This window comes from Delphinapterus leucas, chromosome 14 (assembly GCF_059928025.1).
Source record: "Delphinapterus leucas isolate spDelLeu-1000000601 "Yukka" chromosome 14, BTC_Dleu_Yukka2, whole genome shotgun sequence".
Taxonomy (NCBI): domain Eukaryota; kingdom Metazoa; phylum Chordata; class Mammalia; order Artiodactyla; family Monodontidae; genus Delphinapterus; species Delphinapterus leucas.
Window position 1 is genome coordinate 1998335 of NC_143142.1, and position 288358 is coordinate 2286692.

Sequence of the window (288358 nt, forward strand, 5' to 3'; positions counted from 1 at the left end):
GGGAGGCCCTGGGCTCCTTTACTGCCTCTGCTTGGCGGCGGTTCGTGTCAGCCCGCGAGGAAGGGGAGCGCCTGAGTCGCCGCAGGTGCTGTGGACAGTTCACCTGCTCTCGATGCAGCAGGACATCTCTGCAGCGGAATTTTGGGGTTCTCACCACTTGCTCTCATGCCCCTCCCACCCCAGTCCCACCACGAGCTCCTGCCGTACTTCCGATTGAACTTCTAGGTTGTCAGACAAAGCCCCTCCGGCTGCTTACCGAGCCCGGTAATGACTGTGGTCCAGTTCTATTTCCGATGGCATTTTTCTCTCGGTCTCTGCTGCCTATTCAACTCTGAGCTCCAGGAGGGCAGGCGCTTTGCCTAGTTTCCCCCCATTTTTGTGTTCCCAACACCTACAGCAATGCCAGTAATAAGTATGTGCTAAATAAATTAGTAATTTTTCCACCTACTGAAAAAAACCAGACCCTGACTACTGTTAACCATTACTCTTCCCATTTAATTGCTGCTGCCATTTTTATTGTGGGACCTTTGTTGATCTTTCCTGTACTAAATCATCACCATGATGAAAGTGTGACGAGTGCTCAGATCGGGCCAGACGCGTCTCATTGAATTATTAGAACTGTATGTGGCGTAGGAACCAGCACAGGGAGAGGTGAGCATGTGAACGGGTTAGATACCTTTCTGACGCTCCCTCACAGAGCGCCTGTAGGAGCTCGCACTTCCGTTCAAGCCTCTCTCGAATTCCAGGGTCCCACCGCTTAATTATCCCATGATATCGTTCCTTGTTTGATGTTTCTGCAGGTGTTGACATATAAACGTTTTTCTCCTTCCTGATGTTTATTCCAATAAGAGGTCTACAAGTTCAGGTTTTCATGAGTCACATAGAGGGCAAAGAATAAGGTGTCCAGCAAACCTGTGCATCCTCTTCCTTAGCGTCTGAGTTTTAGAAACGACTGAGATATGTCATTTTGAGGCCAACGTGGTGGCGTTCTCTCCCTGTAAAGTTGTGTGTAAAACGAATTCGTGTGTGGCAAAGTTGGTTTTTAACAAGGTCATTGTTTCCATAAACCCTTCAGTAGATGCCTTCTGATCCAGGCATCAGCCCGGTCATCTCCAGTTTCCAGAGACTGGATTTGTGTCCACGTTGGGATCCCCTGCTGCAGGGTCTGTGGCTTAGCCCTGACTTGTGCAAGAGCATCAGTGGGGTGCAGTGAGTCTTTGGGGGCTGCACAAGGACCAAGGAGAGGGAGCCCTGGAATTCTGTAGTTAGGTGGTTGGAGGAGATGCTTTGTTCTCTAAGCCAGTGGAGGTTTACTCCGCTCCTGAAGGCTCCCTCAGTCGTCTCTTTAGGTATGAGGTGCCTGCCCTTTAGGTAATGATCAAGGTCATTGTGCCTCACGAATGACATGAGAAGAGCCACATGAGACTGTGGCAGGTGTCCGCAGGGTCGGCGTACCCTAGGCTAGCAGAGCGCTGACCGCCTCTGCGGTGTTCCCAGTGCATCATTTCATCTGATATGAGCAATATTTTATACGTGGAACTGAGACAACTATAAAATACAGGGACGCCTGCCCAAGCTGCTATGTAGGGTTTGCAAAGGAAGTAGATGGCCAATAGATGCTCCCATCATCAACAACTGGCTTGGATGTTTGGGCTGGCTGTGTAAGGACGGTCGACGGCATTTTAGAAATCAACCCCAGGACCGTCTCTGTTTTTCCCCATTGGATAACACCCTGCTGTCCAGAAATAGTTTTATACCTGTGCAGACGCCTGCTTGGCACGCAGGTAACTCTGCCCGCAGAAGAGGATCCGGCTGGAAGAGAGAGCGTACAAGGTAGTTCGTGTTAAGTCATTTCCATAAGACATGTGTCTATGGGGTCAGGGAACTGGAAGGGTTTTCGACAGATGTTTCAAAGCAGAGCGTTTAGCTTTAAGCACCTGGGAAGAAACGTGCATATCAAGTTAGCAAGAGGGTCTCTTAGTGTGACAGCTGCTCCGACTGTGATGGGGTCTCGGGAGCCCGTCTCTCTGTTCTTCTGAGTTTCCCACAAGGCAGCCTGTCACCTTCACCTGGTATGAAAAGTTAGGATCAGAGGGTGCAGAGTTGAGCTTACAGCAGTTCCCCGCGCTCAGGGACTGGCCCTGAGTCGGTGTAGGGACCACGAGACCCGTCCACTTGCTGGAGCAGATCTGATCAGAAATACCACGGATCCGTGCCTGGCCGTCAGATTTGGGCTCCTGGGAATTTACTGTTCAGAGCGGAAGGTCTCGGGGTGCTGAAGCAAGGAGCAGCAGCCCTCCGGGGAGAAGGTTCTTGGGCTCCTCTTGCTGGGTCCCCTGAGATATCCTGGGTTTGTCGTCTGGCAAGGTTGGCTGCTGAACTTGGCTTTGGGTGTTTCGAGACCCCACCATCCCAGCTGACGGTAGCCCGAGGCTATTTCTGTTGCTTGCAAAGGAAGAACCTTGACTAACGTGCAAGGGAGGGAGATGTTAGATTTCAAATGATTAGGAATTCTTTTGGCTGATACATGTCATAGGACGACAGTTCTGTGACAGCAGTTCTTCTTTTCCTTCCTTGACATATGGCAGGTGATCTTGACAAGATGGCTCCAAGGCACGGATAAGAGGGACTGAGGCTTATTTGTATCACTAGGGGTCGAGTCAGGAGATGGAGACCACACCAGTTATTTCAACACAGAGAATTATATATGTATATACACATACGCAGGCAGAACTGTTAATCAGGTATTAGAGAATGACAAAGGCAGAAAGGGGGATGCTGAGTGGCTAATATTATGAACATTCAGAGGCAGGTGGATGGGACCCAGAGCCTCAAGTGAGGGCTGCTGATGGTTGGTTGTTGGTCCCCCAGGGGACACAATGATGGGAGAACTCCAAGTAGGCACCAACTGCTGCTCTTGGAACAACCTGCCCGTGTCCAGTTAAGTGCCGGGGCAGGGACAACAGTGACGGAAAGCCTAAGAGATGATGCCCTTCTCCTTCCTCCATCCTTCCTGTCTCCCTAGCACCCCCTACTGGCGGAGTCAGACAGGGAGCAGAGGAGAGAGGGTGGGCTTGAGTGCCAGACAGCACCCCTTCCCGCAAGGATACCAGAATGCACAGGACTGTCAATCGTAATATAGTGGCATCATAAACCCTAATTTATAAGAAAAGAAACAAACTAATAAATGTCCACATACTTTATTAGTAGTGACAGATTGATTGTAGGACAGTTGACCTTGCCTTATAATCATACACCTGCGTGCCAGACCCCCTGCCTGAAAGCCTCAGGTCTAGAAACATGTTTTTGTGTCTTTAAATCACTGTTGTGTCTTATGAATCTACAGGATGTAAGTATATTGATGTGAATACATTCTCATTATAACATTTTCAACAGTTTAGATATTTCAAAAGATCCCTTTGTTGTAAAGAATTTTTGTTCTCCTGGACTGTATTTTGTGTTTCAGACTTTTCCAAAGTGAACCACTGTTTACATAAGCAAGTTAAATCTGGTCGCAACTCTTTTATTTTTTAATTTTTAAAATTCAAGTATAGTTGATTTACAATGTTGTGTTAGTTTCAGGTGTACAGCAGGGTGCTTCTGAAAAAGGATGTGTGTATTTCAGATCCTTTTCATTTGTAGGTTATTACAAGGTATTGAGGATAGTTCTCCGTGCTCTACAGTAGCAGGTCCTTGTTGTTTATCTCTTTTATACACGGTAGTGTACATCTGTTAATCCCAAATTCCTCATTTATCCCCCCCACCCCCTTTTCCATTTGGTAACCGTAAGATTGTTTTCTATGTCTGTGGTCACAAATCTTTATACCAACTTGCCTCACTCCTTTTAGTCTCTTTATACTCCCCCTCCCAACTCCTTCTGCCCTAAAAGTATCTTCTGTCCTCTCCTGTTCTGTACACCTAACCCCACCCTCACTGCCCGAGTTGTAGGTGTAGCTGTAGGTGTAGGTAGTTCACAGACTTAACTCTTCATTGATGACAGATTCCACTGCATGGTGCTGAGCAGGAGCCTGTATTTGACAAACTGCTGGATACAAAGTGCATTGTCTCCAGTACAAGTTTTCAGCTGTTTCCCACTCCTCGTTGAGAGTCAAAGCAATATTACTTAAAAGCCCGTCCAATATGGCCGTGGATCGGTTCCTTCTCCCCATCTGTCCAGCACAGTTGGGGCGTTGTGTGGTTACAACCTGGAGATACACGGTTTCTATTTATTTCATTAACTATTCTTCTTCTTTTTTTCAGTAATTAATTAATTAATTATTTTTGGCTGCGTTGGGTCTTCGCTGCTGCACGCGGGCTTTCTCTAGTTGCGGCGAGCGGGGGCTACTCTTCGTTGCGGTGCATGGGCTTCTCGTTGCGGTGGCTTCTCTTGTTGTGGAGCACGGGCTCTGGGTGCGTGGGCTTCAGTAGTTGTGGCTCGCAGGCTCTAGAGCGCAGGCTCAGTAGTTGCGGCGCACGGACTTAGCCGCTCCGTGGCATGTGGGATCTTCCCGGGCCAGGGCTCAAACCCGTGCCCCCTGCATTGGCAGGTGGATTCTTAACCACTGTGCCACCACAGAAGTCCCTGACTATTCTTCTTGTGTTAACTTCTGTGCTGCTGTGTGAACAAGTGTGGCTCCAATAAATAAAAAGATCTACAGAGTGAGGCCCCGTACATGTTTTGGAGCCAAAAAAATTCAGAGAGAGGAGGAAATGGGTCTGCTTTGTAGCTGAGATATCAGCAGAAACACTGAGTTATCTTACAGATATCAAGAAAGTGGGGAATGGCTTGGTGCTTTTCTAAGATGAGAAAGGCCGGTCATCTCCATGTTTATCTATTTAATTTACAACAATTTATTGAGCTGCTGTTCTTTTCCAGGCCCTGCTGTAGGTGCTGGGATCCTTTGAAAACAAAGCAGAACTCTCCCACAGAACTCCCATTCTACTGGGGACAGACAGAAAACAATAGTACGTAATCAAAAAGCGAGAGAGTGGACTTGCTGGCTCATACGATAATTCTGTGTTTATGAACCTCCAGACTTCTTCCACAGTAGCTGTACTGCTTCCCAGGCCTGCTAGCAATTTCTGCACATTCTCACTGACACTTGTAATTTTCCTTTTTTTTTTTTTTTATTATAACCATCTCAGTGGGTGTGAAGTGGTGTCTCCTTGTGGTTTTGATTTGCATTTCTCTAATGACTAAGTATGTCGAGCATCTTCTCAGATGCTTGTGGGTCATTTATTGGACTATATGCCACCAGGTTGTTTATGTTACAAGGGTTAATTTTATTTTTTGTGAATCTCACCTCAGTTTTTAAAAAAAAAACTTTAAAAGAGGTCAAAGATGTTGCATACTTGAATGGGAAATGTTTTGGAAAAAAATATAGTGTTTAGGGGACCAGGGACACGAGATGGGGAGGAGCTGGCTGGAAGGAAGTTGGAGATTTTTTTTTTTTGCGATACGCGGGCCTCTCACCGCTGTGGCCTCTCCCGTTGCGGAGCACAGGCTCCGGACGCGCAGGCTCAGTGGCTATGGCTCACGGGCGCAGCCGCTCCACGGCATGTGGGATCTTCCCGGACTGGGGCACGAACCCGCGTCCCCTGCATCGGCAGGCAGACTCTCAACCACTGTGCCAGCAGGGAAGCCCAGAAGTTGGAGATTTTTGAAAAGGTGGCAGGGTGGCCTCGGCAAAGAGATAAAATATGAGCCAAGACTGGAGGGGTAGAGGAGTTATAGCCAAATAGATTTCTGGGAGAACAGCTTCCCAGGTAGGAAGGACAGCCAGTGCAAAGGCCCTGAGGCCAGGAGTGCCTGGCGTGTTTTAGGAACAGCAGGCACAGCTAAAGCAGAATGAGTGGGGAGGAGGGGGGGATGTAGCAGGAAATGAGGTCCAAGAACTCAGATCATACAGACATTTGTAGGCCTTGGAGGAGTTTGGCTTTTTTTGTAGAATTAAATGGAAAACCTCACTACAAATAACTCAATTTCATTTCTTTTTATGGCTAAGTAATATTCCAGTGTATATATGTGGTGGATGGACCTAGAGACTGTCATACAGAGTGAAGTAAGTCGGAAAGAGAAAGACAAATACCGTATGCTAACATATATATATGGAATCTAAAAGAAAATGGTTCTGAAGAACCTAGGGGCAGGACAGGAATAAAGATGCAGACGTAGAGAATGGACTTGAAGAAACAGGGGTGGAGAAGGGTAAGTTGGGACGAAGTGAGAGAGTGGCCTGGAGATACATCTACTACCAAATGTAAAATAGATAGCTAGTGGGAAGCAGCCACATAGCACAGGGAGATCAGCTCGGTGCTTTGTGACCACCTAGAGGGGTGGGATAGGGAGGGTGGGAGGGAGACGCAACAGGGAAGAGATATGGGGATATATGTATACGTATAGCTGACTCACTTTGTTATAAAGCAGAAACTATAAACACGACATTGTAAAGCAATGATGTAAAAAAAAAAGAAAGAAAGAAATGGAAAACTACTGCAGGGTTTTGAATGGAAAAATGATGTAAGCTGACTTACAGTTTCAAAGGAGCCCTAGCAGCTGTGTAGGTGGAGGGAGATATGGTATTACGATAAGGCAGGAGGGATGCTGGTTGTATATACACCCCAATTACTACTCAGTTTGCATAGGGGATGATTGAACCATGGGTTTAAAGCAGCTGACCTGGTTTAACTAACATCATGGAAAAAATAATTGCTCTCATATAGAGCCCTGGCTGCAATAAGGTATACTTGTTTACCCTTTCAAAGGATATTAGCATTTACTATAAAAGCTCGCAACGCAGACTCAATTATGTTACCATTTTTATATTTTATTCCCTGTGTACCTCCTCTGTTCATTCCTTTGAATGACATCATTAGTAACTGGCGATGAATCCCAAACCTTCTCCTATTAACTTTCTTTTTTCTTTGCTGTACGCGGGCCTCTCACTGCTGTGGCCTCTCCCGTTGCGGAGCACAGGCTCCGGACACGCAGGCTCAGCGGCCATGGCTCACGGGCCCAGCCACTCCACGGCATGTGGGATCTTCCCGGACGGGGGCACGAACCCGCGTCCCCTGCATCGGCAGGCAGACTCTCAACCACTGTGCCACCAGGGAAGCCCTCCTATTAACTTTTGATCTGGAAATTCAACCCCATTGGCATTCAGACACGCATTTGATCTTTCCTTGCATTTTGCTTTTGAACCGATTCAGCTTCCTCATGTTCAAGCTAATTATTGGACTTGGAGCCTGAGATGTCACCTAGATATCTTGTTGAGAAAAAGCCTCAGTGGGAGCCTAGGAACATGTTCCAAGCGTCTGGCAGTTCACTTCTTTGTGGAGGAAAAACGTACCGTGGTTTAAAGGGCACCGGAAATATTACAAAATCCACTGGGTGGGTCCTTTCGTGTCACCTGCACTTAAGACTTTTAAGTGGTGTTTGAAAAGCCCTCTTAGATTTAGAACGGAATACAAGGTAACAGTTTTTCCGCGCATGCCTTTTGTGCCGCGTGAGTGGGTTTACAGCTTCTAGTTTAGTCCTGGGTTAGACAGAAAGATCAGATCAGCCGAGTCCAGAGCGGACTCCACCAGCTCTCAGTCACAGCAGGTCACACGGTCAGAGATTTCTGTTTAGATTTTATTAAGTGCACAGCGAGTTACTCCTGGCCCAGCGATTTTCCTCTGCCTTTCAAATTCCCTGCACTCTGGCAGGTGCCCAGTGGAATTCTGACAAGCTGTCAGACCCAGGCGATTCCTACGGAACTGACACGACACCTGGTTGCTTATTAACATCCGTTTCCACCTCCCCCCACCCACTTATTCCTGCCAAACCGCTTTCCAGGTGGCTCCCATGCTGTCAGTCTGTGCGCCCACCCTGCAGCCAGGGTCCATCTCCCCTGGTTTTAGAGCCGCCCAAGTCCTCTTGGGCGGGGGTGGTCCTGATGGGGGATGTGGTACAACTGCGGCCCTTAAGGGTGAGGGGACACTTGCAGGTAGCTTCTAGAAAAGGTTTTCCTCTCTCCTGAGCAAGCTTCAAGAGGTACCCCTCCTCTTGCTTCTCCTGGACGCTGTTACACAAAGGTGTCTTGCTGAACCCATCTTGATTGCGTCTGAGGGTGGATTGGATACCTGGGAGCGAGGAGAAGCAGGCTGTCATAGGGTGGGACCCTGGATCAAGTCAGCCCTGAAGACTGCTCCATCTTCGACTTGCGGTTACAAGAGCTCATGATCCTCCTTTTAGATTAAGCTCGTTTAAACTGGTTTTCTGTTTCTTGTAGATGAAACCCCATGCTCCCAAGGATTTTGTAGAATTATTGTTCCTTGTGGATAAAGCACTCTTTTTCTTGGAGGGTAGCTTTGAAGTAATTTGATAAAATTCAATGTTTGATAGACACAGATGTTTCATTTGTTGAGTATTAAGGACATACTGGGCTAAAGGAGGAGAAGTAAAATGTAACAAGGTTTACAGACTCAGGATGTGTGCGCTCTACCTGTGTCTTCTTTCATGCTTCATTTCACAGATAAAGGTCCCACCCCTTTCGTAGGGTTTGATAGTTTTCAGTTGTCTTCTTTTGTACTTTTTTGTATGTAACTTTAAAATTTTCCAACAGTGAGCATATATTACTATAAAATCATAAAAAGTTATTAGTAAAAGATAAATTGAAGACACTTTCCAAACTCTGGAGAATGGAAAATCATATTTTCCAAGAGGTCGCGAGGGGAAGTCTTAGGTTTAAAATGAATACAGGAGCAACACCTTCCTAGTATTGCTTCCACTGTTTTCTGAAACTTTTTATTACATTTGGTGAATGTTCATCCCTTAACTGAAAAGTGAGCTGTGAGATGTATAGTTTGGAGGTACCCAATGTCCACTTGTATTTAGTGGTCAGCGGGGAATTATAAAAGTCTGTTTTCTGCATTTGGTTTGCTGGAAAAATCACAACTGATGACACAGGAAGGACCCGCCCCAGGGACCTCTGTGTCAAGGAAGTAAAGGCTTCAAAATGCCTGCGTTAAAGAGGAAAATGATTATGAGGTTTGGGGTTATTAGGGTTATAATTACCTATTATATTACCTAGTCATATTACCTATTATTAGGTTTATTCCTGTTGGTCAGGAACTATTGATTCCATACTTTTGACCACGTTGACCTAGTTCTGGCCTCCCTAAATATGTTCAGTTGTAGCCCCTGGATTGAGAGCTCAGAGAAATTAACGAAGACCTAAACTATATCAGACGATGGGAAAATAAGTGCCTTTGTATATTCATTTGCCAGGGCTGCCGTAACACAGAGCACTCTAAACTGGGGGCTCTAATAACAGCAACTTTCCCTCTCGCGGTTCTGGAGGCTAGAAGTCCAAGATCAAGGCGTTGGCAGCTTTGGTTCCTTTGGGGACCAAGAGGGAGGATGTGGTCCACCCTCTCTCCTGGCTTCCGGAGCTCTGCAGTCCATACAGCGTCCTCATTCTCTGTCTCCATCTTCACGTGATGCTCTCCCTGTGTCCGTGTCTGTGTCCAAATTTCCCCCTTTTATAAGGACACCAGTCATGCCGGAAGAGGGAGAACCCTACCGCAGAATGACCCCATCATAACACAGCTAATTATATCCGCAATGGCCCTATTTCCAAATTAAGTCACATTCTGAGGTTCTGAAGATGAGGAAGGATTTCAACCTATGAATGTTAGGGGGGGCACAATTCAATCCATAAGAAGAAAGCGTCAGTGTGGGCTTTTAGACCCAGAGCAGGAAAAGTGATGAGATATTTCTGGCAGAGTCTAAAAGGTTGATTTATACCAGCTGAACACTTCTTTTGGAAGCAGGTTTACGTTTCGTGTAGGGCAATGTAGTTTATGAGTTGCTTTCATGAGTCATTGAGATGGATCCAGGAGGGGACAAGTTTGGCGATGAAGAGAACGACTGTTGCTGTAGATTCCTCGTTCTCAGAGTGGGGCAGGGACAGCCGGTTCTGCCCCCAGGGGACATTTGGCCTGCTGAGTGGTGGTGGGGTCCTACTGGCGTCTAGTGGATAAAAGCCAGGGATGCTGGTGAAGCCCTGCACCTGCACGGCACCCAGGAGACCCTCCCAACAAAGAATTATCCAGCCCCAAATGTCAGTCACGCTGAGGTTGAGAAACCCTGGCTTAGATGCCCCCTCCCTCAAAATAAATGTGCAATGAAGTTAAAAAGGGAGATGAAGGTAAGGGAGAGAGTTGCTCAGAATGAGAGACTGGATCTGGAACATATGAGTGCTTTTACACATTCACTAAACATAACAGGGAGCGTAGAAATTCCACCTCAGCCTCAATCATGTTCTCCTTTTAGGACAACTTTCTAGCCCATCTCTGAGAGGTATAATTCCCACGTCCTGTATTAACAAAGCCTCAGACATTGCACTGTGTTTTGTCTGAGTTCCCGTGCTGCCGTGTATACCAGCTGTTTGCCCCAAAGCAAATTACCCCCCTCTCCAAGCCTCAGTTTCCCTCTCCATAAAGTGGGCGCAATGATCGTGTTAAGAGCTAACGTTCCGTGTGTGTTTACCATGGTGTAAGTGCCCTGCATAGATTTCCATACATGGATGATTAGCACCACGTATGGAACAACTCCACGTGCACAACTCCCCGAGGCAAGTATCCTTTTTCATTTTACAGTTGAAGCATCTGAGGGGTAGAGCAGGTAGGTAGCTCGCTCAAGGTCCTCTAGTTGGAAAGTGGTGGAGTTGGTGAGTGTCTATAGACAGGTAAATGGATAGAGAAGGCGTATGTATACTGTGGAATAGTATTCAGCCACGAGAAAGGAGGAAATCCTGCCATCTGCAACATAACGGACCTTGAGGACGTCACGCTAAGAGAAAGAACCAGAGAAAGACAAATACCGTATGATACCACTTACACGTGGAACGTGAAAAAGCCAGATTCATAGAAACAGGGAGAAGAAAGGCAGTTGTCAGGGGACTGGAGGGGTGGGGATGGGTGAAAGTGGTCCAAGGAACAACTTCCATCTGCAGGGCGAGTCAGTTCTGAGAATCTAATGTGCAGCGTGGTGATCAGAGTTAACAGCACTGCATTACGTAGACTTGGAAGTTGCTAAGAGAGCAGATCTTAAATGTTCTTATCACACACACAGATGGTAACTATGTGAGGTGATGGAGGTGTGAACTAACCTTATTTAGTAATCATTTCACTTTGTCTATACATGTATCAGATCATCAGTGTACACCTTAAACTTACACAGTGTTACATGTCAATTCCATCTCAATAAACCTGGGGCCAGGGAAAGAAAGCAGTGGAGTTGAAATTTAAGCCCTCGCTAGTTTCAGGGTAGTGAGACTTCCAAGCCGGAATCCTTGGTCACTGCCCCCCGCAGCCTCAGAGCCGTGAAGACTGAAGGTCTCGTGTAAGTCAGGATCCCACAGCCGTGCTGAGTGCGCGGTCTGCCCCTGGCTGATGGGAACTGTGGTTGTTAAGAGAAGTCTGGGTTTACTTGACAGTTTCAGTATCATGACCAAGTAGATAAATTATTTGAAAAGATATAGTGTGGATGGTAAAATATAGCAACATTTCAGCAAGGGAAAGTATTGACCCAGAAGGTGGCTAGAAACGCAGAATCGCAGGCTCCTTCCTACCGCCAGTAGATCAGAATCTTCTTTTTCACAAAGCGACTCAGTGGCCCTTTGGGACTTGGGAAGGGCTCCTGTCAGGCCACCTGCCCCTTGCACTTGAACCCAGAGCAGTGAGATAAGGTAGGGCTGACTTCACCGCTGCCCTGTCCCTCCTCTCTCAGACTCTCCATCCTTAGGTTGACAGGACATACTTCTACTTGGGTCCCCGGAGCCGGCTCTGACTCTTTTGCTACAAACCTGCTTGATGAGTACTGGACCTCCATAGGCTGCAGGTGGCCAGTGGCGGCTCTCCCTCCGTCACCATCGCTGGGAGGAAGGGAATTCATGCCTTTAATCTCAGGAAGTGGGAAAGCACAGCTCCACCCCAGCAGCTGTGTTTGTTTGCAGAGAGAGGTGTGTTTGTCGGTGATCACAAAACATTATATGATACCATACGTCCAAACTGATCGTAACCGTGGAGGTGTTTATTTTCAGACTTATCTGGGGTGCTAATGGCTCCCATGTCATTAGTGAGCTGTTCTCCGTGAGACAATGAGAGAGAATGATTCGGGTGGGTTTGGTCAGCTGAAAAAACGCTCAGGAATGGCCCCAGGAAAATGGACTGTGCTGTAAATTTGTTTGTTTCATTCCTGGGTGAACAGAATCAAGTCATCGGCAACCTAATGATGGTAGCAATAGGCTAGTAGCCAGTGAGCGTGTGCTCTGTCCAGGCCCGTTCTGAGCTCTGTCTTTGGTACATACTTATACCTGTCTGCTTAGTTATCTATCACAGCGACCCCATGACATAGGTGACATTGTCACCCGCACTTTTCAGAGGGGGAAATGGAGTCACGGGGGCTAAAGAGATTGCTCAAAGCTGCTACCACATGGGCAGGGAGAGGGCAGCTGTGGAGCAATGTCATGGTACTGACCGCACACAGCTCCAGGGACAAAACATAATTAAAAATGTAGCTTTTTATCAGTCTCTCAAGGTAGCCGTATTAGTCACCTACTGCTCTGTAATGAATCATCCCAAAGTCAGTGGCTTGGGACCACACACACTGTCTCACAGTTTCTGAGGGTCAGGAATCCAGGCTCAGCTTAGCTGGGTCTCTGGCTCAGGGTCTATCATGAGTTTGCAGTCAAGCTGTCCGCTGGGGCAGCAGGCATCTCACTGGGGTGAGATCCTCTGCCCAGCTCACTCACCTGGCCGGGGGCAGGTCAGGAGATCACCCCCAGCTCACTCACCTGGCGTGGGCAGGTCAGGAGATCACCCCCAGCTCACTCACCTGGCTGGGGGCAGGTCAGGAGATCACTTCTAGCTCACTCACCTGGCCGGGGGCAGGTCAGGAGATCACTTCTAGCTTATTACTCACCTGGCCGTGGGCAGGTCAGATCACCCCCAGCTCACTCACCTGGCGTGGGCAGGTCGGGAGATCACCCCCAGCTCACTCTCCCAGCTGCTTCAGGCTTAGCTCCTTGCTGGCTCTTGGTCGCAGACATCTACATGGGCCTCCCCACAAAGGCCTTTCGCCACATGACAGCTGCTTCTCTCCAGAGTGAGGGATGCAAGGCGAGAGAGAGAACCAGAGACGCCCTACAGTCTTTTAATGACCTAATCTTGGAAGTGGCATGCCATCAACAGTGCGAGTGGTGAATAAGCGGGGGATATTGATACAGTTTTGGACAAAAAACCCAGAGAGAGTTACTGAGCTACGTCCTCCCACTTTAAAGACCCCAGCAGACGGGGTGATGGGAGCAGCCGCGAAGGAAGAGGTCCGGTGACCAAGGCGCCACAGTGTTGGGGATTCAGTGCGGACTGCTGCACCGTGTCTGAGGCAAGATGTATATGAGTGTGGGACTGGGGGATGGAATCATAGACACCGCAGGGGCCACAGCTTTCTGACCTTTGAACTTTAAGCCCAAATTTTAAGTTGTGCACCCAGACCTGGCCTCACTGCACACGTTCTCAGGACCTGCCTCTTTCCGAGGCACTTTTATAAAGGATCTTCAATCTGCAGTGGAATGGCTTGGGTGGAGGACACCATTTGTTCCACCAGCTCTGGCTGGAAAAGAGTGGGTCTTCCAGCACTGATCAGCTGGTCCTCTTGGGGCCTGGGTGCGTGACACCCTCCACCCAGGGAACTCTCGCGCCCCGGCAGCACTGACCCCACCCCAGACCACGCTGGAGGACCGGCTGCTGACGAGGATGGAAAGGTTTCTGTTAAAAGAGCAATCATGAAAACAAACATTTTTGCTGTCTGAGTGGCCCAGGCTCAGGGCTGAGAGGAATCCTGCCTTTCTGGCGACCAAGTCTGTCCTCATTTGACCAGTTAAAAATGTACCTGGCTGTAACACGGAAAGCCAGGGACGGAGCCTGGGAGGTCATTTCTTCCTGTGTCCTCATGATCGGCTTATCCAAACTCCTTGGCCGTAGAAGATGCTTTCCGCCACCAGCAGTCTTGAGTCTTTGCTGGGCAGGCAGCTGTGTGGAGGCAGCTAGGAGGGCAGGCTGGGCATCAGGCTGCCCCGTTTATACCCGACTTCACCTGCTGCTCGCGTGTGACATCGGGTGAGGGACCCTCTCCCTGTGCCCTGGTTTTCCCACTCATAAAATAGGGGTAGGGCTTCCCTGGTGGCGCAGTGGTTGAGAGTCCGCCTGCCGATACAGGGGACACGGGTTCGTGCCCCCGGTCCGGGAAGATCCCACATGCCGCGGAGCGGCTGGGCCCGTGAGCCATGGCCACTGAGCCTGCGCGTCCGGAGCCTGTGCTCCACAACGGGAGAGGCCACAGCAGTGAGAGGCCCATGTATCAAAAAAAAAAAAAAAAAAAAATAGGGGTAACAGTAGTGCCCGCCTTATGGTGTTTGGTAAGTTAAAATAGATACAGATAAAAGGCTTAGAATGGCACCTACTTAGGGGTTCAGTGCTTGTGAGTTATTGTTTCTGCTTCTCCAGTTGGACAGAGGGTAGACAGGAGAGCTGATGTCTCTTACACAGTCAGAGAGAAAGAATCCATTGAAAATATTCTATCATCTGTCTATCTATGTATCTGTCTCTCTTGTGGGAGGGTTAGATAATAAAGTAGGCATTTTATTGTTTTAAGGAGAAATACATTCCGTCCCATATTCTCTGACCCAGACATTCTTCTATTCCGATCTGGCGTCGCCCACACTCACCAATGCAGTTTACTGTCCCTGGTGCTTTTCTCCTGTCTTTACCCAGATCCACAAACTTTCCCTGCCTGCATGTTCATAGCCAGGCTGGTGGTGCGTGTGTCGGTGTGCTAGGGCTGCCATAACAAAGGGCCACGAAGAGGGTGAACTAAACAGAAATTTACTTTCACACAGTCCGGAGAGCAGGAGTCTGAGACCACGGTGTCTGTCAGTGGGGCAGGCTCCTTCCGGAGGAGGTTGAGAAGGGGCTTCTCCGGGCTTCTGGGGGTAGCTGGCAATCCTTGGCTCACAGAGGCATCACCCCGCTGTCTGCTTTCATGTTCCCATGGCGCTCTCCCTGGGTGTGTGTCGATGTTCAGGTTTTCCGTTTCGTAAGGACGGCAGGCGTATTGCATCTGGCCCACCCTTCTCCAGTATGATCTCATCTTAACTAATTACATCTGCAAGGACACCATTTAAAAATAGGGTCACATTCTCAGTTTCTGGGTGCTAGGACTTCAGCATATGAATTTTGGGGATACACAATTCAAACAATAACAGGGTAAAGCCATTTCCTCTGGGTCAGCACACTGAGACTCAAAGAGGTGATACGTCTTTTAAGCCTTGGCCCTTGAGATCCAGTAATGCCCGGTCACACCCGATGGTCTTGTGCTCTGCGTTCTCCCCTCCTGACCTCCTGACCCACTTTCAATCCTCTCCATCCCATCCCGTGACCCCAGGAACTGATCCTGTGCACTGCCCCACCTGGGCTCCCGGCCCTGGACCTTCCAGGTGGGTTCGTCCAAAGAGATGAACCACCCTGAGGTTGAAGGGTGGTGGGAGAGAGGTCAGGGGTTTCTTTCCCTCCCCTTCCCTCCCCGGGTGCGGTATTTCTGGCCGGGCTGCACCCTACCCTTATGGCTCCAGCTTGTCCCCTTGTCCCTTCAGGCACAGGGCTGGTAGTGGCCTCCCACGGTGCCTGAGCACGGGGTCCCTGACCCTCCCTTGTGGGACATCCACCCTACCCACACCCTTCTAAACAGTTCCTTCCTTAACTCTTTAAAAGCCCAGCTGGAGGAGCCATCTGTTTCCAGATAGCACCCTGATTGATACCACTTCCTAAGTTCCCATCATTTGTGTTAGACACATGGTAAAAGAAAAATGATGCAAAGAGCTAGAATGGATTACAAGTCTCCAGGGCTGCTTGGAAACCCCTTGATCTATTGGCTGTGAATTTATCCTGTGCAAGCAGTGAAAGGAGCAGGTCATGGCTGCATTGCTTCTTATTCTTAATGAAGATCTGGCCAAACGGAGTGCATGTATATGCCACCAGGGCAGTCCTGCTGCGATGTGATGACAACACGCACACACGCACACACGCCAAAGAACCCTACTTTTTAAAAATAGAATCTCTTGAAGCCAGGAACCAAAGTACATCAGGCCTTGAACCCTAGTCAGAATCGAATACACTGCGGTTAATTCTGTTCATTTTCTCTCCTCCTTTCCAAAGTACAAGGGGGCCCAGAAACTCACCTGCGGTGCCTTGCGGTTGCCATGACAACCACTGATGTGCCTGTGGGTGCTGCTTCCTCTGTGTGCGTGGCAGTGCGCCGGGCTTGTTGAAATGCATTTCTGGGAGCTGGCCTGCACAGTGGCCTTTTATGATTATCGCTCACAATGGAACCAGATGATTGTTAAGTTGCGCCGGACATGGAGCATTATTTTCAAGATCTCAACCAATCTCCCTTCTCTGGTTTATGTGGCTTGGCTTTGCATGGGCAGCTTTGTGTCTTTGCCGTTTTATATAGAAATCCTTCCAAGGTCAGAGTCATAATAACATCATAAAACGCCTCCCGTAAATCAGTGGGGAGGCTGTTGATTGAATATTGGTCCTCCCTCCACCCCCACCCCCCTAAGACAGGTCCCCCGTTAAATCATAAGCCATTTAAATTGTTCTCTGGGGAAATAGATACATTTACACTTTTGTTGGTTGCCACATCGTGTATTTCTCTGTAATATGATCGTGTCTTTGCCATCAAATGAAATGCAGTGGTGTGTGCTCAGAGCTGTATTTATGATCCTTGAGTTCATTACATGGAATAAACTTCAGAGGCTCAAATATAAATAGTAAAGGTCATTTGTGTCCAAGACAGTGAGGGATGTATAACGCGAAGCCCTTGCTGTTCCTGATTTTGTCTAACGGCTGCCATAACCAGAGGCTGAAATGGGCTTGTGGAATTTTTTTTTTCCTGCTAGTCCTTTATGCCGAATCTTTCCTGATGTATCTTAACAGAGGGAGGAGCTCGCCAAGAGGACCCAGGGCAGGGTAGTGGTGAAGCGCCGAGCCCTGGAGCAAGATTACCTACTTGGGTTCAGGTCCCGGCTTTGCCTCTCTGTGACATTAGGCAAAAGCCATCTTACCTGCTGCGCCTCAGTCTTTGCTCTACGAAATGGGCATGGTGATGGCACCTACCCCATAGAGTCATTATGAGCCTTGAATAAATCAGTGTTTCTAGAATGGTCAGAACAGCACACGATAAATGAATCTGAATGTCCAATGAATAAAATAAATATTTAAGAATGCTGTTCACACCGGGGATGCTGTACACAGAGAGGAAAGACCAGTGAAGACACAAGGGAGAAGGGGGCCATCTGCAAGCCAAGGAGAGTGGACTCAGAAGATACCTAACCTATGGACACCTTGATCTTGAACTTCCAGCCTCCGGAACTATGAGAAAATACATTCTGTTGTTTAAGCCACCCAGTCTGTAGTACTTTTGTTATGGCAGTCCTAGCAAACTAATATTGTTGCTGTATAAGAACACTGTAGAAATGAAATTTTAAAAAAGAATGCTATTCAGTAGTGCCTTCACTAATAACTTCTCTCATCCAGTTTTATTCTTCAGCCTAGGAACTGTCATTGAGTCATGAGAGTGATGTTAATATGGTCACGTTAAGAGGACTGTGTATTATATCCATTGTCCATAACCACAAACATGAGATTTCATATCTAGTTTATATCCTTTCTCTACCAGGTTGGTTTTTTTTTTTTAATCTCAGGAGAGTCACTAAAGACACTTGAATGATGGAACAGGATGATAGTAACTTCTAGTGTTTTCTCTGACCACTTGCTATGTCCTAGGCATTGTAACAAGTGTTTAATCGGAATTATGAATTTTTTAGGGCCCAGAAAAGGCCTAGGAGTTGGGTAAGAATTGAGGAAACTACAGCTGACAGCAGCTGTGACTGATCCAACATTGTGCAGCGAAGTAGGAGGTGGAGTGGGGATGTGAAATCGGGATCGCTGTATCTGCTGTCCTTTGTCATTACATGTGTCTTCTCTTTTTTGGTCTGTGTGCAGCTCTCTGCCCCCCAAGATCAGTGGGTTAACAGACTGTCACCTGTTCATACACTAAACTCGGAACGCGGCTGGTCCACGATAACCATTTGCTGGACGTATGAACGATTACTGATCCCTTTCCACCTTGGAACTTTTACTGTGATGTCATAAATCTGGAGTCCTTAAATTCCGTATATTTTCAGTATTCTTAGATCCCACCACCAATCAAGTGAATTTAAGTATAGTTTCCTCCCAGCTTCTCCATCTTGGTGTAGAGTTTGGGGGAGAGACAGGTTTTAGTTCAGGTCCCAGAACTACCACTTGGTAACTTTATGACCTTGGTCAAATTATTTAACCCCTAACATTCAAATTCCACATACTAAAATTGGGGTAATAATACCTGTCTTATAAGATTGTCATTAGTGTTAAAGAGCAAACATTGGGAAAATATTCAGCACAGAAGCTGACACACAGAGGCATTCAGTAAGTGTTAATCAGTATCATATTAACGCTAGTTAGATTTTATCAAATGCCTCTTTGGTGTGGATCTAGCCAGACATATGTTGTCCTTTCTCTCTGCGCTTTCCTCAAATCTACCCAGAAATAACTACTGTTACAGAATGGAATGGCCTTGGCCATCTTCTAATCAGCACCTTGGACAGTGCACAAGGGTCCGTCAAGTTTGGGGGGCAATTTTCAGTTGCAATGATCAGTGCAGACCAAAGACAAACTTCATGCTTTTTAATCACTGAGTTGTCTACTGACTTTTTTATGAAACAGGCAGAATCAACAAGTTGATTGGTTATGAAAATATGACCTTGCTGTATTAATTCCTAGTGTCAGGATTAATGATGACCTTTTCCTTATCAACTCACCAACAGCTTTTAAAATGTCATATTTTAGTAAGTATTATTTTGGAAAAGAATACTCTAGTTATCTTTATTGCCATTATTATTTCCCCTTACATTTTAGACACAAATCTTGTCCTCATTTACTGCAGTTGTGTAATTGTCTCAGAAAATATATTAATATGCTAATTTTATTTCATGAATTTATTTACTTATCAAGCCCCTTTGGAAAGAAGAGATACTTTGTGTCAAACGTAGCTCTGCGTATGCGATCGTCACATTAAATAATCTTTTTCAACTGAGACTTTGCACACTGCCCCCTCCCCCCATCCCCACTAACCAAAACGATTTCAGAGAATGTGGACTTCATGGGTTCTCCACTAAAACACGTGAATCAGTTCTTATGTCTGCATTTATTAGAGGCTGTGTTACTGATTTTTATGTCACTTCCATGACTTAGCATCATACCAGTGAACACATCTTACAGGTGTTGAAGCAGTTATTAGCACAAGCAGCCCATTACCCAGTTCAACCCATGCCTTGGAAACTCCTTTAACAAGGGTTTAATGATTCATGTAATTAATGTAGGATCTGAAATTACTGGATGTGCTTCTGTCATTTGAAACTTTTTCTTTTAAGCTTGTATTTCATAATTTACTGCTAACATTAAATGAAACTACTAGACCATTTGGTATCTGGTGGGGGGTTTAACGTATGAATAAAATCCTGTAGGATAACTGGAAGGTCCCTTTGTGGAAAAGGATTACCGTTAACTGGAAATCTTACTTGAAGCATCCTCTAGGTCTTTGCAACACTGGAGGGACCCACTGGAATGCTTACATATTGGAGTTCTTGCTCCGTTTTCTCTGGTCCCTTTCTTCCCTGACTATATTCATGATTTTTTCTTCTGGTCAAGAATACATACTTCAGTGAATTGGACATACACAACTATAGTCACTAGGCCTGACATCACTCCTACAATTCACCATTAGACTAGCAGACTTTGCCAAAGCAATAAAAGAAGAAAAATAATTAATAAATAGAAGAATTGGCAAGTAAGAACAAAATTATCATTTTTTTGCATTTTATTATTTTAAAAATAAGTAAGCAAAACTCATTTATTTTTTAAATTAACAGTTCTTATTCATACAAAATCTGAGTGCCTATGGACATGTACACATGAACGCAGATGGGAGAGATGAAGTGAGAAATATTGTGTATTAATTAAATCATGCGAAATATTTTGTGGGGTCCTGGGGAAATGACACAATCATATAAATTCTCTTTCTGGCATTGAAGCTCCTCTCTGGTTTGATTCCAGCCTATTCCCAGCTATCTCTACAAATGTGACTTGCCAGGCCAACTGGCAGAGACTCTATTTCCTCCACACCTGGAGGTCCCACTCAGGTCATCCTCTTTTTGTAATTCCTGATCCATTCAATTCCATGTAAACCCTTAGCATCTTCATTCATTCATATCCAATCCCTCATGCAATAAAAATTGACTCAGTGATTATTGTGTGTCAGGTGATGTGGGAATCAGAAGTGAAAGGCACGTTGTAAACACCACCATCTGGGAGGTCACAATACAGCAAGCCATCGTTTTAACATGTGCACACATGCTTTTTCCCATTGAACATATTACACCCACTTTTCATCTCAGTAATTCTGTAATAAGTCATGTGCAACCTTGTAATGTCAGTTATGTTCCATTAACATCAGTTTTAAACATTTCCTGTATTTCTGGACTCTGTTTTTCCAAGTATACTATAAAGTTCTTCTGGACAGAGGCTACTTCTTGTACATCTTTTAGAATCTCCTACCGAACTTAATACCTTGCCTTAGGTGTTTATTTGTTAAATCATAGACTAATTGGCAGAGAACAACCCATGTTCTGTCTAGCATTTTATGGTTTAATTTTTAAAACCTTTTAATTTCGGAACAAGTTGAAACTCATATAGACATTGCAAAATTAGTACAGAGAGTTCCTGTGTCCTTTTTTAAAAATTTCGTTTTATTGAAGTATAGTTGATTTACAATGTTGTGTTCATTTCTGCTGCATCCTGTGTACTCTTCACCCATCTAACTCCAATGATTACATCATTCATAACCACCGAACACTTATCAAAACCAGGAAATTGACATCTCAATACGATGTTCCCAGAGCCCTGTTTCGGGGTTCTTTTTGGGGGGGGAAGGAAGGTTTCTGAACATCTTAACTTTTCTCTCTGCATGTCTTTTACATTGAAACTTTCAGGGGATTGAGGTGGAAGTCCCTAGGAATCTGAGATAGAGAAGCAGAACACATGTGGGCATGATATCAAGTGGAGATAGAGAAGCAGAACACATGTGGGCATGATATCAAGTGGAGATTAATTGAGGCAGAAGACATTCCCTCCCTGGCACAAGATAAACGTGCATACTTATCCCCTTTCTCTTACTTTAGCCCATGTGTAAATTATAGCTACGCTTGGTTTTGCGGAGTGTTTGAATTACTTTGCCAGTGCATGCTGTTTCATCTCTTCATTGTAGCAATAGATAAGTAAGGCCAAGTTCTCACATGGTTCCCCCAGAATGGCCGTCAGGTGTCTGCTTAGTCCGTCTATCAGAGGGAATTTTTATTTAGATTTGAGGATGCTGACTGTTGGTTCAGCTTTACAGAAAATGACAAAATACTTATGAGCCTAGGGTGACATGTTTGAATTGGCCAGTCCTCCCCCAAATGGAGAGCACATTGAATAAAATGTACTCTGTCAGCACTTCTTACCAGTTTCCTAGGATAGTTTAATTAATTAATTAAAGGGGAAATGAAATTATTAGCACAGATGTAGAAGTTTTCTCAGAGATACTTTTGCAGAATCATTGGTACCAAGTCAGTTTTGCAAAAGTCCTTTGAGAGATGTCTCACCACACAGCTGCCACCCAAGAGTGGGTATCCCAAGAGGGGTCTTACCTGATTCAAAGTCCTACAGGTAAGATGGACGTGAACAGCATCCTTCGCAAGAAACATCAGAGATGGAATCTTACGGGACGTTTCATGGAAGTGGTAAAAAGAGCATTTGAAAACATTCTGTTATCTAATTGACGGGAGATCAAAATCTTAGCTTCAGCTCTGGAGTGAAAGTAGGAGTTCATACCAGGAAGAGGTGGCAAAAAAGGAAACCAGAAATTACGGAGGTCAGGAAGGGATCTCAGCTGTCTGCCTCAGCTCTTTGCCCCTCCTTTGCTCTTTGTACCCTTCATGTTTCAGAATCACGTCTATGACTCACGTTCAAATTCTTCATTTCATGACACAGTGAAACCAGTCATGGATTTCTCTTCTTCTGTTACTTCCGTTCAATCTTTGAAGGAGAGTGGTTTTTAGTGTTGGGTGGTTTTTGGATAATGGCCAATTATTGGAGGGTGGCCCGGGCAAGTTATTCTGCTCCATAGTGGCCACTACTCACGAGATGATTATCCTGAGCCCCAGGCAGGAAGGTCTGGGCACCGTCAACAGCAGAATAAACAGTTATCTAGGAGAAGGAAGGAGATCTAAGAGAGGCATTGGGTCTTTCTCAGTGGAAACCTCCTGCTTAGCAACTGAAATGGGTATTTCTGAAATAGAGTGAGTTTCTTCTGTCTGTCTTCACTGGGAAGAAAATCAGGAGAATCCTTGGGAAGCAGGAAGCGGCTTGGGCAGTTTTCTGTGATCGGGTTTTCCCAAAGATCCCCCTGGCATCGGGAGAGTTAGTGAGAGCCGGTTGAGAACAGCTAATGATGCGGCCACATCCTGAATCCTCCCCGTTTCGGGCTCGACGTGAGAAAGTAAACCAGGCTTTTCATTTCCCTCCTGCAGCAGGGAGCGATGTAATCTCACACACCTCGTTGCCAGGCCACAATCGCTTCTGTTGGGTTTCATTATGTCCCAAGGCCTCCCCATGGAAAACTGTTGGAAAGCAATTTCTGCAGCCAGCGTTAGCGTGGAATGTAGACCTTTGATTAACATCATACTGAGTCCGCTAACAGGATGATAAATAAAATATGATGGTGCGGAAACCATCTGCCTTTGGTCTCTGTGTTACAACTGAAGTTCATACTAATAAATCAGGGGCGGGTGTTTCTAAACAGTCTACACAACCGTGGTCGAGCGTTTTTTTCCCCCATTATTTGGCTGGAAAACCAACTATAGTAAGTAATAAGAAAGAAACTCAAGGCTTGGAGAAGTGTTTACATAGGAATGTACACATGCTAAAAGCGATTTTAATTGTCTTCAGTATAAAGAGCCTTGGCCATCCCGAGTTTTGCTCTGTCAGAGGAAAACAGAAACATCATCATTCAAAGAATGTAATAGAAAATTACGCAGACACAGGAACTAATTTCCCAGTCTGCATTTCATTTTCATAATCTCTGTGGAAGTAGGGGTACAGGGAGATGTTTTCATAATGTGAGAAAGATAATCGCACAAGTGTGATAATAAGTAACCACGGGTCCTCTCATCACCCTCAGGGTCGGGGGGACAGTAGAGCGTAGTGGGAATCGGGGCCAATCAAAGGGTGGGCATCCCATCTCGCAGGGTTGGCCTCCTTACGCCTTCAATCCACCGCGGGTGCCAGCGCTTCTGATTTTTCAGGAGAAGACAGAAATTCAGATTTTTTTATGTGAATTGTTTTGATTTGTGAAGGATTGGCAAATAACAAGGGGTGGGGAGGGATTAACTGGGAGATTGGGATTGACATATACACACTACTATACATAAAATAGATAACTAATAAGGACCTACTGTATAGCACAGGGAACTCTACTCAAACTCTGTAATGACCTGTATGGGGGAAGAATCTAAAAAAGAGTGGATATATGTATATGTATAACTGATTCACTTTGCTGTACAGCAGAAACTAACACAACATTGTAAATCAACTAGACCCAATAAATTTTTTTAAAAGATAAACAAAACAAAACAAACAAACAAACAAAAGGTGCTGTGTGGACTAAGTGATCCGCAGGCCTTATTCAGCCACTGGGCTGCCAGTTTCCCAGCGTTTTCATAGACGTAGTCAACTTAGTTTTGCCCTCAGAGGAGGTTGCCTTTGAGGCAAAATAAAAAAGAGGCTCATGGTTTCTTAATCTTCGGCTGAAGAAAGAAAGTCGATGGAAAGAAACAAGGAGTGATCTCTACAAGCGCTCAGGGATGTCCTGGGAGGGAAGTAGACTCTCTTGCAGGAGAAGGTGTCATAGCAAAGCCTTCCTGCTTCTGTGATGCTTGTTCATTTCCTTACACAAGCTTGGTGAAATTTTCTTCTTCCAACCAAGACGCTGTGCTGAGAAGTCCTTTTTGATGAATCCCCAATTCTGTGGCTTTTTGCTTTTTCACAGTATCATAAACTAGAGAAGAAGGATGATGGCACAGAACATAACATTTTAACACCTGTATAAAGGAATTAAAACGTCGATGTTCTCACATGCCTGCCCTGGTGATGAGGTGACATTCATTGCTGATACAGAGACGGGGGCTCGTTAGCTTAAAAGAAGGCTTTTCCGGAGGGGTTTTGGTATGATAACGTCCCTTTTCTGCCACTGATGCGATATTTGATGGTTATTCTGAATCGGGCTTCTTCCCCTGACACTCTCCTATCCTGTGTGTCTAATAGGAATACAACAGGAGCCTTGAATGTGAGGCACAAATATAATTTTACGTTTTCTAGTAGCCACATTATGGAAAGTAAAAAGAAACAGGTGAAATGAATTGGAATAATATATTTTTATTTCACCCAGCATATTTCAGTAGCTTCACTTCCATATGAAATCAATATAGAACAGTTAATACTTTATTTTACATTTTGTTCAGTATTAAGTCTTGAAAATCCGGATGTACTTTAAGCTCAGAGCACATCTCAGATGGGACCAGTCTCATTCCAATGCTCAACAGCCATGGGCCCCTAGAGGCCACCGCCCCAGACAGCAAAGATCTGATGTGATTCGGATACATACTGGCGTCTCGTGTGCCCACCATTCTTTTAGGTCCCAGAGTCTTTAAGAGAAGTTTTGCCTTTAAGGACCTTGCAGCCTTGTCTTTCTTTAAAACTTACAAATGAAACAGTTGGAAGATAACGTTTAATAGATAAAATTTAGTCCCAAGAATCCTATCCTGCCAAACACACTTCCCCCAAAATATGTCCCCAAGACACACACACATTCAGGAGGTAGAACGTGACGCACTAGGTCGCAGCTGGGTCACTGCCAATGTCATGACTCTGAGATCCAGGGGCCCTTTTTGGCCAGACCATTGTTCTGTCTCTGCTGTCATCCTTCCAGACCATGGAGCCAGCAGGCAGAGCCAGCCTTATGTAGGCTGCAGATATGACAAATTATGTTTTAGGAGAATATTTTATGACCTGTGGAAATACTTGTACCATTTGAAGTTTTGAAACAACGCATGCAATATGGTCTGAACTTGGTAAAAAAAAAAAAAAAAAAAAGATATGACTATTTAGATATGAGACAAAATGCTGACAGTAGGCACAACCTAATGTGAAGGGTGGCACCTCCAGTACCACTGAAAATACAGCTGATTTTTCCCTGTAGTTTCTAGATTTCATAAATCCTTTGTCATGAAGTTATTTTCAAAAGAAAAATTGTATATAATATACAAAAACATATTAATATATTATATATTTATACATGTTAAAATGTATATTCAGTGCCTCTGCGCTCTAGCTTAATATCTACAGGTCTTCAAAGAAAATAATTTCTTCATTTGGAAACACGTGGAACTTACCTAAATCAAATAGTGACATCCCTGTGTGTGCATGTCATACTTTGTCATGGTCAGAATGCTTTCACATACCTTGTATCGTTCAGGGCCGGAAACCACTCTGAGGGTTTCAGACACAGGAAGGTGATGGAGCGGACATCACTTTCTCTACAGGTTTAGCACGTGGGTCCTGGCCTGCTTCCGCTGGCTGGTTCCCAGCACAAGTTGCTTGGTTGGAGCCTTTTCTATTTTGGTGTGTGTGATTCGTCTGGTGCCTGTGGGGCAGTGCTTTGATGCACGTGCTGGCAGCAAGGACCTTCCCTGGCCAGGCTGCCTGACGTCTTTTGGCCAAGTATACTGGTTTGAATGGTGTCCTCAAAAATTCACGTCCACCAGAACCTGTGAATAGGACCTTACGTATTTGGAACTAGGGTCTTTGCCGATGTAATTAGTTACGATGAGGGTGGGCCCTAATCCAATCACTGTGTCCTTATTAAACGGACACAGAGATACACAGGAGAAAACACGACATGACAATCGAGGCGGAGAGGGAACCAGCTCTAAGCCAAGTATTGCCACTGGGGGCTGGAAGACGCAGGGAGGATTCTTCCCTGGAGCCTTCAGGGGGCGCGTGGTCCTGCCCACACCTTGCTTTTGGACTTGCAGGCGTCCAGAGCTGTGAGAGAATACATTTCTGTTGTTTTAAGCCACCAGTCCACGGTGCTTTGTTAGGGATGCTGTGCTAATATTCCAGAGGAGCGGCTGTGCCTCCTGGGCCAGACCAAAGGTTTCCCCTGCTGCTGCTGCCAGGCCAGCAGGTGCCTCTAAGTGTCAATACAGGAGTTTTCATGTAGGATATTTATGATACAATGTTGCAAAGCTAGAAGAACCGAAAAGGAGAGCTGAGTTAACCCACAGATTAGTGGCTGCAGGAAGCAGCCAGCACTCCTGAGCCTGGGGGACAGAAGGAAGGCGGTGGGGTCACCAGGAGCGTGGAGGAGGGGCTGTCTCAGCATCAGGCCCCCTAGAACATGGGCTGCTACTGTGCTGGGACCACCAGGGTGGTGCCGTGGAGCCAGTGCTCAGATTTTCTAGGGAGTGTTGCCCAACTGGGAATGTTAAGGATGCTGGAATTGCCGCTGCTGTTGCTGGAAGGAGCGTGGAGATAGGAAGCAGAAAGAGCCCCCTCCCCTCCCCTTTCCCCGACCCTACCCTACTCCCACCTGCCACTTCCTGCCAGTTCCAGCCGGGGAGTCTGGGAAACGTGGTTTCCGCCTTCCAGCCTGAGCCTTATAGTGTTACACAGGGCAGAGTACTGAAGACTAAGCATGGGGTCCGGAGACTGTGTAGGAAGACAGCCAGACATATTCTCATTTCATCGTCAAAACCCCAAGAGATGGGATCAGCTCCATTTTACGTGTGAAGAAATGATGCGTCCACGCCCTCCCCCAGATATGTGATGGCTCAAGGTCCAAACACCAAGTCCCCAGCTCCACAGGGATGTTGCTTTAATGGATCAGTGAAGAATAATGGCCAGGCAGACCATGGTTTTCCATTCTTCTAAAGCATCGTTTTAAATCGGTTTTGCTCCTGCTTATGAGAGCAAGGCTGTTTTCCCCTTTTACAATTAAAAAGTCCCGTGGGTAACCTGGGGCCCCAGTGGAGGAAACTCATTGTTTCTGAGACCAGATAGCATTAGTCGAGTGAGATTATGCCCTGTAGTCACAAGGAAGCTCCGGAGAGCAGGTGTCTAGCTGGGACTGGTGCCTGGTGTTCACCTACCTCTGACTGCGGGTTTTAGAATATCATTGTCATACAGAGTGAATCCTTTCTGACAACAGGATTATTTCTTTAGTAATTCTTTGAGACCATGGAGTTCAGAAACTCTTCTTCATCCAACACCCTCTTTTCTCAAAATCTATTTGCTGTTTTCTTTTTCTGCAACATCATTATGTGTGTTTTCAAAAGCAAGGGATTAAGCCGATACCCTGTGATAAAAATTGATGTCAGGTTCAGGTAGAGAATTGATGGAGTTGGTTTGAAGTTTAGAGACTTTGCTTCATGGCAAATGTGCGTATGCTGAGGTCCCCACCCATCCTCCAGCCCCTGGTCACTTCCTCTCTCATCATCCCTAACCCAGCCCAGCCTCTTCTCTCTGGCCAGCTGCACCAGCCTCCAGCAGGTCTGCCTGGTCCCTCCCTTATCCCTCCACAACCCATTTTTCCCTGTTCATCCTCTTCTAGGCGATCCTTCCAAGACCTGTGCTATATCTTGCAGCTCCCCAGCTCTCACCCCTTCAGGGCTTTCCATCAACCTTTGAATAAAACCCCAGCTCCTGCCATAGTCTACACCTGGCTGCCTGGCCATCTACACGTTCTCTACTCTCTGTCCCGGTGCTGCGCTCGGGGACTCTGCACTTGCTGTCACTGATGCCGAAAACTCGGCCTTTCTGTGCAGGTGTGGAATCAAATCTCGGAGACAGAGTTTTGGGTGAAGTAGAAAAGAATAGCTTTATAGCTTTGCCAGGCAAACGGGGGCCACAGCAGGCTTGTGACCCTCAAAAACTGTGTGTCCCAACCCAGGAGAATTTGGTGAGGAGTTTTATAGCAATGGTTCAAGGGCGGGGTCGCTGATGAGAATCAGGGGGTGTGCAGGGCCTGCTCCTTTCATCTGGGCTCAGGGGGTTTCTTGATGAGCTTCTCAAGGTTATCAAACTGTGATCTTCTCTGGAACGAAGAATGCTAACATCTTCCATTTGTTGGGGGTTTTAGTTCTTTAAAAGAGCTCAAAGCTATTGTTCTGTGTATCCCTTGAGGCGGAACCAGGACCTGCCCCAAGGCTGCACTATTGTGTCCTGACTGCTCCCCCCTTGTCTCTGCATCCCCTCCCTTCCCTGATTAGCAACGGTTTGAAAGGCTTCTTTGAAAGGCTTCGGAGCCCAGGAGCCCCACAGGGTCCTGCTCTGTTTCATCACCTCTGCCCTGGACGTCCTTCCCGGAGATGTCCACCTCGCTCCCTCATTGCTTTTCGGTCTCTGCTTAGATGCCCCCTTCTCAGAGCCACTTGCCCTGATTGCATTTTTCTAGAGATCTCTTTATTTGTTTCCTTCTTTATCTCCCTATGTAGTGTTCATAGCATAAGTGAATGCTGTACAATTCGTTGACCCTTGAACAACATGAGTTTGAACCGTGTGGATATGGAGGGACCACGCGTGAGGAGGAGCAACTACAAGTTACATGTGGATTTTCCATGGCACGGAGGGTCGGCGTCCCTCCCCCCGGTGTTGTTTAAGGGTCAACAGCCTAGAGAAATAAGAAGGAAGTGAGCAAGCAACAAATAAGTGTGTATATATTTACAAAAGTCTCTATCATTATAGAGCTGTGACGATAATATATATATATATATATATATATATATCTTCTGCTCACTGTTTATGAGCCTCTGGTGTCCTGGGCCTCTCTCCCCAGACATGGCAGTATCTCTGAGCCACAGATCACCATGTCCTGCACTGCATGATTGAATCGCTTCTGAAAAAAATTCACTTTGTAAATGAATTAGCATGACTGTGTTCCAGTAAAACTTTATTCACAAAAACAGGAGGCGAGTTGGATTTGGCTTGTGGGCCATGGTTTGCTGATGCCTGGTCTAGGAAGGCACCGAAAGTAACTGACGACCAGCCCCAGAGGGTCTGCAGAGCCATAGGCACGTCCTGCCCTTTTATCACCCTCGGGCTCACCCTGCCCAGCCCCCTCCCTCCTTACTTGGTACTACATCGTGGTCCCCCCACCCCAAAACATGATCGCCTGGCAATGGGATAGAAGAAGAATGGGAGGGAGAAGCCAAGTTCATCACTCCCTTGACTTAAGAGCACGTGAAGTCGGTTGAGTTGTTGGCTGGCCCGGCAGTGGACCTGTGATGCTCGTGACTCACTCTACTGATGCAGATCCTGTAAACTCTATCTTAGGAAACGTGCTCAGACGTTGCAGAGCTCAAGTGTGTAGACTCTGGCCGCAGGGCGGCACGGAGGGGATGCTCTCACAGCAGCGTGTGCTAATGTGAGCGCGGGCTCAGTCTTCGGCGAGGGTGGGGTGGGAGGCAGGTGTGGAGGAGGGGTGCTGAAGGCATGGATGCAGCTTCAGCCTCTGGCACAGATCAGCTGTGTGAGCTTCCTTACGTCGTCTGACCTCTCTGAGCTGCAGCTCCCTGAGGAGCTCAGGGATGAGTAAGGACACTTAGGACCAAAGATGAAAAAGCATCGAGGTTTATGGCTAATTGTGACCATGTGGAAATGCAGACCCAAGTTTGCCAAATTTTCTGATTTTTCACCGGAAAGTGTAAATCTTCCTTTTTTAGTAATAATAAATTTTCTATTTTAAAATGTTGATGACTCTTTAGATAACTTGGGCCACATAAACCATGGTGGGGCGAATCCAGTCATATGTTGCCATTTTGAATAATCTCCCTTGTAAAACACTGAGAAATTTTTAGCCCTTTTCCCTCCACATTGAAGGACTCTGCAGGCATACATTTTGCTTCTGTCAGCTCTTGGAGTCAAGTGATCCTGCGTGAATGAAAATGGAGATGGCAGATCTGTTGACAGTCCCATCCAGAGAGAGACAGAGTAAGAGCAAACGTGCTTGAAACTAGCAAGGCTCTCACCGTGGGTCCAGCCTCAGCAAAAGGGGAAATTTTTAAAAGTGATCTGGATTTAGCTCTAAGCACTGACGTGGACCCTCTAATGACATCTCCATGCCAGAAAGAGAGGCAGTCTCATTTCCTCCATCAAAAGAGATCAGGACGCTTCCTGTTCCCCGAGGCCAAGGAATTTGTGATAGGAGAAGATTTTCCTTTGCAATTTGAGATGCGCTGTATATGCTGTACAGCCTGGGTTGAGAATTCTGCACGGGGACACTAGAAACTTACATTTGCTTTCTTTCTAGTGTGTAGCAGGATCTTTCTCATGGACTGTTTATTTCAGTCTTCCCAATGACCTTGCGAGGGTATGGGTTGTGATGCCCATTTCTATAGGTGAAGGGAGGGAGAAGTAGAGAAGTTAAGTAATTTGCTGACAGCAACACAGCTGGCCACTGCGTGAGCTGGGGGTCCTCCAAGGTCGAGTCTCAATCTGCTTTTTCTGAATCTCCACTAACCTCATACTTGGGACCTGATACCTTCTTCCCAGCCCAGCACCCTCCATCCTGCATCGCCAGTGGCAAAATGGGATTCATGGAAGATAAGTCTACTCATAGAAATGTCAGCTACAGAGGCAGAGGCAAACTTTGGGGGCAAAGTCAGGTGGTTCTCCTGTCTGCCCAGGAGTATTCCATGGACCAGTTCCAGCGTTTGCAAATATGCAGCTACAGCTGACATCGTGTCTAGGTACAAGGGGCACAGGTCGCCTTGGTGATGTCCCAGTGCTCTGTTCCAGGATTCCACTCAGGACCTGACATGGCCTTTAGTCATCCTGCCTCCGTAGTCTATGCAGATTTCCGAGAGTTTCTCAGAATCTTAGAATATCCCCAATTTGGGGGTTTCTCATGACTAGACTGGGGTTATAGGTTTTTGGAGAAAGTACCACAGAGGTGAAGTGCCCTTCTCATCTCCTCCCATCATATGATGTCAATGTGATGATGACGTTCTCACTGGTGGTGTTGACCTTGATCTCCTGGTTAAGCTGGTGTCGGCCAGGTTTCTCCACTGCGAAGCTGCTGTTCTTCTCTAAACATATCCTGGTCTCTGGAAGCAAGTTGCTAAGTCCAGTCCATACTCAAGAGGAGGGTAATTAAGCTCTATACTGGAATTTTACTTGATTTTAGTGAACTTTAAAATTAAACAACCAGATGTGTCTGGTGGCTACCATATAGGACTCCAGTAGTGGAGGTGGGCTGGGGGATAGATCATTGCCAAAGTCATCCATAAATGCCCCAAATAAATGAAAGTCCGGATGCAATCATGTAATTGGAGTGTTGATTTTGAATGTTTAAAAAATTTTGTTGAAGCATAGTTGATTTACAATGTTGTGTTAATTTATTCTGTACAGCAAAGTGAATCAGTTTTATATATATATATTCTTTTTCATATTCTTTTCCATTATGGTTTGTCACAGGATTTCAAATATAGTTCCCTGTGCTCTACAATAGGAACTTGTTTTATATCCATCCTATATATAATAGTTTGCCTCTGCTAATCCCAAACTCCCAATCCTTCCCTCCCCTCCCCACTGCCTTGGCAACCGCAAGTCTGTTCTCTATGTCTGTAAGTCTGTTTTTGTTCTGTAGGTATGTTGAATTGTGTTGTATTTTAGATTCCACATATAAGTGATATCATATGGTATTTGTCTTTCTCTTTACTCCACTTAGTATGATAATCTGTAGGTCCATCCACGTTGCTGCAAACGGCATTATTTTGTCCTTTTTATGGCTGAGTAATATTCCATTGTGTATATGCACCACATCTTTATCCATTCACCTGTCGATGGACATTCATGTTGCTTCCATGTCTTGGCTGTTGTGAATAGTACTGCAGTGAACACAGGGGTGCATGGATCTTTTTGGATTATAGTTTTGTCTGGATATATGCCCAGGAGTGGGGCGGCTGGATCATATGGCAACTCTATTTTAAGTTTTTTGAGGAACATCCATACCATTTTCCACAGTGACTGTACCAATTTACATTCTTATCAACAGTGTAGGAAGGTTCCCTTGGTTGTGAATTTTTTGATGCCTAAAAAGGATTCTCAAGCCCTTTCGGGAACCGCTCCCAGAGGAGGATTCATAAAATCAACAAAGAGTTTGGTTTTCCTTTTTGAGCTTCTATTTGGGGATAAATTGAGTCAGTCATTATTAAGTATAGGGACTAAAAGTGTCAACCTATTCTAGGATCACCTGCATTTCAGAAGGCAGTAACCACGGGATGATATTTATTTGACCAAAAATAATGTCTGTGGGTGAGAACCTCCCTCCAGCTCCACAAGCCAGTCCCGCTCCCTCCCCTCTCCTCCCCTCCCCACTTCTCCCTCTCTCTCTGGCTCACATACACCCCTACCTCTGTCAATTATTTTTATTCTATTTACATAGAGTTAGAAAGGAGGCAAAACAATTAGTGGTTACCTTTTGGGAGAATCTTGACTGGGAAGGAGACAGGAGAGAAATTTGGGGGCTACTGAAAAGTTCTATGTTGTGACCTGGGCTATGATTGTGTTGATGTGTGCACTTTCTAACAATTAACAGAGCTGTATGCCTATGATTTGTGCACTTTTGTGTATGTGTTTTTTACTTCAATCTAAAAAGTTAATGAGGGACCTCCCTGGTGATCCAGTGGTGAAGAATCTGCCTTCGAATGCAGGGGACACGGGTTAGACCCCTGGTTGGGGAACTAAGATCCCACATGCCGCGGGGCAGCTAGGCCCTCGCACCACAACTACTGAGCCCGCGCACCTCAGTGAGAGAGCCCACACGCCGCAAACTACAGAGCCCACCTGCCCTGGAGCCTGTGGGCCACAACTAGAGGGAGAAAGTCTGCGCGCCACAAAGAGAGAGAAGCTCGCACACCCCAACGAAGAGCCCATGCCACAGTGAAAGATCCCGCATGCCTCAACAAATATCCGGCATACTGCAGCTAAGATCCAATGCAGCCAAAAAAATAAATAAAGAAACAAAGAAAAAAACTTCTAAATAAAGAAAAACATTAAAAAAAAAAGTTAATGAAGTGCCCATCAATAGATGGATGGATAAAGAAGATGTGGTATGTGTACAATGGAATATTACTCAGCTGTAAAAAGAATGAAACCTTCCCATCTGTGGCAACATGGACGGACCTGGAGGGTATTATGCTAAGTGAAATAAGTCAGACAGGGAAAGACAAGTACCATACGGTATCACTTATATGTAGAATCTAAAAAACAAAACAAATGAAACAAACAAAACAGAAACAGACTCATAGATACAGAGAACAAACAGGTGGATGCCAGAAGGGAGGTGGTTTGGGGGGTCAGATGAAGTAGGTGAGGGAGATTAAGAGGTACAAACATCCGGTATAAGAGAAAGATGTCACAAGGATGTAATGTACACATAGGGAATAGAGTCAGTAATACTGTGAGAACTTTGTATGGTGACGATGGTAACTCGTCCTATTGCAGTGATTATTTCATTATGTATAAAAATATCAAATCACTGTGCTGTACGTCTGAAACTAATATAATATTGCATGTTAATTATAACTCAATCAAAACAAAACAAAACAAAAAGTTATGTTAAAAATACCTGAAACATCCAGGGACTTCCCCTGGCAGTCCCGTGGTTAAGACTCCACGCTTCCACTGCAGGGGACACGGGTTCAATCCCTGGTCGGGGAACTAAGATTCTGCATCTTGCATGCCGCTCAGCACAGCCAAAAAAATATATATATCTGAAACGTCCAGGTAGGAAAGGAATTTGGTCTGTTTTCTATGACGTTTGATGTACCACGATGTGGACAGAAGACAGATTTGGACCTAAACTCAAATATGTCTTTTCTAACACCTGGAGGTCTCTGAGTCATAAGGCAAATCCGGTCACTAATCAATCGGAGTGATGGGTCTTTGGGGGAGACACTTGGTATTACTGAGTGAGTGGCTGCTCAGTTTGCCCAAGGTTACAGCCTGACTCTGCCTGGTTGGGCCAGTTTGCAGCATGACTGTTTCCATTTGCTTGTATAACTCCAAGTTTCCATGATCAAGAATTTGGAATGTGGTGAAGGAAAGAAAGCCCCTAGGTTGGCAGGAGTATAAGACGCTGAAGCTGTTAAAGGAGTGGTGCCATTTTGTAACAACATTGTAACAATATGGTTACTGATAAACTATCTCTTGAAAAAGCAAACACTTTTTTAAAAGGCACTTAAATATTTTTTTATCGCCATGTTATTTGTGGAAGGATCCTAGGAGGCTCATTCTTTCCATGAACAAATTTCTATCTGATCACTTGTCCTTCCAATTCATAGCTGGCAAGCTCAGTGCTCAAATGTGATGTTCAGTCAATGGGTAAAATCCTCTGTGTGATTCCCTGGTTATACATTTTTCTATATATTGTACTCTTTTTTTTTTTTTATTCTTAACCACCCTGTTGCATAAATATTTTATTACAGGCATCTTTAAATCCTTTTTGGAGAGTAGGTGGAAGATGGTTTTAAAATTCTTACGCATTGTGTATGACAAACAAGCCCATGGAAGAGTTGCATTTTATGCCAGCATTCAGCTCCAAAGCCAGCAGGTTATGCCGAAGTCATATATAGAAAAAGGGATCCTGAAGGTCCCTTTGGCAGGAGCCATATTGGAGATGAACCTAACAGGTCTCAGCTTTTCCCTCTAGCGCTGGGGGGGGGGGGGGGGACTGCTGCTTATTGGTTGAGGACCAGATGCAGTGTTGTTTGCATCTAGGAGACCAGTTGTCCCAAGTGGGTCTCAATGCGGGAGATACTTCCAACAGGAAGAGCTTATGGAGAAATAGTTGGGGAATAACCTTTCTTGTCTCACAGCACTTCAGGCTCTGTTGCTGGAGGAATTGATGACAATTTTCAAAAATTGAGGTTAAATTCATACAACATAGAATTAACAGTTTTATAGTAAACAATTCAGTGGCATTTAAGCACGTTCACAGTGTCGTACAATCACCACCTCTATCCGGTTCTAAAACATTTTCATCACCTCAAAGGGAAACCCCGTATCCATTGAGCAATCACTCCCGCTTCCCCGCTCCCCCCAGTCGCTGGCAACCAGAAGCGTGCTTTCTGTCTTTATGGATTTACCTATTTTTTGTATTTCATACCAAACATACACAGTATGTAACATTTCGTGTCTGACTTCTTTCACTTAGCTTGATGTTTTCAACGTACACCTTGTAGTGTGTGTCAGTGCTTCATTCCTTTTTATGGCTGAATGACATGCCGTTGTATGGAGAGACCACGTTTTGTTTATATGTCCCTCAGCTGATGGACACCTATCTGAGTTTTTTCCACATTTTGGCCATTGTGAATAGTGCTGCTGTGAACATTTACATACAAGGATTTGTTTGGACCCCTTTTTTCCAGTTCTTTTGGGTATATATCTAAGAGTGGAATCACGGGGTCATAAGGTAATTCTGTTAAACCCTTTCGAGGAAACAGCCAATTCTCTTCCACAGCGGCTGCACCGTTTTATGTCCCCGCCAGCAATGTAGGAGAGTTCCAACTCTTCTACGTTTTAACTGTCCTCTCTTCCTCTCCCCGTGCTCCCCTACCCTTGTTAATCCCGTGTCGAATAACTCTCCTAGGTCCAGTCCCACCGTTTTTGGTAGAGAAGAGCTGTCTTTGGGGCCAGCCTGTGTACTGACGATAGTGACCAATGGGAACCAAGCATAAATTTCACTGTGCTTATATTTAACCATTAGAAGGACCAAGCACACATAGTAAGTACATGTAAACTGATGAAATACAATCACTGAGAGACGCTTTCTTTAAAATACAAGTGTTTGTCTTAGCAAAGTGTTGAGCTTAGCATTACAACCTGCTTGGTGTGTTACATTTTTCCATTTCAGCTCGTCTTTAACCTATATTAGAAAAATAGCTTTTAAATAGCACAGTGTGCTTTTCCGTAATTGCATTATTGGCATATGTACGATGCCTGAATATCAAACAGGTCAAGGAATAGCGTGTATTCCAAGTGCACATTTATGGGGTCTTCTGAATACAGACGGGGACTTAGAGATTTGGATTTCTCTCTCCCTGCCCTGACCCCCAGAGCATTACAGGAAAACAGAGGCAGTCCCTTTATTTACATAACGGTCTTTCACATTCAAGTTGCCCTTTACAGATTGCAAAGTGTGCTTATGTGTATTATCTCATTTAAATTGCCAGGAATACTCAGAGGGTTAAAGAATTTACCCAGAATCACACTTGGTAAATGTTAGAATTAGGTCTCAAACCCAGGTCTTCTGAGTCCCAGTATTTCTCCAAAGCATGTGAATGACTTAGATGCTGTCCTGGGCCTTGACCACAAGAGGCAGGAGTGGGGCTCAGCTTGGTCAGGACCCTGGACAGGAACAAAGCAAGCTCCTCCCCCTTCCTTCTGGCTCTCTCACCCCAGGCACTCCACGCCATCCTGTTATTCCCCCTTCCTTTCTCTTCTGCGCTACTCCATCCTCCCTGCCCATGCCTTTAGGCTAGAGCCACTCAGGAAGACTTTTCAGAAAGGAAAATATTATATCAAGCACATCCCAGTGTTGACTTCCATAATTTTTACTATATATTATTATCATTGGTAATTATATCACTCTTGCACAATATGATCCTACTGGACTTGCATGTTATAACAACATAGTCTTTATTATATTTAAACATAGTATGATTATATATTTATAATTCATAATGTAATTACATGTGCACAGTGATAAAACTGGTTTATAAAATTTTTACAGCTTTTCTAAACCATACAGCCGACACAGATGAACAGGTTAGAAAGAAACAAACGAGAGAAACCAATAAAGTTCAAAATTCAAACTTACTGTAATTTAATGTGCCGGATGATATTACTTTATTTAAACTGAATTTTCCTCTGTAAGTAAAGATGGTGCCCTGTACGCAACTTTACTTAGGCACATGGTGACAGCTGCCTGAAAGCTGTTTCAACATTCCTACCGTTGATCTCTTTCAAACTCCTGCAAAATCTTTGATTCTTAAGCACATATGAAGGCATGTGGCTTTGCACTTGGTGTGAAAGCACCATTTACGTTAGCCTTTGTTATCTTTTCATTACCTTGGGGCAGTCAAGATGGTAATTCTTCAAGCCGGTGCAGACACACACACAGACACACACACACACACACACACACACACACACACACACACACAGGCATTGAAATTCAGTAGAGTGGTAAGGAGGCAAGGGATATGCTTATATTTATTCCTTTTAGATTTCATGGAAATAAAAAAATACCAAAATTTTCTTTTCATAGACCACCCCTCAAGACTGTATCTTCAGCCCCCAGCCTGAGGAACGCTGTCCCAGGTCTCCCAGGACACCCACTCCTCCCAGCTGGAGGCATTTCTGAGCCCATTGGCAGCTTCCGGGACCAGGAAAGCTGCAGGACATTGCTCTTCAGAAAGAGAGTTGGGGGCGACAAGGGTGCAGGGAGCAGCGTGGTCCAATGCTCCGGAGCTGCCCCACCTGCTACGTGGAGGTTACCTGTTCAGGTTACTTAACCCTTGGTGCCTTAGTTTCTTTGTATACCAAGTGGGGATAGTAGTGTCCACCTCACAGAGATGTGAGAATTGGATGAGCTTTTAAAAGAAAAACAAGGAAGCAACGAGCTTAGATCAGCTCCTGGCTCGGAGTAGGAGCTCCGTGCATTGCAGCCGCGATGTAATTGAATGTGCATTCATCTCCCCTCACGTGGTCTCATCCCCGAAGTGCTTTGTGCTTCTCTCTTGCCCTCGCTCCTTCCCAGTGTGGCCTGCCGCTCGCATGAGCGTCACCACCTGCGGCCTTAACTGGATTTCCCGCGAGTGTCCCTGTTTCCATCACCCACCAACAGCCACTTACCTGCAGGAGGAGGGTGGAGCCACTGGGTTTTGTTACCTACCTCTGCTGCTGCCCGAGCCTGCACCTCCTCCGCCTTCCCGCGGCCACGCACATCCCTCGGAGGCTCATCTTGGGCTCTCTTCTCCTGTTCAACTCAGTATTCTTCCAAGAACTACCGACTCTCAGTTTCTGGACCTCTCCTGTCTGTCACGCGGTGACCTCTGCTATTCCATCCTCAGCACCTGTCTTTGTATTTTTATTTTATTTTTGAAAACTTTTTAAAACTTTCTATTTTTTTGTTGAAGTAGAGTTGATTTACAGTGTTTCAGGTGTACAGCAAAGTGATTCAGTTATGCATATATATTTATATATTCTTTTTCAGATTCTTTTCCATTATAGGTTATTATAAGATACTGAGTATGTTTCCCTGTGCCACACAGTAGATCCTTGTTATTTATCTGTTTTACCTATATAGTAGTGTGTATCTGCTAATCCCAAATTCCTAATTTATCACTCCCCCGCTTCCCCTTTGGTAACCATAAGTCTGTCCTCTATGTCTGTAAGTCTATTTCTGTTTTGTAAATAAGTTCATTCGTATCACTTTTTTTTATAGATTCCACACATAAGTGACATCAGATGGTATTTGTCTTTCTCTGTCTGACTCACTTCACTTAGTATGATCATCTCTAGGTCCATCCATGTAGCTGCAAATGGCATCATTTCATTCTTTTCATGGCTGACTAATATTCCATTGTATATACGTGCCGCATCTTCTTTATCCATTCATCTGTCGGTGGACATTTAGGTTGTTTCCATGTCGTGGCTATTGTGCATAGTGCTGCTATGAACGCTGGGATGCGTGTGTCTTTTTGAATTAGAGTTTTCTCCAGATATATGTCCAGGAGTGGGATTGCTGGACCATATGGTAGTTTTAGTTTTTTGAGGAACCTCCATACTGTTCTCCATAGCGGCTGCACCAACTTACATTCCCACCAACAGTGTGGGAGGGTTCTCTCTCAGCACCTCTCTTGAAGGTCACGGGGGGCGTCTTCAATGCTGCACCCACTAAGACCACGTCCATCCTGTGGTCCTTGCCTGGCTTGGGTAGCATTTGATGCTGTGGACCCTCATCCTCAAGTTTGTGCTTCCTTAGCTTATAGGACGTCACACTCCTTGTTTCCCATCACTCCTGCCCAGCCCTTTGCAGGAGCCTCTTCTTCTGCCCATTGTAATATCTGTGTCTCTCTCACTCTGTCCTGGGTCCTCCCTTTAGTCGCACTGGCAGATGGCACTCACTCCCGTGACTCAGGCTTCAGGGGTAACTGGTCCCAGGGGTCCTCAACTCAGTACCAGAGCTCTCTGATCAGCCTTCTGGGAGCTGGTCCTAACCTCCAAATGTTCATCTACAAAGTGGAAAAAAGGACTGTGCCCTTTTCTATCTGTGGTTGCAGACAACTAGATTCGACAAACTGTGTGTTTTGATTCCTACAGGGTAGACCCTGTCTCATGCATCCACTGTTTGGTGAACCCTAAACCCTCTTACTCGGATGGTTTTAAATGTAAAGTATCCAAGACTCAATCTGCTCCCATCACGATGTTGAGAATCTCCCAAGGACAGGAAAGCTGTACCATTTCCGAAGAAGTGAACAGATACACAGAGGCTGGTTTTTCTCTCTTAACAATCGTTATTTCAGGTCGGGAAGACTGAGCTAAAGGGTGATTTCATACAGCTGGTGTTCGGAAAGTTCTTTGTTATCACAGTCCTAGTGATGCATGAGTCACTGGCTTTGCATCTCCAGGCGGTGGGCGTGGGCTGTCAGATTCAATTCCTGGGCCCTCAGGATGTGGTCAGTAGTCAACCGTGTCAAACCCCCAGCACAGGGGAAGCCAGTGTGGCGCAGATCACACTGTAGCGGGGGGAGGTGTGTGTGCACACCTGTGATCTGGGCGCTGGTGTGGCCGGCCGCCTTACCCCAGGCTGTGAAAAACCTCGTCACTCAGCAGGAGTGTCAGATTATATTAAGTCCTCACCGTCCCCCTCCTCCTGTGAATTGTCATAGCTTGTGCACCCGCGCCTGTTGGCGAGTCTCATTTTGTCGTGTTGCAACTAAAAGCCCACATCTTTGGGGGGCCTTCTGGTCTCAAGCATGCGACCGGTACGTGAGGTGTTCCGGCTCTTGCTTGGCAGCCCTGCTTTGGTGGCACTGGTTAATCCAGAAGGGCTAGGTTTAATTGGAGCGGTGACAGCTTCCCCGGGTGGGCAGCTCTGGTCCTGCACGGTGTCAATGATGAAAGCTTCCAGGGTAAGTCTTGCTGCTTCTCAGCATCTTAATAGGACTGGAAGCGTGAGCAGTAGGCTTTTTCTGAATTTTCCCCTGAGCAACGCAAGATGCATGCATGTCTGAGGAGCATCCGTGCTCTGTTACTCCAAAGGGCGGGAGGACCGATGTCTGCTGTCACCGCAACACGGAGGGCGAGACCACATGTGTCCCCTGCCCCATGCTCGCCTCTCGGCTTTTTCAGGGGTGATCGGCAAGTCTGGATAAATGAGATGCTATAATCTGGCAAAGAAATCGCATAGTCTGTGTGGCTTACGTGGCATCTTCACCCTTCTTTGGGCTTTTACCTGGATGTGTTGATTGCTGAATGGGTTCTTTCAGCATCACTGTTTGAGGGGCTTTGCCTTCTACTGAGGAGTTTTCTGTGGGGTGCAGGATTGTTCGTCTGGGGATGAGTTTGCTTTTCAGCAGCTCTTTCTGTTCCCAGCTCCTCTCGGCTGGGGAGCCAGTACAGTAAGCTGTACCCCAATTGCCGATTCATGCTGGGACTGATTTGGGGAAGCGATGGGCACGTGTCCCCCCTTTTGCCTGGTGACACTGTGGATCGGTGCTTCCCGGACTGGATTTAGATCCTGGGCTTTTTTTCTTGTGAAGATTGATTTTATCAGGTTAAGCAGCTGACCTTGATCACTGAGATGGAATATAGGTAAAATAGATGAATGTAACTTTTCCACAACCACCGTAAAACCGGATGAAAGAGTCAGCGCTGCTTCTCTTCCCGACGTTCCCTTCTTGCAAAATCCACTTTTCTAGGGCAGTTGCAGAGGGAGGTGATGGTGGATATGGCAGAAAGCGGAAGGTGTGGACAGTGACAGTGGTGCCTCCAGTGGGGAAGGGGACCTCTGCTTGAGCTGCCGTCGCGCGCGGGGAAGTGCTTGGTGCTCTACGAGAACCATCTCCTTTAATCCTCCCAAAGGCTGCTTGGGTAGACACTTCTACATCCTTCCGTCTTAGAGAGTGTAGAGATATCGGACAACCTGCCCGAGGTCACAGGACAACACACGGAGGAGCTAGAGTTTGTATTTAGCCAGTTTGACCTCCGAACTGACATTCTAACCCTGTTTAAATTTGCTCCTGTAACTCCCTGAGACACGGCCACCGTAGTTCACCTTGGGGCATCCAAGCCCTCCAAGTCCAGGAGTCAGGTGTCTGGATCAGTGCACCCATCCCTGTGATTGCTGGTGACTCTCACACGTGGCACATCTCAGAATGTCTCCAGGTTCTTCAGGGAGCTGGCAGGGGACTCCACTGTAACTGCTGGACTTAAGAAAGACAACCATGAACTTATGCCGCTGGGGACATCTCAGAGGAGGGAGGCACTTTCCCACAGGTTGGGGATCATTCTTTTCCAGAACCAGACCCCGCGGGTGAGGCGCGTAGAGATTGCTTCCATGTGCTTCATCACCATGGAAACCTGGGAGATGCCATGGAGAGGAGGAGATCTTAATGACGGTGGCCGAGGGGAAGGGGGCTTGACTGAAATACGGGACCTGAAAACAGCCAGGAGGAGCCTTTCTTCCTGTGGGAGGCGTTCAAAACCGTGTGATTCCTGCCCCTTTCCTGTCGTGAGTGTGAACGAGCTCAAATTCAGAACTCTCAGAGTATTGCAGAGGAGATTCCCAGGCCAGTTCAGACGCGGGTGCTCCCCAGATAGTAACTCACCGAGGAGGTGAGCAGAGAACACACTTGTTTTCAAGCAAACAAGAAAACTGCAGACCTGACTACTGGTGGCCGTTGCCGTCACCTTCCACAGTGGGCCACTAATCGTCCCTGTTGCTGCTTCCTTATGCTTTCTGAATGGACGTCATCCCTTCCTTTATCTTTGCAAGGACCCTCAACTTTGCTCACTGATGTCATTGTCAGGTTGCTTTGTCATTTTTATTTCTTCTGGAGTCAATTCACCCTGGTTACCAATTTTGTTAAATCTCTTTAGTAGTGTGAGTTTTCTTTCTGTGTTTTGGAATTTCTATTTTCAGACTCACCTTCATGGGACATTTTTACCCCCGATCTATCTCTTTCTGTGCTCATCTTACTTCTTTGTAGTCCTATCCCACCCTGTGGACGCTCCCAGTTTTACTACTGGTAGCTCAGATTTCCTGCACAGGTGATATCACTGAGCCAGGGGGGTCTGGTCCCTCTGCCTCTCCAGGGAATTCCCTTATGTGAGCTAGAGCTCTGGGGTTGGGGACTTGACCTCAGTCTCGGGTCAGGTGGTGACCTTTGCTCAGGTCTCTAGCCTCAAGTGGGATGCTTCCAGTCCTGCGTAGCAAGAAAAATTGGGGTCCTCATTCTCTCTGCCCATTTCTGGACTCAGAGTCTGGCGGGTCCTGGGAGTTCCACCACCACACGTGTTCCAGCCATCCACAGTCCTCGTAGATTTTTATCTTCTTTTGGAGCAAGGCAGTTATCTACCGTTTATTATGGCAATGTGTTTGGAGCAGTGTTTGTGAGGAGAGGGGGCGGGTCAAAGCTTGAGATAAACTCCAGTTGGAGAGCAGTTCTGTTGCCGCTTTAGGACACAAACGTGTAATGCAGGTCAGCACACCGTGTATCGGATGTGAATTATCTTCTCACACTTCACTACAGGCTTTATAGATATTATTTTATCGTCTGCTAGTAACGTCATCGTAAAGTATCATTCCTCCCGTTTTATAGAGTAGGAAACTCATGGCTCGGAAAGAAGAGAAGAAACCGGTCCAATACCACAAGCCTTGTGAATCGCAGAACCACACCCAACCCACATCTAATTTCAAATCAGAACCTTTCACCACTGTGTTCCACGTGTCTCTGGAGGTTGGGGCTTCATCTCACCATGCCCTTTCCTTTTGTTCTAGGAAAATGCACTGAAGGATGCTGCCCAGGGAGACCATCGCCTGAGACCCCATCATGCAGGCCTTCCCGCAAGGGCCCGGCAGCTGGACAAGGTAACCAACAGCCACTATTGACGGGCCACCGGGAGGGGGGCTGTCAGGCAGGGACCTGGGGAAGGCGAAGAGGGAGACTCACTGCAGGCCACCCAAAGGAGGGTGGCCGGGACCCTGGGTCCCGCCTCTTATATTTCATCATGTGGCCACTGCACGAAGCACTTGGGAAATGTCTCGTTTGCTGTCTGCTAGGTATCCCTACTTAGACGTCTATTCGGTCACATCGGGGCCAGAGCAAAACTTCCCATGTCCAATCCCCAAACCATTGCCTCTCCTAGTTTTCTCATCCCAGTGCCTGGCCATCGCCCAGCTGCTCAGGCCAAGATGCTGGGAGCCGGCCAGGATTCTTCCTTTCCTCACCCCTGCACCTCACTCTGAACAGCCCATGCCCACTGTGTCCCACCAATGCAGGCCGCCATTTCTCTGGCCCAGATGCTGAAACGGCCTGCTTACCACCCTTCCTGACATCCGACAGTCATTTTCCGGCAGGATCAAGAGTGATCTGGTGATTCAAGCCAGGCGGTGTTGCTCCTCTGAGTACACTTCCTCCCCAAATAGGAATGCAGCTCATCCCCATGGCCACCACCTTGCTCAGCCTTGTCACCTGCCTCTCGACCTTTGATTCCTGAAGTTCTGTCCACCCTGAACTTCTTTTTGCTCCTCTGACCACCAAGCCTGCCTGGGCAGGCCACGACTTTCCCTGCTTAGAGCTCTACTCCCTTCTTTTCCGATGGCCATCAGCTTCTCGCTCTTCATATGTCAGCCTAAGAGTCACGTCCTCAGCTAGACCTTCCCTGCTTCCCACCTGCGTCCCTCCCTCCTCCTCCTTTTAACCATGTGGCTTCACCTGGCTTTTGTCTTCTTGTGTCTCTTATTACTTGGTCGATCATGTGTCTTCGCTAATGTGTGTGTCTGTCCCCCACCCCGTAAGAATGTCACCTCCCAGGTAGCAGAGGTCTTTGCCTTCATATCCATCGCCGTATCCCCAGCACCTGATCTAACAGGACACAGTGGTGCTCAGAGTAAATATTAGTTAACGATTGGTTGGTGGTTTGGAGTCGCTAATTTCACAGATGTACTAAAGCGTATTTCAGTTACTATAAAAATAAGAGCTTTCTTGATTACACACTTATTTTCCTGCCTTCCTGTTTGGCCTTTTTTTTTTTTTCTTCTCCCCCCCCGCCCCCCGCAAAAGTTGTGCTTTTCAGAAAATAGCAAGTGTTGGTGGGAATGTAAAATGGTGCAGGGACTACTGAGAACAGGATAGCAGATCCTTAGCAAATTAAAAATGGAGTCACACCATGAACCAGCAACTCCACTTCTGGAGATACACCCAAAAGAATTAAAAGCAGGATTGAGAAGCAGTGTTTGTCCACCCCTGTTCATAGCAGCATTATTCATAATAGCCAAAATGTGGAAGCCACCGTGTCCCTCTACAAATGAATGGATAACAAAAGGTGGTCTATACATACAATGGACTGTTGCTCAGCCTTTAAAGGAAGGAAGCTCTGACAGCGGTGCTGCAACACGGGTGAACCTTGAGGACATTATGCTCAGTGAAAAAAGCCAGTCACAGAAGGACAAACACTGTAGGATTCCACTTACATAAAGTCCCTAGAGCAGTCAGATTCCTAGAGACAGAAAGCAGGATGATGGGTGCCGGGGCTGGAGCGGGGGATGGGGAGTTAGTGTCCAATGGGGACGGAGTTTCAGTTTGGGAAGATGAGAAAGTTCTGGTGGTGATGATTGCACGACTATGTGACCGTACTTCATGTCACTGAGCTGTACACTTAAAAATGGTTAAGACGTTAAATTTTATGTCATGAGTATTTTACCACGATTAAAAAAAAAGATGTGTTTTTTCTACACCCCCAACTCTCCCTTTAGTTCCCCTTGCCCCCTATTCCTGCCAGGCCCTGTGTCCTCTGTCCTTTTTCCTTCCAGACAGGAAAGTCTCTGATAAACTCACTCACGCTGAAGTGTGAATCCATAATGAGGCTTAGTGACCTTCTCAGCCCAAGAGTCTTTTTATCTAAACAGGAACAAAGATGAAAAAAAATGGTGGTGGTTTTGGCATCAGAGGCGGGCTGATGACAGGGCTGGGCAAGCTGGCCAGGGGAAGGGTTGATCCTGGGATGGCTTTCTCTCTTTCCTTCTCTTTTTCCTTTTTTTTTCGCTTTCTCTCTTTCGCTCAGATCACTCCATGTGCGCGTCTGTCTGCTCCTAAGCTGGGTTCCTACACCCGGAGTGTGGTCCCTGCTTGGTGATGGCAGACCCAGGTGGTGGGTACCACCACCGTCTCGTTCCCGGACCTGTCTCTCTAGCTACCCTGAGGGGCACCCCTGCTCCCATAGAACTCTCACCAAATCCGACATTATTTTTTCACTTTAAGATTTGAAACTTGTTCCCCTGCTGCCTCCACACTATGGCCTTTTATAAATTTATTTATTTATTTTTGGCTACGTTGGTCTTCGTTGCTGCGCACGGGCTTTCTCTAGTTGCGGCGAGTGGGGGCAACTCTTCGTTGCGGTGCGCAGGCTTCTCATTGTGGTGGCTTCTCTTGTTGCGGAGCTCGGGCTCTAGGAGCGCGGACTTCAGTAGTTGTGGCTCATGGACTTAGTTGCTCTGCGGCATGTGGGATCTTCCTGGACTAGGGCTCAAACCCGCGTCCCCTGCATTGGCAGGTGGATTCCTAAGCACTGCGCCACCAGGGAAGCCCCACCATGGCCTTTTAAACAAAGCTTCAAGGCCCAGAAAATGAGCTCCCTTCAGCATTAAAAGACTCCCAAGAGGGAGGAGATATGGGGATATATGTATATGTATAGCTGATTCACTTTGTTATAAAGCAGAAACTAACACACCATTGTAAAGCAATTATACTCCAATAAAGATGTTAAAAAAAAAAAGACTGCCCTCAGGGACCAGGGTAACTTGGGGATGTGCAAGGGGCAGGTTGGTTTGTGCTGCTGCCGAAAACATACAACCATAGCACCAGATCCACTGGGGGGCCACCCCTGTGACCTGTAGAAACACAAGGAACCTTCCTGGTTCTCTGGAAGACGTCTGGGAATTCCTAGTTCCCCCCGCTGATTCGGGCTTGGATTTGCAGTCTGCTTTTTAGTCGCCTTGATTAAATAAGCAAATTTAATGCTCAGAGCTCTTAATTATTGAGGCAAAGGGATGCAGTCAGTGTGTTCCCTGAAGCCTGCCCAGAAGGGATTGCCTCTTAGGTGCAAAATTGGATATTGGACTATCTGGAATATTGCACTGAATTCCCCTGGGCAGGCAGCCCTGCGGAAGGAAACAAATGAGCTGGGAATGCAGGACACAGTGCAAAGGATGGGGTCAATGCCCTCGAAGCCTGCAAACCAAACTTTTTTTTTTTAAACTGATTTCAAATTTCTTACTTGCCTGGGTTCAAAGGAGCCCATTAAGCTCCCCACCCCCCAAACTGGGCAGCTGTTCTGGTAGCTAACTGGAGGTTCAGGCTACTTTCTCACTGAGTAACTGTTGCCAAATGTTTTAAGCTACTTTCCCACCTGGTGCTACTGCGGCTGCCACCGAAATCTGTATTTTGATATAGAGACGAGTCGAGTGGCGGGATCTGGTGCCTGAGTCAGGAATGCGCCGCTGTGCCTGTGTGTGGTGGGAGGTCCCGGGCAGCAAGCAGGACACGGTGGTACCCATGTTCTGAAGCCAGGTAGTGTGTGGGGTGTTAAGTTCATGACCTGTGAACCTATGACCTGTGAACTCTTTTTACCTGCTGGCCAGAAATCTGAGGTTGGCTGGAATTCCGGGTTCGGTTACAAATGACTGGTATGAACAGTGGTCATGCCACTCCCTAGCTGGTGGTCTCTCTTCTTCATCGTATTACTGAGAAAACTGGGCATCTGTCGGATGCCAGTTTGGGATTCGTGGAGCCACATACCTTTGGCTGGAAAAGACCAGCAGGCACACCTGAGTATCATTATCTATTTTTCCTTTATTAAAAACCAAAATCTTGTAAGGGTCCACTGTTCTTAGCTTTCCACCTTAGGAGGAATTGTCTGGGCTTTTAAGCTTGAACATCTGAGAACTTTTTTTTCTTTTTTGTGGAGGAGGGGAGTTTATAGGTCTTAGTGAAAATCTCTTCCCATCCTTTCTGCTAGTCCGAGACTTCCTTCTCCTTCAGTAGGTAACCTGGCTGAGTTCCCAGGAGAATGTTCTAGTCCAGGTGCCAGGACATAGGTTTGGCTCTATGGGGTTCTCTGGTCATGAAAGTGACCGGCTTTGAGCTCCGGACACTGGGCAGCCGGGGACCAGGGACTTGTGAGCCGATGGGCCTCTCTTCCAAGGCTCCTGGGACGGGCAGGGCTGGAAAGGCCGGCTGGGCAGTGGCGTGAGGTCCTGAGACTCCAGCGCTGCAAGCAGCCCGTTGAGCCGACATTTAGAGTGTTTTTTGTTTGGAGCCTCGGTCCTGTTTCCAGACAGGGTCGGCTGCTACCAGATGAGAGAGAGCCCCCTTCTCTGTGAGAGTCAGCTGCGGTTCTTTCAGCTGCAGGTAGCAGGGACCCAGGCTGGGTGACGTAAACACCCAGGGGGCATTCTTGTTCTCATGCGACCAGCAGTTCCAGAGCCCAGGGCAGAGGCACCTGCTGGAGACGGACGGGGACACAGGCTCCTGCGCCCCTGCAGCGCCGTCCCGCGGGGACCGCGGCTCTTGTGGTCACCGCAGCATTGATGAGGGTCCCATCCTCGCTGCAGCTGGAGCAGCCCAGCCTTTCTTATAAAGCATCGTGTTCACGTGGCGTCATTGCCCCCCAGAGATCCCCGCTGGCCTGTCACGGAGAATGGGGTCACACGGCATCTCAGTCTGGGTCCCTGCCGGAAAGAGATGACACACCTCGAAAAGCAATGGGGAGCGTTACCAAGGGCCATTTAGGTGGGTGTGGGCGAGTTAAGGGAGCTAAGCTGGAGGGTGGCGTGACCAGTGACAGTGGAGGATTTTCATTTCTTGGGAAAGAGCAGAGATTTTCACAAACAGGTATTTTTTTCATGTGAGAGATCAGTCTTTGAGACTTCCAAGACCAATTTAACCTCATGTTTCCAACACTTTCTTTTTCTTTTCCTTTCTTAATTGTGGAGTCACTGGAACCAGACTGGTCGGTGTCAGAAGTCCTAGAATCAAGGTGTCGGCAGGGCTCATTCCTTCTGGAGGCTCCAGGAGAGAATTGCGTTCTCACCTTTTCCAGCTCCTAGAGGCACCCGCATTCCTGGACTCATGGCCCCTTCCTCCCTGTCCAAACCCGGCAGTACAGCATCTTTAAAATCTCTCTTTTCTGACCCGATTCTCCGCCTTCCCTCATCAGGACCCTTGCCATTGCTACACTGGACCCACCAGGATAATCCAGGACAATCTCCCCATCTCAAGATCCTTATCTTAATCACCCCTTCCAAGTCATTTTTGCCATGTAAGGTAACATTCACAGGCTCCAGGGTTAGGATGTGCACATCCTTGTGGGGTCTTTATTCAGCCTGCCTCAGTCTCTCCCCAAATCTATCCTTTTGTCTCCTTACCAGCAGACTTTCTTTCCATTGTTGCAAACCAGGGGAGTGACCTTAATCATTCCGATAAACATAAAGGGGACACAATGGAAAATTTTAAGTCAAAGAAATGCAAAACCACACTCTTGGCATGAGATGATGTGTATTAGATGTATTAAAGTGCAAATGCCAACGACTTCCGGGGCCTTTTAGCTGCCCAGAAGTCCTCTGGTAGATTCTTCCTTGTCCACAGCTGCTATCCTTTAAAGCGGCATCTTCAAGACAAATAAAGCTTGTTTCTTTCCCCCAACAGTATTGCTTTCTGTTAAGTTACTATATACAACGAACACAGTATTTCCCACAACAGAAGCACAGCATTTTAGCTCCATGTGGGGTAAGCGGGATTTATGGGTGGGCCTGACCCTCTAACGTCTGTCCTAACCACCGTTGGCAGCATCCCTGCTGGAGAGCAGGTCTGGTGCCTGCCAGTCAGTTACCAGATTCACATCTGGGTTGTGGTCTGTCTGCAGGCTGGGGATTGGCTATTCTTGGCCAAAGGCCTGGTCAGTGCCCTCGGGAGGGTGATTCCTGACTGCCCCGTGCTCTTATAAGGGACTGGATAAAAACTAAATGTACGGGAATAAATGAGGTCAGCAAACAGAGCCTGAAACCCAAGTCGGAGGATTCCCTACAACGCGTGAATCTGAGTTTCTTGGAAACACCTGACTTATGTGGACTTTGGCTGTTCACTCTGCTTCTCCTCTCTGATGACAGGGAATCGGATCACAAAAGAAAACTCCTTTCCCATCGGAGCTTACATTCTAATGAGGAGAAACCCCAAGAAAAGCATAAACAGCTCACAGGATAATTTCACATAGTGATAAACGCCCGTGGAAAATAAAGCAGGGCAAAGCAGTGAGGGGAAAGGAGGCAGACAGGTGGGGAGGATTTTGGTACCCGAGGGCTTGTCTGAGTAGTGACGTAATTGATGAGAAGGAGCCAGACTGGCAGAGACGGGGGGTGGAGTGGGAGCTGGGTAGGGATGTGCCACAATGGGAAGAGCACGTGCAAAGGCCCTGGGGCGGGAATAAGCTTGGCTTGTTCAGGGGACAAAAAGAGGCCAGGGTGGCTGAGCATGGTGAATGGTTGCGGGTCAGATCAGAGAGGTGGGTGGGCAAGATGCTACAGGACTTTGGGGCCACATCAGGAGTTTGGATTTTATTCTGATTTTCATGGCAGCCCCGGGAGGTTTCAATCAGGAAGCAGCAAGATCTGATTTTTATTCCGGAGAGCTAATGCTGGCCACTGTATGAGACTGGACTTGGGGTATTCGAACACTAGTCCCAAGTCTAGTTTCCTTGATTAGCCAGAACATGAGAAGTGATGGCTTTTCAGCAAAGCCAGTGTTGAGGTTCAAGTGCGGGTACTGCTTAATTCCTATAGGTCATGACATTTTCACAAGGGAGCATTTGAATTTTTCCCCACGTTCATTGCCTGATGCATCATGCTGTAGCAAAATGGTGTGAAAATACCTCTGTGAATCAGATCCCTCTACGACCTCTTAATAACAGCTTCCACGTAACCCTGTTCCATTTAGGAATTCCAAGTGGGCGCCTTCCTTTCTTTCTATGCCACAGAAATTGTAAGGTTAAACGAACACTCTGTACCTAAAGCGTTTGAAGCAGGACTTTTGTAGCTAAAAGAAAAACAAACATGACTTTGTGACAGTCTGTTATTGAAAACATAATTCATGTTGTAATGTTTGGGGAGGAGGGAAAGAAATTAAAATCCTGTGGCTGGGTTAAAGTATGCTGCACAATGAAAAATAAAGGAAAATAAATCAGATAACTTCTCTCGTCAATGGCTGCCCTTATCTGTTTCAAAGAAGCTGGAGGAGAGATTGAGAATCAGTGGAGCCTCCCAGATAAGTTCTAAACGTGGTCCTGGGGGTTGTGGGCTTAGGGTGGACATGATTTCTGAGGTTATTGGAACACCCACCATTCTAATCCATGTGGAGCCTTGTTGCCCCTTTTGTCCACTTTTAAGACAGGGGTGAAAATTTTAGACAACAGAAATTAGTATGGCTCGACAATTTGGGTAACATTTTGTCTGTTAGGACTTTCAGTTCAGACGGACAGAAGACAATTCAAATTGGTACAAGCAAACCAAGGGAATCTGTTGGCCCAAGTAACAGGAAAGGAGAACATTAGCTTCAGGTACAGCTTGATCTAGGTGCTCAAGTGATGTCATCAGGACCCTACTTCTCCCTCGGCATCTCTTGGCTCTATTCTCAGCTGAGTTCTTCCCTCATGATGGCACATGGCACTGTAGCTCCTGCCTTTGTCCTCAACTTTCCAAGTCCAGAGGGCAAAAGAGAGAGTCTCTTCCCAGATTCTTACACAAGGCCAATATCTCATTCTCCGCGGACGCACCTGGGTCCTGTGCCCTGCCCCAACCAATCACCATATCCAGGGCATGGGATTACACTGATTGGCCAGACCTGGGTCACATTCCCAGTCCCGAGCCAATCACTGTGGCCATGGCGAGGATGGGCGGGATGAAGAGGGAGGCTGTGTGCTGACTGGCCAGCCTTTGGTCACACGTATTCACCCCAGCAGGAGTGGGCCCACCATGAAGTCCATGACTGAGGATGACAGAGGGGAAGAGTCTCCAAAAAGGGGAGGTGACAAATGACAGCTGGGGACAAATACCCACCGCAGCTCCTATGCATGTTGTAAACAGCCCCTTCTCTCCATCCTTGCTACTTGTAGGTGAAAGCAGAGTATGCTCGACTTAAACACACGCTCACCATAGTGACCAGAGAACGCGATTTGGCCGTGAAGGAGAAACACCAACTCCAAGCCAAGCTGGAGAACCTAGAACAGGTCCTAAAGGTAGGATGGGCTTCACTTCCGCTTTCCTGAGCGTGAGCGTGAAGAAGGAGGGGCTGCGGAATTCCAAAGCAGAATGTGGTTGAAACTCCTTCTGAGTTTCAAAATCATCAAAATTCAGGGCTCTTGGCGCTCCTTTTACCCTCTCTGTGGCATACAAAGCAATAAATAAGAAAATTTGAATGTTTCTGGAAGCGATCCTGTAAAACCTATTATGCGTTTCCATTTCTTAGGAATGTTAAACACTGCTGAACAAGAGATGGTAGGCAGCGCTCCAGAATGGAAATTGGGCTTATGTTGAAGACCAGAGGTGTCTACCTTTGGTTTTTCAAACTTCATGAATTTTAAACTTTTCTTCAGTTGGTTAACGACCTTTGTCATAAAGAGAATAGCTAAGTCAGAAAATTGCTTTATCAGGGTACAGGTAATTGGATAGCTTCATGCATTCTTGATGAGCTGGGATCTCCTTCAATATTTAATGGGTGGGTTGATTTGCTATTGATGTTACTGAGTTAACCTGTATGAATTCTTTGGCTTTTTTTTTTTTTTTGAGTGTTAACACTTTATTGGATTCTCATAGTGGGAAAAAATATTTAAACATAAAAGACTAAAATAACCATCCCCTGCAGTCCTACAATCTAGTACCTGGATTAAGCCTTTGTATTTCACACGCATGGAACAGAGCTATGCGGCACCCGCCCACCCTCCTGCATACCTAGATTAAGGCTTTGTATTTCACAGGCATGGAACAGAGCTGTGCGGCACCCGCCCACCCTCCTGCATACCTAGATTAAGCCTTTGTATTTCACACGCGTGAACAGAGCTGTGCGGCACCCGCCCACCCTCCTGCATACCTAGATTAAGGCTTTGTGTTTCACACGCGTGAACAGAGCTGTGCGGCACCCGCCCACCCTCCTGCATCAGGAAGTGAGTTTAGCCGCATCCGTAGCCTATTTGGGGGAAACTTCTAGAACTCTGAGGGGCCGCAGCTCAGTGGTTGGCTGGGGCTCTTCGGTGGGGGGAGCGGGTCCGGGGCTGCTTCCGGGGGTGATGAAAATGTTCTGGAATTAGTGTGATGGGTGCAGAACCTTGTGAGTGCGCCAACACCTCTGAAATGTACACCTTCAAAGGGCGAATGTTAGGGTATGTGAATTACATCTCACATGTAATAGGGAAGTTGCCCCATTCTCTCGTTGCTGGCCCTGAAGAGGAACCACGCCCCTCGTGTGGCTCTCAGGAGGTGGCAGATCTGTACCCAGTGCTGGTGGCATGTAAGATGCCCCCGTGTGTCCACCTGACACTCTCTGGAGGAAAGGCCAAGGCTAACCCTGACCATGCTGCTTTTTGCCATTTGTTCTGAGTTTAGAACGTAGCCGTAAAGGAGTGAGATGCCACCATGTAATTATTCATTTCAGCAGGCTGCCTCGACCGCTGACTGCAAGTTCTCTGAGGCACAAACCGTGCTTCATTCAACTCTCTACCTGTAAGGCTTGGGTTTAATGAAAGTCAGGGTTTGGTGAATTCAGTGGCGGATGGGCTGGGAATCCAGGTGCCCCCGGGGGCTTTGCTGAGGGTCTATTGGAGTAAATTCAGCATGAAGGACAGTGTACGTGACTACGGCCCCAGGAGATATTTGACCATCTGGAGACATTTTTGATGGCTGGGACCGGGGAGCGGGCTATTAGCATCACGTGTGCAGAGGCCGGGGATGTTGTTAAGTCTCCTACGATGCACAGGACCGCCTCCACGGCAAAGAAATAAGTGGCCCAAATTGTCATTGGCACCGAGGGTGAGAAGCTCTGTGAATTAGTTTGTTACTGTTGCTGTAACAAATTGTCCCAACGTGAAATAAAACAAATGTGTTCTCTTACAGTTCAGGAGGTCAGATCCAAAATGAGTCACACGGGCTAAAATCAGGGTGTCAGCAGAGCTGCCTGCCTTTCGGAAGGCTTTGGGGAGACCCTTCCCTGCCTTCCCCACCTTCTGGTGGCTGCTCCCAGCCCCTCCCTGTTATTAGAAGTTGCTAATTGCAGAGCCAGCGATTAGCATCTTCTCTCCTCTCTGACCTGCTGCCTCCCTCTTATGAGGACCCTGCGATTACACTGCATCCACTTGGATGATTCCCACATCTCAACGTCCTTAACTTAATCACATATGCAGGGTCCCTTTGTCGGGTAAGGTGACATAGTCACAGGCCCCAGGGACTGGGAGGTGGACATCTTTGGGGAACATTATTCAGCCTGCCCTACCCCTAGAGTATTTCAAGGAGGTGACCAATAGCACTGATGCTACCTGTGGGTAGAGGAGGCCCCCTTTATAATTTCAGGGTGTGAAATTCCCGTCTTTGTCTCCTGCCTGCCAGGCTTCAGGCCAGTCTCTCCTGCTACCTGGAGTGGGTGAAAGGCTGTGCATTGTCACTGGCCTCGTGGGGCCCGCCGTCCTTCCTTCTGACCTGGGGTTTGAGCCTCATCACCAGGGCCTTGCACACGTGGAGACACCCCGAGTTCACGTCCAGGTTCTGCCCATGGCGCCCTGCAAACAGCCCTCTCCTCGGCTGCCCACCCTGTCCAGGGGGTACACCCCAGGGGTGTCACCTGCCCTTCTGGGGGGCAGACTAGGGAGGGGGCCTGTGCAGGAGCTGGCGGGGGAGCTTGGGGGCTTTGAGGCGGGGGCATTCCAGGGTCTGGGGAGCTGGACTGTGGTCCAGAGGGGAGCGGGTGGGCTCTGGATGGGCGTGTCCCTCTGGCCCCCTTTCTAAGGGTGGAATTGGGTAGCTGATGGGCAGGCTGTGAGCAGCCATCAGGGGACACGGTCATGTTTGTCACCAGGAAAGCAGCAAGAGGGGGAGAGTTTGGAGGCTGTGAGGGGCCCAAAGGGACAAGTGACAGCGTCACAGGGCCGGGGTTCTGACCCTCGCCTTCTCTTGGTCACCACCCCACACGGTGCTGTTTTAGTCTGTTCTTCACGGGGTGGCCAGAGCAGTACGGTCCAAATCGAAGTCAGGTCCCAGCACCATCCGCAAACCATCCGCAGGACCCGCCAGCCCAGCTCACTTACCCAAAGCCTGGCGCCTCCCTGGTCACAGCCCTGCAGCGTGCAGCTGCCCTCGCCTCTCGGGACCCCTGTCCTCCCCTCCCGCCCTGACTCCATCCTCCCCCATCGCCCTGCCCCTTTCCTGGCTCTGATCCCGGAGCAAAGCCAGGCCCTGAGCGCCTTCTCCATAGAGTTCTTCTCAGTACCACTTCAGTGAGTGACTGATGCTGGGGCCAGGCTGGCCTGGGGCAGGGGCCTTGTTGGGAGCAAATGGAGCTCTTTCTCAAAAGAGTTTTGCTCTGTGCAAAAAGGGAGAGAAAGAAGACCCGGAGATGAGGAGAGGCATGTCCTTTGCAAGGGGTTGATTCCATGGCAGGCGAAGGAAAGCGCATGCCTTGAAAATTTGCAAAACCCTGTGTGATCTGCCCTTTCCCACACCCAGCACTGAGAGCCTGTGGGGCTGAGAGCAAGGAGGGAAAGGTCGGGGAGGTGATGATTCCACTACAGTGGCTGAACTCCCTGGGCTCCGGGACAGAACCTGCCGAACTTTGCTGCTTTCAGAGAACGCCCCCAAGCGGGGTAGCTGCATGTTGTATCAGCATCGCCTCAGTTTGGACCGATTGAAAGCACAGCGATTTCCATGTTCTCCTTCTGATACTTTGCTCATGATAATAAAAGGGCTCTTCAAGATCGACCTTCTTTCTGTTTTGCAATTTGGTGGTTGTATTTTATTTTAAATTTATTTCATTGAGGTAGAGTTGATTTACAATGCTGTGTTAATTTCTACTATACAGCAAAGTGATTCAGTGATACAGGTAGATATTCTTTTTCATCTTCTTTTCCACGATGGTTCATCCCAGGATATTGAACATAGCTCCCTGTGCTCTACAGCAGGACCTCGTTGTTTATCCATTCTAAGTGTAATCGTTTGCATCTGCTAACCCCAAACTCCCAATCCATCCCTCCCCACTCCACCTTAGCCTTTCTTTTTTTCTTTTTTTTTTTTTGCGATACATGGGCCTCTCACTGTTGTGGCCTCTCCCGTTGCGGAGCACAGGCTCCGGACGCGCAGGCTCAGCGGCCATGGCTCACAAGCCCAGCCGCTCCGCGGCATGTGGGATCCTCCCGGACCGGGGCACGAACCCACGTCCCCTGCATCGGCAGGCGGACTCTCAACCACTGCGCCACCAGGGAAGCCCCTTTCTTTTTTTCTTGAGCGGCAAAGCCCATCAGTGGGCGATGGGGAAGGGAGGAGGTGATTGCCATGCTGGGCGGAGATGCAGCTGACTTGGCTTAGAAATTCCTGTCGTTGCTGTAAACTTGGGCAAAATGATGACCTTCCATTTCCAGAAGTTGCCTGGACATCCCCAGAACTCCCGGAGTGTGATGTATGGTCTCTAGTTGTCATTGATTTGAACGGAATTTGATCCCCAAACCAGGGTCGATCAGCATGATTCGCTGAGAACCAAAGAGAACTTGCCCAGGCTCGGGGGCCACGTGAGGGGGAGGTTGGGTGGTGCAGGATTCCAATCTCAACCTGTCTGCCGCCGAGCCTGGACCGGCTGGCTAACCCCTGACCCTCATCTGGGAGAAGCAAAAATGCTGAGCTGCTAGTTTGGGGTAGGGACTGGTGAGCGGCCCGCAGAATCACACTGTCACTGGTTTTTACCTGATTGTGAATGGAATGTCTGTTTTCCTTCAAAATACAAAAACTATTCCTAAAACAGAGAAGACAGGATTTGGGGCTGTTTTCTAAACAATCCAATGAGAATAATACCCCCTGCACGAACCAAACCAAAAATAGTTAACCTGATGTGAATTCGTCCTGATTTTTATACTTTTAAAAATAATAATTGATGAGCTCATTATCTATGTATATGTTTTTATCATGCTTCTTTCCAAGAATATCGTCAAATCACCAAAACCGTCACATGTAATAGAACATGCTCAAATGGTATGAATGGAAGTGAAAAATTCAGATAAAGAGAAAGGAGAATTCAAGCATGCCAGCCTGGAGGTTAGACACAGTTACTCTAAGATTCTAATTTGGCCTGTGTTTCCATGCAGCCTGGATATAAAAGGACATATAGGCAATTACATAATTCTCACTCCCTAAGAGAGGGGAACCTACTATTTCCCCAGGGAAACGAAGCATGGAGGGCTAAACGTGATTTTCTCACTTGTATGTGTCTTTCTTCGGGGGTTTCTTTGGGGAAACAGACCTAAAGACCGTTTTCCTGAGCTATTAGCAAGGAAGATTGGGAGGAATCATTAAAGCCAGATTCCCCACACCTAGGAAGAACCCAGGGAGAGTTCTTCGTGGTGGGAATTGAAGAATAGGAAAAGTAATGTTCCTGGACCCATTCCTGTTCTACGGAATTAAAAATAGCAAGAGATGGAAAACATCAGAGTTTGAGCAAAGATGGGATGAGAAGGCTCCCCTTCGCCTGTCCACCTTATCTGGTTGGGAATCACCCCACACCCAGCGACCTTACCAAGAGAAAGGGATGTACCTGTGCATCTCAACAGGGGTCTGCATAGTCAGGACAAACAGTGGTGTCCCTGGCCCACAGTGATTATTACATGACCATTCATTCATTCATTCACTCACTCATTCATTCATACATGTTGATTGAGCACTGCCTGTGTACCAGGCCCGGTTCCCGGCAGCAGGAACATTGTAATTAGCAAAACAGAGTCAACGAGAAGAATCCATGCAGAAAAAGACACGCATTTGTAACATGATGTCAGGCAGTGATAAGTGCTTTGAAGGACAATAAATTCGGGCGAGGCAGTAGGAAGTGATGTAGTGACCCTTTTAAAAAGTAGCTGGAGGGCTTCCCTGGTGGCGCAGTGGTTGGGAGTCCGCCTGCCGATGCAGGGGACGCGGGTTCGTGCCCCGGTCCGGGAAGATCCCACATGCCGCGGAGCGGCTGGGCCCGTGAGCCATGGCGTCCGGAGCCTGTGCTCCGCAACGGGAGAGGCCACAACAGTGAGAGGCCCGCGTACCGCAAAAAAAAAAAAATAATAATAATAATAAATTAATTTATTTATTAAAAGTAGCTGGAAACGACAAGGTCCTACTCTACACACAGGAAACGATATTTAACATCTTACGATAAACCATAATGGGAAAGAATAAGAAAAAGAAGGTCTGTACCTGTGTAACTGAGTCACTGTGCTGCACGGCAGAAATGAACACAGCCTGTACATCAAGTACACTTTAATAAAATAAAGAATGGTTGGGAGGGGGCTTCTCCCAGACACATCAACTGAGCAGAGTGAGTGCCTCTCAGCGAAGGGGGTGCAGGGGGCTTGTCCACTTTCAGGGGAGGAACACCAGGCAGGTGGAAAGTGCAAGGAGCTGAGATGGACAGAGTTTTGACGTGTCCGAGTATCAGCCAGGTGGCTGGTGAACAGGGAACGAGGGGCGGGGCGTGGAAATGAAGCTGAGATTGGGGTGAGGTCTGGCAGTCTTACGAGCCCAAGTAGAAATCCAGGGGTTTTGGAATTTGCTGTAAGTGTCGTCAGACACCTTTGTCACAAACCTGCTGCATAAGAAACCAGCCAGAAGCCCGTGGCTCAAAACAAGAACGATTCGTACCGTTCCCGAGGCTGTGGCTTGGCTGCACGGTGCTGTCGTCTTGGCTGCACTTGGCTGAACACGCAGTTGGCCGGCTATTGGTTGACGCCGGACGGTTTGGGTCAGGGTGACTGGCTTTGTTCCCTGCTGTTCCAGCCCCCAGCAGGCTAACTAAGGCTTCTAAGAGCGGCATAATGGGCCACGAAGGAGAGGGGTGCGCGGGAGGGCGTGGGAGGACCAGGCCGGAAGAGTGCAAGTCCCTCCCTCCCTCCCCCCCGCATCGGCCAAAGCAACTTTCAGGCCGGCCTGGTTTCAAGAGATGCAGGAACAGATGTGACGTCCCCTTACCAAGCCAGTGGATACACACGGCGAGGGGATCGATGCTCCCGGGGCGGGGTGCTGGAGAGCTGATGGACCACACCTGCTTTTCATTTGTCGAGGGTCACTGCAGCGGCCGCACCGAGAGAAGAAGCTGGGGAACGGGTGGGAGCCAGGGGGTGGATTAGGAGGGATTCTCTAGACACGGGATGTGGGTGCTTCGCCCAAGACAGGAGCAGAGGGGAGAGAGAAGCGGTCAAGTTTGTGTATATTTTCAAGGTGAAATCAACAGGATTTGCTGGTGGATTGGCCGTGGGGTATGATAGGGAAGGGCCAAGGGTGATGCCAAGGGCTCAGAAGTGTATTTGGGTGAGGGATGGAGCCGTTGGCTGTGATGCGGATCATTAGGGGTTTGGACTAGGGGTCAGGGAACCCCCTCGTGTTGGAGACGGGGTGCACCGTGAGCAGGGGATCCTTGGTGCGGGAGAACCTCCGTCCTCACGCTGGGGACCACCCTGCTAATCCTCAGGAAGCGGCTTCATTCAGTTATCAGGTGACGTGAAAGGCAGGAACAATTCATTGGGGTTAAAGTGTGAAGCTCTGAAGGCGACCACGGCGTCCTGTCCTTTGAACGTCTGGTGGTCACAGTCGTCATCTAAATTGTGCTGCCTTGTACCTGACACCATCTTCTTCCAAGTTCTCAGAGTGACGGGGGCAGAGGGGACATGCCATTCGGTAAATGAAGAGCGCGCATTTTATGTTGATGTGGTGTCACACAGCTCTGGAGTTGGGCCAACATGCGTTACGCGTCTGTCTGAGCTGATAATTACTCCATTGATCACGTCCATATGTTGGCTTTTTTGTTTCCAAATATCACTGATGGGCCACGTGTCTTCATACTGATAATTCAATTTAGCAAAAGACAACGTGCGCCTTAAGGTCTGTAATGGGTTATGTAAAGCAGGAGTGCACCAGCACATCGATATGTTAATATTTTTTTTCAGCGTCCTTTTTTGCTCTATCAGGGGGGCCGCCAAGTAGCTTTGCACTTGAACAGCCAGAAAAGTAGGACCAGATATGGTGATATTCAGAGGAAAGGGGTCCCAGATGCCTCAGACACTGGTTTCCTGCAGACCTTCCAGTGTAATAGCCCTGATGAAAACCCACACATAAAGACGTACTCAGGACTTCCCTGATGGTCCAGTGGTTAAGACTCTGTGCTCCCAATGCAGGGGGCCCGGGTTTGATCCCTGGTCGGGGAACTGGATCCCAACATGCATGCTGAAACTAAGAGTTTACGTGCCACAACTAAGGAGCCCCCATGCCACAACTAAGACCCAGCGCAACCACATAAACATTAAAAAAAAAAAAAGACACATTCATGCAACAGGTATTTATTGAGCACCTAATACGTGGCAAACACTTCCTAGGTGCTGTCCTTGCTTCTGGCAGAGAGTTGACAGATTGACGTACGTATCAGGGGGTGACAAACACAAGGGGGTAGAGGGTGATGAAGATGAAAGCGCTACTTTATATTCAGTGGTTGGGAAGGTCTCACTGATTATGTGACATGTGGACGGAGACCTGGGTGAAGGGAAGAAGACAGTTGTGAGAAGTCTGGGGAAAGGATGTTCCTGCAGAGGGAACAGCAGATACAGAGGGTTGAGACAGAGGGCCTGCCATGTCTGAGGAACAGAGCAGAGGCCAGAGTTGCAGAAATAGAGTGAAAAGGGGGATAGAAGGTTAAAAGAGGAGGCCAGGGAGACAAATAACTTGAGGTGTGGAAGGCCAAGCCCCCTCCTCAGTCTCAGACACACTACCTCCTTTCCGGTCTCTTCCTGGGGTGCTCCAGCCACCGCAGGGCCTTTGCACTTGCTGTGTCTGCTGTCTGGCTTGCTTTTGTCCTGGTTACCCTCCAGGAGAAGCACAATATGGGCAAGTTCCATATCTTTTTTGCTTATCATTGTATCCTCAGTGCCCAGCCTGGCGTAGAGAAACCGTACAATAAATGTTTGTGGGCTGAACGAATGAGAGAGGGAGGTAGGATAGTCTCAAGTCTGCCTTGCTTACAATAGCCAAGAGGTGAGCCCTCCGCTTTGCAAAGCCTTCAGGCATATATGCCCTCCCTAAGATGGACTGTCCCCTGGTGTCGAGCCACAGCCACCTTGATAAAACAGAAATTGTGTCATGTCCCCGCTGCTTACCGCCCCACCAATTGCTTCTTACTGCACAGCGATGAACATCTAGACTCTTTCCCGCAGGACCCTGTGCTCTCTGGCCCGCACGTAATCCTTCAACCCTCATCCTACCATGACCCCTTACAGCCTGGAGCCGGCTACAGTGGCCATCCCTGTCTTTCTGGAACTTACTGCACTCATGTCCACCCCAGGGCCTTTGCACTTACTGCTTCTTCCACCTGGAAGGCTGTTTCCCTCAGCACTTTGTGTTTCTGACTCTGGGTCAATTAATTAGGTCTTGGTTTCATGTCACTTACTTAGCAATGACTTTCTCGGCCACCTTATCCGTGATAGGAAGTTGCTATCACATCCTCCAATTCATTTTCTTCCAAGAAAACTTATCTTGCTTGTTTTAATTATTTGTATATTGTTTGTTTTCTCCTACCAAAATGTAGCCTCTTTGAGAGAGACTTTGTTTCAGTGCGTAGGACAAAATCTGACATCTAGAAGGCACTTGGTAAATATTGATTGATTGATTAAATTAGTAAATGAATGAATGAGTGAACGTGTGAGCGAGAGACCACATGATACTGACATGGCCTGTTACTGCAGACACCTTCTGCCATCGTGGAGAATAATGGAGCAGGTGAAGTCTTGTGGTCGAGGAAGCTTGTCTAGAAGGATCACTTCTTTGGGGCTTACAAGTGCTTCTGTAAAAATGCAGCCACAAATCAAGTGCAGCCTCTTTCTGGCAGAGACTGAGATTCTCCAAGAGGACAAACCACAGGAGAGTTGGTGATGTCCAGCCTCTGCTCGGCCCAGGTGACTGTCTGGCAAGGGTGTCCCCCCACGGAGCTCCCCACCTTCAGGCCCAGCAACCCCTGGGTTAGGTCTTGGCACAAGTGTCTAACCTTGTGATAAACGGAGTAAACCAAGCGATTTTTCCCTCCGGCTTCTCGGACTCAAGGATTCTGCCAAAAAAAAAAAAAGCCTGGTGTTTTTCATGTGAATTTCCTGTTGCCAGGTATTTAGGATAGTCTAGATCCTCAGCATCTCACCAGCTCCACTGAAATGGAAGAGGAACGTGCAAAGCTCTGGGTTTTGTGTATGATCGGAGCGCATCCTGCCTCTCTTCCCTGTGTCTTCTTACTCAGGACCCGAAAGATGGCTGCATTTGTCAGATGCAACAGAGACGTGTGTCTCTATTTTAGGACAGCATTAGCATCCCGGCAGGGAACGATGCCACACTCCAAGCGCTTAACTTAAGAGAGCTCAACACAGAGACCATTTCGAGAGGCGTGGGCCGGGGGAACCGACAGGGGTGGGAAGGCAGAGAGAGACCAGCAGAGCGGGCAGCTGTTCCCCCCCTTCCCTGGGCCTGCGGGCAGTTCCTGGAGCTCAGTGGGAACCGCAGTCGTGGAGAAGCTACTGGATGGCTCTGTGTGGGGATGAAGAGCGTCCCCCAAATTCACATCCACCCAGAAGCTGTGAGTGTCACCTTTTTTGGAAAAAAGTTCCTGGAGAGAGAGAGAGACTGTGTTTTTCCCTCCCATCCCTACTGATCCACTGGGAAGCCCCAAATCATTTAAGTTTTTGGACATCTTCAGTAAGACCGTGGAGTGAGGTATTTCAACACGGACTTTCACTTAATTTTAAAAAACCATGAGTTAATCAGGACCATCCTTTTCCTTGACTTCAAGGACCCCTGAGCACTTTGTCGACCGGCCGTGCTGGCAGCAGGTTTACAAGGGAACCTTTGCAGCCCCCTTTCCGGCTATCTGACCAGCACGCAGTGCAAATTCTAGAAATCTGACCAGGGGCTATAAAAACATGTTTGATTAATTAAACTTAACCCATTATAGTTTATGATTCAAAGACAAGGGACAAAGTATTCTGGACCAGATTTTGTTCTCACGGTCAACAGATTCGTCAGTCTCAGCGACGATAATCTCATGCTTATTTTGTGTTAATGAACAGCTGATTATCTGGGATGAATAAGTAACTCTGGAGGTGACAATCTTCCCTTATCTCCAGCTCCTTCCCTCTTCCCCTCCCATTACTTTGCATCTGTGCACGGAGATTCATCCTTATACCTACGAACACAAACCTGCCTGCCGTCATTGTCAGGTTTAATTAAGGTTTTGGAGTTCATTTTCTGTGTGCTGATACTCAAATGCCAATAAAACCCTCCAGGGTTCCCTGAACATGAGAATAATGTTTAGGGCTCCATCTCCAGCAAAACCCTTGATCCGAATAGATGATAGTTTTATCTAGATGTTCAGAGACGGGCAAGAAACAGGAAATGTATTGCCTCTGGATCTTCATTCTCCGCTCCTGTCTCCATGGGGAGAGATTTAGGTAAGAGGCACCGCCAGTTCATCGGCTGGTGCCGTGGGACACACACGTGCCTTCTTTGCATCCAGCAAAAGGATGGGACCAGATCTCCTTCTGAGGCTCGGACCCCCCCCCCCACCGGACCCCACCACGGAGTTGACGATTTTCTCCGTGCAGCAGGCAGCCCAGTTCTTTGTCCTCTGCTGGGATCCCCACCCAGCCCTTCAAAATTCTGAGCTACTAAGCATATAAAGTGTTCAACTTCACTGATCATCAGGAAAATGCAAATTAAAAAGACAGCGAGATGCTGATCTCTTCATCAGATGAAGAAACTCTTAGGAGTGACAGTGCCCAGGGCCAGCGAGGAGTGGGGCGCAGGCATGCTTACACGATGCCGGCCGAAGGTGAAGTCTTTCTGGCTTCTGGAACTGTCCATATTCAGCTTCAGCATACTCTTCTCCCTCAGTCTCCCTTCTGGGAGCGTACAGAGACATAAAGCTCCCACTGTGTGCCCCAGATCTTTATTGTAGCATTAGCCATACAACCGTGATGTTCACCAAAAGCAGACCGTTCGTGCAATAATTTAAAAGTGAGTCACGTCCGTATCTAGTGACCAAGACATGTAGTCAAGTGAGGGCTTCAACACGTCCATTTGGACCCACAGCAGTTGGACCCCTGCTGTCCAGAACTGTCCAGAACTGAACCCACAGCAGGGCGATCACCTCATCTGTTCCCAGATCTGCCCCTCTGCCTCACCTCTCACCACCCCCAGCCCCTCGCAACCCTGCGGCCAGTGGACACACGCCAAGCTGGTTCTTGCCTCCAGAGCTTTCCTCAAAACGTTGCTTGTCATCATGTAGGTCTCGGCTAAAATGTCACCTCCCTGACCGGCTAGAGTAGAATCGGTACACCTGCCTCTCTCCCCTGCACATCACCTCGCTTTCTCTCCTCTATCAATCTCTGAAATTCTTATTACTTGCCAGCTTCCTTGTTTAGTTTCTGCATACCCCTCCCCAGCAGAATGTAAACTTCGTAAGAACAGAGGTGACCTTTGACTTACTCGTTATTCTATCCCAGACATTCAAGTATCTGGCACAAAGTTAAGTGTTCAGTTAGGGTTAGAGTTAGATTGTTATTTTTACTAATGTAATAATTATTAAAAGAATAATTTCACAATTATTAAATAATTAATAATTTAATAATTGTTAATTATTTTTGCATGAACGAAAGCACGTGTCCAGGAGGTAAACTCCATTTCAGCACAAACCCACAGGCCCTGAAATGAGAAGCCCGATCGGATTCTGTTTCCCTGTCTCACCATCTACCCAGCTGCTCCATCCAGAGGTGTGCAATTCCCTGTCCCTCGTCCTGGCCGTGCAGTTCATGGAAAGTCCTATAGATTTAAAGCAAGCCATCCAAAAACCTCCTGAGCCAACCTAACTGTCCTCAATTTCTACTCCTGCTGCCTGAGACCACACAGCTCCTCTCTTGCTCAGGTTATATTAAATGTTTCCTAACATCCTGCCTCTTCCTCTCCTCTGCTCTGGCTCCCCTCTGATCTTTTCTCCATACCACAGTCTTTGCAAACACAAATCCCCTCATGTTATACCCTGATCCACATCCTTGCTTCCTTGCCTGGCTGCCCATCGCTCTGAGAATGAGGATGACATTCCTTCAAGGCCCTGATGGTCTGGTCCCTGTCGGCCCCCTTGGCTTCCCCTCCAACATTCTGCATCTCTCCCCCCATGCCAGTCACACCAGCCTTCCTTCACCCTTGACCTCACTTTGATCCCTTCTGCCACAGGGCCTTTGCACATACTGCTCCCTCTGCAGAGAACGCTTTGCTCTTCCCTCTTCTAACCAACTCCTATGCATCCTCAAAAATCTACTCGTCTGTCACCTCCCCAGGGAAGCTGACGTCCCCAGGGCTCATCTTTTAGTGATGGAAGACTCTCAGCATTCAGCACTTCTCTTTCATGACACTTGTCACAAGTTTGCATTTTTATATCCTTATTTGATTAACCCTTATCCTTACCACTAGAAGGTGAATTCCACACAAGCCAGGACCACTTCCGTTTTTGTCTTTACGGTGTTGCTAGCACTTGTCACATACTTGGCGCTCAATAAGTCCTGGGTGGATGAGAGAAACAGAAATGGTAAGTAGCTGGGGAGATGTAATAGGCTATTTTTCTCCTCTTAGGTCCTTTAAAATATGTATGACAGTTCAAAGAAAAATTATAACACTGAGGGTTTTCAGTGTGTGTGGATGTAATAATCCATGGGAAGACCGTGACATATAGAGAAAGTAAAGATGGTAGTGTTTCTACATTCCACTTGGAGTGGCAAAATTTAATTCTGAATAGATTATTTTAATTTAAACACGTATACTGAGACCCCTGGAACAACCACTAAAAGGTATATAAAAATATATAGTCAAACACCCAATAAATACCTGAAATGGGATATACTACAAAGCATTCAGATCATTGGAAAGAAAGCAGGAAAGGCGAAACAGAGCGATGAAAGGAGAGGGAACAAACAGAAAACAAAAAAAAATGGCAAAACCAGAATCAACACTGACCCATAATTGCATTAAAGGTCATTACTGTGCAGGTCACTTTGAAGCTCATATTTCATCTGGTCCTTGCAATGACCTTGGGAAGGTTGGATTCTTCTCCTTCACTCGATAAGTGAAGAAACTGAGGCTCAAAGAGGTACACACCTCACCTCAGAACACACAGCTTATAAGTGGTCGAAACGACATTTGAATGCAGGTCTGGCTGACTGTATGCCCTGCACCTGGCTGGCCTCAATCCCCAGGCCTGGCAGGCAGGGACCACTGGCACATGACGAAAACCGTGCTTCGGAAAGATGATCTTAATAACTCTGAGTGCCACTGTCCCCATGTCTCCAGAATCCGTCAGGGTCAGATGCGCAAGACAGAGGCTTGTCTGGAGGCTTAAGGACAAATCAGGAATCAGGAGAGCTCCAGTGTTTGATAAGGGGGCTCCTGACTTCCTAATTTTTTCCAGTTTGAGAAACTAAGATACTTCGGCTAAAATATATTTCGGCTTCCATGGCTCTTTTCCACACTGATCCTCATTATGAATGAGTCTGACTTCCACAGACGGGACAGGGAGTCATAAGGCATAGAAAACACACAGCTTTAAATGCCTTCTTCCTTGGTTTTGAAGACATGAACTCAGTAAGAGCTGTGTTCTTTTCACCGGGTGTCTCGTAAAAGGGAATCATGGGCACGGAAATGCTTCATTACTTCCACCAGGAGTACCAGATCCCATGAATGTGACATTAGGAGCATCGCTGTTAACTCCTGTTGAAGGGAAGTGACTCTTTCCTGAATTTCGTGACCAGGCAGGGCAGGAGCCAAAGCAGAAAACAAACCCCCCTTTGCTCTAACGTGGCTGAGATGACTCCGTTTGCTCCACACTCGTTCCCACCGTGTCACATCTGAGCTTTCCCGGGGAAGCAGCATCTTGACATTTGGAGGCTACTTAAGCACTCGTGTTAATGCTGACATCCGGCTATAAATATCACCGCTTTAAAAATACATCCTGCCACAGGCAAAGCATATCAAACGGGCACTTCTCGCTGGGGCGACGATCTTCAGGACTTTTCAGATGTGAAATGTTCCCGTGGAACGTGGCCTGTGCCCTTGGAATTGGGAAGAGGTTTGTAAAAGGAAGCAGAAGCCAAACCTTAGGAATTTGGTGGGAGTTTGTCTTGGAATGAAAGCCGGGGGTTTCCAGACTCTCTGCAAGGACCCATGGGCCCCTCGTGCTCCCAGGGACAGCCTGGATCATGACGGCTTGTGGAATTGATACCAGTGATGATGATGTAAATTTCCTCCCTGGAGAAACGCCGAGTGCTCTGCGCACTGGTCACGTGGCCAAGGGCAGCGTGTCTTCAGTGGCCTGAGAACCCCAGAGGGACCTGAAGTAACTCCAGGAAATGTTCTTGCATTGACTTTCTTGCAAAGTCTGCTGGATGTCAGCACATCCCACAAATAAGGGTGGGGTCCTGCCGGAAATCTCCCGTAGAGCAGACAGATGAGTAGAGAGAATGTGAGCACAGATCTGTGTTCAAATGTGGCCTCATCATTTACTAGCTGGGCAACCTTGGGCAAGTTACTTAACCTCTCTGGGCCTCGGTTTCCTTCGCTGTAAATGGGAATAAAATATTTCCTGCTTCAAGTGTTGTTGTGAAGATTCAATATGTTATACGTGTTAAACGCTTAGCACAACGGTACTCGAGAACTTAGTAAAGGTTACACGCTTAGATGAGAAGGAAGATGGTGATGCCTGGGGCTAGGACCTCGGGCAGGGCACTCTGGGAAAGCCATGCCAGCAGTCTGCTTATAGAAACAAGAAGGACGTCGATGTCCACCAGTTGTACCACCTGCAATAAACACCAAGGAGGCTTTGACCGCGGGGGCCACACACACAGTATCAGGAGCTCCCGTGAAGGCTCACGGCTGCCCACGTCTCTCCCTCCTTCCACCCGAACCCTTTCCCAGGGTGGCAGAGCTCCGGTGCGGGTTTAATTGTGGTCTCTGTTTCAATCCTCCAGCCTGGCCACCATCCAGCCCAGAGTTTCACTGAAACCCCCTTGGGTGGTTCAGATGCTGGACTCATGGGTTTCAACCTATACACACCACAGGTACCCCGTGGGTAAGAGTGATTTCCTTGAATAGCGAAACCTGCTGCCAGTGACTTTGATCTTAGGACTTTGTTTCCTGGCCCCAGGAGAGAGGGCACCCAGCACCTGCCCCAGCCCCACCTCATTGCACCCCACTCCACCCCCGTGCCCTTGCACCCCAGTTTATCCTCTTTCTGCTGCTGAGAAGTTGTCATTCTACTTCTGGAAAGCTCCTTTGGGTCTCTGGCTGTTTCTTCCCCAAAACAGGGAATTGAAAGGACTCCAAAACTGTCACGATCCACCAGCTGTCTCTTTATTTTGAGAAACAAGACTAAAAAGTTATGAAGGTTCAGTGCATAATAATGAGACGTTATAGAATTAAGTAAGTTTTGTGGCAGTCATAAATGCTGTTGAAAAATATTTTAGTGAGGACCATTTGGGATCAAGTTCATGCAAACCTATGTCAAATGGTTTTAAGAGACAGAAATAATTGGTTTATAAAGTGGGAAATATGAGCGAGGTTAGGCTTCAGGCAAGGTTGAATCAAGGTACTCAGGTGATGTCACCAAGAATAGTCTCTCTTCATCTTTTATCTCTGCTTTTTTTCTGTCAGTCCAGTTCACAGGCAGGCTCTCACCAAGTCATGTCAAAGATGGTACCCAACATCTCCTGGCTTGCATCCTACCAATTTAGTCACCACGGAAGAGAATGTCTCTTTCTCTTCTAATATTTCCAGTAAATGTCTCATGAAACCAAAATTTGTCCCTTTGGTCTAGCTTTGGGCTCGTGTACCTAGAAGAGTGTAGATCACATGCAAACCCTGGAGCCAAGGGTTGGGGTTACTCCCTGCAAAACGTGAGGCTGAGCGTAGGGAAAGGCTGATGTCCTTGGGATAATTCAGGATACTGCTCTCATTTGAACAGGAAATACATGCTGGGCAGAGAAGATTAGCAGCTGTCCATTGCAGAACAGGAAGTCAATAGGATGAGCGTAATTGGGACAAATTAGAGAAAGTGAAGTTTGAGTTAGGCTTGGGGCACAGGGGGATTCGTGAATATTTAGGAGGAAATCAGACCATTAAGGGAAGAGGGAACCTCCTAACTGAAGTCAGGGAGGCAGAAATGACCTTGAAACGTTACTGGGACATGAAAGCTGGCCCAACATTGGGGTACTTGGTGGCCTGCTAAGGGGCAAGCTTGGACAGTGAGGGAAGTGGGGACAGCTACAGCTGTCAAAGTCACCCATCCGTCCGTCCATGGATCCATCCGTCCATCCGTCCATCCTTCCATCGATCCGTCCATCCATCCATCCATCCATCCATCTACTGGACATCTTCACAGTAACTGTGAAGGGAAGGTGAAAAATGGGACAGAAGGATGTATTTGTTTCCATTTTTCATCATTTCTAAAGTTTCCAGTATTCAGCAGATGGGTGTATGTCAGAAATAAAATGGAAAGGTGTTTGTGTCTTGTCCCATTTCTAGTAAGCTCTCAGCCCGCTGGACTTTCAGCCTTTGGTGTTTGGGCGAGAAGACTTCCTAGACAGAAGGCTGGGGCCTGGACCCAGGGAGTGTCATCCTTGAACTTTTTCCACCACTCTGCATAAGCCACAGGCTTCAGGGCTCACTGAGATTGCATGTCTGTGCCCTACCTTCCAGGGGAGGAGATAATACAGACTCATTAAAGCAGCTCTCAGTCCAAGATCAGCTACACTGAGAATGAAAGGAACAACTTTTCCTAGTTGGGAAGAAGCATCAAAACCATCTTTTTTTTTTTTTTTTTTTGGGTAGGAAAAGTTTCAAGCAACGTAACGAAGGAATATTAAGACAAACCAGTGAAATTGTGGGTAAGGTAAATGAAGCCATTCTCAGGCTGTAAATGTTCCTGGACTGATTAATCTTTACTTTGCAGGGTGTCAGCAGAGTTCAGATTTCAATGGGTTTTCATTTTTTTCTTCCAGTTGTCACAGTAAATCTATAAAGCAGATTTCTAACTGTAAAAACTCAAGTGAAAGAAATATAACATTTTCCCCCGAAGTTACTTAATTCCCTTAAGACGCTTATTTTGAAAGACTGCTAGAAATGTAATGTCAATTTGGAGTTGGCTTCATCCTTTTCCTTCAGTCTCTCAGCCAGATTTCAGTTGAAAGGCAGACAGCAATCTAGGTGTCTTCAGGTGGAGGGACTTTAATGCAGGGGATTAGTTACACAGGCAGTAGAGGAGCTGAGAAGTCAAATATGCACTTGGAGATATATCACCTCTAAGGCTGCGGAGATGGGGGCGGGGTGATGGTCTTCCCAAGGGCCGGAGGCTGAAGCCATGGGTCAGGGCTGCCCAGCAGGAGCTAGAGCCCCAGGGGAGGAAGAGCCACCTCTGGAGACAACACGGGAAGCAGAGAGAGGGTGAAATACCTGGCTTCTCTCTTCTTCCCACCTTCTGGTGCCTCCAATTGGCCAGTCCCCAAGAAGCAGGGGCAGGGCCGTCTGGGAAATGTAGTTCTCTGTGAGCAAAGCAGGGAAGGGGGAGAAATGGATCTGAGAGCATTAGGACAGTTTACCGGCACACACCAGGGTTATACCTAAGTTGGGGTTGGGGCCACATGATAACAAAAGGTGGAGGATTTCATCTCCCACCCACCCATGCATGCATATGCTGAGATTTCCACCATTCTGTCCAATTCTTATTATTTACATCTAGGCTTTAAAAATCCACAAGCCACAGTCTAACAGTTTTTTCCCATCATTTTGGAGACAAGGCTTAAAGTTACATGACATCATTGTAAAATACAAGACCAAAGGATTGTATCAGTTTCAGGTGTAACATTATGATCTGATATTTGTCTATGTTGCAAAACGATCACCGCCGTAAGTCTAGTTAACATCCATCACTGTACCTATAGTTACAGAATTTTTTTTCTTGTGATGAGAACTTTTAAGATCTACTCTCTTAGCAACTTGCAAGGTATAATTAACAAAAGGACTAAAGATTAATTGTTTAGTCGTATGAGTTCATATTGACTCTTGGTTGTGCCAGTGTAGTGCAGGGTGGTTCAAAGCTTTGTCTTCTGGACTCACCTGTTAGCCATAAGTTCTCTAGGGTCTCACCTCTCTGGAACTTTCCAGAAAGCAGAGCCAAAGCCCTTCTCTCCGGAATTCACCAGTGTCTATGCACGTGTGAGCCTGTCTGTCAACCTCTGATGAAGCAATATCTTTCTGCAGGTGAGGAGGGAAGTTCTAGTCTCAGGTAGTTCTCACAAGTAGTTCATCGGTGTAGGGTTTGTGCACCAAAGCCCGGGAGAGTCCTTTTTTCTGCCCTTCACCCTGTGCACCCTCCCTGAGGCAATGAGTGCAGAATGGACCTGCCATCTGAATGGGACGTGGGGGAGGAGTGGAGGAGAAATGGAAGGAGAGACAGAAAGAAATATTGATTAATATCTCAAAAATATTAACCTTGTAACACTGTGGTTTTCTATGTGTGTTTCAACATAGGCGTATCTGCTGGCTCTATTTGGAAAATCAGTGCTGTACTGGACGAATCAACAGCATATCCTTATGCCAGGACATATGAGTGTGTTGAGTACGTGCGTGTGTTTTTGAGGCTTGTCTGTTTCTCCGCTTTAGCTGGTTCACAGATCTTACTAATGTTCAGCTCGCAGGTCCAACCCCATCCGTCGCCTGAGTTAACTTTTTCTCCCCACCATCCACCTAACTCCACAGATTTCAGCCTTAAAAACCAGTCTCTCTCTTATTTTTAGTTTACACTCTTTCTCAGCATCCATTTAACTCTACTCTTCCTCAGTCTTCAAAGCCCACCTCCTAGAGGACATTGGACAAACGGATGACACTCACCCTACCAGCATGGTTTCCCTCCGGGAGAGTTAGTTGATGTATCTGGTTCACAGTTTGGTTAAAATGTGGTGAGAATTGTATCTCCTCTAGTCTCTCCGAAGGCAGAAATCTAGTTTCCTGACAGCCACAGGGTGGATCTTCCATCCATAAGCATTGGTTGAATTCCATTTGGCAAATGTGAATCAGGCTTCTACTGCCTGTGGAGTATGGGCATGGAAGAGACATTTAGAGTCCAATTGAGAAAGTGAGAGCTACACAAAATGAATCAGAACAGTACAAAGCCTATTATAGTCTATATGCAGAATAATAATAATAATGCACATATAATAATAATGCATATATTATATGCAGGATAATAGTAATGCGTATAATAATGATGACAATACATCTGTTATATGCAGAATAATGGTAGCTACCATCAGTGATGGAGAGACCAGAGGTGAGGGTGGGCTGGAGCCATGGGGAAGATGCTCTGCATAAGGGACTTCATTGTCCTGTCATTTGTGCCATCCCACTGTGTGCCAGAGACTGTGTTAGACCCTGGGGCGTATCGGCAGATGGAGATGAGTTCTCTAATCGCGTGGATCTCACAGATTAGCAGGGGGAGGGAAGACATAGAATAAATAAACATGTAAATAAACAAGATAATCTCTGGAGGGGATAAATGCTGTGAAGGGCCAGCCATGTGAAGATGCAGGGACCAGCATTTTAGGCAGCGGAATGGCATATGCTAAGGCATGGGGGTGGGGATGATCTTGACGTAACAGTGGAGCTGATCAGAGGCCAGCACGGCTAAGGCGTAGTGAAGGGGGCAAGCAAGAGATTAGGCAGAGAAGCAGGCCCCGTCACGGAGGAGCCCATCAGCTACAGCAAAGACTTTGAATTTTGTTCCCAGTGCAGTGGCAACCATTGAGTGCCGTAAGCAGAAGACAGTGTATTAGTCAGGGTTCTCCAGAGAAACAGAACCAGTCGGATGTACAGAGGGAGACATGTAGATACAAGAGGAGGTTTATTCTAGGAATCGGCTCGTGCAATGATGGAGGCCGCCGAGAAATCCCACGATCTGCCTGCCGGCTGCAGGCTGGAGACCCGGGAGAGCTGGTGGTGTAGATTCAGTCCAAGTTCAGAGGCCTGAGAATTCAGGGGCTGATGCCGTAAGTCCCAATCTGACCCCCAAAGCACGAGATTCAGGAAGCTCATGTCCTAGGGCAGGAAAAATAGATGTCCTGGCTCAAGCAGAGAGCGTGAATCCCTCCTTCCCTCTGCCTCTCATTCCGTTCGGGTCCTAGGCAGATGGGATGGTGTCCTCTCACACGGGGTGGGGGGGGACCATCTGCTGTCCTCAGTTCCCCAATTCAAATGCTAGTCTCTTCCAGAAGCGCCCTCCCAGACACACCCAGAGGTCATGCTTTCCCAGCTCTCCGGGCATCCCTCAGCCCAGGTGAGTTGACACAGAATTAGCCATCACAGATGGCCGTGTTTGGGAGAGAGCACCCTGGCCTCTCTTGGGGACCTGTCGGGTAGCAGGACCGATGGCAGGAAGACCAACTCCAAGTCTGCTTATGGTCTGGCCGAGGGGTGATAGCGGCCGGTCGGGCAGTGACGGCAGTGGACACGGAGAAAGGAGCCAATCCAGGAAGGGTTTTGGTGCAAATGCAAGATTTTCTAAAGCCTTGGATGCTGAGCAAGGAGAGAAGTGGGGCAAGAATGACTCCTGGCTTTTGGGCTGTAGGAACTGAGTGGCTGGTGGGGTCCTTGCTGGAACGGGGCAGCTGGGGACACAAGTGGCTGGAGAAAAGGTCAAAGTCTATTTTGGACAGGCTGAATCTGAGCTTCCTCCTGTACGTCCACGTGGAGGTGAGGGGTGGACAGTTGGATATGAGTGTAGACATAAACTTTTCATTTGGCAGCGTGAGTTTGTAAATGGCAGTTAAACTGTGATGTGGGATAAGATCCCGTAAAGAAAGAATGTCAGCAGAGCAGCGGCCACTCCAGTGTTCAGAGATCAGACAGGAGTGGAGAGGAAGAGGGGACACCGGGCCAGCGTGGAGATCCCCGGGCCAGGAGCGGAGGGTGTTTCATGACCCTCCGCCATGTTACATGTTACATGTTACATGCTGCTGAGACATGGGGTCCCTGGGCAGAGAAGTGACCGCTGGCTTGGACAGCAGGGAGCCCCTTGGTCATCTTGGCAGGAGGCTGCCGGCTGAGTGGTGGTAGGGGAGCCAAGGTGAAGAAGCTTTGAAGGGCGAGTGGGGTGTGAGGTCGTGGAGACAGTGAGTAGAGACACCCCATAAGCAGTGTGTTGAGAAAAGAAGCAGATACATGGGCAGCTGCTGGAGGGGAACATGGCTTTGAAGGGACAGGTAGGATGTGGGAAGATGCAAAAGAAGCTAAAAAAGTTCCCAGCTAATCTTGTCCCCCGAGCTGCGACGCTCATCATAATTAACCTCAAACACCACGTCCCTCTGAGACAGGCTGAGACCTGGCCCCTTTGCTGCAGTGCCTGCACCTGGACAAATGTCTCCTCAAGCAATAAAATACAAAGAAGCTACAAGGGACTAAAAATAACCGCGTGCATCTGCAGTTGGGGCAAATTATGGATAAAAAGATACAAAAAGACACCCCCCCAAAAAAATCCAACTGCTACTTCTGAAGAGCCCGGAGGAAAAACAGGGTGTCAGGAGCAAAGGCAGGGCACTGCGCAGGCCCCCTGCCCTCAACACCACCTAAGCTACTCCTCTGCCCAGCCACCTGGACCCACGCCTACCCTCACCCCGGATAAGGAGCCAGCAGGGGAACCTGTTGTTTGTTTTTCGCTCCCGGCTGCTGCAGCAGAGGTCCCGCTAGAGCCTTGTGGGAATTTCTTGTCAGGCCTTCTATCAATTTCTGTTGATTAAGGAGGGCCAAGAACCCTGGTCAGTAACACCCCCAGGGGCATAGATTTTTACACATTTTCCTTTCCTGAAAACTACTTTATATTGACTTGGTTCCTCAGCCCGAGGACAGCTATTTCCATCCCAGCTGTTCCCATGCACCTGACCTACACACCCCCGTCCCCCTTTTGCCTCTAAGCAAGGAGCCCACTAAGTGTCTGTGGCCCCTCTATCCTTCAGTGACCCCGATGCCCGCGACAGCACACCTGGAGCAATTTTGTATTCAGTTAGTCTTTCTAATGAATCCTTGTAGGGAAGATGGTTTCCTTCTTTCCATTAATAACTCCCCTCACAAAGCTAAATAAAGATTACACAGGCTGCATTTGGCAGTGACCGCTTCCGAAATAAACAGAAGCGCAAAGATTAGCTGGAGCAACAGTGTCATTAAACAGCTGCCCAATTGTTCACCCCAACCAGGTTGGCTCTTTGGGAGCCTGAAAAAGTGGATCTGCCCCCGGTAGAGTTTCACGGTGAAGACGGCCATGGAGGAGAAGTGGCCTAAGGCCAGCAAAGGGTCAGTGGTGGGGCGGACCCTGGCTCTGTGGTTTGCCGTTCTTCGGATGGCTTCCAGGCTCTGCCGCAGCACCCTCTGTGGCCTTAAGCAAGGCGCTCAGCTTCCCTGAGTCTGTGGCCTGTTGGAACAGTGAGCACAGCACACAGCTCTCGGCACTGGGTGAGACGGGGCCTGGTACTCAGTAAGTGCTTACTGAATGGTGGCACATTTTGTTTAACCGCACCATCTTACCAGTGCCATCATGCTGGTCACTCACTGCCTTGCTGGTAGAGTCCCCGGTCACCGAATACCTTCTGCCCCGAGCCCCTGCCCCGTGCACCTTGAGTTTTATACTGGATTGCGTGATACTTTATAACATCATGCTCTGTTACACGATGCCAAATTACATGATGCTGTACCTCATGGTACTGTATCACATGACACTTTATTACACGAAGCTGCGTTACAGGGTCCTGCCTTACATGATACTGCACAAGGTCCGTGGGAAGGGGTTTTCTTATATTCAGAGTAAAAGGTAATAGGCTTCATAGATGCCAGGTACTACCCTAAGTCATGTAATATTCAAAACCCCTTTTCGAAGCAGGTGTTCATTCCTAATTAACTAATCAACATTGTTAATTAATTACCCATCGAAAAGTTGATCCATATGCTAGTAAACAGTTCATCCCGAAGAAGGAAATGAAGCCCAGAGAGGTTAAGTCACTAGCTAGAGGCAGCAGAGCTGGGATTTGAACCCAGGCAGTCTTGATCTTGATCACCTCACCCTGCCCTTTTATTGACCTGAGATACCGGAAACACACCTCCACCATCACTGTCCCTGCAAAAGCACCTGCAAAAGCACCTGCTGGGGAATGTTCAGAAAATTCCTGGAGCTGGGCCGAGGCCAGTGTGGCTGGAACAGACTGGGTGGTCGGAGCTGAGTCCAAGGAGTCATGAGGGAAGATCACAACGGATGGCTTATTTACTGAGTGACCTGTCCAGGGCAGGGACCACAGCCTGAGACAAGGAGCCTGTTTACATCCTAGAGAGGGGAAGGAGACAGTGGGCTAGTAAAGTGTGAAATATATTAGATGGTGAGAAGTGCTCTGGAGTGAAATAAAGCAGGGTGGAGAAAAGGATGCTGCAGGGGGGCTGGTTATAGTTTTAAAAATGGCTTCACTGAGAAGGTGGTATTTGGGCAAAGCCTGGACTTTGAGAGAACAAGCGCTTCCAGTATTGGGGATGGGGGAAGAGTGTGACTGGCAGAGGGAACAGCACGTGCAAAGGCCCTGAGGTGGAAGTTTGCCTGGTCTTTGGAAAGAGTAAGAAAGCCCGGGTGTGTGTAGCAGAGCGGGAGAGGCGGACAGAGTGCAGCCTCACCGCCACGGCAGCACTGCGGTCTTACTCTGTGTGATGACGACCACTGAGGGGCTCTGAGCAGAGGAGGGGCACGACCCACCTACCTTCCGGGTGCAAAGACCCCTCAGCCTGCGGGCGGCCGGGGGTTGGCCTCAGGGTGGGCATCTGGCCAGTTCGGGCCAACAAGACCAAAGGGGAAATCAGGCACACTCTGGAAAGACGTTCCTCCTTGAAGTGATGGAGGATAAAGGCTCCCTTTCCCTCCTGTGGGACATTGTCCGCACCAGAGAGCGGTGTCTGGAGCAGGGAACCTTCTGGAAGTTTCCTAGGAGCTCAGTGCAGCCCCCGTGCCCCACAGTCCTGTTAGCAGCCTGGCTCAGTGCCTCGGCTCGGTGGGAACGGGCGGCATCCAGGCGCCATGCTGTTCCCACGCCTGGACTCCACCCACAGCCCTTCCTCGGTGGTGGTGGGGGCGGAGCTCCGTCACCAGCCTCTGGTCTCCGCTTCTTCTTGGGGAGGCTCCGGCCACTTCAGTGAATACCGCCAGCCTCTGCTACACCTGCAGCTCCATAGCCCCCCGTCCCACGCCGTATTTTTCTCCTTAACACTTAGGACCACCTGACACACTCCATATTGTTGAATATACGTGGGTAGGGTCTGTCTCTCCCTCTCGAGTGTAAACTCCAAGAGACTTGGTTTTGTGTGTGTTTGTCTTCACTGCCGTCACCTTCAGAACCCAGGGTGGTGACTAGCACATGACAAGTACTTGGTAATTGTTTGTTGAATGAATGAATGAGCGAGCGGGTGAACGAGTGAGTCTTCATTACAGTATTGGATTGGCGTTTCACCACGGGATTAGGCTATGTGAAACAGCCAGCCTTATAGGTCAAAATGATTGAATATCAACTTTACTGGTTCAACCTAACGCTTCTTGTTGCAATTGATATTTCCTTGTTTATTTGCTTTGCTATGTCCTTTCTTACCCGCTTGCCCAATTAGAATGTCTGTCCGTGGAGGCAGGACCCTGTTGTTCTTGATGCCCAGTGTCGTGGCACATGACAGGTACCCAGTAAATGTTGGTTGAATGAATAAATGTACAGAAGTAAATGAATGAAGGAATGGAACAGAAATACTCCTCTCTAGAACAAAAAGCCTCACACACACGGTCCCATCGACCCTCTGACAACCCCATGAAAGATGGTGGAGGATAAGTATTAATGAACTCTAGTGCTCTTAAGAAGAAACCCAATACCAGACAAAAGTAATATCCCTCTGAGTCAGTGAGAAGTGTTTGTGGAAGAATTTCCAAAGCTTCTTGGAAGCTCAGAGAATTCCTGACACCTTTAGAGGCTCTGGGGGTTCGTCTTAGTGTTCCTGAAAATGCCTGGTGCCTTGGGCCACTGGTCGGGGAATCAGGGTGGGTTGTGGTCGGCAGGGGGGAGTCGAATCTGTCACAAGAGGTCATTAGAAATTGCTAGGCCCAAATTGGTAATCAGAGCTCCGCAGGGCCAGGAGAGCTGTGTTCAAGACTGGCTCCTTGGGAAGCTACATAGCAATAACCCCTCTCCTGTCCAGGAAGGCGAGGCGCAGTCAGACCAGGAAGGCTGGAGACTGGAGCGGATGCAAGAAGATGCATGTGTGCTGTTTCTCCTCCCGCCCACATACAGACACAAACGACCCATTCCAGTCCCAACTCGGGGCAGGTTATAGTCATCCACAAACACACCCATTTCCACCTTTTCAGGGGATTTGGTTCATGTTTGAGGGCTTCTAACTTTCCAGGATCCTGGGTTCTGGTGAGAGTTTCCATAGCAACAGTGAAACCAGCACTCGTCCACCGAGGGGCTAAGAAATTGCAACTTCCCAGGGAGGTGAGACAGCAGAGGGGCTGCAAGGTTGTTTAGCCCCAAACTGGAGACAAAGCCAGAGCGTGATGTCGCCACGCATGTAACACGTGCAACACGGGCTGCAGGAAGACTTCACGTTTTAATGCAAAAAAAAAAAAAAAAAAAGAAGTAGAACTTTGGGATGTGAACCCGCAAAGCTTCCCCATCTGCAGGTAAAATTGTTGAGTGCCAAGGTCTTTCCCAGAAGGAAAGAGCTTTTGGTGTCAGAGGGTAGGATGGACTTGGGAAAATGGTGAAGAGAATAAATTTGCCTCTCTGCCCTTATCTCTCCGAGACCCCTTCCCCAGCCTGGGGGATAAAAATAAGTAAAAGAATTAAAACAAAATTTAAAAGTAATAATAATAAGTCATCAACAAATTCAAGCTAAGGAGGAAGGTATGTTAGGGTCCCTTCCCCATTATATCAAGGTATCTCCTGTCTGTATAACATGGGTCATGCCCTCGGATGTCAGGTCACAGGAAGGTGAGACTGGGTCTGCAGGGACAGCGGCAAAAAAGGAGGCGTGTGCTCGGGAAGGGAACAGCTCTGACTCAGCCTCTGCCAGCCCCTCCGGGTGGGACACATAGCTAAAAATTTTGTGAAAAGATCCAGATTTTTAAAATGTTGATTGCTAAGCCACCTTTGGCATAGATCTCGTTATAAAAAAGAAATAGGAAAGAAAGAAGAAGGAAGGGAGGGAGGGGAGGGGAGGGGAGGAAGCTGAATTCAAATGTTGTGCATCTGGTTTGCCATGAAACATTCCCTGTGATTCTGCCTGTGTGAAAGTCTATTCCACCCACGCCTTATTTCTACATGGTGTCATTCCTCATGTTTCCTCCCCACCAGGGTTCACAGGTGGTCACTGTTAGGGCCGGGGAGGTCCTGGTGTCCTGGGATGCTTGCTGGTGGGTTCTCCTGGGGGATGACTTTGGGTGACGAGAAATCATCAGAGGTGGGGAGAAGATGCTCTGGTCAGAGGAAGGGTCCAGCCCTGGGACTCCCTGCCTCGGTGGGACCTTTGCAGAGGGACAAATGAGGGGGCATTTGGACTTGTTGGGGCTGAGCACCCCACTTCACCAGGGTGAGCGGACAGGACCAAACCCTGAGATTCAGAGGCTCCACGGAGGCGTCCGATTTGAATCCCAGACGGCCACTCACCATGTGTGACAAACAAGGAAAACTTGGTATGTCAGTTTTCCCATCTGTAGAATGGGGCTAGTTACAGTACCTCCCTCCTACGATTATTGTGGATGACATGAGTTAAATGGTAGTAAACAGCTTGGAACAGTACCCCTATGTAGGGAAAAGTCCATAGGTCTTGGCTGGTATTTGCAGAAGACCTGGGGGAAAAACACGGAGAGAAGGGAGGATTTTTTCCAAACAGGAAGAAGAGAGCTTCACCTCCACAGCACGGGAACCTGCAGCTCTGCTCACGTGCTCCTGGCATGTAAACTAGAAAATGTGAAAACGGGGGAGGGAGGCTCGTGGGTGTGAGGGTTTCCCCGGCTGGTCCCTGCTGCCCTCGGGAGAAGCCCGGGATGCAGGCGGTGAGTCAGAGCGGGGAGCCGGCCGCGGGGACCCAGGACGCAGCTCCCTGCCGGGCGCTGGGCTGACCTGACCTGCCCTCCCCCCGACGCAGCACATGCGAGAGGCCGCGGAACGGCGGCGGCAGCTGCAGTTGGAGCATGAGCAAGCCCTGGCCGTCCTCAGCGCCAAGCAGCAGGAAATCGACCTCCTGCACAAGGTGAGCCGGGCTGAGGCTGGCGGCTGGGCGGACGCGGGCGGCGGAGGGGACCTGGGTGCGGCTGGCTGGCTGCTCTCCTGAGCCCTTGCCCACGGGCTAGGGAGCGCCTGCCTCTCCTTCCTGGCGCGGAACGAGTCCCCGTGCTCTCTAGTTTCTCCTAGGTTGACTTGCGATTATGTTCTAAACTGCAAAAAAAATCAAAGGAAAAGCTCTAACAGCCGATGCTGGCGAGATTGTAGGGAAAATGACACGCCTGTGGATTATGGAAAAGGGTATGAATTGCTTCAGCTCTGGGGGCAAGCAACCTGACAGCATCAATGAAAGCTAAAAACACAGGTCTATTTTGACCCTGCAACCTTCCATTCTGGGGATATGCCGAATATGCCCTGTAAGAAACACAGGAACCCGTTCACAATGATGGTTTGCTTTGGTTTGCAGTCCTGTGGTGTGGGCACAGGAAACGGGGTTAAATCGAATGCTCACCCCGGGATGTGGTTGTGTGAATCGCGGGGCATCCATACCACAGAGCAGCGCGACAGCCTTGGGAGGAATCATTTTGGTTTGCAGCTGCTCTCTTGGGGAGGTTTACGTGACGGTTTGCTAAGTGAGCAAATCAAATTTCAGAGAAATATGTGCAGCGTGATCCCATGAACGAAGGACAAGAGGGAGAGAAAGAGAGAGACAGGGAGAGAGAGAGAGAGAGACAGGGAGAGAGAGAGAGAGACGGGGAGAGAAAGAGAGAGATGGGGAGAGAGAGAGAGACAGGGAGAGAGAGAGAGAGGGAGAGAAAGAGAGATGGGGAGAGAAAGAGACGGGGAGAGAAAGAGAGAGATGGGGAGAGAAAGAGAGAGACGGGGAGAGAAAGAGACAGGGAGAGAAAGAGAGAGAGACGGGGAGAGAAAGAGAGACAGGGAGAGAGAGAGAGAGACAGGGAGAGAAAGAGAGATGGGGAGAGAAAGAGAGAGACAGGGAGAGAAAGAGAGAGATGGGGAGAGAAAGAGAGAGACGGGGAGAGAAAGAGACAGGGAGAGAAAGAGAGAGAGACGGGGAGAGAAAGAGAGACAGGGAGAGAGAGAGAGAGACAGGGAGAGAAAGAGAGATGGGGAGAGAAAGAGAGAGACAGGGAGAGAAAGAGAGAGATGGGGAGAGAAAGAGAGAGACGGGGAGAGAAAGAGACAGGGAGAGAAAGAGAGAGAGACGGGGAGAGAAAGAGAGACAGGGAGAGAGAGAGAGAGACAGGGAGAGAGAGAGAGAGATGGGGAGAGAAAGAGAGAGACGGGGAGAGAAAGAGACAGGGAGAGAAAGAGAGAGAGACGGGGAGAGAAGGAGAGAGACAGGGAGAGAAAGAGAGAGAGACGGGGAGAGAAAGAGAAGAGACAGGGAGAGAAAGAGAGAGACGGGGAGAGAAAGAGAGAGACAGGGAGAGAAATAGAGAGAGACGGGGAGAGAAAGAGAAGAGACAGGGAGAGAAAGAGAGAGAAAGGGAGAGAGAGAGACGGGGAGAGAAAGAGAGAGGGAGAGAGAGAGAGACAGGGAGAGAAAGAGAGAGACAGGGAGAGAGAGAGAAATGGAGAGAAAGAGAGATGGAGAGAAAGAGACAGGGAGAGAAAGATAGAGACAGGGAGAGAAAGAGAGAGACAGGGAACACAGAAAGAAGAAAGAAAAGGAGAGAAATAAGGAGAGAAAAGAGGGGAGGAAGACGAAAGAACAGAAACCAGAGGGAGGGAGGCGGGGAGGGGATTGGGGCACTGAGTGGTTCAGAATGTGTATCCCCACGTCACTTGTGATGGTTTGGGGACCAGGAAAGTTCATTCCTGCCCCATCCTTAGTCACAGGCCTCGGTCCTCTTGGCCCTCTCCAAATGCGTCTGAGGATTCCTCTTTCAGAGCCATGGGTCTTGGGTCCCTGTGTCTATCTCTCACTGCGTTTCTTTCCCAAAGCCCGGTGCCCCCCACCCGTGGGAGGGCAGCCGGCCTTTCCAGCCAGGGCACACTGTGACCGTTGGCACAGGTGCTGGTCCCAGACGCCACCCGGCGCCAGCTGGGATGCACAGCAGACACCTCTTCCTCCAGTCGGTGGGTCCTTCCATCCCCCGACAGTCCCTCCAGGTCTTTGATCTCAAATAAAGGACACGATGGCTTACCCTGCCTGGGTGGTGACCCCTATCTGTCAGAGTGGTTTTACTGCTCCCGAGTTTATTAGTGGAGCGTGTGGCATCGGGCAGATAACTTCTGATGCTGTTTCTGTTATCATTTATGGAGACCTCGTGCTAAGGATAGATTTCATCGGGCGGGTGCGATGGACACGGTTGCAGTCCTTGTGACCTGTCGTAGTGAGTTGGCTGGCCCGCTGAGCAGCGCTGTTTCATTAGATGCTATCCAGAAAGGATATTGCTGGGAGATGCAGACAGTGATGTTACTCTTATCTTCTCCTGCCGTGTGTGAGGGACCTTTCGGTGCCTGGAGATACCTGCCTGGTATGCGCGCTCCTTCACTGCCTCCCCAGAAGCCATGCCCCCAGGCTGGGAATTTCCAGGACAGACAATAAGCCGACAGAAATACAAGCATTGTCCAGCAAGAGAGACAGGTCGGATTTCCTCAGCAGAGCATCATTTTCCACGAGCTTGGAGTTTTATTTACGAAGCACTTGATGCTGGGGAAAGTGCAGTAGAGCCAGGTCCGTCATTCAGCTCCCAGTGTCCCCTGAGCACCGTCCACCTTCTTTTGCTTCGTTTTTCCCCTGTGTTCATCCTTGTCTCTATTTTGGACACACGGATGCTTCGTCAGTGGGGGAGCACAGGAAGAAAAATTAATGATGGATGAATGTGTCAACTTCGTAATTTCTTAGAGCTCTGATTTTTTTTTTTTTAAGTGTTAGAAGAGAAAGGTTGAGACTTGAATGGAGCAAAGACCGATGAGTTCTTTCCAGCATTTGCGCGTCCGTTTGATTTACAGCACGGATGGCCCTTGTGCTGCACCTGCTGCCCTGATCCCTCCTTCCTTCCTTCCTTCCTTCCCTCCTTCCTTCCTTCCTTCCTTCCCTCCTTCTTCCCTCCTTCCTTCCTTCCTTCCTTCCTTCCTTCCTTCCGCAAATGTTTGCTGGCTGCCACCTATGTGTTGGCTGCTCAGCCATTGTTCTGAAAACTGGGAATGCAGTGCAGGGTAGGACAAGACCTCTGCCTTACAGAGTGAGAGTAAATGAACAAGTACATGAAGAATTCAATAAGTTCAGATCAAGAAAAGGAAAACCCATGAATGAGAGAATGAATGAAGTGAGAGATTGATGAGGGCAACGGCTTTAGATGGGGTGAAGTTGAAAGGCGTGGCTGACACCCATTATGCAAGTGCTCATGTCCTATGGAAGGACAGCCTAGCCCTTGTCCCCCTACCTCAATAAAAGTCACCAGAGCTCTCTGAGTTCCAATTTGATTCTCATGAAACCACAGTGTGAGATATCTCCAAGGGGCCGCCTATTCTCTCTGACTGCAACTCCCATTATTTCTTTTTTTTTTAATTTAAGAATAGTTGATATGCAGTGTTGGGTTAATTCCTGTTGCACAGCAAAGTGACTCAGTTACACACATATACACATTCTTGTTGTGTTTTTTTTTCACATTCTTGTTTTTAATATTCTTTCCCATTATGGTTTATCACAGGATACTGGATTTAGCTCTCTGTGCTATACAGTAGGACCTTGTTGTTTACCCACGCCATATATGAGCCTGCCTCTGCTAATCCCAACCTCCCACTCCATCCCTCCCCCAACGCCCTCCCCCTTGGCAACCGCCAGTCTGTTCTGTAGGTCTGTGAGTCCGTTTCTGTTGTGCAGATACGTTCATTTGTGTCGTATTTTAGATTCCACGTGTAAGTGATGTCACATGCTTTTTGTCTTTCTCTGTCTGACTTACTTCACTTAGTATGATCACCTCTAGTTGCATCCGTGCTGCTGCAAATCCCAATATTTCTTGAACCCACTCCCATGGGACCCACCTTCATCTCCCCAGTGCCGTGGCTCTTGTTAAGTCACCCGAGACGTCCTGCTCAGTGGTTAGTGCCCTGCCCTCATCCTCTTTGACCCAGAGGCACAGTTTGAGGGGGTCCACCTCCCCACCCCCCAGGCTTCCAGGGCCCCACCCTCTTCCAGCTTTCCTCCTTCCCCACAGACGCCCTCTAAACATCCCCAAGAATCAGTCCGCAAGCCACGTCTCTTCTTGACCTACACTCGCTAGGTCCCCGTGGGTTTGAATGCCACCTGTGTGCCAGCTGCCAGATTTGGTTCTCCAAGTCACATTCTGCCTCTGAACCCCACTTCTTTTGTCCAACTAGACATCCAGCTTGGACGATCTCAAACGTCATGTCCCCAGTTGAATTCTGTTCCATCCTCCGCAACGCGTGCTCCGCACACGACCTGTCAGGCTCTGCAAAGGGCAGCATTTCCCTTTTTGTACCGCTTTTCCTTTTCCCTGGAGTGAATTGCCTCCTTCTGTGTGTTTGCTCAGTCCTCTGTGTGCCCATCACTCCCCTGTGCCTAAACCTTCTGCCAGAGCTGTAGAATTCCTCTCGACACGTCCTGCTCTGGGGGATGTTCTAATTCCATTTCCCCTGAGACGTCCTGCCTGGAGCCCGGCCTCTTCTTCCTGTGCAGGCTGGTGGCTCCGGAGGCCAAATCCGAGCTGGGCCTGGAAATGCCCTTCACCATCATCTTGGGAATTCCCTTTACACCTTTCTGTACTTTGTTGGATCCGCTGCTTCCTGGATCCCATAATATATTCTTTTCTTGATGTACAGGATGTATCTAAGGAAGCTATTTTCCCACGAAATGTAGGTGGATTTTTTTGACATTTTACACTCCTTGGAGATCCCTTTGTGGTTTCAGCCTCACCTCTGGACCTGGCCACCCTAAGGAAGGTCTGGGCATTCAGCCAGCTGGAAGGCCAGGGGCCCGGAACCTTCCCCAGGGAGCCTCTCCCCCCGGAGGCTCAGCTCATCCCTCTGCTCAATACGGTGGTTGGCAGAAGCAGGTGAAGTAATGTGCGAGTGGAAACCCTTGTTCAGTTAAAGAATGAACGAATGATCAAACTGCCCGAGGCTATTCTAATGGGAATCAAGGTAAGATAGGACCATCAGCCACCCCTTATCTCTGGTAGCTGGTGGAGGCATAGCTTAAAAATTAAAAGTCCAAGCAGAGCGAGTCCCATCTACGAGGACTTCTCCACGGGACGCCTGCTCGTGGAGATCAGGGTGCCAGGGGCTGAGCCAAGAATCCTCAGTTCCATTCATTCAGAAAGCAGCTCCTGAGCATCCTGTGTCAGCCACGCGTAGGGGCTAAGGCACAGCCGTGAGCGTGCGCGAGGCTGTGCACGTAGGCTGTGGACCATGGCGATAATACTAAAAGCTACGCCGTGAACATTTGCTCTAAGTGCAGCACGCTCTGGGCCCAGTACCCGGAATGCACGTGTCACCGTCTTGAAGTCCCCGCCTGCCTCTGTCTCCTCCTGTCCTGTATCTCTCCGCCCAGAATGCCTGGTCCCCAGATAACGGCAGAGCTGGTTTATTGCTTTCACTGAAGTCTCCACCTGGCCTCCCTGCCTGAGTGGCCTCAACCTGCCAGCGCTGCTGCCCTCTGCCACCTCACCCCGTTTAGTGATGCCACTTGCTCTTTGATGTACCTATTTGCCTGTTGTCTGCACTCCCAGAACATTGCCTTCCACAGAGCAGGTACTCAACAAGTGATGCTTGGCAGCTTTGAATGAATGGATGAATGAATGGATGAATTACTGGGGGAATGAATGAATGAATAAATGGAGATGCTTGGGAACTTTGAATGAATGAATGGATGAATGGATGAATTAGTGGGGGAATGAATGAATGAATAAATGGAGATGCTTGGCAACTTTGAATGAATGAATGGATGAATTAGTGGGGGAATGAATGAATGAATAAATGGAGATGCTTGGCAACTTTGAATGAATGAATGAATGGATGGATGAATTAGTAGGGGAATGAATGAATGAATAAATGGAGATGCTTGGCAACTTTGAATGAATGAATGGATGAACGAATGGGAGACCTAGTAAGATTCCATCCACTGATGTAGTTCATGGTCATATGAAATTACCAGGATAGCTGATGGTTAAGTTCTAGGCAATCCTCTATGAATGTCTGTTGAATGCATGAGTGGCGGCAGCGGTCAGCCGTCACCCGGAACCTGTGGGATGCGGGTCCCCTTACATGCAGGCCCTGGAGGCCTGACTCTGACCCCGGTGTCTCTAGGGAAACGGCGACCGGAGTCCAGCTGCTTTAGCTGCTTCGGATTTCCAGTTTCTCGTGCGGGTTACATCTTTGTCTTATTACAATTAGCAGCTATAATAATCCAGATGTATGAGCAAAAGAGTTTTTCCACATTTAAAATTCGTCTGCAGATTTGATCGATGTGACTGTCCTTTCAAATTCCTCCCGTGTGGGAAATGAAGGCTCCAGGTTAAAGGCCATTACTGACACGTGGGTTGCTAAAAGAAGCCAAACTCACCCCACATCTCATAAGAGCGCTTTGCCTCCATGGCAAGTGCTCGCCTTGGATGTGTTGGATTTAGTTGTTGTACGTGGATGGTGGGAGGGGGGATCGCAGGCTGACCCTCCGAGTTCATTCAGTTCTTGTTTTCTCCTATGACACATGCCCGGAATATTGGTTCATGGCTTCCTCAGCTCTATGGAACTCAGGGACCTGAGGTGAGGGTCTGTATAGCCCTCAGTCTTGAGTCCATGAATCGTGTTCACTTTTCTGTGGAGCTGAGATGAACAGCACCCACAAATGACCGCCCCCCTGCTCATACCAACCAGCATGCATACTCCCAACCCCATCACCAAGGTGCTTGGGTCCTTATTATTCTGAGTATTACGTGTCCAGTCTGTCTGAGCCACATGTCCAGAGCTTTGGCAGCGGGAAAGCTACATCCCCTCTACACAGCTATGCCTCCCCTGAAACAAATGTGTTCGCTGCGGTGTCAACCCACCCCCTGGACATTTGATCCCCTGGATGACAGGCCCCTTCTTCTGACAGCAGGACTGTGGGCCTCCCTAGGAGTCATGGTCCCTCTCAAATTCACCGTGTTCTGTAGGAAATCGTGTCTGCGTGAAGATCTCAGCTTCCCCCATGCGCTGGCAGTGGCCCCCGAAGTGAGCCTTGCTTAAGCTGTTGCTTAGATTCTGCAAGGATTCAGTGCTGCCAATTTTAACTGTTAATTTTAACCATCTATTCTGATTGCCCAAATGGCCCAGCTTGCAAGTAGCCTACAAAAACGAACTCCTGACTTTCACTTGAAGCCAGAAACGAAGTTGTTACTGCCAGCTTGGCTGTGTTTTAACAGCCTGGGGTGGAGTCTTTAGTTGTTTTTCATTCTGCCATTTGAAAACTATCTTTGACTCAAGTGGCTCAATGATGGTGTTATTTATATAATCCTTGTATGTTCTCTGGTTGGTTGTCTTTTTTTCCTGTTTTGTGATTTATTGTCCCTCTTGTTGTTTTTGCTTTGAAAGGAGTAATTTTGAGCCTTTGAAGATGGAGCTGAATTCAAGAATGGTCTAGTTAATTTGCTGGGTTCTATTCACTTCCCAGCTCTTAACAGCCTCATTGGAAATATGTGAGAATGAAATGCATATGAATGAACTCTATATGGAAATCTCAGGCTACTTTTCGCTTTTAGTCTGTGCTGGGGAAGCCAAGCCCTTCCCTCTTTCCGACTCACGGAAGTTTTCAAGTGAGAAGCAGAAGCTGTTAAGATAGCTCTCACTGGCGTATTTATGATGTGAACTCTTCTCCTCATTATTCTCCAGGCACCTGGAGAAAAATATACCTCCAGAAATGAGAATTCTAAATGTAAATCTCAGTTTAATACATGGATTCTTCCTTAGTGCTCAGTTTTTAGAGGCAGCTACCCTATAGCATCAGGAGAACATCTCTAAATGTTTGTGAGACCTGGGAGACCAGTTTGATGGGAGGCATCAAGGTGATGTGGGGACAGGCCTTCCTCCTCCGTCTTATGACACCCGCACCCTCTCACTAAATTTTGGTGTCTCTAACTTTAAAATGGGAGGTGTCATGCCTTCAACAATTGACGGTTGTGCTCATTAGGACTCTTGGTTTCAAGTGACAAAAAACACAAAAAGAGACTTTCAGTTGTACACGCAACTGAAAATCTAGCTTCAGATGCGGCTGGGTCCAGGGTCCAGGGCCCAGATCAAGCTGGCTTCAGGCATGGTTGAACCCAGCACCTCCCAAATCCCATCAGACCTCCGTGGCTCTCCTGCCTCTGCTCTCCCTTGCCGTGGCTTCATTTCTGGTTTCCACGTCAAGGCCCCTGGCTGCTCCAAGTTTGCCCCTCATGGTGGCAAGGTGGCTGCAGCTGCTCCAGACTCTCCTCCACTCAGCCTCAAGTTCCAAAGGCAAGGGGCCTCCCTTCTTCCCAGCATTCCCAGGCAAAGTCTCTTTGTTCTAACTGGATCATGCACTCACCCACTAACCAATCACTGTGAGTCTAGAACCTTGCTCATGTGTTCAGTGGATCCCCAGCAAAGTCAGGACCTCTTCCCAGGACATAGTTCCAGGCAGGCAAACACAACAGACATTTACTGTCATCACAGTGTTAGAACTTCAGGGTCCGCGAGGACAGGAAACAATAATGTTGCATCTCAGGTTTGTGTGAACTTACCATGTGGCCTGGGCAGCAGCCATCCTGAGAAATTTCTGTGGTGAAACTTGTACAATTTCTTATTCTGTGGAGCTGATGGCTTTGTGTCAGATGATTTGAAGAAGGCAGCCCCTCTGCTACAGCTGAGAGCCTGGGCGCTCAGGACCACCCGGGCAGCTCCTTCTCAGGACCTGGTGGGATTTCAGCAGACCTTCGTTTATCTAGGGGTCAAGTTCGCATGATTGTGTTTTATTTCTCAAGCAGTTAAGGACATTTGAGAAAATTATGGTGCTCCCTGAGGCTTTGGGAAGAATTACCCTGCCGTCTGGGTTCAGCCTCCGACCGTGTGTGTGGCCCCTTCTCAAGAGTAGAACTCGGCTCCTACCCTCATGCACCAGCTGAATCCCCCCAGCCTCCCTGTTCTCTGCCAGATCAGGGGGCGCTTTCCAGTTTTTACAAAGAGCATCAAACCCGAATCCATTCCTCTTGCCCAAAGGGAGGGAAAAATGAGAACTCATTTAGACCCTTAGAATTTAGGGGTTTATTAGACGAATAAAAATCAATGGCCCACACTCCCTGATAATTTAGACATTAATCTTTAATTCTCTTTTTCTCCCTTTAAACGTTCACTCTTCTGTTTTTTTATCATCAAAAAAGGCTCAGGTTGAAGCTAAGAAAGAACACGAAGGCGCAGTGCAGCTGCTAGAGGTAAGCGAACCGGCCGTGACGGCTTTCTTCCTGGGCGCGGGCGAGGTCAGGGGATATTGCGTTAATGCCTCACGGAAGCAATAGCTAACCTTTACTGAGTGCCCACTGGGTACCGGTTACTCAAGCAGCCTATATGATAGGCGCCATTATGGTTCCCATTTTACACGTGAGGAAGTGAGGCACAGAGAAGTTAAGCAATTTTCCTATGGCCACACAGCCAGCATCAGAACTGTGGGCCTCAGAGGTGGTCTGCTCTCCTCTGCTGGCTGCTCCTGGATGGAAAGCAAGGAGGGCGAGCCCGCTCACTTGGGGGCATGATTTCCTCGAGGAGAGAGGTCGGGGGATGGGCCATTCCTATGGGTGACAGATGAATGGGGGAGTTGTAAGTGACAGCACTAAGCCCAAGGAAGCACTTGGCATCTGAGGGGGGCGTTGGCAGGAATCACAGCAGTGAACACGATCAAGGTGCTGCCACGGGCACCGTCCCCATGAGCACAGCGGGAGTGACCCTCCCCAGCTGCCCAGAGGCCTTTCTCACTGGCCCTGATGGTGGGGGCTTGGCCGGAAGTGGGGGGCATGTCTGGACCACTCTTCTGTCCCTGGCTGATGGCCTGCTGCCAGCATCCTCGGGAGCAGGGGGAACTCCTGGGATCACCCCGGGGCCTTTGCCGTCTGCGTTCCTCATGCATATGATAAATGGACGTAAGGAGTCTCCCTGCCGAAGACAGAGATCACCCAGTTACTGACTCCTCACTACAGACACAGCAGCGGGCTGTGGCTGCACAGCTTGGGGTGGCCCCACGAGGCCTCCTCCCCTAGTTCCGTTCCATCAAGAAGGCCAAAAGGGCCTTTCCGCCGGGCCGGCCACCTCCGCACATGGGAAGCACCTGTCCTCTTTAAGATGACCTTGTCCCTCGTCCCCAGGGGACCAGCGGCCACTTAAAACAGAATATATTCATCTCTTACATTGCCTTTTAGAATCTATTCCTCCCCCAGGAAAAGGTTTCATCGTTATGGTCATATGTATTAAAATTGATTTTTTGAAAGCGTCCATTAGCTAATGAATATCTGGAGAGCTGGGAGTAATAAATAGCAAAGTGGGAAAATACATAACCCGGGAGACTGGAGACAGGCCTGCAAACGGCCATACACCTCCCTGAAAAACCACTTCACTCCCCCCGCCAGAGTCACTCACCGCGCTTTGATTTACATAGTCTCCTGGCTGGAAGTGCAGTTTCTGTGTTCCCGTCACCCCAAGCCCATCCATCTGATCGTCCGTGTTGTTTTTATCCGCCTTCTGAGCTGCCGCTCTGTGACAGCCCCGCCGAGGTCATGTCACCCGGCGCTGGCGGCCGTGCGTGCCCCGGCACGTGGGGATGGGCGTAACGTGCTTCGGTTGGAAAAACGGAAAAGGCAGTGCAGATGCACTGAGAATCTGTGGCTTCTTTTATTCACAACATCTTCCTGTCATTGTGTCTCGCTTTGCTTTTCACCCAGAACACGCTGGAGAGCATGCAGGTATTTTAGGGAATGATGTCTGCCCCTCCCCCTCCCCGTGTGCTTGGTGATGCTTTCCCCGTTCGTGGACCAGCCGCGCACCCCTGGGCCCGCTCCATCCGCCCCTTCTTCCGAAAATGGGCAGCTTTCTGATGCGGTCGTGGGTGCCTGGGGCTCCCTGGGGCCAGGGCAGCCGAGGAGCTGCCCCTGGGGGCTCCACCCCAGGGAGATGCTTTATTCTGGGCATTGAGGCCCGGGTCTCTGTCCTCGGAAGTGATGAGCGGGGCCAGCAAAGCCGGCTTCCATTCTCAGGCTGGAAGAACGTTCTGTGAATTCAGATGACCTCGGGGAGGAGAATTGTCGGGATGATTTTACCCTTGGGTCAGCCACGTGCTTTCGAGCCCGGCCAAGAGCCCAGAATTTGGTGGGTCCGTCATCGGAATTCAAGCCTTGCACCTGAGCGGTCCCATTCCCATTCTGTGTCGAGTGAGGGCGGCGACCCTCCCAGCAGTTGGGGACCCTTGCTTGTTCTCACAGGCGTCCGCCTGGGGAAGAAGAGAAATGAGCTGTCCCTCCAAACAGGGTTTTGAGCCTTTTCCAAAACTCTGAGTTTGGCCGTGAATTTGTAGAACCAACGACTTTTCTCACTCTTGGGTGGTTTCCAAAGCGGCGTTCTGGGACCCGCAGTATCGGCATCACTGGGGAGCTTGTCAGACCCACTGAGTCAGAAACCCGGAGTGGGGGACTGAAATCTGAGTTTTAGCCAGCCCTCCGGGTACTTCGAGAAGCGTTGTTTGGAGAGTGCCAGGCTGGTTACAGGAAGGAGAACTATATCTGAAGGGGTAAGCCCCCTGGGAATCTTGGCCAACCCTGGTTCAGCACCTTAGTAACCAGAATTGTTGACCAAGAGTAACCCGAGTGCGACCCCGCCCGCCGACCCTCCGAGCATCCCTAGCGGGCAGTGTAGTCTTCGTTTGGAAGTTCACGTTCTCTGTGCCTCCTACTTGGCAGGCTGGTGACTTCCTTTAGTCAGATATTCTACCGAGCAGAACAACCCACCTCCTTGCGCAGCTAGAGAGAACGCAGTGACGGAGAAGGGCTGCCCCGGGAGACGTGTTAGGTGAACCCCTCAAAACACCTACACGCGCACATCCGGTTCTGTGGACGTTTCTCAGTGCTGTTTGCTGATGAATGATTGGCCAGGATGTTTGGAGATGGGGGAGTGGGGTGTCTTTATTCCTGGTCAGGACACCCAAGGACCGATCCGGGCTGGCTTGGGGGCTGAGCAAAGACAGGGGTCAGGAGTCAACTGAAAATAGAACAGAGCTTTTCAGAATCCAGAATCAGGATCCAGGTTTGCTGTTTGCAAACCTAACAGCCTAAGAGCAGGTACTAGCTACGTAGCTTCCTTGGCACTTTATGAGGGAGTGAGTTTAAGACAAAGGAGCAAAAGAAAATAGTTATAACAACAGCAACGGTGCCAACAGCAATGTTTATTGAACCCTCCTCTGAGCCGGGCACTGTTCTAAGGGTGCATCTGCAGGTTACCTAGGAGATAACGGACGTATCGTCCCTCTCAGTCTCCATGACAACCAGGGGAACCGAGGCAGGAGAAATGACTTCCGCAAAGCCTCGGAGCTAGTCAGGAGCAGAATCTGGACTCAAAAGCCCCAGGAGTTTGGCGTCAGAATCCAAACCCTCCACCACTGCACGGCAGCACCTTCTGACCTCGGAATCCTGACCTCCCTGCGAGGTGGGGTCAGGTCTCCTGCCAGCAAAGCCGTACCAAAAGGTGGATCAGCTCCCGCAGCAGCCAGACTTGGAAACGCTGGCCGAGCAGCCCAGCTGCCCTTCCCCAGCAGCAGCAGAGACAGGAACGCACGCCACGCGGCCACAAGTGACAAGAGTGATGGAATTTAATCCTTTTAATACCACCCAGGGAGGTTGATATCACCCTCCTCATTTCGCTGATCAAAAACCAAGGCACAGAGACGCTGAGCCACCTGCCAAGGACACACAGCTTCTAAGAGCAGAGCCTAGGCCCTGAGGGTCCACGGGTAACACCATCTCAAGTCACTGAGAAAAGAGTGTGCAGAGAAGAGATGGCCCATGACTGTGGGGCCCGTAAACCCTAAATCCTGTTGGGTTAGGAGGCAGCGAGTTCTGGGGTCCGTTGCCAGGGGACTTTCACCCAGGGTGAGCTGCTTCCCGCCAGTGTGTCAGTGCTGAGTGCTTCGCATGTGCGTCTCGCATGCTTTGTGGCTAATTCTCCAGGGCTCCTTCCTAGGTATTTATGGCCTCGCTCCCAGCACTTGTTGCCGTCCTCCTGGACCAAGGCATCCACCTGCGGGCGATGCCAGGACGAGCCTGAACAGGCTCCATTCATCCCTGAGTCTCATTCGAAAGGAGACAGGGCTCATCTGGAGGCAAGGGTCCAGCACCTGAGTTGCACGGTGACTCTCCTGGTCCCTGGGCTCCTTTTGCTTTCATGGGTCCCTTCTTCCATAAAAACATTAAAATTATATTTTACATCTGCTTAGGTGCAAAGACGAATATAATCCAGGTTGGATTCATTATTGTTATATTCAGTTTTCCTCTGATTTTAAAGGAAATTAAAATGAAACCATTTCTGCGGGTCCCTAAACAAGGCCTCAGGTGCCCTCTGCTCCCTGGCTTGTGTTAAGATGCTCAGTGACCGTCTGGCAAGGGAGCGTGCTTGTGAGTAAATGAATACGTTTGGTCCCATCAAACAGATGAACTTGGTCTCTGGTGCATGTGTTAGGTTAGGCCACGGTGTGCTGCAGTAACAAACACCAAAGTCTCACACTCAATGCATAAAGGTTCATTTCTTGCCACTGCAGATATAGGAACACTCCACGAAGCTCCACTCCACATGGTGACTCAGGGATCCAGGCTCCCTGCATCTTGAGGCTGTGCCATCCAGAGCGTACGGCTTCCTGGTCACCATGGCAGGGAGACCTCTTCCGTGTCTCAGCTACAGAAGGCACAGGTGTCACCTCTGCTTACAGGCCGCTGGCCAGAGCTAGTGACCCAGCCCCGCTTCACTGCAGGGGAGGCTGGGAAGTGCAGTCTCCCTGGGTGGGGGCCTGGTGGCATGGCTCTGCCACATCTGAATTCTTGAATCTTTACAGGGCAATGCAATTTTGGTACTAAAGTGGACAGACAGAATATTAGCTAAGTTGAGAATCTGAGACGTGCACAGATAAAGAAGTTTATACTTAATGCTTTGCCTTTAAATCTCTTAAGAATTCTCTGTCCTCCGGGAATTGTGGGGATGGGGTCTCTGCCTCCCTAGGGTAGACTTGGCTACCCCGTGCCCATGAGTCTTAGCTGGAGGACGAGGTTGTTAGGGACAAAGAAACTGGGGCAGGTATTTGGGGATGACCAGGACTACCTCTGGCTCCAGCTTTATCTCCCTAACGCTCCCCTTCCCAACCGCAGTTGGGAGGACAAAAGCTACAGTCAATGGGAAGCCCCAGGTTTTGAAGTCTTATCAGTGAAAGGTGTTTATCTGTGCACAGGGTGCCTCTGTGACTAATGCTTGTCTATACAGAAACAAAAGACTCAAATGATCCAGATACCCACCAGCAGCAGAATTCACTGTGCTTTAGTTGGACAGTTTGATAAAGGCATTAATCGCGTGAACCAAAGCAAACGTTTAAGACACTTGTGTTTTAATAGTGCTGACTCCACACACATTAAAGGATGCGAAACATTAATTAAAAAGTCATCTTCACCCAAGTCTCCCCTTGGTTATTACTTTGTTACATTTTAGTATCAAGATGGCATTGTCCTGTAAAGATTCTAGAATTCAGAGCAATTATTTGTCAAGGTCCTGGAATTCAGAGCCGGTTCAGATGAATTGATGGGGTTTTTCTGTGTATATTATAGTTGCAGGCAAGAGCTGGGCGCGGGTGTGGGTATTAACCTGGCAGTGGAGGCTGTTTCTTAACTGGGCATCACCGTGGACGAGTATGGAGAGACCCTCCATGTCTCCCGCTGATGATAAAAAGTGGGGAAATTCTAATATACCTGCATGGGCTGAAATGCACCATCACCTTTGCTGAAAGCAGAAGTTCGGCCGTCTGAGAGACAAGGGTGATTGGGTCACTAGTTAGCCATCCCTCTGGCTCTGTCCTTTGCCCACAGGGACAAAAGATCTTAGTTTCTGCTTATGGGGCCCCTACCGTGCCCGCCAGAGTCTGGACTTACAATTTGCCATAGTTCTGGAAGGCAAGCTTCTCTCCCATTTTATAGATGAAGAAACTGAGGCCCAGTGAGCTTATGTGACTTTCCTCCACACCCTCTGAGTGAATGAGGGAGTGGGGGTTCTGGGATCTAGACACAGCCCAGATCCTGGAGTCAGAGAGGATTGGGTGTGTCCTGCCACTTACTGGGTGTGTGACCTTGGTCTTGAGTCCATCTGGCCTTGTCTTCCTTACCCATGCAACGGGCTCACACCAACTTACCCCAGGGAATCTCTCTGGCCATCAGCACTCAGGCATAGAGAGCCCCCGGTGGGCCCTGGCACACAGTAGGTACTCACTAAGCAATGAATAGCACCACAAATCTTGTTTACCCCTAAAGACACCGCACAGAACAACTTACTCCCAAATCACTCCCGCACTGCCTAGGACGCCCCTGGCTTGGCTGTGCTGGCGTGAGTGTTCACAGCACCCCTGGACCCTCAAAATGGTCCTGGTTTGGACACTAACTACAGGGCACAGTGCCCTACTCGTCTGCTGCCCTTTATGAAGCCTGGAAGTCAGATGAAACATGCAGGGCTTCCCCCGTGGCGCAGTGGTCGAGAGTCCGCCTGCCGATGCAGGGGACGTGGGTTCGTGCCCCGGTCCGGGAAGATCCCACGTGCCGCGGAGCGGCTGGGCCCGTGAGCCGTGGCGGCTGAGCCTGCGCGTGCGGAGCCTGTGCTCCGCAACGGGAGAGGCCACAACAGTGAGAGGCCCGCGTACCGCAAAACAGAAACGAAAACAGATGAAGCATACAGAGTGGAGGACCTTGGGAATGCTGGCAGGTGCATCTTTGAATGTGTTTTCCTTCGTCTTTATAAATACCCACAGCCACACCTGCAAGTCTCTGCTGTTGATTCCAGTTGGAGTTTACTTGCCGGATGACGGTGCCGTCTGTCCCCGCTGTGGTCCGAATGCAGCCGCCCTCCGCTCTCGATGCTCAGGTGGCGGGTTAGGGTGAGGAGAAGCGGGGCCGGGACAAACCAGGATGGGGACACTCAAGCAGACTGGTTAATTCAAGCGAGCGTGGTTCCGCCCCACCGGTGTCGCCACCCAGCCAGGAGCTGATGGTGCCCTGAATCCTGAAATCAATCTTGACACCCCAGTAAGCCGGCCGGACCCAACAGTGGGCTTGCTGTTTGCTTTCTGCATCACTTGGAAGCAGTTCCTTCTGGTAGCAGCCTGGGGACCATCGGAGGCACTTAGCCCCAGCGGTCGGGCTCAGCATCAGAGACCCAGCCGCCGCCAGCTACAGCCAGGCCCGGGGAGGGTGTCCACGGAGGCTCTGGAAGGGACACCTGCTTCCTTCCTGGAAGCGGGAAACAGCAGGGAAGCTTGGTGAACTTTCCAGAGGGAGCGCTCACCTGTGGGATGTTCTTCCGGTTTAACGGGTCCCTACGCCTCATCTCCTAGTTGTTCAGACCGTTTCCCCCCGAAATTAGTGAGAAAAGGCATCTGGAAGCTGCCTGACTTTTGGGAATCGTCATCCTGCTGTCTTGAAGCCGTGTCCTCGGATACCCAGAGGAGAAACAAAGCAAGGAATTGATAAGAGAGGGGCAAAGAATTAGGTGTGATCACGCAGGACTCTTAGAATCTTTGGGGTAGAAATGCCAGGTGGGAGAGGCTTAGCCCCACAACTTCACTCCCGAGTCACAATGGAAGCAAGTCTCAAACCAAATTATCGCACGTGTGCAGACGTGTATTATGAAACGCTTGTTGACAAGAAGGCACGAAGTGGCACATCCCTCTTCTCTGCCCCTTAGGAGCTTCCTCCACCAGCCCCCTGGTCCCCAAGATCCTGGGGGTTTGCCTCGCTCCTCCTCTCATGGGCATCTCCCACCACCTCCGGGGATGTTCAATTTACAAAGATGGTTTGACGTCAGCTCCGATCCACCTGCTTCCAGGACCCTCCCCTCATCAGTCACATCAGAGCCGGCCCCCTTTCTACAGGCTGTCCTGTGCCAGCTGCCGGGGAGAACCGCCTGCCACAGTCCCCATCAGTGAAGGGGACCCTGAACAAAGAAACGCTCCCTGGAAGGAGGCCCTCCAGGAGTTGGGGTCCTGGCCGGCCGGCAGTGGTGCCCAGGAGATGGAGTTCACTGTAGCACCTAAAACGTGCAATTCAGCACCCCTGCGTGAGCCCCGACCTTTCTCTCTGGTTTGGCCTGAGTCCCACAGGGGCTGCCGGGAGCACACAGCCTGCCCTCCTTCCATTCTGTGCGACCCGCCCCCGGTCCCAGCAAATCAAGAGCCCCCGCCAGGGGCCTGTTTCCAGGCACCTCGGATGCTCGACCTCCATGTGGGCTCCTGAGACCTCGGCCGCTCTAACGCTCAAGGCTCCTGATCTGATGTTCCCACAACGCCAGCTTTTCGTGTAACGCCTTTGAGATTTTCTCCGTGATTATTTCGTATTTTCTTTAAATCCGTTCACTTTCTAAAACTCTCTATTTTGAAATAATTTTGAGACTCCCGAGAAGTTACAAAAATAGCACAGATGGTCGCTGTGTACCTTCACCCACCTCCCCAAGGACAGCGTCGTAGGTGACCAGAGTACATTGTTGAAACCGGGAAGCTGACACAGGCACAGTTATCAGTAACCAAACTACAGAGACTCACTCTTCGCCCTTCCTTTGATGCTTAATTCTACGGAATTTGATGGTACATATAGATTCATGAACCGCAACCGGGAATACAGACGGCTCCACCCCCCAAAGACACGCCCTCATCTTAATTCCTAGTACTCGGACCTTCCCCCCAACCCCAGACCCTGACAACCATTGATCAGCTCTCCACTGCTTTAGTCTTGTCGTTTCACGAATGTTACATCAATGAAAAATCTATCTGCTTTTTGGGTTGGTTCACTTTTCACACACGCGTGACATGAAGGACCTGATTACCAGTTGTCTTTTTCTTGTGCACATTACAATGAGGATGTGGCCATCTAAATGGCATTTGTGTTCTTCCACGTTCACCTGACACCCTCCCACACACGCCACCAGGGCACCTGGCGGCACACCTGGATGAACAGGTGAGCTCAGGCCTCTTCTAATGCCCTTCTTGCCTGAGGCTGGGTTGTTGGCGACTGTTCCCTGCCTGAGGACCTGTCGCTCAGCCCTGGAGCAAAGTCTTCAGGGCTGAGCAGGGAGAGCCAGAACCCTTGGCCTTGAGGCATCTGATGCCGCCCTCCTGGGGTCACCGCTGCTCCTGGGCGGGTGCCGCGTCTCCCCGATGGGGGGTGCCCGGGCGGGAGGCGGATCTCGCCACGTCCCCACCTGTGCCCAGGGGCGCCCGGCGTCACTTCTGTGCCTTCCTCGGTGGTGACAGCAATCGTAGCCAAGCTCATTCAGCCTTTTAAGAGAAGAATCCTGCTGATTTTGTTAAATGCATCAAAGAAATTAATTATTGGTTTGGGATTTGTTAGGTCTATTTTTAGAATTCCATGATCTCAGACATAAACAGCACTTCATTCTGGCCTAAGGAGCTGAAAAGCTTAGCACCAGTGGAGGAGGGACAGGGAAGGGCGGGGGGGCGGGAAGAGGAAGAGAGCATCGGTCTACCGCTGTCTGCATCCCTGCGTGCACACCGCCATGAGACCAAACATCTCTCAAGCCCCGACTTGGTACCAAGCTCTAGTCCGAGTGCTGAGGACACAGCGGTAGAGAAGCGGACAAAAATTCCTGCCCTTGTGGAGTTGACATTTTAGTGGAGGAAGCCAGACGGTGCCCACGGTTAATAATACAGCAGATGGGATTTTCCACTTATCACAGACTGAGGAAGGGAGACGAGGCAGGACCTCCATGCAGATGAAAGAAGCTGCTGCCTGTAGGAACGTGATGCCTGCAAATCAGGGGGTCCCCTCTTCTCTGCTTCAGCAAACAGTTACAGAGCACCTGCCATGTGCCAGTGCTATGCAGCGCGTTGTGGGTGTCTCAGGGAACCAGAAAGCACAAGCTTGGCGCATAAATGATCTAGTCACGGGGCCAGATGAGAAGTAATCAGGGAGCTACTGGAATGTGCCAGGAAGGGAGCTTGCAGGGGAGGGGGCAGAGCGGATCCTCCCTGTGCCCCTCCTCCCGTGGCCCAGGGCAGGGAGTTCTGACAGCAGGAGAAAGGGCGCCAGGGGAGGAGGTGTAGGGAGTGTGCACCACGGTTCCCCAGGGAGAGGAGAGTGGCTGGGTCACGCCCACCCAGCTGAGAACCCAGAGCAGGCAGAGATGGGGGTTAATGGGGGGAGCTGCCCATGGCACCCTTTTCTGCCGCGTGTGCCCAGGGGACACTCCCAGCTCCCTGGGGGTTAATGGGGGGAGCTGCCCAGGGCACCCTTCCCTGCCGCGTGTGCCCAGGGGACGCTCCCAGCTCCCTGGTGCTCCCGAGATGTCTCCGATGTCTGCAAATGGCAGCGATGTTGCTAAGCCAGTCCAGCAAACAGCACTTCCCTTTAATGCCAAAGCGGGGTGCTTTGGGGTTCTGCAGCTTACGAGAAAACTGCATCCAGGGGTTAGCAACGGAGCTGTCCGCAAAGCTGGGCTGTGTCACCGCCTCACGCTCCAAATTTCAAGCAGCTACAGTGAGGCGTGCCAACCGCAAAGCGCCCGGGCTGTACACAGAGCCCAGAACAACCCGCTGTTGGCTGCTGGGATCTGAGTGTTTGCAAGGTTTCTCGGCTCCTGTGCTTTCCCACGTTCGCCCTGAGAGGAAACCTGGCCGACGGCCAGGGTGCACAGGAAGCTTAGTTTGTTCAGACACCGTTCTCCCGTGGAGCAAAGAGGCAGCCCTCCTGCACACACAAACACACACTGTCATTAACACATGCACACACGGCACTCAGTCCTGCGCACACCCATGCAACACACGTGCACACAGTACACACGCACTGCCGTCCCCCCATGCACACGTGGCATGCATTCTTGTGCACACGCGTGCACACACACACACGCACGCCTGTGCGCAGACGCGCGGGGCCCCGGCAGGCCCGGCCGCCTGCTGACCGCGGGTCCGGGTCTCCGCGCGCAGCGCAGGGCACGGGAGCTAGAGGAGAAATGCCGCACGCAGAGTGAGCAGTTCAGCCTGCTGTCCCGGGACCTGGGTCGGCTCCGGGAGCACGCGGGCGAGATCGACCTGCAGGGAGGCAGCTCCCTGGACGCACCCTCGTCCCCCGGCAAGCCCTTCCGGAGCTTCATGAACGGACTGGCTCCCTCCGTTGGCAAAGGTAAGCGCCTGGGCCGACCGACCTCCTCCCTCCCTCGCTCCCTCCCTCGCACGGCAGCGGGATGGAGAAGGGGCGCTGGCAAGGGTCGGGGGTGGAGGTGTGTGACAGAGCATCTCACCACACCCAGGGCGGTGACCAGCCTAGCAGGCCTTGGGGCGGTACAGGCCAGCCGGCGTCTCCCACGTCCACCCCACACGCCAGACCTCGTCCTAAGCCCTTGACGGGTGCCGACCAGCGTGGCTTCGCACACGTTCTGAGCCCCGTTCTACAGACAACACGGGTGGAGGGGCTTAGTGGGTCACCCAGCCGGGCGGTGAGCCGGGACTCGGCCCCAGGGGTCTGGCTCTGGGGTCTACGCTGGGGTCTGCCAGGCCCTTGTTTCCCCTCTTTTCATCCAGTGACCTCTTGTTGACATTGTGATGTACTTGGAACTTCCCTTCTGACAAAGGCAGCGGTACTAACAGCGGTGAATTTCAATGCCCTCCCATCACATTTGTGTTTAGGATGCAGAGGTGGGGGTCAGGGAGGTTTGAATTTGAGTGGTTGAGGGGAATTTTGATCCCAGAGGCATTGAATTTATCGTCATGGAAGGTTCCCAGTGTAGGCAACAGAGTACCCTGCTCAGTCAGGGAGCTTTCTCTCCACTGAAGGCTGAACGGGTCGCAGGCCCAGTTTTATCCTCCTGTAAAACAGTCGATGTTTTCAAGTTTACTGGAGATGAGTGTCACATACTCACTCTGGAATTCCATAAAAGAGAGAGAATTCCCGCATCTCTCCTGGGTCTTGTCAGAACGTAGGGTAAGTTCTCTGGACGCTTTTCATTTGGAAAACAAGGTGATGCTGCCTGTGTCTTGATAAATCATGTTTCCTGGCTTCCTGCTCCCTTCCGGCGCTGCTCATGCGTTAGGAGAATGCTAAGTGGCCACGAAACACAAGACAGGGGGAGAAGGGGGTCTGGACACCCCCCCCAACAGACAAGTTCTGAGCACAGGGTACCCCCCCAGGCCGCGATGCTGAGCAGATGGCCAGGCCCTGGGTGGAGCCCCTCTGGGTGGGGGGAGCACAGACAAGAAACAAGGGGACAGATGAGTGACTAGGCAGCTTCCCACTCAGACAGACGTGGGAGGTCAGGTGACAAGAGAGCAAGTGACCCAGGGCCACTTAGACGGGGTGGTCAGAGAAGGTTGCCTCCCAGAAATGAAGCCCGTTTCTCCAGCTCCCACTGGGTGAGAAGCTTTGGGGCTGCAGGTTCACGTGATCTCGGCCATGCACGTTTTTCAGGGTCCCCGGGTCGCGAGCAGTCGGTAAGTCCCGGGACTCAGCATAACGTTGTGTCCTCCTGGCTCAGAACTGTTCCGGCGACACAGGACAGACACACGGTGGGCCCGCAGAGATGGGCGCCCGGAGGGATCCACGTGCAGACAGCCTGTACCTTTTTCCTCTGGGAGGACCACCCAGAGCGCCCAACGAGCAGCCACCCGCGTGCGGTGGTGAGGCCCAGGGACGCCCAGTAGAGATGCAGCGTCCAGGGTCCACCGGGGGCCGGTCACGTGGGCACCTCTGCCTGGCACACACCAGAACCCCAGGCCCCCCAGAGCGAGGCAGGCGCTTGGCACACACCAGGCCGCGCATACAGGCTGGTTACAGGGAAGCACCCCTGTCACTTAGGGAGCCTTTCCTATTGGTGCAGGAACACTTTAGAAGCTGTGTTCCCGGATACAGCCCAGCCCAACTTGCAAGCAGGCCCTTCTAGAAGTAGCAGCCGGGGGGGGGGGGGGGGGGGGGGCGCTACGCGAATTCCTTGCAGTACAGCATGAGAATGTGTTAGTCCAGGACGAGCTCGTGGGTCAGTGGGGGTGGGGAGGAGAGCAGTGATTGACCTGGTTCAGTCGGTGTTGAGATGATCTGGAAAAAAGGATCTAATTCACGACGGAGGAAAATGGATGCTAAGAACAAAACCAACAAAACCCAAACAGGACGCTGTCTCCGATCCCGGTAGAAGAATAGGTTTGCACCAAGGCTTCCGTTCAGCCACTTGGAAGAGCCATCGTGATAACAGACCAGCTCATTTAATAAACGCTACCTCGCCCACGGGGGCCCCCTGCTGGCAAAGCCAGACAGGCTTGGCATCACCCTTGCCGCATCCTTGGTGTGCCAGAATCACTTGGTCGTGGGAGGAATGCCTGGTAGGCCTGAAGTCCCCCTCAAAGTCATTCTTTGACGGCAGATGGCAGGGGCCCCTTTAAGGGTGAGAGTGACAGGGAACTCGCCGCTGGGCTGGCCTTTCCTCCTTACGCAGGAGGGGAGGGTGGGGGGGGTGGGCAGAGGAGCAAGCAGGGCCAGTGCAGGATCAGAGCAGGACCCGGCAGGTGTGCTGTGCATCCCCTGGGGGCCTCCTGCCTGAGGCTGGGTCCGCCCAAGGTTGAGGAAGACAAGGACCGCTTGACCATGAGTCCCTAAGGGACTCACCTTCTGTGCAGTAGAGTCACATCTGCAACCAGCAAGGCAGAAATCACACAGGGACAGAATCATCCCTAGAAGTCTCCTAGGAAGGGGGCATGTCATCTCCCAGGGCTGCCGCTACACAGCCAGTTTCCTTCCAGTATTGGAGCTGGGTTTTGGTGAGACACTGGATAAAGTCATTGATTTGACCTTAGTGGCCATATTTTCCAGAAAATGCATATCTTGAAACACGCGGAGCATGAAGGGGTGTGCAGTTGAGGGCACTGCATGATTTTGTCTCTAATCTCACATTCACTCAGAGAGCAGAAGGGCAGGTAAAATGCCACATGCAACAAAATATTTTTCTCTAGACAACTGGATTTGTTTGAGTTAAAATGTGAATATGAGGTGACTCTACTATACTCATTTCACCTTTGCTGGTGGTGTCACCCCCTGCTATTCCCGGCAGCAGTGTATCAGTCAGGATGGGCTGGGTTCAGCTGTAGTAACAAACATCCCCAAATCTCAGGGGCTTGAAACAGCACAAGTCTCGTTCTCGATCACACTGCACATCCATCTCAGTTTGGCTCAGGGAATGGGTTCCACACTCTCTTCACTCGGGAATGCTGAGCCTCTCCCATCTGGAATGCTCCATTGCAAGGGAAAGGAAGCATAACAAATTAGACACTGGCTCAAAAAGGCTTCTGCCCCAAAGCAGGACACGTCTCTTCCACTCACAGTTCGTTGGCCTGGGCGAGTCCTGTGTCGGGGTGAAACACCTCCCCTGCAGCACTGAAGCACCCTGCAGCCAGGCCACACCCTCCGCCGGCTTTCTGAGGGAGTCAATTAATTCAGTAAATATTGACTTTGCACCTGCTGTATGCCAAGCACTGGCTGCTGTGGTCATTAGGGGTCCTGGGCAGTGACCAGAGCCAGGCTGCTGCGCTCTGGTATATGGCCTCCTAGCAGGGACCCCGGATCCACTTCAGCATCAATTCTTTGTTGCAGTGATGGTCCCCCGAGGTTCTCAGTTCTCTTAATCAGCTAGGGGAGTGGGGGTTCTCTGGGGGTGACTTCTACACAGCCTTTGTGGGAGCACTTCTCACCCTGTATGTTTTTCCTGATTTGGGCTCAGCGCGTCATCTTCCTCAGTGGAGCTGTCCCCGTGATGGGAGAGCCACAGCCAGCCAGAGACTAGACAAAGCCAGAAAGGAACATCCACAGGCCACCAGGCAGTGAGAACGTGGGGAAGGGAAATGGTTGCTTCTGTCATTCACATCTGATCCTAAAGAAACACGCCTGACTTAATCCGACAGTCCGGGCCAGCATTGGTCAAGGTGCTCAGTTCTCCCCGCCCTGCCACATGTCACTGGGCTGGGGCTCAGCGGCCCCATGAGGACAGGATGGGCAGATCTGCTTTGGTCCTAGTGAGTCTCAAGAATAGTTTTTAGCCATAAACCTGACCATTTGGCCACTTTGTGTATAAGTCAGGTCTCTTTCAGTCGTAAGTGACAGCAAAGCCAGACTAAACTGGTGTGAGCAAAAAGGAATTTATTTATCCCATAGAGTAGGTGAAGAGCCTAGGTTTAGCCTCAGGTACAGCTGGATTCAGGGGCTCCAGCCATGCCACCTGGATCCAGTTCCTCCCTCTCCGTCTTCCAGCTCCTCTTTCTACAAGCAGTCTCCATTCTCAGACAGACTTTCCTCCTCCTGGTGGCAATGTGGCTGCAGTATCACTGAGTCTCATCTCCTCTCCATTTTAAGCCAGAGAAAAGGAGAGCCTCTTTGCCCATGACTCCCACGAAGTTCTCTCTGATTGGACCTTCCCATCTCCTGTGTAACACCACCATCTCCACCAAACAATTGGTGTAGCCAGGCGTGGACTCTGCTGGATGGACAGCCCAGAGCCGGGGGTGTAGATGAAGAGTGGGAGATGGGTGGGTCCCAAAATAAAAGTCCAAGACTGATGCCAAAGACAGGGAAAGACCCACAGGGAGGGCAAATGACCAGTGCACTTTGATTATTTCCTTGGTGTCTCCTCTCAAATTGCTCCGATGTTGGTGTCCAGGTCAGGAAAGCTCCACTGGAAGCCGCACTGTGATCGGTGAATCTATCCGGCCCCTCCCGCTCCCGGGTGACAAGCCAGAACCTCTGTCCATCAAGCCCACCTTTCTGTCAAGGTCTGGTGGCCCAAGATGCAGATTTGAATCCGACGTGAGTCCTGTCCTGGCTGAGGCAGCTGCCCCACTGCGCCGTGATGCGGGCTGTGGGTGTTGGCAGCCCTCCCCCTCTCTCCCCAGCCCCCCTTGCTCTTGCCTTCACCCCCATTCATTGAGCACCTACTATGTGCCAGGACGTGTGGCCCCAGTTTACAGACGGGGGCGGGAGTGTCCCTGCTCTCATGGGCTGAATGACCATAAGTAAGTCAACACCAAAAGTCGGGTAACAGCGAGTGTCGTGTACCCAACAAGCCGGTGACCCGGAGGGATGAGGTGAAGGACAGGGCGGCCCTTCTTGGCCACTCGTGGTCTGTTTATCCGTGAGAAGGAGCCCAGGGGCTGGAGAGGATCTGGGAGCTGGGGAGGGGGCTTGAGGCCTCAGGGAAGCTCTCGACTTTTGGTCCAAGTCCAGGGGGAACCACTGAAGGCCCTGAGACGGGGAGTGCCGTGCTGTAACCCCCAGGAGAGCCCTCTCCCCGGTGCGGGAGTGTCAGGAGGGACCGGGCCCTCTTCTCCCGGGGTGGGCGGGGTTCATGGTCACTCCCACCCTCCCCTGGTGCCCTTTCCTCCCTCCCCAACCCCAAGACAGTTGTAGCCGGTGTAAGGAAACCCCTATAGGCAGCGTCCCGGTGGCGGCAGACTCGGGCCCCAGAGAGGAGCGGGGCGGGGCGGGGGGGGTATCGGGAGGAAGCAGCCCCCGTGTCCCTTTTTCTGATCAGGATTCCCGGGGGCACCGGGCACCATCCACGCGTGCGTGCTCCCCTCCCTGCACTGAGCCCTTGAGGGCTGAGGGCACAAAGCATTACCTAAATGTGTCCTCCGAGGAGCCTGGCAGGGTCTGGGGCAGTGACGTCTCAGGCCTTAAATTATGTTGGGGGATGGTCCTTACCTTGAGTCCAATCTGGGTGTGGGAAGATGAGGTCTTTTTAAAAGTAGCTTTTAATTAATCAATTTTTATTGAAGTATAGTTGATTTACCATACTGTGTCAGTGTCAGCATAGTGATTCAGTATTTTTGCAGATTATACTCCATTATAAGTTATTACAAGGCAATGGCTGTAGTTCAATTTACTGCTGTACAGTAAATCCTGTTGCTTATCTATTTTATATAGAGTAGTTTGTATCTGCTGATCCCATACTCCTAACTCTTCCCCCATTCTGGTAACCACAAAATTGTCGTCTATGTCTGTGAGTCTATTTCTGTAGTGCGTATACCTCCATTTGTGTTATTTTTTAGACTCCACATAGAAGTGGTATCATACAGTATTGGGGGAGACAAGTTCTTTATAACTGTCCTCTGTGTGACCAAGAAGCCCGAAGGGAGGGACCCCGCCCCCATCTCTGGGTCACGCCCAAGACCAAGAGCCCGGGTGTGGCAGCATCTCACGGGGGTCCCACCATCTGAGGCTGAAAAGCCCAGGGGGACCGTGGAAGGGATCTCCTGCGTGCTTCCGGCATGAAATGTGACGCCTACAGCTTCAGTGACCTGCACGTCCATTGTGTCTCCAATAGATGGATAATGAATGGAATTCCAATACCGCCAAGCAGAGATACTCGGGGAAGGTCCACTTGTGTGTCGCCCGCTATAGGTAAGAGCAACGGTCCTCTCCACGTCCTCTGAGCATCCGGAAGCGCGGGCAGCCTCTGGGCAGGTGGGGTGATGGGGGTGGGAACGCTCCGTGAGCTGAGGGGACCCTTCCCAGGTGCCGAGAGAAAGCAGCCAGTTCATCCAGGCTTTGGAGGGTGGCAAGGGTTTGTCTGTTCTGATAGAAAGAGTTTGGATAGCGTGTTAGTTTCCCAGGGCTGCCATTCAAAACTGTCACCAACTGGGTGGCTTAAAAACAGCAAAAACCCGTGCTCTCCCAGTTCTGGAAGGCCGAAGTGGGAAATCAAGGTGTGGGGACGACCAGCTTCTGCTGACTGTCAGCATCCCTGACGTCCCTCAGCTGTAGGCTGCCTGCTCCAATCTCTGCTTCCGTCTTCATGTGCCCTTCTTCTCTGTGTGTTCCCTCTTCTTTTTATAAGGACCCCTGTCCTTGGATTAGGGCCCACCCTACTCCAGTATGACCTCATCTTAACTTGATCCCACCTGCAAAGACCCTATTTCCAAATAAGCTCACCTCCACAGGGGCCAGGACCTGAACGTCTCTTTTGGGGGACACAGTTCACTCCATGACAGGCAGCAAGCTGAAACTCAAAGAGGGGCCCCCTTGCCCAGAGCCTCCTGCTTGGTGCCTTTCCGGCATCGTCCCTGTCTGCCCGGTGCCTGGGCCACATCACGTAGCTGTTACAGCTGCAGAGCTGAGCTCCCATTGGAGGACCTGGGTGTCTGTGTCCACCAACGTGAGCCAGGCTGCTCATGCACGGCCCTCAGATTCTTTGTGGTTACCACTGAAAACTTTGAGATGGATGAGGGTTAGCCGCCTCCCTGCAACTTCCCTGCCTGGTTATAATGCAACAGGCGTTATAATGCCCAGAGTTTGCCGGGTGTGCAGACACGGATGAATCAAATAGTCACCAAAAGCAGACATAAAACAGTCAGACCTCCTGTATTTTATGCTCAGTGAGGACCTCTGGGCTCTTGTGTTTCCAGATGCCCCAGTGACCCTTTGCCTCCTGGGTTGGCCGGGCAGGAAGGGCAGTGTTCTGGGGGCAGACGCCACTGCCCTCTTAGTGGGCGACGGGCAACCAGAGTCCCCCGTAAGGGGACTGGACTGTGCACAGAGCTGTTGAGGAATCAGACCTCAGGAGCCGTCACCAAGGGTGGATGCCTCCCTCACTAGATCCTTAAAATCTGTCCGCGTGGAGGAGGTGGGGTGAGCTTCCTCTGAGCCCGTCTGCACACCTTCAGTGCCTTGTGCCTCCTCCAGTGAGAACTGTTTCTAATAACTATGCTGCCTGTCCGTGGATCATTTTCCGCTGATCCACTAATTTCACCAATGCAAACCCACTTCTGACGTCCAGATAATGGAAGCCCGTGGAGTAGCCGCCCTGGGCTGGGGCGTGCTGGATGAGGATGCCAGCCGGCCCCTGAGGAGGGCGCCCCCCATGCCCCCGCCTGCATCCTTCATAGGGTCCGTGGGGACATCGCCATATCACTGGAGAGAGCATTGAGGACGCCAGTCCTGGGGCCCAGGAAGGAGAGCTCAGCCCCGCCCCATGTCTCGTAGGAGGGCGGTTCTGCCTTTGTGTGTGTGGAGCTGGGCTGGCACACCTGTTCAGGCAGAGCCCTCCGGGCCGGCCAGTTGGGGCCGCGGCCGGGATGCCGATCTGCCTTCCAGGTTTGTCTCCCTTGCCAGCTGGGCCCTTCCCAGCAATGAGCCTGGTCCCTCGAGGCTGCGGTGGCCCCCTGCTCCCTGGGCACGCCCTCCCTCCGCTCTCGTGGGGAGACCAGACCTTATTCTGGGGAAGGTGCCCAAGAGCAGAGGCACCCAGAGTCTGGATCCACAGCCAGCGTGAAAGCAGGCAGAGAGAGAGCCTGGGCGGTCAGCCGGTGTATAGCCGACACCGCGGTCCCCAGCCGCGGCCAGGGCGCTCGGTGAGCCCCACCGCCATCCTCTGCTGGAGCTCTGGGTGTTTTCCACCTGACGCCCGGCCAAATCAAACCACATCGTGAGCAGCGCAGACAATAGTCCCAGACAGAGTCGCGCGGATCTGAGTTCCCCAAACACCCTGCGGACCCTTGGAGGACTGGCTCCAAGGTAAGGGGAGTTTGGGGGCGTTTCCCCCCCGGAGCTAAACACTGTCCTTACTCAGCACCCTGCTTTGAAGTTTCCCCAAACTGGAAACAGGAGAAGCCCTGCTCCCCATGGCCCCGTCCCCTCCTCCCACCTCTGCTCTAGGAGCCGCCTGTGGAGCGGCCTTGCTTCCCCATCTCTTGCCCCCTCTTCAGCCCGGTGTCCCCTCCCCCAACAGCAGGACGAGCCTCGCTGAGGCTCCAGGGGGCCCCTTTCCAGAAGTGCGGCAGGCACCCGATGCAGGCCTCCCGCACCCTTCCTTTTAAACAGCTTTACTGAGGGGTCAGTCACATACCTTACAGTCCCCCCATTTTTCTAAATTGGAGTGCAGTTGATTTGCGATGCTGTGTTAGTTTCTGCTGCCCAGCAAAGTGCATCTGTTGTACATATACATGTACCCACTCTTTTTTAGAATCTTTTCCCATTAGACCATTACAGAGTACTGAGCAGAGTTCCCCGTGCCCTGCAGTAGCTCCTTGTTAGTTCTCTGTTTTACGTAGTGTGTCTGCGTCCATCCCAATCTCCCAGTTCGTCCCACCCCCCGACCCCCCTTGGTCAACGTCAGTTTGTTCTCTACATCTGTGACTCTCTTTCTGCTTTGCCAGTAAGTTCATCTGGACCGTTTTTCTAGATTCCGCTTATAAGCGACATTACACCGTATTTGTTTTCCTCTTTCTGGCTTACTTCACTCTGTATGACGGTCTCTAGATGCAACGCACAGTACGTGCCATCCTTGCCACTGTCAAGTTGAGAACATTCCTGTCTGCTTACCAAGACCCCCGTTCCTTTCAGGTGTCAGCCCATCCCCTCCATCCCCACCCCAAATAACCACTAACGTTTCAGTCACTGTGGGTTCCCCGTTCTGGACATTTCCTTCCCGTCTTAGCATTGTGTCATCAAGGCTCACCCGCTGCAGCTCTGTCCCCTTCTATACCCGGATCACAGCGGACTTCGGGGAGACGGCATTTTTTGTTTGTTTGTTTGTTTGTTTGTTTTGCGGTACGCGGGCCTCTCACCGTTGTGGCCTCTCCCGTTGCGGAGCACAGGCTCCGGACGCGCAGGCTCAGCGGCCATGGCTCACGGGCCCAGCCGCTCCGCGGCATGTGGGACCCTCCCGGACCGGGGCACGAACCCGCGTCCCCTGCATCGGCAGACGGACTCTCAACCACTGCGCCACCGGGGAAGCCCGGGGAGACTGCATTTTATCCGTCAACCCCCGATGGATGTGGACCCCGTCGTCGGTGCACAGTTCCCCTCGGTGCCCACGGTCCCCTCCCCATGCTGGCCTCTTCCACCCTCTTTCCCACCAGCTGAGACTTCTCTTCCTGAGAGTGATGTGCGGCCTCCTGAAGCCTGGGCCCCGTCCCCTGTCTTCCTGCTCCATCCTCCCCCCTTGGGCGACCTCTTCTGCACGTGGACCACTCCAGGCTCCACCTGCAGCCACAGCCTCTCTGAGCCTAGGCAGCGTAAGGCGCCTGGAACTGGCCCCTGGGCCTCCCGTCTCCCCGCATCCAGCCCCGCTCCCGCCAGCGCCTGCCCAGTAATTGCACCCACATCTGCACCTCCTGAGGCCAGAAAGCTTCGAGTCCTCCGGGACCCTGCTCCCCTGCCCTCATACCCAGGCAGCCCCCCTTCCATCTCCTCTAAGGACACTCCCTGCCCAGCTAGACCCCATCCACACGGCATCAGAGGGACCCCTCTGCAAAACGCAAATGCGATCATGTCACTCCGTAGGTGACGACTCCTTCCCGATAGCTATTAGCTCTGGAGGTTAAATCCACAGTGATGTGGCCCCTCCAACCCACGGCCCCCAGCGCTCCTACCCTCACCCGTCCTTCTCCAGCAGCTGAGGGGACCCCGCTCCCATCCTCCTGGCCTTTGCACATGCCATTCCCTCTGCCAGAAACCACGTTTGGCTTCACTCCAGCCGCTGGGCTTTCACATCCTACATCCGTCTGCTTGGCTTTCCATCCCAATGCAGATGCCCCAGCAGTCACTGACTCAGTAAAACCCTCAGGGCGCTGGACGGCGTCCCTGGACCTCTGGACTCCGAGGAACAGGGCGACGTGGTGTGGTTAAACCCACGCAGGGTGAGGGTCAGGAGACCTTCGTTCTGCTCCCACCCACACCTCCTAATGAGCGTGTGGCTTTGGACAAGTCACTGCACTTCAGCTGGCCATGAGAATTGGGAATGAGAATAATATCATCTCTGCTCTCCTCACTGAGCGTCGGTGGGGATCAGATAAAACACACAGAGGAAATTGCTGGTACCTCACGGGGCTGCTGGCCCCCAGGGGAGCTGCTGCGGCTTCGCCCTTTGTGTGACAGGACACTGAGTGACACCCTTTGTTCTTTTTGTTTACGTGATCATCTCCCACGATCACTGATGTCACTTTGACTTTCTTGTTGAGTCCTTTCCTGTTATTTTAAATTAACTGACCCTTTACTTAGAAAATCAAAAATTCATCTCACGTGTTTTATCTGCAAGTTGGACATGACTTTAAAAAAATGTTAATTCCAATATTTTGAGGATTTGAGAAGTGGGCATTTTACAGTCCTAGTGGGGAGGGGAAGATAAAATGTGCATCCATTTTTAGAACATTTTGGCTGTACATACCCAAGACCTCTAAAATGTGCAGGTCTTTGGCCAAACAAATATACTACCTAGGGACTTATCTTTAGGAAGGAATATCAATGCCCAACATAGGAAATTGGTTAAATAAAGCATGTTAATCTCTTCAGTGGAGTATTATACAGCCATCAAAAAGGATATGATGGAATATTTCATGAGGGGAAAGATAATCATGTCATATTGCAAAGTGTAAAAAGTAAGCAGGTGACTAAAGAGTATAAGTCGTGTGATTCTACCTGTGATCGATAATATATATTGAACGATTATAGGATTAATTACTTCTTTATTTGCTTGCTGATTTGGAAATTTATTTAAAAATATAATTTGGAGTCATTTAGATGTCATCTGATACAAAGGACTCAGTGTACGGCTTGCTTCCAGAACTACCGTTTAGCATGAAATCTGTGTGAGTTGAGCTACCGATAGCCTGAGTTTTCAGTGCATTGACAATCCACGAGCACCGAACCATCGTGTGGGTCTAAAATGTCCTGGCGACAGCAGGGAGGAGGCCCCGAGCTCTGCAAGGGACGGGCTGGGGCCGGTCTCCATCCAGAGCATTACTGAATGGGTTTTCTCTCTCTCTCTAGTTACAACCCCTTCGACGGGCCAAATGAGAACCCAGAGGCTGAGCTGCCCCTCACGGCGGGGAAGTACCTCTACGTCTATGGAGACATGGACGAGGATGGCTTCTATGAAGGTCAGTGAGAGCGTGGCGGGCAGGGGGCGCACACAGGCCAGGCCAGGGCCGGGCCGCCCATCACTCCCGGCCGCCCCAGCCTCTGCTCTGACCCTCCCGCCCTCGGGAGTTACGAGGTGTTTGTTCCCCTTTTGTCTGATTCAGTGGGGTTTCCTATTTTTAACCCCAAGCAGCCCTCTGACACGGGGTGGATACCTTCTCATGTTCACGTCCACAGAGCTTCCCAGGAGCTCCTGCAGACACGTGGGGCTGACAGATGAGGGTCTCTCCTCCCCGCCTCTCTTACAGCCCAGCACCTCCTCCGAGGCAGGGCCGGGGACCCTTTCAGGGGACCCCGTCTGGTTCACAGCGATCCCACTGACCTTCAGCCTCTGTTGTTAGCCTAGGGTGGTCCAGCCCCGTGTCCTGCCTGACCACTTCCTGCACCTTGGGCAGTGTGAGATCAGGAAACGGGAATTCCTCTGCCCAAAACTCATAACCTTGGTCACTTTTGTAGCTAGAGGATGAACACGGGACATCCCCAGGAGCTTCATAAATCCAGATTCCTCGGTTGCCTAAACTCTCCCATTGCCCTAACAGAAGGGTCTCGGTTTCCTCCAGTCCTTCTGAGCAGAAAAAAATTGTTTCTTGCTAAACTAGCAAGTTTCTCTTGCGTGACCACCTGGAGTTTCCCTGGAGCTGATGGCCACACTCTTGACTCCTGTCCTAGGGTTGATGGGCCCCGAGATCAGGTGGCCTCCGCTGAGGTCAGTGAGCGGCAGCCCAGCCTGGGCTGTTTTTCTGAAGGTGCCAAAGCCTGGGGTCATTGAAATTCTTGGCTTCCATTAGTTACCGGAAAAACAGTGGCACAGCTGTGGGTAGGCCTCCCGAGAAATTTCACCACAACTGGTGGCAAAGCTGCTTGAACTCTTAACACAAATCCACATTGCCGTCACCGATGTGCGCACCAGGGGAGAACTGTGTGTCCAAGGCGGCTGCCAGGTAACCCTCGTTGGAATTCTCTAGAGTATTTGTGCCAGGCACCGTGCCCACATAGACTTTCCAGAGGCCGGATGAAAGGCAGGCGGCAGAGTTCAGCATTCCGTTGTCCACGTGACAGTGGCAAGCTCACCTCCCCTCTCTATGCAGATGGTCGCGGTGGCCACCTTAAGGGGCGGCTGTGGCGATAAATGAGGAAGCAGACGTGGGGTCTGAGGATGCGGCCTGGGACATAGGACTTGCTGTCACTCCCATCCTCCTCCTTCTCGGCGTTCCCTGTGTCAAATGACACTGTGTTTTCTGAGCATCCTCGAGGCAAAGACTGACATCTCAAGACCTGCCCCCTAGGTGGGGACAGGAGCAGAAACAGAGATCCTCATTGATCCTGGGAGACTCGGGACTGACTCAGTGGTCAGCATCCCTCTCGCCCGGGCCCGTCGCACGTCCCTTGACGTGTGCGTGTGTCTACTGGGAACAGACCCCATCCTTCGTTCCACGCTGCCCAGCCTCCCGGGTCCCCGGACCCCCAGTCAAGCCCTTTCTGCGACGCGCCAGGGGAAACAGCCCTTTCCCGCTGGCGTCGCGAGATCACCCAAACTGTGTCATCTCTGAAGCTCCTCCGAACGCTTCTCAGTTTTCCACGGCTCTGCTCTCAGCAGGCTTCTGAGCCCCACGAATAAAGAGAACGCAAAGAAATTAGACCATTTCATGAAATAAAAAATGGTCCCCGCTGTGACTGCCCGCAGCCACGAGAGCTAGTTTGGTGGCATTTTTTGGGCCACTCAGCCTCCAGGTGATTCTGGGACCAAATTGATCGTCTCTCACCAAACGGACACATGTCGGGAATTTCGCCAAGACAGACACATTGCTCGGCAAGGGGGGGGGGGGGAGGAAATTCACCTTTTAATTCCTGTTTGTGCGATCACCTAATCAAAAATCAGAGTAAGGTGTGTAATTTTCTTAGCCTCCAAACCCATGCAGTTTGCATGTTGTTTGTCCTTCTGACAGACTCTTACTGAGCACCTACTCTGTACCAGGCGTCCCTGTAGGTCTAGCAGGGAACAGAGTTCCCCGTCCTCCCAGAGCTTCGTCCCTGTTGGAAGGGGGGCGTTGACACACATAGGCGGGTGGCTGGCCGCGGTGTGCTGGGCGCTATGGGGGAAGCCAGCCTCACTGGTGGGGTGGCAGATGGCAGGTTGGGGGGTGCTGACGCAGGGGCGGGGGTCCCGAAGAGGTGATGCTGGAGCGATTCCTGTAAAGGGCTGAGGAATCCACTGTGACCCTGCTGCTTTCCGTACAGCAGTCCCCTTGCGGGGAGGCGCAGACTCCACTGCAGGCCCTTGGGCCCCCATGGGACAGTTGGGCAGTAACCCTGTCCTCGTACCCCACAGGCGAGCTACTGGACGGGCAGAGGGGCCTGGTGCCCTCCAACTTCGTGGATTTTGTCCAGGACGAGTCTCGACTGGCAGGCACTCTGGGGAAAGACCAGGATCAGAACTTCATCAACCATGCCGGCGTCGGCTCGGAGGGGGAGCGCATCCTGGACCTCCACTCCCCGACGCACACGGACTCCGGCCCCTCCGACCACGGGGCGGGGACGCTGGACACGAACATCGATGACATCGGAGAAGACATCGTGCCTTACCCTCGGAAAATCACCCTCATCAAACAACTTGCCAAAAGTGTCATTGTGGGCTGGGAGCCCCCGGCGGTGCCCCCGGGCTGGGGGACTGTGGGCACCTACAATGTGCTGGTGGACGCAGAGACGCGCCTGAGCCTGGCGCTGGGTGGCAGGACCAAGGCCCTGGTGGAGAAGCTGAACATGGCAGCCTGCACCTACCGCATCTCCGTGCAGTGCGTCACCAGCCGGGGCAGCTCGGACGAGCTGCGCTGCACGCTGCTGGTGGGCAAGGACGTGGTGGTGGCACCGTCCCACCTGCGTGTGGACAACATCACGCAGGTCTCCGCCCAGCTCTCCTGGATGCCCACCAACAGCAACTACAGCCATGTCATCTTCCTCAACGAGCAGGAGCTGGACGTCGTCCGGGCCGCCAGCTACAAGTACCAGTTCTGCAACCTCAGGCCCAATGCGGCTTACAAGGTGAAGGTCCTGGCCAAGCCCCACCAGGTGCCCTGGCAACTGCCCCTGGAGCAGAGGGAGAGGAAGGAGGCCTTTGTGGAGTTCTCCACGCTGCCGGCAGGTGAGCTGTCCTCCCGGGGTGGGGGGTCGGGGAGGAGGTAGTCCCCAAGGGAGGGGACACCGGGATGTCACCCTGTGCAAGGGGAGGGGCGGGGGGAGCGGAAGGGGAGCCGCTGCCGACAGCCGGCGCCGTCCCGGAGCATCCTTCGATCAGCCGGGGACCACGGAATACACCCACGCACGCCTGTGCGTGTGAGAGAGAGGGAAAGAGAAAACTTGGATTCTGTTCAGGGGCCGTGTTGTTGGAAATATTTAACGCTTGCGTCTGTAAGAGGCTCGTCCTACAGAAGACCGGAGGAAACGAGAGCACCCTGGGCAATTGGAGGGTTCCGTCTTCCCCGTGTCACCCACTCCTGGACGTGCGCTCACAGAGAGGAACCATGGAGGGGGTGCCCACAGCGCTCTCAAAATTGTTCTCTCTTCTCATGTCTCCTTTTGATATACACACATGTACGCATATATATCTCACACATACGGGTGAATCTGCGAAGACATGAAGTTCCATTGTGGATGCTATCTTGGGTTCCAGGCACCCGTCTGCTTCCTTCCCTGCACTCCCAGCTGTAACAGGAGGAGGAATGCACCCCTCTCCCATCCGCCCCCCCACTCTCTCCCAGGAAACTGTAAAGAGATGGGTTGAGATGGACATCCTCCGAATCATCTACGGGGCAGCCGCCACTGCCGTCTCCATGAGGTTCCGTCATGCTGATCTCGCCTGGGGCTCACGTACAGGGCAGCCCTTCTGAGTAAGGCAGCTGTGCGCAGGATGGGAGCCCGAACACCTGGGGAAGAGCAGCCTTCCTGGAGCAAAGAAGGTTGTGTCTGCAAAGATATGTGAGGGCATATTTTGATACCTCGAGGGCTTATTTTAGTCCTGTGATGTTCACAGAATTCCCTGAAAATGCCTGTCACTCTCCTCGGATTTGTCTTCTGTGATTAATTAATCCAGCTCTGCCCAACCTCATTTGTCAGCAAGTTGACAAACAGTTCAGTGGTTCTCCAGGATCATTTCTACTAACTGCAGAAAGCCTTCCATCTCCATCTAATTGGATTTGCTTTTTATTCCATGGTGCTCTCCAGTCTTTTTGAACTCCATCATCAACTAGAGTCTGACCTACAAAGCAGCGAGGTCAGGGGCAGGCGGGACAGACATTACTTCGAGGAGGAAGCAGGTCTGAGTAGGAACTGATTTATGAAGGGTCGGTTCATTCATCTCGTAAGGTGATGCTGGGTTTCCTGCCTGCCTATCGGGATGTCAAATCGTGGCTATTGGGCGAGTGAGGACTTGAGCTTTTCATTGGTTCCTGCCGTGAAGTCTTGTGGTCAGTGCTGGGGGGGTGAAGAAACCAGAGACACCAAACCCAGAGACCCCAGGGCCTCCGAGGAGAGGCAAGAGCACGTACGTTGGGACCGCCGGGAGAGTCTTCGTGGAGAAGCTCACGTTGAGATGGAGAGGGACCAGGAGAAGACGCTGAGCCCAGGGCCTGTTCCCATAGGTTCACGCCCAATTCCTGGCTGTCTTAGTCAGCTCCGGCTGATGTAACGAAATGCCGTAAACTGAGCGGCCTATGAACAACACGCATTTATTTCTCACAGTCCTGGAGGCTGGAAGTCCAAGATAAGGCGTGGGCAGACTCAGTGTCTGGCGAGGCCCACTTCCTGGCTCCTAGACGGTGAAGACACTGTGTCCTCACCTGGAGGATGGGGTGAGGGAGCTCTCTGGGGCCTTGTTGATAAGGGCACGAATCCCGCTCATGGGGGCTCCCCCCTCATGACCTGATCACCTCCCACAGGCCCCTCCTCCAAGCACCATCACCTTGGGGGTTAGGAGTACAAGATACGAATTTGGGGGGGACGTGCAGTCCACAGCGGACTAGTGCCTTTGCCTGTCCGGGCAGAGGAGAATTTGGACTGTGGAAATGTCACAAGTGAGAGGCATGGGGAGGGCAGCCCCTGAACCTCGTTCAGCGTGAGCTCGTCGTCGGGCACGTGGCTGGACCAGGTGTCCCCACGTGATGGACGTCAGTGTGACCCCCCTCACCTCTCAGCCACTGGAGGGATGGGCTGGAGCTGGCAGATCACAGCTACACAAGTCTTCCCCACCCACAAAACCCCGGCCCTCCGCTGTCATTGCTCTCGTGGTAGAAGTGAGCACCCAGCAGACTCCCAAGCCAGTTTCAGTTCTTGACCTTCGCCCTTAAGAATAATGACCCATCTGTCATGTTTGAATGGACCGTCCAGGTAGAATTTAACTTCTGAAGCCGGTTGTAGGGAAGTTCAGAAGCCCCATATTGCAGTGTGTTGAGGGTGGCTTGCATCAGCCCTACTCAGGAGCTGCACTGAGCTGCAGGCCCGCGCTTCCAACACACAATAGCCGAGCAGCTGCCCTCGAACCTTACCTTCCTCATTTGCAAAACAAGGATGCGCTGAATTCACAGGACTGTTGTGCGGATCAAGTGATGTAAAGAGTCCAAAGTGAGTAGCAGAATGAGCTGCGCGTAGAAAACCCTCAGCAAACAGCCACTGCCCCCCACACAGAAATCCACGGGCCGGAGCCGCATCTTGGAGGATGAAGCTCATACCTTCCTCCGGAAAGTTACACGTTCCTTTCCAAATAGAACGCTAGTTATGGGGGTTTTGCACCAGACAGACCCGGGGGAAAAGGAGCTGCCTGTGGGTTACAGGGCAGACAGGCGGTCCTGCTGTCCCCAAGAGCCACCTGGAAGGACCAGCGACATGACCCTGGCCTCCTTGTTGGTTGAAGTAGCTGCTCAAGACTTCCATGGTGAGCGCGATTCAAACGGGTTCGGGGGCAAAGGAAGCGGCCCAGCTGGTCAGCCGGGCAGTGTGTGTGCAGAGCCAGTGTCCAGGGCCGGGTGGCTTCATCAGAACCGTCTCTCTCCAGCTTCTGGTTCCGTCCTGTCCCGCAAGGCGGTGAGACGGGGGATGTGCGGTCCAGCTCACTGCCCCCAAGTCTGATGAAGAGAGAGACGGAGGGACAGAGGGAAGGCGGAGGGAGGAGGGGCGCGGAAGAGGATGGAGAGGCGGCAGGGATTTCTTTCCTCTGCCAAACGCTGGGTCCTCGTGGCCGGCTGGCCTGGCCCGGGTCACGGGCTCCCCTGGGGACGGGGCACCCGTGAGCGGGGTTCCAGGAGGGCACCGCGCGTGTCCGGTAGCTGCCACCTCCTCACCCTCCTGCCCTGCTTTCACGCTTCATATTCTGCCCGCGACCCCTGGAGGCTTTGACAGAAGATCTCGTTTCCGGGCGCCCCCAGCCGGGCGTGGTAGCAGCTCTTCTGCCAGAGGGCCGCGTCCTGAAAGCTCCTCTGCTCTGTCCCCCAGGTCCTCCCGCCCCTCCCCAGGACATTGCCGTCCAGGCCGCGGCCACCCCAGCCACTGTCCAGGTCTCCTGGAAGCCGCCCGTGCTGACGGCCACGGGGCTGTCCAATGGAGCCAACGTCACCGGCTACGGCGTGTATGCCAAAGGGCAGAGGGTGAGTCCTTGCGGCGGCGGTGCTCGCCCCAGAGACCCCAGCACTGTCCGCTCAGTGACGCGCGACTCTCCCTCTCTCCTCAGCCCCCAAGACCCACCAGCAGCTACTTAAGCACCCCCTGCGCCGCCATCCCGGGCTCGGCTGCGGGACACGGAGAATTCCATCCTTTTTGCGCCGTCCTCCTTCCCAGAGTGCTCTCTGCTCTCCTCCCGCAGTGACTACCTGTCCTGCCCCGGACCTTTCTTGTTCTCCCCTGGGTACCAAAAATTCACATCTTTCGAGCCCCACGATATCAGGGCCCACTCAGTAGATTCCACCAAACCGATTCTTGGCGAGACGGTGGTCCAAATGCCCCGGAAACGCTGCAGGGAAGTGTTAATGCCCGCTGTAGGGGAGCCCGCACTCTCAAGCCCCAGCAGGTCCGGGCACAGGAAGCAGACACGGCTGCCCTTGGGAGGCGGGGCTGGAGCAAGCTTCTGCCTGCCCTCCACTCCCCACCGTGTTCCCCGCAGCCCCAGGGCCAGGGCTGCTGCATCAGACGCGGGGCGGTGTCCCAGCTCGCCCCGTGAGAGCGGCCGCTGCACGGCCCTCTCTCCTCCCCGCTCCCCGCAGAAGCCCAGCAGGCAGGGCCCGGAGGGGCCGCAGCCACGTGTCCACCACGGCCGGAAGCCCGTTTTGGCCTCTGCCGGCACCTCCCTGGGGCCACGCTTTGGCAGTAACACGCCCGGCGTTCTGATTGCTCTACGGCCCCCGCGTCTGCTCCCGGATTGGCTGTGGACGCGGAAGAAGAGGGTGTGCTCAGCGGTGCCCGCAGGCCTCCACCGGCGGGCGGGAGGCGGGGCTGCCGCCTAGTGAGGTTTCCGGGCCGGGCGGTGTGGTTTGAGCTGGATGTAGGCGGGGCCCAGAGCCCTGGCTGCTGGAGAGGCGCCCGGGCGACCCCTGACCCCTGACCCCTGACCCCGCTCTCTCTGCGCGCAGGTGGCTGAGATCATCTCTCCCACGGCGGACAGCACGGCCGTGGAGCTGGTGCGGCTGCGGAGCCTCGAAGCCAAGGGTGTGACCGTGCGGACCCTCTCCGCCCAGGGCGAGTCCGTAGACTCTGCCGCCGCTGCCATCCCCCCCGACCTCCTGGTGCCTCCTGCCCCCCACCTGAGAACTGCTCCCACACCGAAGCCATTAGCAAGTGCCGGAGCCCCCGATACCAAAGATGAACACCTGGGTCCGCACGCCGCGGCGCACGAGGCCTGGGAGCTCGGCCGGGCGCCTGCTCCGGCCCACGGGCACCTGCTGGAGCCGCCCGGCCTGCAGGGCTCGGGCCCGGGGCGGCGGTCGCCCTCGCCCAGCCGCATCCTTCCGCAGCCGCAGGGCGCCCCGGTCTCCACCTCCGTCGCCAAGGCCATGGCCCGGGAAGCCGCGCAGAGGGTGGCTGAGAGCAGCAGGGTAAGGCTGGGCGTTTCCTCGCCGGTACCGCTGCCCGTGCCCTGCGGTCCGTCCCTGCTGCCCAGCGGGGATGGGACCTTCCATCGGCACCCCGAGTCGGCGGGGAGACGCGCCCCGAACACTCAGCACCCAGAGTGGGGGCCTTGACGTGAGGAGAAGGATGCCGTGTTCATCCGCCAGTTTTCCCCTAGGGCTGCATTCCAGGGCATTCCAGGCCTGAGCCTGTCGGAATCAACGTGTGTTTCCATTGCGTAGATACAGACCCAGATAACCAGAGGAAAGGGTTATCCGCCAGCCTGGCTTAGCAGACGAGCTAACAACCCGCTAACCAGGCACTGGTCTGTGTCCAGGGATCTGAGAGGTGCCTCCTGGGAGTGGGCTTGGGGCACATCTTCCTAAACGAGGGTCACCTCCTGGCTGGCTCACTTCAGACTCCTAGCTGTGTGTGTGTGTGTTTGCGTGTGTGGGTATGTGCCTGTGTGTGTGTGTATACACACGGATAGACATATGTACGTACGTGTGTGTACATACATACATGCACGCACACATTTATATACACGTATGTATACATAGATACCTACACATAGAAATGCATGCACGTAAATATATTTGCATGCCTATCGCTAGAAATCGCCTGGGCCGTGGGGATGAGTACTCGCATGACCGTGTGGCCACGGCCCAGAGGAAACGTGCAATGAGCCGAGACATTGTAAGAAGCAGCCGTGAGGTGATGCCGGAGAGGACGGTGTGGACCTGGGCTAGGCCGCGGGCCCCTCCCTGCCTGGGCCAAAGCCCCGTCTTTCTCCCTTGGGCGCGTTTGTCTACCAGGGCGCCCAGCTTGTCCGCTGCAAGCCCGAGGTTAGGGCCCTGGCAGAGGGGACAGTGGTGGTCGGTGGTCTTCTCACCTCTGCCCAGTCAGCCCACGGGGGTCTCTCCAGGACGGCAGCCCCTGGCAGTGCCTTCTCTGAGATGCAGGTGGAGACATCCATGCCGATGCCGGGAGACCCTCACTTCCTGGGCATCCCAGGGTCTGGGCCAGGCCCCCTCCGGGCTGGAGGCTGGGTCAGGAACTTGAGGAGAGGCCAGACCCCTAGAGGTCAGAGCTGAGGTAGGCGGGCCACGGCCAGGCAACAGGGAGGGGTAAGAGGTACCGTGACAGCACTTCAGTGCCTGTTGAGAAACTGGAAATCCAGGCTTTTTGTGGAATCTCCCGATTTGTTAATAGTTACACAGCAGTTTGTACCCTTGACTAAAGGAAATGCCTCAGAATGTGGACATTTATTACGGGCACCCTGGCACTCCGCCCTGATGTCCCGCAAAGCAGAAGCCCAGGTGCTTTGGTGTAGGAAGGGGCTGGGGGGGGGAGCTCTGCACCCCACTCCCCGCCTTCTCGGGTAGCAGCCACGCATCCCACCACCCTGAGCTCCCAGACAGGACCCCCGAGAGCGGGCTGGAGCCAGAGGCTGGGCCCAGGAATGCCTGGGACAGCCGCCACCTCCCCACCTCCCCCCGGCCTGCCTTCCCTTTTCAGAAGGTGTGGAGAGAAAGCAAACCTCTGAGCTTCCATACTCAAGAAAAGGTTAACTGATCACATTAACAGCCGGGCCAGGGTGGCAAACAGAGGGAGAGGAGCCTTTCCTCAGCACCCACGCATTACGTCCTGCAAAGGCAGGAGCTAGTTGTGGTGGGCATGGGAGGGGCGGCGGGCACCCAGGGCAGCATCAGAAAACGCCCGCCAGCCTGTGCGGGTCACTCACCCCAAGTCCCTTCACACAGTGGCTCCGAGGAGGCAGAGGAAAGGATGGAGCCCTGTGGGGCCTGGCCCCCAGGGCCAGGCGGCCTCTGCCCTGACACCTCCCCTCTTCTCTTCCAAGCTAGAGAAAAGGAGCGTCTTCCTGGACAGGAGCAGTGGGCAGTACGCAAACTCGGACGAGGAAGACAGCTACGAGTCCCCCGACGCCAAGAGGAGGGGCGCGTCGGTGGACGAGTTTCTGAAAGGCTCGGAGCTAGGCAAGCCGGTGAGTGCAGCTCCTGGGTGCACGGCCCCAAGTCCCGGGTGACAACAGTCACAGTCCATTGGAAAGTTTAGATTGCACAGTGCCTGCGCATTTGTGACCTCACTGGGGGACAGTTTCAAAAGTCGGAATGTGAGGTTTTTGCCCTCCCTGACTGCCCTGTGTGAGTATCCGTTCATGGGCTGATTTTGTGTTTCAGGTGAGTCTCCAGGTAACCGCCTGGTCTCAGTTTAGGCAAAACCTACCGTTCGTTTCTTTACTTTCGTTCGTCAGGCAGATGTGTGATGAGCGTCTGCTAAGTGCTAAGCATCATGGGAGATTCAGAAATTAAACGGTCAGCATCCCACCCTTGGAGGGACAAAAATGTCAGGGCTTCTTGTCCCAGACCGGGCTCACAAGTGACAAATCCATCCAATGTGGGTTTGGTCTCCAATTTCCGATTATGTCCTTTAATGGTGTCAAGACCTAAGTCTGGGCAACAGGAAGAGTGGGGCCTGGAGAGTCCTGAGATCTTGAGATGTCAGAGCTTGAAGACCCCTCAGATGTCAGATCCTCCAGCCCCCTCAACACACAGCTCTGCAGCAAGGCAGTGTCACAACCTAGCCAGGAAGAGGCCTTGGAATCTCACAGACTTGGACTCATTTCCTGGCTCTGTCACTGCTAGTAGGAGGCAAGTGACTCAGCTTCTCCAACCATCAGGTTCTTTATCTAAAAGATTAAAGTAATTCTGTCTGCATTCATTTAAACACAAGAAATAGAATGCCCAACTAATAGTGACTAAGATAACAAAGACATTTCATTCTCCCACATCGCAGGAAGTCTCAGGTAGGAGGCTGCAAGGTTGATTCAGCTGCTCAGTGGTGTCCTGGCTCTAGGTTCTGAATCTTCCATTCTTTTAGCCTTTCTCTCATGGTTACAAAGTGGCTGCCATTGCTCCAGTCATCACACTTTCATATGACAGCACCCCAAGAAGGAAGGAATGAAGGGAGGAAGGGAGGGAGGGAGGGAAGGGAAAAAGGAGGGGGGCTTTCTTCTCAGGCACATCTCTTTTAACTGGTAGAAAAATCTTTTCCAGAAGCTCCATCAAGACTCCCCGTGACATCTCACTGGGCAGAAGAGAGGAATAGGAGTCCTATGAATGGCTTATCCATGATGTATTTGGCAAACAGCAGACACCTCCTTCCATCCCATGGGTTTATTACTAACTCATCATTGGGTTTGAATCCAGTGAGATTGTGTTCTCGAGGAGAGTTCCTTCCCATTTGCCTTGGGGAGACCTGTTTCAAACCAACCTGATCTTTGTTTATTCATTTAAAATCAGTTCACTTTTACGTCCTCTCTGCAGTGCCTGATTGAAAGAATTAGGGCTGGAGCAGCTCAAATGCTGACACACAGACTTCTCAGGCTCAGAGCATCTGGGCCACTTCTCTGAGGGCTCGGCTGGGTCGGGACCCCCAGCCTGGGCACTCACGCTGCCCTCCCATCAGCGGGCCAGGAACTTAGTGCCACTCAGGTGCTGACACGTCTTTATCTAGAGGAGTGATTGAAACTGGGGTATTTTTAATAAACGTCTCGAGATGCTATTAAAGGCACTTGTGTGGTCGCCCACCAGGAGAATAAAGAAATTGCTCTTAATGGACGCCATCCAGCAGAAACAAAATAGCTTTATGCATGTTTGGGGCTCATAAATCTGAGCTCGTAGGGTGTGCAGTTTGAGTTGCTGCAAATACTCGAGACGCTGAATAATGGGGCGCTTGCTTTGAGGGTGGGAACGGGACCGCTGAATTGGACCAGCCCCCAAATCCCCAGACCCCATCAGGGCTGCTGGTGGTTCAGTTTACATGTTAGCAAGCTACTTTTCCTGGCTTTTCTGTTGGCCCTTCTCCGCCGTCCCCAGACTCCTCCCCAAGCACCCCCAGCAGCGGGCCTTCTCCGGTGCCAGTGGCCAAACTGGGTACAGAGTGGTCATACCACACAGCAGGGGGTCCCATCCCCGCCCGGGCTGGGCTGTTCTTTCACAACCCAGTGTGTGCACGTGTGTGAATTTCAGACGGCACGATTTTCTTAAAACTCTTAGGCGCCCTTAATGGTGCATTTGCACCCACTTGCCTGCCACCCAGGACTCTCTGCTCCCTGACCCTAGATGCAACGTACACGCTCACGGGGGGCCTCGAGTCATGCTGCCACCTGAGTTTACGACCTGTCGCTTGAGCCTTTGTCCAGCCACTAAGTTAGAGAGGCTGACAGTACCCAGAAAAGCAATGTTTTCCTGTGTGTCTTGTGAGCCCCCTGGCATTCTGTCCTGCCAAGAGCCCAAGGGGTCTCTGCCTGCCCCCATCCGGATTTAGAGTTGGAGGGCCTGGGCTGGTCCTCTGTCTGCCATCCCGGCTCGCCGCGGGCTTGGGGACTGTGGTTCCCTCACCTCTGGGGTGAGCGCCTCTCACCCAGACACCCAGACACGACTCTGAGCTCAGAACTGGACAGAGCAGGGGAGGGCCAGCCAGGAGGGGCCCTGGGTACTCCCACGTGCTGGAGCTGCCCCTCCATCTGCATCCCCTTCTCCTGCCCAGCCGCACTGTTGCCATGGAGACGAGTACCACACGGAGAGCAGCCGGGGGTCCGACCTCTCGGACATCATGGAGGAAGACGAGGAAGAACTCTGCTCGGAGATGCAGCTGGAGGACACGGCCCGGAGGCGGCCCGGCGGCGCGGCCCGCAGTGCCCTCAAGGTCAGTGCCGGGGCGCCGGGCCCCTCCCCGCCGTCCCCACAGCCGCCCCATCCCTGTCCCTTTGCCAGGCCACGAGGCTGGCTCCAGAGGCAGCACCTGGCCCTGCAAGCAGAGCCCACAGGTTCGCACGGGCTTCGCTCACTGTTGAGTCTGCGCTCGGGGTCTCCTGTCCCTCCTCTTTCCCCAAATTCTGGGTGAAGGAGTCTGGGAGAATCCACTGGGCACCCCCAGGGGCACCCAGCTCTGCACCAAGAACTGAATCGGAAAGAAGAGAACAAGGAAGATTCCCGCCCTGCCAAAGCCCTGGCTTCCGTGGCCATCCGCAGAGGGGCAGGGGCTGGGAGGGCGCGAGTCCGCCTCCGAGGCAGACTGGAGACTGGGAGCGAGTCGCGCAAAGATTCTCAACCGAGGTGGACGCTGCTGGACCGCGGGAGGGCCAGGGAGAGGGGCTGTCAGAGGAGGTCAGACGAGGGTCCTCCCTCCTGGAGGACAGCGGGGTCCACACACCAGCCCCTTCTCAGACACCCCCCACCTGGGGCCCCGGCACCCTCTGCTTCTGCCTCTGGCGTAGCCGTCAGCCAAGGGTTTGACGGGGGGTCACCTTGACCGAGATCGCGCTCCAGGCCCCAGGACGCACCAGGAGCCGTCCTGCTGCTGCCGCAGCCCGTTCCAGACGAGCATCTGTTCACTCGGCAAGAGCTGGTCGCCCCTGTGCGCCAGGCCCTCCGCCAGGCTGGGGTATGAGGATGGACGTGACCTCCGACCTCCAGCTGCTCCCAGCCCAGCGCGGGAGACACACAAAGGGCCGGAGAGCTGGTCGGGCCGCTGTGGGGTTTTCACGTGAAAAAGGCCTCGGAGAGAAAAACCGCGCCCGACCCCGGCCTTCCTCTGGGAACACAGAGCCACGCATTTTGAATGGTGGACGGAAGGCAACACCCAGATCTGACGGCCCGCTCAGTGCCCGCTTGCATAGACCAGGCTGCCTGACGAGCTCCCCGCAGAGGCCCCCCGCAGGGCCCCGGAGACGCTGTCGCTGGAGAACCTAAAGATGCCTGTGCAAACCCCGCGCGGCTGCAGCTCCTGCTCCCCCCACCGGCCCCCCTCCTCCCCGCCCCGGGCCGCCGTCCAGCAGGATTCACCGTGACCTTTCTTGGCGGAGGAAGGTCCCAGGCTGCCCGCGGTGCAGCCTGACCCGCTCCCCATGCTTCCCCACGAGCTGGGCCGGCGAAGCGTGTCTGCTTCCCCTCCCCTTCCTCCCCCATGACGCTTCTGGGATGGTACTTCCTGCGCCGCGTTAGCAGAGAAACCAAAGGTCACCGTGTCTCCCGGGGAGGAGGCCCAGAGGGCAAGTTCAGCGATCTGGACTTCTGGTTTCTTTTCAGAAATTCCAAGACTTAGCTTGGGGATCCGGCCCGCGGGCTCACCTTCCCACGTGGCAGCCCCGTTGGCTCACGTGCGCCCCGCTTGGCGCCCGGGGCTGGGTCGCTGCTTCCTCGCTCTCCCTCTCCACCTCCGTGTTCCCCGGAGTAGACGGCCTCCGTGGGGTGCTCGTGAGCAAATGAGCGAAGCGTGTGCCACGCCCTCCTCGCCTGGCCCTCGTGGGCTCCAGACCCGCGGCAGACGCGGCCCTGGGTCGACCCCGCCAGGTCCCCGTGCGCGAGGGGCGCACAGGCCGGTGGGCTAGGGGGCAGGGAAGCAAATCCGATGCTCCCCCGCGGAGGCGTCTTTAACGCGCACCCCCGGAGGCCCGTGGCGGGGCAGACGGTGGGCTTACGGCTTCGTGGAGTCGCTGGAGTGTCCCGGGAGGGGCGCCCAGCGGGCCGGTTCAGCGGGACCAGAGGAGGGGGCTGAGGGCAAATCCGGAGAGAGACCCATATCCGGGACGGGGGCCGTGGGGTGTCCGCCCCTCGATGTCCATTAGGCCCCTCTGGGTGGGCCAGCCACCATACTGGCGGGGACGCGGCTCCTCGCTGGGGGCCTCGAGGTCCGGGGTCTGGCAGAGAGACAGGCAGCCTTTGCAGACACGGACAGAGCAAGACCGTCCCCAGAGCCGTGACTTCGGGGTGCCCGGTGCCGAGGTCCCCGCGTTCACAGCCTGAGATCTGAGCCAGGGAGAGAGGCCGTAGGTGACCGCGCACGAGGACAGATTTCAGAGGCTGCTGAGAGCTTAGATGAACGTGCAGAGTCCAGTGGCGTGGCCGGGTTGGGGTCCCCGTTTTGTGAAGCATCTCCAGTTGCCGGCGGCCCACGGCAGCTGCCTTCCGAGTTTCTGAAGGTGCAGCCAGCGGGCTCAGACGTCCCTGCCTCTGGGTGTAGCCGCGTCACAGATCCTAGTGCCTCGGTCAGCATGAGGCCTCCTGCCACCATCCTCCCTGCGCCCGCGGCCCAGTTGCCACTCTTCCCTTGTTGGGGCTGCATGGCTGGTCCTGAGGGCGTCAGGCCGCTCTGCGTGCGCTCTGCCCACCCCCACCTGCTCCGGCCCCGTCCGTCTAACCCGTTCTGTTCTCATTCCAGAGCCCTGGCCAGAGCATGCCATCTGCCCTCTCCCCCGCTCCCCTCCCGCCACGACTACAAGCATGCTTTCTGTCCCTCACGGCCTCGGAGACTAATTCTGTCTGTATTTTCTTTCCGTCCCTCTGCCCCACTTCATATCTGATCACACCCTGACTCCCGGCACCTTCTAACACACCACCCCCTTAAGGAGTGCTCTGGGAATAGGACCACTGAACGTGCTTTCTTGGAGCTGCCCGAGTGTCCCCAGCAGGCCCAGCGCGGTAAGGAGCTTTTCAGTGTCCCCGAAGTAGCCGAGGAGGATGGAGAGCCCTGTGAGCTCTTGTACAAGCAGGGCTTCAGGGCCCGGACCCGGCTGGCCAGAGAGCCCAAGCCCGCCAGGCCCTGCAGGGGGCACGGGGCCCCGCTTGGCTCCCGGGTCCCTGCCAGACCCAGGGGCCCCCAGGCCGAGGACTTCGTGTTCGAAGACAGAGGCTGTCGGTTCAGCCGCTCGGCCACCAGGAGCCCGGACAGCGGCCTGGACTGTGGGAGCGAAGAGGAGGAGATACGGTTTAGTTTCAGAAGCCCCGCTGCCCAGTGCAGCCCCGGCCTCGGGCACTGTCCCTGTAGGAGGAGCCTGAGGCCCCTGCTGGCCCGGCGCCGGACGCTGACCCGGCAGATAAGCGTCGAAGAAGATGTCGGGGAGCCAGCGGAGCCCGGCCATGTCGTCAGCAGCAGTGAGGCCCGCCCGAGCCCGGAGCGGTCCACCCCCAGCAAGTGCAGCTGGGGCGAGCCCGCGGGCCAGGAGGACTTCCGGGATGTCTGGAAGAAAAGCATAAAAATGTCCGACAGTAGGGCCAGTGCCCGACACGCCCAGCCTCCTCCCCGGGTTGCAGACGGTCCTTTGGTGTGTGAAGTAAACCTCCCGCTCACATCCGCTTGCCAAACCAATCCGTTTTCATTTTTTCACCTTCTTTTATTTTGGTGTCCATCCCGGGCACGCTCTCTGCTGGCTCTCTTGCATTTTCCATGCATCTTTGATCTGTGCAGCTTCCCAGTCTGGAGCACGCTGGTGATTTCTTTACTTTGCTTTAGAATGATGACCGCCTACCCCCAAATCAGTGATGAGTGTGGCTGCTTTAATTAAAGGACAACTGAATCTAAATTTTAATTAAGGGTTAGCTGAACTACGATTCTCCAAAAGTTTGGCAACACATACTTTGCAAAGTGAACCGTGGTGACTTACTTATGACTTACCGGTATTACTGAAGGTTTTTCTCTAGTTGTGGTTTTGGTTTTTGGTTGTGGTTGGTTTGGGCCTTCATCTATAACTGAAAAAAAATAGGGAACAGTGATTGAAGAGATCCATTTTTGCATCTGTTTCCAAAGGTTTTCTTTTTTTTTTTTTCCCCCGTTTCTTTCCTGCGACCAGTTTTCAGAATGACTTTTCCATCATCAGCTCTAGACCCGTCCCCCTGCCTTGTCTTCCAGGCTTGTGAGTGGTTTTCAAGAGTAGGGATTCCTTCAAGGCTTCATTCATCTCTATATTGTGTCCTCTTTTCAGAACACTTGCTCCTGTCACGCTGAACTTTTCCATGAAAACACAGGTGAGACATCCCAGGGCTCCAGGCCCTGGGTCTGAGCCGGTGCAGTTTGTGATATGTCCACTAGAGGGCGCCGATCCACAGCCCACTGACACCAGCAAACTGCAGCTCACTCCCTGTTCCCCCGCCTGTAACAGACTAATTTCCGTCACTCCCAACCCCGGTTCCTTCCCTGTGTCCCTGAAAACTTCCTGACTCAAATTACCAGTGAGCTGGAGGTTTTGCTTTGATTCTCATATATGATGCGATGCACACCTGTAGTGTGAATCGGAGGCAGACCTACCCGTCAAGGAGGGCCGTTCCGGTTGGCCCTGGAATGTGATTGGTGTCTTTGGATCAGGGCCAAGACGTTGCCATGAGCGTCCAAGCTGATCACACGCAGAAACTTCTGTCTTTGAGTTTTCGGTAACCTCACATGCACCTTTGCCCAAGCGGGACATTTGGAAACGCAGTGTTTCCCCCCCCGCCCCCCCGCTTTTGTGGTCTCTGGAGGGGCTGTGCTGAGACTAGGAAAGAGGGGCCGAAGGTGTGACGAGTCGTCTTTAAGCCACTCTCACTGTGGTTCAAAAGATTTGGCTTCGGCGGCAGTAGCAGCAACAGAAAGGTGCCTCCCGAGGGATGCTCTCTCGCCCCTACCTGTGTGCGGCAAAGCACCTGTGCTGTAGAAGACGGGGTGCCTGGGGTGAGCCCTTTTTCCTCTTCCAGGTTATTCAGCTAACCTTTCAGTTAAAAGCTAAGTTTAGTTGCCTTTAGAGCTTCTGCTTCTAAGTTGAGTTGATTTGGCTGACAATTCTTTCCTTCCCACGGCTGGCAAGCCTTATGACCGTGTTGTTGTTTTGTCTTTAGATTTTAGGAAACCCGGTGACTGCTGGACGGGCTGATCGGGTGGATCACGTGGGCCGGAGGTTTCCCCACGGCAGTGCCAGCCGCCACAGGTCCCGGCCAATGATGGTCCCGTCTGCCGGTTAGTGGGCCTGATGGAGGCCTCCCTCTTTCTTTTAAGCACAGAGCACGTGGCTGCTTGGTCCTCCATATAAATATTTTTAAAAAGTCATTAGTGGCGCAGTGGTTGAGAGTCCGCCTGCCGATGCCCTGGGCGCCTGTTCGTGCTCCCGTCCGGGAAGATCCCACGTGCCGCGGAGCGGCTGGGCCCGTGGGCCGTGGCCGCTGAGCCTGCCCATCCAGAGCCTGTGCTCCGCAACGGGAGAGGCCACAACAGTGAGAGGCCTGCGTACCGCAAAAAAAAAAAAAAAAAAAAGTCATTAGGAATAGCATTTTCAACTAAATACAGAACACCCTCGGTTATTTATGGCAGAAGAAGGCAGAAACAGCACAAGATAAATATAACCGAAATTCAAGTATTCTCAAAATATATTGACTTTTGACAGCAGTCTTCTCCCTACCAGTTTTTCTTTTTTCACTGAAGAGATGGTGACGGGCCACCTCCCCACCTCCTAGGTCATGCTCTCGTGAGTTGCTCATGGTCAAAGCAGCAGAGGCGGGGATGGTGGCCGAACTCCAGATATCTAAACAAGCCCTGAGTCAATGGGGAGTTATCTGTATGCGTGAAACCCTTGGACAACTGGGGTTGAAAGTTACGAAAAACGCCAGGAGGCCTGAATGTGTGCCCTGACCTGTGTGTTGACCCCATCCATCTGGTCACCTCCTTGTGCATGAGTCATCCTCTGGCATCCAATTCCATCCTCTTAATTACTTTTTGGAATTCAGCCAGCCGTGCTGAAAGCTGTCATTGTAGTCATTCTAATCAATCCGCTAAGAGGGGAATGTGGCTGAAGGTCAGATGGGAATCTTTCTACTACTGGAATGAACCCCGGCAAAACAATTCCAAAAAGCATTATGCACAAGATAATGGAATCTGGTAATCAGCACAAATAAACTAGCTTTCTGTGAAAACACACACACACACACACACACGAAACAAAGCAAGAGACCCACTCATGGAACAGAAGTAGATGAGAGCAAAACATCTTGATCTGGCGAGACAGGGCTCAAGGAAAACCACCCATGGAGGTCCAGACACCTGAAAACACAGCCCCAATCACATTTAAATAGCTAAGATTTAAAAGACAATCGTTCACATCAGCCAAAAATAATTAAGGACTTTATACAGCAATACAGATCCCCTGAAGTTTTGTCCTTCTTTCAGGCGTTTCTTCCTCATAGAGTCCAAACAATAGGGAAGCAAAAGTTTCCTTTTCCATCTTTACAGTTTTTAGAATGTTTTTCTTTTGTTTTTTTTTCTTTTTTTTTTTTTTTTGCGGTATACGGGCCTCTCACCGTTGTGGCCTCTCCCGTTGCGGAGCACAGGCTCTGGATGCGCAGGCTCAGCGGCCACGGCTCATGGGCCCAGCCGCTCCGCGGCATGTGGGATCTTCCCGGACCGGGGCACGAACCCGCGTCCTCTGCATCGGCAGGTGGACTCTCAACCACTGCGCCACCAGGGAAGCCCTAGAATGTTTTTATTTTTATCAGTAAAAAATTTCAGACTGTTAACCGACCTTTGAAAACATGGAGCGTATTCATTTAGCTGAAAAATAGCAAAATAGGCCGAAATATAAACAAAATCAGCTGGAAAACGCCGGTTTCACTTATGCAGACGCACCAGCAGCGTTCTGTGTGTGCTGAGCTCACCCTGGTTTCGAGTGTTGTGAACCGCTGCCACATCGCTCAGAGCTTCATTTGATGTGTGTATAATTCCCCCTGTAGCAATTACGGAGGTCAGGTAGGTGCTCCTGGCTTGTAGAGTAAATGACTTGTCGAGACTGACTGTCTTGAGGAACGAGGTGGGGACCAGTTCAAGACTGTTCTTCCTGTTGAGCTTGGTGCCTGAGTCCTCGTTCGACTGTGACTTTAATGAGTGAATGCTCATCACGTGAACTGCCACCCTTCCCATGGCTGCAGGTTAATGCCGTGGCACCAAGCAGGGGTGTGCCCTGCAGGACGTCTCGTGGGTCTCCTACTCCGGTCTCCTAGGGTGGAGAAGGAGAGTCTACAGGGCTGAAAATAACGGTGCTGCAAATTCCCAGCTGGGCAGGGAGTAAAGGAAAACCTCGGCGGACCCACAGCCTCCCCATCGGAGTCTCTAACAATCACTCAGTCAGTGTTGTCTTAAGGTGGAGAATGCAGAAAACTGCACACGTGTCTTAATTTCGGTAACACACTAGCTACGTTGGCAAAAACAGAGTAGTGCTGCGGTAACAGCTTAACCAAAAAGTCTTGTTAATAATAGAATTCAAAACATGTTAAATAAATCCGTGATACAGTTGCTTTCATTGTACCTGATTTCTCATCATGGAGACATGCAAGAAATCATGTAAAAGGCGTAATTAATATCAAATACTTTATATATTCATACACATATATACATACACAGACTGAAGAACCTATTATAATTTCAGAAGACAAAAGTGAATGGTGGGACTTCCCTGGTGGCGCAGTGGTTAGGAATCTGCCTGCCGATGCAGGGGACACGGGTTCGAGCCCTGGTCCGGGAAGATCCCACATGCCGCGGAGCAACTAAGCCCGTGCGCCACAACTACCGAGCCTGCGCTCTAGAGCCCGCGAGCCACAACTACTGAGCCCGCAAGCCACAGCTACTGAAGCCCGCACGCCTAGAGCCCGTGTTCCACAACAAGGGAAGCCACCGCGATGAGAAGCCTGCACACCTCAACGAAGAGTAGCCCCCGCTCGCTGCAACTAGAGAAAGCCCATGCACAGCAATGAAGACCTAACGCAGCCAAAAATAAATTAATTTATATATTTAAAAAGAAAAAAAGTGAATCGTGTTCAGCAGCTACCAAAAAAGAAGAGACTCATGCCCCAAACCCTAGGAAGTGAACAGTCAGTGACGTGTGAACAGACTATTTTCCTAGATCTAGTCCCTGTGTAACCAGCAGTGGGGTCTGGCCGCTCGCTGCTCAAAAGCCAATAAAAAGGCCAGGTTGGTGGAAAGGAAAGTTTGCTTTATTTTGGAAGCTGGCAACCAGGTGGTGGCGGGGGACACCTGTCCAAAGGCCGACTCCCCCCTCCCCCGACAGTCGGGGGCAAGCGCTTTTATAGACGGGGGGAGGGGGCTCCGTGCAGAACCGGCACAGGCAGCCCCGACAGGCATCTTGAACTTGGTCATCGGTCGTCTGACCAGCGTCATCTTGATGGTTTTAGGTACAGTTAATCTTCAGTTCCAGGGTCGGTTTGCTCCCATTTCCTCGAGGCCAGTCCTGGAATGGTGGCAGCTCGTGTCATGGCTACAGCCTGCTCATCGTGTAGTTCACTTCTCCACCTGGTGTGGGTTTCCGTGTCTACAAGACGGCTCCCAGGACACGGCCCGGGATATGATCTATAGCCCTTGAGGAGGAACTGAAGGTCCCCGGTTATGCTTAATGACTGAACTATTATTATTCGGTCTCCTTTGTTTTCCTTTGCTTCCGCATTTTCTCACTTCTCTGATTAAACTCATTCTTCGGCTAAAGCTTTTCCGCAGACAGGAGGCAGGCGGAGGACGTGGCGGGGCGGGCAAGGACCATAGGGTCCTGCTCTGTTTCACCTGTTCAGTTATATTTTTCTTGTGCAAATGTCAGCGATTAATACTTTAGAAACCTGCCGTGCTCCAAGAGCATCCATTCTCTTTTTCAGAGGAACTTAAGTCTATAGACCATATGCTTCCTAAATGTATTTTTTAATAAGCAGTGCGTTCACAGTTAGCATATACTGTACTTTTAATATACCCTGGGTTTCCTACAATGCCCCTTCTGATTGACAAAGATAAAAATTATGTGGCTCCACATCTAATAAGTTCTAAATCATATAATTAGCTTAAGGAAGCCCTCATAACATTGATCAGTGACCCCAAAGGAGGATTTCACTGGGTTTGGTTTCTTCCTCTATAATGTTTGGTCTTTGCATTTATCTAGTTATTTACCTGTCAGGTGAAAAGGCCCGAGGGCATATACCATTCTAAACACGAAGTGCCACATTCAGGAGGACTCTGTTCTCGCTGACCGACTGTGCAGGTCTCCACCCCCCCCTCCCCGCCCCATTTTCCCGTTATTTTGGCTACTGACCTTGTAGAGCAAAAGGAAATGGAACGCATTTTCTCTGTGTCCAGATGAGAATGAATAACTAAAGAAACAAAACTTGGCCCTCTAGAGAGGAGACTCTTCTCCCTGGTCTCCCTGCAAGGAGAAGATGAGCAGCTATGAAGTATGTTCCATAGGTGACCCCCCTTTTCCTCCGTAGAAGTGACAGTGGAAGTGGTGCCCTTGGTCAGGTAGTGAGGGAAGTAGTTCACCTGTAAAGGACGATGCTTATTCGCAGCACAGGTGGCCTCGGGAGCCGACAGGGGCCAGTCATGAGCCCCGGCTTTGCACATGGCGTGCGGACCCTTCCTCCTTCCTGACAAAGACCCCCTCCCACCCCGGGCCAGGACATTCCACATCAGGGCAGAGGGGGGAGCGCCCACTCCCAGGTCAGACCAGCAGCTGGAGATAAGTTCTTCCTTGAGCCTAGCCTGCCACCAAGAAAGAGAAGGACCTCTCGGTCGCCCACTTTGGTCCCTGCGAAGACAGATTTCCATGGACACATTCCATGGAGCCCACTGTTCTCTCCCCGTGAGGTCTGATTCTCATACAGCCTCTAGTGTACGTTCTCTGGAGGAAACAGTGCCGTGACATCACAGCCACTCATGGAAAGACGCTGGCGTTCTGAGCCCCTGTTGTGTGGTCAGAACAGTATAATTTACTAGCAGGTGTTCATTCTCTCTCTATATTTAAATGTATGCATGTATAGGGAGATATATGCATATGTATCATGATATCTAATAATACGTATGCATATATATTAGGATTTCAAAAAGAATTCTCTTTAGAAGCTCAATGGTAGGTAGACTTGAAACTCAATCCCGCTAGGAAGTCATTAATTTGCTGTAATGCATTTGTTGCCACTTAGCTATTTGGGGCTAAGTGAGCAGCTTGGTCACCTATATCAAACTTCGACTAATACACAGATGCATTTCAGCGTCCAGGTACTCTGGCTTGGCTGTTATGGAAACACACAGAGGGGCTCCGGGTCTCTGGCCCCTGAACAGGCCTGTGCGGCCGCGTCCTAATCCCAAGGGCTCGCCCACCTGCCTGCCGCCCCTGGCGCTCAGGCCTGCCCTGCAGGGAGGTCTTTGATACAAAGTCCTTTATCTCTCCCCCTGTCTTCACGCGCAGCACACCTAGGGTCATGCTGGTGCCTGTGTTGTGTGCTAGTTATTTGCTTGTCAAACCCACCTCTGTTGAGATGATCCATTTCTGCCTGCATACCAAGCTACCCATTTTTTTAAAAAGACGAAAGTTAAAGTGCCACAGCCTCCCAAAGTGTGGGCGTTTCTAAAACCACACTTCCTGTAACAGCTCACGTTTCTGGGTAAAGCTGGGGGGTGGCCGCGGGAATTGCTTAGCACCCTGTCCTTTATCCCACATGCTCCCAGATGAGTACGGTGGGCGGAACCGGCTTTCTCCAGACTTCTACGAAGAGTCGGAGACGGACCCTGGGGCGGAAGAGCTCCCGCCTCGGATCTTTGTGGCTCTTTTTGACTACGATCCCCTCACCATGTCCCCGAACCCAGATGCTGCGGAAGAGGAGCTTCCCTTTAAAGAAGGGCAGATCATCAAGGTGGGGGCATGGCTGGGGGCGATGGGGAGGGCACGGTGGGGGGGGGGGAGTAAGGGGGAAGGATGGGGAGGGGCTCTCGCCAGACCCAAGTTCCTTCACACATCACACGACAAGCTGCTTTCTTTTGCATTCGACGTTCACCCTTCCTCTCAGCAGAGGAGGGGGGCCTGAGTCTGCAGTCGGAACGAAGAAGCAGGATGCTCCCCGGGAGAGGGGAAAGAGCCTTGAGTCCTAAGTTTGCAAATTTCCAAAAGGACACTGACAACTCGCCTTTGAAAGTGGTCCTAATGTTTGTCTGATAAAACGGGGCCTTTAAAGGATGGTGATGCTTACCCCACAGAATGGTACCCACAGAATCTCTTTGCTAGTTGAGATTTTTTCACTTCCAGAATATCCGACAGTGGCACTGTCTTCTTAAGGAAGAACCATTTGCACTTCTAAGTGGGGTGGGGTCTCATCACCTGGCCTCAGCTAGCAGCCCCCCTCCCTGATGGGAGGCCCAGGGGCTGTCCAAACCCTGGAGGAGAAACAGGTTCTTAGAGGTAGAGATGTATAGGGCGAGGGCTACGTGTACACATTTACACCCACGTGCCGGTCGTTTTAGTGTCCTTCAGGTCTGTTTCTGACTAGGTGTGACTCTACCGTGAGTAGAGCTGATGTATTTCTGAACCAGCCCATCCCAATGCCTTAACTTCTTCCCACGGCTCCAGGTTTACGGGGATAAAGATGCTGATGGATTCTACCGCGGGGAAACCTGCGCTCGGCTTGGCCTTATTCCTTGTAACATGGTGTCTGAAATCCAGGCAGACGATGAAGAGGTGATGGAGCAGCTCCTCAGACAAGGCTTCCTCCCCCTGAACACACCTGTGGAGAAAATAGGTAAGAGGCAACCCCCTGCTCACCCGTGAACCTGTAGGCTGCGAGGCTCCTGCCCTCCTGAGGGTTTCATAGCAAAAACACCAGCTCAGAGCAGGAGACAGCGCTGCGCAGGATCCCACCTGCACCATCTGAATGCGTCAAGGGAAATCCGAGTGTTAACCATCGGCTTTTCTTGGGCAAAACCCACTCGGTAAACCAGGCTTGTAATAGTCTTGCTGCGATACGGACGTATAGGCATCTAAATATTTATGAAACCACAGATGGTCTTCTCAGGGAAGATGAAGTACAGCCTTGCTTACTAAAGGTCTATCACATCTAGAAAATAAACCACTGCTTTTGGGTTGTTCTGGACTGACTGTGTCCCCCCAAAATTCATTCATTGAAATCCTGACCCCCAGTGTGATTAGGAGGTGATGAGGTCATGAGGGTGGAGCCCCCCGGATGGGATTAGTGCCCTTATAGAAGAGACCGCAGAGAGGCCCCTCACCCCTTCCCTCATGTGGGGACACTGTGAGAAGTAAGCCGTCTGTATGCCAGGAAGGAGGGAAGAAGGTCCTCACCAGACACCAAGTCAGCCAGCACCTTGGTCTTGGACCCCCAGCCTCCAGGACTGTGAGAAATAGCTATTTGTTGTCTAAGCCACCCAGTCTGTGGCACTTTGTTATATCAGCCTGAATGGACTAAGACACTGGTAATATACTTTGAACATTGCATGTCGATGATAAATTTCAAAGGATGATGGGGTAGTGTTATGCCTTCCATCCTTCAGGTGAATTTTGCTTATCCAAAAGGCATAAAAGATTGTTACCCTTTAATTTGGATACTAAATGCCTTCGTTTATCTTGAACCACTCTGCAGCACCAGTGAGCCAACCAACAGCAAAACTGTTTTCAGCAACATTACACTTACGATCTTTAAAGTTCCCCCGTGCAAGGAAAATCTACTCATTCAAAAGGCCTCTACTTTTTCTAAATAGCTGGAGACAGATATACCTGTTTTATGTCATTCATATTTAAAGTTTTAATACTTCAAAACATTAGATTCACTTCTAAATGACACTCCAAAGACAAAATTCAGTGGTCAAAGAATATGCATGGTTTTAAGGATAAACACAAAATCAAATAAAATGCCTCAGACTTTTTGGTGTTAATGAGCTCATGGTCTCAAGTTACGATCCACGTCGAATAGTCGAGGTTTCATATGATTAAATTGCCCAGATTAAATCCACGAGACTGCAGCTCTCTGAGCCCCTCACACCATCCACTCCCTTGCACTGCTGTCTTCTTTCCTGAAGTGGACAGTGAGTGTTCATAGAGGGAGCGGGCTCTGTGCACCACAGACCCAGGGAGCCTAGGAGTGATCTGCTAAAAAACAGAAACTTGATTTACGTGATCAGTTAGGTTAAATGTCTTTTTATTCCATTCTAGTTTTCTAAATATGACTAGTTGAGGGAACCAAGCTGAGATATCTGCTTGCCCCTCTATTATTAGGAGATAGCCTTCTTCATGGTGAAAGACCGAATGCTTTCCTCCCAAGACTGGGAGTAAGGCTGCGATGTCTGCCCTCACCTCTTCCTTCCAGCATCATGCAGAGCATGCAGTACGGGGAGAGCCAGGAAGCAGCGGTACACAGAAGGAAAAGGTGACATGAAACTTTACTTTAAAAATCTCACATATCTATAAATAAAGCTCCTAGAACTCACAAGTGAGATTAGCAAGGCCAATGGATACAAAAGCAATGGTATTTCCATAGGTTAGCAATGAAAAATTTGAGATTTAAATTTAAAAAGTAATACCACTTAACAGTAACACAATGCAGATGTGAAACACGGTTAAATCTAACAAAATATGTGCAGGATCTGTATGCTGAAAACTATAAAACACTGATGAAAGAAATCAAAGAGTCCCTGAGTGAATAGAGACAGAATGCTCATAGACTTAATACTGCTAAGATATTAAGATGTCAGATATCCCCAAACTGACCTATAGATTTCATCGCAACTGCAATGAAGGTCTGCGCAAAGGTTTATGTAGAATCCATAAGCTAAATCTTTCATGCATATGAAAAGTCAAAGGAACTAAAATCGCTAAAACAATTTTTTAGAAGAACAGAAGTGGAAGACTCAACGTAACTTGACTTTAGGACTCACTATAAAGGCAAACTGATCAAGATCATGTGGTATTGGAGAACGGCAGACACACAGATCAACAGAACAGAATGGAGCCCAGAAACAGATCAACACATACACAGTCAGTTGATTTTCAACAAAGGTAAAAATGCAGTTCAGTGGAGAAAGGAGAGTCTATTCAATAATAGGTGCTGGAATTATTGGACATCCACGGGCCAAAAATCAATCTCAAGCCATAGTCTCACCATATTAAAAAACTTAAGGTGGAACACTGTCTTAAATATAAAAACAAAGACTATAAAACTTGTAGAAGAAAACATAGGAGAAAAACCGTGATGATAGGGCAACAATTTCTTTGATATGATATATTTTTAAAATTGTGTTAGACGTCATCAAAATCAAATACTTCTCAGCTTAGAAAGACACCGTTAAGAGGATGAAAAGAGAAGCCACAAGCTGGCAGAAAATATTTGCGAGTAACTCGGCAGAAAGGGATTTATATTTAGAATACAGAGAAAACTTTCAAAACTTGACAATAAAAAAAAAAACCCATACACAGAAGTTGAGTCACGGATGTAGAAAACAAACTTATGGTCACCAGGGGATGGGGAGAGAGGGATAAATTGGGAGATTGGGATTGACATAGACACACTACTATATATAAAATAGATAACTAATAAGAACCTGCCGTATAGCACAGGGAACCCTACTCAATACTCTGTAACGGCCTATATGGGAAAAGAATCTTAAGAAAAAGAAAAGAGTGGATATATGTATATGTCTAACTGATTCACTTTGCTGTACACCTGAAAATAATGCAACGTTGTAAATCAACTAATACCCCAATAAAAATTTTTAAAAAATTTTATCATAAAAAATAAATAAAACCATCAATTAACAAATAAAAAAATAGCCCAGTAAAAATGTTGACAAAAGATCTGAAGAGATCCCTTACCAAAGAAGATATTTGGATGGTAAATAAACATATGGAAAAATGCTTAACATCATTAGCGAATAAAGCCATGATGAGAAACCAACACACCCACTAGAATGGCTAAAATGAAAAAGACTGCTCATACCAAGTGTTGGCAAGTGTGGAGCAACTGGAACTCTCGTTTGCTTGCGGTGTTACTGAACCAGACTTGGGTCCACTCACCTGATGTGCAGCAAAGACAATTTATTGACATCACGTTGTGGTGAAGGAAAGCACAGCATTTATTGCAGGCGCCAAGCGAGGGGAACAGGCAACTCATGCTCAAATGAACCAAACTCCCAGTGGCTTTCAGGGAAGGGTCTCTAAAGCAAGGTGAGGGAGGGGGCTTCAGGGTGCCTGGTCAGCTTGTGGACCTTCTTCTGATTGGTTGGTGGTGAGCTAATTGGGAATCAACATCATCAATCTTCTGGTTCCAACCAGTCTGGCGTCTACGTGCTGGTGGTCGGCAGTTAACTACTTCCACCTGGTGGAGGTTTTAGTATCTGTAAAACAGCTCTCAGAATAGTACCTATAGCCCTTGAGGAGGAACTAAGGATCCTTGACATTGTTTTCTGGCTAAACTATTGTTATTTTGTGTTGCTTGACCTTTTCCCCTTGTTTCCACATTTTCTCACATTTCTGATTACATTTGCTCTTCGGAACTTGGGGAAGGCCTAGGAGGCTATAGCTTTTCTACAAACAAGAGGCAGGGGACACCGTGTGGCAGGGGGTGGGATCTGTCCCCAGGAAGGCCCTGTAGGGTTCTGCTCGGTTTCCCTGTTTTTCACTTTGCAAAACAGGTATGGGTTCCTCTAAAGTTAAACCTACACTTACAATCCAATCCTATCCACTCCTGTATACTTACCCAAGAGGCATGAAAACACGTTCACACAAAAGGCTGTACGTGAGTATTTATGGTGGTTTGACTAATAATCACTGATAAGGGGAAACAACTCAAATGTCTTCCAGCTGGTAAATGGATAAAATAACTATGGTGCATCCGTACAACGGGATACTACTCACCGATAAAAGTAGAACAAACTATTGATCCGTGCAGTAACATGAATGGATCTCAGATGCATTGTCCAAAGGAAAGAAGCCAGTCTCCAAAAGCTACATCTGTGTGATGCCATTTAAACGATATTCTGAAAAAGGCAAAACTATTGGGACAGAAAACAGGCCAGCGGTTACCCAGGCTGGAGGTGACAACAAGGGGGCATAAAGGAATTTTGCGGGGGTGACGGAGCTTCAATATCTTGACGGCTGTGGTGGTTATAAGACCGCGTGAGCTTATCAAAACTTGCTGAAGTGGACACTAGAAAGAGTGAATCGTATTGTATGTAAACTACGCCTCAGTATGGAACATGCGTATTGTTATTGGCCCCTTCAGAAATTCATCCCTGCAGAAAACGTGCCCCGTGAAATCAGCAATATTTAGCAGCACCGTACTTGACCTCTGGTTACCACTATACTTCGCTTCAAGGAAACATATGTCCTGCAGGTCCTGCAAAGGTGTGCTTGCTTATTTTAAATGAAAGCAGTGATTCTTCTGTGGTTTTTTGTTTTTGTTTTTTAATTTATTTATTTATTTTGGGCTGTGTTGGGTCTTCGTTTTTGTGCGAGGGCTTTCTCTAGTTGTGGCAAGCGGGGGCCACTCTTCATCGCGGTGCGCGGGCCTCTCACTATCGCGGCCTCTCTTGTTGCGGAGCACAGGCTCCGGACGCGCAGGTTCAGTAGTTGTGGTGCACGGGCCCAGTTGCTCCGCGGCATGTGGGACCTTCCCGGACCAGGGCGTGAACCCATGTCCCCTGCATTGGCAGGGAGATTCTCAACCACTGCGCCACCAGGGAAGCCCCAAAAGCAGTGATTCTTGACCAGGAGCTGAGGGTTGAATTTTGCACACCCACTGCAGGCCCTATACCTGCCACAAACCACTGCAAAGTCACGTAACTAACGTTAGTTGCTTTCAAAACACCTGCCTTTGAGAGTTTTCATTTCTATTTTTTGAATTCCAAAAATTCGTTGTAGGTGAAAAGCAGCTGTGTTTAGAAGAAATGCTTCAATGCCGGCTTTCTCCAGGAGAAATATCATTTAGAAATGCAAACAACAGTGGGTTTGCCAGGGAGTTCGACAATCTGGGCCAGATCCCACGGTTCTCCACGGACCCTTCTTATAGACGGCTGTTTTCAGAGTTTTCGCCTCTGCTCTGCACGGGGCTTCCTCTTCCCTCCCGGCTTGTGCTGCCGCGTGTGCTGGGATAGTGCCCTGGGGCTCCGTCTATGGCATATCACAGCCAGGCAAGGGGAGGGGGCCTCCCCAGAGCCTTCTCCACAGGTGGCATCGTTTCGGGGACAGCTGTTAAAAGCACAGTGGCAGGGCACTGGAGGAGAAAGCGGTGGGAGGGACCCTTGAGATGGGTAGAGAGGGCGCCGCTCTCTACGGACTCTTGCTTCTCTTGATGCCAGGCTGGTGGCCGTGCCTCTGGTCTGAGCGAGAATGACTTGATTCTGTGGCTTCACGGCAGATAACACGGGCAGCAGTTTTGACCCGGCGTTTGCGGGGCTTCCTGCGAGCGAGGTGCCAACCTCCAGCTGGCCCAGTGGTCCTACCCATGCTACACCCACCCGGTGCCGGCCCAAACGGTTTAGATCGACTGTTGCAGAGGATCAGTCTAAGGCTCCCTTGTTCACGGATGTGCTGGAGAAAGGGGTGGGAGCTGCCCTGGCTTTGCTGGCAGTAGTGCCCAGTGGTCGCCTCGGCCACACTGGCCATCTGTGACCCGGCTCTGAAATCACTTCATGGTGTCTTTCTTCTTCTCCTGTGACGGGAACAGAGAGAAACAGAAGGAGCATCAGGCAGCCCTCGGTGGCGACACGGAGGATGGTTGCCCTGTACGACTACGACCCGAGGGAGAGCTCGCCCAACATCGATGTTGAGGTACCGGCCAAGCGCCCCACACCTCTGCTGACAGCACTGCTCCCTCCCTGCCTTCTCTGGACCTGTCCGAGGGCAGGGCTACCCGACCAGTAAATAGGGACCCAGGCAGGCAGGAGAGAGGTCGTGAGCCTGGTGACACGCTCAGGACATGGCAGCCACTGACATAGGGTTTCCCTGGACCAGCGCTGGGCAAGCCCTGTGACCCACACCTGGTGGTGATGGGTCGTCCTGGAGAGAGAAAGCAAAGCCCCCTGCATGTGGCCACTGACCCTCATGGCCGCCACACACACATTCAAGGAAGATAGAGAAGAAAGGATTGGTGTTCTCTGTGCATGTAGTTTTGGGGTCCTAGGAACCTTGTGAAAACTGAAAAGGAATTGCCTTCAGAAATGAAAGATTAGGTTTCCAGTCTGTGGGGCTGCTTTCTTAGATGACAAGATGTGTACCGACCCCTGGTCCTCGGTATTTCTGTTACACCTGACGGGCGAGCAGCTCGTGGCTCTGATTCAGAGCTCAGGTATGTTCAAAGTTCTGTACAGGCTTGATTTGTGTATGATGCCTGATGGCTCTTAGGTATGAACTTTAGTCCCTCTTTTCACGTCGAGAGATACAAATGCAGTTTTTTCTGGTATCCTCTGCTGGATTCTATGCACCCACCTCTAGCCTGGAGCCTGGCATAGACACTTAATAAACAGACATTTAATTACAGATTTTTTTTTACACTCGGTGAAAGGCTGTTTGTGCAATGGTCCCTACGCTGCAGAGGCCATCTCCTTGAGGCTCCGGGTTTTTTAAGTTGACTATTTGACTGGTTCTAAAGACGTGCCGCCAGCAGAACGTGGGGACGACCTTGAATTCTGGCCGAGAATCAGAGCCCGGCAGCCCTTTTCTCGTAGGCTGGAGTCATCATGACATATCCTTACTTTCTAAGAGGCTAGGGACAGAGACATTCATCAGATTTATACCTTTCCTCCTTATTTGACTGAAAGAATAGGTTCATACCAAAATAATAAGAAAAAAAGAGAAATCATACCAGAAATCATGAAGAACTTTTTTTTTTTTTTTTTTTTTTTTTTAAAAAAGCAACTTCTGTCTCCAGGAGAACACTTTTAACTTTATGTTCTATCTCTACAGGCTGAACTTACATTTTGCACTGGAGATATTATTACTGTTTTTGGTGAAATTGATGAAGATGGATTTTATTATGTAAGTTTTGAAGCATCAAGTATATATATATATAATTTTGCTTGTCTCTTCTTTCCCCTGAAATCATGTATGAACTCTGTATGGCTTGCTGACGGGTTGGCTAATTTGATTGTCTTCCTTCCTGAGGACATACTATGGGACGGCAGTCGTGTAATCTTCACGGTTCCTTCTTTTCTAATAGGGGTATTTTCGACGTATACAAGCTGTCAGCAAAGGAAGGGTATTTACATGTTTACACTTAAAATTTCCTCCATCCAGACCTTTACCAAACAGTTTAATGTTCTGGATTACTTACTGCGTAGGTAATAAATACATTTTCAAATAGGAAAAGGAAGAAATACAAAGAAGCATAATTAATTAACTAAAAGCCTCCTCACTGACCTCCTTCGCGCAGCCCTGTGGACCTAGTCTCTGGGGGGCAGTCCTGGCTCTACGCCGGCGCCAGCCTCCTTCCTTCTCATTCCCCTTCCCGTGGAGGAGCCAGTCTCGCGATAATCCCCGAGGAAGAGAAGGTGGTCATCTTGGCGGCTCCTGCCCGGCCAGACACCCACCGCTGTCCCCTGCCTTGGGAGTGGGGTCACCATCTTGCATCAGAGTCCAACCTTCCTCCTTTTTCTTTTCTTTTTCTAAAAAAATCAAAGTAGCTGAGAAACTCTCAGGTACTGATATGGCAGGTTTCTCTTGGGGTCAAAGGGATTTTACAAACTCAGGCACACGTGGCCTTTCAAAGCTCTCTCCTCTGCGCAGTTTCTGAGTTTTAAAAGTACAGTTTTTAGTGAGACTATTCATACCGTTACCGACCAGGGTTCTTGGCCCCCTTAATCAATAGAAATTGATCAGAGGCCAGACAAGAAATTCAGGCAAGGCTTTACTGGGGCCCCTGCTGCAGCAGGGGGAGCAAGAACCAGTAACAGGTTCCCTTGATCGCTCCCTGAGGGGGTGCGAGCTTGTTCCTTCTGTGGGGTGAGGGTAGGGGTGGGTCCAGGGGTCGGGCTGGAGGCGTGGCTTAGGAGGTCTGCCCACCCCTTTGGTGGTGCTGAGTGCAGGGGGCATGTGCAGTGCCCTGCTTTTGCTCCTGACACCCTGTTTTTGCTCCCAGCTCTTCAGAAGGGGCAGTTGGGTTTTTTTTTTTGGTCTTTTTGTACCTTGTTGTCCATAATTTGCCCCAACTGTGCATGCATGCGGTTATTCTTAGTCCCTTATAGTTTCTTTGTATTTTGTTGCTTGAGGAGATGACATCTGTCCGGGTACAAGCACTGCAGCAAAGGGTCCCAGGTCCCAGGTCCCAGCCTGTCTCAATACTTTGTCCCGTATGTTGCAAATCGTTCTTTTTCTAGGTCATTGTCTGCTTTTTAGCTTTTCCTTGTGTGTGTGTGGTTTTGTTGCTTTGTTTTCCTTTATGAAGCAGGAGTTCTAAATGTGTCCGTAGTCAGTTTCGTCTGCCCCTGGGAGTCATGCTTAAAAAGTCCTTCAAGGCGATTGATAGAAGTTATCTTACTTTGGTTCTTCACTTTTATAGCTTCATTTTCACATGTAAATCTCAAGTGTTTAACTTTATTTTTGATTTCTAATTAGAGAAACTAATGTCCCCACACCACTTATTAAATAATCCGTCCTTTCTCTGCTGGCTAAAGATCCCATCTGTCTCCTATGAACTGCATTCCTACCTAGAGGGTTTCTGGACTTCAATGCTACTTGACACTATCTCAGTTATTGTATTTTTATAATTCATTTTCATATTTGGGAGGAACCGTTTTTGTAAAGAGCCTGCTCTACAACAAACCCATAGTATTTTGTTTAGAGGTGCTTTTAGTTTTTAGGTTAAACTGGGGGGGACTTGACATAATATTGTCTTCTGATTTGGACACATGGTGTGTCTGACATTTTTTAAGTTTTCCCTTTCATCTGTCAGAAGGTTCATGAATTTCTTCTTACACATCCTTTTATATATCTTTCAAAGTTCATTCTTATGTTCTTGCTATTATGATTTTTTTCTGGTATATATTTTACTGGTTATTTAGAAAATATGTTGGAAATGTGTGTGTGTGTGTGTATGCAATGTACACGTGTGTGCATATATGTGTACATGAATTGTATGTGCGCGTGTATATTGCGTGTGCACGCATATGTGTGTGCGTGTGTGTATGTTTATGTGTATGTACTGTGTGCCCATTTATGTGCATGTGTGTTTATGTGCGCGAGTATGCATGTGTGTGCATGTATGTGTGCTGTGTACCTATTTATGTGCGTGTGCATGTATGTGTATATATCGTGTGCCTGTGTGTGTGCGTGTGTGTGCATGTTTACGTGTGTGCATATGTATGCACTGTGTGCCCATTTATGCGCATGTGTGTTTATGTTCCCCTACAAATCTTTTTTCTGAATGCACTTATATCCATTGTCATCAGTTGGTTCTCTCGGGTTCCCCAAATCATGACATTTTGTCTTTTCTTCAGTATTTATCAGTCATCTCTTTTTATTGTCTTATTGCATCATTGAAAACAATTCTGAATGACAGGGACGGGGGATCCCTGACAGTCTGTATTTTAGTAGGAATATCACTAATCTTTACACTGTTATGTGTTAGGCTAGGTTATCGATAAAGATAGGTAGTCTTTATCATGTTAAGCATCCTGTTTTTCATTTGCTGAACTTATTTTTTTGTCAGTAAATTACTGACCATGGTGTACAACTATTTTTTTTACAATTACTTTTAAAGCACTGGATTTGATTTGCTAACATTTTATTCAGAAGTTATATTTATATTCCAGAAATTATATGGATTTATATTTATTGGAGTATCTTTTTTTGTGGCTTCTGGTATCAGGATTATGCTAGAATTATGAATGAACTGGTAAGCTTCCAGTATTTTTCATGCTCCGAACAGATTAAATGACATAGTTAAGGTCCTACAGTTACATGAAGGTTATTTTACAACCTGCCTAAAAATCTTTTAGGTTCAGTGTCCTTTTAGGATGCAGTTGTACAAAAGTTTTCACTTGCTTAAATAATTACCTTCTTATTGAGTCAATTTTTGATACTTTATATATTTAGAAAAGCCACGCCTTTCATTTAGATTTTCAAACATATAGACAAAACTGGACATAGTATTTTCTGGTAATGTAAACATATTTAGAAAAGCCACGCCTTTCATTTAGATTTTCAAACATATAGACAAAACTGGACATAGTATTTTCTGGTAATTTAAACATATTTAGAAAAGCCACGCCTTTCATTTAGATTTTCAAACATATAGACAAAACTGGACATAGTATTTTCTGGTAATTTAAACATAGTTTTCTAATATGATCTGCATGTTCCCGTTCCTACATTGTTTTATCTACTTTATTTTCTCGAACAGCCTGCCTAAATTTTATATGATAGTAGGAATCAGATCTAAATTGATATGTACACGTTTTAGTTCTCTTCCCACCAGATGGCTTTAGTGTTATTTTGTTGGTCAGATTTGCTGAGTAGACTGTCCAGTGCACTTATTCTTTTTTATTTGGTAAACAAGAACCGCGGATACCTCACTTAATACCAAAAATCTTAAATTTCGCCACACTTGCATTGTCTCACATCACGTGCGATCGTAAAAGCTCTCAAGGGAGCTAACTTGCAGCTATTTCACGGGACCTAGTCCTGCCATGTCTTCCTACTCTCTCCTCGGTCCCACCACATCCCACAGTGAACAGAGTGTAGACAGAGGGGCCTCTGCTGTCTACCTGGACCTTCCCCTCCACAACTCACAGCATCCCCAGTGAAGTCCCCGCCTGGTCTCCAGTCATTTGAGACTCCCAGCACCCCGCAATGCTTTAACCCTCGCGCTGTGTTAGCCAGATGCTTGCACTGCCCAGTGTTTCAACACCCAAACTCTTAAATCATGTACTTCGATAGGTCAGAGGGAAACAGGCCGTACAGTAGCATTCTGAAGTATTAAAGGAAGCAAAGGAGGAGACGTGTGCAAGCGTGATGGGGCCTCGTGCTGACTGGGCGTGGGGAAAAAGGGCCCGGGGTAGACCGTAACGCTTTCTGCTCCTCAGCCCAGCCCAGCGGATTCCAGTTCTAACTGTAAGGTCTTCACACGGTTCGTATCCGGCCTCAAACACAAAAGCGGTAGAAATGAGGCTCGAGGAGGAGCAGAGATCAGACTGTGAAGGGTCTGCAAGTGGGGGAGATGTTATTATGGTCAAGGGCTTCGCGAGTGGACCGTTTAAGGGAGGTGCGAGTCCCGAGGCCAGGCGACGAGCGATGGAACGGCCCAGGTGACGGGCAAGGGCCTGCACTGAGATGGTGACGGGGGAGGCTGACAGAGATAGGCTCGAGGCCGCGCAGGGCTCAGATCTGTAGCTGTGACATCTTCCAGGAGGGTCTGCAGATTCTGCCACAGCCGATGGGGGCCCTTGGGAACACAGAAATGAGGACACGGTAGCGAGGAAAACACGGCTTAGAAACTATTGAGCTTGGGGCTACAGAGCCTCTCCAACGTGGAGGGGGACTCACGCAGGTGCGTGATTCTAGCGACCACGTCCTGTGCCGGGGTACGTGGCGATGGACGCCAACGGTGAAGTCGTGTCGTGTGCACTTTTGACGTGTGATTTAGCAGAACTGTGCCGGGAGGCTCAAGAGAAGAGAGGAAACAATGAAGAGCGCAGTTAGTTCCCTCCACCGCTGTATCGGGGAGCCCAGGGCAGGGCTCAGCCCGGGAGCCTGAACACGTGGTTCACACAGGTGCCTCTTGAGATGTGAACATGGTGCTGATGGGGATGTGTGTGTAGAGCTGTGCCTTTTCATAGAATGTAGCCCCCACCACGAGCCAGCTACTCCATCCGGTGCTTACCTCTGGTGCTGGAGGGAAAATCTGGCTGGTGGACCTACTGAGAGGTCTGGACTGGACAGACGTTCCAGCGCCTTTGCATATATACGTGTTGTCTGCAAGCGCTGGCGTGGAAGAAATCACCAGGGAGACGTGTACAGCAAAAAGCAAAGCTGTCCTAGAAAGAGTGCCTAAGTAACACCAACGGAGAAAGACAAGCTAACGGTGGAGCCTGAGGAAGAAGGGTTGAAGCGGCCACAGGTAAACAGGAGGGTGGGATCTTCAGGGTCTAGGCAGAAGGAGCTGGTGGGCGACTGGGCACGTGGCTGTTGGGCTCAGGAGGGATTACCGCACAGGAAGACGGGGGGGGGGGTACCTGGACCTGCCTCTTTTAAAAAAATTAATTTTAATTTTTAATTGTGAGAAAATACACATAATTTACCATCGTAATCACTTATAAGTGTACAGTTCAACAGCGTTAAGTACACTCACACTGTCGTGCAACCGTCACCACCATCCATCTCCAGAACTCTTTCCATCTTGCAAGATTAACTCTGTCCCCATCAAACACCAAGTCCCCACTGTCCCCTCCCCCTGGCGCCCACCCTTCTTCTTTCTGTCTCTAGACTCTGACTGCTCTCCGGACCTATGTAAGTGGAATCACACAGTATACGTCTGCTTATGACCCTTCACTTAGCATAACGTCCTCAAGGTTCGTCTCTGTAGTAGCATAGGTCAGAATATCCTTCCTTTCTTAAGGCTGAATAACACTCCACTGTACCACATTTTGTTTATCCATTCACCCGCTGGTGCACAGCTAGGTTGCTTCCATCCTTTGGCTATTGTGAAGAATGCTGCTATGAATATAGGTACACGATTCTCTCTTCAAAATTCTGCTTTCAGTTCTTCTGGGTAAACACCCAGAAGTGGAATTGTTGGATCATATCATATGGTAATTCTATTTTTAATTTTTTGAGGAACCACCGTACTGTTTCCTCCATAGTGGCTGTACCGTTTCACAGTCCCACCAACAGTGCACAAGGGTTCCAATTTTTCCGTATCTACACCAACATTAAAATATGTTTATAGTAGCCATCCTAATGGATGTGAGGTGGTATCTTGAGGTTTTGATTTACATTTCCCTAATGAGTAGTGATGCTGAGCATCTTGTATGTGCTACTTAGCCATCTGTCTTTTTTTTTTTTTTTTTGAGAAATTATCTGTTCAAGTCCTTCGCCCACTTCTTAATTGGGTTGTTTATTTTGTTAAGTTGTAGAAGTTCTTTATATATCCTTTATAACCCCTTACTAGATATATGACTTGCAGGCATTTTCTCCCATTCACTCTGTTCATCACGTTCCTGGATGCAGAGTTTTCATTTTGATGCTGTAGGCTGTCTCTTTCAAGTTGCCACCATCTCCTACACCTACTGGACAGAGAAACACACTACCAGGTTGTCTGGGGCCAGTTTTGAGCTTGGTTTTGGGTTCTGTGGGGCAAGGTGGCACTGGGGGGGGGGGTTGATGTGGTGGGCTGTGAGCTGCTCGGGACTGACGTCCAGTGGGCAGTTGGAACTGTGTTCCATGCATGGACACGTGACTGCGTAGAAAGGTCCGGAAGGATATATACCAACCTGAAGCAGTCACCTCGAGGAGGTGCCAACACTTTCACCGTCCCCTCTTGGGTGCATTCTTACAGCGAGGCTGTAGCGACGCACAGGATGAAAGATACCAGGTGGAACTGGTCGGCCCCCTCAATCCTGCCCCCGCATGTGACACCCGCCCCCCGCTCCCCTCTCTCAGTGCACCCAAGCAACGCTATTTGTGCAAGCTCCCGTGGGACTCAGAGGTTGGTCAGGGCCGAGAACCTCTAAGTGAGGTGCTCCCCAGGACTGTCCCTAAGCGTGCCTGACCCTGAGAACCACCCAGGCCCCTTGGCCGAAACAGGTCCTCAGCTCCGCTCCAGACAGGCCAGGTCGGGACCTCAGGGCGGGCGCCGGGACCCTGCACTTCGAGCACGTGGCCGAGCTCACTCTTGTGATCAGGGGAGTCCGGAAACACTGGAGTCCCGGCCTGTCTGCCACTTTTGAGCCAGAATAAACTCGCTACTCTGAGCTGTGTTCCTTTACCTAAAGCAAGAAGCAGGTTTCTGGAAAAATAAGAGTCAACTGTTCCTCTCATCCCTGTGTTTTTAGGGGGAGCTTAGTGGGCAGAAAGGCCTCGTACCCTCCAACTTCCTAGAAGAAGTGCCTGATGATGTAGAAGTCTATCTTTCTGACGCGCCGTCCCACTACCCGCAGGACACGCCGACACGCTCGAAGACGAAAAGGGTAAGCACGTGTGTTCAGCACTTTTAACCCCTGTCCCACTCCGCCACAGACGGTCTACTGCAGTCTTTGCATTGCTTTTTATGTCTTAGGTCGAAAAGCATATACCCTGAATTTTTCCTCTGCCCTTCCATGGGGGTTGTGCCTAAAGATTCCTAATTCTAAACCAAGTTTACTTGTTTCACCAAAATGCCCCTTTCAATCTAATCAGTCTGCTTTGCTCACAAAGGAACTTGCCATCCTACGTCACAGACGCACAGTCCAGTTTAAGAGTGAAACGGGGATGGCTACAGTCCTTAGACTCGGTGGGCAGTAATGGTTATTTGCCCTGTCAGGGTTTTAACAGATCTTCTCAGCAAAGGTCAAAGAACTTCTCAGCCATATATAACTGTCAGATTACATTTGTTTGGTGTCTCATTTTTATTTTATTTCATCACTGCGAGTTTTTATATATTATATTTTTATATATATTTTATTTCTTTGCTCATCTGCTTGGAAACAGAAGAAGAGTGTGCATTTCACCCCTTAATCAGGCAATGTAGCCTTCACGTAAGTGAGCAACTGAAGATACCTGTAAACATAGCAACCTAAGCTACCTGCAGTGGACCAATGCGGTAGACTTAAGGCTTCACTGGGGGGGCTAAAAAAAAGAAGAAATATGTCTCAAAAACTCACTGGACCTAAAGTGTTATTGGTCTCAGTTGTAAAGCAACTGAATTTGTAGTGAAGTAAATCATCTTTGATAATCATTTCCTACGATTTACGTTAAGAATATTTGGAAGAGGCCAACATTGGGAACATATTTCTTAACAGGCTAATTGTTTGTTTACACAGTGTTCCAATGTCTAGTCATAATTCAAGCTGCATATTGCATTGTTAGCCACTCTTGGAAAAAGCACAAGCTAATAAAATGTTTCCTCTGGAAATTTTACGTAAAAAAAAAAAAAAACCCGCAACTCAAGATCGAGTGGATGAGTAGTGAACACGAGGTGATCTAGAGCTGGCTCTGAACACTCCCCATGCTGCCTGGAATGCAGGCGGCTTTTTCTTAAGTGACCGTCCCCCTACCTTACGGGGAGAGCTGATGCGCCTCCTCAAAGCACAAGCAAGTGTCCTGAACACGCAGGCGTTTGGCTGGAAGACTGCTTTGTTGGTATACCAATGCAATACCAAGTTTAATGAAACGTGCAGCTCAAATGATTGCATTAGATGGAATAGATGGTATCTTCAGGTGTACTTTGGGATGATTTAGTAGGTGTTCTCCATTAGAATTAGACCCTGATTTTAAATCCAAGGAAGCTTGAAGCCCCTGGGCTCCTGTTTGCCTGATGAATAACGAGTACTCGCATTAGAAAGCGCTTTGCTCTGGTGGGGTAAGGGAGCGAGAGGAAAGGTGGTGGTATTATAATCGCAGGCATGCATGCGACCGTAAACGCGGGTGAGCCCACGTCGTCATGCCCGCGTTAGAATACAGTTCCGCTCCTGTGAGGCGCCAGGAAGCACTCGAGTGCACGGAAACCCTACCATGTGCTCTGTATCGACAAAAACTCACCTTTAATACCTTGGAAATAATGAGAGCGTACAATAAGGGCCTTTAAGCTTTCTTTGATTGAAATTAAGGTTCATTTTATTTTATTTATTTATTTATTTTTCTTTCAACCGGTGTGCCATCTCCAGTATTTCTCTAGTATACTAACCCAGGAATGTACTCAACGTCAGGATCTCATACGCCCAAGTAGTTTTCAAATTCGAAATTCCCCTTAAGAACGTTTGCCTTTAAGATTACTGACGGGTACTCAGCCAGTCTTAGTCTCAACCTAATTCAAAATGACTCCTTCTTCCTGCTTCTGGTCTTAATTTACAAAGTCAATGATTACCCAGCTCTGTGTTGCCAGAGCAATGGCCACTCCCTCCCCCGAACACAAAGAAACCGAAAACCCCACCCTGCTGGCCCTCTCTCTGGGGGCCCTCAGACCCCCCCCCCCCCCCCCCCCCCCCCGCCCTGAGCTATGCCGTGGGAGGGGCCGTGTGCCTCTCACGGGATACTTCAACCCTTCAGAGAAGAAACGAACCACCCTCACCTTGCCTGGTGGGAAACGGGGCCGTGTGGCGTTACTGATGCTGCGCGGCGAGCGGAGGGGTGCTGCCGGCGCTCACGCACTCAATGACCTGTACCAATGTGCCTACTAGGTTCCTCCTGAGGGTTCAGGTACAGCAAGGAGAGTGCCATCTCCCACAGCCCATCTCCATTCTGGGTCACCTACGTCATCTATGGGTACTGGTAGTCCTGGGAGAGGCAGGGAAATGTCCTCGAGAAAGAAAAAGGGGCTGCTTTCCAAAGGCAAGAAACTGCTGAAAAAGCTGGGTGCAGTGAAATGATTCACGTGCTTCCGGACAACTTCCAAATCTATGTAATTTTCTTTAATTCCAAACTAGGGCTTTCATGACTCAAGTACTTCCTAAAAAACCAATCTTCTCCCCTGACACCAGTAGAGAAATGCTCTTTGCACTACCGTCCACTTTAAACCCAGCGCCAGGACACAGAGCTTCTGGTACTCCCGCCGGGCCTCCGCGCCCATCGCTCTTGTTATTGCGGGGCCCTGGCGGGAGCTGGGCTGTCTCGTGAGCACGCAGGGCGGCCAGTAGCTCTTTGTAGCTCACTCCCTACCTGGGGCCCCAGCCTTTGTGCATTTGTCATCTGCCCTTGAAGGAATGATTCCAACCTCGCTCCCTTTTCAAACATGCTTGCCTCATGACGCATAACTAACTCTCACTTGAACTCCGGTCTTGAAATTCCTAGTTTAACCGCCTTGATGTCCTGCCTTATAAGTGCACAATGATCTGTACTGTCCAATAAAAGCTACAGTGTACACGTTGTATGTGTTGTGCATTCAGTGCCCTCCACCCCCACAGACACAGTGCTTTGAGACCAAGTTGCACAGGCTGTGCAATGATAAGATCCTGGTTTTCTGTCTTTCGAAGCAAGCCAGGCGACACACAGGAAATGTTTACTTATTCAAATCATTTAAAAAAGAGGAGAGGAAGTAACTTTGGTAAAGTACCACTACTCCAACCTGCCAAAAAGCTGGTAATATTCATTGCTTTCAGTGTTACATTTTGTGGCATATGGATTTACGTTACTTTCATTATTTGTCAAAATGCCATACACAGATAATCGACAATGAACAGCCTACACGTAAAGCAATCCACATAATGCATAAGCCACACCGAAAACATACTAAGTCTGTTCAAAATGATTCCACACCAGTCTTCACCATTGGCACCTGAACAACAACAACAAAGATTTACAAAGTTGCTGGCAGATGTATTTGATGGTTATACTATTTTGTAATTCTTGTCCACTTGTAAATTGTTTTTACTCTTTATACATACTTTTCAGACTGCCTTTCTTTTGTAATTTATGGGAGGTTTATAAATGAATGATGAAGCTTTCCCCACTGTGTCTTCAAAAACTGTATTGTAAATTGTAATACAATAGTATGTGGTAGATTTATTAAAAGGAAATTACTCAATGTGTGGTTAAGTTCTGTGTGGGTGTGTGCATGTGTACAGCTAGTGTAAAATATTTTATAGAAATAAAATTTGTTATTTTATACAATGCCATTTATTCTGTATGTTTGTTTTGAACACTTCTTTTTCTTTTAAATCATAGCAGCATAACTGAATTCCTTTCTCCTATACGTACAAGAAAAACTCTATAACATTACCTTTTCTGGCACTACTGTTTTCCTAAAGTAATTCTGACCTGTGTTTTGGGAGTCATTTACAAAGTGCTGTCACTCTCGCATTGTTGGTGACAATCCACCCAGTGGCAAAAGAAAGGTGATTCGCACTGAGTATTTCTTGTGAAATACTCACGTGCAACAAAGATGTCGAGGGTGAGTTCAAACCATATTCATAACATCTCCCTTTGGCAACTCCAGAATTCAAATGATCTGAATAAAGAGCTACACCAGCTAAATATAATAAAACACAACTTAATTTTTCAAATACAAAGCATTTTCCTGAAATCCTTAATTATTTTAAAATTCTCCCAGTAACAGGGTTTATTATCATTAAGAGGTGAAACCAACGTGCAAGGTGAAAATATAATTCAAATGCATAACTTTATGAAACTGTATACAAGTATAAAAAATAACTGCTATCATAATGTCATTCACGTCGAACTATGTTTTCACCTAACGCATTTACAAAAAAGGTTATGTTTGAATAATTGATGATGGAGAAATACTGCATGAGCTCACTCATATGTGGAACCTAAAACAGTCAAAAACACTTAGAAGCAGAGGGTAGGATGGTGGTTGCCAGGGGCTGAGGGTGGGGGAAATGGGGAGATGTGGGTCAAAGGGCACAAAGTTTCAGTTACACAAGATGATATCAATGCTGGAGATCTTAAGTTAAAAAAAAAAAAAAAAAAGCTGAAATGCTAGATTAAATGGAATGTCTTTAATTTAAAAATATTCCCGTTTAAGAAATACCAGTAAAAGAAACCGAAGTCCACACCACAGTGTGAATGTACTTAACGCAACTACACACTTAAAAATGGTTGAAATGGTAAGCTTTATGTTACATATACTTCACCACAGTAAAAAGAAATTAATGACAGTTTCTCCAAAAACATAAAATAAAATAAAATCAGTAAAAGTAGCCAGGATTAAATGTTTTGAACACATTTACAAATTTCCTAAAATATGAAAATGTAGGCAAGCCCAAAGTGATAATGAACTGGACTTATTAGCTTTGGTGAATACTACGAAACATTTAAGGAATACATACAGCCCACTGTACACAAATTCTTCCAGAGAAGAGAGAAGAAAGAAAAATGCCCAAACTCATGAGGCCAGCATTATCCTGATACCAAAACTAGGCAAAGACATTGTAAGAAAACTACAGACCAATAGCATCATGAATGTAGATTAAAAAAAAAAATCCTTGACCAAACATTAGCAGATTGAATCCAACAATATATAAGGATGATACACTATATTTAACTGTGGTTCAACCCAGGAATGAAGGTTGGTTGAACACGCTGAAGAAAAATCAAGGTGTTTTACTGTATTAACAGAACAAAAGAGAAAAGCCACCCAGTCATCTCAATAAACGCAAGGAAAGCACTGGACACAATCAACAGCTGTTCAGGAAACCAGGAAAAGAAAGGAATTTACCTCAACTTGGTAAAGTTAACAGTCAACATACATAAGGATGAAAGACTGACCACTTGCCCCTTCTGTCTAAAACAACACAAGGACGTCCGCTTGACTACTTGTATTCAACACTATACTGGAGTTTCTAGCCTTGCAATAAGGAAAGAAAAGTCATACACTTTTGAAAGGAAGAAGTAAAACAGTCTTTATTTGCAGATGACGTGACTGTTTATGCAGAAAATGTTAAGGGGTATCTACAAAACGCGGTTAGTACTAATAAGTGAATTTGGCAAGGTGACAGGGTACAAGGTCGACATACAAAAGTCAACTGTATTTTTATATAAATTGCATATTTTGTATCAATCTCCCCAGCAGGGAACAATGAGACAGAAGTTAAAATATAGATATAACTGATATAAAATAAAGAAAGAAATCAACGTAAGCAGTTATAGTAGCATCAAAAACATGAAATTCTTAGGGACAAATTTAACAAAATACATACAAGACTTACATACTGAAAAATGTGAAAACATTGCCTAAAGACTATGAAAAAGCTCCTAAATAGAGATATAAAAGATGTTAATGGCTTGGAAGATTCTGTATTGTTAAATGCCAATTTCCCTCCCGGTAAATCTACTGATTCTGTGAAATGGCAGTCAAGATTCCAGCAGGCTTATTCCAGAAATTGATAAACTGATTAAAAAATTATACAGAAATGCAAACGACCTAGAATAGTCAAACCCCTTTTGAAAAAGATGAACAAGGTGGAAAGACTAACGTTGCCTAATTTTGAGACTTACTATAAAGCTACAGTAATCAAGGCAGTGTTGTTTGTATGTAAAATATAGCTATATATAAATAAAGATATATATAAATCAATGGAACAAATAGATGCTTACCTATATAGTAAGTTCACTTTCAACAAAGGTGCCAAAGCAATTCAATAGGGGAAATATGGTATTTTCCAGAAATTCTGCAGAAAGAAGGGGGATTCATAGGGAAAACTGACTCTTACCTCATATGATACACAAAATTTAACTCAGAACACAGCCCTAAATGAAAATGTTAAAACTATAAAACTTCTAGAAGAAAACACAGGAGAAATTTGGCTAGAAAGATGTCTTATACAGGACACAAAAAGCACAAATTATAAGAGAAAAAACCCCTGATAACTGGACTCCATCAAATTTAAAAATATCTTCTCTTTGATACTTAAGAAAGCAAAACAGGAAGCCAGAAACAGGAAACATTCATAGTGCGTATTATATCTGACAAAAGACTTTTACCCAGAATACACAAAGAAATTTTACAATTCAATAAGACCAACCAATTTAAAAGATAATATGCAAAAGGTCTGAACAGCTACTTCATGGAAGCTATAAGAACGGCTAATATGCACACAAAAAATGCTCAGTATCATTAGTCAGCAGGGAAATGCAATTAATAATCCAAACGAGATAACATTACACACCCACTAAAATGGAAAGACTGACATCATCAAAGATTGGCGAGGATGTGGAGCAACTGGAACTCTCGGTCCAGTCACTTGTCAGCTTATTATAAAATCAGAGACACTTAGCATGTAGATCCAGCAATTCTACTTCTATGTATTTACCCAAAAGAAATAAAAGCTATGTCCATACAAAGGCCTGAACAGAACTTTTCTAGAGTTTATAATGGCCCCAAATAGGAAACATCCAAAATACCCATCTGTCCACAGTGAATAAACAATGTGAAGTACAACCTTACAATGGAACCCTGCTTAAGCAAACCAGCCAACCAGACAATGAAACAGGTTAACCTCTGAAGCCCTCAGGGCAGAAGCAGCCAGGCACAGAGGAGTTCATGCACCGTAGGATCAAGCCCAGAGGAGGTCAAAGGCAGACCAGTGGCTGCTTGGGGGCAAGGTGGGAAGGGCTGTTTGCAAAGAAGCAAGAAGGAACCTTCTGTGGGAGGGAATGGACATTTTTCTAAATCTCGATGGTGGCAGAGACACTGGAGTGTATAAAATGGTCAAAAGCTCATCAAGTTGCATTCACCTACATGTAAATCACAATGAAGTTGATTCAGAACAATGGCATGTAAGCTGGATAGGAGGGAACAGGATTCGAGTGCTCAAAGGCTCGTGTGTTGTCCAGAAAGAAGGCATCTATACCGCCCCTATCCCCCAGCCTCACAGGCCCCTGAGGCCAGACGGGAAGAGGCTGACCCCCAACAGAAAGGGTGAAAGCATGCAACTCCTCAGTCAGGTGCCTCGTAGCCCAGGAACGATCCCCTACGGGCTGGCTGCTTCCTGGGCAGGTGCAGTCTCTGCTCACCGCAGGGCCAGGAGCCAAGTGCCTGCCTGTGCTAGGGCAGCCCTGCCGCACCACAGCTGAGGCCTTACCCCCTCCAAAGGGCTCCCTCCTGCCACACCTGACCAAGCCTCGCACTGGACTTAGGTCAGGTGGGTGGGGAGCATATGGGCAAAGACGGACTGGGCAGGACCTCCTTTTCCAGGTACCCACGAAGAAAAGAATCCAGTGGCAGAACATCTGGTCCTGAGGTGTGGCCAGAAGCTGGGACTTAGGATCCAGGTTTCTCGGAAGCCTGACTGGTTGCTACCCACATGGATGATTTCACTTCTTTGCCTCGTATAATATCTTTCCAGCTGTTGCTAAGACTTCTGAGTGTTCCTATGTCCAAGTCCCAAGCCAAGAGTCTCACTTATGAGAACTGGGTGGGGGCTTGCCATTAGGAGCTTTTAAAGCCCTCTGGTGACCAGAACATACAGCCCAGGACCAGAACCACTGCGGAGTATACAGGGGCCCCTTGACATTAACATGCATAAGAAATACAGGGGCTGGTTGACTGAGTTAAGGGTTACATTAGTTATTTGTCCTTTCAATAAATATTTGAGAAGCTGTTACGTGCCAGACATTGATCAAGACACTCGGAGACAACAGTGGACAAGATACAAAGATTCCTGCCCTCCTGGATACCTAGAATCATTTGCATTCTAGTGGGGGAGCAGAATAGAAAAAGCACAACAAGTAATATACTACTGATACCAGCAAAGCTGGAGAGAGCAGAAAGGCTATGTCTCTATGCCTGTGGGATGCTGAAAACTTAGAAAGTGGTCCCTCTGCTGGTGACATCTTAGCTGACCTGAAGGAGCATGTGGAAGTCTGGGCCCGGAGCAGCAGCAGAGGTCCCGGGGCAGGATGCGGGCACCTGGGCGGCACGACACCACACCCTGGCAACGACTGTCTTCCTGAGGTGGGAACCCACCGCACGACGAGCAGGTGTGCGACTTGATCACTTTGTTGCAAAAGGACCACTTTAGGAGGCTGTGGTAGTGATTCAGAGACAGTGGTGGCTTGGAAGAGGGGACAGGAACAGTGGCTGGATATTCATGATCTTTTGAAGGCAGAGCTTATAACACTTACCGAGGAACCCAAAGTGTGACACGAGAAAGACAGGACTCAAGGAAAGATGCCAAGGGTTTTGGTCTGAACATCTGGGAAAATGGAGCTCCAATTAACTGAACTGGAGCAGGTCTGAGAGAAATCACAGTTCAGTTCCAGGCATACTGAATGATTCAACCAGAGGTTCCCACAGTGTGGCCTGGGGACCCCTGGGGTACCCTGCGACTCCTCCAGGGTTCTGTGGTCGAAACTCTTTTCCTGCTGCGGCCAGAGCTGACTCCAGATTCTTGCTCAAAAGCTGCCAGCCCCTCCCTTGAACAGGAACTAACATGTCTCTTTGAGTCACAGGGTCCCAAGACAAAGGAACGAAGCAACATGAAGAGAAAAACAAAACCCAGCTAGAACAAGCTAGAACCAAGATGGCAACGAATCTGACCTTCAACAGACCCGGAGTCTCATCTACGTTGTTTTTACTGCATCAGCTACTAAGTGACATACCTACCAGCGGCCATGACCGGAAGTTGCCGACCAAAAAAGGACAGAAAAAGGGTGGCATCCCATTTCGGGGAAACCCCGCCCCTTCCCCCAGAAGAACAATGCAAATGCCTCCCCACCATCAGCCTCGCTCCTCCCCGCACTGTCCTTATTCTTTAAAATCAAATCCCTCTCGCCACGTGAGCGTGAGTGAGAGGTTGACCTGTGAACTAAATTCCCACTTCTCCATTCTTTGGCCATTGAATAAAGCTTGCATTGCACCGATCTCAGGTTCAGTTTTGGTTTTGGCTGTGTGAACCCTAACGGAAAAGCACCTTCCCTGCCAAGGCAGAGGGTCTTGGCTGGGCTAGGACCAGAGTAGGGGACCACAGGACCTAATTTGTTAACACTGAGGCCATCTGCCTTTTTCATTCGTATTCTCTCACGAGTGTACAGTATTTTCTAGAGGCTTCATGACATGACGACAGCATCACTCTTAACAGTTAATGGAATGTTGGTTTCCGTATCGTTTTTAAAATATAATTTCTAATATACAATTAATAAATATAACCCACATAAACAAAATCTCTCTGGGTCCTCAGCAATTTAAGAGGGTAAGGAAGTTCTTAGACCAAAGAGTTTGAGAACCACTGTATCAGACACTCGGACACATCTGACTGTAGGAGGCCAGGGCTGGAGATGTAAATTGGCAGCATTTTCACAGAAATGAGTTATGAGACTGAATGGAATTACCGAGGGAGGAAGAGTAGAAAGAAACTCTTTTCTTACTGCTTCTCAGAGATCCTGCTTCTGAGCCTGCAGGCACTCCAACATTCTCAAGTCAGGGAAACCAGGAAGAAGCAGCGAGAGACTGAGAACCCCGGGAGGCAGGAGGGGGGTCTCAGACAGAGGCTGCGGGCTGGGGCTCCCACGGGACTTCGGCCGCAGGCAGTGCTGGGAGGGGCAGCGTGACCTGGAGCAGAGGCGCTGTGGCCCAGGGAGCCACCACCGTGCTACAAGGCAGCAGCACGTGGCCTCTCCACTGACTTCACCACTTCCGAATTTTAACATTTCTCTCTTTTTCACCCTGGATTTTTAAACGATTTAACTGGGTTGGAATGATGAATGCAAACAGACCTAAACCAAGCCCTTGAAATACTGTATCTGAATGACAATATTATGGCTACATGAAAGAATTACACCTTAAAAATCCACAAACTTCTGAAGATTCATATCATAGCATCAGGCTGAAACTGATGTTGAAACAGACTTTCTATGCAACCCAGAGACAACAAAGACGCTATTTCCCAACAGAAATTCCGGAATCCTAAACAAGATTTCTATGAGCTCTAAGGAACAGCATGTAAAACTAACAGAAAGCTTCAGTGAGGGGCACATTTTTGGAGTTTTGAGGGGAAAGAAACCCCGTGTACCCAGAAAAAACTAGGCAGATTACCCGTTGTAATGCACTTGAGGAACCACCCCCAACAAACTGCTTCATCACCTAAGGAACTGCCAGGTTTGATGGGTCAGACCAGGCACTGAGAAGGGAGAACCTGAAGTGTCCTTAATGCTAAGGCCTTCAGAAGTAGAACTCGGGTGTGCATATTTCTCTTTTAAGGAAGAAACCTGGATTTCAGAGTTTTGGCTTTGTTCTTTGGAAGCACTGCAATCAATTCCCTGACAGGTGCTCGGTTGTAATTGTCCCTCTAGCGACGAGGGCAACTCCTACTTCCATCATCACAAGCTGACTTGCTGTTAAACAAGCAGACACCCAGTAGGCATCCACTGTGTTCACTTGTCTGTTCCATCTTCTGGTTTTAGCACCTAAGTTTTCCTTTGGGGAACCATTCCTCTACCCACTCCTAAATGGGCCTCATCTGACCCAACAGCTATTATTAAGTCCCTATCAGGGCAGTGTGTCCCTCAGGTTCAAGGATGTGTAGACAGCCCGAGTTTTGCTGCAACCATTGTGGACGAGGTGTTCCTTTCATTGCAGTGAGGCTGAGACATAAACCTAGGCTTTGTGACCATCTTTGTAATCCTATCTGATTAGAACCAACCCAGAAGGAAGCAGAGCGAGAGACAGATCCCCGAAAGCATTCCATCAGCTGTAGGTTCTATACACCTTCTCAACCGGCATTTGCCCGAATTCCCGGACAAACCACCTGGGATGCGTTGAGTAGCGCACCTGGCCCCTCCCCTACAAGTTCTGCTTCCTGGATCTGGTCCGGAGCCCAGTGGTCTATGTTATTTCAAAGCAAAGAAGGTCACGTTTAACATTCCGTTTGGGAACCACTGCCTAGGATGACTTGAGAAAGCCAGTCAATAGCCCTTTTTGGCTGAAATTAATTTGAGGCTGTTTTGGTCCCTTGCAGACAAAAGTCTTTATGATATAGTGAGGGTCTTTTGAATACTGCACCTTTCCTGGAATTACCACATTTATCAATTTTTCATAGTTTTAAAGATATTAAAGCCTTTCAACTTTAAAGGATAGTTTAAAACCTGCCAAGTATGAGACTTTAAAGACTTAAGTTACTGACTAGCCCTAAAAATCCATAAATAAAAGATGCCCCAAATCAATCTTTTACAGTTGTATAATTAGACTTCCTTACGTTCCTTAATACTATGACAACATTTGGCAACTTTCATCGATTTTATTGTCTTTATTTGGCATTCTTCTGAAACGTCACAATCTCCTGTGTTTCATTCCTTCTAACGTCTAGAAATCAAATAGGTTAAGGAACCTCGGCTAATAGCCAAAAACAATGTTAACAACAGTTATTAGCTCCAAGAACTAAAGGGAAAATAAAATGGTTTTCACTCATAATATGTTAACAAGGCTAAACCCAAAAGGCAGTTATTTGATAAGAACAAGCACAATAATGGTAAGACAAGTGACTTTACTGAGCGGCATCACTTGAAATCAGAGTTCCTGTAGCTCGTGTACGATCGTTAAGGTTTACACTCATTACACTTGCAAGCAATGTTTAAAGGTGTTCTCATGACATACAATCACTCATTAACTTCGAGCCTGCTCTTTGCAAAATTCCCTGAAAAGTCCTACAAGTGTGTAGATGTGAATTATTACAATTATCAACTTCACAAAAACACAGACTTCTTAGTCTGCATTTTCTTACAAGTTAAGGATTTCCAGTCTTATACTGTTAATTTTGAGGTTGCAGCATTTCCTGACAGTTTTACTCTGAAGTTCATAAGTAACACAAACTTAGCTTTTATAAACGGAATTGTGTCCTTTGAGTGTACTCTCCAGCAGTTTTAAAAAATATAATAAATGGAAAGAAAATGCACGTGCTTTCAGTAAGAACAAAAACTACACTGCTATATTCAAATAAGATGACAATCACTGCAATTTTATTTTATAACAAATGGAGTGATGTCCCAGTTGCAAAAAAAAAAAGTAATGTTTATATAGACTACTGGCCTCTTTTATTAAGGAGTCTTAAAATGTATCTTTGGACAGAAATTTAAAACTTTCAACTACCTTCTTTTTTTTTTTTTTGCGGTACGCAGGCCTCTCACTATCGTGGCCTCTCCCGTTGCGGAGCACAGGCTCCGGACGCGCAGGCTCAGCGGCCATGGCTCACGGGCCCAACCGCTCCGCGGCACGCGGGATCCTCCCGGACCGGGGCACGAACCCGTGTCCCCTGCATCGGCAGGCGGACTCTCAACCACTGCGCCACCAGGGAAGCCCTCAACTATCTTCTTTTTTAACCCCCATAACACCTAACCCCAAAAATGAAATAAAAATAAGCCTATTTCTCCACAGTCTCACACCTTTCCTATACCTCGTATAGGTTACTTAATGGCAGCTTCTTCTTTAAAATGAGATCCTCAGACGCTCAAATAAAATCCTGCCGTACGACTGTACTGAGCCTCCACTTTATGCCTTTTCTCTCCTTTAAATTCCAAATAAATATTTCAAAAATAAGGTTAATATAGCCTTACAAGTAGGACTTGCTCACTCCTGAAAGCACTTTCAAGTAAATCCCAACTTTTCCAATACTTTAAGAGTCTGTTTATAATACAAAGCACCTTATCCACATTTTTTTTCAAAACAAAAAATCCTCACAACCTATTTATGAGAATCAAACAAGATAAAATATAAAATCCTAATTTTTACCTATAAAATAAAAATAAGTCAGTTAATAGCACTGTTAGAAATAAGACTCTAGATCTCCTAATTTCCTTCCCAAGTTTCACCTGGAAAGATAACAGTTAAAAAATAAAAGCTTCAAAAAATCCCAAAGTTGTAATTTCACAAAGAAAACAAACCGCTACATCTTGTCTTCTTCCTGTAGGTTAGAGGTAGTAAAGGTGATTTGACAGTGACAGGCTGGGCTCTCTGTGAACGCTCTGGCCAACGAGGAAAGCCAGTTTGTGGGCATACTGGCAAGGGGCAGGAACACGGATGATGCCCTTCAGCGGGAAAAGAAAAGGTTCTGTTACTCTGAATCTAGCTCTCTAAACTGAAACCTCGGTATTAAACTGTAAAAGCCTTAGACAACATAGCAATTCCATTTTGAAAAGTGAATCTCATTGACGTGAATAAACATTGATTAAAAAAATACTTACTGGCCAGTTATAATAGATATGACATAGCTTGTAAGTTAACCTCTGTATGTGGTCTGGCTTCAGGCCACTGCTGTCATAGATGACGTTGTAATGTGTGGGAGCAACACTGCCGCTTCTCACTGCCTGGCTCACGATAAAGAAATCATACCTGGAAATTACAAAAGAAAGAAACACATGGGTGTAAGGCTCATCTTTTTGAAAGCTAAAATTAAGATGATTCAAGTTTCTTACAGTGAAAAGATCCGGTATACTAAAATGTGACCTAATCTTCTCAAAACATAATGTGCTTCCTTGAATTCAGAACTTGTTATTCATGAACCATTTTGGAATGCTTGTGTGTGAAAGAGGTGTAAGATACTACTATTATTTATATTTTTAAATATCTATCATTGATGCCTCAGGGCACTGACAAACATTTGACACGGCTGCTAATTATGACGGTGCCACTGTACCGGGTCACTGTTTCCACTCCACATCTGAGGGAGATGACTGCACAGCAACAGGCTCTAGAATCAAGAACCAAGTAGTGCAAACGTAAAGGAACACCAGGGTTTTTGTTTGTTTGTTTTGTTTTTTCATTTTTTGGTACCAATTAAACATCAATCCAGAGATATTGTAATCTGACCTGATACAGATATTAAGAAATTAACTGTAATTTATTATGTCCACTGAAACTAGACAAATTTTAAAATCAGAATTGATCTACAACAGATTACTGTTATTTAGCAAAATGAGGGTTTCAGAAATGTTAAATGACTTGCCCAAAAGAACAGAGAAATCACAAAAGAGCTAGAATCAAAACCTCTGTTCCCAGTTTAAGCACGTTATTATCGTTCAAAGTGGGCTTCTCCAAGTATTTGAGTAGTAACGGCAGCTGTTAAGTTTTAAAGAATATCTAGGGCTTCCCTGGTGGCACAGTGGTTGAGAGTCCGCCTGCCGATGCAGGGGACACGGGTTCGTGCCCCGGTCCGGGGGAATACCACATGCCGCGGAGTGGCTGGGCCCGTGAGCCATGGCCGCTGAGCCTGCGCGTCTGGAGCCTGTGCTCCACAACGGGAGAGGCCACAACAGTGAGAGGCCCGCGTATCGCAAAAAAAAAAAAAAAAATCTAGTAAAAAGTAATCAAATTTTTTTATACTTTATAGTTCAACTTGGATTTTACCCAAATTGTTAAAAAAAAAATTATGTCTTTAGGTCAATGTTACACCTGAGCTTTGGTTATTAGAGTAGTAGTAATGTTAGAAGTATCATGAGGTCACTCTGAATCATTAAAGAGATCCTACAGGAAATGAAATTGTAATATCTTAGTTACTATCTTAGCCATTCTGTCTTCCTCCTTCAATGATTTTCCCCAACTGGTTAGAATCCTTCTGATAACTAACACCTGCCTGAGAGAAAGACACAATCCAAGATAATGCATCTTGAAATAGAAATTTCTATACATTGTCAGATAACAGGACTAAACAGAACTAAAATCTGTATTATCATTTGTCTACATAAATTTAGTACCGTAATGCCTCATTTACCTAAGGTTCATACAGGAGAAGCATTCCACATTTAAACTTTGCCCCTAGGCTGACACTCTACCCTGATTAAAGTTGCCCTTTTTAAAAAGAGCTCCAAAAATGTATATATGAAGACAGAAGCACCACAGCTGTTCACTCTCATGAAGAGGGCGTTCATGTGGACTGACCAATGACTCGCCTTCGTGAACATGACTTGCTGCCTTGTACTCCAGTCCCCACAAAGGGGTTTTCGAGGAAGCAAATTTCGTGAGTTTACAGTTGAACCCTCGTGTGCCAGTAAGATCATTACCGTGTGCCCCTGAAGGTTCTAGCTGGCTTTCTTACGGCAGAGTGCAGCTCCCGGTTACATAAAAAGCGTTTGCTCAAAAGCCACTTTTCTACCTGCAGCTGTGTTTCAGATGACACTTTCTGACCTGTGGGTAACTAAGTGCATTACAGATCTAAAAATTTTGATTGGAAAATAACAATCTATGGATGAGGTTACATACGTAAAAAAAAAAAAAGCAAACGCAATCTAGAGCAGCTGTTCCTAAACTCAGGAAGTATAACTAATACCACAAACAATAACCCGCTTCCCCCAGAGAGAGATGGCACAGAAACCTCTGTTCACCATTTCAGAGACTAAGTTAGCAAATCATGGGCATTATCTGATCAAACTAATGAAAGACTTTAGTATTTATAAGAAATAAAGTATAAGAACTATCAAGTAAATGTGTTAAAGGTGATAAAGTACAGAGGCTATGCTAAAAAACAAAACGGAAACCAATCTCCATTCTAATACAGAACTTACCATTCTGGTCTGGTAACCTCTACATCAATAACTGTTCCAGGAAGTGGATTTTGAAGTCTTCCTCCAGACTGAGCAAAAAATCTGGCGTTCACTCGTTTCTTCACCACAATGACCGTTAGTCTTGGGCTTAAGACGGTGATGAATGTAACTGCATTTAGTCAGTCATATTTTCAGGGCACTGAAGCATTCATACATTCATACACTCCATTTAAAAGGAAACGCACATCCCTCTTGGGGCATACTAGCTATCCCAGTTGTGAAGGAAGATTCCACAACTTGTAAGGGCGTGGAGTTAGGGCCAGTAAAACACCGTGAGTAGAAAATGAAATGGCATATTTGGGCCCTGTGACTCAAGGTCATGTGGATGTTTAACCATTAAACCAAGCATATGACATACCTGTCTCACGAAAATGTTAAACCCAGCACGTTTTTAGAGTAACAGTTTGAAAGCCTTTTCAGTGGGCATTTTCTTCTATGTAGAAAGTAAGATATTAACTCTCAAATCTTTGACAGGTAAGCTAATTTGAGCAGTCTCAAAGTCTAATTTCCTGCCTTTCAAAATGACTGGCTGACAACATATCGGGGATCTCTTGTCTCTCCCGGCTCAGCCACTCCTCAGCCCGCCACACAGCAGTACCAGAATACTGCCGTTTCCCCCCTCCCTCCCCAGCCCCATTCTGCAGGTGGTTTCCCATGTCAAGACTGAACTCCTCTGGCCTAGGGAGCTTTCCAGCTCTGTGTCACGTTCGATCCACTGCCTCTACATGCCTTTTGACTCTCCTGAGGGCAGCCCTGTAACTGCCAGTATGCCTTCAGCCTGAACACCCTTTCTATCCATCTCTTAAAGGTTCATTTCAAATTCACTGTCTGACACAGTCACACTGTATACACACATCCATTTGGGAATAAATGAATTAGAACACGTTAAGCACTTAGATCGGTGCTGGCATGTAATAAACCTTGATTATTATGGTTTTCAATACCTCAAGTTTCCTGTGCTCTTTTTCCAGCTAGAACATTAGTTCCTTAAGAGCATAAATATACTTTATTCTAAACCCTGGGAAGCAGAGGGCTTCACATGCAGTATGGACCTTGCTGGTAATGTTTGACTTGGGTAGGTAGTTCACAACACACTGTCTAGACTGATGGTCTGAAAGATCCCCAAATGGGAACTTCTGTTCAATCATAAACTTAATGTGCTCCTTCACGGTAGAAGTAACCAAATATACGAGGGGCAGGAAGGTGATTCTACTTAAGTAAATGGAAGAACTTTTTAGGAATATCACTGTCTACCCATGTACAATAGACCTCTCACTGCCCAGCTACAGCAGATCTGGATATAACAGAGCCACAGTCTCAGGAATCAAAAGACAAAGTGGGGCTTCCCTGGTGGCGCAGTGGTTGAGAATCCGCCTGCCAATGCAGGGGACACGGGTTCGAGCCCTGCTCTGGGAAGATCCCACATGCCGCGGAGCAACTAAGCCCGTGCGCCACAACTACTGAGCCTTCGCTCTAGAGCCCGCGAGCCACAACTACTGAAGCCCGCGTGCCTGGAGCCCGTGCTCCGCAACAAGAGAAGCCACCGCAATGAGAAGCCCGCGCACCGCAGCGAAGAGTAGCCCCCACTCACCGCAGCTAGAGAAAGCCTGCGCGCAGCAACAAAGACCCAACACAGCCAAAAAAAAAAAAAAAAAAAGACAGAGTGGATTTTAGTCCTCTGACATCACAAGAAATGATTTAGCAAATGTGGTGACATAAAGACAAGTCACAAGTATACTAAAGTGACTCTTTGATTTGTTCTTATACCAAACGTTCTAAATCAACTAATCCATGACGCATCTTTATAAAAAGTTAACATCAACATTTCAATTAAAAAACAAATAGGACAAAACAGAAAGGATAAAAAACAAAAAGATAACTACAAACATTACAGTCCAAACTCTGCATTTCTTCAAAGTGAGGAGTAATTCCTGGGTATTGTTTTACTTTACAGACAACTCCAAACTTGTTTCTAGATGCATCACCTACTATTTACTGAGTGCTTACTGGGCACTGTGTGAAGTACATTAAACACCCTGACTTATTCCTTTCATCAACCTTGGTTAAGCTGCCGCCCCTGTTTCACAGGCGAAGGCAAAGCTGGGATTAACCCGACTCTGATTTAAGACATATGGCTCCTGACCGCTGATCTCTGCAGCCGCCAAACAACGGCACGATTCACGACGTGAAACCTACTTCGTGCAACGGTCTGTCATACACTAGTCCAAGCGATCGATTTAAACCCTCCTTCCCTGCAACGTGTGTTCCTATTCGCTAAAGGGAAGCTGAGCAAGAAATCCCACCAGCCTCCTCAGGCCCAGTTCCACCCCGTTGTAGAGGAGGACCCTGTTCACAGATACTCACTTATAGGGCTAGAGTCTCCTCTTTGAGAACTATTGCTGCCAGTCCTTCTGGGACCCAACCCAAAGGGCTCAAAAGACTCAAAGAACCAGATATGCAGGTCCCAGCAGGGACAACAGTGTTATGTTCCCAGTATCCCAAATATTCAGCCTAAGGAAATAAGATGAACTTGCACTATTACCTCTACTCTTCACTTCTTGAAATTTTCTTTTTCTCTAGATATGAGAAAAAAGCAGCTAAGACTAGAAAATTCTGAGTGCTAAAGTAGTAAACAACTAAAAAAAAACCTAAGAAAGCAGCGGTCCATCTGAGCCCTTCCTCTACTCCCTTCCACCACATCACCCCTCCCCAGAAGGACAGAAAATCTAAGGGAAAAAACACAAGTTAAGGCTTACAAAACTTCAAAAACCAAAATAAAATAAATACCATTATTTTAATGAGAAAATACAAGCACTAGGGATTTTAAGAGGACAGGAAAGAATATTAACCTTCATTTACAAAGTATTAAAAAATGCCTATTAGCATTTTAATCTGAAACACAATTACTTCACAAGAGATAAAAAAACACCCCCGACATGCTCTGAGAACTTACTGGCATCATGATCTCATTTTAAGAAATGTGTAGAATCAACACTTAGAAGGGGTCTTTCAGAATCTGGCCAAAGAAGACTTGGAAGCACTCCGCAATTTAGCTAGAAATAAGCTCTTAATGCTCATCCCATGGGCCTATAAATCACAGCGAGCCCAAGCACAGTCAAATGACTTTCAAAATCCCTCATTTTTTATAATGATAACAAATACCGGCTGAAAAAGTCTGGCAAAAATAATCAGTGTTTAAATATGCACGTGCAAGCACATATAAATAAACAGGTCTCCTGGATTTTCTAAGTATCCTTAAAAATCAAATCCACAAATCTTTAATACATTATGCGCTCAGCTCTTACTAAACAGTCCCTGATCTGGACTTCCTTACAATCTGATAAAGAAAACAGCAAAAGTTAAACAACGTAACTTATTAAAACAGCTATCTTGAGATGGTACGCAGTTTACTGCCAAATAGCACGAGCAATGACCTCTGTAGGAGAGCAGAGGAAGGCGAAGCCCAGTACCGCTTTCAAAGAAGGACGTGGGCAGTGCTCAGTTGCGAGGAGCACTAGCTGCCCTGGGTTCTGCAGGCCGCCTAACAGGGCGAAGTGGAACCATCTCCCCTGTGACACCAAACACACGCCCAACATCTTACCCACCAAGCGCCAGTCCAGCTGAGTTCACACAGAAATCAAACAAGTATTCACGGTACAATGAGGTAGAAACAAAAGTTAAGACTATCTGGAATACATATTCCAATAACCAGTTCTGTGGATGCCTACGGCTGTACTGGGATAGTCAGACCCTCGTACTTCAAGGCTCTAGGAGAGAAAAGGCGGCAGCAGACGACTGGTAAAGGCATCTCCATGCGTCATTCCTTGAAGGAGCTCCCGCTCTACATTTCCAGCCTGCCCCTCCTCCACGAAAAATTCTCCACAAGACACCCCCCCAACCCAAACCTCTTCCATTACCTCAAGCCTGACCGCACCTGTAAGGTTAGATTCTCACCGGTTCACCCTGTGACATTATTTTCAAAGATACAAAAGTGTAATTTTATAAAGAGAAAATGATTACATTTCGCATGCTTACTTGTAACCTCTACCAACAGATCTTAGGCAATCCAGAAACTGTGGTACTTCATAGTTCACCAATGTTTTAAGCTGACCGTCTCCTACGCCATCCCGATACACGATAATTCGACTAGGCATGTATTCATTGCAGCTATTCCAAGCCCTCAGAGCAGCTGAAAGAAAGCCAGACAAGTGTTAACGACATTAACACAGAACAAAAATGTGCTTCTACCAAATTCTGGGCACAGGATTTTATCAGAAACATAGCTTTAAGACAATTTCTTGAAGACTCTAATTCACAGGGCAGATGGAAACCACAACAGGAGACTCACCTTGCAAGCAGACTTTGAGCCCATCTACTAGCTCTTGCCCTCTATCTTGAAATACACAGCGAGAGAACCAGCTATTCAGAGAAAAAACATGGCCGTGGTGAGAATGCAACTGTCCAGAAGTTCTTCACTTTTGAATCATTCTATATCTATGTTACCCTTAGCCATTCATGTTCTTTAACTTCCTTTTTGAAATCTTAAGCAGAAGGGTTACAAGATACAGGAAATCTTCATAAAGCTTTCTTTCATTATAAATCAGTCCCATAATTCCATCACTGAGAAGAAAATAAAATTTAAGCCAGAGATGCCTCCTAGGTTTACACCTCAGAACACACAGAACAGGCTTCCCTGGTGGCGCAGTGGTTGAGAGTCTGCCTGCTACTGCAGGGGACACGGGTTCGAGCCCTGGTCTGGGAAGATCCCACATGCCGCGGAGCAACTAGGCCCGTGCGCCACAACTACTGAGCCTGCGCGTCTGGAGCCTGTGCTCCGCAACAAGAGAGGCCGCGATAGTGAGAGGCCCGCACGCCGCGATGAAGAGTGGCCCCCGCTTGCCACAACTAGAGAAAGTCCTCACACAGAAACGAAGACCCAACACAGCCAAAAATAAATAAATAAACAAATGTGGGGTTTAAAAAAAAAAAGAATATTATAAAAAAAACCACACAGAAGCACACTCTTACTACTATACTCTTGATAAAAGATACTTTTCTAAAAGATAAAACACCTTGAAATATGCCCATTAGTAACGCTAACACATCAATGCTTCAATTTTCATTCTTCCTATTCTTGGCAATTCTATTAGTTCTAAGAAAAGCACTGAAAAATAACTTCACTATGTTGAAATACAGGTGACTGGGTAAACTCAAGTGGGTTTTCCAAAATAAAGTTAACATGACAACTTGAAATTACATTCAGTGGTCAATAAAATTATTAAAGAAGTTTTTAGAGACAGTCACATTTAAAGAGATGCATCCTCCCCGCAAATACAAATAATAAAATAACCTGAAACGCAATCTGACCGCTACATCAGGTTAAGGGCCAGTGAAGGACATTACAAATGGTAGGGTAGCTAATAACTGGTTTCCTTTTCTAACTTTTCTCTTTTACTGGATCTAACGTAGGAGAAATCAAGGTAAAGAATTAACACAACCCCTGTCCTCCCCAGACACTGGCCCCTGGGCTCGTGGGCTGTGTTGCGTATGTCTAGCAGTTAATCTGAGGCTACCAAAGCCCACTCACCGGGTCATCCCTTCATTGATGCTTGCTACAAAGCCTGCAATTGACCTCCGTCCAGCTGTGGTGTCATGGTAACAATCAATGCCAACTATCATGGCTAGCTTTAGCTTCAACAAAAACATCGTAATGTTAGATACAACAGAATACCAGCAGTATTTTAAAAATCCATTTTTTCTTAAATAACAATGAAAACTTTTATCCACCAATTAAATCAAACTTACAGGCATATCAACGCTCCAAAGCTCTCCTCCCATCTTGCAGTTCATCTGCAGGGCGATCTTTGTAGCAATGGCCATGACAGTCTGTTGTCTGCCTAAGGTTCGGGCCACCACACACTGACTTGGAGTAGGGCAATCTGTACATAAGTATTTTTTAATAGCATCATATTTGTCCTTCCGACTGCTTGACAACAGACAAACAACCTAAAAATGAACAAAACGCCCTCATTACAAAGAATTAGGAAACTGATAATTAAGTTCAAGGAAGAAGACAGGAAACCAAACCCACAAAATCATTGACTTTACTATTCATCTCTGCCATGTAGCTAGTAAGTATGACATTAACTTTTAGCTAATGCCCATTACATTCAACTAGGTAATAGATACTAATAAAGAAAGCACGTTAAGCAAATAATTCAAAACTTGAGAACTTAGTTAAAAATGCTCTATTGCCAGCTTGGAATACTTCGGAGGTAGGGAATAGGGCAAAACAAGTTAGTGATAACCTATAGGTGGCCAAATAAAAGATTTTCTAAAATGCTCACAATTTTCTTACTCATGACCCACCTAGAATCACGGCTTTTAAACTTCTAAAGCTCTGGCTTGAGAATATGATCAAACTATGAAATTTCCTAGGAAGTCCATGGGCACTGCTGGGGAAGCTGAAGCACCTGATCTAAGCAGACCCCTGCCCCAAATGGGAAGATGTTAGTCAAAGGGCACAAACTTCCAGCTAAAAGCTAAGTTCTGAGGATCTACTGTACAGCATGGTGATCACAGTTAACAGTACTGTATTATATACTTGAAGGTTGCTAAGAAAGTGGATCTGGACTGTTATCACCACATACACAAAAAGAACTGTAATTATGTGAGGTGATGGAGGTGTTAACTAACCCTGTGTGGTCATCATTTCACAATACGTACACGTATCAAGTCATCACACTGTACACTTAAAACTCACACAATGTTACATGTCAAGTACATCGCAAAACAGCTGGAAAATCAACCGACCAACCAACCAAGCCACCCACACCTGCCCAAATTCTGAGGATTCAAGTTTAAGTTTTGGAGCTGAATCCAGCTCTTTAACTCATGGCTGTCTTCTCCAATTTATATTCTCAGATTCTTATCTTTCTTTCCATGGCCCCCAATAAAATCATTTTCCTACCCTAGGTGTCTCTATTATTCCAGGCAACCTGATAGTAATTGGCCTGTGGCGTTTAAGTATGAGATAAAGGACTAAAAGGAATCCATTAGAAGAAGCCAATTCATTTCTTGGGTTTAAAGCAACACAGATATGCTGTTTATCATTAAATTTGTCTTTGCCACCTCATTCATTATACTTAAGTGTAACCACAGATACCCTAACTATACTGTGTGTGCTGAACAGCTAGGTACTGTTTTTCATTCTTGTGCCTTTTCTCCCCCCAGATTTTCTAGAATAACTGAAGCGTCTGAGTCCCGGTAAATTCAAGATGGCTTTGCTGTTCTCCACCCCCTGCTCACTGTTCACAGTGCACAACAACAAGCTCCTAGGTGCACAAGTAGAGCCGCATTAACTCAGCTATCTTAGGTCAAGCACGTATTTCGTGACCGGTTTGGGAACCTAATTATCACATTTACAACAATGGACTCAAGTTCTAAGATTTACAACAACTGATTCCAGGTCAACTGCCTCCACATCAAGTAGCTACTTACTATCTGGGTATCTGATGTGACCTTCTGCTGTAAGACTCTTAAATAGGCTTCAGTTCTATCATCCACTTCAATCCTAGAATGGAAATACGTGATCCAACGTTCAGAAAAAGGAACAAAAACTGTACTGTGTGGTAAAAGGTTCCTACAGATTATAACACACAAAACACTTCTGTATAAAACGTGAAATAAAACACCAGGCGCAGCCATGCAGTCAAAAGGCTGCTTCTAGCCCGCAGCAGCACGAGTCTGAGCGACAGTCCGGCCCATCCTCCCTCCACCCTTAGTGACTCAGATACATTTCTGCATCCACCTTACAGGGAGCTGTATCAGACCTTTAAGATCATCTCATGTTTTTGACAGTTTTATTAACAGTTTGAGTTCCCACACCCTCCAAATGACTGCTAATCCATTTTCAGAGTAGAAATGACTTGATAAACTTACATTACTGCTTTTTTCATTTGTATGCCCATGGCTGGTGTAACTTTAAATAGATTTTGTATCAACGCATTGGCTGCTTCATAATTTCTTCGAGTATAGATCAATAGCCAGTTATTTAGTGGCTTAACACTAATTAATGGTGCACCTCTTGTTTCCTTTGACCAATCTGCAAACTGTGGACTGTAATCAAACTAGAAGAAAGTTCAGAGACACTGTAAATTCCATTGTAAGTTCTCGGTGATAAAGCCAGAAAGTCTTCAATAATTCTACCATGGCATATTCTAAACCTCAGAGTACTACTCTTAAATTTGAACTGCAGTGACAGACGAAATGCCCTTAGTGAGGGGGAAAAAGATACAAAAATGTATCCAAAGGGTTATGTCAATCCTATTTAAAATACATTCATATTAACAGCTGCCACTCAAGTGCCCACCTGCCTGCGCCAACTACTCTGTCTCGGGCTGCGGTCTCTTCTTAACCTTTCTAAACTCTTACAGGGATAAGTGTTATTTCCCTCATGACAAAGATATTAAAAAATGAGGCCTTATAAGTTAAGCAACTTTATGACTGAGGTGTCAGATACCGAAAGCAAGCTGTGAAAACACCTGACGGCAAGGCAGAAAGCGAACAGACTCAAAGCACAGTGACCCTATAAATATTTACCATAGAGGAAAAAAACCCAGTGCTTTTTACATGTCCTACTCACCTCCGCAACACCCCTTATACAGGAATATATATTAACTACAAAGGGTAATAAAAACAATGCAATTGAAGTATTAAGCTACATGATTAGGCTGTGATCCATAGAACACTTAGAAGACAGAAGAGCACAGCTGTTCACAACTTGGGCACTTGTAGTGCTTCAGTTACACCAAAACATATTTTTGAATACTTGCTTTCCTTTTCTGAAGACAGAATATAAAAGACATCACAATATTTAATATAGATCCCTAACAAACAAGCGGTCCACGCAAAAATGAAGCCAAATAAATTGGGAGCTTTCCCTGTAAAAAGATCACTTCAGTGGCAGACGAAATACCAACCCATTCAGATACTTAGACTTCTACTGTCCCTTAATTTAAGTAACTTAGCTCATTTTAAAAAATTAAGCCACCTTTTAGCTAAGTCTCACGGACGGCCTGAGGACCAAGCTGCAAGCTTCGCCCCCTCTGTGCTCACATCAGTGGACAGTGGAGGTGCTCGGGGAGGAGAGGGCTGCCCTGGCATGGAACTAGGGTATGCACCCCTGCTCACTCTACTGGGAGTCTAACCCAAATCTGATTGGACGGACAACTTTAAGAACTGCCTTACTGTTCTTCCACCTTGATGGATCTTTTCTGCTTGCAGAATTCTTCCTGAGAAGGTCAGTAAGTTGGAGTCGAAGCTCAGACCCCAGTCTCGAAGCTCCCTCTGCACGTTATCATCTCTGTGAATTTAACATATTTACATATGCCACTAAGTGTAAAGAGACAGAATGAAAACTAGCGCACGCATGCAAATAGAGACCCGCTGCAACCTACAACAGATTGCTCTCAGGACTAAAACCCCGCCGAGAATGCTAGGAAACCCAGACGTACAATCTATTTTTCTCTCCTCCCAGCTATGTTTCCCTTCATGATATCCTTTCATTTAAAATTCCTGATGCCCAAACTATCTCCTCCTCAAAGTAAACAAAATGTTATAACGAAGAGAAAAACATAGATTTGTCCCAAACAATTTTGCTTTCTACTCTATTCTTTTTCTAACAGAAGAATTAGAAATACCACAGGCTACAAGGTTTAATTATTCCCTGACAAACAGCAGCCTCACTTAGAAACATGAAGAACCCACCCTGAATACTGCAAATACAAAGCGAAACAAAGTTACCTTCTGTCACTCCTCCAAACCCACGTAAAATAAAGAACGGAACTGAAGCCGTACCCCAGTGGAGCAGAGATGACTTACTTATGAATGTAATCAATCAGTCTTCCTACTTCACGCTGCCTTTGTTCTGGAGTTAGTCTTGTATGAACAGCCAAGTCTTTCATCACATTAAAATCATTACGCATTTTATCAGTTAGACCTTTAAACAAAATGTTTAAAGGGATACGGTTAAAGAAACAAGAATCGTGTCTAAGTATCTGGAGTGTCAGGTGGTGGTGAGTGAAAGAATTCTGAGGAGACAAAGCAGCTTTAAGGGCTTTTGAGGGGACGGAGGGTGTGAAGGAATGTTTAGTGACTTCTAGAACAGACGGGGAAAATAAGCTTTGTGGTTTCATTCCAGTAAAGAAAAGTCAGCAGTACCTGTGAGGTAGCAGAGCTCAGGGATAAGCATCGCAGGGCCTGGTGACGTGCCTCCGGGGCCTCTCCTTCTCTTCGGCTGACTGACCAAAACTGGTTGCTTCAAGTCAGTGATTTCTTGGTTATATTGCTATTCAAGGGAAGAAAGTATCACTGTTCACAGTAAATGCCTTTAGTCACAAGTCATTTTGTAATGGACGATAAAAGTTCTTTTTTTTAAATTAAGAACTCATGCCAACAGCAAGGCTAGTATCAGTTTCCAAGTATAAAAATTGTCTTTTTAATCCTACTAAACCCGGTTGTGATTTATATGCTCTGCTGAGTACCTCATCTTTTCTCCTAAAAACTTAGATGGTCGAGGACAGTAAGGCTCTAAGTTTTGACTTTCAGTCACAGTTCTATTTACTTCATGTTTGACCTCTTGGTTTAGAAACAGCAGTCTGTGTAACTCCAAGTCTTCACCACAGTGTAATTCCTCTAAAACTCCTCTTATTATAGTGAGGACTAGCTTGTGAGAGTCACCTCACTGTAAGAATAAATGGTGGAAGGAGGGGGTTTGCACACGACGGGACATTTTTAATTAGGGAAAGTTTCTCCTTTGAAGCTGAACTTCCATTTAGTGGTATTAAGATTCCCCACAGGTAATCACTATCTAGGGTAAGTTTTTACAACCCGTAAAGAGACCAAAAATGTTGACGCTTCGTATCTAACAAACGTGCGAGACCAGCTCTCCCGCCTCCAGTTCAGCTCTGCAATTCGAGACCGCGCAGACTTCTCACAAGTTATCTTCCCTAGAGCTCCTGGCCCTGTGTCTTAAAGACCCTGTTTCCATCATCTCTTGTATCCTCTCCTACCATCTTTTACTAACCTGGTTAATTTAGTTCTAACTTTTTATCTTTAAAACAACCACATCTCCACTAGGCATACAGGAGAGTAATACCATCATGGCCATTTCATGAGTCCTGGTCTCTCAAGAGACTACGGTACCTGACCGTTCCTTATTCCTATCGTACAGTCAAGGTCCTGGCCATCTATCATCATGAATTAAGAGACCATGAATTCTAGCTTGTCACTGACTTTGTCCTACCTTCAACTCTTTACCAACCACCCACAGAAATGCTTTCATTTCAGACAAGAAAGTTGCAAGTAGAACATGCATATCTGACCTCTGCTCCACTTATCTATACTACGTATTTATCACACTACTTTATTACGGGTCTATTAACAGTCACCCTGCTTACACGTCGTTCACTTGGGTACATACACAGGTAGAAACGTGGTAGTAACTTCAGGAGTGTTCCTATTCCCTGCTTCACCAAAGGGCTTTCAATGCAGTTCTTAATTACAGAGCTGTGGGATTTCCCGCCAGTTCTTTTAACATTCCCCCTACATATGAAAAACTAGCACTTTCATCTGTTCAATACTACTGTTAAACCTTTTCTTTTTAAAAGTGATGGACCACGGTCTTCCCTTCCAAAGCCCCTTCTCTCCCACTGAGGGCTTCCTAGACATTATCTTCAATATACAAGAACTAAGCCATCACTTATTACTCAAACTCCATTTCTGCTAGGAAGTTCTAAGAATACCTTGATTCTTTCAAATATTTCAAGCCCACCTCTTTGGATTAATTAGATCTACTAGACACCTTTACCCCTGGTTGTGACAGACATCTTCCCTGAGGAAGTTAACCTAAGCTGAGATGTCAGCCTAAGAGTCAAGCGTGCAGAGCCAGCGCTGGCAGGCAGAGGGAGCCCCGTGGCTGGGTAAGGCGGCTGGGCAAGTGACAAGATGAGGACACATAGCGGCTACATCATTCAGGGTTTCACCGGATAAGGAAAAATGGGCTTCATAACAAGACACAGGAGCAACAGGAAGCCACTTAATTACTTTGGGTAGAAAGTGTAACATCAGATTTGTATGAGTTTTGAAATGGATCAGAAGTATAAGAAATGAAAACTACGAGGCCAGTTGAGTGAGAGAGAGAAATGGGGCCTAGACAGGAGGTGGCACTCACTTAGAAAAGGAGGAAAACGAAGGTACTTCAGATAAGCAAGGTAGGGTGATACGATCTGACAATTAGTTATACAAGGTAAGTTATACAAAGCATGGTGATCTGAGGTTTGAATTATCCATCATTCACCTGTTCATGCAAATACCTGAGTGCCTACTTAGGCACTGGGGCGTATATAAACTATAAAGTCCCTGACTTGGTGGAAGTGGCGTTCCCTGCTCTGATGAAGAGCGCCGCACAGGGCCAGGTTAGGGGGATATCACATGTTCAGTGTTGGTCACAGGTAAGGCATCCCTGAGACATCCAAATATTCAGAACAAGTAGGTTTAGACATGCCTAGGGCTAGAGATAGAAACCTGAGAATTGTTAACACATCATATGTGAAGTCTTCGCATAGACTGGAGATCACCTGGAGAGTATAAGCATACAGTAACTAGGGACGTGACGCAGAACCTTTAAGTATGCCAGCATTTAGAAGGTTCCTTAAGGGAGAATAAGCAGGCATGTAAGATTCAATACTGGTCAGAGGAGGGGAGAATCTTCCCTGACGTCGCTTCAGGTTTAAATCAAACTTTCAACTGTGTCCTCTTTATATCTGCTGTTGGTATATACCAATTATTCCCGTCTCTGATCATGATTATTAAAATGAACTACAGAAAAATGCCAAAACTCATTTCTCACAGAAACCTCTGGCGCCCAGAAGAATCTAGGTTAAACATGGTTGGACTCCTCAAGGGGTTTTCAGAGGCTGAAAACGGCAGTAGGGAAATCAAGCTGAAATGACCCTTGGCCTGTTTTCATTTTGCCCAGAATAAGACCAGTTCTTAATGGGACTTCTCAGAGAATCCTTTTCCTCCAGAGTGGTATCTGATCTTCTCACTCACAGGAGAGCAGCTGAAGATCAGGCAACAGTAGATATTCAGGAAAAAGAGATTTCAAAGGTCACTAGTCGGATGTGTACTTTTGACACAAAATATAAACACATAATAGTTCATTTACTCCACTTTTTAGAAAAAGGAAATAATCTAGAGAAAGTAGGAAAAAATGAAATAAATTTTAGCCCTTCAAAGACAGGTTTTAAGATTTTAATTAATGTGTTTTCTTTAAATACTTTTTCTGCACTTTTAACAGAGCACATCAAATGGAACGAGACCTTCTAAGAATATAGGGGCAGATCTGCTTCTCTCTGAACACTACAGCAATGTTCTGATGCCTTCCTGGAGAAACATTTTATTCTCTTCTAGTCAGTGGCTGCTCTTTCTTGCTATTTGTCTCTCGTGTCTTTGTCAGTTTAGTGATCACTGTGCCAACAGCTAGAATCATCTTTATAAAACTGGGGCTGGGGGCCACCCAATAACCTGATCTAGCCCACATGAGACAAGTCTGTCTCACTCTGTCAGCATGTAAAACAAAAGTAAGAGTTAACCCATCTGCAGATTTATCACAACGGATGCTAAGGGTTCAAAGATCTCTAGCCCACGCCGCCAGATGAAGTTTACAAAAAGTGCTGGCTACAGAGTAAGAGACAGTATATGCTAAACTGTTAACTTGCACTGTTTTCCTACTGGTCCTCCACGTGCTGAAGTTCAAATGTAACCTTGTATTCTACTGCAGAAAAGGAACCAGGACCGGGCACAGCTCATTTGCTAATGAGCTAATTATGCCGTGACCGCCTTAACAAACACATTTATAGACAGCTTCAAAAGCAACGTGTTCCACATGCACACCTGTTAGAAAATTCTACTGAAGACGCTTCAGATTTCCCCTAAGGTCTCAGCCCTTCCCAGTACAAAGATAAGAGTCCACAGTAGCACCTTACCTTCCTGTAGAGATTTCCCCTAAGGTCTCAGCCCTTCCCAGTACGAAGATAAGAGTCCACAGTAGCACCTTACCTTCCTGTAGTACTCTAAGAAGCTGACTTCAGAGCCGTCAGCTTTCCTGAAGGTGCTCTTTGGATTCTGGTCCCAGTCAATATCGTCTATTCTGTATGTTTTATTGTTATACCTATGGAGTTGAGATTTTATTGGTATTTGATTAAAATATGTAGAAATGTTGTTAAAAAGCGGGGCTAGACACTATATACTCTCTAAAAAATAAAATTTCAACTCATTTGGTAATATACAATATTATGGAAAGATAAAGGGAAAATAATTTCTTAAAGACTATGCTATACACTAGATGGGGAAGTTAACTAAACTATTAGAAAATAAAGTTAAAACTAAAAAGAACAGAAATCATTGGCTATTTCTCCTTTTAAGATGAGTATATTCCCCCAAAACTTTTGCTCTTGAGAAAAAGGTTATAAATATCCCTCCCCTGTTTTTGTGCTATTCCCACCTCTCAACTTTAAACCCTACTTTCTCTCCATCTAACATTATAGGACTAGAAAGCCTCAATATCTTCAGACTTGTAAAATTATTGTGCATTATTAAAAGCCTTACTTGGTGAGAACAATTAAACCTATCAGCTCTTTAGAAACTTGTTCTTGAAATTTATGTTCTTCAGTTTGATGAAACAAGTTGAACATGAAATCTAAAACAGTTTCACTTCGAAGGACTTTATGACTGACATCAGTGCAAAGCATGATGTTATTTTCATACTGAAGAATAGAAGTAGTGAAGCCAGGCCAAATCACCAACCTGTCAAAGACAATGAATGCCATGAAGTAACCTCTATGAATATCCAAACATGTTTTGTATATATCAAGTTATGGTTTTTACATTTATTAACTGGGTCAATAGTACAAGTCTTTGAGTACATTTACTTAGCTTCAGGTTTTACAGGGTTCCAGATAAAGACTGATCTTTTTAAGATCTTCAACAATGAATGTTTATAATAATATAATAACTTTATAAGTTCCATTTTAAATACACTAAATTTATTAAATTTTATTACTTATATTGATCTAAGACTTGAAAAATCTAATTGAAAGCATCTACATTTATTATAATAAACCTAAACCACCTGAGCTGCAATCCTGATACACTGCAGTGACTTTTGAAGCAATCGTCACTAGCTGATGAATTTTGTTACCTAAGAGCAAATACAAACTTTGTGTTGGATAAGTCTTTATGCTTTTCCCCCATGACAGATAAATATCACATGATTTTTTTAAATCCAAAAATTCTGGGATGTCTCCTTTATTATTTAAGCCAGGTTAAATGTTCACTTAATGTGATGGGTACCACTAGCGGCCAGAGTGAATCTGATCATTTCAAAACAGAGCATCACTATCCAAGTCTGTGATTAAACCTAAGGAACAGAAACTTTCCACTTCATACAAACCTATGATTTGGAATATCAATCGGGTCACTTGGGTTATAATAATTCCGTCCAATCTGCTGCAAATTCATCATCTTTAAAAGCCTAGAATTTGAAAGGTCAGAATAGAGAAATGAGTATTGATAAGTATCTCTAATACTACAATCACAATGGCATGTTGTTTAGAGCAGGAGTTGGCAAACTATGGCTCATAGGGGGGCCACATCCAGCCTACCTGCTGTATGGCCTAGGAACTATTTTTTCTTTTTACATTTTTTTAAAGGTCTGGAAAAAAAATCAAAAGACTAATGATGCATGAATCATGTGACATTCAAATTTCAGTGTCCATCAGCAGAGCTTTACTGGCACACAGCCATGATCATACACGTCCAATGACTGTTTCTGCGATCCAACAGCAGGGTTGAACAGTTGGGACACAGACCACATGGCCTGCAAAACCTCACATGTTTACTATCTGGTCCTTTGCAAAAAAAAGTCTGCCAACCCATCATTTACAGAAAAATAAATCTTCCATTACATTTATTCAAACAAGTATCCACCAAAATGAGTCAGTGACAAGTTAACTCATGACCAACTTAGGTAAATTACAAATCCAAGAATTAGGTCTCACTATGCTCATGCCAAGCTCAGGCTCATCCAGATTGCTTCCCACTCAGCAGGGGGACGGCAGGGGCGGGGGCCTTCACAGAACTTGTGTCCAACAACTTTGGGCTTGGAAAACACAGCACCCACACTGAAAGCCAATCACAGAGCACGCACTATACGTGTCCTACGATGGAAGAAGTAAATCGGAACGGACCTAACCTCTGTCCCGCTTCCTGAACTGGCGCCCCCTGTGGGACAGAAGGAATATAAAGTTAAAGTGCTGAGAGAACGTGTGCTCTTAACATAAGCTCAAATGGGATCTGAAAGATCTAATCTCAACACAAATAGGGAAGTGAAAGACATGACGCTCGCTTAAAGCAAATAAATGAGACTTATACCAGTACACCGCACCTAAAAACGATTAAAACTCAGGGTAACCCAATGATCCTAGCCAACCATTGTAAAATCTAGGTACTAAGTATACAGGTACTTATTGTACATGTCTTTCAACTTCTGATTATGTTTAAGATTTCTTAATACAATGTTAAAAAATGCCAACATACCTCCTGAAAATAATATTATAGAACTGCAAACAAGTTGGTGATGTGGGCGGGAGCTCATTTGTCAAGGTGACAGTTATCCTCACATGCTCTCCATTTCGGGTCTGACTAAAAACTTCGGTAACCTGAAGCCAGAGTGGTGGAAAACCAAACTTTTAATTTTGTTAAAATAGGGCCAATCACATAAGCCTATTGAATAAGGCAACAGTGAAAAGTATGGAAAAGTTTTAGATTAAAAAAAAAAAAAAGAATGACTATGAGAAAAGAGTAACAGGATGGGCATGAGACAAGAGTGATTAAGTGCCTTCTTATTACTTGATTGTAATCGTTAAGTCACTCAGGTGGATCTGAGAATGGTATAATAATGCCAAATACACCCATGGGTGTATTACAAGTCCTAAGAGACAGGAGACCACTGGGGTTTCTCTAAAGCTACCCCAGACTGTGGCAGTTTAGCTTTGAGGTAGAACTCCCCATCTCCCTCTCCCCAACCCGACAACGGAAATAACCTTGTGCTGTAGTCTTTTAGGTAAAAATAATATCGTTCCATCAAAAGCATGACACCTTCCAATTAAATCTTCATGTTGAAAAAGAAGAGCTGAGCGGAGTCTTCTGGCTTCCATCAACGGGTTATAGTCAACGTGATACTGATATAAGGCCCATTGGGGACGGGATGTCAATCGAAAATGGTTAGTGCTCAGCCTTACTGTAGTACCTGAAGAACCTGTAAAAGTAAGTCACATTCAATTAATGAAATACCAAGTTTATTCCTCCTTGAAATCCTCACTGCCATGACAAGGCAGACACAGTTCTGTAAGCAAGGGGTTAAAAGCAGCAGGCAACACAAAAGTCCTCAGACATCTGACGCTGGAGACTATTCCACTTAGGTAAATTACCAAAAGCATCCATTTAGAAATAAATCCTCCCTAGACTGAGTAATTTACAACCGAACCAATGAAATCTCTTTACAGCAAAAAGCTTTAAAAGAAAAAAGTGATCTATGTAGTAAAACAACATTTCAGTGCAGCTAATGACATCTATAACCTATTTCAAAACCAAAAGGGAGAGAGGAAAATGGAAAAGCCATCCATGCAAAATCCTGGACCAAATGTGCTCCTTCACCCTAGTAATGCATCGTACAAATAAATACCAAAATTAAAGTGCTTCAATTCACTGTCCTGCGTACTTGAAAACTGTACTTTTAATAATTAACCTACCTGTTTTTGATTCTTTAACATGATCTAGGTTCTGTCTTGTATTCACACCAAGATCATGAAAGTCTCTACGACGACCTCCTCTGTCTGCTAATGATAACTCGTGAAATCCAGCAGATATCTGGAGTTCTTAAAAAAAAAAAAAAAAAAAAAAAGGAAAAAAAGAAGAAAATTATACATCTAAGTAATATGCAGCATGAAATAAAGAATGACGATTCCCAAAGTACTCTACTACCTGAAACCCAAAGGCTCCTGAGGTGCTAGAGTATAACAATCCCATCAGAATGCTTCAGGTAGCTGCCAGCCAAAGGAGAGAACAACTTCTCAGCCATAACCTCTTCTGTGAAGCCCTTCTTGTCACTGCCCTAGGCAAACTCAGCTCCTTCACAAGACATGTATACCTTTACAAGATCAAGACAACTGGAGTGATTCAAGAACTCAGGAGCACATGTGTATTGACTGGGTAATTATTTTTCTGTCTCTAGGTCTGATAACCACCCGTGGACCTTAATATCAGTATTTTTCACAATTTTTATGATGTAATTATAGCTGTAGGAATTGGTAGTTCATATGATTTAAATGTGCAACCTGAATTAGAAAACGTTAAGTCTAAAATGTAATTTCCCTTACGGACCAGCAGAGCAGATGGGATGGGCCTGTGTATATTCCGTGGCCATGATACACATCTACTGGGATAGGTTAACCATCAGTTCATGCTTACTTGTAAAAGCTGTGGCTAAAATATCCTAAATTATTAAGTCCTTTAATATGCATGAAATATATTATGAAGTATCTCATATCAATAGTATGATGTGGGCCAAAGAATGAACATGGGCTTTGTAGTCAAGTGTTAAGTTCTAGCTTTTAGTTAATAGGCACGTTATCTTGTGTAGCAGAGACTATTGACTACCCAATAACCAATCTTTCATTCTTATTTTAAAAGTTTATTTGGGGAGTAATACAGCTAAAAGACTAGAATTTCCACCTTCCTTGCAGGTAAGGAGGGCCTAAGAGACTTATGCAGAAATTACTGGATGAAATGTCTGGGAAAGCGCCATAGGGGAGTCAACAGCTGGCTTTTCTGTTGTCCAGGCCCCTAGCTGCCAATCTTGCCTGGAATCTGGATGTGATGGCAGGAGGGAGCTCAAGCAGACATTCTGAACAAAACATAAGTCTTAATGACGGAGGTCATGGACTTGGGAGGAGAGAACAAAAAGATGAGAGCCCAGTCCTCTTCTGACCACAAATGCCAGAACTAGCCCAGAACTGCCAGCTTCTGGAGGAGAAGTAACACAGCTTCAACAAAACATATGTTATTTTAATGTGAGCTTCAATTTCTTCACCTGAAAAATTGATTATAATAAATTTTACAGGATGTAGTAAGTTTTAAATGAGAACTTCGTTTATAAGGCGCTTTAAAGGTCCTGCTAAATATGTTGGTTCTTGTGCCTCATGATTTTCAGGGGCTCTATATTAAAAGTCTTAATATGCAACTGTTTATATTTGTCTCCCTTAGTGAACTTTTTATCCCAAAGTCTTTCAGCTTAAGGTATCCATGGATTAATTACATTAACAAAGGTCAGGTATTGAGTTTCTCTTAAAAAAGTATCAGTTTTGGATGTGAAAACCTGATTGCAAGTTTCTGAATATAAACAATGATGAAGTTTGCTCCCCTCTCTACATATAGCACCGCTATTATTAACATTTTAGCCAAAACTTGATTAACTGTCAATCTAGAAAGATGGCACATTTCAAAATGGATACAACTGGAAACCTTGCTAATTCCCCTTCCAGACAGCTGCCAGAGCGCTTTATTAAAAACACGAATCCCATCGATCATGCTGCTGTTCCATTTAAGAGTCCTGCAATGGAACCCTATCCCCCTTCACACAGTGAAAAATCGAGGTCTTAAACAAGGGCTCATTAACGGTAAATCTGTTAAGGTCGGCATTTTAATTTCTAAAACATAGTAGATACTTGAACATTTACTGTGAGAAGCACTTCTCAGATATGATACTTACAAGACCAGTGAAAGGCGGTAAAGTCAGGCCTTGTATTTGTGACCCTGAGTATCTCTTGATCTTCACAGTGGCCCTCATCTATAAAGATGCAATATATACCTTTTCATAGGTAGGGAACTAAGTTTCACAGAATTAAATTTAAATTCATGAGAACTGTTAAAAAAGTATTAGTGAAGATCAATACAAAGAATGTTTAGATTTAAGTGTTTCCAGAAATTTTATTTGCATTTTAATGCTACAATAATAAAGATATGTTTTTTTAAAAAACAGCTTCAGCGCATCTTTTTGCCCAGAGTTTTAATTCAATGAAATTTTGCTCTGTTGAACACAGCTGAACATGTCAAATATTCTAAGTTTCAAAAGAACTGTGAAGAACAAAGCAAGAGGCATCACACTTCCTGATTTCAAGCTATACTGTAAAGGTACAGTAATCAAAACAGTATGATACCGGCACAAAAGCAGACACATAGACCAATGGAACAGAATCAAGAGCCCAGGAATACGTGGTCAACTCGTATCTGACAAAGGAACCAATAATATTCAATGGAAAAAAAGACAGTCTCTTTGAATTATGGTTTTCTCAGGGTATATGCCCAGGAGTGGGATTGCTGGGTTGTATGGTAGTTCTATTTTTAGTTTTTTAAGGAACCTCCATACTGTTCTCCATAGTGTCTATATCAATTTACATTCCCACCAACAGTGCAAGAGGGTTCCCTTTTCTCCACACCCTCTCCAGCATTTACTGTTTGTAGATTTTTTGATGATGACCATTCTGACTGGTGTGAGGGAGGGAGACGCAAGAGGGAGGGGATATGGGGATATGGGGATATATGTATATGTATAGCTGATTCACTTTGTTGCAGAGCAGAAACTAACACAACACTGTAAAGCAATTATACTCCAATAAAGATGTTAAAAAAAAAAGACAGCCTCTTCAATGAAGGGTGCTGGGATAATTGGATATTCACATGTAAAAGAATGAAACTGGACCCCTATCTTACACCACTTACAAAAATTAACTTGAAATACATTAAAGACTTAAATGTAAGACCTGAAACCATTAAACTCCTAGAACAAAACAAACAAAACGAAAAGCTCCTGACACGGGATCTTGGTAATGATTTTTTTTTTTTTTTTTTTTAAGACATGACACCTAAAGCACAAGCAACAGAATAGTTGATAAACAGGTGGGACTATAAAAAACTTCTGGACAGCAAAAGAAATCGTCAACAAGGTGAAAATACAACCTGCAGAATGGGAAAAATATTTGCAAACTTTACATATGATAAGGGGTTAATATCCAAAATATACGAAGAACTCATACAACTCAATAGCAAAAAACCAAATAAGCCAATTTAAAAAACAGGCAAAAGACCTGAACAGACATTTCTCCAAAGACGACACATGAAAGACTAACAGGCACAGGAAAAGATGCTCAACAGCACTAGTCATTAGGGAAATGCAAATTAAACCCACAATGAGCTGTCACCTCACGCCTGTCGGAATGGCCACCATCAAAAGGACAACATAACAAAGGCTGGCGTGGATGAGGAGAAAAGAGAATCCCTGTGCACTGCTGGTGGCATTTTAAATTGGTGCAGCCACTATGGAAAACAGTATGGAGGCTCCTTAAAAAATTAAAAATAGGACCACCATATGATCCAGCAATCCCACTTCTGGAAATATATCCAAATGAAATGAAAATACTCACTCAAAAAGATATCTGCACCCCCATGTTGGTAGCAGCATTACTGACAATAGCCAGGACATGGAAACAACTTCAGTTGTCCATTGATGGATGAATGGATAAAAGGGTTTGTGGTGCATATATATAATGGATTATTATTCAGGAAATAATAAAAACAGGAAACCCGACCACTTGTGACAACATGGATGGGCCCTGAGGGCATTATCCTAAGTGAAATCAGTCAGACAGAGAAAGACAAATACTGTATTATCTTGCTTACATGTGGAACCTAAAAACAAACAAACAAAAAACAACCCCAAACCAAACTCACAGAAACAGAGATCAGACTTGCTACCAGAGGCAGAGGGTAGGGAAGGGAGAATTGGAGGAAAGTGTCTGAAAGTACAAACCTGCAGTCATAAGATAAATAAGTACTAGAGATAAAATACACAACATGATGACTATAGCTAACACTGCTGTAATGATATACAGGAAACTTATTATGGGAGTGAATCCAAAGAGTTCTCATACAAGGAGAACATTCTTTTCCTCTTTTCTTTTGATGGTATCTTCATCAGAAGGTGGGTGTTAGGTGAACCTAATGTGGTAATCATTTCACAATACATGTAAATCAAACCATCATGCTGTATGCCTTAAACTTAGACAGTGATGTGTGTCAATTATTTCCTCAATAAAACTGGGTAAAAATAATAAAAGCAAGTGACCTAGAGGTGATTTTTGGAGTCGCTGGTTTCAGCACTTGACTCCCACTCTGGATTTATTCTTGTCATTTCTGGCCTCTGAAGATTTTCCAACTCTCTAGCCAGATCAGACGAATTTTAAAAAGATATTTTAAAATTTAGCACATTAAAGGTATTTAGTTGGAGGATATCTAGCCTGCTATAATGCTGGATACAGAATTCTCACTTGGCTTGTATATTTAAAACGCATGCAAGTTTCTATTATTAGAAACATTTGTAATTTACTGTGATATATTTATTCTAATAGAACAGATTGTACCCCCCTGTTCACTTTTTGGATTCAATGGGTAATTTAAAAAAGAAAGAACTGAGGCATCTAGACAAAGTGACTGGATAAAATCCTATAAATTTAAGGAGATTAATTCCCATAAAAGAATTGTCATCAGGCACTTTGAAGTTTGAAACATCCTGTAGTACCACAAAAGCAACAGACGTAATTAGATACATAAAGCAACAAATAAAAGGCCCCTTGTCTTCTAATAGATTCTTCAAATGAAGCACTATTAACCACTGATGTATTCTTCCCCAAAATTTTCTATACAGAAAATATATACACACACATAACACGTATTTACTAAAAACACAAAGCTGTTTTACAAGCTGCTTTCATTTCAGTCAAGTCTTTACATTCTTGAAAATGGCTAAATGGTACTCTATTGTTAAAGCACAGTGGGCTTTACCTCTTATTGGGTAGGGGTTTCCAGGGTCTGGGTGCACTACCCTGAATGTACTGCTAATAAAAGTGTGCTGCTGCTACACATTACAAAATGCCATCCGAAAGCTAGTACAATCCCACGGGGAGCACAAATTCCAGTTTCACAATTGCCAACATTGGCAAAAAGTAAAATGGAGAATAAACAGATGTTTATTCTGTTTAAAAAAATGTTTCAGTTTAATTTAAACTTAATGATAAGGCTTAACATTTTACTGGCCTTTGTATCTTTCACTGCTTTGCCCTTTCCTTTGTCCACTTGGCCAGCAGCTTGTTAATATCACAGATTCATAAGACTGCTCTGTGTATCAGAGAAATGAGCTCTTCCATCATTTCAGTTAAGTTCCCAGGTTGTCTTCTGACACTGACGTTATTTGTCATAGCTTGATTCACACCACTTCAAGTTCATTTTAGATTCATTCATGTTTTCTTCTAATTTTATGGATTTCATTGGTTATGACTAAATATTCGGAGTACATGGAAATGTAGTGCAACGCATAAAGCAAGGAACCAGGTTTGTTTTCTAGTTTTCCCTTTGCGTCAACACTATTTTATTGCCCATTTCCCACACCCATCCCAGGGTTTAAAAGCCAATGTGACTATATTAATTCTCCCTATGTATACATGGGTCTGCTTTTCCTATACCAAAACCAAACTTAATAACTGTAGAAGAATCTTACACCAAGCATCCAATTAATTACTTTTCGCAACAATGCAGTGAAAAAGCACAAGTTTTGGAATCAGAACCGGTGTTCTGACTCTACTGGCTGTCACAACTTTGACCTCAGTTTTTGCCAACTGAGAAACAGGATGAACCAAAACAACACATGTGAAAATGTTTTCTAAGTCAAAGTTACAAATGTAAAAGTTGGTACAGCTTTGATGAAGTCACTAAAGATGCCAAGGGAATGTTCTAAAATGATTAATGCATAATAAGCAAATTATAATCAGTTTAGAATTTGCTTTGGAACAGCAAGTGTGGGGCTCTGGTAGGCTGGAGTTCATTTCCAAGGAGGAAAGCAATCCTGTGGCCCTGCACTCAAGGGCAGGCTGCACGGTTTGCGGGAGATGCGGCTACACTTTCAAGGACTGCTGGGGGTCCTTTCTCCTTGTACAGAGCTTTGGTCGCCATGCACATCGAACGCTGCCAGTGCGCACGCGCGCGCGCACACACACACGCACGCACGCACGCAGCCCCTTCACTCTCCCTTCACCTTGTGGCTTGGCTGTCGCTCCTACTGTTCCTCTCTGTCGTCCGCGTGCAACTAACTCCCCCTCGTCTGGTGGCGGCTGCAGTCTAGGCTGAATATAACCAGGCTGCTGACTCTGCAGTTATATGCAAATGAAGAACAGCATTCTTTTCACGTCAAAAGGTCACAGGTATCAGAGGCAATAACTACTCAAACAAGTCCAGGGCATTTAACCAAAACCGATCTAAATTAGTAATCAAATATTTTATCCTCAGAAAGAAATTTCTTCAAGAAGGGTCGCCAACTGAAGGCAAGCACCAGCTTCCAATATCCACAGGACACAGAACGTCAGCTTCCTGGTTGGAGCCCTTATCCCTTCACAGGACACGGTTCCTAGCCTCCTTTTTGCCAGTGCAAGCTGAGGAGGGATTAAGAACACTGTGTTCTAAGACGCCTCGGCCGTGGACAGGGGAAAGCACTCACTGCAGCGGCGCCCACGCACTGCACCGCCTCCTGACCACGAGCCCTTCCTCTTGCTCTCGCTCTGGCTCTCCCAGTCATTCTTCTTTTTCTTGAGAGGAAATAATCATGAAGACAATACTCAATGTTCACTGTTATATTTGAGTGTTTCTACAGCGTTACCTTTAAAGGGATTTGGTTGAGATTCTAAAATAAGCTCCTGGGTAATCCCATACTTTTCTAACCTCTTAACATACAGTCAAAGGCAATATCCCCACCTTCGATAAACTTAAGTGCTCCTGTGCTGGGTGGTGGCACTGAAGTGGAAGACCTATTTCATTTTTCAAAGGGATTATTTATTATAAAGAGATTTAGGAGGATAAAACTGTTAAGAGGCTGAAGGTGCTGGTGACTAGTTCTTTCTTTCACATCTGGATGTGTAACCTACTATGAAAGAGGGCACCAATGGCCAGTTTTATGCCAGGCTCTTTACATAATTCTTATACATACGTTACTGTATCTTCCAGGATCTTCCCACAATTCCATGTGTAGCTTAATCTTTTCTACCACATCATTTATGTCCCATAATTTCATTCTTGGTGAGGGGCATCCACTTCGTCTCTAAAGAAAATCGACTGAGTCATTCGTCTCTAGACTACTCCTTTACTACGCCTACCACATCTGATCAACAATTCTCTCCATTTCTTCAACACCCAACACCACCATGTGTAATGAGTGAGTACCTAACGTGAGCCAGGATCTGTGTCAGGCATCAAATAGGTTGTTAGTACTATGTATAGAGGTTCCCCACCCAGTCACCTCCAACCACAGGCTAGAAAGCAGTATCATCAGGTTATCACCGGGAGAGACCTCAGAGCTAGACTGTCTGAACGCTACTCCTTCATGTAAGTGACCTTGAGCAAATCCCATAACCCAAAACTCACATCTTTATTTGTAAAACAGTTGTAATAACCTACACCACACAGGTCAATTGTGCGGCTCAATGAGAACACACATAAAGGCTCACAAAATACCTGGCACACCATGAGAATTCCACCCATGTGAGCCCCGGTGGAAAAGGCAGATAAACTACAAATTCTCAAGTCTAACAAAGGAACTAAGAAGCATGTTCTTACAGAGAGGAAAGCAGAAGCTAAGTTACACACTGAAGAGGTCTGTCTGCGATGAAGCTAACACTGGAGGACTAGGAACTGGAAGGTAGGTGGTTCCACTCTTCGGAAAGAGGGAACAACCCGTGACTAAGGGCTGACAGCTCGGCTTGTCTGCAGAAAGGAAAGACGCCTAGTGTGACTGAAGTGTAATGAGCTTGGATTTGATGTTCAATTCAAGGTGAGACGACTGCAGCTTCCAAAGAGGGGCGGAGTATGACGTTATTTACAGTTGAGATCACTCTGCTTTAAGTCAGGATATCTTTTTTGTCTGTTTTCTCAGCTTCTGCAAGTTTTTGTTCCACGGCAAGCTTCCTAGAAACACAAATCTAACGACACTCTCCACTTTGTCTCTTCAAAGACCTCTCTGACTTCCTAGCATGTTCTAAAGGACTAAAAATACATTAGCTCACCGCACTGTAAAAACCAACCCAAGTCAAGCAACTCCCCAAGAAGGTTCCACGATATGGCCTGCGGAGGCGCCAGCATATTCGATTTTTTCATACCATTATAAAGTATTCTGTATTTGTACTATGTAGACCATGACCACGGCTATACATACATAACTTACACGCTGAGCACACTGGCATACATGCTGGTCTCTTACTGGGGGACAGAATCAAAGTCGGAGGCCTCTGCCTTAGACTCTAGCAAACGTGGCTTTCCTCCACTCAGCAGCCATGATAAATTCCACGGTTCACTTTGTCCCCCGGCACATCCTTTGCTGAAGCGCCTTACCCTCCTCTCTAAAATGGAAGGATCCAGCTTATCCTTTAAGGACCAAGCTGTGTGCACGCGGATTACACCAACCGCACGGCACGGGTGATCGGCCTCCCCCTCCCTCCCTCACACACACTTCAAGAGCTCCTCCACACCTGGCGGCTCATCAGGGCAGTCCCTCGCACCTAAGCCCAGAGCTGGCAACCCAGCAGTGACTGGGTGTGTGTGAAAAACCGAGTAATGAGCTCAACTGCCGCCCCAAGAGCGAGTTCTTTTTAACCAGGGCAGCAGTGTTCTCAAAGCGTGATCCCTGACGGGCAACACCTGGAACGTGATGCCAACGCGAACGGGACGGGGGCCCCACGCCCCGCCCTGAGCCAGAAGCTCGTGCTCAGCAGGCTGCAGGGGCTTCTGATGATCGCTGAGCCCGAGGACCCCGGAGGACGCTACCCACGGCATCAAAGCCGGGACGGGCAGGACCACCCCATGCCACCCGCTGCACAGGTGCGGGGCTCAGCTGCGTCCTCCCCACTTCAGCATCCCCCAGGCTGGACCACAAGCTACCCCACCACCTGGAAGCGAGAAACCCAGCTGGTGCTCAAAGGTACCGCACCAGCTACAAAGGACGTCCGGGTCAAGTCGACGTCCACCCCGGGGGCAAGGACACTAGCGTCCACCCCAAAAGCGCAGCCGCTCGCCGCTGCCCCCCAGCCCGCCCGGCCACCCCGCCCCCACCCACGCCCAAGGAGGGCAGAGGCCACCGCAGTCCGGGCCGCCGATGGGCTGAGCGACCGCACGGTGGAGGCCACCCCTCCGCAGGGCCGCGGCCTCACCAGGCCCACAGGCTGGAGCGGGAGAGGAACCGCCGTGCCAGTCCGCAGCAAGGCCCTCACAGGACGCGCCGCCTCGCCAACGCCCCAGCCGCACTAACAGTTGTCGCCGCGCTGCCAACGGTTATCTCACGCCGGATCCCTCCGCGCCGGGACTTGAGACTTGGCGCCCCGACGCGGGACCAAACGGACCCCGGCGCCTCTCGGCACCACGGAGCCGCGCCGCCCGCTCTCACCTCGCCGTCCGCTGTGGGCGATTGCGTGGCGCGGGAGCCGACGGAAGTGGGCGGGGTCCTCTTTTTCTGGGCGGATGGACACTGACTTCAAGGGGTAAACTGCCCTGCACGTGACACCCAGCTAACGGCGAGGCGGGTGGCGGCCCGCGCTGCGCGCTGATTGGCTGCTGCGCCAATGGCGGTTTCAGTGGGGCACAGGCAGAGGGAGGGCCAGATGAGCCCCGCCCAGGCTCCGCCCCTTCCTCGCCAGGCCCCGCCCACTCCTTGCCCGAGCCTCCCGCTGTACCTGAAGCATCTATGACAAGGTGTGGACGAGGATTGAGGTGTGCTCGGCTCGTTCCTGCTCGTGGAGCAGGTCTGTGCACGCAGCATGCCCTCGGTAAACCGTGAAATTGTGACCAAGTGTGTGTTTTGAGGCCTACTCTTTAAAAAAAAAAAAAAAAAGGACTCAATTTTGGGCTGACCCCTTAAAAGATAAGGTACCTCATTTACCAAATAAGAAAATGAGATTTGAATTTTGCCCCCAAAGAAGTAAAACTGCATTCTAGAGCCAGAATGCCAGCGGGTGTGTACCTACGCATTTAACTTTCCACATCAACAAATCTGGGTGCTGAGGGCATGCGTGTTCCTGTGGATGACAGTGGTTCTCAAACTTGCCCTGCATCAGGGTCACCTGGAGGGCTGGTTAAACCACAGATCGCGCCGCTGCCTCCGCTAGAGACTCTGAGTCAGCAGGTTCCATAGGTGGGACCCACTAATTTGCATCCCTGACAAACTGCAGAAGGCGCTGATGCAGGTGGTCCAGCGTCTGCGCTGATAGCAGAGGCACTGAGCTAGCTAGATGCCCTTAACAGGAGTTCATTTCCTCACTGGGCAAAAATCAACACAGTTAAAGCTACTGTAAATATTGTAAAATAGAACGGAATTATTTGTCAGGCTGGGAAGTGGGACGGTTGGTGACCAGGTGACTAGTGAAGTCCAGTAATAATTCCATAACTTCTTTATAATGGGGGGTAGGGGTAGTGCGTCTAGGGACTGGCTTTAATGGGGCGTTTATACAGCAAAAATATTGTTTCTTATTCATTAAGAGGGTATACTTCGGTGGAGGTGGGGGTTGGAGAGGGCTGCAGTCTCATCCGTGAGCTGAAAGGAACAGGCTAGATTTCAGTGTTTCCCACAGTAGCTTGATTATTAAAAAACCCACTGGGGGAACTTCTGAAAACACACACATTCCCAGGTAACCCTGATTCTGTAGGTTTGGGCTGGCAGCAAGGAATTTTCTTTCAACAAGTAACACCAAGTGATTCTTCTGTTCAGAGAAGTTTGAGAAATGTGGGGCAAGCTCTGTGATCCTCACACCTCCGATGCTTAAAGAATGGGGAGGGGGAAGGGGAAGCTGGGACAAAGCGAGAGAGTGGCGTGGACATATATACACTACCAAACGTAAAATAGATAGCTAGTGGGAAGCAGCCGCATAGCACAGGGAGATCAGCTCGGTGCTTTATGACCACCTAGAGGGGTGGGATAGGGAGGGTGGGAGGGAGACGCAAGAGGGAGGTGATATGGGGATATATGTATATGTATAACTGATTCACTTTGTTTTAAAGCAGAAACGAACACACCATTGTAAAGCAATTATACTCCAATAAAGATGTAAAAAAAAAAGAATTCATGAGAAAAGGCAAGACGCTTGAAGCGAGGAGTAGTTTGGAGGGAGAAATGGCCTCACAAAGGTTTTCACCTTTTTTTTGTTTTTTAAGGGCTCAGTTTGGAATACAATATGAACTTTAACTTTCCCAGGGAGGACGTAAAATCTTAGTAGAAAGATGTTCTGTGAAGTTTTGCCAGCAGATGGCGCAGTAGAACAAGAAATATATCTTTACAGCCTCAACTCAAAGTAAGGGAGAAAAATATCGCAAATGGACGTTAGAGGGTAGAATTGACACATTTTCCCTCTGTTTATTTTCTCTATATGCCTGATACTTCTTGGAACTGCTGAAGACACAGTGCTTGTCTGAAATACCACTGAGCGTCTTGGTGTGTGCAATGTATGAAACTGTTTTCTAAAGAAGTGAGACAGCAGATGGAGGCAAAGCCCATCATTCTTCTGATGCTGCAAACATCACATCTCACAAAGCTCACCTAAAACTTAAAAAGAAAAGCCCAGAGAGAGAAGGCTTGGGAAATCTTGTTTCTTTTAAGTTTCTATGTTGACAGCACGACCAGGACCCCAGTGGCATCAGTTTGGGGAACAGCGATGTACGTGTCTGCTTCTGGAAACCGGAAACGGAACGGATGTAGGTTCTCCTCCCAGGAGCTGGGTCAAGGGGGCGAATCAACACTGAAAGTGAGCAGAGTACAAAAAATGTTCTGAGTGCTTGGAGGGAGGGTGGGTTGGAAGATGCTTCGTGGAAACGATGCTGTTAAAGTGTTGAATGGGGTTTGCAGGGAGCCATGGGGAAAGAACGGACAGAGTGTGGTCAGGGAATTGCAGTTGGTCCAGCAGGAGTGATGGGACATGTAGGGGAGTGACAGGTGATGCCACTGAAGGGACAGGCCAGGTTCTAGAAGTTGAGTAACAAAAACTGAACATCCTGACTGCTGGATGCACCCTGCTAGCTGCTGTGAATAAAATACACTCTGTCTTCTTGTTGATGATGCTAAGGCCAGACCATCTGGAATACACATCAGAGGTGGGCCGGTCACCGAATAGGAGCAGAAGCAGCAGCTGTAGCAAACAAGAGCCTAAACAACAGTACCTGAAAAGGTCAGTGACTTCTGGGTCCCAGGCCGTCCTTACCAAGAGGAATGAGGTGCCAGATTTGCTGGGTCTAATGAGATTTCATTGTGGTTGTTTGTTTTGTTTCGTTGAGGGGAAATTCACATAACATAACATTAACCATTTCACAGTGAAGAATTCATTGGCATTTAGTACATTTGCAGTGCTGGGCAACCACACCTCTATCTAGTTCCAGAGTATTCTCATCACCCCAAAATAAAACCCCGTTCCTATTACGTCGTCACTCCCCATCCCACCCCCCGCACCTTTCCAGCCCCTGGCCAGCATAAATCTACTTACCGTCTCTATGGATTCATCCAGTCAGTTCATTCCATATAAATGGAATCACATGTGGTCCTTTCGTGTCTGGCTTCTTTCACTCAGCATCATGTTTTCAAGGTTCATCCGTGTAGTAGAACGTGTCAGCGCTTCATTCCTTTTTATGGCTGAATAATATTACATGGTATAGATAGACCACCTTTTGTTTATCCATTCATCCACCAGAGGATGGGTCTAATGTTTTTACGGAGAAGCAGAAACCTTTGTGGATTCCTATTCAGCCCACGGCCATTAAGTTTATGACAGCTGCTCTGAAGAGCTTTCCAGTAGAAGGAAACACAATGAGAGAAACAGACAGAAAAATCCCAAGTTAGTTTAGGTACAAATTGGTAAATATGGTCTTGGTTGATGGTGGCAGGTACGTCAGAAACTGCTGGGTCAAAAGAAAGCTGGTCAATCATTGTGAGTCCTGAGCGCCACATGCAGGAGTTTCGTCGACCGTATTCTGTAACCCATCAGCTTCTGAAATTTTTAAAGCTGAAAACCACATAATCGAGCACTTTTTGACCTAGTTCCTTTCATTCCAAGATGGCAAAACCTCTTTAAAATCATAATCCAGATTTTGTAGGTAAAGTGATAGATGAAGCCTTTGAAAAAGAAAAAATACTCAGAGCAAGTTACCGTGAATTCTTCAACTGTAATTTTCTAAAGCAATTGTCCCCTCCCTTCATATTTATCTTGGTTCTGATCTGGTTCTGTTGAATTACAGAACTGTCCAGCTTCTCACCTCCTTAGGTACCTGACCTACCCAGAGGAGCAGAATGGAAAGGTGGGTGTGTGCCCCAAGGTACACACACACACGTGCACACACACACATGTACACACAACGAGCACATACGTACAAGCACACGCATGCACACACGCATGCACACACATGCACACATGCGCGTGTGCGTGCGCACACACACACACACATACACACACACACACACTGAATACCTGGGGATATTTACTGTAAGGGAGGGTGATGGGTGAGGCCAGAGTTTATCTGTTTTCTAAATTCAAATTTTTAGCGAAACTCTGAATATCACAGTCTGGCCACAGGTGGGATGTTTTGGGGTCGGGAAAAGAGAGCACTGACCTGGGTCTACAAAACTGGCCCGATTCTGTTGTAAGGAGTGGCCCTGGGCACCACTTAAGCTCTCTGAGTTTCCTCCACTCTAGAAAAGGGGGCGTTGGCCTGGACCAGCCCTTCTCACAGTGCTGTCTGTGGACTAGCAGCTCCACCTGTGAGTTTGTACAAAATGCAGATTTTCAGGCATGCCCTGCACAGACCTGCTGAACCGGGATCTCTTGGGATGGTGCCCGGGGCTCTGCATTAACAAGCCTTCCTCGTGATTCTGTTGCCACTTACGGCTGAGAGGTGCTGGCGTGGGAACCGTGCCCTCGGTGGTCTCATCTTTGCTTCCAGGCTCCCCCCAAATGGTTAAAAAATTTTCTAACTGCCCAGCTTTAAACCCCAGCAAGTTTCTCTGTCAGAGTCAGTACCAGTAGCCCCCAGCCCGCAAGACGTCCCCCACTTACCTCTGCAAACAACCTCACCCAGCCACACTGGCCTTTGGGTCAGACATGCCGAGCTCAGTCTTGCTTGGGGCTCTAAACTGGTTCTTCCTTCTGTTAGGGGCACCTGCCTCCAGGAGGGACTGGCTTCCTCTCCCATCCAGGTCTTTGTTCACATGCCCCATCCTCAGAGGGCCCTTCCCTGAATACCCATCCACAGGGCCCCCCTCCCCACATGGACACTCTCCAGTCCATTCCTTCATCTGCTACCACAGGGCCTTTGCACTTCCTATTTCTCTGTTTGGAAGCTCTCTCCCCTAGATTGTCACTGCTTTCCATACAAATGTCCCCTACTCCCAGGGCCCTTCCCTGAGTGTCCCTCTACCCACCTCCCATCACTCTAACCCTCACGCTGCATATCAGGTCCGAGGACTCTGTAACAAATTACCACGGACTTGGTGGCTTAAAAACAGAGAAATTTATTGTCTCCCAGTTCTGGAGGCCATAAGTCTGAAATCAAGGTGTTGGTTGTCAGGGCCATGCTCTCTGAAGGCTCTAGGGAGGAATCCGTCTTTGCCTCTTCCAGCATCTGGTGGCCCCACATGCTCCCTGGCTTCTGGCTACCTTGCTCCAGTCTCTGCTCTCTGTCTTCATTTGACTTCCTTGATTGTGTCCCTGTGTCCTCTCCTCTTGTTAGAAGGATACCAGTCACTGGATTTAGAGCTCACCCTAAATCCAGGATGATTTCATCTCGAGATGCTTAACACATTAATTAAAGATCCTATTTCCAAATAAGGTCACATTCTGAGGTTCCTGATGGCCCCGGATTTTTAGGGCACATTATCCTACCCACTACACCCTGCTCTATTGGTTGTCAAGGTCATTTGTTACCTGACATTACCAGCTTATTTATTATTGTCTAGCCTGATAGAATAAAATCTCCATGAGATCAGGGAATGTGGTGCATCCACATGGATATTCACAATTTCCACAGCGGTGCTTAGCACCCAACAAGCTTTGTAAGAATCTCCGTTAACTAAATAATGAATGAATGAATAAATGAATGAATGAGTTCAATCCACAGTCCCGCCCTTTACTCCAACATTAGCCAGACCCTGGTACAATCACTCCTCCCACTGTTGCCCCCATGCCCTCAGCATCTCTGCTCTGTGGTCCTTCTTCCAACAGTAGGGATTTCAGCTTGGCATCGTCACTGACCATCGTGTTCCCCTTCCTCCTGGTTAATTCCACCTGCCTCCCCACTCTGGGCTGTCACGAACCTTCACAGTCTCCACAAGCCCCCACACAGTCCTTACCCCACTGGCCTTTCTGCTGCTCCAAGGAAGGTGAGGTCATTGCCATGAATGCTGAGTGTCAGACTTCCATCAGCCTCATCCAGCTGAACCCTTTCGTCTGTGCTCTGGATCCCCCTTCCTGCTGTCTCTAAGATTTCTTTCTATCACAAGTCCTCACTTTTATCCTCAGCTCTCCTCTCTACTGGGGCTTTCTCCTTGGCGTGAGTCTTCCTCATCTTAAGAGCAAAGCAAAACAGGGCTTCCCTGGTGGTGCAGTGGTTGAGAGTCCGCCTGCCGATGCAGGGGACACGGGTTCGTGCCCCGGTCCGGGAAGATCCCACATGCCGCGGAGCGGCTGGGCCCGTGAGCCATGGCCGCTGAGCCTGCGTGTCCGGAGCCTGTGCTCCGCAACGGGAGAGGCCACAACAGTGAGAGGCCCGCGTACCGCAAAAAAAAAAAAAAAAAAAAAAGCAAAACAAAAGAAACCCCTATCGCTGCTCCTTTCTCTCTCCCCTTTTCCTAGTCCGACTCCTTGAAAGAACTGTTCTTTCTGGCCCATCGCCTCCCGTCCACTTCTTACCCTCCCACAGTATGATTTAGATTCTCTAAGAGACCTTGTTTCCGAATCCAGTGGACACCTGTCAGACCAACCTGTCTTCTCCGGTACCTTTTGAGAGGGATGCTGGCTCCATCTATCCTGACAACATCCCACCTCTGATCTGGGTTCTCTTCCTCCACTCTGGCTGGTCTTTCTTTTTTTTTTTTTTTTAATAAATTTATTTATTTTTTATTTTATTTTTGGCTACGTTGGGTCTTCGTGGCTGCGCGCGGGCTTTCTCTAGTTATGGCGAGCGGGGGCTACTCTTCGTTGTGGTGTGCAGGCTTCTCATTGCGGTGGCTTCTCTTGTTGCGCAACATGGGCTTTAGGCACGCGGGCTTCAGTAGTTGTGGCACACGGGCTTGGTAGTTGTGGCTCACAGGCTCTAGAGCACAGGCTCAGTACTTGTGGCGCACGGGCTTAGTTGTTCCACGGCTTGTGCGATCTTCCCGGACCAGGGTTCGAACCTGTGTCTCCTGTGTTGGCAGGCGGATTCTTAAGAACTACGCCACCAGGGAAGCCCTGGCTGGTCTTTCTTTGTATGATTCATGCGAGTTTCTTCTTCTGCCCGTCTCCTAAATATCAATGAGGACCAAGATTCTCAACATATGGCCCCCAGGTCAGCAGTATCAGCCTCACCTGGAACCTGTTAGAAACGCAAGTTCTTGGATCTCGCCCTACATCTGTTGAATCAGGAATGCTGGGTGGGGGGCCAGAAATTTATGTTTAACCAGGCTGCCAGTTGATTCCAATTCACCACATAGTTTGAGAACCATTGGACTAACCAGTGGGCTAAGGGGTTAAGCTTACCACCTTCCTCAGTGTTTTGGGGTGTCTCACTCTTTTGGGGTACCATGACATCAAATGACCTCTTCAGCTTCATGAAGTCTGTGTCAAGCCTGTGTTCAGCTCCTGAGCTTTGTATTAGTATATTCTAGTAGCAGTTACTCTATCTGAACTAATCCTGTCTTCAGTTGCTTTGGCAGTGGTCTTGTAAGCAGGATGTGCAGGACAGCTGTAGGAGGTAAGGAAAGAGCTTCTACTTATAACTAATTTTTTTTAATAAAAAGAGAAATTAAACTTTAATAATGTTTAAGATGTAGATGACACTGGTGCCCTCTGGGGTGCCTGTATCTCTACGTGAGGCACCATATGCAGGGGGTGACAGACATCCCATCTCCCGCCTGTTGTCAGACTATTTTGATGGGCTGCAGCTTGTGTGTGGCCTGGCGGGCAGCGGCTCGGGTTACATTTTCCAACTCTCTCTGAACCAACCCTCACGAATTGCGAAAGCAGCTTGAAAAGATTACTGCAAAGAAACCATGGGTGGTAAAAAAAAAACCCAATGAAAAATGCAAACATGAAGGATCATGAGAGATTACTATAAGCAACTATATGCCAATAAAATGGACAACCTGGAAGAAATGGACACATTCTTAGAGAAGCCCAACCTTCCGAGACTGAACCAGCAAGAAATAGAAAATATAAAGAGACCAATCACAAGCACTAAAATTGAGACTGTGATTTAAAATCTTCCAAAAAACAAAAGCTCAGCACCAGATGGCTTCACAGGCGAATTCTATCAAACATTTAGAGAAGAGCTAACACTTACCCTTCTCAAACTCTTCCAAAAAATAGCAGAGGGAGGAACACTCCCAAACTCATTCTACGAGGCCACCACCACCCTGACACCAAAACCAGACAAGGATGTCACAAAGAAAGAAAACTATAGGCCAATATCACTGATGAACATAGATGCAAAAATCCTCAACAAAATACTAGCAAACAGAATCCAACAGCACATTAAAAAGATCACACACCATGATCAAGTGGGGTTTATCCCAGGAATGCAAGGATTCTTCAATATACGAAAATCAATCAATGTGGTACACCATATTAACAAATTGAAGGAGAAAAACCATATGATCATCTCAATAGATGCAGAAAAATTTTTCTACAAAATTCAACACCCATTTATTATAAAATCCTCCGGAAAGTAGGCATAGAGGGAACTTACCTCAACATAATAAAGGCCATATATGACAAACCCACAGCCAACATTGTCCTCAATGGTGAAAAACGGAAAGCATTTCCACTAAGATCAGGAACAAGACAAGGTTGCCCACTCTCACCACTCTTATTCAACAGAGTTTTGGAAGTTTTAGCCACAGCAATCAGAGAAGAAAAGGAAATAAAAGGAATCCAAATCGGAAAAGAAGAAGTAAAGCTGTCACTGTTTGCAGATGACATGATACTATACATAGAGAATCCTAAAGATGCTACCAGAAAACTACTAGAGCTAATCAATAAATTTGTTAAAGTAGCAGGATACAAAATTAATGCACAGAAATCTCTTACATTCCTATACACTACTGATGAAAAACCTGAAAGAGAAATTAAAGAAACACTTCCATTTACCACTGCAACAAAAAGAATAAAATACCTAGGAATAAACCTATGTAAGGAGACAAAAGACCTGTACGCAGAAAACTGTAAGACGCTGATGAAATAAATTAAAGATGATGCAAACAGATGGAGAGATATACCATGTTTTTGGATTGGAAGAATCCACATTGTGAAAATGACTCTACTACCAAAAGCAATCTACAGATTCAATGCAATCCCTATCAAACTACCAATGGCATTTTTCACAGAACTAGAACAAAAAATTTCACAATTTGTATGGAAACACAAAAGACCCCGAATAGCCAAAGCAATCTTGAGAACGAAAAATGGAGCTGGAGGAATCAGGCTCCCTGACTTCAGACTATACTACAAAGCTACAGTAATCAAGACAGTATGGTACTGGCACAAAAACAGAAATATAGATCAATGGAACAGGATAGAAAGCCCAGAGATAAACCCATGCACATATGGTCACCTCATTTTAGATAAAGGAGGCAAGAATATACAATGGAGAAAAGACAGCCTCTTCAATAAGTGGTGCTGGGAGAACTGGACAGCTACACGTAAAAGAATGAAATTAGAACACTCCCTAACGCCATACACAAAAATAACCTCAAAATGGATTAAAGACCTAAGTGTAAGGCCAGACACTATCAAACTCTTAGAGCAAAACTATATGCCAATAAAATGGAAATCTGGAAGAAACGGAAAAATTCTTAGAAAAGCACAACCTTCCGAGACTGAACCAGGAAGAAATAGAAAATATAAACAGACCAATTACAAGCATTGAAATTGAGACTGTGATTAAAAATCTTCCGGCAAACAAAAGCCCAGGACCAGATGGCTTCACAGGCAAATTCTATCAAACATTTAGAGAAGAGCTAACACCTATCCTTCTCAAACTCTTCCAAAATATAGCAGAGGGGGGAACACTCCCAAACTCATTCTACGAGGCCACCATCACCCTGATACCAAAACCAAAGATATCACAAAGAAAGAAAACAGGCAGAACACTCCATGACATAAATCACAGCAAGATCCTTTTTGACCCACTTCCTAGAGAAATGGAAATAAAAACAAAAATAAACAAATGGGACCTAATGACACTTAAAAGCTTTTGCACAGCAAAGGAAACCATAAAAAAGATGAAAAGACAGCCCTCAGAATGGAAGAAGATATTTGAAAATGAAGCAGCTGACAAAGGATTAATTTCCAAAATATACAAGCAGCTCATGCAGCTCAATATCAAAGAAACATACAGCCCAATCCAAAAATGGGCAGAAGACCTAAATAGACATTTCTCCAAAGAAGATATACAGACTTCCAACACACACATGAAAGGATGCTAACATCACTAATCATTAGAGAAATGCAAATCAAAACTACAATGAGATATCATCTCACACCGATCACAATGGCCATCATCAAAAAATCTACAAACAATAAATGCTGGAGAGGGTATGGAGAAAAGGGAACCCTCTTGCACTGTTGGTGGGAATGTAAATTGATACAGCCACTATGGAGAACAGTATGGAGGTTCCTTAAAAAACTAAAACTAGAACTACCATATGACCCAGCAATCCCACTACTGGGCATATACCCTGAGAAAACCATAATTCAAAAAGAGTCATGTACCAAAATGTTCATTGCAGCTCTGTTTACAATAGCCAGGACATGGGAACATCCTAAGTGTCCATTGACAGATGAATGGATAAAGAAGATGTGGCACATATATACAATGGAATATTACTCAGCCATAAAAAGAAATGAAATTGAACTATTCGTAGTGAGGTGGATGGACCTAGAGTCTGCCATACAGAGTGAAGTAAGTCAGAAAGAGAAAAACAAATACCGTATGCTAAAACATATATATGGAATCTAAAAAAAAAAAGGTTCTGATGAACCTAGAGGCAGGACAGGAATAAAGATGCAGATGTAGAGAATGGACTTGAGGACACAGGGAGGGGGATGGGTAAGCTGGGACGAAGTGAGACAGTGGCATTGACATATATACACTACCAAACGTAAAATAGATAGCTAGTGGGAAGCAGCCGCATAGCACAGGAAGATCAGCTGGGTGCTTTGTGACCACCTAGAGGGGTGGGATAGGGAGGGTGGGAGGGAGAAGCAAGAGGGAGGAGATATGGGGATATATGTATATGTATAGCTGATTCACTTTGTTATAAAGCAGAAACTAACACACCATTGTAAAACAATTATACTCCAATAAAGTTGTTTAAAAAAATGATGTTGAATAAAAGAAGCCAAAAACAACAATAGAAAAAAAATGCAAACATAAGGAAACAACAAGAGCGTCGTAGAGCTAATACTTCTATTCATGGTGCAAGCTCTTGGCAGTCCTAAATGCTGAATTATTCAGATGTGACAATCACATTGCTCTCCTGAAAAATATTATTATTAATAATAATTATTTCAGTGATAAAATGCTTTTATTAAATAAAAATTTCATCTTTAAGATGAAAGGTGATCTTTATTTTGGAGTATATTTTATCCAGATTTTAATTTTTGATCTTTATTTTGGAGTGTATTTTATCATGTGCCTAATATAGTGGTATATTGTAAACATGTGTAATGGTATATTATAAATAAACACATGCTCCAAGTTTTGCTGTTATGGCTGCGTGTTTGGAGGCCACTGAGCTGCAAGCTGAGGTCCACATCTGCAGCCTGGTGTACCTGCCCTCTGGCTGCTTGTCCAGCTCTGTCCCTTCCCACTGCTCTCCCACGACCCAACTCTGACTTCCTGTGGCAATGAACTTCAAAACAGCTCTGAGGCGCGCCTCCCAGATGTCTTTTCCTAATTTTTCTCCGCTGTGGATTAGCATCTTCCTACCCGGAGCCCTTCGTCTCTGTGATGTATCCAGGATCACGCTCACCACTCAGTACTGTCAATGAAGTGCGTGGATGTTAGTTTCCTTCATTATTTTGAACGCTCACTGATGACGGAATCCCCGAGTCGCTCAACTTCACGTCGCCCAGTTCCCGCAAGCGTAGGAACTCAGGAAATGTTTCTTGAATAAATGAGCACAGCTGACAATGTTTGGCTTTACTGAAAGCCTTTAGACACCTTACTCGTTTCCATTGTCATGTGCCTTTCAGAAGTCAGCCGGAGGGTGTAAGTCACTTGCTGTTGGCTTCTAAGTTCTCTAACACGTGTGTTTATTTCTCCTTCAAATAACGTGTCCTTCTCTCTAAACTTTTTTTTTTTCTTTCCTTTTGCTAATAGCTGTGGGTTTTTTGTTTTGGGCTGTGCTGTTTTGTTTGGAAGTGGCAGTAACAACTGGCTGTGTTACTCTCAAATTAGATTAAGCGCAATTTCCTCATACCTGGGGCTCCCAAGGGCCATTTCCCACCTCCTTGCTCTCATAACCCCTCCCCCAGCAACTTGGGTTTCGTTTTATATTAGTCTCAACTACTTATGATGGCTCCCAAACCTTTGCCAGTGAATGCTTTTGGACGTTGGCATGTGAAACAATACTGGCCAAAGACCCATGAGAGGCTGTCAGCTGGGGTCACTAAAAAAAAGAAATAAAAAGAAGGCATAACAAAGAGATGATCCATCCTGGCTCCAGACTTTGAAGTAGATGATGTCCAGAGCTGCTGTGACTCCAAGCAACATAACGCGAGAGAGCTCTTCTTCAGGGCTGAAGCCAGTTGAATCAGGGATTTCAAGCTGATCTTGCCGCCCAAGACACCCTAAGTCAAGATGTTCCCACCCCAAAACGTGGGTCATTGCTCCCAAGGAACTTACATGTGAGCAGTCCCAGCTCCAAGCCTGAACAATGATCCTATAGAATTGAACTGCGCCTGTAGATTGCAGGGATTTCAAATTTTAGAAGGCTTTCTAATTGATTCTCATGTCAGTAGATAAGATCAAATTTTGGGATCCAAGTTATGTTTTTGAGTAAATTTTGAAGCAGAAATGAAATTTAGAATTTAGTTGGGAAAACATCCCATTTTGACAAACATGTTGCCTATCTTGGTAAACCTCAAGGGTGACTATTTTGAAGTAAACAACTACCCTAAAATATATGCTCTTGTTATATTCATCCATTGCTCATTAATCTCTATTCCGAATAAAGCTGAACGTCCACCTCCACTGATATCCAGGTTACTTTGTATGTTAGTAAAAATTGTCACGTTTCAGCATCTGTAGTATGTGGAGCCCACGCGTGAGAGAATACTTTGAAAAACATCATTCAGAAAAAGCTTCAGATTGTCTTGAATAACAATAATAAAATTACATACACATAATTAAATTTGTTGGTAGAAATTTCAGGTTCTCCCTATGTTTCTCCCTGCGTTTCTAACGAGTATAAATACATCTCTCTTGGAAATGGTCCAGCATATGAACTGACCAGTAGCAGAGGCAGAAATGATATGGGTCATGATGGGCCAACCCAATCTATACTATTAATTATTTACATATTGGTGCCTTTGAAATTGCATCCATCTTCTCTTCATTTCATCCATCTTCTCTTCAATTCAAAGAGCAAAAACCAAACACTTACAGTTTTGCTTGCTACACAATCATGATCAGTTAGCTGGAGCTCTGTGACCTGAGGCGTCACTGATCTATTGTGAAGAAATGTACGTGGTGAGGATTTCTTCTTACATTGGTCAGAAGGATCATAGAGAATTACACTGAAAGTGTAAGTTAGGGGCGATTTGTACCATACGTTGAGCAGAGCTTGGACTCTGGCAGTAGACAGACCTTGCATCGAGTATATGAGATCAGTGGTTGTAAACCTTTGGAAATCCGGAAGTTGTGGACCTGGTTTTAGAAACACACATGTATATACGTGAATGTGCATGCAATTTCCCACACATTTTCAGGATGTTTGGGACCCTAATGAATCCCTAGCTCTACTCTGGCTGTGGGCTAGGCTGACCACACTGGGTTTTTTTGTTGTTGTTGTTGTTTTTGCGGTACGTGGGGCTCTCACTGTTGTGGCCTCTCCCGTTGCGGAGCACAGGCTCCGGATGCACAGGCTCAGCGGCCATGGCTCACGGGCCCAGCCGCTCCGCGGCATGTGGGATCTTCCCGGACCGGGGCACGAACCCGTGTCCCCTGCATCGGCAGGCGGACTCCCAACCACTGCACCACCAGGGAAGCCCAAATACACTGGGTATTTTTGCATCCTAAGTGCCCAGCCTATACTAGTGACACCAATAGCATTTCTATTTAGGAGGGGCAATGGGACACATGGAGGGGAAGGGGACTGGGGCCCTTGTCTGGAAGCTCGTCTGCATGGCAAGCACACTGCTGCGATTAAGTTTTAGATGTACACGAGCTGGCTTGGGTCATGCTTGATAGATTATGGGGGTAGCTAAGCCCTCCCTTACCGCCACCATTTGCTGCCACCGTTAGAACCTCACAAAACTAGTGGTTCAATACAAAAGAGTGAAATCATGCCATTTGCAGTAACATGGATGGACATAGAGATTAACATACTAAGTGAAGTGAGTCAGACAGAGAAAGACAAACATCATATGATATCACTGATATGTGGAATCTAAAAAAAATGACGCAAATGAGCTTATTTACAAAACGGAAATAGACTCACAGAAGTAGAAAACAAACTTATGGTTACCAAAGGGGAAATGGGGAGAGGAGGGCTAAATTAGGAATTAATAGATACAGACTACTCTATGTAAAAAAGATAAAAAAAGAAGGACCAACTGTATAGCCAGGGAACTATATCCAGTATTTGTAATAACTTATAATGGAAATTAATCTGATGAAGATATATATATATATATATATATATATATGTATAACTGAATCACTTTGCTGTATACCTGAAACTAACACAACATTGTAAATCAATTATACTTCAATAAAAAATAATAGTGGCTCAGTTTACAACTGTTGAATGAATAAATGATGGAATACATATCTACGGGTGTGTGACCCTGGGGAAATCACAGCTCTCTGATACCCAGTGTCTCATTATTATATTAGAACCAACAATTCCAGCCTCATAGGATCATCATGAAAATTAAATGAGATAATATACTTAAAACGCCTAAAACCATTCCTCGTATAGTGCAGGTGCACAATAGATCTTAGTGCTGGGCTGAGAATGGGGACCTGTAAATCAGAGTTACAGGTAGACAAAGTTACAGTACTTTGGTTTTGCTTTAATGAACACAAAACCTTATTCATGTGATAAGTGATGATGCATGAGAAATTTTTGCTATGTTAAATTTTGTTAATAAGAACCAGGGATAAGGTAGTCTTAATTGGGTTGAAGTTTATCTTTGAACTTCAAGGAGGGTGTCAGATGCAAAGCAATGGTGTGAGCAAGGTTACAGAGGCAGATTTAACCTGCTTAAGAGCGAAAACTGTTCTCAAACTGCATCATGTATCGCATATAAACTGCTTCTAGTACATTACTTTTATCTGTTTAAGGTGAACCTCTATTTGTAAACTCATCGTTAGCAGTTTATCCTTGTTGCTATTATGTTTAAAATTAGTCAAATTGCCTTTTAAAGAAAACATTCCAAAATTCCTTCCCCCCTCCAATCAAACCTGTTACTCTTCCATTGAATCCTGATTTGTAACACTTAATGTTTTTAAAAATAAAATGTTTTGGAAGTTTGGAAAATAGTAGGAAAAGCTCATCTATCATCTCAAGAAACCAATAATGCGTTTAACATTTTGGTGTATTCTAATCTGTGCTTTCCCCTATGATTATATGTATGTTTCTTTCAGTTGTAGCTATGCATTGAATTTTATATCCCATTTCCCTCTTATCATATAACGATCCTGTTATATAAATTCCACATGCCATTTTAATGACATGCTATTAAGTGGGCTTGTCATAAGTTGAAAAACTATCTCCTTTTGACTTAATTTTTATATTGATTCTAAATTTTCAACATTGTAAACAATGTCTCACCCCACATGTAGTTTTTTCTTTCTTTTAGAAATACCTTTAGGATAAATTCTCTAATCCATGTATTCTCTCCCAATCAAATGTTCATTTTTTTTAGGGCCCTTTGTATATTGTAAAATTGCCTTTCAAAAAGAGTTGATTGGGCTACTTTTCATTGCCACTAGCCAAGTAGATGTAAGTTTCACTGCATCCTCTCCAGTGCTGGGTTTTATCATTCAGCAAAAAATGTAGGATCTACATGCAGAAACTATAAAGTCACATTGAAGGGCATAAAAAAAAAAAAGATCTGAATAACTAGAAGGCCATATCACGTTCTAGGATGGGAAGAAAATTTAAAATGTCATTTCCTCTAAATTAATTTATAAATTGAAAGTATTCAAATTAAATCTTGTATTGGGGAGATTTTTTTAATGTCTTATTATTTGTATGGGAGGATAAATTAGAATAGCTCTCATAAAAAAAAGGCAGTAGCTTTTCTTACCAAGTATGAAGACTTGATTCCAAACAATATGGTATTGACATTGGAATTGACGAATAGACCCGTGAGAATAATGGGTGATAAGAAATAGATCCCAGTATAAATGGAATTTGATAGAGCAAAGGTGATTTTTTAATTTGGTAAGAAGAAGGTTTTTAAATAAATGGTTGACACAACCAACACAGATTCCAGAGGAAACCCCATTGCCTTTCTAGCATACAGTGTATACAAAACCAAATTACTGATGGACTAAAGATTTACACGCAAAAAATAAACAATACAAATATTTGAAGAAAACTTGCGAGACTGCGAGTTACAGCCTATGGGTTAAGGAGGTCTTTATAACTTAGAAAACCCAGAGACTATGTATGTATAAGCATGCGTGTGTGTGTGTGTGTATATATATATATATATTTAAGAATGTAAGATTTTGTACAGCAAAGGGTACCATGAATAAAGCACATGAACAAATGACATTTCGGGACAACAATCTGGAACACAGATGACAGATAAAGTGTTCACAGCTATAACATATGAAGAACTCTTCAATCCATTAGAACAGCAAGAAAAGGATATGAATAGATATTTCAGAAAGGAGCATCAAAATGGCCAATAAGATGTTAAATCTCTCAACTAGTAAGATGCAAAAGACAGTAGCATCAGGGATAAAAAGAAAGTATCTATAGGGAAGAAAAAGAGATCACAAATCAAGGACTGCTTTTATCAAAATAACATCAGACTATTTAATAGCAACGCTGAAAGCTAGAAGTCAGGGAAGAATGTCTTCCACATCCCAAGGGAGAGTGATTTCCAGCCTAGAATGTTCTACTAATTCTCTCCATGGATCAAGTTTAAGGATAAAATGAAGACATTTGAGAAATGCAGGGAATTAATAATTCACTTCCCTTTCTCAGGAAGCCACTGCAGAACGCGTTTCACCAAAACAATAAAGGGATGAACCAAGAAAGAGACAGTTCCAGATAGGATAATAGTTAAGGGAAATTCCAGGATGATAATTCAAGGAGGTCTTGAGACACAGTGGTTGTGTAATCTTGAAGACCCATTGGTTCAGAGGTAGTGGCAACCTTTCTTCATGTCTCATTGGCCAGAAATGTGTGACACATGCTTTTATGAACAGATTGGTAGCAAGGATGTGACATTTCCCTAAGATCAGGCCAGTCTGAGGTCCATAGCCCAATGGGGGTGGGGTGGAGGTGGGTACAGTCTTGAACAAATTCAGGTTCTGTTAGGCAGGGGGAAAAGGGTATTGGGGATGCTGGTTAGGCCAGGGACAGTATCTGCTCCAACCACTACAATCATATATTAGTAAATATATGTCAGTGTGTATTCCAGGTTATTGAATCTCTTCCAATAAGCTGTATATAAAACTGTGTCAGTTCTAAACTGTTTTAATTACTATTGTTTTCTAATGTATTTTAATATCTGATGAAACATTTTACCCACTTGCTTTATTTTCCTTACTGGTTAATTTAACCACACACCTAAAGAAGAATTAATATAAATTCTTCACAAACTTGAAACAAAATAGGAAGGAACATTTGCCGAGGTTTTTGTGTGTGTGTGTGTTTTTAATGAAGCCAGCATTACCTTGATAGCAAAATCAATCAGAGCTATCACAAGAAAAATATAGACCAATATTCTTTATGAAATAGGTATAAAAATCCTCAATACTAGCAAACTGAATCCAGGGCACAAAAGAAAGATTATATGCCACGACCAAGTGGGATTTATTCCAGGGATGCAAGGCAGATTTAACGTCCACAAATCAATTAATGTCATATACCACATCCATAGATTAAAGAACCAAAAACACAGGGTCATCTTAATATATGGAGAAAAAGCATTTGACAGAATTCAATATTCTTTCATGATAGAACACTCAACAAACTAGCAATGGAAAGGAACTTCTTTAATCTGATAAAGGGAATTTAATATGAGATTTAATGGTGAAAGACTGCTTTCCTTCTAGGATCAGGAAAAGATAGGAATTCTGCTCTCACGATTTCTGTTCAGCAATGTAGTAGAAGTTCTAGTCAGGGTAATGAGGCAATAAAAGGAAACAAAAAGCTCCAGATTGGAAAGAAAGTAGTAAGACTATCTCTATTTGCAAATGACATGATCTTGTATATAGAAAATCCAGCAAAAACTATTAGAACTAGTAAACAAGTTCAGCACAGTGATGGGATACAATATCAATATACAAAAAAAACAGTTGTATTTCTATATACCAGCAATGAACAAACCAAAAATGAAATTTAAAAAACAATTCTGTTTACACCAGCATCAAAAAGGGTAAAATAATTAGGAATAACTTAACAAAAGAAGTACAAAATACATACTCTGAAAACTAAAAAGTATTATAGTTTTTGAAAGAAGATCTAAAAGAAAATGGAAGGGCGTGCAATGTTCATGGATCAGAAGACTTATATTGTTAAGATGAAAATACCCCCCGATTGATCTACAGATTCAACACCATCCCCATTAAGATCCCAACTGTCTTCTTTGCACAAATTGACAAGCTAACCCTAAAACTTTCATGAAAATGCAAGAGACCCCAAATAGGCAAAACAGTCTTGAGAATGTAGAACAAAGTTGGTGCATTTATAATTCCTGATTTTGAATTTTACTACAAAGCTGCAATAATCAAGACATTGTTTTACTGATGCTAGGATAGACATTGACCAATGAAATAGAATTGAGAATTCAGCAATAAACGCTTACATATATAGTCAGCTGATTTTTGAGAAGGTTAACAAGACAATACAATGAGGAAAGCATAGTTTTTTCAACAAATGATGCTAGGATAATTGGATAGCCACATGCAAAAGAATGAAATTAGACCCCTATCTCACACAGCTTACAAAAGTTAACTCAAATTGGATTAAAGACCTAAATGTAAGAGCTAAAACTATAAAATCTAAGAAAAAAACATAGGAGTAAATCTTCCTGACTTTGGAGTAAGCCATGGTTTCTTAGCTATGACACCAAAAACACAAATACAATTAAAAATAGACAAATTGAATTTCATCAAAATTTTTTTTAAAAAATTCGCTTCAGAGGACACCATCAAGGGCTTCCCTGGTGGCGCAGTGGTTAAGAATCCGCCTGCCAACGCAGGGGACACAGGTTCGAACCCTGGTCCAGAAAGATCCCACATGCTGCGGAGCAGCTAAGCCCGTGCACCACAACTTCTGAGCCTGCTGCGCTCTAGAGCCCACGAGTCACAACTACTGAGCCCACGTGCTGCAACTACTGAAGCCCATGTACCTAGATCCCATGCTCCACAACAAGAGAAGCCACCGCAATGAGAAGCCCGTGTACTGCAACAAACAGTAGCCCTCGCTTGCCACAACTAGAGAAAGCCCACGTGCAGCAACGAAGACCTAATGCAGCCAAAAATAAATAAATAAAATTAATTTATGTAAAAAAGGACACCATCAAGAAAGTTAAAAAAAACCAGCTCACGGAATGAAAGAAAATATTTATAAATTGTATTTTTGATAAAGGAGTGGTATCTAGAATATATAAAGAACTCCTACAACTCAGTAATAAAAAGACAAATAATCTAGTGAAAAATGGACAAAGAAGATACAGAGAAAACACTTAGAAATGGCCAATAAGCATATGAAAGATACTCAGTATTACTAGTCATCAAGAAAATTCAAATCAAATTCACCATGAGATATAGATACCACTTCACAGTTGCTGGGATGATTATAATAGACAAGACAAGTGTTCATGAGGATGTGAAGAGATAGGTCCCCTCATACACTGCTGACAGGAATGTAAATTGTGCAGGTGCTTTGGAAGAGTCTGAAATTCCCTCAATAGGCCAAACATGGAGGGATCCATGGCCCAGCAATCCTACTCTTAGATTTAAACCTAGGAGAAATAAAAAAATGTCCACACAAAAACATGTATGGGAATACTCATAACAGCATTATTTACAAAACTCAAAAAGTGGAAACAACCTAACTGTCCATCAATTGATGCATGGATAAACAAAATGTGGTCTATCCAGACAATGTAATATTATCTGGGAATATGAAGAATGAAGCGTAGACACATGTTACTTTGTGGATGTACCTTGAAAACATGATGCTAAATGAAGGAAGCCAATCACAAAGGACAACAAATCATAGGATTCTATTTATATTAATGTCCAGAATATGCAACTCTATAGAGACAGAAATGAGATTATCTATTAGGGCTCAATAGGTCGAGGTAAAATTGGGAGCGACCATTAATGTATGCAAGGTTCGTTTTGGGGATAATGAAAATGTTCTAAACTTGTGGGGATCTCGCAACTCTGAATACACTAAAAACCATTGAATTTTACACTTTAAATGGGCAAATTGTATGGTACCCCAACAAAGCTGTGGTGGAGATAAAATGAGATAATGTAGAGAAATGTACGGTATCTGGTATACCCTGAACTCTCATTAAAGGACAGCCATGACTAGTGAAGATGCTACTACCACCATCAAGCTCCTGGAAAAGTCCTACTGTGATTGGTGATGGAAGAAACCTACATGTTCATTTGGGGGAAACTGACATCTTTATAAGGTTTAATTTTTCCATCTGAAAGAAGGGCGTGTCGCTCCAATACATGTTATACTTTAGTTCATTTAAGATCATACATGATGGCCCATGTCACTGCTCACCTGAAAATCTTTCGGCGTGTCCAGAATTTATGATCATTGGCTTCCACTTAAAATATGCTTTCATCGTTTTCATCATCACCATCGTGATCATGTGGTATTTTTTTTGGTTTTGTTTTGTTTTTTTGCGGTACGTGGGCCTCTCACTGCTGTGGCCTCTCCCGCTGCGGAGCACAGGCTCCGGACGCGCGGGCTCAGCGGCCATGGCTCACGGGCCCAGCCGCTCCGCGGCATGTGGGATCTTCCCGGACCGGGGCACGAACCCGCGTCCCCTGCATCGGCAGGCGGACTCGCAACCACTGCGCCACCGGGGAAGCCCTACCATATGGTATTTTTTATTGGATGTTTGCTTTGCATCAGGCACTATGCTAAGTGGCTTAAGAACATTATTCATTTACTTCTCAGCAGTCCTCTGCCAGGTAAGCACTGTTACTATCTCTGCTTTACAGACCAAGAAATAATGTGTCCAAAGACACATATTTAGCAACTGGAGATGTTTGAGTCTGTGTCTCTTTGAGCCTAAAGCGCATGCTCTCAATTGCTAAGCGATACATCCTTTTGAGCACAAAGAGCTCGAACATGTGTTTGTATTTATCTGCTTAAATAAATACACGCATATTTCAGTGCACAGCATAGCAAGACATTACAACCATGTTGACACAATTCTCAGTGTAATAGTTGATGGGCATTAAGTTCTGCATGATTCTATTAATACAAAGAAAAGACATTTGTAGATTCACATAAAGTAATTAATGTTGCTTGTGTGTTCCTTGCTTCCCAAGACAAATGGCTGGATTTGGGGTTTGGCACAGTTTTAAAAAATGAAACACTTTAGAGGTATATGAGACCGTAATGAAGAAGATGGTTGACAATGTTATTAACATATACAAAATACACCGATTTTATAGATGTACATTCTATCGATATATTTACAGTACTTATGCATACAACTCCTGTTAGGCTCTGAGAGTGGTTCCCAAATCTGGCCTCATTCATTCTTGTCATTATTCTTCTCTTTTAGATCAGGCTCATTTCTTCTCTATGCCAATCCTTTTGGTTCCTTGAGAAGATCTGACCTAAAAAACTAAGGGAACGATTCCTACACACGAAGCTGGTAACAGCTGAGAATGAGATAACAGATCGTTCTGTTCAAACATGACTTTTCCTCATGTGCTCCGAGAAGAGTTTGGTGTGAGCCACCTCTACCTAAAAACCATAAGGAACAAACGTCCTTGAAATGCAGGCTCCATGAAGAGAACAAGCGACAGCTAACAGAAATGGCCTTTAGTGGAGGATGCTTGAATAAGTTACGGCATGGAGGGTAGTAATCTACAGAGTTGTTAAAAATTATGTGCAGGCCCATGTTCACTGGCTTGCAAAAAATGTACACAATTCATCGTTACTGGTAAAAGCTAGTTCCGTGTAAGATGACCTCTCTTTAGTATATCTCCCTTCTGCTCTTTACTCTCCTTTATCTCTTTCTCTTTCTCTCCATATGTTTAGAACTATATCCTGTGAGTGTGTGTGTGTGTGTGTGTGTTGCATGTGAGTCTCTAAGTCTGGAAGGTTAGATCCTCTGGGTCCTGGCAGCATGCACCATTTTTATTTTCTACCATGCACATTTTCTTGCATCATTTGAGTTTTTGTGGACATACATTCCTTTGAAAATGATAAAAACAGCAGCTTCTTTCCATTAAAAAGAAAATCAGACTGCATATGCAACTGACGTTACCCTAATGGATCTAAAGGTTTCAATTGTGGGTTAGTTTTCATTGTCAAGGTCAGGAACCGATCCCACCAAATCACGATCTCGGTGACCCTTGGAAAGGATGACGTTTAACATGTCGGGACTGAGCTCACAAAGAGGTTATGGAACTTTTCAACCCTAATTTTTATTGCTTCAATATCAATATAGATGAATATTTCATCAAAACAGAGCACAGTTATGCAAGGCATGCCCTCTCCTGATTAGCACTGAACTTGCACTGGGCTCTTCTCCTCACAGTGGGGAATTTTATTATATAGTAGCCTGCCGAGCTCTCGCGGGGGTCAGGGGGCTAAAGCCGCAGAAATATGATTTGTGAATCATCTGAGCTCAGCTTTGTCGCAAAGATAAACAGAAAGATTATCAAAGCCTTCTTTACAATATTCTTTAAGTGCCCTGCCATGGGAGAGGGAAGAGAGGTGCAGGGCTGGGAAGTTTAATCAAAACCAAACCTGTAAGCACCAGTATCACTTTCATGAAATATTAAGGATTTTAAACGCCACTCCCCAAAGTTACATTTACAATATGGATTATCTTTAGTTTGGAAGTGTTCCAGGTTGTCTTCTCCTGGCCTCTCCCTAATCTGTTAAACTCTACCAATTAAAATAAATGTCTGCAAATGTTCTTAGGGATTTCAACTGTCACAGCGCTGGAGCAAAAGGTGACAGCTCCCCGTTTTCCTTGGGATCAGGGATGGCCACATGTTTGGGAGCAGCAGGGCTGCCCCTGTGCATAGGAAGCAAAAGCCCTTAAAAGTAAAAACTTCAGTGTTAGTGCTCATTTGGGGTGACTTTTTCTTTAAAAATATTTATTTATTTATTTGTTTATCTGGTTGCGCCCTGTCTTAGCTGCAGCAGACGGGCTCCTTAGTTGCCATATGTGGGCTCCTTAGTTGTGGCATGTGAACTCTTGGTTGTGGAATGCATGCAGGATCGAGTTCCCTGACAGGGGATCGAACCCAGCCAGGCCCCCTGCTTTGGGAGCACGGAGTCTTAATCACTGCGCCACCAGGGAAGTCCCTGGGGTGACTTTGATGGGGATGAACCCCTCCCTCCACTGCCAAGTTGTTCATCTTTTAACATCACTACTGGCTGCATGCTGTGAACCCAGGTCTTCTTGTGGGACAAAGAGACCGGAAGTCAAGGGGTATTTGGAAGCATCCAACAGCCTGGTATTTAGGTTCGCCTGGTGATAATCAGAAACAAACTAGTTTTTTTTCACAAAACAAAAGGGTATATTTTTATAAGGATAAAACATTGTTAAAATATTAAGGTCTTAAAGGTTAAATGCTAAATAATTAACTGCGGTTATTTTTATTGATTGATTGATTGATTGAAGTATTGTTGATTTACAAGGTTGTGTTAGTTTCTGGTATACAGCAAAGTGCTTTAGTTACATATACATATACATTCGTTTTCATATTCTTTTCCATTACAGGATTTTTTAAATGTTTCTTTCACCTTTTATTTTTTTAATTTATGTTTTATATTGGAGTATAGTTGATTAACAAAGTTGTGTCCGTTTCAGGTGTACAACAAAGTGATTCAGTTATACATACACATGTATCTATTCTTTTTCAAGTTCTTTTCCCATTTAGGCTCAATATTCTGTAATCACATCACAATCCCTGTAATCACAGGGAATGTAGTTCCCTGTGCTATAAAGTAGGACCTTGTTTATCTGCAGAAACAAAGTAGCTCTGAAGCTGAAAGTTCCAGAGAAGCTTGTGCTCGTATGTCATTTTGTACAAACTTCCTCCAAAAGGAGTCCACACCTTATCATACCTGATCCTATATAAGGAGAAGCAGACAGTACTTACTTAGGAAACCTTGAACTGGAGATTTGCTTTCTCATAGCCTCTGTGTGCGTGTATGTATGTGTGTGTATGTGTGTGTGTTTGTATGTGTGTGTGTGTGTGTCTGTATGTGTATGTGTGTGTGTTTTCTTTTGCCTACTCTTATGGCTTTTTCCATCATCTCCAGTTGTTGAAATAAACCATTTCCCTTACATGTCATTTCCAAATGGAAACAGAACAAAGAAAACAGGACAAAAGAAATCAGGGAATTTTCCAAAGGCACATTTGATGTACAAGTATAAACAGGAAAAGAGATGCCTGGGGAGACCGGAATAGCTTGGGTAGACAGCTGTTAACGCGTGTAGTCGGGAGCTCTGGGGAGATGGGGCCGTCAGTGGATTTGTACAGGAAGGACTTACAGGGCAGGAGAGGGTGAGAGGAAAACTCTGCCTTTTCTTTTTTCTATTTTAAGTTACATCTATATTAGCAGAATCCAGCGAGCATCTGGTTTATTCAGCTTTACCAGGAGGCGTTAGCTCAGGTAAATAGAAATGGACTTTTGAACGGGTCTGAACACCACCTCTTTGTGTGATTTGTAAGATATGATGACTTGAGCTGAAGGCGCAGGAATGGAAGACCTTCCCAAGCCTCTAAGGGTCAGGTTGACCTTCATTTGAGAATCTTTACATGCTGCCGTGTTTTGACACGGCCTGGACCTATTTAAGAAAATCTGGAACATATAACAGGACCAGGCTGGCATTAGGATGTCAGGAGTTGTTTCAGAACCGTAATCCTGTTACTCACTTGATTTTTATTGGGAGACAGCAGGGTCTCAGATTTTGTGTTAAATCCATTCTCGAAGATCCTGAGCAGGAAATCAACATTTCTGATGAATATGCAAGTGGTGTGAAAGTGGGAGGGGAATAAGGAAAAGGAAAGGGAGAGAATTCTCAGGACACCCTTGAACCTGAACTTCCTCTTTCAGCTGGTACAATTGACACTAAAGTCTCCTGACTCCCTAAGGTAGATTTTGAGGGACAGATGTAGAATCAGGGCATTTTCTTTTTTTCTAAGAGGGTCTGGCTCTGTAAGTCTCCTTCTCTATGGAACTTCTAAGGCAACTTTTTGCCTGAGTGACAATAAACTTGGCAGCTGCACTTTGAAGCATGGAGCCCTGGTCTACACAACACGTGTCATGAGCAAAACCTGAGTGCTAGGTGGTGGCGTAGGCACTGGACCTTTCTCATCTCACTTCGTTTTCCTAGTCATCCTGCAAGGTAGATATTCCTGGGACCAGTTTACTGATGGTAGCGTGGAGAGCCCAGAGAGATAAATCAACTTGCTCAAGGTCATGTACTAGTAAGTTATGAGTCGTAATTCAAATGCCGGTGCACGAACCCGTGTTTTATGAAGCATCTGTATTGAATCATGAGCTACGATGTCAGCAATCTTGTTGGGTTCCATCCCCCGCCCCGCCCCCCATGATGGCATCGTCTTAATATACAGGAGTGAAACTAAGCTGACCTAGAGGAAGAGCAATGAATGAAGAAAAAAGAGAAAAGTTGGTAAATCTGGAACGTGGCATGCCAAATAAAGACAAAAGCAGATTCAATTTCTGAAAACGTTGTTAGGTGGTCCTGGTATGGAAAATGTTTTCAACTTACTGGACAAGAAGGAGATTCAATGCCACTTCTCTCTTTAGTGATTTCATTTGACCTAAAGCCCTCTGAAGAGCACAGAGGTGGAGTCATGTCATTAAGTTACGTCTTCTTCAAGTGTCAGATTTTTAAATGCCATGGCTTAACCTTTTTTAATGCCTTAGAACTTTGTTCCCAGTCAGCTAAGTTCTTCCTCTTTTTTTCCCCTCTTTTTCTCCTTTTTTTTTTTTTTTAGTTCACAGAGAGCTGCTGGCCTGGAGCCCTTCTCATAAAGAGCAGGAAGGACTCGAAGCCACAGGCAGGATTAAAGGGCTGATCAAAACCTTAGATCTCAGCTTTAAAGTTGTAATGTACAGTGAATTTGGTTACATGGAAAAGGAAACAGTAATTGTTGAAGTATGTTTTCTTAAGCTACAGAATAATTTTTGAAATGTTTGCCTTTAATCCGCAGACAGGCTTATGCTGGAGAAAATATTGTCTTGCAGCCAGGATGAATCAGAGCATCTGAAATATTGGATCTTGGAGCTACATTTTGTCATTTTAAAAAATATATATATAAAAAGATGACTGGCACCCTGGATAAGGTTTGAAAGGTTGCTTTTTCTAACTACCATCATTCTGGTTCTTTGGTTATGGGCTGACGGAATGGCTCAACACCTCTTGATTCTTACTTAATATTTGAGATAGTGCCCTGGTTTTGTAAAAAAGGGCACTTGTGGGTTCACTGTGCCTAGATTAGGAATCTATCTAATTGTGCCTGGAGAAGAAGGCTGGCGATGGAGAGAGCGGCATCTGCTCATCCGTCATCAAGACAGATCATGTCCCATCTCCACCCTGTTTCCTGTCCCTCCTCCACTGCCCCCCTGCCAAGTTCACCAGTCACATGGCAAGAGTGTGTGTTTCAGCACTTGAGAGCTCCACATTTGAATTGTCTTTGCTGCTTCGCAGATCTGAGCCCTCATGTGGTTTATGCAAATAAATTTCTAAGCCTCAGTTTGGTGTTGAGGATGTTAGATACCTAAAAAGATCCTTTAAATGTGATGTATTTCACATACGATGGGCGAGCAGTGTGAGCACAGCCCTGCTGGTCTTGACTTTGTCTCAGGCGTGATCCGTAGGACTCTGGAGTTTCCGGAGAGGTGAAGTGCCCAGGCTCTTTAAAGTAGTCTTCCCACACTATCAATAGTGGGGGAACATTGTGTAAGTGTTTACTTCCAATGTGCAACAGACTGCCACTTTTGTGAAACAGGATAAAAATAAATTCCCAGAAAAGTGAAATGGGAAAAACAAAGATATACAAAATACAAGCTCAATTTAAAAAATTAGAGTCAGCAAGCAACACTGTCCAACAGCAGTGATGCTTACTTGTAATTTCTGTGTTCATCTCTCCGCAATAAACCCACAGGAAATGAACACAAAGGGGTTACTATCTTTCTCTTTTACAAATCGGGAAAGAGGCACAGAGAGGTTATATAACTTGCTTTTGGTCACGCAGCAAGTGGTAGGGCCAAGGTTTGTGGTCAGGCAGTTGAAACTCACTGTTGGACACAGGATCCTCGTGCAGGTTGGTGACTGAAGGCATGGGATCTGGGGCCAGGTTTTGAAGCGTAACACCTACGGTGAGTTTTGCAGGGGCAGAGACTGGAGGCTGAGAGACACTGCTTAGGAATCTGAGGTGACATGGACCAGAAGCACGATGGTGCACAGGGATTGGGAAGAGGGAATGATAGGAAAGACTGTTGAGTTCAGATTCCAAAACTTGAAAACTCATTCATCTATACACGTAGAAAAAGATGGACTCCTTCCCAGATTGTTTCACAAACCAGCCTAATCCCAATTCCCAAACCTAACAGTTCAAGAAAGAAAATAGAGATTATTCCCCTTTACAGGGAAAGATCTCTAAATCCCAAACAAAATATTAGAAAATCAAAATCAGTACTAAGCTGAAAGATAATGCCCCATGGCCGATTAAGTCTGAATTTGATGAAACAAGGACAGCTCATTATTTAGAAACTTATTAATGTAATTCATCACATGAAATGGGTAAAAGAAGGAAAACCACTTGATCAGCTCGATAAATGTTAGAGAGGCATTTGATAGAACACAGAGGAAGCTATAGGAACAGCGAGATACGTCCTTGACATGATAATGAATATTAACCTTAAACTAAGGTGAAGACATTCCCATAGGATCAGAATCAAAGATTTTAAATATCACTATTCATATTTGATCATGCTTTAGCTAATGCAAGAAGACAAGAAATAGAAATGAGATATAAGTAGCAAAAAGGAAGAGACTAAAAGGAATAAACAATATACAAGAAGAAACCCTGAATTTTTGCTGATGGCTATAAAAATAATGGAGAGAAATATGTATTCCGGGACAAGAATACTGAGAATTACAAGGACATCAATTTCTCTAAAATAATGAAAATATTTAATTCAATTCCAATGGGATAAATTTGGGGACTAGATAAAAATGATTCTAACCTGCATATAGAAGAATAACATGCCACAAGGCGTAATGGGTAGTGACATTCTGCTTCGGCCATGCCCCCAGAACACATGGTTCCTCAGCACCCATGAACCCTGGCCCAACCTAGCAATCAGCTCCCACAACCATTGGCATAGACACTGTGGGCTCCAGTCTCCTGCCTGTACTGGCATCTCCCTCTCTCTGCATGCCGTGTACCTGGGCACTGGCTGGGACTCACCTGTGCCTCAGCAGGGGACTTCCTGCCACCCCAGTGACTGGCCTCGCAACTTCTGCAAACCAGGCAACCTCTCTGTCATCCAAAGAGCTCCCCCTGCACTCTCTCCGGTGAGGTCTGAGCCCAGGCTAAGGGGGAACTTCTGATGTGCCCTTCCTTGCCCTTTCTCTTGCAGTGCTAAGGTACTCTGTATCTTAGAGTCAATCTTTTATCATAATTACATGATTCTTCATATTAAACTTTCCTTCTTTAAATCATGGTGCAGTTTCTGTCTCCTGATTATACCCAGACTGATACAAAATTATTTATTTATTCTATTTCTTTTAATTTTTATTGGAGTATAGTTGATTTACAATGTTGTGTTAGTTTCAGGTGTACAGCAAAGTGAATCAATTATACATATACATATACCCACTCTGTTTTTAGATTCTTTTCCCTTATAGGCCATTACAGAGTATTGAGTAGAGTTCCCTGTGCTATACAGTAGGTCCATATTACTTACAGACTGTTACAAAGTTAAGTGTGTTTTGCAAAAGTATAACAAGGAAGAACTTACGTCACTGATTTTATAGATAGATAGATAGATAGGTAGATAGATAGATAGATAGATAGATGGAGATAGAGATTTTTTTTTTAATTTTAGTAACTAAGATAGAGGGGGGCTGGCAAGGTTATGAATAGTCATTGGAACAGGATACAAAGTTAAGCACAAGATCAAGACCAAATAAGGATAAAGATAGCATTTCAAATCAGAGGTAAGGGGTGAATTACTTAATAACTTGTTTTGGCACAATTAGATAACCATCTAGAACAACATTAATTCATGGAAATCCCCAATTTATAATTTTCTCTAAACACATTTTAGATGGTCTGAATATTTAAATGTAAAAAATGAAGCCGAGGAAATACTAGGACACAATATTACATGAATGTATCTGTGTTTCCATGGGGAAGAATACTTTTCCAAGGATAAAAAAGGCAATTCTCTCAAAGGATATCAAGAAAAAATTGATATACATGATCACATAAACATTTAAACTTTTCCATAAAATTAAAGAATTTTAAGAGCAAACTGAAAACTCAAATGACTCACAAGGAAAAATATTTCTGATCAAGGTTTAAAATTTTGAAAACATAAACACTTCTTATTAATCAACAAAGTATAGCTGATATGCCCGATAGAAAAGCTGGGTAAAGGATAGATATTCACTCAGGGCTTCCCTGGTGGCACAGTGGTTGAGAGTCCGCCTGCCGATGCAGGGGACACGGGTTCGTGCCCCGGTCCGGGAAGATCCCACATGCCGCGGAGCGGCTGGGCCCGTGGGCCATGGCCGCTGAGCCTGCGCATCCGGAGCCTGTGCTCCGCAACGGGAGAGGCCGCAACAGTGAGACGCCCGCGTACCACAAAAAAAAAAAAAAAAAAAAAGAATAGATATTCACTCAGATGCCTAATAATAATATTAAAAAATAGTAACTTTCACTAGCAATCAAAGAAATGCAAAAACAAAGGTATTTCATTTTATACTCATCACACTGCAAAGTCTAGAAAGATAATAGTCCATTAGTGAGAATCTACATTAGCACAGTATTTCCAGAGGGTATTTAGGCAAAGCATATCAAAATCAAAAGCATGCAAACCTTTGACATATGAATTCTACCATGAGAAACTTGGCTTAAGGAAACAGCCAAAAATAAGCTCAAAGATGTACAGGTAACAAAGATGTTACAGCACTACCCATAGTATTGAAAATCTGCAAACAAGTCAGATGCCCAATGAGAAGTGACTGGCTAATTAATAACAGACATTGAATGGAAATCTGTGCAATAATTATCTATAAGTCACAAAAGGATCCTTACTGGCTTGTGAAAAGGTCAGAGTACATTTTAAATGAAAAAAAAAGTGGCATATAAGAGCAAACAGCATACATATGAATTATTTACCCAATCATTCTGAGGAACTGTCTGGCCAGTATCATACTGTCTACATGTAATGAACAGCCCCCTTTCTAGAGGTCCTTGTTCTCAGCTGTGTTTTTCTGAAATGACTTTTCTGGGAGAGATGGTATCTGTCGGTCTGTTGGTTCAGGCAAGGTTATTTCCTCACTTAACTTCCATAGGGGGTTATAACTATAAGACCCTCTTCCTTCAGAAATGAATCCGTGTCTCCCAGATGGGTGTGCTCCGGTCTCTGGCAGCCAGGCCTCACAACTGGAATCATAGGGCTCCTTCCCTTTTCCAGGCCCAGTGAGCATGGCAGAAAGTGGCAGTAAAGGGACGGTTTGTAGGATTGGTTCCTCAGAGGGATATTATCAAACAGGACACCAACAGTGCTTGGTAAGCAAACCAAAAGGATTGATGGGGAAGATAGTGCCCAGGATGGGAGAGACACCGAAGAACTAAACAGCTTGGGAAGAGAGTGAAAATCATAGCTGATTTAACTAAAACATCTGTCCTTTAAGACCCCTTTCTTTAGAATGCTCCTACACTGTTGGTGGGAATGTAAATTGGTGCAGCCATGATGGAGAATCGTATGGAGGCTTCTTAAAAAAACTGAAAATAGAGCTACCATATGATCCAGCGATTCCACTCTTGGGCATATACCCAGAGAAAAACATGGTTTGAAAATATACATGCACCCCAGTGTTCATTGCAGCTCTATTTACAATAGCCAAGACATGGAAGCAACCTAAGCATCCATTGACAGAGGAATGGATAAAGAAGATGTGGTACGTATATACAATGGAATATTACTCAGCCATAAAAAAGAATGAAATGATGCCATTTGCAGCAACATCGATGGACGTGGAGATGATCATACTAAGTGAAGTAAGTCAGACAGAGAAAGACAAACACTGTGTGATATCACTTATATGTGGAATCTAAAAATATGATACAAATGAAACAAACTCACAGACATAGAGAACAAACTTATGGTTATCAGGGGGGAATGGTGGGTGGAGGGATAGATTGGGAGTTTGGGATTGACATATACACATTGCTATATTTAAAGCGGATAATCAATAAGGACCTATCGTATAGCACAGGGAACTCTGCTGAATATTCTGTGTTAACCTAAATGGGAAAAAATTTGAAAAAGAATAGATACATGTATATGTATAACGGAATCACTTTTCTGTACACCTGAAACTAACACAACATTTTTAATCAACTATACTCCAATATAAAATAAAAATTTAAAAAAGACTCCCCTTTTTTAGAGCTAACTCTAATTTAGAAGTATTGCTAGAGTGCAGAGCTGAGCACAGCTCACTCACGTTTTGCTATTTTGTAGATAAAGTGAAAAAAGTCACTTTATCTCTTCCTCTGGGAAAAGTAAGTAAATATAATGTTTGTATCAGTCAGGGTCTCAGCAGGAAAAGAATTTCTTTGGTTCAGATGTTCATTGGAGGATATTTTAGCAAAGGGAGTTCCTACAAAGGTTCCTAGGGTTAAGGGAAACAGCAGAAGAGAGGGGGCCACCGAGGGGCACAAAACAGTACAGAGTGTTACCACCCCAGACCTTCAGGGGCAAGAGGGGGAGAGAGGCAGTGTCCACTGGGGCCTAGAGCCTTTGAGGTGGGCTTGGTCGGAGGAAGTGCAGGTGGGCAGGGACACAGCCACTGCCAAACCCCTAGGATGCAGAGATGAGAGGCTGTAGAAAGAAACACCCCACCCTAATCTCCTCCTGCCCGCTGGTTTCTGGCCAGTGCCCCATTGACTGAACCCAACTCAAAAGCAGTCAGACAGGAGGCCTGGGTGATGCCACCTAGTGGATCAAGTAATATCCGCCCCCCCACACACACACACAATTTGTATCCACACACAATCTCAGAATGTGACCTTATTTGGAAATAGAGTCTTTGCAGATTTACACAGTTGAAGATCTTGAGATGAAATCTTCCTAGATTTGGGGGTGGTGGTGGGGACTGGTGTCCTTATCACAGGAAGAGAGAACAGAGAGACACACAGAAAGAAAAGCTGTGGGAAGAGAGAGGCAGAGATTGGAGGGATACAGTCATGAGCCAAGGAACACAGGATGCTGGTGGCCACCAGCCTCTGGAAAAGGCAAGGAAGGGTCCTCCCCTAGAGCCTCTGGAGGGACCCTGGCCCTGCCGACACCTTGATTTCAGACTTCCGGACTCCTGAATTGTGAGAGGATACATTCTGAAAGAGAATTGAAAATTTATGTTCAGTTCAAAACTTGTACCAAATAGCCCAAAAGTGGAAACAACCCAAATGTTCATCAATGGACAAATGAATAAACAAAATGTGGTATATCTATAAAATGGAGTATTACTCAGTCATAAAAAGGAAGGGAGATCCACCAGAGGGCAGACAGCAGAAGCAAGAAGAACTACAATCCTGCAGCCTGTGGAACAAAAACCACATTCACAGAAAGATAGACAAAATTAAAAGGCAGAGGGCAATGTACCAGATGAAGGAACAAGATAAAACCCCAGAAAAACAACTAAATGAAGTGGAGATAGACAACCTCCCAGAAAATGAATTCAGCATAATGATAGTGAAGATGATCCAGGACCTCGGAAAAAGAATGGAGGCAAAGATCGAGAAGATGCAAGAAATGTTTAAAAAGACCTAGAAGAGTTAAAGAACAAACAAACAAAAATGACAATACAATTACTGAAATGAAAACTACACTAGAAGGAATCAATAGCAGAATAACTGAGGCAGAAGAACGGATAAGTGACCTGAAAGACAGAATGGTGGAATTCACTGTTGTGGAATAGAAAAAAGAATGAAAAGAAATGGAGACAGCCTAAGAGACCTCTGGGACAACATTAAACACACCAACATTCACTTTATAGGGGTCCCAGAAGGAGAAGAGAGAGAGAAAGGACCCAAGAAAATATTTGAAGAGCTTACAGTCGAAAACTTCCCTAACATGGGAAGGGAAATAGCTACCCAAGTCCAGGAAGCACAGAGAGTCCCAGGCAGGATAAACCCAAGGAGAAAGACACCAAGACACATAGTAATCAAATTGGCAAAAATTAAAGACAAAGAAAAATTATTGAAAGCAGCAAGGGAAAAACGACAAATAACATACAAGGGAACTCCCATAAGGTTAACAGCTGATTTCTCAGCAGAAACTCTACAAGCCAGAAGGGAGTGGCGTGATATATTTAAAGTGATGAAAGGGAAGAACCTACCACCAAGATTACTCTACCCACCAAGGATCTCATTCAGATTCCATGGAGAAATCAAAAGCTTTACAGATAAGCAAAAACTAAGAGAATTCAGCATCGCCAAACTCTACAGCTCTACAACAAATGTTAAAGGAACTTCTCTAAGTGGGAAACACAAGACAAGAAAAGGACCTACAAAAACAAACCCAAAATAATTAAGAAAATGGTAATAGGAACACACATATCAATAACTACCTTAAATGTAAATGGATTAAATGCTCCAACCAAAAGACACAGGCTCGCTGAATGGATAAAAAAAAAAGACCCATATATATGCTGTCTACAAGAGACTCACTTCAGACCTAGGGACACATACAGACTTAAATTGAGGGGATAGAAAAAGTTTTTCCATGCAAATGGAAATCAATAGAAAGCTGGAGTAGCAATACTCATATCAGATAAAATAGACTTTAAAATAAAGAACGTTACAAGAGACAAGGAAGGACACTACATAATGATCAAGGGATCAACCCAAGAAGAAGATATAACAATTATAAATATTTATGCACCCAACATAGGAGCACCTGAATACATAAGGCAACTGCTAACAGCTATAAAAGAGGAAATCCACAGTAAGACAATAATAGTGGGGGACTTTAACACCTCACTTACACCAATGGACAGATCATCCAAAATGAAAATAAATAAGGAAACAGAAGCTTTAAATGACACAACAGACCAGATAGATTTAATTGATATTTATAGGACATTCCATCCGAAAAGAGCAGATTACACTTTCTTTTCAAGTGCACACAGAACATTCTCCAGGATAGATCACGTCATGGGTCCTAAATCAAGCCTTGGTAAATTTAAGAAAATTGAAAGCATATCAAGCATCTTTTCTGACCACAAGACTATGAGATTAGAAATTAATTACAGGGAAAAAAATCATAAAAAACACAAACACATGGAGGCTAAACAGTATGTTACTAAGTAACCAAGAGATCACTGAAGAAATCAAAGAGGAAGTCATAAAGTACCTAGAGACAAATGATAAGGAAAACACGAAGATCCAAAACCTATGCAATACAGCAAAAGCAGTTCTAAGAGGCAGGTTTATAGCAATACAATCCTACCTCAAGAAATAAGAAAAATCTCAATCTAACCTTACACCTAAAGGATCTAGAGAAAGAATAAAGAAAACCCAAAGTTAGTAGAAGGAAAGAAATCATTAAGATCAGAGCAGAAATAAATGAAATAGAAACCAAGAAAACAATAGCAAAGGTCAATAAAACTAAAAGCTGGCTCTTTGAGAAGATAAATAAAATTGATAAACCGTTAGCCAGACTCATCAAGAAAAAGAGAGAGAGAGGACTCAAATCAATAAAATTAGAAATGAGAAAGAAGTTACAATGGACACCACAGAAATACAAAGCATTCTCAGAGACTACTACAAGCAACCCTATGCCAATGAAATGGACAACCTGGAAGAAATGGACAAATTCTTAGAAAGGTCTAACCTTCCAAGACTGAACCAGGAAGAAATAGAAGATATGAACAGATGAACCACAAGTAATGAAATTGAAACTGATTAAAAATCTTCCAACAAACAAAATTCCAGGACCAGATGGCTTCACAGGTGAATTCTATCAAACATTTACAGAAGAGCTAACACCTTCTCAAACTCTTCCAAAAAACTGCAGAGGAAGGAACACTCCCAAACTCATTCTACAAGGCCACCATCACCCTGATACCAAAACCAGACAAAGATACTACAAAAAAAAGAAAATTACAGACCACTATCACTGATGAATATAGATGCAAAAATCCTCAACAAAATACTAGAAAACAGAATCCAACAACACATTAAAAGGATCATACACCATGATCAAGTGGGATTTATCCCAGGGATGCAAGGATTCTTCAATATATGCAAATCAATCAATGTGATAAACCTTGTTAACAAACTGAAGAATAAAAACCATATGATCATCTCAATAGATGCAGAAAAAGCTTTTGACAAAATTCAACACCCATTTATGATAAAAACTCTCCAGAAAGTGTGCATAGAGGGAAACTACCTCAACATAATGGCACCATCAGAAAATCTATAAACAAAGGGAACCCTCTTGCACTGTTGGTGGGAATGTAAATCGATACAGCCACTATGGAGAACAGTATGGAGGTTCCTTAAAAAACTAAAATTAGGGCTTCCCTGGTGGCGCAGTTGTTGGGAGTCCGCCTGCCGATGCAGGGGACGTGGGTTCATGCCCTGGTCTGGGAGGATCGCACGTGCCGCAGAGCAGCTGGGCCTGTGAGCTGTGGCCCTTGGGCCTGTGCTTCTGGAGCCTGTGCTCTGCGGCAGGAGAGGCCATGGCAGTGAGGGGCCTGCGTACTGCAAGAAAAAAAAAAAAATCTAAAAACAGAATTACCATATGACCCAGCAATCCCACTACTGGGCATATACCCTGAGAAAACCATAATTCAAAAAGACACATGCACCCCTATGTTCATCACAGCACTATCTACAATAGCCAGGTCATGGAAACAACCTAAATACCCATCAACAGATGAATGGATAAAGACGATGTGGCCCATATGTACAATGGAATATTACTCAGCCATAAAAAGGAACGAAAATGGGTCATTTGTAGAAATGTGGATGGACCTAGAGACTGTCATACAGAGTGAAGTAACTCAGAAAGAGAAAAACAAATATCATATATTAACGCACATATATGGAATCTAGAAGAATGGTACAGATGACCCGGTTTTCAAGGCAGAAATAGAGACACAGATGTAGAGAACAAACATATGGACACCAAGGCGGGAAACCGGGGGTGGGGGGGAAGATGAATTGGGAGATTGGGATTGACATGTATACACTAATATGTATAAAATAGATAACTAATAAGAACCTGCTGTATAAAAAATAAAATGAAATTCAAAAAAATAATTAAATCAAAGAATATTCTTTAAAGTATTGTCTCTTTAAGTTTTGAAAGTTAAGACATGATATGAAAGAAATAAACTACACAAAACTAAAAAAAAAAAAAGAGGAAGGGAATACTGATACCTGTTACAATATGGATGAACCTTGAAAATATTCCACTAAGTGAGAGAAGCCAGGAGTAAAAGACCACATAGTATATGATTCCACTTATATGAAATGTCTTGACTAGGCAAAATCATAAAGACGGAAAGTAAGTTAATGGATACCTAGGCCTGGGGAGACATAGAAGGGCGTGTGGCTGCTAATGGTTATACGAATTCTCTCGGTGCTGATGAAAATGTTCTAAAATTAGATAGTGGTGATGGTTGCACAGCTCTGTGAGTATACTAAACCCCACTGAATCGTAAACTTAAAAAGGCTGAATTTTATTGCCTGTGAGTGATAGCTCAATAAATTTATTTTTAAGATTCTAGATCCTTGAGAATAGTTTATTTTCTTCAGATCTTGCCAAGATCTTTGTAAAACAAAAAATCTATATTTTAACAAAATTATTTGGCCGTCTTGGAATTTCCCTTGAGAATCAACCCATATTACTGTCACTTTACCACACAATTTATATCCTTCTAAGTTGGGTCAGTTGTGTTTATTTTCCGGTGGGCTGTCCTCAGCGGGGGGGGGGGGTGTCTCCAAAAAAAAAAAAAAAAAAAATTACCTCTCAGCGATGAAATAAAGTATTTTTGTTTGTAAACATCAAAAGCTCTTTTTAAACAATTTTATGCTTCTCACATACTATAAATCTTTTTTAATACCTCTGGTTGAGAATTAATCAATCAGTGTAAGATGATCTATAACATCGCATCCTGTGAAAAGGATGTGATCTCTGAGGCTCTGGAGAAAGGGATAGAATATTCGTCACCATAGATAGCTATTTATCAAAGGAATATAAATTAAAAATAAAAAGTCTGCATGCTCCATAAATGCATGTCTCATTTACGAGTGGAAAGAAATCTCCATGATAGGATATTTTTTCTTCAAGGCTAGACTATTAAAGCTGCATTTCACAATGGAATTTCATTTACAAGGCTATTTAGATGTGAAAATACCTGTAGGTGGTTTTAGGCTAAAAAATGTCATCTGTTTTTAAAACCTTGACATTGGATTTTATTTGACATTGGATTCTATTTATTTTATTGCGTGAATAACTGGGAATGTCTCATTTGGGAGCCTGACTTGATACTCTTGGTCCTGAAGCAGGCTCTCTATGGGATCCTCCTGTTGGGGGTTATTTTGTAGCTCATCTAAGCTGTGCTATCCCTGTGCTTCTAACGGTCCACATCATAGGTGGGGTGAACATATCATTTACAGGCCAAATGGGGATCTTTGGTACTGTTCGCAATGACACCAGGACCGCAGGTGTCAGCCAGGACTGTTCTGGGCAAACTGGGATGAATAGCTACACTATTCCTAGGGAACATCCCCATCAGAAGAACCATCTCCATGTAAGAGCCTCTGATATGTGCCACACGTGATGCTAACCCTTAGCGTATGTCATGTTTCATTTACTTCCTGAGACAACCTTAGGAACTGGGCACTGTCCATCTCCACCTAAGATGGGGAAGCTTGTGAAACAGGTCTGCTGCTTCCCTCCCCCTGGCCACGTCCTCCTTCATCCACCCTCCACTCTGATTCGGCACCCCAGCCCGGGCCTCTCTCCCCACTCCTCTGTAAGCTCATCCTGTTCTTCAAGGTCACTCTCTGTCACAGTTCTTCAAGGCTGGTCCTTGGCCACCTCACTACACTCTTTCTCATCTCATCCACCCACCTGGCTTCACTTAACGCCCACATGGAGGTAACGTAAGTAAACAGATGTGAATTCACATCTCTCCTCCAGACCACTCCTCTGATTGTCAGGTCGTTGAATATCTGTCTGCTTCCTTGCTGTCTCTTTTTGGGTGACTCACAGGTATCTCAACTTCAACATGTTCAGAACTGAAGTCACGGTCTTACCCCGCCCAACCTGGGCCTCGTCCAGTGGTGCCACTGCAGAAAAAGGCCCTGCACCCTCCACCCCACGCGTGGGGCAGAGCAGCTTTTCACTCTCACCTCATAGCCAAGTCCTAGCTACGGAACCTCCTTAAATAGCTTTCAAATCCAGCCACGCGGTTGCCAGAGGGCAGAGCAAATGCAAAAAACTCCAGGCAGAAGGGGGTTTGGAGCCACCCCAGCGGGCACTGGGGATGAGTGGAGGGGACGAGGGAGTGTGGGTGCTGCCCTCAGAAGGGGAAGACAGAGCCGGCAGGGCCTTGCGGCTGAGTGGGGACTTTGGCTCCGAAGCTCAGTGAAAGCAAGAGCACAGAGGGCCACTGTACCGAGAAGAGAGTGAGTGAGGGTTGGGGGGAGGGCAGGGATGCAGGGAGGCCAGTCAGGAGGGGAGGCCATTGTTACTGTCCAGGTGGGGATTGCAGGTGGCTTGGACCAGTATCCAGTGGGTTCAAAAAACCTCTCATGCTAACTCCATGCCATAGTCAGCCGTCCTCCCAGAAGTCTTTTTTTTTTTAATTAATACATTTTTTTAAATTACCTTTTTTTGGAGTATCCATTCACAGCAGTGATATTCCTGATGTAGCATTTAACACACACCAGTTATGCAACTCTTGGACATTATTTCTTTTTTTTTAATTTCTTTTCTGTTTTTTGAAAAAAAATTTTTTTTTGATGTGGACCATTTTTAAAGTCTCTATTGAATTTGTTACAATACTGCTTCTGTTCTCTGTTTTGGTTTTTTGGCCGCGAGGAATCTTAGCTCCCCGACCAGGGATCGAACCTGCAACCCCTGCACTGGAAGGCAAAGTCTTAACCACTGGACCACCAGGGAAGTCCCTATTATTTTTTACTGAAGTCGAGTTGATTTACAATGTTGTGTTCATTAGTGCTGTACAGCAAAGTGATTCAGTGATACATATATATACATTCTTTTTTTTACATTCTTTTCCATTATGGTTTATCATAGCATGTTGAATAGGATATAGACCTTCCTCCAAAAAGTAAGAAAAATATCAAATAAACAACCTAACCTACTACTTAAAAGAATGAGAAAAAGAACAAACAAAACCTAAAGTCTGCAGAAGGAAGGAAATGATAAAAATCAGAGAGCAAGTTAGACGGTATTTCTTGAATGTTTTCTCTGTGCCAGGCGCTCTGGAAGTCACCGGACTGAACGGTGTCTCAGGCTGTGCTGGCACTGGGGTAGGCGCTGGCTCAGTCTAGCTGCTGACTCTCTTGGGAGCAATGACCTGGGAATTGTCCCCTGTCCTCTGTCCTCCTCCTTCACCTAGACACGCAGTTTACAGCGGACAGGGACACACAGAACTTGCTCTAAGTGACCCAGGAAAAAGGGACCAAAGTCTCAGTCTGCTGATGTCCCCTGCCTCTGATGATAGGAAGATCAGTGAATGAAAGGGGCGTGGGGTGGAAGTCCCCGTGAAGGGACTTCCACGGGGGTCTCTCCTAATAGATGATGGAAAAAGTAGGCACCATCTCTGCTTTGACAGAGACTATTGTCTAAGTGGGGAGTATAGACATCCATGAAATAATCACACACACATGTATAAACACACATGCATGCATACAAGCACACACACCTGCATTGGCACACACATACACACATGTGTATACATACATACATGCACACATAGACACACAGACATGCACAAGTACACACACACACACACACACACTCACATGTAACCAGGCCCTGTGACAGGCGATATAAAGGGAAACTTTCCAGAGGAATGAGAATCAACGTGACAGAAGCACAGCCAAGCCTGAGGAACCGGGCAGGACTTCGCTGGGAAATGTCGCCTGGGCTGTGAGACACACCATCTACGGCTGCCCCTTGTGACTCACAGTGACTCAGGAAGTGAATTTCGTGGGTTGCAACGCGCACTTTTTATCAAGATAAATAAAACAGAATGAAAAATATCATAATATCAGAGGGCATGTCAGAGTGATATATGTATAGGTCAAATGCTATACAATTATGACATCAAGTGCTTCTCTGACCAAAACCTGTGGTCAGAAATGTTTGAAAAACGCTGATTTCAAGGATGAATAAGCATGGCCCCAGGGGGAGGGGGAGAAGCAGCGCAGGTCCCCCGAGGGCACCGCACGTATGGGAGCGGACGGGCCACAGTCCACAGAGGAGCTAGAGGGAGGCAGGTGGGCAGGGCCCAGAGCGGGGGGGCCAGGATACAGTGGGGGTGCTGGGCAGGGTTGAACTGCTCATCCCACGCGGGTGTGGAGTGGTGGTGCTGGGAGCAGCAGACAGCCACGCAGGGTGTGTGATTCAGGGAAGACGACGTGGATGGAGGAAGACCTGGGCAGCAACACAAAGGAGGGGGACAGGAGGGAAAGCCTGGATGGACAGTCAGGGTCTCGGCGGAGGGACCTCAGAGCTGGTCGCTGAGCACGCGGGGGCAGAAGTGAACAAGAGATGAGTGACAGGGTCATAGGATGGAGATGCAGGTGGCCCTGGCCCTGTCCTCAAAACCAAATTCCACAGAATCCATGTAACCAGCTGAAATGTTTTCTCATGTGTTTGGTAATTTCGTCGATTGGTTTACCCATGGTTACATTGTTTACCCTACTCAAATACCCCCACGCCCAATTTTGGGGGTATGAATGCTAATTTAAAATGAATTAGACCCACAGACATAGAAAACAGACTTATGAGGACGTACTGTAGAGCACAGGGAACTCTACTCAATACTCTGTAATGAGCTATACGGGAGAAGAATCTAAAAAAGAGTGGATCTATGTGTATGTATAACTGATTCACTTTGCTGTACACCTGAAACTAACACAACATTGTAAATCAACTATACTCCAATAAAAAAATAATTTTATATAAAAAAAGAAAACAAACTTATGGTTACCAAAGGGGAAAGGGAGGGAGGGATAAATTAGGAGTTTGGGATCAACATACACACATTACTATCTATAAAATAGAGAAATAACAAGGACCTACTGTATAGCACAGGGAACTCTACTCAGTATTTTGTAATAACCTATAAGGGAAAAGAATCTGAAAAAGAACAGATACATGTATAACTGATTCACTTTGCTGTACACCTGAAATTAACACAACATTGTAAATCAACTATACTTCAGTTTAAAAAAATAACAAAGTACCTCTACAAAGAAAAAAACCAAATTAATCTAACCGTTAGATTTTTAAAGACCCACCCACTCTTGGCTTTTCCTTTTCAAGCATATCTCAAATTCAGTCATGAAATATTCACAAAACTGCCCTCAGTGGCGGTAAAATAACGATTTCAATGATTACAGCAACCTTTATTAAGGACTTGGTCTGTATTTCATTGATTCTAAGACACATTTGTCATCCATGAAATCTACACTTGCTCTGTTCTCAAGGGTGTCTTGGAATTGAGGGGAGGGGAGGGGGGCAGATGGCAGTTGTGACATAGTTGTCATTATTCCTGCCTGGGCTCAAACATGGTTGCAGCTGTTCATCCTTTTACTACTGCATTGACTACCGCACGTTGTCAGCACTCGCCCTGTGTTGAGTTTAGCGGTGGTAGAAATGCTATCGACAAAACACTGTGATTTGGCTTTGGAAAGTGAGACTAGATATGATATCACAAATATTTGTCTTAGAGGAAGGACTCCAGGTCCACATTTTTCTTCCCAAGCAACATCCAAGTGCTTGCAGGGATCCAAGTAAAGAAGACACCCACACAGAGATGAAGCGGAGATAAGAGCAAAAGGCTTGGCTACCACATGCCAAGCAGTGCAGCTTGTGGCAAAAGGGATTGCAAATCTGTCTGAAGAGATGACAGGAGTTTCACAGCCAAGAGGAGATGATACAACCATTTCATGTGTCACAGGAGATTATCATGAACTCTTTGTGCCTTACTTTATCTGGCAGGACTTTTCTTTCTTAGTAGCTAACAAACCAGTTTCAAACTTTACTGAGTTAAAATATCAACAATCATCTATTTGGTCAGATAGCAAGAAGTCAAGAGAGAGGAAAGCCAAAGTGGTGCTTCAACTCCATGGTTTAACTTGCTCCTGAGCCTTTGTTCATCTTCCGGCTCCTTCATCCTTCGAGGGTGACTTTCATCTCCACGGTTACCTCATGGTTGCAAGATGGCTGCCACTGGTCTGGACTTGCATCTGTACCAGGCAGGAGAAAGAAGATCCCAGATGACAGATAAATTAGAAACTGAGCGCTTATGGCAGTATCAGTCTCTATAACTTTTTGACATTAAAAAAAAATAATAACCCACACCTAGTGTTTAGCATCTTCAGGAGGGCCATAAAATGTAGGCGACTAGTATAATAATTGCTTAATGACAGGTTCTAAGAAACTCTTTAGAGAATCAGACAATAGCAGGACTCAGCTAATTTACTTGGGGAATAAAGAAGGAAATATGACTTTGCATTTCTACCTGGCAAACGTGAGCCATCATATGAGGAAAATAGAGAAGTAACCCCTGGTCACGCCACACGAGCCGTTCCTTGAAGGCACCAGGTGTACTCCCCTCTCTGGGTCTTGCACCGTCTGAAATATTTTATCCCCAGGCATCAACATGGCCCATTCTCTCACTTCATCTAGATCTCTGCTCATGCCGGTTACGGAGCCATCCTCAAGCAGCTGCCAGCACTCCTGCCACGCTCTGCCCAGTGATACCAGGGCTGGGACCCTTTCGAGCGTGTTTCTCCTTTGCCGGCTGGTTCAGCCAGTGAGGGGGAGGGGGTCAGCGCTAGAGGGAGGTGGCCAGGAGGAAGACGAGCCTGTTCCTCCCTGCTTGCTTGCTGTCATGGTCAGACTCCCCCAGCCATGGCACTTCATCCAGCTGGGGACCCTTCATCCCCACAGAAGCAGTTGGTTTACCGGAAATTCTTCTGTACTCCCAGAGGCGGCCCCACGTGTTCCAGCAGCAGAGTCCCTCCTGCAGGCTCCTGATATACCTGCACCAGCTGGGCAGCGCCCCCTCTTCTGAGTTTCTGGGTGCTGATCACCCCAATCTTGCTCTCTTGGTCCCCAGTCCTAGGATGGCAGTGGCTTCTGCAGTTGCAACTGCTGGGTTCCTCCATGTGCCTTTGACTTTTGTCAGCCCCCAACCCCTGCTATGTTACCCATTTCCTGTATCGAATCCCACCTGTGGAAGTGCCTGCTGCAGTTTCTGTGGCTTGACTGGACCTACACTGATACATCACTCAAGTGATGCCTCCACAGAGTGGCCTCCCTGACGGCCCAGTTAAAATAACGTCCTTCTGTCCTTCTCTTTCCCCTCGCAGCTAAATATTTTCCATAACACGTATCTCGACTTTTCACTTGGGTTGGCCAAAAGGTTCATGCGGTTTTGTCCGTAATATGGCTCTAATAGCACTCAGTTGTCTTTAACTTCATTTGAAGCAATTTTTATTTATTTATTTTTGGCTGCATTGGGTCTTCGTTGCTGCACGCAGGCTTTCCCTAGTTGCGGCCAAGTGGGGACTACTCTTTGTTGCAGAGCACGGGCCCTAGGCGCTCGGCTTCAGTAGTTGTGGCTCTCAGGCTGCAAAGCGCAGGCTCAGTAGTTGTGGTGAATGGGCGGCATGTGGGATCTTCCCAGACCAGGGATCGAACCCATGTCCCCTGCATTGGCAGGCAGATTCTTAACCACTGCACCACCAGGGAAGTCCAATTTGAAACAATTTTGTTAGGTTGTATGTGACAGCTGTCATGTCAGTGTGCATTTAATAAAAGACTTATCAAAATTGGTGAATTTTTTGTAGCCATTTTAATATTGAAGATGGAAGGGAAAAAGCAACATTTTTGGCATATTATGCTTTACTATTTCAAGAAAGGCAAAAACACAACCGAATTGCAAAAAAAAAGGTTTGTGCAGTGTATGGAGAAGGTGCTGTGACTGAGCGAACGTGTCAAAAGTGGTTTGCAAAGTTTCGTGCTTGAGATTTCTCGCTGGACGATGCTCCATGGTCGGGTAGACAAGTTGAAATTGATAGCGATCAAATTGAGACATTAAACTGAGAACAATCAACGTTATACCACGTGGGAGATAGCCAACATACTCAAAATGTCCAAATCAAGCATTGAAAATCATTTGCACCAGCTTGGTTATGTTCATCACTTTGATGTTTGGGTTCCACATAATTTAAGCGAAAAAAACCTTCTTGACCGTATTTCTGCATGTGATTATCTACTTAAATGTAATGAAAACATTCCATTTTAAAACAAGTGGTGACAGGCAATGAAAAGTGGATACTGTACAATAATGTGGAATGGAAGAGATCGTGGGGCAAGTGAAATGAACAAACAGGCACCACACCAAAGGCCGGTCTTCAACCAAAGAAGGTCATGTTGTGTATATGGTGGGATCGGAAGGGAGTCCTCTATTATGAGTTCCTTCCAGAAAACCAAACGGTTAATTCCAACAAGTACTGCTTCCAATTAGACCAACTGAAAGCAGCACTCGACGGAAAGCGTCCGGAATTAATCAACAGAAAACGCATAATCTTCCATCGGGATAACGCAAGACCGCATGTTTCTTTGATGACCAGGTAAAAACAGTTACAGCTTGGCCGGGAAGTTCTGATTCATCTGCTGTATTCACCAGACGTTGCACCTTTGGATTTCCATTTATTTAGGTCTTTATAAAATTCTCTTAATGGAAAAATTTTCAATTCACTGGAAGACTGTAAAAGGCGCCTGGAACAGTTCTTTGCTCAAAAAGATAAAAAGTTTTGGGAAGATGGAATTATGAAGTTGCCTGAAAAATGTCAGAAGGTAGTGGAACAAAAGGGTGAATATGTTTTTCAATAAAGTTCTTGGTGAAAATGAAAAATGTGTCTTTTATTTTTACTTAAAAACCAAAGGCACTTTTTGGGCAACCCAAATACATACGTGCAAGCTTCCTGAGTAGGAACCTGCTTTGATTTGTTCGCTGCTACACGCCTAGCCCTTAGGGCAATGCTTGGCACAATAAGTGTATCTTGAATGGACAAATGATTTCCACCTATGAGAAAAATGCTACCTTCTCAGGTGATCAGGAAGGAAAGAAATCCTCCAACAGCTACACTGTTCTGGAGACACTCCCTGGACAAGAGCTAGTCTACAGGTTGGGTTGACTCTCGTCCACGGCCACCAACTGTCCTGCCCAAGGTATCAATAGACCAAGGTGTAGAACTCCTTCAATGTCATGTATGGCCCCCATGGTTAGGCTTCTGATTCATTATCAGAAAACATATATATAGAGGTTCTTAGCTCAAGCTGCCATAACAAAATACGAGAGGCTGGGGGTTGTAAACAATAGTTCTGGAAGCTGGAAGTCCAAGACCAAGGTGCCAGCATGGTCAGTTTCTGGTGAGAACTCTCTTCCTAGCTTGCAGATGGCCAGTTTCTTGCTGGTTCTTCACATGGTGGAGAGAGAGAGTGAGCAAGTTCTCTGGTGTTTCTTCTTCTTCCAAGGGCATTAATCCCATCATGAGGGCCCCACCCTCATGACCTAATCCAACCCTAATTACTTCCCAAAGACCCCAACTCTAAATACCATCACGTTGGGAAGTAGGGCTTCAACATATGAATTTGGGGGGACATATTTCAATCTACAGCAGGTTCTTTCTCTCTCCCTCTTTCTTTTTAGGGATTTCTGTTGAATGGCACATTCAGTATTCCTTCCCATTTTTTCTTTAGCTGTTGGATTGATTCTATTGGATGTTTGAACCTCTTTAAAAAAGAATGCATCTCAGATCAAATGACATTTCCCTGCAGATTCAATAGTTGTGAAGCCAGTGTGGAATCTGACAGCAATAGCTCGAATGAGGCAATACACCAGCTGTTCATACCCACATTCCTGATTATTATGCCAAATAGATTTATTTTGAAGTCCCTTAAAAGCATCAATACATCACAAGGACATACATTCTCTATTTCTCATGTATCATCTCTTCAGAAAACCAAATGCTTATTAACTGTTCACTTTGCCTTTCTTGATTTAAAAAAAAAAAAAGGATTTTTCTTTTTAATCCTACAGGCAGAACATAAAAGCTATGTGTTCAGCATTGAAGTGGATTATCCAGCGTCCTGTTTGAGCAGCCTCATTTTGAAATGATGGGCTTCTAATCATTTCGACTGTTCAGCTCAACAATTGTCTACCAGGCAGTGCGGAAACCAACAGGACAGGGATATAACCACTGCCCTCTGGGCACTTACAGTCAATACCACTCAAGTTCTTCACTCTAAGTGCCAGAAGTCACGTGGGATAATTTAAGCAGAAAAGGGATTTACTAAAAGGATATTGGCAAATCCACAGAGACAGAAAGGAGAATGGTGGTTGCCAGGGGCTAGAGGAATGGAGAACGGAGAGTCATTGTTTAATAGGTATAGAGTTTTGCGAGATGAAAAGAGTTCTGGAGATGGATGGTGGTGATAGTTGCATGACAATGTGAATGTACTTAATGCCACTGAGTGGTTTAGATGGTATATGTTATTTGTATCTTACCCCAGTTTTTAAAAAAGGATATTGATAGCAACTAGAATTTCTAGGACAGCCAAAGCATGAGGCATAGAGGTCCATGGGCAGGGGCACAGTGCAGGTTCCGTTGCAGAGCTGAAGCCATCACTAGGCATGGATGCTGCCGTGTGTCCTGATGATATCATCACCAGTACGGCCTCTGGAGGCTGGATCCTACTGCTGCCCTGTCCCTATCTGTCAGTGTGGATTGCACGCAATCTCTCCTTCTCTGCAACACTAGCAGCAGATCCCAAATCTCTGGTGGATATCCCTGATTGTCAGAGCCTGGGTCACCTACCTGCAGGAGAGTCTGGGGACACGTGTATCTGCCATTGTTGGCATCCATAGTGGGAGGTGGGTCCTTGCTGCATCAAGTGGGGTATTCCTCAGACCTCAGCCAGGGGTTCTGAAGATGCAGGATAACTATGTGACGATCTGTGCTATTCACCCCATGCTTTCACGTTCCTTCTTCTGCATGTGGTAGGAGGTACTTCTTCACTCCTTAGAGATCGAGAGCAGCCCTGTGACAGGCTTTCATCAATGAAGTGTGGAAGAGACACATGAAACTTCCTGCAGAGAGCGTTCAAATCAGGCTTGGTCCCCTGTGTTTTTCCTCTTCCTCTCTGATTTAGAGACCCCTCTCCAACGCAGATGAGGGCTGCGCTACCAGGTTCTGGTATGGCTGCAGCCAACTCCCAATGGACTCACAACAAGAATAAGACATAAACTCTTGTTCTTTTATGGCACTAAGAATCGGGGCTTATTTGTTACTGCAGCATAACCTAGACCATCCTGACTGATACAGGAGCCCAAAGGAATCACAAATGAATAGTGTAAGCTTCCAGTGGTACAGAAAACTGCTAAAAATAAGCTTTTCCTGGTAAAGAAATGTTAGTTGAGCAATGTCATTTCTACTTATTCCAAATGATTAATTCAGTGTCCAATATGAGTGTTAGCAGGAGCAGTAATACTAGTATTTTAATGACCCTCCTCCCCAAATTAGAATGCAGAAGATTTTGAAATTGTTAAACTGTTTTCAGTAAGAACTTGCTCCAAGTTCGTGGAACGCAAGTTGTCTGTCTGAACTGGGTGATAGTGTTGTCGGCTAGTCTGCTGGCAGTGACCTGGCTCTTACAGGTCAGGCATTGTTTGTTCTTAGGGGAACACTTTTAAAAGCAGATTATTGGTTTTAGGATTCATCATTAGGGTCCTGGGGAGGTTTACAGAATTTCCTCACTTACCCTCGAATGTGGCATGTTTCCTATGCCCCCAGAGTCCTTATCTCAAGAGAGAAGGACAAAAAGAAACAATGAGAGGATGGCAGGAGGGGTCCTTGACTGCCCACTGGCTGTGGTCTGGCAGTGTGAGCTTGGAGGTGAAAGGGCAGCCTGCACCTGGACAGGAAATCTCTGTCTCACTTCCCATGGTCCTGCTTCCAGGGTTGAATAAACTGGAGGAAGGCACATTCCCATGAAGCCAGGCATACGGCTGTAGTCAGTTCTCCGAAAGTGGCTGAGGTGCCGACGTCAAAGCCATGGAGAAAACGCTGTGTGATTATTATAACAATGATCTAGATACATGTACTAGTCCAATTTCACAGATGAGAAAACTGAGGCATAGAAATACTGTATAGATAACTCAAGAACATGTGGGTTCACCTTAGAGCAGAATTTGGACCCAGGCTCTCTCGTTTAGGAATCTGAAGAGAATAGCTTGTGTGTGCGTGTGTGTGTGTGTGTGTGTGTGTGTGTGTGTGTGTGTTACAAAATACTTTTAGTTACCCGGACATGGTTGTCGCCCAGGCGTGTCTGTAACTCATCTACAACAACGCTGCCATGAATGTACTTTTGAATTCAAAGGACAGATTGATTGACGTTCATACACATTGAGGTGAGAGATTCTAAAGTCTAATATGTCATTTCGCCATCAAGTTTTTCTTTCCACTATATTCACATTACATGACATTTACATTCATGTATGTCTGGGTGAATGTAACAGCTTGACAAAAACTGCACAGAACAAGGTAATGTGATGCTCATTAAAATAAAGACCTGAAGACGCAGGGGTTTTTTTGTTGTTGTTGTGCTTTTGTTATTTTTTTTTTATTGAAGTACAGTTGATTTACAATGTTGTGTGTGTATATATATATATATATATATATATATATTTCATATTCTTTTCCATTGTGGTTTATCCCAGGATATTGAATATAGTTCCCTGTGCTATATGATAGGACCTTGTTGTTTATCCATTCTACATGTAATAGTTTGCATCTGCTAACCCCAAACTCCCAGTCCATCCCTCCCCCAACCCCCTCCACCTTGGCAATCACAAGTCTGTTCTCTAGGTCTGTGAGTCTGTTCCTCTTTCATAGATAGGTTCATTTGTGTCATATTTTAGATTCTACATATAAGTGATATCATATGGTATTTGTCTTTCTCTGTCTGACTTAGTATGATAATCTCTAGTTGCATCCACGTTGCTGCAAATGGCATTATTTCATTCTTTTCAATGGCTGAGTAGTATTCCATTGTATATATGCACCACATCTTCTTTATCCATTCATCTGTCGATGGACATTTAGGTTGTTTCCATGTCTTGGCTGTTGTGAATAGTGCTGCTATGAACATAGGGGTGTGTGTATCTTCTTGAATTATAGTTTTGTCCAGATATATGCCCAGGAGTGGCATTGCTGGGTCATATGGTAATTCTCTGTTTTTTTTTTTTGTTTTCTGTTTTTTTCACAGATAACAATATATGTAAAGTGCCGGGCAGTGTGGTATAGTGGTTAAGACCATGTAGCCTGGAACTGGCCGCCTGGGTTCACATCCCAGCCTTACCACTTATCAGTCATGTGCCCTCAGGCAAATAGCTTACTCTCTTAGTGCCTCAATTTCTTTATCCACTGAGTGGAAATGGTATCTATCGCATAGGGCTGTTCTAAGAGTTAAATGAGTTAATCCAAACCCATAATTCTTTCTTTGCCTAAATCCAAATAGAAACCCTACATTGGCAACAAGAACTGAGGCTCTCTATAGCCTTACGGATATTACACAGTGTGAACATACAGAATGCCACAGTAGAGATATTACTGTTATTACAATATGCTACCCCAGTCTCAATACATATCTAAGGAGTTTGGATAAGGGTCAAGGTACCATCAATGTCAAGCACGACTATATAGTGAATGCCACAGAAATGCTAGCTGGAGTGGACTAGTGGAAAAATACAGAAACATAGGGAGCCTCAAACTAGGTAGATTTTTTTAATAAACCGTAACACACGCATGTCAGTGTTCATCTTCCTGGCAGTGTGCTTCCCATCTCAGCCAAACACCGTGCAAGAATCAAAACTATTCCGTTTCAGTTTTCTCCAGGACAACAGAAAGGATAACAGGTGATGCTGGCTTTCACACTACTGCTAATCTGAGCGTCTGATTCTCTGACAGAGGATTTCCAGAAATGAAGTCCGAGCTCCCATGACTGACAAACTGGGGTGGAGGCTTTGGACACTTGGTGGAAATTCAAGGCGCCGGGTCAAGCATAAGTCTCTGTTCCAATTATTCTAGGAAAATGGGCAGCCACGCCGGGTGGTGGCGTCTGGGAAACACTAGTGACCGAGCTACACCTGTCCTGCAAGTGGACATCTTGCTGATGCAAAAACTTTCACGCTGGAGGAGTATTATTTGGGTTTTTTCAAAATAAAAGTTTGAGGTCATCTCATTGTCAAAAAAGATTGCCTCACCTTGGTGGCTACAAACATCGGTAATTAGAAATCCTAAGTCTGAATAGTTTAGGTTATTTTTTGGCTTGATAATGTTAGTAGCATCACAAATCATCTTTACTATATATAATAATAGATTATTTAATAATATAATAGTACTCTTATATATAGTATAGATTAATGTTACATACTATACCATGTAAAACCTATATTATATAGACTGTATAAACTGTACATATGATTTTAAATATTATAAATGAAAATAAGATTGAAATATATTTAAATTATGAAAAATTTAACTGATTAACAAAATGTAAGCGAGTAAAGACCAGTTAAATTGAAAACCTATCAGGCATCATTTCTACCCCTTTGTAAGACCCAGGAGTCTGAGGATGAATCATGAACAAGAGGTATTTTTCATGCCAAAACCTAATTTAAATGCATTCCTTTACATTGGGACTTCAATGGTGGTGCAGTGGTTAAGAATCCGCCTGCCAATGCAGGGGACACAGGTTTGAGCCCTGGTCCAGGAAGATCCCACATGCCACGGAGCAACTAAGCCCATGCACCGCAACTACTGAGCCCGAGTGCTAAAACTACTCAAGCCTGCGCGCCTAGAGCCTGTGCTCTGCAAGGAGAGAAGCCACCGCAATGAGAGGCCCGCGCACCGCAACGAAGAGTAGCCCCCACTCACCGCAACTAGAGAGAAAGCCCGCACGCAGCAGCGAAGACCCAAAGCAGCCAAAAATAAATAAATAAAATTTAAAAAATGCTTTCCATTACATTAGCCCTATAAACTTTCTTTTAAAATAGTCACATGCACATGCATAAAATCCAGTTTAGCTAATTTCTCTTCCTACACATCCTAAAATATTCACACCCAACCGCTATCTCCAGAGAAAGAGACAGAAGGGAGAAAAGATCAGAGGTGGGGGAAATCTTACTTTTTACCTTAAAAATGTTTGATTTCTTTTAATAGAGATGTGTGTACTGCTTTACACGTCACACACACCCATTGAAAAAGAAACAAATCTGTTTTATAATTTACCTTCTCTGTCACCTTCCAGAGGTGTGTGAGTTTAAGCGGATGCAACATCCTTTTATAATAAAGATGCTGTGCGCCGGCTTGGGATAAGATGGAAGTAAGACGTGTCACATTTTAGAAGAGAATGCATGCAAGTAAGGCATTAGTAAAAACCTTTTGTACTGAGCATTTCAAAGTTGAGACCCCAGTGGGTGGAGCAAAAATAAATCAAGCCCTCCTACGGTGGGAATGTACTGGGATTCTCGTCTCTCAAATCTGACCCTATTTCTTTCTCTCTGAATTGTCAGCTGCTTCAGGGATCGTCTGATAGCTTCCTCCTTTTCTTACTTCTAAGAATTTTGAGCTGGGAATGTGTTTGAAAACACTTCAGAAAAAGAGTGGAAAACACAGTGTCTCCTTTGAAATGTATTCCTTTGTTAAATCCCCCTCCCAAGAGGACAGAGTCCCCCAACACCTGAGGGCAGTCAGATTCTTTTCACTCTCACCAATGACCTCACAGGCTCCCAGCGGCTACAGCACAGGGGTCTCATCCCAACTCAGTTATTTATAACAAAGTTGTGCAAGGAAAGAAAACAGCAGTTCATTTCATCCTTAATTGGGCATCTTTAGGAAGGAGACGCTGTTTCTTCTAGACAACTGAGTTTCAAAGAATTATATATATTGCCCCCAAGGAGATAGAAAAAGTCTTTTCTTGAGAAAGCATGTCCACATGAAAAAAAAATGTACTTCCAGAAATGTATTTGGATATTTTGTTCTAGATTACGTCCCTAAATAACCTCATTGCTAATGATTTTAACAACGGCTTAAAAATGATAATGGAGCCTTAAAATGATATTTGCTCCATTATATAAGCTCTCAGGCTGTTTTAGCTTGGCAGAAACAGAAAGACAAGGGGTCTGACTTTTTTCTCCAAAATTTCATTATGAAACGTTTCAAACATGTAGAATAATGGGAAGAATTGTAGAGTGGACACCCAATGCCTATGTCCTAGATGCTACAGTTAACATTAAGGCTCAATCTGCAAAATCCTCAGTCTCCCTGTCTTTCCATGTCTCTATTTATCCATCAATCCATCTCTATTTTTTTGATGCCAAGAACCTAATTTTTGCTGTCAGCTGCTCTCTGCCAGGGAGAGGATTTGAGGACATATCTCCTTCGAGCCTGTTTGGGGCAAGACATCCCAGTGGCTGGAAGAGTGCATTGTATTTCCCCAGCAGAAGTCCAGCCACCCTCATGCGTTGGACAGTTTTGCCTGTCTTGACACTTGCCTTTTCATCATAAGGTTCCTCCACCAAGCTCTGCACCCAGCTGACAACCACACGGCATAGCTCTTTTCATCCAGCCAGAAATAAACCAGGTGTTCCCTAGGTCAGATTGGGAAATACCTTGAGGAGTTCCAAGCTCAGTAAAAAGGAGGTCTTCTATGTACATATACCATACATCACGGGCACAGATCTCAAGGATTCAACTCAGTGAATTTTACATCTGTATGCTTTCATATAACCTCCACCCAGCTCCAGACAGCAAATATTTCCAGCACCCAGAAGACTCCCTTGGGCCCCATCCCAGTCAGTACCCCCTCCCCACCGGGGGAATCACGGATCCGACTTCAAAAACCCTAGATTCCTTTTGCCTGTTCTCCAACTTCACGTACATGGATTCGAACATGATTTACTTCTGTGTCTGGCCTCAACATTGTTGAATGAACCCCTGTTGTTGCGTGTAGCTCATTCTTTCAAATAAGGAACTATGAAAGCATAAAATCAGTATAAAGAAGACTAGCAGAATTCTGATTCTTCCCACGTTGTCTACTTGGGAGGCTTTTTTCCTTTTTCAATGTCAATTTTTTTTCTTTTAAAATTTTTTGCTTTTGCTGATGCCCTAAACATGTGTTTCACCTGCCTTCAGAGAGGGGGACTAACTCCCAAAGCTCACTGCTTTCCAGAACAGTTAACCACAAATATTTATTGAACATCGGTCAGATGGTGGGTGTACCTTTGACTCTTCATCTTTGTTCATGCCAGTCTCAACTGGGGTCTATCTCCCCACCAGGGGACATTTGGCAATGTCTGGAGACATTTCTACTTATTTCTGGACTAGAGGGGACGTTCTACTAGCATCTAGTGGACAGAGGTCAGGGATGCTGAGAACATCCTACCATACAAAGATAGCCCCCAAGGCAAAGCATCATGTGGTCCAAAATGTTAATAATGCATAAGTTGAGAAACCTGGGTTATGCATTCTATCCATTTCAAATGGACATCTTTGAACGTGATACCTGTCATGGTCTAGCTCAAACTAGACTTCTGGTCTACCACTGAAAACCTTCTCTGGAGGCCAGTGGGTGGCTCTTAGCCCTTCCAGTGGCAGAGACAATAAAACCCTCACACTTAGCCCAGCCGGGATGCTCATCACAGTCACCCGTGGCTTGTGAACGCTCTCTGTCCAGGTGGAAGGCCAAGGCTCTGGTCCTTGCTACTCTGAGTATGGTTGGGGGGGGAACATCACATCACTTTCCTAGAAATGCAGAATCTCACCCTCCCTGAAACACACGTCTCCTGAATCAGGATCCACATTTGGTCAAGGTCTCCAAGCAATTCATACGCACAGCAAAGCATGCAAAACCCAGCCTTAGACGATCCAGCCCTTGCCTCTCTCCAACCTCCTTGCCTCTTCTCTTCTTCTAGCTTGTTCCCAGCTTTACCTTCCTCACCTGGCTGGCTGACTTTCCTACCTTGCTGGCTCTCCTTCCTCATCTGGCTGACCCCAGCTTCAGTGTTACCTTCCCGGAGGTGGCGGCAGTATCACCTACCACCCCCCAGCTCATTACACCGCTCTATTTCCTTCATCGTTTGTATCCCTGTCTGAAACTATTGTTTTATTTATTTGCATGTTTACTGTCTATCCTCAGTCTCCTCCCCAGTTAGTATGTAGCCTGCATGACACCAGAAATGTTGCATGTCTTATTTATTATTATATTCCCAGAACCAAGAAAAACATTGTGCATTATTTTCCAAATAAATGCTCCTGAACCTCTTTTTTTTTTTTTGCGGTACGCGGGCCTCTCACTGTTGTGGCCTCTCCCGTCGCGGAGCACAGGCTCCGGACGCGCAGGCTCAGCGGCCATGGCTCACGGGCCCAGCCGCTCCACGGCATGTGGGATCTTCCCGGACCGGGGCACGAACCCGTGTCCCTTGCATCGGCAGGCGGACTCTCAACCACTGCGCCACCAGGGAAGCCCTCCTGAACCTCTTTTTGACATTGATCAAATAATATCCTGAATTAGGGCTTGTACTTTTTCTTTTTACAGACCTCCTCTCTCCAACTAGATTTGGAGTCTTTTTTCATTTAAATACAGTTGATTTACAACGTTTTAGGTGTACAGCAGAGTGATTCAGTTATATATGTATTCTTTTTCAGATTGTTTTCCATTATAGGTTATTACAAGATATTGAATAGAGTTCCCTGTGCTTTACAGTAGGTCCTTGTTAGATTTGGAGCCTTCAGAAACCATCTCTCTATTGATTTGCATTTCTCCTGAGTGCCTAGCCTAGAGGTTTCTTGTATATAGTAGGTGCACAATAAATAGCTATTTATGGTGAGCAAGGTTTTTTGACTCAGTTCATTTTCTAAATAGTGTATAAATTTAACATCCGACATCCTATGATGAAGCAAAGTAAGTGCTGTGAGCGGAAGCCACAAGTTACCACCAGTCACGTTCCAATACTGGTCATCAGAGCTGCTCACCCAGCAGAACTAATAATTTTAGATTTCATTTCTATTTTTGACCCTTTCCGCCAAGATAAGGATGGAAAGACCCTGACATTGTATGGGAGGAGGAAAACATCAAACGCCATAGAATTTCTCTAAATGGGACCAACATCTCCTGCCCTACGTGGTCAAGGAGCCAGGAAACTTCCAAGTCAATGTCGTGGACGTGAATATTGCAACGCGATCCAGGGCTTCCGGGACGGAGGTGTTTGGGCTTGCTAAGTGGGCGGACAAGAAGCGCTCAATTACCTCTTATTTCCTCTTGTTTTATCTTCAGCCTCTCAACAGAGCATGCAGGAAAACTTTCTGGCTGTTCAGGAATCCCTTGCTTTGGATGATAAGACTGTTATAAGACTGTTGGATGTATTATCATGTCATCAGCCTCACTTGACAGGGAGGAAAACCGAGAATTTCACTGTGCCTCTTGCAGAGAGTCATCAAACTGAAGCCGAGAAGTGGGTCAGCCACAGAACAGACACCTACAGGATGCCCCATCTCTTCTTTAATTGCCTGACTCATGTCCTGTCCTATTTCCCACCGTGCGCTCCAACCTCTCCTTGAATCACTGCTTAGAGCAAAAGCAAGGAAAAGAATTGGTACCTGAAGTCCAGAGGAGGAGTCTCAAGGTTTTGGATCCAACCCTCTGCTCCATCGCTGATTATGTCTGAGCCTTAAACCCCAGTTTAAAAGCAGAAAGCCATATGGTCAATAAACCCCTGTCTATTATGTGCTATTCAAAACAGAAATGCTGGGGGTGGGAGGCTGAGGTATTAAACAGTGACCCAGCGTCCTGTCCATTCAAGGAACCCCTCCGGAGGGAGGGAAAGGGTGAGAAACTTTGTAAAAAATGGTTTTGGGTGGACGAAGGGAGGAATAAAGAAGCTTATAAAGGGAAGCTGAACTTTGGCGGCTAAGCGCTGGCGTGAGAAGCGCTCCCCCCTGCCGGGGAGTTGATGAATAAGCCTGGGTCTGGCTGGGGGACCGAGCCAACAGCCATCAAGGCGGGACTCAGCCATTCTAAACGCAAATGAGGGGGCCCTTTCCACCCAGGCCTAAAGGGGAAGGATTAGAAGAGGGAGTTCAAAGCTCTAAAATGGCTCGTTCGTGCTTTCTTTTTTTCCTCCCCGCCTCCAACCCTTTATTTTGTAAAGGGACCAGAAATATGGTTGGTTATTTTCTCAAGTTATTGCTACAAAGAATTTCAAAATTAAAAGATAAGCACACTGAGGAAGCTTAGTAATTTTCATAAAAGAGGACTTAAAACAGATGTGCCCTCTTTCACGGAAGCACGCTTGAAAAAATAGAAAAGCATTTTTAACATAGCAGGGGGAAATCACATGGCTTCGCGCTTGTCTCCAGAGCATCACTGTGTGTGAATATCGGGCGGGTATGGAGAGATAGGAGTAATGTGCTAACTCCACTGCAAATGGCTGGGAAAAGCGCTTTCATCTTCCTAGCCCTGGGGTAGATTGACCCGTGTCTGTACACCAGACCTTTTGCTAACTAGATAATTTAATATTTTTTTGAAATTGTTGACTAATCTGCCATTCAGAAGGTGTTGATGTCATACAAACCGCAGTCCAATCTGGAAGGAAAGCCAAGATCTTGTCAACAGCTTAACCCTTTCCCTCCCCTTATCGTGAGATGGATTTTTCCATGTTTGCTTTTGGGCCGTTGGCACACAAGTTTGCTTCTAAAGGATCTCAGACTGTTGAAATGTGAATCATTTGGTGTTCGCCCCGATTCCTTCATTCACCAGCACCACTGTAGTTCTGTGGCAATTCTTAGCAAACCATAGTTTTCCTTCTCATCTCTTACATAGCTGCTCTCAGTAATGCTGAAGGGAAACGGGAGGATTAATCTGTGATTTCATAAGAAGAGAAACCAAATGCAAGTAGACCGACGGCAGCGCTTCTAACCAGTCAAAGAGGCAAACATTTAAACATATTCGGAAATTACAAGCCCACCAAGTAATAACGATTACTAGATCCTCTGCTGTCCTTTTGCAGGGAAAGAGTTGTATCCTGAACAACACAAATTGTTTTCCAAGTTATGGAAACCATTGGTGTTTTTGTTGTCACTGTTGTTACTTGAAGTGTTTTCTTTCTATTTTCGACCAAAATAACTTAGTGTTACATCTTTCCCCTTAGAAAGCAATCAAATGCCTAACTCAGCACCATAGCTCAGTAAATATCTACTGATCTTTGTTGAGTGGATGCTTTTTGAATTAGTCCATTTCCTCTTTTAACTTAGGAATTGAGCTATCCAAATCAATTTCTACCATGCCTTGAAATGAGAGATTATAGGGCTTCCCTGGTGGCGCAGTGGTTGAGAGTCCGCCTGCCGATGCAAGGGACACGGATTCGTGCCCCGGTCTGGGAAGATCCCACATGCCGCAGAGCAGCTGGGCCCGTGAGCCATGGCCGCTGGACCTGCGCGTCCGGAGCCTGCGCTCTGCAACAGGAGAGGCCACGATAGTGAAAGGCCTGTGTACAGCTTAAAAAAAAAAGAGAGAGAGATTATAGAATCTCTTAGGTTCATGGAAACTTTCCCCAACTACTTATTCTATTCACCTTTTCACTCAGACTTCACCTAAAACCAATCTCAAGAAATGATAGTGACCACAGGAACTTAACCTTTCTTGGGATGGTTTCATTTTTGTTTCATGTGTGTTAATTTATTACTTGGGCATGTACATTTTTCTATCTTTTATTTTAACATTTAAGTAATTAACTTTAAATAGCTAATATGTGCACACTCAAATGGTACCAAGTATAAGGAAGTTTTCATTTCACCCCAGACCTGGAACTTTCTGCTTCCCCTGCCTTGAGGCTGTCCTCTTACCAGTTTCTTCTGGGCTTTCCCAGAGATCATCTCTGGCCATATATCTGTCTGTCTCTGCAGATGTGTCCTTTAAATAAGTACTCCAATAGCATCATAGTATAAAGCTCATCTTCACCCTAGAATTGCTCTCTATTTTTTTATTATGCATACTCTGAAATTTTAATTTCTGGAAATTGTTTCAAACATTTTAAAACATTACATAGGTAGCAGAAGAATTAATGTTTGCAGCAAAACATGTGAGCAAAATATACCGTGTAAAAACTCTAAGTCCTTCATCTCCCTCCCTCCTCCCACACCCACGTCCAAGTTTTCTTCCCAAGGGTAATGGCAGTCATTGCTCAGTCATCTGCCTCCATATTTGTTTCTATCTCTTTGCCTAGATCTGTGTAAACACATCCATAGAGAGGTGCTGTCTGGGACTTTTGTTTTCTCATGCAACAATCTGCCCTGCTGGTCTTTCCTTAGGGGCCCGGGTTGACCAACTCCATCTCGGAATCCTACTCAATGCCTCCCCCGTACAACCCACATCCAACCATCAGAAAATTCTCTCCGTTTTGTCTGCAAAATATTTCTAGAGGGAATTCCCTGGTGGTCCAGTGGTTAGGACTCCACGCTTCCACTGCAGGGGGCGCGGGTTCCATCCCTGGTCGGGGAACTAAGACCCCGCATGCTGCACGGTGTGGTCAAAAAAATAAAATTTCTGGCATTGGACTACTTCTTCACTGCTCCCACTCTGGCCTGAGCACCAACGATCTTCCACCTAAACTGTTGCTATAGAGGCTGCTGGTGATGACAACCAGATGCCATGCTTCCCCCCCAACCCCTTGCTCTGCTTTTGGATCTCTGGCAGCCATCTTGGGACCCCGATGAGAGTCAGTTTAAAAGGACAAACCATCATGTAAAGGATGGCAGAGGGAGAGGTGGGAAAAAGTGGGGTTCCAATGGATATCTGACACCATTTTTTCCTTCAGATGTCTTGTTAAGTCATCTTGAATAGTCTTCTGTTACTTGTAGCTGAAGGCATCCTAACTGATATAATTACATTTTAAAAGTCATTTTAAATTGTATATTCCATATGCTAGAAAACTTAAATCAACACCCTCGGAAGGAAATATGTGAAAGCAGCTAAAAATCTGACCTAAAAATGTTTGACCTAAAAATCCCACTCTGTGGAATATAACCCAGGAAACCACTCATCTCAAAATATTTTATCCTGAGTATTTATAATGGTGATCAATTGGAAAAGAACTGGGGAAAGCTCAGGGAAATTATGGCTTATCCATACGATTGAATATGAACAACAAAGTCCTGCTGTAGAGCACAGGGAAGTCTATTCAACACCCTGTGATAAACCACAACGGAAAAGAACATGAAAAAGAACGTATATGCACAACTGAATCACTTTGCTGTACAGCAGTAATTAACACAACACTGTAAATCAACTATGCTTCAATAAAATAGTTTTAAAAGATTGAAAACGATATAAATATTCAGATTTTCTTGTAGAGCAGCTATATTATTATAGGAGAACACTGCATAAAAATAACCTTAAGGAGTAAAAAGCAGGAAAAATTATGTCTATATTTTGCTGTAAGTCTAGCAAGATAGTACGAAAAGAGAACACAGATAAAGTTGATATTTATTAAAATAATATTTTCTACAAAATGTTCTGCATACATTTTAAACTTCTCACTAAAGTGAAAAATTCTTGATCATAACCCAATGACTGAAGAATTTTCCTGGTTTATTTTTGCATGCAATGTCTTTCTGTTAAATATTCACACTTTACAGTAGGAAGATATTAATAATAAGTCTACTTTGGCTGTTTCTACCAAGTAGTAAGCGAGTGAGAGGCGGTGTGGCAGAGAGGTTCAAAGTGTGAACTTTGCAGTCACGTGGCCTGTGCTTAAACCATCTCATTGCCACTAATGGGCGTGTGACCCTGGACAAGTCACTCTACATCCCTGTAAAATGGAGATGATGATAGAAATGAAGATGATGGTGGTGGTGGTGCTGATGGTGGTGGTGATGGTGGTGGTGGTGATGATGGTGTTGATGGTGGCAGTGGTGAGGCTGGTGGTGGTGATGGTGATCGTGATGCTGATGGCAACCACCTCATAACGTAGCTCCAACCGTTAAAAGGCTTTGCAAATATAAAAGCACTTAGAAAAATGCCTGGCGACCAGTAAGCTTTAGAAAAGCATTTATTTTATTACGTGCAGGTAATGAATAACTCAGGTCTTTAACTATTAAACATTCTAGTTCTGGAGGGCTATTACTTTCAGTGACAATGTTTACTATCTAATATTTTAGGGCCAGATACAGAGTGGACTGAGCCATATGTACAGTAAGCACAAGACCCCTGACTCCTTTAGAAGCCCACAGAAATATTTTAATTTCTTTTAAAATCAGAAGGAAAAAATGAATATAATCTGGCCTGGATTACATTAGTCTTTAAACCAGTACAATCATAAATATTATCAGTTTTTTAATGGAAGAAAGAGGCCATGAAGGCAAAAGTGCTTAGCACCCGTGAGTCATAATGCAGCTTTGACCAAATGTAGGACATTGGGCTGGCTATGTTGTAAACCATAAATGTTAGTCAGGTTTTTCCAGAGAAACAGAACTGATAGGAGGTATATATAAAATAGGAAATGGCTTATGTGGTTATGGAGGCTGAGAAGTCCCACAATTAGCTGTCTGCAAGCTGGAGACCCAGGAAATCTGGTGGTATTATTCAGTCCGAGTCCAAAGACCTGGGGATAAGAGGAGCCTATGGTGTCTCTTCCAGTCTGAGAATGAAGACCTGAGAAGCCGGTTGGGGGTGGGCGGAAGGATGCTGGTTTAAGTCCTAGAGTCCAAGGCCCAAGACCCAGGAACTCCGAAGTTCAAGGGCAGGAGAAGATGGACATCCCAGCTCAAGAAGTGAGAGCAAGAATTCATCTTTCCTTCGCCTTTTTTTCGGGGGGGGGGTTCTATTCAAGCCCCCAAAGGATTGGATGATGCCTGCCCATGTGGGTGAGGGATCTCTACTCAGTCTACCATTCAACTGCTAATGTCTTCCAAAAGCGCTTCTCAGACACATTCAGAAATAATGTTTTACCAGCTCTCTGGGCATCCTTTAGCCCAGTCAACTGGCTGGCAACATTAGCCATCACACCATTGACGGTATTTCAAAAGATATTTTAAACGGTTTCCTCTTGAGTGTATAGTATTCGGGACAAATATGATTGTTGGGAGTACCTACTTAGTCAACTTTGTGTTACAAAAAGAAATCAAATAAAGAAGATGTTTCCCTGTCATCCTTAGAGATAGTAGAGAACTTTATAATGTAGCCAGGTATAGTAATTTGTATGTACTAAGCGGCTTATTGATACCTTCAATTTCATAGCTCATATTTCATGGAAATCAGTACTTTTTAACATTTTTAAACCGATGGCCTCCTGGCTTGGAAATGGTTTCATGCCCAAGTCCCACGTTACAGCCTCAACCACCTTCCAGTGGAGGGGATGGAGGTGGGTTATAGAGGAGGGGACTTAGCATGTGGGCCAGACAGCAACCTTTATAGTCAGGGTGGGAAGACGGAATCAGGAAATTACACCAAGGATGTGATTCTCTCCCGTGCCTCAAATTCGGCAAGTTCAGAACCATTGCCCTGAATTCACTCCTGTTCAAATCGAGCCCTGCGTGGATTAAATGCACAGAAGGGTGACGGGGACCAGGTATGGGTGTCTCGGCACTAACTGTATACGAAGTGAGCTTCTACCCAAATCCACGTATGTGAGGCAGACATCTTTCCAATTGCTTCTGCCATCTCTGCTGGGTGTGAGGTCACCAGGCTCCTGATGACGAGTACAGGGTCTGGTACACAGGAAGGGGCTCAAGAGAACCTGCCCAGATAAGTGAATGTGAACCCTGCTGGGAAGAGCTTTCCTTTCTGACGTCATAGGTCGACTTTGGTCCCGACCGACATCTCGATAGGAGTGGACTGCTTGTATCTGTCGCTGTGAACAAAGTTGATCTTTATTTAGAGGATGGATGAGGACACTGCCTGCTGCTGAAAATCTGAGTCCATAAATGATGATGCGATTTCCTCAGATTTCCAAGGACCGACGTGCAAGCTGGTGTTGGTGCTTTGAACACGCCCCTGAAGTGACTCATGATCTCCTGGTGAACTTTGGTGAGCTGGGAGGCATAATAGTAACAGCCAGCCCGGTTCCTCTGTACCTGGCATGTGCATCTTCCCCATTTAATCCACACAACGTGATAGTATCACCCCCACTCTGCAAACAGGCAAACTGACGCACTGAAGAGTTAAGTAATCCGGCCAGGAGGCTGAGGGGAATTGAACCCAGGGGTCTGGCACCATTGCCAACACCCCTAACCACTGGGCCGTACGGCCACTCTGCAGCAGAGACACGTGGCAGGGTTGTCTCTCCTGCTGAGAGGTGTACTGTAAATTTCGATAAGCCAAATAGAGCCTTTGGAACCAGCCAGATCTGACCTGAAATAAGGCTCTACCTGTCATTTTCCCTTCGTGTGTGTTTGATGCAAAGAAAGAGGAGAGGAATAATACTATTACCTTGCCTTTTTGTTGTGTGTTCTCGAGATAACGGGCATGGGATTCTGAGTATGGTGGCTGGCGTTCTTCAACAGTCAGTCAATGTCTACGATTACTGACGCCACAACTACACCCTGGGGCATTCACGGTTTCAACCCCGGTTTTGAACGATCCCAGCAATGATCTGCTTTAACCTTCCTACCTGCCCCAAAGCTAAATTGTTTCATAAACGGTTTTGCTAAAAATACTGTCATAGCTGAGCAGTTTGACTAATTACAGGGCTCTGACCTATGAGTTTCCAAAGGAAAAAATTCTCAGACAGAGTCTCCACTCATGTTTTTACCACCTTAGTCAGCTGTACGAATAATTCTGACCATGATGTTAGATCATTATTTTACTTTACATATCTACCCCTTGTTCTCTGGTCCGCCTAACATCATGAAAGGAATATGAAGGTTTAACTACACCACAGTCTCTAGAATTATGCAAAGGTTAGCCACGCACTAGTTAAGACTGATATGGTCCTAAATAGTATAAGATCTGTAAACAAAATTTCAAGATACATCACTTCGATAGCTGGGGTTACTTATTTTCTCTGTGTACACATTTTACCAAATTGTGTAGTCTTCATATTACGTGAATGAGGAGCACATTAAAAACGAGAATGATTCCTGTAGCTTAGGTTACTAGAATTTTATGGTCAATTTCACAACAAGCTATGTTATGCAGGGGATTAAATGTCTTTTGATACTGTTTATCTGAATCTTTGATTGCCTTATAATAACTATTTCTAAAGAACAATAGACTTCCTAAATCAAGGTGAGCAAATGTTATACCAAATATCAAAGGAGAAGAGAAATAAGAAAACCAGCGTTTGGTTCTAGCTCTTAGCAGCTGTCTGACCTCTAGCAAGAAAATGAATATTTTTGAACCTCAGTTTTCTTATCTGTAAGTAATAATAGATAATTTCCAAGGCTAATTTCCAAGACTCTGAAGATGAAATGAGTTAGTATCAAACTCTCAACAGCTATGAAGCATCCTACCACAGGTAAAGTATCACCATAATTAATGCAGAAAAGTCCCTTAAGTTTGCTTGCCAAACCAATTCATTTTCTTGCTGGGCCCATTTACGCCTGAGTGACACCTTGCTACCCCTTCTGATCCATGGAAGGGAGGCAAAGTAAAACCACCACTTCTTGGCATGGCTCCTAAGGCCCACGGGACGTCTTCAAACTGGCCCCTCCTCTGTTGCCAGCCAGTACAAAGATTCCAGCATCGCGCTCTGCCCTCTGAGAAGATGGGAACATTACTGGATGGGAGGAACTGGTCCTGGGGACAACAGCCCAGGAACACTGCCCAGCCAGGCCCGTCCACATGGACGTCCACAAACAAGAAGCAAACGTCTTTGTACAAATACACGATGAAAGATTACTCAGCCATAAAAAAGAACAAAACAATACCATTTGCAGCAACATGGATGGTTGTCATACTAGAGATTGTCATACTAAGCAAGTCAGACAGAGAAGGACAAAGATCGTATGGTATCGCTCATATGTGGAATCTAAAAAAAGGGTACAAATGGGTTATTTTCAAAACAGAGAGTCACAGATGTAGAAAACAATCTATGGTTACCAGGGGGAAAGGGGAGGAGGGATAAATTGGGAGATTGGGATTGACATATACACACTACTATATATAAAATAGATAACTAGTAAGGACCTACTGTATAATACAGGGAACCCTACTCAGTCCTCTGGAATGACCTATACGGGAAAAGAATTTTAAAAAGAGTGGATATATGCATATGTACAACTGATTCACTTTGCTGTACACCTGAAGCTAACACATTGTAAATCAACTATATTCCAATAAAAATTTTTGAATTACAAACTCCAGAAAAAAAAGAAAAACAAACAAACATCTACTGTGTTCAGCCCCTGAGGCTCTGCACTGTTCGTTTCAACACTTGGTCCATCCTGACTCATACAAGCAAGATGAATACTGTATTCCATATAAATTACACAATCAGAACATTTTAAACTGCTCTTTGTCGAGAAGAAAATAAACTGCAAGTATCTGGCCTTTACGTTTCACATATATGATAGTTTTAAAGGCCAAAGTAAGTCATATTGATAAAAATAGGAATTCTAATGGATATGGTTCATTTTGATTCTGAGAGGTGTTGGACCAAAATAAGGTCCATTTACTTTTATTATTTGTAAATCTCTTTTCATTTGTGGGCTTTTCCCAATGTAGGAGCTGAGGCTGCATGTTTATCTTTATGGTTCAAAATCTTAGAAGTTTAAACCACTTGGTAGATTCAGTCAGTGCTTGTGATTCTGACACTCAGTCTTACTTTACAATTTAGAAATGACTTGAGTGATCAGAGATTAGTTATTTGACCATCTGAGTAGCTGATTGATAAGCTGGTTAGTTGGATTCAGATTGGGTTCGTGATTATCCCCAAGTCAGATGAATTCTCTGCTCTAGTTTTTATAGCTAAAAATAAAGCAAACTTTATTTGTCAAGTACTATGGCCATTCAGAGGGATGTGTGTGTGTGTGTGTGTGTGTGTCTTGTGAAACTGAGAATTAATGGAATCCATTTCCATCAGGATAAGAGCATGTGACCTTGGTGTGACACACACTTGATCCCAAATGACACCATTAAAAATGTCAATTATCAACTGTCTGCAGTAACAAAGAGAACATTGTCAGAAAGGTGTTGAAAGAGCTTACGGTGACAAATACACGTCTACAAAAGTGTATGAAAATAAGGTTTTTGAAAAAATTTCAAGCATGACTTTGAAAAGAAAGGAAAATGTACGTACTAGAAATCTCCCAATTCAATTAAACATTTTATTATTAATGGAAAGCCCATGCTGGTAGAATGAGAATGGGTATCATTTGAGTAGGAAAGTTCACAGATATTTCAAATGTCCAATTTCCCTTTCGGGATAAAGGCCTGCATTAAGATCCTGGATCCTTACTGAGCATCCTGGTTGAAGAGGGGAACCTGCACCAGGTTACACCAATAATTACCAGCCCCCCAGGATCCTAGCTCAGAAATTTTTATGTGCTCTCAGGAGACAAAAACGAGTGATCATCAAAGGCAGTGGAGCACAGCAGGACTGTCATAAGCCTGAAGTTACAACTTAGACATGCAATAGAAAATATCATCGGTACCTCTCCAGTGCATTGCCTGTAGTAATTAAAAACTTGATCCCTGCTGTTTTATCATCTCATTAGCAATGGGGGCACGAGACTTTTATCCTTGTTTGTCAGGAATCAAACATACCAGAGGAACTCTGATTATAAATTGATGAAAGTAAAGTTAAACTTTTAAATAAGAGAAGTGACTGTTCACAATGTTTTTTTAAAGCTGATTAAAGAGATCCTTCTTTTTTTCTATAAAAATAATATTTCCGTCCAGCCTCGAATGATAGAGGTCACCTCTAGGATGGCTCCATCCAACGCCGTTTGTAAAGGAGGCTCGCTTTGTAAGTTGTTCTGATTTAAAATAAATATCAGCCCTGAAAAACTTTCGAAAGCACAGATACAAAAGATGTCCTCCTTTCCAAGGCTTTTGATGAAGTTGAAACACCTTCTACCTTCTCAGTGATGTATGTTCTAACGTTTTTATGGAGGGTGGCTGGCCTCATCATTTAAAAAGTCAGGCAAGCTTTCTGTTTATTTTACTAACTTGTCTTTGTAAATGAGGACGGGTGAAGGAACAGGGGCTTCAATGAGGCAGCTAATTTCTCCAAACTTTGCTTCCAAAATAGAAATTTTCCTTTGGAACCCACATTGTTTTCTCAGGGTCCAAAGAATTCTAGAGCTGTAACCTCCTCTGTGGCACTTCGGTCAAATTCTAATCAATGCTCCGGAGCAAGTGGGTATTTCAGATTTGAAGAAAGCGCAGCTTACGGGATACTTTTTTATTTTATATTTTATTTTATTTTATTTCAAACGTCTCCACCCACAGCAAATTAATCATCTATGCATTCAAATTATACTCACTGACAGCCGTGCTCTCTGCCAGATGCTGGGTGTCCAAAAACAAAATTAAGCTTCTCTTCTCCTGCGACTTTAAAACTTGCTTCTCTCCACACTCCAAGGAAATCTGTGGCTAAATTGCTTGAGGAACAATAGTCAAAATAGCTTGGGAAGTAAAAATAAAAATAAAAAATAATAATAAAAGCTGGATATTCTTTTTTTTTACATCTTTTTTGGAGTATAATTGCTTTACAATGGTGTGTTAGTTTCTGCTTTATAACAAAGTGAATCAGTTATACATATACGTATATCCCCATATCCCCTCCCTCCTGCGTCTCCCTCCCACCCTCCCTATCCCACCCCTCCAGGTGGTCACAAAGCACCGAGCTGATCTCCCTGTGCTATGTGGCTGCTTCCCACTAGCTATCTGTTTTACGTTTGGTAGTGTATATATGTCCATGCCACTCTCTCACTTTGTCACAGCTTACCCTTCCCCCTCCCCAAATCCTCAAGTCCATGCTCTAGTAGATCTGTGTCTTTATTCCCATCTTACCCCTAGGTTCTTCTGACCACTTTTTTTCTTTTTTTTAGATTCCATATATATGTGTTAGCATACGGTATTTGTCTTTTTCTTTCTGACTTACTTCACTCTGTATGACAGACTCTAGGTCTATCCATCTCATTACAAATAGCTCAATTTCATTTCTTTTTAAGGCTGAGTAATATTCCATTGTATATATGTGCCACATCTTCGTTATCCATTCATCCGATGATGGGCGCTTAGGTTGTTTCCATCTCCTGGCTATTGTAAATAGAGCTGCAATGAACATTGTGGTACATGACTCTTTCTGAATTATGGTTTTCTCAGGGTATATGCCCAGGAGTGGGATTGCTGGGTCGTATGGTGGTTCTATTTTTAGTTTTTAAAGGAACCTCCATACAGTTCTCCATAGTGGCTGCACCAATTTACATTCCCACCGACAGTGCAAGAGGGTTCCCTTGTCTCCACACCCTCTCCAGCATTTACTGTTTGTAGATTTTTTGATGACGGCCATGCTGACCGGTGTGAGAAAAGCTGGATATTCTTAACCTCAGCACTCCTGCCATGTTGGGTCAGACCATCCTTTGTTGGGGGGAGTCCTGTGCATTGTAGGTGCTGAGCGTCATCCGGGTCTCTTACCCATCAGATGCCAACGACAGCCCACTTACTGTTGTGACAATGAACAATGTCTCCATACATTGTCAAATGTCACTGAGAGGCAGAGCCACCCCAGGTGAGACCACTGGGACATGTATATATAGTACATTGCATCTCTCTCTCTAATACACACACACACACACACACACACAGCTGTGAATGCAGGAACCATCCTGAAAGGAACACAAAATTCTCATCTGGTAAAAATTATGAAGGGGAAACAGGGGAGGAAAACTGATCTATTATGCACTGTGCACCCTTTAATGCCTTTTAAATCATATGCTTTGTGTGTACGCTACCTCTTGTAATCAAACAAACGAATGAATGAATGGATAATTCACGCCAGGAGCTTTCCCAGAGATAAGTGAAGAGCTAAATTAATGAATCAGTAAACAAGTACATGAATGGCTAAGATATTATGCTGAGGCCCCCTACAAGTTCTATTAATAGATTTATAAACAGATTAATCAATTAACTAACTCTGATGGTATAAACATAGCATTAATCCGAATTATTCCAGTAACAACAAGAGTATGCTTATAGAAAGTGACTGAGGTCATTGTGTCTGATTTTATTCTACTGTTTTATAAGCAACACCAATAGAGCATGCGTACTCTCTTTTTTCCAGCTGACAAATGAAAGGTAATCTGTTTTTCCTTGTATATGCTTTAATACCTTTAAAATCTGTGCCTTGTGCAGGCATTACCTCTTCTAAGCAAACAAACAAGCGAATGAATGAACAATTCAAGCCAGTGATTCAAAAAGAACGAACCCAGGGGTTCCCTGGTGGTGCAGTGGCTGGAAGTCCGCCTGCCGATGTAGGGGACACGGGTTCGTGCCCCGGTCCGGGAAGATCCCGCATGCCGTGGAGCGGCTGGGCCCGTGAGCCATGGTCGCTGAGCCTGCGCGTCCGGAGCCTGTGCTCCGCAACGGGAGAGGCCACAGCAGTGAGAGGCCCGCGTACCACAAAAAAAAAAAAAAAAAAAAGCATGAACCCATTTTACAGGGGAAGAAATTGAGGAGATTTACTTGGAGGAGCTGGGTTTGTCCTCATTTTATCGGTTTGAGGTTATAATGCCAGCATTTGCTCCGTCTTGGGGCGACTGCCCCACCCCCGGCAGATGGCGTGGGCAGGGATGCGGCTGCCCAGTTAGCAGCATCAGGCTGTCTGTCCTCTTCTGAAGGCTGTCACCTCTCTTGCTCCCCATAGAGTCTGAGAAGCTGCCTACTATACGAAGCCATCCTTGCGGTAATGGGTAGGTCTGGTTTGGGATAAGCTGTCGCGTTATTACAAGGACATAAAGTTGTACAACATGTAACTGGGAGTCAGCCTGGGATCGTAAGAACAGCCGTGAAACTTGGCTCCATCACTACCAGTAAAGTTGGGCAAACTTGGCAAGGCATACGTTTCCCAGAGCCACGCTGACTCACCTCGAGCAAAGAGATTTGGACTAGATGTTTCCCCATGAGCCATCCAGAGTCCCCAGTCCCACAGGGCTTGAGGATTTCAGATTTTCCTTCTTAAAGCTAAATTGGAGAATAGCTTGTGTGATTGATAACATTCTTTAAGCTTCATTATTATCCTGAAGATACTTTCTCCCGCAGGAAATGCCTGTTTCACTTTTTTGTCAGGTTCTCCCCCAGCATAGAGCCTCTCCCTTCGATGGTTTACAGATATTTTGTGTTATATTCACATCAAATTCATGCATAACACGAAGATTGGAAATAGCAAATGTCATGAATAGCAGAATCGGGTTCTAAAGATTTTGAGAGTTTGCAAAACTTAGCAGAGAGAATTATAGGCAGTTCTGCTGTAAATGTGTCATATGCCTGGCGAGAAATCACGGTGCTATGAAAAATCACACGGTTTACTAGAAAAATGGGGTTGGGACACAACACTCAAAAACTTCGTCAGTGACACTTTAAAAAAAATAAGAACAGAGTAAAAATGCCAGCATGGTTTTATGCATGTTAAATGGTTAAAAAATACATCAATACTACAATGACTGTGGCACTTTACCTGGTAAAAGAACTGACGTTTGCCTGTGGCCTCGGAAGCATGGTAACTGGTGAGTTATCATGAAATGGTGGAAAGGGTTCCCTGAAATCGAAGGAAGAGATGTCAGCCGGTAGGTCAGGAGTGCCTCACGAAACCTCAGAGAGCTGGGGTCGCCGGTGGGTGTTTGATGTGTGTGCGTGTGTGCGTTGTGTGTCTTCTCCATGCCTGATTCAGCTGCCTGCAGTTTTCTGTGTTCCCCTAGCATTTCTCAAAGATGAGATCGCCCCTGAGCAAATACGAGTTCTGTGTTATGTTCAAATTGTCCCCGAACACACCAGTTGCGTGGGAACAAATTTGTATTTTTGAAACACGCGTTAGGGCAGAATTCTGTAACATCCCACACGTGGGATAGAAAACCTAATTTAAAGGGCAACAATAAGAGCTAACATTTGTGCCGGGCTTACTGTTTGCTGGGCACACTGCCAAGAACTGGCATGTATTAGCCCTTCTCAATCTCAACGGCCTCTGTGATGTCGGTGTAGTTATCATCATGCCATTTAAAAAAAGTTTTATTGAAGTAGAGTTGATTTACAATGTCGTGCTAGTTTCAGGTGTACAGCGTGTATATATTTATATACATAAATTCTTTTTCAGGCTCTTTTCCCTTATAGGTTATCACAACATATTGAGTAGAGTTCCCTGTGCTATCGAGTAGGTCCTTGTTGTTTACCTGTCTTATAGATAGCAGTGTGTATCTGCTAATCTGAAACTCCTAGTTTATCTGCCCACCCCCCTTTAGTAACCATAGTTTGTTTTCTGTGTCTGTGAGTCTCATTCTGTTTCGTAAAGAAGTTCATTTGTATCATATTTTAGATTCCACATGTAAGTGACATCATGTGGTATCTGTCTTTCTCTTTCTGGCTTACTTCGCTTAGTATGATCATCTCTGGGTCCATCCCTGTTGCTGCAAATGGCATTATTTTTATTTCATTCTTTTTTATGGCTGAGTAATATTCCATTGTGTATATATGTACCACACCTTTATCCATTCGTCTGTCGATGGGCACTTAGGTTGCTTTCATGTCCTGGCTATTGTAAATAGCGCTGCAATGAACATTGGGGTGCATGCATCGTTTCGAATTATAGTTTTCTCTGGATATATGCCCAGGAGTGGGATTGCATCATCATAGACTTACCATATGATCCTGAAATCCCACTCCTGGGCATATATACGGAGAAAACTATAATTATACCATTTTATACGTGACGAAGTTAAGGCACAGAAAGTACGCTCACCATCACACAGCTGGCGGGATGGAGCTAGGACTTGCCTCAGTTTGCTCTGTATTCCACCTGGGACAGGCACAGCACGTGTGCGAATGCTCGGGGATTACAGTGTACTCAGTACCGAGTCCCACAGGCATCAGCTGTGTGCCGTGACCATAACAACAACGAAAGCTAACGGCACCTCGGGTGCCCTTCCTAGTACTTCAGCATAAAGAAAAAAGGAAGTGATAAGCTCTCTCCATTTTGCTCAGGACATACCATCCTGGAGTATTTGATCCTATTCCAGGCCCTTGCTCTCTCTGAGGGGAGGGGTATAAATAAACTGGATTTAGGGGATATAAATAAACCGGTGTCCGGAGGAAAGGCAGCAGGATGGTGAAGGCATGTCAAGCTGTGTCAGATGAGAAGATGTGAAGAAACTCACGGAATTTAAAAGTGAAACATGCAGAGTTGACATAAGTCTCCTTGAAGTATTTCAAAGGTTAGGGCAAATCAAGACTATTTGATTAAAAAAAAATTTAATTAACATTTAAACTAAATGTTAAATGGTTAACATTTATTGAGCTCAGGTCCAGACTCTTTGCGTGGACCACCTGAATTCCTCTGAGCAAAAGCCCTGTGATGCTGGTTCTGACATTCATGCCCATTCTACAGATGAATGGACTGAGGCAGCTGACGTCAAGTTTCTTGCCCAAGTCACATGACTCGTTACTGGCAGAGCAGGAATTGGAACCTATCAAGTTTGACATGAAAATTTCTACTCATCATTCCCAAGCAGAAGAAACTTGTCAGGAGACCAGTTTGAACTCCATGTAATGGAGAACTTTCTGGAAGTCATAAGTGCTCCAAGACAGACCAGGCTGCTTCTGGAAATTGTGACTAGCTAGTCGCCAGAGATTTTCAGGCTGAGGTTGGGGGGCTCCTTGATGGGGTTACATGAAGGATATACAGGTCGGAGAAGATTAACTTTCAAGATTTCTTACAAAGCTTGTTTTCTATGGTTCTAATGGGGCGTCGACAAAGCCTGTTTCTAACAAAATACAGGTAAAAAGCAAGAAAAACTGAACAGCGGCAACACGCACAGGGACGAGGGTGAGTGAGTTGATGCCTTGTCTGCCTGGATATTCCTGGGTAGGGTTTTGTAGTAACTTAACCTGGATGGTTAAAGGTGAGTTTCCATACTGAGAGGTGTAAGTTCACTGGGGGGCTCTGTAGAGTAACTATGATCTAAAATGCAGTGGACAGGAAATGCATGTGTAAAATACCTTCACCTGTGGAATCTCACAGACGTAAGTTGAAAGACTTATAGTCCCTCCTGTCTTAAAACACAATGAAACAAAGCAATAAAAAACAAAACACTCCTGCGATACAGTTTCCCTTTTGCACAGTCTCTTCTCCCCACACAGCAAACTCCTCGAGAAGCAAGGTAGATTTTCCTCCTCCTTTTTCATCCCACCTGCTTTCCTTCCTCCCTGCTGTCCTGTCCCTGTTCTTACCTGATGGATGACCCTTGGTCCCTGTTCCTCCTGCTCCCTGGTGTCCAATCTATCCCTTCTTTCTAGGTGCCGCTTCCTAGATTTTGGTTACCTTCCAAGTTCCTTCTGCTGACTCATTTTTCTTTGCGCATCTGCTAGAGGTTGTGTCTACCTTCGTGGTTCCATCATTTTGTCTTGTCTCATTTTACAGTCTCGCATCTCAGAATCTTTTGAGCCTTTAAATGATGAGATGACAAAGGATCCTCTTGGGTTCCCTGGCTAGCAAATGAAGCAAGCTCGTCTCTCATCACATCGGGCGCCATCCCATCTGGCGATGGCACTCAATTCACTGACTTTTAGGTCTCTGAGCTATAGAGTCATGTGTCCAGTTGGGAACTGTATATCTTCTCTTAGAGATCTCCAGACACCTTAACTCAACAGATCCAAACTGGAACTCACTTTCTCCCTACCAGCCCTCCCTCCCCTGGGTTCCCTGTCTTCGTCCATCCAGAAATCTGTGTCATTCTCTGTTCTTCCCCTAACCCCCCGTCTGTCTAACCAAGCATCTAGTTCTATCTATCCCAACACCCAAATACCTCTCACAGCAGTTGCTCCTCCATCCCCATGGGCGTGCTCAGTTTTTTATCGCCTGTCCCCTGCTGGTTTCTCTAACATCATCCCTGGCTCATGGTCTACACTCCAGCCACACCGAGATTTTTTCAGTCCCTGGAAATTGCTCTTCTCTCTTGCTTCTCAAGCTGTTTCCCCTGCTCAGTGTGGTGAAAGTAACTTCTACTTTTAGTTCGGGAAATTCATACGTATTCTTCAGGAATCTGTTTAGATGTCATTTCTGTGGTAAATCTTCCCAACATCACAATCAAGGTACCCTTTTATACAGTCCCATGATGCCCTGTGCTTCCTCCAGTAAAAAAGGATCTAGTGCAGGACCGTCAGATCTCTTATACATGTTTATTCATGGTCGGTCTCATTTGATTGTTAATTTCATGGGAACAGAGACAGTGTTATTGCCAACACATAGCAGATTCTCAACAAGCATACGTTGAATGAATATGAAAAGACTGAGACTCCACACCATGTTTTTATAGCCAGCTCTCGAAAGCTGTTGCATGTTACTTCCTGTACTGATATACTTGAGGACTACCAAAGCCATGATCATCAGAGTGTGGGCATAAAACTAGTCATTTATAAGGATAAATTTGTCACGTGTCTTATAAACTTGGTCTTAGATTTGCAACATTTTTTTGGTTCATTAACTTTAGATTTGTTTTCATGGAGCAGGTAGTGCGCCTTTATGATGGTCTGCTTATTGATAAATTATTAAAAAGCAATTACATCCCAGAAAGTTTACTTTCTAAAACCATTAATCATTTAAATTTCTTCAAAGCTTAACAAAGAGAGGGGAAAAACTATTTATAATTACAAAGGGCTTACTTTTTAATTTTAGAGAAAACGCTTACTTTGCAGATTTAAGTTTTGACCAAAAAATATTTTGAAGATATTAAAACTCATAAAAATATGCAACTCACATATGACTATTTGGGTAATTTAGCCAATGAACAGTTTCCTTTTTAAAAAAGGATAAGGTGTATTGCCTATTCGCCTGTGGGGAATACCGGGGAGATAACTTCTTCAGTAGTGGGGTAGCTTTCCAGTTTAGAGTGGTTTTAGTTGAAAAAGAAAATTGAGATATGACTTCCGTGTCACAGACAGTAGCTGTATTAAAGAGCTCCTTTGTATATGTAATAAAATAGAAGACATTTCAAGCACTTACAGAGTTCCACGTCTAAGATAGCAGCCTCTGTAAGACTAGATCTAACTTACTCTATTGTAATGGAGCAGAAATACACGAGACATGATTTTGTTTGAAATATTGGATCATTTTCCTTTGATTCTGTGATTTTCAGGACACCCCACTCTCCTGTACTACTTTAATGCAATATCACTTCTGTACCCTAATGCCTCTCCCAGCCCGGTAGGTATGAGCACAGTCCTTCATGTGTAAGCCAACTCTCCAAGGAGACAGTTTCAAAGAAATGCTTTTTCGATAACGGGGAAGATATTATTCTAGAATATAGTGACCAGACCAGGAAACAAAGATATGTAGGATTTTCAATTTTCAGATCTATGAAATTCTGAAATGGACAAACATCTGAAGTTAGTAACATGGGCTATGGGGTAAAGGGGAAAATGTATAAGTATATAAATACGTAAATGCACAGGTTAAAGGCATACAGTTCCTTTGTTCTGCCTTCCAAAGGCCTTTCTCATGTAAAACCTGGGGCCAGTCGAGGAAACTAGGTGAAGGAAAGCTTGTGCTAAAACTCTTATAAGGCTATCTTCCCCCAAATTTCAATGTATTGCCGCCTTATTTTCTGCTGACATAAAGACCATGGTCTCTTAATTGTTCCGAAAATATGTGTGCTTGATAAAATATCTCTCAGCACGCTTTAGGGGACAATGTCCACTTTCCTAGGCCATGATTTCCCCCTTGGTGACCCTCATTCTTTATCTGCCACTGTCATTAAAAGGCCAACCTTGGCCCTACCCCTAGCTCTGTATTAATACAGTTAAGGGTATAGGTTTAACTGCAAAATCACAAAGGGACCGCAAGATAGACCGGTTCAAACGAGGGACAAGAACAAAGCTTCTTTCTCTCACCATTCAGTGCAGAGAGGCAGTCTGGGGTGGACGGGGCTCTGCTGACCTGGACACATGCCTTCTATCCCGGGGCCAAGCTGGTTGCACTAGCCTCCTGTCGGCCGGCTCTCCTTGGAAGGTTAGAACCCGGACATTGCCTCCACCTCTTCTGCTCACATCCATCGATCTGAATTTAGCTTCTGGCCACACGAAGCTGCAGGAAGAGCCGCAAAATAGCGTCTCTAGGTGGGTGGTCACGTGCCCACGTAAAACTGGGGGATAGTTGGGGATAAAATCGTTTAGCAGTCTGTGCACAGCCCCTGAGCCGCCTGTGCTCCATACTGTGTGTCAAGCTCACTCATCTCCTCTCCATCAGAGTTTGCCCTCATGTGGTACAATCGCTTGTCCCCCTTCTAGGGGATGGTGGCGAATACATACTGCTTCTCGAAAGATTTAGTAGTTTTAACGCTGACTCTTAAATTGCACCTTCTATGGCCCAGGCTTCAACTACCAGCGAATATAAACCTTCGCTCATTCATTCATTCTTGGATTCATCAAATGTTTACTGGCCATCTGATCTAGGTGAGGACACAGCACTCAGACACAGCTGAAGGAGGAAGACCCCAGGCAAAGGAAACAGGACACGCAGAGCCTCTGGGTGGACGAGTGTCTGCTGGGTGTAAAGAAGAGTGTGGCTGCAGAGGAGTGAGTGGTGGGGGACAGAGCACATAATGTTATGAAGGTAACAGGCGACCAGAATATGGAGAGCCTCGAAGGGCATTGTCAACACAAAATCCTTCACTCTGATTTATCATGGGAAGCCTTTGGCAGGCTGGAGCAGAGGTGTTGGACTGACTTATCTTTTAAAGGACCATCTTGTTGCCATGTCAGGAATTAGACTGAAGATTTACAAGGATGGAGACAGAGAGATTGGTTTGGAGGCTATTGCAATAATCTGGGCAAGAGAGATGGTGTCTCAGAGTAGGCCAGGGGCAGTGGAAGGCCAGGTCCTGGGTATTTTGAGGAGAGAGCTTACAGGACTTGCTGATCGTTTAGGTGTGGGTTTTGAGAGAAAGGGATGTGTCGAGGATGAGCTGAAGAGTTTTGGTCTGAACAACTAACTAGAAGAATAGAATTACCATCCGCTGAATGGAGGAATATTGTGGGAGGAGCATGTTTGGAGAGAAATACCAGAGGTTTGGGTTTTGGAATGTTACCCTTGAGATCTTTTTTAGATATCCAAATGGAGACGTTAAGAAGGCAGTTGGATATGTGAGTCTGGAGTTCGGGGAAGAGGTTCAGCCTGGAGAAATGACTTTGGATGAATTTAGGAGTGCTGGTGGTGTTTGGATATTGGTAGTATTCCGAATCTTGAGGCTGGTACACCGGATGCTACATATGGGTATGACTGCACTTCCTGACCCCCCCTATCCTGGCAGCTGGGTGGGACCGTGTCTAGTTCTGACCTTTGAGTGTTGAATAGAAACAGTGTGGGTCATTCCCAGGCCTTGGGTCACCTTCAGGTCCCATCACATCGCCTTTTTCTGTGTGATGGATGCTTCAGCTGCTCTGCTAACCTGCACCCCGACTGGGGACAACACAAGCAGGACCCCCAGAGATCCATGATGGGCTCGGAGCCTGAGCGACACAGAAACCTGGTTTCTTTCATCACTTTGGTCTTGCAGTTGTTTATTAGTGCAATTGACCTAGCCTATCCCGACAGACACACAGATGTGAATATAGATCTAGATGCTCATGTTTGAATTATAGTGTCCGGGATTAGGGGTGGGGAATTAGGTATTTCGGTGATTATTTTACAGACACTATGGGCTGGGAAATACTTCCATTCTCCAAACTGAAAGGAAGAGAAGTTAACCGGCAGTTAAGAAAGTTGGTTTTTAAAAAATGCCTATTTTACTAGCAGCGTTAGAATCGCTTATTTATAAAATGCTCAAATGCTCAGTGCTTTCCAAATGCCTTTCTCGTCAGCATCCCCCGAGCTTTGGAATGCTATTGACTCTCCACCAGTGGCCTGTTTTGAAAAAAAACATGCTATATCTACATCTGTCTCTCTATCTCTATCCATATATCTGTATCTGTACCTATGCCTATATCTCTATATCTGTATCGACATCCATACTCATACACGTACCCAATACACATACCCTTATCAATACACATACCTGCATCTGTAGACAGACCCATATCTACACCCATAACCATATCCATATCAATACCCATACTCATATCTATACTCATGCCAATGCCCATACCCACACCCATATCCATTTTTCTACCCACCTGCCTATTGGTGTTGGTTGTTTGCATTCTGCCCCAGGTAGACTGTCCTGCTGAAGCCCGATACATCAAATGTTTACTGACCATCTGATCTAGGTGAGGACACAGCACTCGGACACAGCTGAAGGAGGAAGACACCAGGCAAAGACACAAGGACAGCTGGAGTGCCTTTAAAGGCCAACCAGGGCTCGACCCGGTGCAGAAAGTTAGCAGCGGGTCAGAATTCACCGGGGCAGAGAGACCCCATTCAGCTTCTGATTCTGCCCTGAAAATCCCAACGGCAAAGCCGTACATGTGAGGATACGCTGGTCAGGGATGCCAGTGGGAAAAAAGGGACCTAGCAGATCAGGACTCCTCACCATGCTGCTGTTAATAATCCCCCCAATAAAAATTTTACAATTTTTTAAAATTTTTTTTAAAATTAAAAAAAATTTAAATTAAAAAAGTTTTAAATTTTTTTTTAATGATAATAATCCAGACCTCCCGTATAACTCCAAATTAGGAGCTCTCTGCTCCAAAGGGCCTGAGTTGGGTCAGCTCTCTTATTAAAAGTGCTGATGACGTGAACCGCTCACCCTGAGTGGGTGCTGGGCGCAGGCGCCCTGGCCTCTGTTGTTCACAAAAGCCCTGCTCGGAGCCTGCCGCATGTGGTTCCCAAGTGGCCGAGGGCTCCGATGCTGCATCCCTAGCCCGCGTGGTGGGATCGACCTTTGTTCCACCCCTCCCTTCCCCCATAGCTTATTTCTGCTTCCCCACGGTGCCCTCTTTGGTTCTCTATGCAGAGGGGAGCTGTTATGAAATCCTATTTAAGCCTCTATGTGTGGTATTTTTAAAGAACAAACCATCCCCTCCCTCCCTTTTCTAAAGTCAATATTTGGGGGCAGAGCTAACACGGGCTGTGCCCTTTCGCGTGGGCCTTCAGCAGGTGCAGTCGATGTTTGTGCTGATGGCGGGAACCAGCCACACTCACTGAACCCCGTGTGGGTGCCAGCTGTTTTCATGCACTCTGTCCTCATCCACCCTCACGGTCACGCTGGGGACAGTTACTGTCCCTTTACCAAGTGGAGAGCAGGGCTGGAGTGTGGGGAGCCTGCTCGGCAGCTCACAAGGAGTGAGGACAGAGCCAGGATCCCACCCGGCTTAATCTGACTCCAAGAGATCCATTGCCTGGGGGGAAGGTGCTTCAAAAAGCAAAAGTTGAGGATTGCAGAGACTGTTAATTCTGTGTATTCCAGACAGTTCTGGGAAAACTGGGACCACTGGTCACCTCTCCCTCTCTGGGACTGAAAGACTTAACGCTTACCTGCGATGGCACCCAACAAACATTGCACTTAGCGAATCAAATTTGCAGAATCTTTCTTAAAAGACAAGCCAACAACAACAACAAAAAAAATGGGCTTCCCTGGTGGCGCAGTGGTTGAGAGTCCGCCTGCCGATGCAGGGGACACGGGTTCGTGCCCAGGTCCGGGAAGATCCCACATGCCGCGGAGCGGCTGGGCCCGTGAGCCATGGCCACTGAGCCTGCGTGTCCGGAGCCTGTGCTCCGCAGCGGAAGAGGCCACAGCGGTGAGAGGCCCGCGTACCGCAAAAAAAAAAAAAAAAAAAAAAAAGACAAGCAACTGGTTTCCTTCATGCCCTCCCTGCCTTTCCCATGAAAACAAAAAGAAAAGGGCCTGGAAACAACTTCCTCACATCGCAGGAGCCCTCTGGTGGGCTTCCAGCAATGGAGTCTTCAAGCAGGTCATCAGACCCTCCCGACACCCCCTCCTCATTCTCTTGCTGCTCCAGGGCATTCGCACTTGCCAGGCAGGACAGCTTGCCCTAAACACTCAGCAACTACCAGCACAGAGCCAGGACCTGACCACGAAACCCTGCCACTCACCGCCAATTAGCTTCGTTTTCAGTATAAACAGCGCTACCTTGGAGAAAAATACAGCCTCCCAAAGCAGCAAAGATCCCTCCCCGCAGCCCCCGAACAGGTGAGAGACGCTGGGCTGAAAAGCAGTGGGGCTCGTTGGCTTGCTTTCTTGCAGACTGCATCTCCATCAAGGCCACCAGGAGCCCAGATGCCGAGTTGGGGAACAGGCCTGACTCTCCAGAGGCAGGAAGCAGAGAATGAACAAGGACAATGGTCTTATTCTCTGTGCTCTTTCTGGCAGTCCTTTGTGTGTATGTGTGTGGTAGTTTTTCGGGTCTGTGACAGACAGTGTGCAAACAGCACGTGTCGGCAGAGCCAACCTCGGAAGGCCTCTGCACGCAGCACAAAGGCATCTTTTACGTGGTGGGCCTCCTCCCATCAGAGTGCCCGACCCTGACGCTTTCTTTGTTGAAAAGGAAAAAAAAAAGATCATACTTAAGCAAAAGTAAACCACGGCCTGATACTGTGCCAACAACATTAACCAACTTCTCGTCAGGGCCTTTGAAGTCAGCAGGGGGCAACATGCTTGTGGTGCAAGGGAAGAATGATACTTTAAAGCAGTTCCTTTTCATCCCTTTAACTTAATGAAAGATTAATGGCCTTGTTATTTTTGTTTCTGCTTCTTCTCCCACCCCCCTCACCGACCTTTAATTCCCCCCCACCCTTGTTGAAACTGAAAATCCTGCCTCACAATGGTTTTCTGGATCGCTGGGTTTTGTGAATACAACTCCTACCCCTTCTCCGCCATCTGCAAACTGGACCACCTACTCCAAGACCAAAGCATCCAGGTGTCCACGGAGGCGGAGCTCCTGGGGAACAGACAGATGGTGGCAACCCAGGAGGACTGGGTTTTATTCAAACAAACCTCACCTCCTCTGAAATGGCCTGGAATTCCTTGGCAGGGAACTTCTCTCTTTCCTTGGAGAGTCAGTGTTGTGTTTCTTGGCACCATCTTGGGAGGCCGGCCACGGACTGATGCGGTGGTTACACGTCCCGGGCCCAGGGAATCGTGCTGGTCAGAGGCAGAAAAGTACAAGCACGGAATCATCCCATAGGCAGGGGATTCCTCCGTCCTTATCCACCCCTTCCCGAACCTTGCTCTTTTCTCTGTCTTCCTCATGCGATGGCATGGCAAGTCCATCCACGTGTTATGTCCCCAAAATGTAGGGGTCATTCTTGACACTAACTCTTCCCCTCCCTCTCACCCATATCCAGCCAGTCGGGAAGATGTGTTGTTTCAACCTCCAAAATATGTCCCAAGGACACCACTGCTCTTCCTGTCCACTCCCGCTCAAGTTCTGGCTGGCTCATCTCTTGCCTGGAGGACAGTCTGAGTCTCAGGGTCTCCTGCCTTCCCTTTCCTATCCTCTGGCCCTCCTAACTCTGCCGCCGGTGGGATCCTTCTAAAATTAAGCTCACGTCACTGTCTTGCTTAAGCCCTCAGTGGCTCCTTAGTTCTCTTAGAAGGAAATCCAAACTCCTTAGTGGGTGGCTGCAGAGCCCTGCACGGCCTGGCCCCTGCCCAGCTCTCATGCACTCTGCTGGACCATCACTCTCCCCCGGGCGCCATGTTGGTTGCTGTCTCTATCCCTCTTCAAAGACCGGCCCTTTTGGACAGCTGGGCCTCGGCCAAGCGCAGCCCTCAAGGATCCATGTACGCACCTCCTCACTCACCCAATCGTCTGGCATGATGTTCCTCTCTTCATCCCTATTTTATTCTTTTCAAAGCATTTATCTTTACCTGAATTAATTTATTTGTGGATGAGCCAATTCCTTCTGCTGAGTGCACGTTGCAGGAAACTGGGCGCCCAGATGGCCTTGTTCACTCAGTGTTTACTTTTTTTTTTTTTTTTGGCTGTGTTAGGTCTTTGTTGCTGCGTGCGGGCTTTCTCTAATTGCGGCGAGCGGGGGCTACTCTTCGTTGCGGTGCGCGGCCTTCTCGTTGCGGTGGCTTCTCTTGTTGCGGAGCACGGGCTCTAGGCACACGGGCTTCAGTAGTTGTGACACGCAGGCTCAGTAGTTGTGGCGCACGGGCTTAGTTGCTCTGCGGCATGTGGGATCTTTCCGGACCAGGGATCGAAACCGTGTCCCCTGTATTGGCAGGCAGATTCTTAACCACTGTGCCACCAGGGGAGCCCAGTGTTTACTTCTTGAATGTTCCCTGTGTGCCAGGCATGCTTCTAGGTGGTGAGTGATCCACAGTGATCGAGACAGAGTCCCCCTATTCATAGAGAATGAGTGTTATTTGTCTTCAGTGTGGCCCTTGCCACATCTTCTTTATCATATAACAGAATCACTTGGCTGTACAGCAGAAATTAACACAACATTGTAAATCAACTGTACTTCAATTTTAAAAAAGCATCATGTTTAAAGTTTGTTTCAAGAGCAGAGCACCATAGAGGATGCCAGGAATGGTCTCTACAATTTGGCCAACTAAATCAGGGAAAGGTGAATATTCTCGTGCATACCCAAAGGAAATATTTAAAATGTGGTTAAAAGTCCCAAGTTCATTCAGTTGGATACAATCATACACTTAGTTTATACCTGACCAGTTTCTGCAAATTTAGAGGTGGATTACAAAATGAGCCCTGGTAGAACAATCTAGAAATTATACTATCTGGAATAGGAGAGTACCCTTTTACTCAGTCATTCTGCCAGTTCAGGAAAATACAGTTATATCTCATTGTAAAAGGCAATAAGCTACCAGGGCTTCCCTGGTGGCGCAGTGGTTGGGAGTCCGCCTGCCGATGTAGGGGACACGGGTTCGTGCCCCGGTCCGGGAAGACCCCACATGCTGCGGAGCGGCTGGGCCCGTGAGCCATGGCCGCTGAACCTGCGCGTCCGGAGCCTGTGCTCCGCAACGGGAGAGGCCACAACGGTGAGAGGCCCACACACCGCAAAAAAAAAAAAAAAAAAAAAAGGCAATAAGCTACCAGATTTATTTATAATTTCCACTTCAGGTAAATTCCACAAAATCCATAAAGACAACTGCGATGCACCTGGTGAGTGAGAATCAGCAGATGCTCCCGGGGGGTATGGGTCACTGATTCCTCAACGCCTCCCCACACCTGCCCTGTACAGCTCGTATGTCATCTGGACCTCCTATACACAGCTGTCTTCCCCAGGATATTTCAAAACCTCCTGGTGGGCTGGAGCATTCCTTAGTAAGAGCTTGGTGAATGCTGTTTTATATAAGATCTGTGAGTGGAAGGAAGAAAATTCAGTCTGAGACCATCTCATCAGCAGAGGCGATGTATACACGGAAACAGAATAAATTTTGATTCCCATGGTTTCACACATTGCTCACATAATTATAATTTTATGCATGCATTTGATAGTTTTCTGAAACATCCTACATTTACCCAAATTCTAGCTACATGATTCTAAAGTTTTCGTCGATCGCCTGTCATTAAAAACAATTCTAATTCCAGTGAAAATGAGAATTCTTTGGCTCCTAGAACTCTTTGGCTTGGGATTTCCAGACACACTTTTAGTATTTTAGAGGTGATCTACCTGCCAGTCATTGTAAGAGCAGAGCCTTGAGGTGTTCACACCTGATAGAGACTGTCCCAAGAACACGGCTGATGCGTTGCGTCCAGCCAAACAATGACCATATTACATAAATGCTTAAACCCTGCACTTGGAAGAATTTAGTAAAGACAAACCCTAATTCATGATGTTCAGTACATTCCCTTATTTTAATAACTCAAGTTGGTTTCAGATCAGGAATCACAGTAGTCTGATACTCTGAAAATTAAACAGAAATTTTCTGCCTTTACACCAAGCAGCCTGCTTAATAAATCAGTAATGAAAATGAATAATTTATCATGGCTTGTGAATTCTGACAGCTCTAAAAAGATGTCCTTTCTCATCCCCCAAAGGGAGAACAGAATTTTCTTTTTACCTTCAAGACACTGGCATTAAGCATAATTTCTCTGTCTGTAGAACTTTACTACTGAAGAGGAGACGGGATTAGATTTTTACATCACAACCTATTTTAAGCAATTATAATCCGCAAGTAATCTTTCCCATTCACCCCCACCCCCACCCCCGGGGCGAGGAAGATGTAAGAGACCATTCTTGGGCCTCAGTTTAGATCAATGTTTGCATTCCTATTAGCTGAATTAGCTGGGATTCTGGAGCACGGAAGCCATTTATTTCAGATTCTGCAAGAATGGGGCTCACCAAAGGAGGTTTTGGGTTCCATTGGGTTCCATTTGGGTTCCATTAATACAATCAAATGGCATATTGCACCCCTCCTCTGTACTAAAACATGTCTTTGCCCTTCCTTGTGTCAGTGAATGGAGATGCTTCGTGTGGTTTGATATTAGGCCATACGAGGGTTAACAACCTGGCTTCTTCTCTTCAACTCTCTTAAATTTCTGGGAATTCTCAGCATTAGGCAGTGGTGTGATGGAATCAGTTCATGCTGGCTCGTGAGAACTGATCGTTACTTTTCAGGAATTTTGTAAGCCAGTTGTTAAATGTAGCCATTATTAAAAACTTAATTTTATATATACAATTACATAAAGTATATTAGAAACAAAGGTGATAAATCCTCAACGTTTATCAGTTCCTAGTTATTTTGCTGTATTTTACTATGACCTATGTTCTTGAGGTTAATTACATCTGGTTTATCCCTAGGGAGGGAGTGCTACCTGATGCAGGGCTGCAGTGTATCTCTTTCTAACTCTAATTGGTGATGTCCCGTTGGTGTCTTGAAATGGACCAAGGTGGGAGTGTTTAAACCATGGAAATTGGCAAACGTTGTAAATCAAGGTTATTTTAAAATTTACTTATTTTTGCTGTTGCTTTGTTTCTCTGAAGAGTTGGTTGGTAAACATTTACCAGCACCACACTGGCCATGTTGGGGGCCGGTGGTGGGAGATGGATGACTCAAGAGATGCTTGGGCTAAAATGTAGCCACATGAAGCCAGCACTTGCATCTGAGAGCCAGAAAGTCATTTACTGGTTTGAAAGTTCCTTTGTTGGACCAGCACATAGTGCATTCTTAGTACTGGGGATACAGCCACGGACAGAGGGCTGAGGTCTCTGCTCTCAGGGAGCTGAATTATCAGGTATTAAGATATTATTCAATAGATGCAGTAAATTGGCTAATGTTTTAGAGAGTAGTAGGGCCACATTAGATCAGATGGGCAAGGAAAGCCTCCCTGAAAAGGCCCTGTTTTATTTGCTTCATCCACTCATCACAAATTGAACTGTACTTCTTAATTTACATCCTGTGTATTATGTGTTCCCCACCCCACCTCCAGATCTTCAATGCAAGCTTCATGAGAACAAGGACGCTCTCTGGATCTGTACCCATAGTGCCTGGACCACAGTAGGTACACAGCAGATATATTTTGGGTGAATTAAGTGGTATTTGAGCAGACGCCTGCAGAATGGAAATGATTCCTGTGAAGAGTCAGGAGAGAAGAGACCCAGGCACAGGGAACAGCACATAGAAAGCTATGAGGTGCAAAGAGGTTGGAATGAGAAAAAGGGCAGATGGGAGATCCGAGCAATATAAAAGAATGGAAAGTCACATCAGACTAAGTACCAGATTTGTATATGTGCCTGCAGATCCTACAACTCTACTTCTCTCTTACATTTCCCATCCCTTTATCTCCATGGTGTATTGTGGGTATGTCCTCAGCTTTATCTTCCAGTTCCATAATTCCTTCTTCAGCTGAATCCGATCTGCTCTTCAATCCATCCATGAAGTGTTTTGGTTCAATCACTGTATTTTTTCACCTTAGAATCTCCATGGGCTTCTTTTGCAAATCTATACTTTTCTGAAAAACAAACAAAAAGTGTCCTATTCGTTTCGGTTTTCTAGTTCCTTCTTTTATTTCTTTCACCATTTTAAAGACTTCTGGGATAAACTCAACTTTGGCATGATGTGTTACCCTTTTAATGTGTTGCTGACCCAGGAGGCTAACACTTACCTAGGAAATTTGTATTTATATTCACGTGCAAGATTGGCCCATAACTTCTGGGGCTTAAGATTTTGTGGTTGTCACATTTTCTTACTAATTATACCTTTGATAATCTAAGGTTACCGTTTTCTTCTCTGGACTCTCCCTGAGAATTTACTTGTCTAATATTAATATTACACTCTTATTATATTCTTTTATTTTCACACATTTTATATCTATAATGTGTCGCTTGTAAATGGCATATAGCTGGGTATCTCCTCCTATTGTCATGATTATTGTTCATTTCTTTACCCAGGAGGAATCCCTGAGTCCCTTGGGGAGCAGTGACTGGATGTCTCCCCAGGCGTTTCCTGTGCCTCCTGCCTGGCCCGATGCCCACATTTGCCATCGCTTATCCAACGTCTGTTTCCTCCTCTTGACTTTAAGCTTCCCGTGAGCAGGTTCACCTGGTTTTCCTAAGGTTTCCCCCGGAGCCCAGTACACGCCTGAGACAGAGTGGGCATTCGGTAAGCATTAACTCAATAAATAAGTGAGTCAGCGCTTAGGAGGTGTTTACAAATGAATGCTGCAGAGGAGCATTCTAAGCCTGAGAAGGTAACCTGAAGATAGAAGGCGGGAAGAAACTGGGCTGGAAACTAGGCTTTCAAAACACTTAAAGTATGGAGACTTAATTCCACTAGTGAAATGCCCAGACAGGATGACTTGGTGTCCTCCAAAACATCTTTTGGTTTCATAGAACACAGTTGAAAAGCGTCTTGCTCTATTTTAACTATCTAGTATAAGGAAGCCCCTTTCTGTGCATTTTTAAATAAAAATCGATTACTTGGATTCAACTTTACTACATCATTTGATTATCCTAAATAATGGCTGATATCTACATTCCCACCACAACAAGAGTTGTTATTAAGAAGCTGAGATTCAAAATTAAGGGAACACCTATGATTTTATCAATCAATTCATTCAAAAATAGTCATGGAGTCTATAGTACACCAAATACCATGTGCAATTTCGTCAAGACACAGAGATAATTAAAATGTAGTCCTTGTTATTAATCTTTACATTTTATAGGTGGGAGAAATATGGAATTCTTTGTGAATGTGTGCATTCTGTGGAAGGACAGTTCTTGGCTTAATGGAGAAGCACTGTTTGCTTAACTCTTCACAGAAAAAGGACTTGACATAAACACGACTTCACTGGATTTTCTCTCCAGGTTACTGACTTGTGCCTGGTGGGAGTAGAGACATACAACATGTTCATTATGCAACCTCATCCTATAAGCATTGGCCCCCACCCTTCACACTTACTCTTTTAATCTTTTCAACAAGTAATAAAAGTTGCCTTGACCTCAAACATCCTTTACAGCAGAAGAAAGATAGAGATGATTGATTGTTACTCTCGGTGACTTCTCAGTCAAGGATAGTGGTTTATTCAACTTTGCATCCTCTGAGGCAGGGAGTAAATGCTGGATGAATGAATAATGCAACTCTAAGATGGGGTCGACCAGATTTCTCTCCTGTAAAGTTACTATTTTTCCCTTTGTAAGGAATAAGTATCTTATGAGGAGGGTACTTTGAAACTACGTGAATAATGCTGTTTCTCATCAAACTTTCACCCACTAATTTTAGCATCCGTTGATGATTCTTGTCTGAAACGATTATTACTGCAGTGTTTGCCAAATGGTGATTTCGCCAGTTTCTTTTAAAATATGACTATGCGTTAAAAAGAAACACACACACACCTCAATATCTCCAGTACTTTTTAGCATATGACCTTGTGCATGTTACTTACACTCCCTGAACTTTATTGTCTTTATCTGTAGGTTGGGAATAATAATAGTAATTGACTCTCAGGGATTGTTTGACAATTTCCCAGGAAGAGGAAAGAGCCCAAAGAGGATGAGAAAACCTGGGTCATTACCCCATGACCACAGCAATCTGCAGAGTGAAAAATATAGGATTCTGCTCAAAGGTACCCATACTATGCCCCAGCTAAGAATAGCTCTTAAGTCAAGATGCAGGAAGACATCTCCCACCTTCAAGACTAGAGAGGGCTGACTCTAAAATTAATTTAGCCAAGAAGTGGGAGTGAATCTCAAAATCCTTTAGATGCTGTTCCCTTCCAAATGAACAAAACCTGATCCTTGGATGAACCCACTGAAGTCTGCAGGATACACCTCTGTGAGCATCTACATAGAGATCTAGGCTTTTAAAACAGAAATTTAGGTGGGAGAGCCTTTGCTTTCTAATCAGGTACATAAAACACAGTCAAAATCCCACCTAAAGTTCTTCCTGAAAAATCAATGAACGGATCACGATCAAAGTGTTTGAACTTTCCACCTTCCCCAAATAACAGGATTCTTGATGACATTTTAAAAGAAGACAGTACGTAAAGGAATAGGACATTTCTTTATTTGGTTTTTCAGCACACTGGGGTGCTAAGCTCACAAAAGTCCATTGAATGCACCGTGTCTATTTTATCCTAAAAAGAGAAACTTCTAATCTATTATCATGACTTCACTTTGTTTATAAACCCAATTTATAAATTATAATTTCATCCATTCATTTCATTCAAAAACTATTTACTGTGCACCTACTATGTGCCAACACTGTTGCCAATGCTGAGGACACAGTGGTGAACAAGACACACCAAAAAGGGCTGCCTTCCTAAGCTAACCTTCTAGTGGGTGGACACAGGGGTTAAATAAGATCAATAGTTAACATATACAGTGTGTTAGATGGTGACAAGGGTATGGAAAGAATAAAGCAATGAAGGAAGATAGGGAGTGCTGGGGTTACAGGCTGGAACTTTGGACAGTGATTCCAGAAGAGACCTAGTGCATTTGAGCAGAGAGTTTAGGAGGAAAGGGAAGGAGCTAAGTGGCTATCAGAAGGAAGAGCATCCCAGGCTGAGGGAACAGCAAATTCAAAGGCCCCGAGGTAGGGCAAACATGGACCATTGAGGATGTGTGGAGACTAGAGCAGGAGATGAAGTTGAAGAGGTAAGAGGACCAGGACCACAAAAGGCCTCGGAGAAGTCTTAGGGACTTCAGCTTCTATTCCCAGTGAGGTGAGAAATTCCTAGAAGGGTCAGAGGAGAGGAGTGATGACTTTGGCTTTTATGGGGTCACTCTGGCTGCTGTATGGGCAATAAACTGAGGGAGTTAGTAAGAGCAGAAGCAGCGAAACCAGTCAGAGAGTTTCTGTAATAATTCAGGTGAGAGATAAAGGCAGTCTGGACCAGTGGGTGGCAGTGGAAGTGAGCACTGTTGAATTCTATGTCATTTCAATTATATAGATAGGTGATGGATGGATGGATGGATGGATGGATAGATAGATGATTGATAGATGTGTTGATGGATGGATGGACGAATAGATAGATGACTGACGGATGGATGGATGGATGGATGGATGGATAGATAGATGATTGATAGATGTGTTGATGGATGGATGGACGAATAGATAGATGACTGACGGATGGAGGGATGGATGGATAGATAGATGATTGATAGATGTGTTGATGGATGGATGGACGAATAGATAGATGACTGACGGATGGAGGGATGGATGGATGGATAGATAGATGATTGATAGATGTGTTGATGGATGGATGGACGAATAGATAGATGACTGACGGATGGATGGATGGATGGATGGATAGATAGATAGATGATTGATAGATGTGTTGATGGATGGATGGACGAATAGATAGATGACTGACGGATGGAGGGATGGATGGATGGATAGATAGATGATTGATAGATGTGTCAATGGATGGATGGATATTGGATAAGTTTTACCTACATATGTAGGTAAAACTTTGTAATTTAAAATAATATATTATTTTCTTTTTCTTCTGGACTCTTGATAATAACTCCCAAGTGGATCAGTTATACATACATATGTATAACTGAGTCACTTTGCTGTACAGCAGAAATTAACACAATATTGTAAATCAACAACACTTTAATTTAAAAAAAGAAAGGATATCCATATTATATACATTCTCGCACATGCATAGGAAGTTTCTGGAAACATATGTGCAATCTGTTCAGAGGAGTGACCACTAGGGAGTAGAAATAAAGGCACCAAGGTGACAGTTGGCTGGGCAGGTGACTTTCACTTTACACTTTGTCACTTGATTCGGTCTGATCTCTAGGTTTTCATGGGAATGTTTTGGGGGCAGAAATTCTATACACACAAAGATGATTTGGTGCAGATGAAATATAAAATATGGCCAGACCACAGCCTGGACTGGAAGAGTCCTGATTTCATAATAGACTTCAGGTTTGGTGGGGATGACCTGTCCTTTCGCATCCCTCCAGGACAATCCTATCAATAAGATATCTTCATAGGTGGATGTTACCTGTCTGAATGGTTCTTTTCTGCTTAGTGCTCTGAAATGAAAAAGCTCATCACCTTCACGACTCTGTTTCTGCCACCTCCTCCACCTGCCCTATTTAGATTCCCCCAGAACGTAGTAGGTGTTTGTCTCTGGCCCTTAGACCCACCTGTTTCTCCAGCAGAAAAGAGTCAAAACCAGAGTATGGTCCTCCTTCAACCTTCCTTCTCCTCTTTGCTGTGGGACCATCTATTTCTCATCTCACTCATCTTTTACCCTCTCCTGACTCTTTTTTTTTGCTTTCCCAGAAGCGGTTAAACGCTAAAATCTGTAGGCTGAGTTGAATTCAGCTTGGAATGCTTTCCCTTTTCTAGACACCGTAGCTGCAAAGATGTGCAGTGTCAAACGGAGGAAGGATTGCAAACAGGACTGAAGTGAAAGGAAGCTGTGATCCCGGAAAGGAAGAAAAGGAGGTAGGGGAGGGGAATGGGGAGAATGCATGTGTTCGTCTCATTTTAGAATCTCAGAAACATTCTATGAGCAAAGTTAATGGATGAAGCAAAATGTCTAATGAATAATAAAGTTGGGCCATATGCCTTTTCGAAAGAGAGAGAAGAGAGAAGAAAGCGTGCGTGTGCATGCACGCAAACACACACACACACACACACACACACACACACACACACACACTGAGAGAGAGAGAGAGAGAGAGAGAGAGAGAAAACCAAAATGCATTCTTTGTTAACCCAACCACAATCCAATTAATGATGAAAGCATTTCAGCCTTGTTTCAGAACATGGGGGAAGATGTTTCAGATCTGTCTCTATTACCTCTTAAGGGACCAGAAAGGAAATCCCTACTCCAAAATATTTTCCAAATTAAAGTGTCTAACAGTCAGTTTTGTCAACAAATGCGTTTTCTTTTTCCTGAGTTTAGCGTTGGCATATTTTCAGAAGTGGAATTTTTAGTTACGTCCATAAAGCGCCAAACACCCCAGGGCCATAGGCCCTCACAGTACCAGCCCCATTTTCTTTAATCCTGTTTTCTCCAGAGTTCTTAAAAGGCATTTCTCCAAATCAGCAGGTAAAAATGGACCTCAGGGGCCAAAATACCCACCCCCATCTTCTAAGAAAGAACACATATAGCTCACCCTAAAGATGGATTCATAAGACACCATTTCTCTGTGTGTTTCCGGGTGGCTGCTCCCAATTTGTACAAATTGGCCACCCAGAAAATCCATTATTTCTACTTTCTCCTTCGCAGGGAAAATACAGATCATCAAGCCAAAATGCCCCCCTACTTCCCCATCCTCTGGTTATAAACACTTCGACAGTGGTACCCATCTCTTCTTCGGAGAAAAACAAGATACCTCTTCCTTCCTCGTGTTATCCCCCCACTGATGCTCTTATGTTTACGCCCTTGCTTCCCTTCAGGCACCGAATGTACCTCCACCTGCTTCTGAGCTAAATAAACTCTTCCCTCCTTGCTGCTTCCTTTCAAGCTGGTACTACCCTCCACCTAGGGCAGCCCAAATGCCCATTCTCCTGTTCACTCCTCAACCCATAACAAGCCTGGTTTCCATCCCCAGTGTCCTCTAATTAAATTGATGTGGGTTTGTTTTTTTTCTTTTTGAGATTTTGCAGGACTTTTAAATTTTTTTATTGAAGTATAGTTGATTTACAATGTTGTGTTAGTTTCTGGTATACAGCAAAGTGATTCAGTTGTACATATATATATTCTTTTTCATTATAGTTTATTACAAGATATTGAATATAGTTCCCTGTCTATACAGCAGGACCTTGTGGTTTATCTATTTTATATATAGTAGCTTGTATCTGCTAATCTCAAACTCCTAATTTATTTCCCCACCTGCCTTTGGTAACCATAGTTTTTCTATGTCTGTGAGTCTGTTTCTGCTTTGTAACTAAGTTCATTTGCATCGTATTTTAGATTCCACGTATCAATGACGTCATCTGGTATTTGTCTTCCTCTGTCTGATTTACTTCACTTAGTATGATCATCTCTGGGTCCATCCATGTTGCTGCAAATGGCAATGTTTTGTTCTTTTTTTGGCTGAGTAATATTCCATTGTATATATGTACCACATCTTCTTTTTCTTTTTTTTCCTACATCCTCTTTATCATTCATCTGCCGATGGACACTTAGGTTGCTTCCATGTCTTGGCTATTGTGAATAGTGCTGCTGTGAATATAGGGGCGCATGTATCCTTTCAAATTAGAGTTTTCTTAAATGCACGTTTTGAAGGTCCCCTTTGACCTTCCGATGATCAAATGTCATGTGTAACTTCATTTCTCATCCTATAGGATCTCCTAGGAGCTTTTGACACTGTGATGACCCACCTCTTAAAATTCTTCCTTTCTTTGATTTCTGGGAGATTATCCTTCTGCCCATCTGGCTGCTACTCCTTTTCCGTCCCTCCTGTCCCCAGACACATTTGCCCTGAGTCCCATTCTTGGTCAGTCTGCTGCATCTTTCTTCTGCAGACCACTCCTGAGGATCGCATCTGCTCCTGGAGTTGCTACCACACTGTGAACTCTGTTACTGCACCCCAGCCTGTCTTCTGAGCCAATGCTATTTCCCAAGCGCTTCCTGAATGTCACATTCTAAGTGGTATTTAGGTATGTCAAATGTAACAAGTCTACTATCAAATTCACTCTCCCATGACCCAAGTCTGATTCCTCTTGGGTCATTTTTGATGTCAGTGGCTCCCAATCCTATCTGCTTGGATGTCAAGTCTTGTCTCTTTCACCTCCTGCACCTGGACCACTCTGTTGCCTGCACTAATACAACAGCCCTGAATCTATCTCCAGGTAGAAATTTATTTTCCCTCCAGCTCATCTTTTTTTC

The 288358-nt window shown here is 46.4% G+C and overlaps 2 protein-coding genes across 5 annotated transcripts; one reads left to right on the plus strand and one right to left on the minus strand.

The window, feature by feature from the left end:
• Positions 1-40288: 40288 nt before the first annotated feature.
• On the plus strand, positions 40289-154499 carry RIMBP2 (RIMS binding protein 2). Of its 3 annotated transcripts, XM_089894336.1 has the most exons (22): positions 40289-40499; positions 43370-43459; positions 51754-51876; positions 80135-80239; positions 89583-89633; positions 100412-100607; positions 105118-105263; positions 106780-106856; positions 112224-112333; positions 114703-115512; positions 118854-119005; positions 119984-120445; positions 122320-122463; positions 125031-125189; positions 127891-128586; positions 130130-130247; positions 135774-135958; positions 136669-136837; positions 142772-142875; positions 144010-144081; positions 151092-151226; positions 153414-154499. In XM_089894336.1, the coding sequence occupies exons 1-22, from the start codon at positions 40344-40346 to the stop codon at positions 153600-153602; spliced, it is 4449 nt and encodes a 1482-aa protein (XP_089750462.1). In that variant the 5' UTR covers positions 40289-40343; the 3' UTR covers positions 153603-154499. The 3 variants fall into 3 exon arrangements, with proteins under 3 accessions (XP_089750462.1, XP_089750464.1, XP_089750463.1); XM_089894338.1 differs by lacking the exons at positions 40289-40499; positions 43370-43459; positions 51754-51876 and adding exons at positions 132022-132026; positions 134727-134794 and having other exon boundaries at positions 79888-80239; positions 135784-135958; XM_089894337.1 differs by lacking the exons at positions 40289-40499; positions 43370-43459; positions 51754-51876 and adding an exon at positions 91131-91151 and having other exon boundaries at positions 127891-128568.
• A 9128-nt stretch (positions 154500-163627) lies between these two features.
• On the minus strand, positions 163628-194861 carry PIWIL1 (piwi like RNA-mediated gene silencing 1). 2 transcript variants are annotated; one of them, XM_089894334.1, is made up of 21 exons: positions 194643-194861; positions 191945-192541; positions 191486-191597; positions 185094-185219; positions 184386-184600; positions 183880-184001; positions 182735-182815; positions 181891-182088; positions 181342-181453; positions 177442-177568; positions 177103-177220; positions 176470-176584; positions 175162-175349; positions 174721-174793; positions 173026-173226; positions 172808-172911; positions 171569-171639; positions 171256-171409; positions 167182-167307; positions 164866-165013; positions 163628-164709 (listed from the first exon to the last, which is right to left on the minus strand). In XM_089894334.1, the coding sequence occupies exons 2-21, from the start codon at positions 192020-192022 to the stop codon at positions 164593-164595; spliced, it is 2586 nt and encodes an 861-aa protein (XP_089750460.1). In that variant the 5' UTR covers positions 192023-192541; positions 194643-194861; the 3' UTR covers positions 163628-164592. The 2 variants fall into 2 exon arrangements, with proteins under 2 accessions (XP_089750460.1, XP_089750461.1); XM_089894335.1 differs by lacking the exons at positions 167182-167307; positions 194643-194861 and having other exon boundaries at positions 191945-194529.
• Positions 194862-288358: the final 93497 nt, after the last annotated feature.

Bases quoted from the DNA above. Each gene is read 5' to 3' on its own strand.
- RIMBP2 (XM_089894336.1), top strand. From the start codon at position 40,344: ATGCGACCGGTACGTGAGGTGTTCCGGCTCTTGCTTGGCAGCCCTGCT. The intron at 80,240-89,582 runs GTGAGCCGGGCT...TCATCAAAAAAG, and splicing joins AAATCGACCTCCTGCACAAG to GCTCAGGTTGAAGCTAAGAA. The intron at 125,190-127,890 runs GTCAGTGCCGGG...CACCCCCTTAAG, and splicing joins CGGCCCGCAGTGCCCTCAAG to GAGTGCTCTGGGAATAGGAC.
- PIWIL1 (XM_089894334.1), bottom strand. From the start codon at position 192,022: ATGACTGGGAGAGCCAGAGCGAGAGCAAGAGGAAGGGCTCGTGGTCAG. The intron at 174,794-175,161 runs GTAAGTTTATCA...TTTCCATTCTAG, and splicing joins CAAATGAAAAAAGCAGTAAT to GATTGAAGTGGATGATAGAA. The intron at 171,640-172,807 runs GTGAGTGGGCTT...TTCTCTGAATAG, and splicing joins ATCAATGAAGGGATGACCCG to CTGGTTCTCTCGCTGTGTAT.